Here is a 237,805-nt window from a genome sequence, read left to right as displayed (position 1 = left end):
GGGATTGGTGGTGCTGAACGCTCCGATCGCATTATGGGTACGGAGGGGACGTAAGCAAGGACTCCCTTTATGGTCTCACATAAACAGAACTAAATTGAGAGGACTCCGTCTACTAATGGTAGTCTTTGTGCACATCTCCACAGACCACAGAGGCAGAAATAATAATCAAGCTGTATGCCATCAGGTAAAAAGCATTGTCTCTGTATCCTTGTCATTATACCCTGCATAGTTTCCAAAATATATCAGAGGCTTCAGAACAAGGAGATCATCACTGTGCTTTGGATTCTGCCAACCTATGATATATATCGCACTGTAATAGTAACTAGCTCCAAGTCCCATTGACTGATCTGTGCAACTCTAGCTTTCGTCTGAATTGCAAGGGAAATTTAAATTCCTGTCCTAATGCAAAATTGCATGGCTTGAACTGCATATGAAATGAGTGAGTTGTTACCAGTTTTATATTAAATAGGAATGGAAAAATGTTTCTTTTTGTTTTGGCAAAAAAAAAAGAACCAAGTAGTGCTAGAAAATTATAAGCAATGCAAGGAAAATGCTAAAACCACAACATCTTTAAAGGGGAGGTTTAATTGGGCTACTATGAATATGTTTCCCTTAATTTGTATTATCATTTTGCTGGTGAGATTTCCTTATTTCCATCCTGAAAATAATGAAAATTTCAATGGTATCTTTAGTGACACCACATATGTAGTCATTTATACCGTAGCTTTCTGTAGGCCTCAAAATTCATTGTGGAATGATGCTTTAGAAATCTATAAAATGGGCAGATTGCAGAATTCTGTTCTTCACATCCTTAATCAGGCACTTCTGCTGACTTCAAAGTCGTTAATTTCTCCTTTTGTTCAGTGCATCTGCCTGTACTTTTCCTTCCTGAGATACTGTTTTATGCACAGTTTTTATAAATACTGCTAATCACATGCACTGACTACAGAAAAAAAAAAAAGAAAAAAAAAAACCAGGCTTGTGTGATCTTTTTTTTTTCCTACTGGAAAAATGCCACAGGGAAGATCTAACTGAAGAGGCTGCCACGATGGCTGCAGCTGGTGCCCTCTTCAGAACTGGGTTCCCCTTTTTGCTATCAGCTCACTGCTGCAAGCAGCAGGAGCCTGAGCCTGTTGAGAAGAGCACTGCTCCCAGCATCCTCAGAGCATCTCACATTGCTTTATTGAGTCACATGTTTAAAGGTACAGGGGAAAAAAAAAAAAAAAAAGATAAAACCTTGGTAATATCCTAAAAGCTTCTTGAAAACTATTAATCTCCTAATAAACCCCAAAAGGCTATCTATCAAGAAGTTAATAAAGAAGAAATGTCAGGATGCCACATGGCTGCTATGACTGCAGGCAGGAGAGGAAATGAGATCTCAAGCAAAGAAGCTCCAGCTATGTCATCTGGCACGTGATCTCTTATTAATGCATCACCGAAAGTCAGGATGCTGCCCTTTTTGTTTCTGCAGACATTTATAATAGTACTATCTCTGCTGCTGGATTGATGTTGTCAGCACTGAAGCTCACTAGAGAAGAAGGCAACAAGTACAATCTGCAGGTGTGGGATCACCACCTTGGAGCAAATGGGACACATGCATGACCCCAGAAGTTGTTCTACGTCCTCTGAGATGCACAGGTTTGGAGACAAACAGAGGTGTCCACCGAGAGGCAGGATGATCTATCAGGCAACTGCTGCTCAGCCTCCAAGTTGGATCCGTTCATTGGCTTTGCAGCCAGCTGGTATTTCATTGATACCCCATTTCCACCAAGCAGTTCTGAGCCCAGGAGCAGAATCCTGACCCTGCTCAAAGCCACTGAGCCAAGGGCAGGGGGGGGAAGGAAGGCAAAGCAATCGCCCACCCACGGAGCCTCTGTACTGCACATGCTAGAAATAGCCACAGTCTCCGCACCACACTACGTAGCAATTACAGAATATCTTTCAGTAGACCTTGAATGCCATTGTTTTGCAGTGCTTTATAAATGTATAAATGTGGCCAAATCGTGAAGTCCTTTTTATGTCTTTAGTCAGGCATCTGGCTGATCTGAAAGAAGGTCTGAGAAAAATAAGTGTCTCCACTGTGAAGAACAAAATCAGGATGTGTTTTCCTGGTTAACTGTACTCTCTGTCAAAACCGGGGCTTGGTTGGCAGCGAGCCCTGTGCTGCACAGTGGCAGTGTTCAGTGCAGCCCAGTGGGAGGAAGCAGAACAGGGCAGGCTGACCAGATCAGGAAGTGCAAAAGAAAAGCTTAATTTCATTGTTTTGAAATAGCTGAAAAATCAAACCAGAAATATCAGAGGCAGATCACAAATGGAACTTCTCATCATCTTTCTGCTTGTACAACTCCAAGCTTTATAATAATTAAAATAGAGGGTTTTATTCCAGTGACAATAATTCTCATCTCTGCTCTGTCCATTTAGTGACATACATTTTTTTCTCTTCAGCTTCTGTCTTCCTCAGATTTCTTCACCTGCCATGAAATCCTAATGTACTCACTTCATCATTGACTCAGGCACCTAATTGGCCAGGCAGCTCTCTGGTTGGGTCCCTTCTTCCCTGCTTTCCTGTCACATTATTTTTAATACTGTGGTTGCCTGGTAACCCTAACACCTGTGCTTCCTTCCCTGTAATTTTACGTTTCCCCCTGCAGGTCGCAATAAAAAACATTGTTTCTGTCCTGACTGATGTGTTGCTTCTTCACCTGTGCTTTCACACACTACCCAACACTGAAGACAGACAAGTCACTCAAATATTGATCTTAGGCTATGTTGTTGTGTTGTTTTTTTTTTAAACTTAATAGGGCTAGAGTCACTGCTACCAATCTTTTCTGTTTGGATGAACAGGTTGAGCAGTTGACTTTACTTGCTTGCATCCCCTAAGACCCACTTGGCTCCAGCTCCCTGCCATGAGATCTCCAGACCCACACAGGAAGGCATTGAGTTTGCAGTGGGGCTGGGCAGCACAACAAGCAAGGGCGTGAAGCAGGTTACATCATACATTGATTCTAAGACCTGGAGAAAACAGAAAAAAATGTTCAGCTCAGCATCTCAGCGTGGCAGGGACTGCTCTCCCTGGGCCGAGATTGAATGAGTTAATACTAGTGGCTGAGCTAATGGAAGGTGGGGAACTCATGTTTTTGCTAGGCCTGTGAAAAAAAAAAAGAATTGTATGAGCTATAATAAAGTGTTCCTTCCTCTTCTTTCACTGTACTGCACTATAGAGGATTTCTTTGCCAGGTAACTGGATTCTGCTTAGGGCAGAGCAAACTTCCAGGTCAGTATACTGGTGGCACAGCAGGGCAGGAGTTTACTGGAGAAGTCTGTTCAAATAGTTCTGGAATGCAATTTGTGGAGAAATCTCATTCTCAGGAGCATCCATCCCTTCTATTGCAGAAGTAACATACTCCCCATCATAGGCTGCATTTAAAAAAAATGGTGAATTTTCCTTTTCAAATAGATAATCTCATATTTGGCTTCAATATATCCCAAAGAGGCAAGGTCAATCTCTTTGGTATCAAAAAAATATCAAACCATCATGCTGGTGCTGCATTTTCCACCATCAGAGAATGAGATACTAGTCTTGCTGTGCCACATCGCAGAACCAGAAGGTGTGACCCTGCCCTCATAACATACAATGCTGGAGGTGCTCTTGTTTGGCAAGATGATACTCTGCACATAAGAGAAACTTTCATCTGGGGATATTCACTCAACCACATCAGCCAAGTGTGGTGTGTCAATAGGTACTTGGCATAAGACTTCAATAGGAAAGGGTAGGTTTAATTAATTAATTAAGCTCTCAGCACTTAGATTCACCATGTACTCCAAGCAAACACAAACCTTCTCTTATACCAAAGCTTAATCTGTATAACTGAAAATACCACAGCACCTCACTGATTGGCACCCTGCATTAAAATCTGTAGGGATGTGGCAGCTTAGACAATACACTGCGATAGCTGTGCATCTAGCAAAGAATTGGTCGTGTTTTTCTGTCAGTGCAATGGAAAATGGAGCAGGAACGTTTACAGCAAAAGATCTTAAGTGATCATCTCCTCTGCTCCCCTTTCTCCAGTGTTTTAAATATCTCCGTTGCTGAAGAAGAAAAAGTCAAGATGGCAGAGCAGGAAACGCACAAGTATAGCTGATCTACTGGAGTGAAGCCAAAAAAGCAAAGCTGGGCATGCGTTCCTATAGTACTTAGCACACTGGGGCTCTGCTGGGACGCTAAAGCTTTCATGCTCCAGCGATAAATAATGATAATAGGAACATCAGGAGATGAATACAGACCTGTTAAATGTCCTACAAATCTGTCCAAAATTAACATTTACCAGCAGAAATACAGCACATGACTGACCTTCATAGCTTGATTCAGTGCCATGAAGTGTAGACTGTCATCTGAAGAAACAGAAGGTAGAGCAGGGCAATGAATACCTCCATCAATAGGGCTGTCTCTCCAGGACAGCTTTCCCCGGTGCAGAACAGATTTTTAGCAATGTGTCTTGTTCACGTATCAGGCACTGCATCTAATAGCACAGTGGAGTCCATTCCTAGCATAGTCAGCCTGGGCTCTGTACTGAAAAAGGACATCATGAGCCGACCGATCTCTACTGCCTTCTTCACCCAGCCCCATAATATACTGTTAACTCTTGTCCATCTCTTTATCAAATCTCTCAATCATGACTTTTCTGTTTCCAAGTTATAACAGGATTTGGATTTAGGGGAGGTTAAGCTAAATGAGTAGCTTTCTCTTTGTATACCCTTATCAGAGCTGTGGTGAAAGAAACGTCCTTCAAACTCAAGCTCTGTGTTGGCTGGAGTATCTTTTCTTTGCATATTATCTAGCTGTACAGCTCAATATGATCATTCTTTCCTAAAAGGAAAAGAGAGAAACATTGTATAGCTTATGACTTACTAGCATTTGAGAGGAAATTTGGACTTCATTCTGGGCAGAAAAACCATTTTTTTCTTACTATATCTCAGGCAAGTATCAAGGATACAGAAGCTGTAGCCTGATTTTCTGTATTACTCGTGGGTTTCTACTTTCTCATCCACAGTGGCTTTTATGGCAGATCAAATGTCTCCTGCGTCTTTGAACATTTACAAAAGTGGACATGGAGAGCTGTAGTCATCACACATTTCTCTATCTGTATGATTCTTATTTGTTAAAATTCATATCTCTGCTTATCCTCCATAGTCATTATTTATCAAGTTTATCAGTATATTTTAAAAACTCTTTCAATCCATCTACAGAACATATTGAATGCTGTAAATTCTTGCTTTACACTCCAAAGATCTCAGGCCTCTCAAATCAGGACACACTGACTTTTGCACTTGTGAATACTATTTTTCTGAAGCCTGACTACGTTTCACCACTGATGGAGTGGAAGTGACCACAGAGGGCACTTGTTTTTCTAAATACTAACCATATCATCTCCCATACCAATTTTCAATGCTTGTCTTTTGTCTTAGCAACACGCAGAATCTAGTCCTTTCCAGGAGCTGCCTTCCTCATTTCTGTAACCCTGAGACCTCAGCTGGTTGGACAGATAAGCCTTGGATTTATTAGCCCAAGGCTACATCAGAATATCATCTCCCAAATACAATTTAAAATTCATCTGTGAAGCTACAAAGACTTTGCAGCTTATTCAGTCAGTCTACACAAGTCAACTATTTCATAAAATACTTATTGTGATATAAAAGTGACCTGCTCTCCTTCAATCTATAGAAGACTATGTCTTCTATAATGATCCCATTTGTAATGTGAGCAGAACACTAAGTGATTGTATCAATTTCTGTATCCTTAATGCAGCTCAAATATCTCATTTCAGCATCCATCATAACTTTAAAACCCTCTTAATGCATACGGTAAATAGTTAGAGGCAAGTTTGCCCGTGCCTGTCATCTCTTCATTCCCTCACTCACTAGAAAAATGTTAAAAACACATTACACATTTATAAGGTAGCTTTATACATTGGTTTTGGACCGTATTCCAAGTGTCCTGTACTGGATTCATCTGAGAATCCTCATCCCAGTAGGTGGTGCCACGGGATGTGTAAGAGGGTTTGGGTCTGTTGGGAAAACTGTGACTCAGGGGAGGGAGGTGGGGAAATTAATTTGGTTGAGATCCATAGAGGTGCTGATAAGAGTCTGGGCTTCAACCTTGTGCCTCTGTCACCTGACCTAGATTGCGTCCCCCAGTATATGTATATATACACACATATATACGAGTTATTTCAGCAACAGCACTTAAGCAGAAAGAGGAATAATCAAGAAACTAAACTAATTAAATGAGTTAGCAAGTAAACAACCAGAAGACAGTTGCGCCATATCCCATGGCTCCCAGCAGACTGGCTCAATTCCCACCAGCCCCAAAGCCTTGCAGTACAAAATGAGTGATACTGCTAATAAGGTCAAGCACAGTTTATTCTTCTAACTGCTCTACATTTTTCAGTACTGGTGTTTCTCAATTGTGATGGCAACACTTCAATAATTCTACAACTTCCAAAAGAGAGACAGCAGCCCAACAAGAGACTTTTCTTGCCTGATTCTCACATGCAAACAGTCCTTGATTGAAAACCAGTGGATTATGAATTAAATGAAATCTGCACACTGAAGTTATTACTCACACAGACCCTGCCCATCCTATGCACCTAAATAATAAATATTTCCACATATTGCAGAAACTCTCTGAAGTCACTGAAATGACTTGCCTTTTCATTTTAAAGTTTGGTACCATGTAGCTGAAACACACACAAATGGCTGGAACTGTAGAAATCAGATCATTTTAGTAGGCACCACCAGTCTGAGAATCAAAAATGAATGTAAGTTTCCAAGTCATACCTTTGATAATAGTATCTTGACTCATTGCCACAGTGCCAAGTCCTAACAAGTATTTTATGGTATAAGCCTGTGTTGCTTCCTGTCTGATTTCATTACTCTCCAAGGTATCAAAAGAGATTATTACAGGAGTTGACTTAAGAGCTACTAGGGCTTCTAGTATTGATCTTTTTTTTTCCTTTTTTTTCTGAGACCTTCTAGAATTTCCAGTGTCTGGATACTGAAAAATAGTCTTTCTTGTCTAATGTTAAAAAGGGCTGACATAAATACCAAAGTGACTCCAGACTAGTTAAATTGACCCTGATCCCAATAGAATGAGGAGTTCGTTAACAGGAGTTGGAATCAGAGAAGCAAACAGAGGCATGGTCAATACCAGGTAGCTTGGTTTGTTACAAAATAAATCTTACCAGGCAAAATTGGCTGAGAGATTGGCTGAGATCAGTCTTATTTACCACATGTATATGGCATGGCATTTGTGTTTGTCCTTTCTGAAATTCTAACTTTAAAAAATCAGAATGCAAAAATCAGCACTATCCAGGTCTGGTGAAACAAAAAAAATATTTCATTTACCAAATGCAAAAAATGACAGTAGATGACAGTGTCTTCACACAGAGGACATTCTAATATTGTTCTTCTATAATCTGTTATTTAGTCAGTGAAGCTGACCTCCACGGAAATGTGTTTCCCTGGAAAAACTCCAGATGCAATGAAAATTTTAGAAAACTTAAAAGGAAATAAATGAATGAGTCGGTTATGTTTTAAAAGGTGAGTATAATACCTGATTTTGAAGTGAGGCTTATTGGGCAGAACTGGGGAATAAAGAAATTACAGGTGACAACAGAGTTTAGTTCCAGTGTCTGCACTTTTGAGGTATTTAAGAAAGAGTTCAGAAAAGAGCCATAGAACTGATGAGTACTTTTGAAAACCTCTGTTTTCAGCAAAGGACTATTGTAACTTGGTCTATTCAGCTTCACCAAGAACAGGCCACAATAAATCGACAAATAGCTGTCAAGACAAAAGATTTTTTTTTTGTTACAGTAGCCGCCTGTGCAATCTAGCAGAAGAAAAAAATACATCAAGATCTGATGATTAGAAGCTGAAAGAAGACAGGCTTGGTAAGACAAAATAATGACGGTAATCAGCCCCTGGAATAAACCATCAAAAACCCTGGAAGATTTTAAGTCCCAATGTCTTCATAAATAAATTTCAGAGTCAAATAAAAATAAGAAACTGTAATCACAGACCACCAGTTAAGATTACATTACCTGTTTTACAGAGGAGATTAGAACAGATGACTGCAATAGCTCATTCTTGCTTTCAAAACTGTGAACATGAAATGGAGAACATTAAGCAATATTACTGCTTGCAAACAAAGTTCCAGTTGTGTGCTGAAAAATGACAAATCCAAAACACCCATTGCCTATCGTCGGCTTGTTGGGGTTTTTTGTGACGCTGTTTACCTTTTGATCTTTTGATTTGACTAGAGCGAAAACAGCCCTACCTATCTGCATTATAAATATTAAGGAGGTCGTATGAGCAATATTATAATCTTCATTAATGTAGATATTTTCATTTTGGAGGAAAAGTATTGATTTTCTCTCTGTTCAGTCAATATATATTTGGCTAATATAAGTTATGAGAATAATGAGAACAAGACAAGGTCACATTTTGATGTCAGGCCTGTTCTTGGCTTACCTTCTGGTTTCAGATGAATTCCTCATACACTGCATCTGACCTCAGCACGATGAAAACCTAGAAAGCTGCAGACTTGGCAGATTTGCTGACAAGCGCCAAGAAAATCTGTCCCATATGGCCACATACTTCACTGTTATGTGCACAGTCCTCTGAATTTATGCAAGAAGGATTTTGCAAGTCCATCTTTATGGAAGTTGTGTCTTCCTGACTTTAGCTGGAGCAGATGAAGCCACAGTAATGAACAATCAAGCTGCACACTACTCTATTCTCTGCATGGGTTCAGTACCAGATGTGGTGGAACTAAAGGACTGCTATTACTGTGCTTTTGTTATTCTGCTACTGCAGAACAAATGCAGTAGAAAAGATTAGGTATTCTGTACTTCAGCTTGCATGCATTCATGCTTTTCCAAAAAGGCAATCAAAGTTCCTTTCAGACTCTAATACTATTTGTGCCCATTTAGAAAACTGGTTTTCTCCTTAGCCACCTCTCCACTGTGCCCATCTTGGCACATTTGGCTACTCATTTGGGAATAGCACGTATCTTTTTTTTTAGTGGTGATCCGTGCCTTTGTACTCTTGACTACAATCCACCTCTGGTACAGACTGGAAAACAATCATCTCATGTAATTTCACAGATTTATCTGAAGAACACAGTGACTCAGGTCTCAGAAATCCTGCTCACTATTCCTACCAGAGGGATTACAACAAAAAAGGTTGGAACTTTTTTTTTTTTAAATTAATTAATTTAGGATTAAATTGGCATCTCCAGAGAACAGTTGTCTGGTTACCAAATGCTACCAGACAGATCAAAGGGTTTTGCACACTTTGCCTCTTTACAACTCAGCAAGGATTTTTCACTGCCACTGCCGTTCAGGTTTGCTTCCTCACAGCTGTGCTGCTGTGGCCCTGTTTTAGAAATGTTCTTCACACAGGTTCCAGCCATCAATTCAGCTTTCAAGAAGTTGCACCAGCTCCATCTTCAACCAGCCATTGCTTCCTCTCTGACATGAAAAAGCACTGTTTTTACTGTAGCATTTTCCTTTTACTTCCTCATCCAAGACACCTCTTTCCTTCATCTTTTCCTTTTTCCATACTATTTTGTTCTTTCTTATTCTCACTGCTTCTGATTTCAGAGTTCCTTCTCTGGGGCATCTGCTACTCTTGACACCACTGATTCTGTTTTCAAAATCCTTGCAGAAAATATATTTGCTCTTTTCCCTAACTAGTATTTAACTGCTGCTTGTCTTGACACCATGCAGTATTTTAAATAAGCACTGGACTGCAGAAAAAAATTACTTTCATCTTCCACTTTCAACATACATCAGGACTATATCTCTGGTTTTAGTAGGAGTCGTATATAGTAGAATTTTTACATATGACATTATGAAGGAGGAGATGTTATTGATGTATGAAGACAGGAAGCTCATAGCTGCAGTCCAAGACAAAGGAATTTCCAGCTTGAGATACTTATAGCAGAAACTTCCCACATCTCTTTGACAGCATGTGCTGTACTATGCAATGACTTTTATACTCTGATCCTCCAAGGTGAGTGTAGAGTAAGGAAAGAGGATCACAAATGTAGCTTAAAACTGTCCTCTTTTTCTTGAGAAATTTGGAACTGCTGCATTGAAACTACCTTGTTTTACCTGGCTTATTCTGACCAGTAGGCACAGGACAGGCAGGAACAAGGACAAATCTGAAAACATGAGAGAAAATTCAAAAGCCAAGAGAGCAGCCATAATCTCTTCAACAGAAAGCCGCCTTTTCCTGAGCTGCCAGGACATTGCTGCTCCAGGCTAAGACATTATAGTGACAGCTGGGCTCAGACAAGCAGGGCCATAAAGGCTGCTCTTCAGACTCTCCTTGGGGTGATACAGCTAATATCAACTGTGCTCAACAGCTTACAGGAAAATAAATACCTTTAAAATCAGTATTACAATGCAAAGCAGTGTGTTGCAGGATTCACCATATAAATGCTAAATTTCAGCAGTGAAATCCTCAGTGACCTTCGATTAAGTAGTGATAGTGCTAATCTCTACATGTCTACACTTGGGACCTCATATTTGCAGCCTCACGTGGCTCCTCTGAATGAGTCTGAAAGCTCTGCATAAACCCAAGCTCACTAGAACTTCTCTTCTCTCTGCAGGATGAATCAATGATGTTTCTTCACTTAAGGCTCATTTAAGCTACCACTGCACTGCACACAGGATTATACTGATACCACACTGTACTGGCTACCTTCCATCACTGCAGTGTCCTGGGAGATGGATCTGGCCTGAAAAGCTGCCTCGGTGGGAACAGAACCATTTTTGCAACAAAAGAACAAAGCTGAGAACCCCGCAATGTGAACTACAGGCCTAGAGTAACGCACAGATGGTAAGCCTGCAACCATGCTGTCTGGGGCTTTGCGCTCACCAGAGCTCACAAATTTATTTCTAGCAAATCTGGGATTGTGTGTCCTCAGGAAAACCCCACATGCTGCTAAAGGATGATGAATGTTGGGGATACAGCAAGAAGCATTCTTTTTTTTAGAGCCTATCTCCCTATTTCTGCTTTCTTGTGAGCAGATCAGCCATCCATGTGCAAAATGGCCAAGATCTCCAGTTTACACTGCAGCTTGCACTCAAGCATGTCTGTAGACAGAAGAATCCCTGTGCTCGGCCATGGATCTGTCTCTGGGACGAAAGGATCCATCTGCTCAGCTGTGTACTGCAGCACCCTCTGCACGTTCAGACAGAGAGAACAGCAAGCAGTCTAAGTACATCCAACTGGAAAAGTAAATGGGAATGCATTTGCACCGAAATTTGACCCAGGACCTGCAGCCGACATTCCAAACTCAGTAACAGCACAAGAGCATTAAAGGTCAGGAGAGTGAAACACCTTCATCTCACCTCTTCCAAAGATAGCACAGCTGGCTGAACGGCAGGGCCTCCCGATGCACCAGTGGAGCGGCTAAGTGCTCACTTAGCAGAGAGCAGCATTTACTGCATCGCTGACCACACACCCTGAGTCAGCCTGTGCTTCCTCGAGGCCGCCCGCCTGGTCACCACGATTTGCAGAGGCATGTGAGAATGGGCAGGAGAACCACACAGCCCTTCCTGCTGCCATCACTCCAGCCAGCTGTGCTCAGTACACTGATGTCCTGTCCAGAGAACAGCATTCTGCTCACAATCAGGCACGACAAAGTGGCCAACTACTGTACCTCCACCTTGACAGAGAACAATAAAACTAGATGCCACACTGAGACCACTCACAGAAGCCCTGGTTTTCAAAGGCTTAGCCAAACCAGAAACTTTCCAGACACCACTGCTTGTTGAGAGATCTTAACTCCTTCACATGTTGCCTGGATGGGTCTCAGAGACCCTGAGCTCTCCTCGCAGGTCTGCTTGCTCTGTGAAATGAGTGCTCACAGCTTTCCTCCTGCAGTTCAGCTGTAAGGTGAGTAAGCTGTAAGTGATTAGAAGCACAGATGTCCCCATTTGATCCCACTCTTCATTTTTAATCTCATAAACAGTGATAGGGTTGAACCATCGAGCTGAGAGGGACGTTTCTTTAAGCCTACGTGTAATTGGATGCATACTTGATCCTGACTACATGTTATTGTGGAAGAATGCAGCTGAATGAGAGTTACAGCCATACGTGCAAAGTAAGCCCAGTGGTTCTGGTGTTGGTTATGTTAGTAACTGGCGAGTTATGAAAAATGCACACTTGTCCTGGAAAGTGGTTGCAACCTCTGTCTGATCCTGCAGGTGTGAGCAGGGTGTGTGAGCAGGGTGTGTGAGCAGGGTGTGTAACCAGAGCAGCATGTCTCTTCTGAGTGCCAGCCATGTGGGATACACAGGGCATCAGTGGATTTTGGGATGCTTTTTATGTTGTTCAATAATCCAAGATCCAGTTATACTTGCACACTATTAAGCTTGACTCATACTTGGCTGACTTCCTCCTTGCTCCTGTACAGATTTGAAGGTGAGTGTCCTCCAATACACCTCCTCCAGTGCCATGATCCTCACCAGCCTGGAGCTGCCTGCCTTTCACCTGGGCAGTCCCTTATTCCCCATTAATACTGTACAATGTGCAGTGCTTCAGCAGTCTGGGAACGAGACTTCACCTTCAGGAAGGGCATGAGCAGGTGCCCTGCTAGCGACACCAGGAGGCTGATGCATGGAGACACAGTCCTTGATGCTGTGGTATAACATGGAGCAGTCCTGCATCTTCCCGGGGCAGCAACAGCTGGGCTAGCAGAGAGTGTCTGCTTCCTTCCATAGGGTCTCGGGAAACCTTTGTTCTGAGCTCAGATCTAGGTCACTGCTAATTCAAAAGCCCCTCACTGTGCTCTTTTGTGTGGTGTAGATGTACCTTTGGAACTAGGACAGTCTTGGATGCTGGTAGATAAGGTAAAGGAAAAATGAGAGGCGAAAGACACAGGCATTACTTTGTAATTCGCAGTACCTGCCTGCTAAGGAAGATGTATTTTTTTCCACGAATCTACTCTTTTTGCACACAACAGAGGAAAAACCTCACTGCCCTCCAGTTTGGTCTGAGCTCAGTGCAGGAGCTCTCCCAGAGCTCCAGGGATGGCCCAACAGACTGTGACTGCAGCCTGCAGGTGGCCTTGTCACCATAGATGCTAAGAGACTAAAAGGGTTTCTCAAATTTCATGGCAACATTCTCTTCCCTTCTGGTGCAACCGAACAGTTCTACAGATCAGAGAACTCAATTAAAATGCAAAGAAAACCACTCAGAATGATGACATGGGTTTGATCTGGCCTCCAGAGCCAAGGCTCTCAGGCAGCACCCTGCCATCATCTTTATGAAAATGAAGGAATCCAGTACATTAAAAGCAGTCTGGAACACTCATCCTCACTCTGAGCAGCTGTTCTGTTTTACCGTATACCTCTTAATGCTTTTTACTAGCAACTATTTCTGTGACAAAGACGCTGCTCATTCACATGCCTAACGAATGGCTTGTCACAAAGATGCTCTTGTTTGCTTGCAAACATCTCTGTTGACTGCTCTTCCTTGGTGCCAGGAGCCCTCTCTCCAGCAGGCAGGCAGCAGGGACTGGTGACCAGCCGCACACACGGCCCAGGCTGCAGGGAAACGTGCACGAGGGACGCGACGAGCAAAGCGCTTTGTGTCTTAGGAACACTTGTAAACAAAGGAGCTCCAGTGCTAAAAGAAATCAACTGCAACAAACAACACGGAGAGATCAAAGGAATATGCACCGAGGTGGCAACCCCTTCTTGCATATGATTTTATTTCCCTTTCCTCTATTTAGATGTAACTACATGTGACAATCTCCCAAGCAAAGAATTTCAGAGGCTTCTCTGCCTTTGTTTTCCCAGGTCTTTCAGAAGCTTCGTCTCTTCTTTTCCCCATAGGTAGACTAAAGGCTGTGGTGCAGAGCTTTACATATGATTTGGAAATAAATAATGGATGATTGACTAAGCTGGTGACAGACTTTAGCAGCAGCAGCTGTGCGTGCTGGAGGCTGAGGGCAGCCTGGGTATTCTCTTTCCAGCTGAATGGCGGCAGGCAGGAATCTCTTCTCCCATTCACAGGGACTCGGCACCATTTTCATCACAATCTGGTTTGGGTTCATCTGGGGAATTGCGAGACTTCTGGTTTGCCTCTCCAGCTGTCCATAAGGACTTGGTGGGACAACTCTCCCACCACCACCAGTCTCATCAAAGTCAGTGCACGGACAAGAAGTGTCTTGTTCATTAAAGGCTAGATGGCCTTTAAGGGCCCCTTCCAACTCAAATGATTCTATGATTCCATTCTATGATTTTGCTATTTAGATTTGAGATCTCATAGCGGCCCTAAAAGTTGTAATTGGTAAAAATCTAACCGACAACAGAAATGATACAGCAAATTCACACCCAGCTAGAACAGTGCAGCCATAAAGACAGGTGCTCTGCCTGCTTAGCTCACACTCTGTTCCTTACAGCACTGTCCAGAAATGTGAGGAATCTGCCCTATGTCTGCCTGTCAATTAATCACCACTTGGGCAGGGACAAACCACTGCAACCAGAAGGTCGGAGGATCTCATGGCTCTGTGCCCAGCATCTTTCTCCATATTTACGGTTTCACCCAGCAGCGCATCTCCCTGCTGCAAATGGGACACCACCAAGACAATTCTTTTCAGGTAGGCCATGAGCAGGAAATTATGGTTTAGTGAGTCACAGATCCTAAAATACCACTATGAGGCATGTGGCTGCTGCAGAATAATAACAATAATAAAGCATTGCAAGCGTACACATTTGGAATGCGTGAGGAAATCCTCCATGTGTGGAGGAGGAGAGACAGGCACACCCAGGCAGCTGCCAGCTCTGCTGCACCTAGGGGCAAGCAGACAGACACACAGACAGACAGTCAGCACACCCCAGCCAACACAGAAGAAGACAGATAAGTGCTGCTGCGGACAAAACCTCACCAGCAGGCACAGGAGCTGACACTGACCAACATTGTGACCTCATCCCATGGCACACAGCTGAGGGCTACAAACCAGCCTTGTTTTATTTATCTGAATGCATGCCTCACCTCTCAGCACGGTGCACCGATGTGGTACACAGACCTGCTCTTTCTGGTGCTGTCAGGTTTTCAAGCTGGGTGTCAGTACAGGTGCTGATCATCTCCAAGAGCGGCCAGTGTGGTGCCTTCTGACTGATGCTGCAATGCTTCTCAAGCATCTTAGTGCAACCAGTGCATTTTTGCTCAGCTCCTCTTCAGGAAGACAGAGCTGATGGGCTACTCTGACCTTTGCTGCCTGACCTACACAAACCTGACTGCAGCTTTACGTCATCTGCGTGGGAGATCCAGTTGGACAACAAACAGCAAACAATTGAATACTGCTACTACCACCTATTTTGGGATTTATCCACTTGTGACATCCCTCTTCACAATCACTGCAATCTGGCAGGAAGAGAGGTTGGACATTTCTGGAAAAATGACAGGATGGAAAACTCATCTGGGTACTGAAGCAGCACTCAGGACTAAGCCTCAGCACAGTACATTAGTACAGTCCACACCAAGAGGAGAACTTGCTCTTACCATTATTCTGTGACCTCTTCAATCCCCACCGGCACCCACAGTGGCAGTGAGCACTGCCAGACCTTTATGTAGGAGAAACTTCAGCTTTGCACAGCCTGCCTCAGTCACCTGCTGAAGGGCAGTTAACAAAGAAAGAAATCTCAAAGATTTCCTTAAAGACTGATGCACAAGAAGGGAGAGAAGGCAGGGTCCCCTCTGTCTCAGAGCGCCGAGACTATGCACGTTCACGGGCTCAGGCAAACCAACCCCAGGTCCCAGCCATGCTGCTGCAGCCTTCCCCACTTCTGCACCGCTTAGATCCAAGGGACAATTCCCTTTTTCCCCCTGACAGTGTCAGAGCTCCAGCACAGGTGATGCATAATGTCCTTGTGATTCTCCTGAGCAGCAGTCAATATTGGTAAGATGAAACCTCTGGAATTCTGTGAATTTATCTTGAGCAATGTGGAGAGCAGGAGGACAAAGCATTGTCCAGCAGGAACATTCCTTCCTTGATTTTTAGATCCCACACATCAATTCTATTCTGACTGTTACTGCCCTCCTTGCCTCACTGGACTTCCCAACTTCCAGACCACGCACGCTTGGAGTACAAGTGTCTCTCTTATCTTGTGCTCGGTACAGGGTACCCGAGAACACTGAACATCTGTTTTCAGGACGTGAGGCTTTATGGAGACAGGTCTGCCAGGGAACGTGGAAATCAGAGCGCATGAAATCAGCTAATCGTGTCTGAGTATCTTAGCTCTAATTTTCAAAATTATGCTTTTACCACAGCTACGTGCTACCCGCTTCTCCGTGACACTCCTCGAGATGTCTGCACTCACGGCTGAAGCCATGGCTGTGCTGAGGCCCAGAGGCCTGGCAGCTGCCCCACAGCGCCATGCCCAAAGCACTGCCTGCTGAGCAGGAGTCGTCTAGCCACCGGCTGCGCACCCGTACCCACCTCCAGCACGGACCTGTTCACCAGCGCTGTGCCACAAGGCTGCATGTATCTCACTGCAAGAATCCGGCCTCCATTTTGAAGCTACCTTGTAGTTGCAGAGCTTGAGCACACCGCCCTACACCTGCACCTCCAACATGGGAGGGTTACATGGGTGATGAAAATGCCTCTCTGTGTTTTCATCCATCTTCAGGTTTTACAGCATGAGGCGTGACCAACAAAGCACCCTGGAGCCACACTGCACCCAGAGGACATGGAGCTGCACAGCGCTCAGCCCACCTGTGCCGTATGTGCCTGGTGCTGATGGCCATGCTCTCAGTGTGTGTGTGCGGGGAGCGCTCTCACAGATCCCCCAAACTGGCCATGTCCTGCTTATCGGTGGGCATCCACCCACTTGTCAAAAAATGGGAAAACCTGATTCGGGAAAATCTAAGCCCCCCCGAGGTGCGGGGGGTGGGGGGAGAGGGGAGGCCGGGGGCTAGGAAGCCGCCTGGACAAGGCTTCGGCGCCCTCATGAAGAGACGCGGCCACCTTCTGCGCGGGGCCACACAGCAAAGTGAGGGCTCACGCCCTGAGGACGGCGGGACGGGAACGGCGAGTGCGTTGGGGATGGGGATGGGGATGAGGAGGGGACGGGAGGGCGAGGCGGCTCCTGGGCTGCAGAGGGGCGCGGAGGCGAAGGGATCCGGGGCCGTCGGGCGGCCCCACGCCGTGAGGGACTCTCCAGGGGGGGGCGGCGGCGCCCGCTGCGGGCGGCCGGAGGCGGGGGCGGGCGGGGGCGGGCGCCCCGCGGGCGCGGAGAGGAGGAGGAGGAGCGGCGGCCGCCGGAGGATGGGAGCGAGCGGCGGAGCCGGGCAGCGGCGCGGGGGCACGGGCGGCGGCGGCGGCGGCGGCGGCGCGGCGGCGGGCGCCGCGGCATCGCCCGCGTAGGGCGGCGCGGGAGGCGGCGGCGCCGCGGCCATGGAGAGGGCGAGCCCGGCGGCGGGGAAGCTGAACGCCGGCGGCCGCGGGGCGGGCGATGGGCACGGCCCCGCGGGGGGCAGCCAGCCGCGGGCGGCGGCGGCGGGCGGCGCGGAGCCGGGCGAGCTGATCGGGCGGGCGCTGGATTTCAAGAGCGAAGGGGCGCAGTGCTACAAGGACAAGAAATTCCGGGAGGCCATCGGCAAGTACCACCGCGCCCTGCTGGAGCTCAAGGCGCTGCTGCTGAGCCAGGAGCCGGGCGGGCAGCGCCCTGCCAACGCCGCCGCGGGCGGGCTGAGCGAGGAGCAGCGGCAGGCGGTGGAGGCCATCGAGATCGACTGCTACAACAGCCTGGCAGGTCAGCGGGGAGCGGGGCACCGGGACCCCCGGCCGCGCGTCCCTTCCCCCGCGTCGCGCCCCGGCCCCGCCGCGCTTTTAGCGCGAGTTCGGCACCCGGGCTCTGCTCGCGGCCCCCCCGGCCCTCCCCGGGCTGCCGCAGGCCCCGGCGCTGGGTGAGCGGCGCTCGGAGCGCGGAACCGCGGCCGCTGAGCCGAGGCGGTGCGCCGCTGCCCCGCAGCCGCGGGCGTCCTCCGGTCCGGTCCCCGCCGCAGCGCGAAGCCGGTCCTGTAAGCGGCGGCACGGCGGGGAGCCTCCCTCACCGCGACCGAGGCAAAGCAGAGGAAGGCATCGGGTGCTGCTGCAGTAGCTCCGAATAGCGCTGGGTACCAAAGGCGTTTTCTGGCCCCTTAGCTATAAAAGTTGAAGGCAAATATAGCGCTGGCTTTTCGCTAGGCGCCAGTCGCAGCTGCGGCCAGCAGACGTGGGCTCATCCCTCCCATCTGCTCGGGAGAGGTGCTGCGGGAAGATGGAGGGGAGGGCCGGGGATCGGCGCACTTTGAGGTCTGGTTCGGAAGTCCCCACTGAGGAGCTGCACCCGTTTCTGCTCCCGGGAAACACATGGATGCTTTCTTTCCAAGCCCGAAAGCATCCCTAAAACAAAAACTTGTGTCTACATACATAGAGGGTAGGGAAGGTTTGTAGCCTCAGTGAGGTGCGCAAAATGACAAAACTGATAAAGCTCTGCTGTTTTCAGAAGGATGAAGGGTCACTCACTACCCTTTATATCCTTGGGGAAAAAATGGTGAAAATCAGGACACTGGTGTGTCAGCTGTCACCGCCGCCTGGTTCCTGGCTTTCTAGACACTTGGCAAGCTTTGGTTCCTGTTGTCCAGGGCTAAAAAAAGAGGCAGAATAAAGCAAACCGGGTTTGAAGCATCAAGCCAGAGCCTTCTCCTGTCTAATCCATGCCGATCTGTTATGCTCAGTGTGCCTTTTGGGATGTAGCGGAGGGGCACAATTTAGCCCCCATTTATCACATTTCCAGATATTCCTCCTTCAAAAGCCTGTTGAAATCGCGAGGAGGGAGAGGCAGGTGAGATTCCAGAGTGATAGCATAATTGCACAGCTGTAATTTTGCCTCTCACAGAATTTCTGTTCGCCGGTTTATTAAAACCCATTGTATGTGGCAAGGCTTGTTGAGATGAGTGGAGTTAGTTATACAGAGCCCATCCTACTATGAACAATTCCGCACGGAGTGTTTGTGGGTTTGCAGATGTACTCCCAGGAACACCTCTGCCTGCTGCCGAGGCACAGCGGGGACACGGCAGAAGGGCTGGGCTTACCCCAGCGGCACTTCGCTGCACGCACAAGTTCTGCTCGCTGGAGGTTTGCACAGTGCCTGCAGGGTCCTTCTGCAGGATGGTCGTTGTCCATTTATTTGCTGTTTCTGGTTTCTGCGGGGAATTTTTTTCAATGCTGATTGTATTTGATTCTGTCAGTGGTAGCATTCTGACGTGAGAAACCTGCTCCATCTTTAGCCTAGATTTGAACAGATTTCACCTAAATTTAATTGGTGTGAACACAAGAAGAGATGACAACAGTTAACCCTAGAGATGCAGGCAGTGTTTTCCCTGGGGTAACATGGCAGCAGGTCAGGGTGCCCTTTTGCCCACAGCACTGTTTGTTTTTGGTAGATGGACAGCAGAGAGCGGAGAGCAGAGAGCGAGAATTTGTCCTGGAGACGCCGAGCAGGGTGTGCTGCGCTGCCTGAAGGAAGTGCCCCTGTTGGAGAGGGGAGCGTGCAGCTGAACAAACTGCGGTGCTGCTCCTCCCAGCACAGCCCCTGAGCTCCCGCTTAGCAGGGGGATCTGTGAATTAGCGTCTGAAGGGAAGGAGAGGGGTGGGAGGGAGCTCCTCCAGAACTGTCATAACAGTTAGTACACCTTCCTAATAGAAACCTCACGAGGTGCAGCAGTGGGGCTGTATTCTGTAAGGGAGTGGTGCAGTAGCAGCCAGCGGATCTGCTACACAGTGAGCTCCAGCACCACTGCCTGCTGTTGGAGCAGCAGTTGAGGTTATTGGATGCGGGGAAGAGAGGAGACGCAGGGCGTTCTGCTTCTGAGCACTGACTGGGTGCCTCGAGCTGTTTTTAAAATAAATAAATCTGCATTGCATAGTGCAGAGAGGATAACAGCCATACATGTTAATTCTAGAGAAGACAGTTTTTCACTTAGCTCTGATTTGTACTTGATAGCATTAGCAGCTGTCATCTGAACGTCCTTATTATCGAGTTTCTTCAGCACCTCCGCTTGCTCTCCAAGCTCAGCAGTTAGGAAGCCCACTTTGGTTTTGCACTGTTGTTTTCACGCGGCCAGCACACATTCACCTGTCAGAGATGTTTTGCATGGTAAATATAGATGTGCACACCTAATTGCTTGCTTAGAGTCATACAGAAGAGCACATTAGCCACGGTTATAATGCACTTAGCCAAGTAAGCGGGTGAGAAATACACACCCTGAGGGGATTTGGGAGAATTGGATGGGTGAAGGTTGTGCCCACAAAGAGTACAATTGGGTTGGTTTGTATTTTATGTGGGCCAACAGTGAACTGTTGTCAGTGCATTTATTGCTTTGCAGAATGTAAAGTCACAGATTCACGTAGAGCACCTTCAACAGGCAGTTCTCATACTGCAGTGCAGGGCAGCTCATTCTTGCCTTTAATCAGAGCCCCAAAATATTTGGTGTATTTTCTTAAGTTTCTGCTTGCGAAGCTATGTGTCACCCCCAAACCTAAACTGTTCAAGCCCCATCACACAGGATTCCAGAACCTTCTGGTCTGTAAATTCCTGTGATTTCTGTAAATTGCTGGCCTAAGATTTTCACTGCTGGCCATCGGTAGTACTGCTCACATTTTCTTCACAAAACTATGAGCTGGGCCACATGGCTAGCCCCAGGAGTTTCGCCTGAAAGAGACTCACCCCTCATTTGCACAACCCAGCTGAGAGCCCTTCGTTTTGCCCTATGTCCGTCTGATAAATGTTACTGGGCACAAGGGCAGCAGCGTGGTCAGGGCTCCCAGAAATCACTGCTGTAGGAAAAGAAAAATCCTACCAGCAGTGCACAGCCTCGCAGAATGAATGCAGAGCTGTGAGGCAAACAGTCATTTCTTTATGACTCACTGACGGTCTCTGACCTTGAGGAAGTCACTTGACCTCTTTTTGCTTCTCTCAGCCCATTTGAAAAATAAAGAACAGGGACCACGATCCAGTCCTGGTGGTGCATTCAACCGAGTTTTCCCAAGTCAGTGGTTTGTATTCTTTGAAAATAAAGATGAATGTAGGAACAATGCCTGCAGAAAAACAAGCTGGCCAAATACCGCTCGTGTCCCAGTCTCCTTTCCACTCATATAACATCTCGTGCGTAGTTGAAGCTAAAATGTCTTTTGAACCACAAGTAGGTAGAGAGCATCTACCTGCTACAAATGCAACCACTGTCTCCATTAAATGCAACAATAATTTATTCCAGTGTTACAGCCCGAAGGCTTCAGAAGATCTGCCCAAAAGGATCTCTGCAGAGAGGTGTAAGTCCCAGTCCTTCCAAAGCAGCAAAATGCACAAAGTAAGCATAGTTTTAAGCTTTGTCGCGAGGGAACATTGCAGTGTGATAAGCAAACCTTTGTTGGTTTTCCCAAGCATGCAGAAATACTGGAGCTAATCTTGGCAGGAAAAGCAGAATCAGAGACAGAATGAAGGACGAGGAGTGATACTGGGAGATGTGAATGTTCCATTCCGCCTCTCTGTGCTGACCAGTTGTATTAGCTTCATCAAACTTTCTTTGAACCTCAGTGTATACATCTGCATTGATGACCTCCTGGGAGTGCTGGAAGGCTTTGTTATTTACATGAATGTCAATTAAATGTAATGTGTTCATCTCCATTGAAGTACGCTTATTTTAGTACAGGAGTCCTGTCAAGAGGGCACACGTACCTGCAGAGTATTACAAAGCATAGCCATCCAGGTTGGGTCTCAGCCTGGACAGCAGGTACAGCCTTCAGAGAGTAGTCTCTGAGACAAGGGGCCTTAATCCAAGTGAAAATACAACTGTGTATGAGAAAAGATGCTAAAACTTGTCCACGCTGACCACCCACTAAGACTCCTCAAAAGGAACCTCTGCTAAAATCCCACCCCAGTATATAGCAGCTAACAAGTACAGACTCTACCAGGACACATTGCTGTGGGTTTTAAAGCAGCCTTGGATTGTTGCTGGATGTGAAGTTTTTTTACATGCTGCATCAACAAAAAACAAAACCAACACCACCAACAACAAAAAAACCCCAACCACTTGGTAAGGATGCCATGCAGTGGGAAAAAGAGAGAGCAGCAAATGTGAGCAGGATGTGGTTGCATTTTCACTGAGGTGGGAGTTTCCTGACACTTTTAGTTTAGATGCATCTGCCCAACCAGAACGATGGGAACGTCTGTTGTACAGACCCGGCACAGTCCTTGTTCCACATAAGTGCAGTCAAAACAGAAAATGAATACAAGTGACTGTGAGGCATTTTAGTGATAGGCCCAAACCCTAACATGTATTTAAATAAGCGAGATTTGAAGCCACTGCCATGAATTAGTCTGTACAAATCCTCTGTATTTACCTATTCCCTTTTATTTTGGAGAACAAAATTCTCCCTGCTCAGGGAAGAGTTTTGTATTCATTGAGAGAGTGGGATGGGAAATACTCTCAAATTTGAATATGTCTGACAGCACTTCTCTTGCTGAGGCAGGAGACGCATTTTTTTCTCTATGTCACTCTTCTTCCCAAGCCTTTTCAAAACTTGAGGCTGTGGTGGTGGCAGGTGTTTTTGCAGCCGCTTCTACCAGATGCCCAGTTGCCTTGTCCCAGCTGATCTCATCACATGATTGCTTGAAGCAAGGTGTTGTTAAAGTACAGAGCCCTATGCTAGACTGCCCTGAGGAGTTGCAGTTCTGGTGAGCTGAGGTGGGTCCAAGGCTAACTGTGGCTCACCAGAGGAAGTGAAGCAGGAGGCATCAAAGAACCACAGAGCTTTTTCGGGAACACAGAGCAGTGATTAATTTTTTTTACCTAAGGATTACAGATTGTTCTCCTCCTTGAGGTGTGTGTTGGTATGCTTTCTGTGAAGTCTGTAGTAGCACCTCCTCCCAGTTTTACTCCATCCTCTTCTGAAATGCTGTCCTGGAGTTTCCTCCTGGAAGAGTCCCACGGTGAGTTGCAGTGAGTCACAGCCTCTTCCTCCTCCCCACATTTCTATCAGTGATACTCTGGAGATGGTTCACGTGGTTCAACAAAGCCTCATGTGAAAACCAAAGCTGGTTCCCAACCTATTGCTAGATACATCCATGAGCTCCACGGTTACCTTCTTTTCTGGGAGCTGGGCCACCTTTCCATGGTTCAGCAGGTGGAGCATCCTTCTTTTTCTCCTGTTCAGTTGAGCTAAGACCCAGAAATTTCTAACCCAACTTCAGACTTGCTTCTCCAATCGTTCTTCTAGAAATGCCTATCATTTCAGCAGCACATCCCCATCAGTGTTCTGTGAGTAGAATGACTGATGCTCCAAGTATGGAGGGTCATCAGAAGATTTCATATTAGGATTTTAGGATGAGCTCTAACACCCAATAAAAGAGACTGCTTTAAGGAAAGAAATAGCAAAAGAAAAGGGTATAAATAAAATTGGAGGTCTAAGTGTTGCCAGGTCCCACTTTCTTCCTGACACTGTGCCATCGTACAGAAAATAGCATGCAAAAGAGCGTGAAACTGAGGAAACAAAATTTAAGAAAGAGGAACTACATAACAAGGTTTTGAGAAAATTTACTGGCTATTTATTTTTTTCTATGTTCTCTTACTTTGCAGGTGAGAAATTGTGATATAGAAGAAATGTATCTATATATTATAGAATATATCTGTTTATTAATCTTGATTTCAGCTTACTCCAGTAACCATACCAGTGACTGAAACTGAGGGTTAAAAATGTTTTGAAGAAGAGACAATATTAACTATCATTAATTAAGAAGTTGTTACCAACAGCTGCTCTGGAATCTGTTTCCTTTTGTTCATTTCTGCACTGCATCTTGGATGGAAAACAGTAAACATAAGACATTGATAGATGAATGCAGGTAAATCTTGTGGTGGCTTGGAGCATTTCTATTCCTTTTTTCTTTAACAAAGACAGTAGAGTCAGTGCAGTTTCTGGAAGCTTCACTGGAATTGCTGGAGGTAGCGTCAGCTGGGGCAAGCTCACATGAGGTGGGGAGGAGGGAGGAAGGCATATGGCTGGCCCTGCTCCTGTACATCCGCCCAGGCGGCTGTGCTGTGCTTGGCAGCTCTGGAAGGTGGGGTTGGAGCAGAGAGGTCCCACCTCAGCATAACCATTCTGAGATTAGGACCATGCTGGAAATAATCCTGAGACAATTCATGAAGTGAATTAGGCACAGTCACGTTTTCTCTCTACAGTAACCCATGGCAGAAGGGACAGCTGGGAGCGATGATTTTATCTGTCATAGCTTGATGTGCCAGAGCTCATCTGTTATTATCCATAGGCAACAGCTAATGTCATGATCTTTACTTCAAAATCCACTCTATTCTCCTCACTCTGAAATTCTTGACACACCATCACCCTGAGGCTTATAGACTGGATAGCACCATCTGCTTCTCCCTGGCTGTATCCCGTGTTCCCAGTTCTCCCATCATGTTTCTCAGCTCAGGAGTTGGGGCTGCTGACGCAGTCAGTGCCCTTCCCACTTGTGTCCTTCTGCTCGCCCTCCTGGTTACAACACACACTTTTTGACCCCACAGGCAAAGTTGTGTCCCTTTCCAGGCCCTGTCCCCATTTTGCCAGTGAGGCTCTCTTGTCCTTTGTGTTCACAGGCTCTGCCCCACAGCATCTTGATGCCCTTGATTCCTGAAAGCTGATTTTACCTGTGGTATATTAGTTCAGGCCAGACCTTTTCTCCTTTCCTGGTGCTCTTTAAATCCCATCTCTGCTGTGAGACCTTCTCCAGTACATCCATTTTTGACAGGTAAATGCTTAGCCTTACTAAAGCAAGTACTTTTCTCACTGCTGCTCTGCATTCTCTTTCTTACTTTCACAGGAGCACTGTCTGTTGCGTTTCCTTGCTGCCAGTCTAGGGGGCTGTCATGAAGATCGTTCTGCATCAACGGCAGCAGCACCTCCTTTCATATCGGAGTGGCAGCAGCAAAACTCTGCTAATCTAGCCGTCGATCTAGTTTCCTAGGAGCTGCTGGAAAGGAGTAGCTGGGCCAGCCAGCGAAGAGCCACCAAACTAGTTTTCATCAGATTTTGATTCTGAAGCTCCTGTAATGCCCTGATTACAACTGTCAGTCTTCATGCCCCTGGTGTTACGCTGATCTGGCCGCATCAGGGTCTAAATGGCTCATTTCCTACTTGAGGAAACTCAAGTGAGGTATCTAACTTGCCCGAAGTCATTTTGCTCTGTAAAGCAAGAGGGATGAAGGCCCACTTGGTAGAACCTTATCACACAGTGGTGGAGATTTACTACCTGCCTCATATATATCTGTAAGGCTCAGCTTGACATGCATAGACTTAGCTCAGCTCAGCTTGATACATTTATCTTAAGTCCAGCTTGAAAGACTTTGCTTTCGACTCCAGGCAGCAGAACTGTTTGCTGTTACCTGAAGCAGATGGAGAGGAGAGCAGAAAGTAAGTGGTAGTATATCCTTGTTCTGCACAGTCCCCAGTGCGGTGTGTGGGAGAAGAAATTTACTCCTGAAAGCAAATTCAAGGCAGAGGAGGTGTCTGGACTTGAAAATTTATGTTAGACCCTTAGCACTTCCTTTGCCTATTCCTGGGCTGGCGTGACTAACCAACTTCTACCTCCAGTGTGCTGTGCTATCCCTACAGTCACCATCTAAAACCCACTAATTCACCCTGACAGGAAAAGCATCTTCATGATATACAGAACAATCTTTCAGCCAACTGCAGAGAAGAAGCTGTGAAAATTAGCATTCCTCCCCCTGCTCCTGCTCCCAGAGAGGGAGTGGACAGGAAGACCTATGTTTCTTCCATTCTTTTAGGTAATAGGTGAGCTCCTTGCAAAAGCTGTAGCCTCTCCCAAACGTGAACTACTTGGGGAGGCCATCAGTTAATCTTGCAAAAGCAGAGCTGTGAGAAAAGGAGTCTGTTACTGTAGGATAATTGTCATAAGTCAGCACTAGCTATACCTATTGCTCTGCCACAGCACCTTTTTTTTTTTCTTTTTGGTCTCTTATTTCCAGATGAATAAAAGATCCTCCATCCCACGTCTCTAGCGATGATTCTTTCATCAAACAGCACGGTGCAGAGTTAAGCCTCAACTTCTTCTTCAGTCACCATATTTTTTTAATGCTAGAATAATTCAAATCCCAGATTACTGGTCTCTTAAATGATTTGCAGTGATTAATTGCTCAAGACGCAGTAGCGCATTCATGTTGCAAAGAAACCAGAGCAGCATAAGATCCTCACCTATACTGGAAGCACAAAGAAAATACACTCACTTTCCTTTATATGATCTCTGTCTATTGTGTTGGGGCTCAGACTGTGGCAGATCAGGATTTTTGCTCATGGGGTGGAGGGTAAATTAAATTAATAGATGAATACAAAATAAATTTTTAAACTCAAGGCTGATTAACTTTAAGCACGGTGCCAGAAGGTATCGTGGAGTTAAAGAACCGAATAACGTTAGAAAAGAAGGCTTAGCCACAGAACTAATCAGAACATGCGATGCTATATTAGATAGACTAAAAACTGTAAAGCAAATATTACATTTTCATGCTTGATAACCACTGCTAACTGGTTTGGATTTATGAATAAACTCCTGAGATTTTCATTTCCCTTTCTATGTCCGTGTCACATAAATGACTCAGTCATCCTGTGACCAGCGAGCATATTCACATCCTTTTCCTCTTTAGCTGTTTCTACCTCACGAGCTCACAAATTTAAGCAGAAATTCTTGCCTTAAGTCCAAAGAGCATGATTTTAAGTTTTGTATTACTGATCTCCATCCCAAATAAACTTAACATCCACCAGGTCACGTAGGTCTTTTTATATGACATCATCATCCTTTTTACAATACCTTCTGACTTCACAGTGTCAGTAGTTCTACAAAAGCACAAAGGCTCAATTATTAAATGAATTCCTGAGGCATTCCACTCACATCAACTTGGTTAGCCATCATATAGTTCTCAGTATATCCTCATATCTCCTAGCAAAATCAAAAGGGTACACAGTCAGGACAGAGAAGTGGATTACTGGCCTGGCTTAGTACAGTGATTCCTGAGTTGCTGGTGTCTGAAAACAAGCCCCTTACTTGGGGTAGAAGTTCCCCTGCATACACTGATCAGACACAGTCTACCTCATTCTTCCACTGCCAGCAGTGCACTGCTCAGACATGGATTATGAAAAGTTTGGGAACAATGTGGGATCTTTATCTGAAGCACTTTGCTACAACTTATATTAAAGAGCAGACGTTTGATTAGAACACCAGCCAGTGCTCCTGCACAATTCAAACCCTGGCTTTCTCAAGCAAATAATGCACTGAATCATCACTCTAGTTTATTCGTTTTCAGCCTGATTTCCAAAGGAAATGAGTCATAAGCAAGCATATTTGCTATGGTTGGCCTCAGTAACTTTCCAACCTGTCACCTACCTGGCTTTGATGGAGTGGCAGTTATCTCAAATGCAGTACGTTTACATACAGTATAAACAGAGGGCAAGGATGAGATGAGGACACTAGAGGCCCAACCACACAGAAAGGTGAAGCTTAACCTCAGCTTGCATTGGCAGGCAGAGTCCAGTCAGGTGGCACAGACCTGACAGAGCCAGCTGTGCTCACAAACCACTTTTCTTTGTACATTTGTTCAGTGCAATTTTAAAGTTTTCAGAGCTTTGATTTTTACCTCTCGCTCTTCACTTGGTTAGAAAACAGTTGACTTGGACATCGTCTGCCTCTGATTGTGTCTGTTCTTGTTCTCTCCATCCCTCCCACAGAGGCCATAAACACTGCTTTCTGTTTCAGAACCTCATTAAAATGCAAAGGCTTTGGGCTACACAGGTGATTGGGTTATTATTTTAATGAAGGAAATGTTCCTCCCCCTTCAATCTCTCCTTCTTGCCAGTAAGTTTTCTCAGCTAGGGAGAGCTCAGGAGGGATAAAATTAAAAATAAAAAATAAAGAATTTCAGTCTCTATTAATTGTATGAAGGCTGCTCCAAAAGTAATGCCTCCTATTTTATTATGTTGGCTTATGATGTCAGAAGTGGATGTTGGTGGTACGGTAGTAGAGGTTGAACCCTCCCTCCAGTATTCCATGACATGTTGCTGCTGTGTGGCAGATGGTTAGCAGAGGGGCAGTCTGACAACATAGCAACTGACATGGAAGTGCGGATGAAGAAAAGGTGTGTCATTGAGTTCTTCCATGTGGAAAAAATGGCACCCACTGCATTCATTGATGCGTCCTGAACTTTTATGGAGACCAAACAGTGAATGTGAGCACTGATGCATTTCAGAAGTGGCGACAGCAAAAGATAAGACACATTCCGGATGGCCATTCACAGCTGTCACACCATGAAATATAGTGTCTCAATCAGCTCATCTACATGAATTGGCAGATTATGGTTAGGGAACTGTGTACAGAGCTGAATATCTGCTTCACTGCATTGGAAATGATGCTGACAGCATTGGAATATCTCAAGGGTTGCACCAGGTGGATCCCACAAATGGGAACAGAAGCATTTTCCTAGCCATGATGCCATCATACCAGCTATAAAAGAGTGGGTCACTTCAGTGATGGAGATTTTTATGAACACAGCATGCAGGTTCTTGTCCTTCAGTGGCAAAAATTCATAGGTAACAGTAGTGACTACACTGAAAAATAGTGTTTCATAGCTAAGAATTTACTTTATCAAAAAGTGCTATTGTGCTCTCTGTATTTGTTGTAGTTTCCATGGAAATAAATAGGAGGCATTACTTCCAGAGTGGCCTGCATAAGTGGTCTGAAGACAAAAAGGTAAAGGCCTCAGACAGCCTACTTCCCACCCCTTCCTTAGCAGATTCTGCAATTGTCTGTTTCTCCATGCCCTGGGAGGTAAGGTGAGCTGTGGCTCAGCACTGCAGGTCACAGCACACAGGTGTTGTGCAACCACATCTCCCAGCCCTGCTATGGCACAAGATAGAGCATTAGTTCTCAACCCAAATTAATTGTGCCACAGTAAGCTGAGCCTGAGGCAGCTGTGGCATGTGCAATTGTCAGCAACCTCATTTGAGAGCCTTCAAGCTGCACCAGCTGCATTTCACACCCCCGCTGTCAGCTGTTTATTCAGCAAACCACACCTAGGAATGGAGGCTTTGCCCTGCAGCAGAGAAGGCATCTCAAGATCTATCAGTTCCTCCCTAGATTCTCCCTACTTAAAGAAATACCCTCCTTGCCTCAATGGGGTTGACAAAAGCTCTTTCTACTAAGTTCTTAATTTCATTACGTAGTAGTTCTTATAGTTTACTCTTTAACAGTTGTAAAACATTTGATTGCACATGTTAGAGCCGGACAGCTGTTGAACTGCAGGCACTCATCAGATGGTTGTCACTGTCTGATATTGCTGATATCTGATAAAATCACGTGTACTTTTCCCTTGTGAAAACAACCCAAGAGACCAGATTCCTTCAGTGGGTGGCCTCCAACAGAAGGCCAGAGGAGGAAAGGATATAAAGACCACACAGCAGTGAGAGAGTAAAACAATGCAAGGTGAAATACTTGGAAAAACAAACAAGGAAGGAGTGGTGAAATAAAAAGCAACTCGAACAGCAGAACAGAAGGTCAAACATATCTAAAGTCATGTTGACTGGACTAGACTGGACTAGATGAGTCCTGATTCTAAAAGATACAGACAGGTCAAGGATTACTAGATAAATATAAAGTCAGAATGAAGGGAACCTCCAGGGAATTTAGCCTGGCAGATCAACAATAACAGCCTTAGCAAAAACAAACAAGGGATTCCCATCTCTCCTCATGTGGCTGCAGGAGGAAGAAGTACTTACGGAGATTATAGAATAATGTGATCCAGGTGTTAAAAGCTGACTGAAGCTCTTGTCTAGGCATCAAAAGCTGATTGAAGTTCTTGTCCCACCAATAGCTTTCTAGAATCTTGCTCCTTCATCTCTTGGCTGGGAAAATCAAAGGCAAGGAGATTAGAAGATGCAGTATGAAGACAATCTCTGTTTTGGTTGAATAAAGATTTGCTGACTCACAACTGGGCATAGATTTTGGCTTCAGAAAATACTCCTTGTTTGCTTGACATCTAGGTTTTAACTACTACCAGGTAGGAATTCTCAGGAAATCAGTGGTGTTAATTTGAAGGACTGGTAACTACAGGAACAGGTAGGTCAAAATACTCTTTTCAAAACAGAAGCTATGAGGATCAGATGAAAAGTTGTCAGAAATTCTTTGCTTCCCAAAGGCTTGGCCCTTTGAAGGAAAACTTCTGTATTGTACCACTGAATCTGTGACAAAACAAAACAAAACAAAACAACAAAACCCAAACAAACATAAATTACCACAAATTTCAGAAGTATTTCAGAAGTAACTTAAGAATCATTTTGAAGTAATGAACACTTCTGAAGCACTCTTGAAAATTCAAAAAGTCTGAGATGTAGGAACTCTAACCCAAAACACATCAAAGACAGAAGTCATTCATGCCTGCTGTTAATAAGTGCTTATTGTATTCAGAAGTCTAGCTTGGAGGGTGTCACAGCAACCTCCTTCCATAGAACCTTCTGAATGAGTGGGCTACATGGTGGCCATTGGGAGAAGCAAGTTTGTGCTCCAAGTGTGACAGCACAATCAGTAACCAGATTGCAGAGCTGGACAGAAATCCATGCTCAAGCATGGTGTAAGGGTACAGGTAATGCATATTCCAGGTAACTTTTATACAAACTGTTCTTACACACTTCCAAAGCTAAGATCCTTCACGACTTCTCTGAGCAGTCTATTGAAGTGTTTATCTTTTCAGTATTAGGAAATTCTTCCCAGAAAGAATCTTTCCTGCTAAAATTTAAGCCCTCTTCTTACTTCATGAATACAAGAAGAACTGATTGTATTCTGGTTACAACCTGCTTCACATGACAGGGCTTTTTTCTTTTTATACATGTGAACATTGTAAGACTGCTTTCCTTCACTGTCTTCTTTATGTCTTGTACTCTGTCTCTTCTGTACCAGTTATTATTACTGGTGTTATCCTGCAGTTTATATCCACATTTTCTTGCAAGACTGTTACCCAGAATTAAACACAGTACTCATTTTTCTCGCAAACTTCTTTTTACACATGCTGGTGTGCATTTTTTTTCATTAATGGTATTGCCTTGTTGACTGATGTGATGTGGGTCACCCCCCAGATCAGTTTCTGCAGAACTGTCCTTCAGACAGTTGCTTTTCCCCATCCCAGTGTGGGGTGTTTTGTTTTCTGCCTAATTTTAGCACCTTTCACCAGCCCCTTCCAGATTGCTTCTTGTTTTTGTTCTGACACTGCTCCAGTCTGTGGGGACGCTTTGGACTTCTAGCCCTGCCTTCCAATACACTCCAGCATCTCCTCGCATCTTGGTGTTATCTGAAAATTCACAAGGCATTCTGCAGTCTGTCATTTAGATTTTTATTGAGAATACCAAATACCATGGGACCTAGGACAGATCAGTGCAGAACCCTACTAAATATTGCCTTGCTCTTCGATAACAAAGTTAAGTGTATTCATTTAGATCACTCTCCTTCACTTTGCTTAAGAAAATGTCACTAGAATTTGCCATTTGACTAGTGTAAAAGCCAAGATGTGTAACATCCACTGTTTCTCCTTTATCTTCAAGATTGATCACCCTATCACAGACTGAAATTAAACTGATTTATTCTGACAGCTCTCATTAGCTGTTACTTATCTCCTAGTTATCAGCCCTGTGCTTTCCAAGCCCCTAGAAGGGATGGCAGTAGGCGGAGTCCGAGGGTGGGCTGCTAGCCACAAAAATCCTGATGCACCAGACTTAGCAGCTCCTTTGAGAGCTGCTAGATGCCTGTTAGTGCATATGATGGTGGAAACATCAGAATTCTTCAGTCACTAAGGTCTCTATTCTGGATGTACTCCTGTACCGGTCCTTCTCCTGGAAGAGGTAGGAAGTACTCAGGAGCAGCAGAGAACTGAAGAAAACCAGGCTCTGCATTGAAAGGAAAGCATGGTCAAGAAAGCAGAAGGGGAAGGAACAATTGGCACCTGTCTATGAGTTAAGATCAGGCTAAGAAGAAGGCGGCAGCTTGGAAGAGGTGACTCTTTGGGCTCTCCAAACATTTGTCGATTATTTAGCATGAATCCCTCCCTACAGAGAGAAACACCCTGTCAAGCAGTTTGGATTTTAATTCTCCACACATTTCTCTGCAAGAAGAAACACACAGGTATATTTAGGGCTTTGTGGTACCTGGAGATGAATAAATGAGAACCATAGGCTGGAAAGTTGTACTGTCATTCTCGTGTTCCCTTCTCACCCCATGAAGGGTGTTCAGGAACTAGGAGTCAGCTGATCAGTTTATTGCCAGACATTATCAAGCTGTCTATAATTAGTTTCTTATTGGTGAGAAGCCAGAAAATCCTCTTTGTTTGCAAGCCTGGACTATAGAGAAAAGAGAAATATTTAATGGAAGAGATTGTCTGGAAAGTGTAGATTCTAATTAGTATCTCAGCCCTGTAGTGAAACTGTATGCAACATTTCTCTGAAAAAAATGCTGCTAAATATCTTCTTTGGAGGAACACTGGGTTGCATTCTTGAATGGCAAAGCTCACACGGGCTTGGTGCACATATGGATGCCTGCCAGCCTGCTCTGTTCTCTCAGCATAGGTTTCATATGTTCCTTCACATTATTCATCTTTCAGTGCCAGCCAGGATCAAAAGTTTTAACACAGATTAGATTGGGCTGTGCCATCCACGTTACTTGTGCAGCTTCACCTTCAAGATCACTTAAATTTCAGAGAAGTTTGGATCAAAATAGTCCAACAATCTAGATCAGTCAAGATCTTATTGGACTGCACTCTGAAATTACGGTAGCTTAATTCCAAGGTTACCTTCAATCTCAAATAACCCTTTACATTTAACCCTTTACAATACATCACCTTATGAAAGACACAGTACCCAATATTAGAATTTAATTATAATCTAAATTACTAACACATGGTTGAAATTTTCAGTGTCATTTAGTAACAGTATCTTCTTTAATTCCTCCGGTGGACACGATACAGCCATGTACTTCTATGAACAATGGTTACACAGACTGCCACGCACAAAGATGGATACATCCATCAGTGGCATGGTTAGAAGACTGCTGTCTGTTACAAAACATATTTGTTTCTTTTTTAAATCTGGTTTTTCTCTAGTTATATTCCAATATTTTTTCTTCTTAAACAGAAATCAAACCAAGACTTACCACTGTCATGTTTTTCTGAGGAAGAGCATCTCCATGAAAGATGCTGAGCCTTCTGAAGTAAGGGAAGTATTATGAGACTCTCATAGTCTTCCCTATTTGAGTTCTGTATGCGATAGGAAGACAAAACTGCTCAATGATACATCAAGGTCTTAATCATATGTCAGAATACAACCCTGAAGTGGTTAGATCGAAGCATCAATCGCACGTTTTCTAAAATAGAACAAGAATATGTTCCATCTCTCCGTGATTTAAACAGATTTTAAGTGAGTTGTTGGCTGCTATACTTAGGGTGAGATCATGTCAGAAAGTAAGTATTTTGCAGAGTTTAATCATGGTTATTTCTGGGAGCAACACTTCGAGTTTGTGAAATACATATTGAGTTTGTGGTGGTTGGAATACATAGCATTTGCTCAGAAGTAATAATCCACGCTTAGGCTGTTAAACTCCAGTGGTAGAATCAAGAATAAATGCAGTAAAGAAGAAATGTCCATGTCAGGCTCGAGCAGTAATGGGTTAGTTAGCTACTTCTCTCTGCTCTGCAGCCAGCCCAATTGATACTTGCTGGTTTGGTTTTTCTGTTTGTTTGTTTTCAGTGAATGTCATAGAGCAGTCGTTTGTCCTGCTTGCTTCATCGTAAACTCACCCAAGTGAATGAAATACACATTCAGTGTTGGTTTTTTTTTTGTTTGTTTTGCTCTGGGTTTTTTTTTTGTTGTTGTTTTGTTTTGTTTTGTTTTTTTCTAGAAGTCAAATCTCAGTTTCCCTAGATTTTTAGTCTAAGGAGCAGAAAACAAGTTATTTGGATTCAGACTCCACATGTGGGTGTCTGATAGTGGTTCATCCACAGGAGTGACTATTAGATCTGCCATAGGACACCTGCTCTTGTCTCCAGGGGATATTTGCAAAGGCCAGCTTTCAGGCATTGCAGAATAGTATCCCTCAGTGAGGACAGTGAACAGAAAAAGATGATTCACAGCAAGAATGCAAAGGTGGGTAACTTGTGTGCTAGAGGAGGTGCTGTCATGCAGGGAGACTAGTCACCTGTGCTTGAATTACAGCGATGTAAATGCTCCTCCTGGTACCCAGGCTAGCTTGTCCTGTGCCTTTATATCTTCAGCACTTTGTCCCAAACTTATCTCCACTTCTGCGCCCAGCCTTTGCCTCCTCAGCAGAGTTTGCTTACCCGCCCATACACCCCTTTCTTCACCCCACCCCAGCAGTTTTTCCTCCGTCCCCTCACAGCTCTCAGCCCCTGCCTCCTTGCCTCACCAGCATCAGTCTTTCTGTCTTTGTCGTAAGTAAGACAGTTTATCTCTGTTTGGTTTCCACTTTCTGCAATTCTTTCTTCTCTTATTGGCTCACTGATAATGAGATGTTTTCTGCTCTCTGTGTTGCCAAATCCCTACTTTTTCCTAGACTGGATTGTGTCCGATGTAGACAAAATATTTAAAAATTTGGGTACCAAAATCTAAGGCACTTCTGAGTACAAAAAAGCCATACTCTTTTGGTTTTATTTTCAGAAAGTTATTGGTTGGCCAGCTCCATAATACCCCAGGGATAACAGAAGGCACCTGCTTGACACAAATGATATCTGCCAGATTTCAGATTGCAAAGCCAAATGATGAGAGGACATGAGACAAATCCAAAGAGACAGTCACCAGAGACCTTTAACAAGGGAAAAATAAGATGTGTTTCCCTAATCTGCTTTTCAAAAATACCTAAACAATTTTGGCTGACATTTCCCAAAAGCAGACATTACATATGGAATATTTTAGTACAAAAACTTCCAAGACCAACAAAGTTGTAGGTGATTCTCATCTACAATGGAAGCAATCAATCTAAGGCAGTGGTACCAGCAAACTGCAGACAGGGTTGGACTTTGTGAAATATGAATTGAAAGCCGAGACATTCCTGAAGGGCCAAATCATTTTCATTCCATGGAAAAGCTGTAAATGGAATTCCTGTTTTGAGTAACACAATGCACTGAACTGAAGGAGCATGCCACAAGGTAGGGATATGCTAACACTGCACAGTAATTTGGCTTACTTTTCTGTAACATGGATAGGTCTTGAGCCTTGCCTGCAGCAGGAATTTGGCCACTGGGATAAAACTGGCTGGAGGAATGTTCTGGCATGTGGATTTATCCTTTGGCAAAACTTTCCAGGTACACAAGGCTTTTCATATTGTTGTTCAAAATCTCCATGTTAAAACCCATACATCTCACTTGCAGACTTAGTTCTTGGCTCGGCCAAAATTAGAAGACAAAAGTTTGGGTCAAACAAAGGTATTTGCATAACCTGCAGAGGTTTGCAAGTAGATGAGGTTTCTCTGATGACATGCTAATCAACAGCATTTTCAGTTGAACTTCACTTTGAAGGCTCAGAGAACAGTGATGAAAACTGAGAAAAGCTTTGTTTGGTTTTGCTTTAGTAAGCAGCTCCAGACTCTTCTTTATGCAGGCTATTAAAGAGAAGATGGAGTGAATTTATCAGTTTCAGTGTACTGACGCAAGTAGCAAACACAAGCTGTACAGGGTAGCAGACAAAGGTATAACAAAAATCGGTGGTTAGGAGTTGAAGCTAAAGAACCCCCTGCCATGGACAGGGCTGTCACCCACCAGCTCAGGCTGCCCAGGCTCCCATCCAACCTGGCCTTGAACACCTTCAGGGATGGGGCACCACAGACCACAGCTTCTCTGAGCAACCTGTTCCAGTGCCTCACCACACTGAGGAAAAAAAAATTCCTCATAATATCTCATCTAAAACTCCCTTCTTTTAGTTTAAAACAGTTTCTCCTTGTCCTGTCACTATCAGTCCATGTATAGGTCAGCCTCCCTCCCACTTATAAGCTCTCTTCTAGGATTCTATGATTTTCTTCAAGTACTGGAACATCATGATGAGGACTCTCTGCAGCCTTCTCTTCTCCAGGCTGAACAATCCCAACTGCCTCTGCCTGTCTTTTGCGTTGGGGTCCCCACACCTGGACATAGTACTCCAGCTGGGGCCTCAAAAAGGCAGAACAGAGGGGGACAACTCCCTCCCTCACCCTATGGGCAACCTTTCTTTTGATGCATCTGACAATACTGTTGGCCTTCTGGGCTGCAAGCGCATAGTGCTGGCTTGCATCAGGCTTTTCATCTATCAGAACCCCTAAGTCCTTCTCCACAGGGCTGCTCTCAGTGAGTTCTTCCAGTCTACACACACACATGGGATTGCACCAGGCCAAAGTAAAACACACTGCAACTGGTTTTATTAAATCTCCTTAGTTCACATAGTTGTAGAAATAAGGAGTTAACTGTTGATCAAGCTGACTTGATAAATCAGATACCAAATTGAGAATTATATCAAGTACGATGAACTAATCATACAGAGGGGAAGTGAAACATAATTTCTAGTAGCCTAACTTCTGAGCTGTGAGCTCAACTGATGCTGTTTTACAATGGTGAGACCCACAGAAACTGAGTGACTACAAGTGTGGGTTTGCATCTGCCCCTAAAGGGCACCTTTCTAGTTGCCAAATTGCTATCAGAGACGGTGTTGTGTGGGACCAAGCCCATTCACTTTCAAGAAAGCAGAAGGAGCCAGATAAACCTTTCTTGATGCAGTCTGTAAGTGAGCTCTGTTCCTCAGAAGGATTCACTGGGGGGCCTATTAAGAACAGAGAAGGAGAGTGAAGATGTGTTTTATGTGGTAAACAAACACTTCTAGCCAGAAATGCACGTCTGTTTAGGAAAATGACATTTTCAAAACAATTCTCCCCTGACTGAATTATGCAGGAATACAAGGGTGCCATGTGTCTTCCTTTTTTTAAAGCCAAATTACTAACAGGCTCAATATTTGCATTGAATCACAATCCATTAAGGTCATTTCAGTGCACAAGAGCTAAAAGCACGCACCTCTAAATATTTATAAGTGAGGTTCTCCCTCCAGGTTCATTTACAACAGCCACTTCCAATGTTGGTGCTCCAAATGGCCATCTCCTCCAGCATAACTGTTTCCTGCACATCCATCTGCTCATTTTGTTCCGATAAACACGCATCTCTCCTGCTAGCCATGTGGTAATGACTTTTCCCAGCCATATGCATAGTTACTAACACTGCCTTGCAGAATCTTTACTGTGAACATGAACCACAGAAAGAGCCCAGCTAGATCTCTGGAAGCACATTTCAGCTTATCAATTAGCAGGATTTGGGGTAGTTTTCTTTTAAATAATCCATGCAGCAAGTCCAGTATAGAATTACTGAATTAATATGCATTGTCCATCTGCCTGTCATCTTCAGAGTAACTTCTATGATGATAGCTGGAAATACCAAGTAGTAAACAAACAGACTGAAATCCCCCATCTAGTTGCTCTGCAAGGCAGTTTCCCAGGACGTGAGAGACTAGATCAGATTGGCAGTGTGCAGAAAGCTGTTGCCACTGCTGTACATTCTACTGGGCAGCAGACAAACAAAGCAATCCAGTTTCCAGGGCTGTGAAGCCAGCAGTAAATTTGCACTGTCTTTTTTTTTTAATAGCTTCCAAAAAAAAAAAAAAGGAAAACAAAGCACAGTCATTTCAAGCTCCATTAGAAATAGAGTGAGAAAAATCAATGTTTGACAAATAGGAAGGGACAAATTCTGGATAAGGAAATGCTACCAAGCTTTTAGAAAGGTATGTGGTGTTCTTTTTTAAACTGGCAATTGTTAGCAAGCAGTCAGATGCTTTTCTAATACCTATGCACTTCAATGTCAGAAGCTACTAAAATACATTGAAAGTCCATCACTAAAGCAAATGGGACAGAAATCTAACTAGTAAATAATGTGCCACTTGGCCAGACAGACCAGCAGTGGGGCAAGTTTAGCACTCCTTGCTCAGTGCATCTGTACCATAGATTCTCTACAGGTGAAAGGCTGTTTGTAATCATTTCCAGTTAGCTATTTAAACTTCAAATGTATACTTGGGTTAGGAGTGCATTCCATCCACATTAACTGATGATAGGCTCAGACTAATCAGGGTTTAAATGAATCTCTGGAGATCGTCTAGGCCACTATCCATGGAATATAAAGTGAGTTACAGAGAAGGTGCAGGGCTTACTTAAGAGGTGCAGCAGAAGGGAGATCTAGAACTATCATTTTTCTGATCCAGCATTGAATTATCTTGGCCACAGTTATTGTGCAAAAAATGAAGTCTGGCTGTTTGTTGGTGACATGTGAACAGTGATGACTTGGATTTCCAGGAGCAGTGAGTCTCCTTGCCAGAGAGGCACTGAGTAACACCACCTGTTAGGGGAAATTTCTCCCCATGGCCTGGCACTTGACATTGCCAGCCTCTGAACTGATCCTTGCAGCAGCATCCTGCCTTCCCTCCCCTTCTCTCCTCCACAGATTGTGTCATTCCCAAACTTGCCTCGGGTTATAGCACCAGAAGAGCTTGTGGACATAACAACTTTCTTCATTTCCTGTAGATGTGTGGCTTCAGTGTGTCCTATTCTCACTGGTGTTCCCCAAGACTGTCTTAATGCCCCGTAAGCCAAAAGAAGCTGAGCCCGGAGTGAGCACTAGAGTAAGCCCCGAGTGGCAATCAGCATGCCATCTGTAAAGCGCGTCCCCGGGATCACCCCCTAGTTGTGGGAAACTCACTGTGGGGATTTTCCTTGGCTCCTTGAGATTTCTGCAGGAATTGCCCTTCAGCACTGAGCCCTCAGCAGGCTGTTTCCCCACCATTGTTTGCCTTTCCTTTAGGAAGTCAGGAGAACTGACCTCTTGTGCTGAACCTTTGTTGCAGTACTTAGCAAAAAGCATGCAGCCTAGCACATTTTTTCCCTGCATTATAGCTCCAGGTGCCTCTGCTTTACTAACAGCACATTCCAGCAGAGCAGGTCTCCTCATTGAATCCTACAGAAAAACACTATATAAGACCTCCCGCATAAAAGACAATACATTATAAATTCAGCATCCTTGAACCACTAAGACCAATACCTAATCTAATTTAGTTCCTTTTTCTCCCTCTTGTCAGATAATTATTTTTTGACCTCCTTTTCTATACTGTTCCAAGCCCTATTCCCCAAATGAGAAATGATTCTACTCCAGGCTAAGCCAGTCACTACCACAAGATCACGTGAAGCTCTGGCTCCAGGGGGACATTTATGTTCTTGCTCTCCCCCCTGAGCCCCCAGAACAAACAATTTAATTGGTCTGAAATTGCAAAAATAGAAGCACTGGTATTTAAATGGTGAACAATTGGATTTGGCAAACAATGTGTATGACTGCACCCTTTCTGAATAATGAGTCTGAGTCACTGCCCTCACCTAGGCTACTCTTTTTGCCTGTGCAGATTGCAGGAGCAGAAATGCAGCCATAACGCTCCCTGCTCTCTCTCTCCCCCTGCCCTGCAGCCTGCCTGCTCCAGGCCGAGCTGGTGAACTATGAGCGTGTCAAGGAGTACTGCCTGAAGGTGCTGCAGAAAGAAGGTGAGAATTTCAAGGCACTCTACCGGTCGGGAGTTGCATTTTACCACCTGGGTGACTACAACAAGGCACTCTACTACTTGAAAGAGGCAAGATCCCGCCAGCCAACAGGTATGGGAAGGAGAAATGTGACTTTACATTGAGTTCCTTTGCATTTCTTTTCACAAAACTAAGTCCCTATCTGATTTTATTGATTTCCACAGGGCTGGACACAACTCACTTTATCCTTAGTCTTACTTCAAGGATTCTCCCCTTGGGCAGCAAGTTTGCAGAGTGTCAAAAGACATTAGCTGTGGCCTACTGCAGAGGCTGCAGCTCAAGCTGGAAGGTACCAGTGCTGCTGGAATGCCACCTTTGTGCAGAAGCAGGATAGGGAAGAATTCATCCCAACCAAAATATTTTATGAGTACGAGAACAAACTTTTTCATTTTAGCAAAACCAGAAGACTATTTGCAGTCCCAACAGCTATGCCTCCCAGCTCCTCTGTAGAGGAGCAGCATTTTTCTCTGCTTAGACAGACATTATCTTTAAAAGCATTCATTAGGATGCTTCAACTTGTGCTGTGAAGACAGTCTCATGTTTGTTCAAGTATCTGTCATCCACACGTCCAAAACCAAAATAATTAATTTGGAAAGCAAAGTGATTATATGCCCAAGCAGCCTAAGCTAGTCAGACCAGCCAGCTGTATGCCAACCTACCCGAAATCAGAAGGAAGCAGAGGCCCACAATGTAGAGATGGTGCTTTTCAAACCAATTTCGTGAAAAGAAATAAAATTTTGCAAGACTTGGAGGAAAATTAAAGGACCACAAGAAAGTCAAACAGAAACCATGTGCAAGGGAAACCCCAGAGAGCAGCTCCCTCCCACACCTGTGAGCACAGAGTGAAAGCTGGGTGTGGAATAGGAGTGAGTACAGTGGTGCTGGTGTGCCTTGAGCTAGAGGAGGCAACAGAGGTAGTCAGAGCTGACTGCGTGCAGTGTCCTGGTCCTGCTGGGCTCCTGCAGAGACAGTGTCCTGGAGAAGCACTGGGATTCCACTCCCCTTCCACCTCCTGTACAGGCACCCAGTCCCATCTGCCATGCTTGGCCCCAGGCTCTGGGCAGTCTGACAGCACAGCTGCGCACCCCACACTGCTGAGCAAATGTGCTTAAAAGCTCAGTTTAGCCTATTTACAGTGTACCCTTCTGCTTTCAGCCCATGCCAGAACCAGCAAATAGGGAAGCCTGTGTAAAGAAAAACAGAGGAAAATAAGTTTATCAGAACCTCAAGGTTAAGATAGGCTCAGATGTGAAAAAGCCTTTCTAGCTGAACCACTTTTTAAAATCTGTTCTGTATTGTTGTTCTTTTTTCTCCCCCCTCTCAGGAATACTATTTATTTGGTATCCCTCATTCCTTCCTGAATGAAAAACGAATGTATTCAACAGCAGCAGCTTCAAATACCACTACTTGCTGCAGAGAAATACCAGAAACTGTCCCCAAAGACCCTTAATGTATACAAAAAACAGTTCTGGCCTTCAGCATCAGACTCTTCTCTTTTACTGTCAGACTATCTGAGGCCATTGTTGCACTGTTTTATTTATGATTATTGAGAACTTGCAGGGTATTCAAGGGAAAGAACTGAATACTTCTTTAAGTAAGAAAGGATGTGTCTGTTGCAGCAGTAGGAACCGGGTGATGCTATCAAGAAATGTTATTATATGACCTGGAGTAACTCAGAGTCTCCACTTTCAGTGTCTCCATCTGCAAAATGTGATCATTTCTTTTGTCTGAGGTTTCACCAAGCTTGTGGTAAAGCACTTGGTTATCATTACAGTCATGTTCTGCCCTTTTTTTTCCCCCCCCTCTTCTCTCTTTAATAGGACTGTTTTTGGCAGAAATTACTGACAGTCTCTTCAGTGGGGGCAATTTTAAATGGCAAAGAAGAATTAGTTAGCAGATGGTTTTACAGATCTGTCAGCAGACCTTATAGCTGTTTATTGTCCACCAATAGTGAGGCCTGGGTTTGTCCTGATTTCTTATGCTATCTCCGAATAAAAAGAAAAACATACAAAAGCAGATAGAAATAGTACAAGATTACTGTATAACAATTCTGACTAAGAAACTGCTTGGAAAGATAGAAGAAAGCACTGCTAAGCTGTGCAGAGCACCCTTCCATAAACCAGTGCCCAGAAGCTGTATATCACAAAGCTGAACTTTCATGTAACAGACTTGGCATACACCTTACTTACCTTCAGCTGTGCTCAACTTCTTCCCATCCATCTGATCACACTATCAAGGTGACCACTGGCCAGAGATGCAAAGGGACCATGGGTTGGCCTGAGAACACCAGACACAGTGCTCTGGCCAGAGGGCCTATGCACCAGGCCAGCTTCCCATGCTACACAGGAGTTGGCTTTAATGCTCAGGACTCTGATCCTGGGAGCAAAGCTCTAGGCCACAGTACCTGCCCCAGAGGCACACGACCAGCCCTGAAGCTACAGGGAGAAGCAACACAGCAAAAAAGCCATAGGAACAGCCTGAGAGCCAAGAGATACATTCCTACTGCAGCATCACCATCTTTCAGCGTGGCCTGACCAGCCCCAGACTGCCCTTACCTGTTACTTACACATCAGTACTTCCTCACTGAGAAGCACAAAACCCTCCACTCATTAACTTTTAGTTTTGAAAGACTGCCTATGAAGCTAGAGTAGCACAGTATTATTTAAAGGAAAAGACAAGGCTCCATTTTTTTCCACAAGTAAAGCGCTACTCATTACTCCTCTCTAGTAAAGCAATAGCTCTCAAAGGAGAAACAAAACACGTCTCCACCTGCCAGCAGATTTTTTTTTTAGCTACCTTGCAATTAGACTTTCTCCCGCCCCCTGTCAGCGGCACCTTATTTTGCCCGTGGCTCTCTATGCCTGTTGCAATCTTCTGGGTGAATGAGGCTGTGCTGGCCTCTGACTGTGCAGCCCAACAAAGAGGATGGTTACCTTTGTGATAAGCTATCAGGTGCTAGAAGGGCAGAGCAGGTAGAGTGAAGGGAGGCCAAACACTCAGGACCACCCCCTTAACTGAACTGCTCCACTTCTGGAAGCTGTGCAACTGAAACTAATTCTGCTCTTTTTAAAAGGCTGCTTTAAAATTGGTTAGGCTGGTATGGAGTGCTGCTGCTCCTTATCTAACACAAGTGACAGCAGAACGCCTTGCTTCACTAAGGTTCCCCGAATGGGACAAGTAGCTAAATCACTGAATTCTATCCCTGAACTGACTTGGGTGATGCTGGTAAGCCTGCAGAAGGCTTAGCCCAGAGCCCCACCTCACCAGAGATGGCTTGGAAAGTCACAACAGCGTTGCTGCAATGGAGAGCTCTGTGTAAAGAGGGGCTGAACCACCTCCCATGGCCTCCACTTGAGCTGAGGGGCACAATAGAGGGGTCCACCTCTCAATTTTAAAGTAAACTTTGCACCTACAACTCCTTCGGTGGGTGCAGTACCTGCACTTGCTAGCAACTGGCACGGTACCAGTAGTGTGCTCATCTCTTTGGAAGCTCAAGCACTTCTCCTTTCCTAGCTGGTGTGGGGCATGTTGCTGTTTGGATGAGGAAGAGATGAGATCGCTCTCTCACTGTGGGCAGAGCAGATGCAGTGTGCTTCAGATTGATTTCTGAAGCTGTAATAACTTATAATGGACAAAGCTGGCCCTGGTTGGCCCTCTGAGTATAGCTGTGAGCAAAGAACCATTTTTAAATTAATACATAAGTGAAAGCAGTTATTTTTTATGCTTGCTTGCTTCTGAGAGCACACACCATTTGCTACTATGTGGATGCCAGGCTCTTGTGATAGCAGATCAATGTGATTGGAGATAGGAGTGACCTTAGCTGTAGAAGCATGAAGTCTTTCTGAAGACATGCTTGTGCAAATTAACCTGTGCCTTGAGTGAATGGCAAAACTTTGTGTGCTGTATGCACTGTGCTAGCGCAACGAAATACTGTAAGGAAAAAAATAACTTACCACTTGCACAGGGATCTCACAGCTCTCTACACAGACAAAGCAATGTTTCTATGTCTGTTTGGTTTGAGGGTTTGGTTCAGAGCCTCTTCCCACTGGAGCTGTTCCTGCAGCCCAGGAACAGGAGATGCACCACAGATGAGAGGTGTGGTGTGTCTGTCTTTCACGGGAAGTTTTAACCTCTCTACGTGTATGTGTGTGCTCTTTCCCTGCAGATACCAATGTCATACGATATATCCAGCTGACAGAGATGAAGCTCAGCAGATGTTCCCAGAGAGAGAAAGAAGCTTTGTGAAAATGAAGCCGCTTCAGCTGAAGTGCCCAAAGGGGAACATTTCCTTCCCAGAAGCCCATTTGGTGGATTTTCTTGTTTGCTCTGCCTCATCCCCATCTCCTCATCCACCCACTCTCCCTTGCTCTTCATTCAATCTTGGTTTTGAAAAAAGAGACTTAGATGCTGGGTATGGCTGCAGCAATTACCATTGCCAACCACGGTAATACCCCTTCCCCATGGCAGGAGAGCACAATGGCTACAGCCAGCCTTGTTCCAAGACAGTCTCACACACCTGGAGGAGGCATGTGAGGGGACCTCTCAGGTCCCAAGCTGACTGCTACTACCTGTAGGGAAGCAACCCCCAGACAACTCCTTCCTGACCAGACAAGCTGGAGAAAAACAGTTTCTACTCTGAGTGATCGATGGAGCTTAGAAGAGCTAAGAAACCAAGAGACCACTGGTGATTTCACAGGGGACAGCAAATGCCTTTTTACCATCAGCTCCCCCTGCCTGCTTCTCCAGTGTGTGCTATCAGTCTCCATTGAGAGCTCACGTGCTCCCAATCCAATTCCAGTGAAACTGTTTCTAAACATCCTCTTAATGAAAGCACAGAGCACCCTACAATACCCCCAAAGCTGTCCCAGTGCCAGAGGAGAAGGCTGTGGGGTACCACAGAAGGCTGGATAGACTGTCAAAATGTGGTGTACAGTATGAGGGAAAAACTGTGAAATAATTCATTAAAGGCAAATAAAAATTATTAATAGGCAACAAGTCCAGGCATTCCTTTTAGAAGGGACTTGTGGGTTTCCCGTATCCAGACAGGCAACATCATCTAATGGGGTCTGTGTAGGGTGGGGGACAGGGACATCTCCATTCATGTACCAGCTCTGCCAATGCCTTGCTGTGTGGTCTTGGGCAAGTCACTTAGCCTCTCTGTGCCTCGGTTTCCCCATCTGTACACTGGGGATAATAATACTTCCCTACCTCGCAGGGGTGTTGTGAGGATTTACTAGTTCATGTTTGTAAGTATAGTGATGTACAGTGCTAAGTATTACTAGTACATTGGATTGAGGTCTTGATTCTCCCACCTTGTGTTGGTGCTTCCTGTGTCCTCTTTTTTTCTTTTTTAGCAGAACATGGTGCCAACAAACAGGGCAGGACCAACAGCTTTGGAAGCCATTTCAGCAACCCAAAGGGTCTTTCAGACCTACTGCGGCAGTCTGATCACTTCTGTGAATTCAGGCTCCTTGGCTCAAGGGTTCTTTCCTGGAACTGCCAATAATGGGATCAGTAAGTGGCACACACACATCTCCAATGGGTCTGCCCCACCACACTGGGGCATGCGGAATCACTTCCAGCTACAGGGTGAACACGTGGTCTCATCCTGTGGTGGTCAGTGCAGTGTGTGTGCCCCAAGACAGCCGATAGCATTTAGATGAAGAGTGCAAACTGAAACATAGAAAGCAGAAACCTGAACACACCAAGTTCTGTTGAGTGCTGTGTGCTCTGGTTCCACTGGATGTGGTATTTGCAAACAGTGGGCTATATCTCACATTCCAGCAGTATCTTGCGACAGTTTTTTTCCAGCCAAAACTTGGAAGAGTTGCTAGAGAAACATCAAGGGAAAAGGCAAGTCTGTATCACTGTCTCTGAAAAAAACAAAGCTATGTTCTTTAGATCAGGGATACATCCAGCCCACACTGGGGGTGGGGAAGAGACTGTCTTAGAATGACATATAAGCCTCTGAGATAGGATGGACCTACGTCAGTTGTGTGAAACTTATTACCTAAGATGGCACCAGAAGTTCATGTTTCTCAAGTGGGTGGTGGAAAGCAGTTGCTTCCCAAAATCAGGAATGCTGTGCGCAGCAACTGTGAAGGAAAGGGCTGTGTACTTGGGACAGCATCATCACTCTCTTTAGATAGCCTACGGCTCATACATCTCTGCCAGAAATAGCAAGCGCCTCTGCCCACCATTACCCATGTCTAAGCAGCTGCTGCTAGGACAACCATGGGTTTAAAGGCAGAGGACAAATGAGAGGCATTCTGTAAATTGTTGCTAACTACAAAAAGAAGTTTAGGCAGAATTGTGCTTGGGTGCCTGTTTTACACGGTACTGTGTAAAACAGATTAAAAGATGCATGCAGTTCTCCGTATCCTGTACACATTATGGTGTACAGCAAATGAAAATAGAGGTGACTCCCCTGTACTTCATTTTGCTCTTGACAGTTCACCCCACAGCTGCATGTTGCCTTTTACTAGGATTGAAACAAGGATTCACCCTGTAGGCCATGCACAAGGAGAGGACACCACCTACATAGCCTCTGCCCCAGGAGAGTGCAGGCAAGCAGAGGCAGGCTTCTCACTCATGACCTTAATATAAAAGGAAAGCCATTTTCCACTCATTGGAGATGTAGGCCCATGGCCCTGTTACTTTGTCTAGTAATAGTTTTAGCCCTTGCAACGGCTTCCGGTAACCACATCAGTCCTGACTGTATAAAAGGAGCATAGCCCTTAGTGCTCAACATCTTTTGCTCCAGGTGCACTGTGAACTATAGGGAAAAGTGGGAAGTTTGTGAATGTGCACATGAAAAAGATCTCTAAGAGTCTCCAGACACTACATAACAAGTCACTTTCTTCAGAAAAGAGTTGTCTTTACATACCTTGGCACTCAGGGTACCTCCATCACACCAGAAGCTAAAAGAAGGAAGTCAACAGAGAGAAAAGAGAGCCAGAGACTGTTTTGCAGATAGGTAGCATCTGTGTTTCCACTGTAACACAAAGTCCGGGAGAAAGATGCACAGAAGTCCATGTGGAGGTTTTGTACACAGGAAAGAAAGAGAGCAGCAATGCCACCAAAGCCACAGAGCTCCTCCCCACAGCAGCCTGCACTGCCTTGCAATATCAAACAATCCAGTACAGTTTGCAGTCTAACTGGAAAAATGTGCAGACATATCACTACCTCTACATGTGTCTGCATGTGTCAGGGGAGTGGGAAAGAGCCTTGAAGAATTCCTAAAAGGCTCTGTTTTCTGCAGAGAGAGAAGGCATATTTGAGTTCCAGCACACTAAGGGCTTCTTCAGCTCTAGAGGAGCAAGGCCATAAAATACTAAGTTGCTTCTGGCATCTGCTGAATTTAAGAATACCCCAGGAGAAAGCTGTGGTTTTCTCCAAGAACTGTTCATCAGGAAATGGAAGAAATAAAAATTGGATGTTAAGGGGAGAAGCTACTATCAAGCCCCCAGAACAGAGGGCTCCATGTGTCCAACAAAATCTTCAGAGCCCATAGTTATTTTTTTTACAACAAGCAGTACTTACCAGCTGCTGAGGTATCTGCAGGGGCCACCAAATCCCACCCCCATTACCCACTCACTGATGTCAGCAATTGGTTACACCATGAAAAGACAATCTCTGTTGGAGCTGGTCATGTCCACTACAGGTCAGTGGTGTTTTTATATTGAGCAGTCAAACAGCAATGTGAGAATACAAATCTTGAAAGCCAAAATAAGCAAACAACGCTCAACCGGGTGGTATACAGGGGAATGAACACACGCCCATCCAAGTATCCAGCACAGTTAAAACGTCTCCAGTGTAATTGGAAGTCCATTCACCCATTACATATGAAAACAGCAGAAACAAAATGACATGGCAGATGCCTGGCAGAGCAGGAGGAAGGCTGAGAGCAAGCAAGAACTGGGGTTGAAACGAGAGAGGGCTGAGCCAACTATGAGATGCAAACTACAAGCCAAATACAGGTTCCTGGGCAAAATGAGAATTAAAGCAGGAAAAAAAATGACCAAAGTCTTAGCCATGCTATTTGCAGTTAATAACAAGACTTAGTTTTAATTGGCAAGATGCACAACAGGAAAAAGGACAGACAGATTAGAGTTGATTTTCCAGCTGGAGGGGGCAGCAAAGAGGCAGGCTTCCTTCCTCCAGCACAATCATTTATGAAAGTGTGAGGAGATGACAAATACATGCTGGCTGCAGAATTTTTCCAAATACATGTCAATCCCTGCAGCTGGAAAAAGTGGTGTGGACAGAACAAAAGTCTTTGTTTTATTTAAGAATGATTGGTTTTCAGAATTGATGGGTAGGCAAAGATCTGGCTATTCGTGCTTGCTGGAAAACTCAGGAGCCCGGAAGTTGAAGATGACATTGAGCACAAAGCAACCCCTTTAGCAGTGCATCTCCATTTCACTTTCCAAGAATTTCATCTGTGTGAATGTTTTCCCCAGAATTCAGCCCAGCAGACTAACAAGTAGCTGTGTTCTTTGTGGTGGTTCATGTGAGATCTTCAGGGGCTTGGTCTGCCTTGTTTTCTTTATCCTTCTTTTATATTCAAACCCTTGATTGTGCCCTCACCTTTTCTATTTTAGGGGAACGAGAAGGGAAGTGGAAGGGTATTTGGTGTGGCAAAGGGAAAACCACACCAAATACACACAGGACCTGTATATCCCTCTTCTCTGCTTCTTTGTCACTTTTGCTTATGCACCCTGAAGCACACTGGTGTTCCTCCTGAGCTTCATGCTCCACAAAGCAATTGAGAGGTTTGGGCAGAGGCTATTTAAATAAGGAACCACAGTGGTTTGCCACCCAGATGGGGTGCTTGGGAGGGTGCAGTTAATGAACAGGTTCCTTAATTCTATTCATGGATTTGCATAAACAATTAACAGGACTTTGTATTGCTGCAGCTGGCATGAGATTTCCAGAGGTTGTTCTGAGTAGTTCTTACAAGCTCTTCAGGTGCTAAATGCTGCAGGCTCTGCTACCACACCAGCAGCCTCCTTGCTGCTTCAGTAAAGGTGATGAAAAGACAAGACACCTTCCTCAGCTACAGCTTAGGGAACGTAAATTCATAGATACCAGATAAGAACATAAGAGGAAACCTGTGTCAACATATGACTTTGAGGCAGTTAGCAGCCTGGGAGGTGGAAAGGGGTGTAAGTGGTCTCAGGGAGGTAGGGAGAGGATAAGATTCCTTTTTGTTTCCCAGAGACACACTTTCCGTTGTCATAACAAAGGGCCAGCTCAAAATCACTCAGCCTGGAAAGCTGTGCCTACAGCAAATGTGGAGAATCAGGAAATGAATAGATTATGTACTGCCCGGGAAATTGTCTTGTTACCCCAGCTTCATGCCCACTCATTATCCTATGGAAAACATCTGTTGTGCTACAAGGACAGATAAGAGGACAAGGGGGAGGAGAGGAAATAAGGCAGGACGGAAAGAAACACAATACACCTCTCTCTCAATTTTCCTAGCAAAACTGTATAGCAGTAAATACACTGAATAGACTCCAAATCTTTTTCACTTGCTGATGCAGGAATGGGTTTAACAAGTTGACCTATTCACCAGAAAGGGGGAACAGGAGACTGCCCTTCCAAATATTCCCCTCTGCTCTGCAATGAGCAGCGTGTGCCCAGGCTGCCTCTGCCAGGCACTGCTTCTCCTACCCCATAGCCTCCTGCCTGCACCTGGCAGGAGCACCTCTGGCTTTCCCCACAACCTCTTGCCAGCCCTCTGGCCTCCACTCTTCCCTGTTCACCATAGCTACATCATAGCACAAGCCTGAGAGCAGATAGATTTTGGCAGAATGACTGGTCATGTTAGGTGGGGAAAAATGTTGTAGCTGTAGCTGCAAGGCCAATGTGCTGCACTATCCAGCTGTAGCAGGGGAGAACAAAGCTGCCTTGCCAGCCTGGCATCACAGGCCCTACCCACAGCTTTTCTCCTTCCTTCATTGCCAGCCCAGTTTTATAAATAGCTGTGGCTCCACAATAACTAACTTGTACAACTTTTTCTTCCTTCCAGAGGGCTCCCCTCTGCTCCTTTTGCCTGCTGGGACGTGTGAGTCTCTGCCAGCTGGTAGCTGCTCTGGCAACAGCCCATTGCTGGTGAGGAAATCATACACAGCAGCGCCAGCTGGAACTGGGGAGAGAATTCAGGAAGGAGAAGGTGAACTTGGCTGGGTATGTGGAGCCAATATAATCCTCATAAGAATTGTGCCACCTGATCTCCCCTGACTGCCTCTACTTAGGCTCCTGTCACGTAAGGCCCTCACAAGAGCTCCCTGTTGCCCACTGCAGCCTACAGAAGCCATGGCAGATAAGCTCAGAGGAAGTGTGGTGAATCACCACTGTGCTCTGTTACACTGTTTTCTCCTTAGAGCTGGGCTAACAGAAGCATCTGAGCATATGTTCTCTTGCCTATTGTCAGATTGACAAATCAAAACTGTGATTCATGTGAAACTGTACATTTTCTGTATTAGACTCAGCTTAGCTCAGCGCTGTAAATGCTCGGTGCTGACTGCAGTGAAATGCTGACATCCAGCATGCAAACTCTGAGCACTGAAGATGGCAGAGAAGCTTCATATAAAGATTTCTGCCAAGAAAAAAAGGTTTTTAAAGTAAAAGGAGAAGACCTGGTTGCTTGTAACTGAAGCTAGATTTAAGACGAAGTCATCTTGACCAACTGTATCTCTTCCATCATTTCTGGAGGCGTTCCCCAGTCTATTTGTGTATGAATGTGCACATGCAGAGGCACAAAGTGGCCATAGGCTGCAGTCTTGAGGGCAGATCAGCGCAGGCAGAGCTGGACCAGACCTTGCGCGGCTGTCCATCACATCCCACCATGCTTAGTGTTGGTTAGGTCTCCCCTGTCCAAGCTGAACCAGCGTGACAGCCAAAAATGTGGCTTTGCCTCTTCTGTAACTCCTAAACATCTTGTCTTACAAGCACTGAACAAACACGGGGCAGCAGAAGACATCTCTCGATGAGGGGTGGCAGCTTCACAGACCCTAAAGTCATTGAGAAGAGTCTCCCCATTTGCACCAGGGAGACTCCCACCCCATCTCAGCTCCTCTGATTCCGGGCTTTCTTGATTTCTTACTGGGGAGAATAAAATCCACACTGCAGAGAAGTCTAAGCCAAGCAGTTGCTGTAGACAGATAAGGTTACTTTTTAAAATAAAAGCAGTATTTTTCAGGTAACTGGAGAAACAGAAAAAATCTTGAGCTGAAATGCTACCATGGTAAAGTGTTGAAGAGCAGAAAGTTTGGGCTTTTGAAAGCCTTTCCTGTGGGGGGGGTCTTTGTAAGATGTTAATATCCAGACACTGACATTTCCCCACAGTAATGGAAATGCAAAGGAAAAGGAGAGCTTCTGTGAATGGGAAAAACAGGTTGAATGAAAAGTCTCACAACAAATCAGTCAAAGAAGATCCAGTTCATGGCCTGAGACCGTGCTTGGAAGCGAGAGAAGAAAGACAGAAGCAGAGAGCTGTAAAGAAATAAGGAATCTAGAAAAGAGTTTCACTGACAGCATCTATAAAGGGAGTTTGAATGGGAAAAGGAACAGAGGAGAAAGTGACACAGATACCCCTAACCTGCACATCTGAAGGAAGGAGCTGGCAGGAGCTCTGACTCCAGGGTGGAGGATGGATTTCTGGAATGGGAGACACAACAGGGAGTAAAACAGAAGTAAATGAGAAAATAGGGAAGTAGAATATGGTAGAAAAATGAAAAGATTGAGCTGGTAGCAAGACTTGCCAGCCATGGCAAGTAGGACTTGGGCATCTGCATAATGAGATCCCACCACAGCTAAAGATAGAGGGAGAAAAATGAGACAGACATCCTCCTGAAGACACATGTAGGAAACCTCAGGCAGTGGCCATCTGCCAGACCTCTAAATGCTGATCCTTTTCTTCTGCCTTTATATTGCTTTCCATACAGCAGACCAAGAGACAGACCAATTTGCCTTGCCTTAATGTTTTTTAAATTGTACTGGGGCAGGGGGACACGCATAAGGTTGTTGTTTTAAAATCTGTATTGTCTGGAGGTGGTAACCCACCTTCATTATTTGCTTTGGTAGCAGGCTTGTTTTGGGACCCGAAACAAATAGCATTTTTTAAGGCTGACACACAGGGAGTGGGACTTCCTTGATGACTTCAGATTACAATCCTTTTGCAAAACTGTCCATAAGCAGGCTGCTGTTCTAATTTGTTGGGGGAATTTTTTAGCTATCAATGCTTCTGTTTCAGCAGTGACTCAAACTCAAATGCAGTCTCCCCTTGTCCCTCTCCTGCAGCAGCATCTTCAACTCTCCTTCTAGACAGAAACTGCTGCTGTGCTTGTGATACTAAATTAAAATATATCTCATTGACCACTAGGAAAAGTACATATTCAGATTACCCAGAATGAAACAGATGGACTAAGCATTCCTTTGATTTTGCTTAGCAAAGACAGCTGGAGGATTTACAGGGGGAACACAAGGATTTTTGCTTCCTTTAAACAACAGTGGGTTGTTTGTAACCAGCCTGACTACGAGGGGTATTCTTGGTCAATGATGACAACACAGAGAAGCAGCTTAGTGCATCAAGAACAGGCTCAGGCTGAAGAGACAGTGGCAACAACTCCCTGAAAAGGGCTGACAGAGCTCTGCAGCATTCCTCCTCTTCACACCGGAGCAATGCTGGGCTACAGCAAATCTTCTGGCATCAGATAAAACCCAGCTGTCTCATATTGCCTCCTACAAACTTCTGCTTAGAAAAATGGCCACATGTAAATGGCATATTCCCTCAGTCAAAGCTGTCCTCCTGCATCTTGCTAGGACTGAATTAGATCCAACCAACAGCTTGCTGACTTCAGTAGGTTATCTCTGAAGGTTGGCTGCCTGCTGGCAAGCTCTGAGCACTGACACAGGGAGAGCTCATGAGCCCGTTTTGAAATAAGCCCTACAAGCCAAGATGCACAATCTTTCACAGGACCCTTCAAATCCCTGGTGAAATCTGGCTCCCCTGCCAGGATACTCACCAAAATGCAGGCATAGGCAGTGCCTGAATAGAACAAATGGGGTCATCCAGAGCCTGGACCCTGACACCAGCTCTGCAGGCTGGAAGAGCCAGAGTGGCCCAGACTGGCATATCCCCATTGGTGGCTCTCAGCTGCACCTCTTTCAGCCCACAGTGCCTTGATGCTGAGGCTGCACCATCATCTTGGGAGTATGCTCCTGTTTCTAGGTGCCCCTTAAAACCCAAGTAATAAGGGCTACAAGCATACCAAACAAACTGTAAAAAGCTGTGACTTGCTCTAAGCTATTGTGATTCAGAAGGACTCAATCATTTTTTAATATTTGTGTCAGGCAGTGCTGGCTGCTCGTGTGTCACACAGGCCTGGGCTTTTATATAAGTATAGAAAAACAGTTACCTTGTCAGTGACTCCCTATACTTGTCCCCAGCCCAACAAGATGGAAGGGCTGAGCAAGACAGAAACCTGCCGTGGATACAGCCAAACCAACATGTCTCAGCAGCATCCCAAACTTTCACCTCAACCTATAGAGTTTAAGATGTTCTTCAGCAAACCTGAGGCTATTGGTCTGGGAGATCAGTCTCCCAGCATCAGCTTGGCAATGTGGAGGAGCTAACAATCACTCCGTGAAGTCTATCATCATCTCAATAGGGAAAATGAGTAAGAGGTATTGCCATCATATCCATTTGCTCAAGGAATAAAAGTAACAGTTTACCTTTGTCGTCTTTGTTTGCTATGTTGGGCCACTATGGCACAGGAGTCGAGCTTCACTTCACCTTATGTGGCTTCTGGAAAATGACTGCCATATGAGAGAAGAAAAGGAAAAGCTGTATACGGTAAGAGGGTCTGGATCTGCAGATTACAGGTAACTGTGCAGCTTGACTCTAATCCTCCAATTTATAGCATACAGAGTCAGAATTCAAATCAACAGAAAAACAAGGAGCCCTACAGTGCTGTTAGCAAGGATTCTCATAAAATGAGCTAGGTTTTATTTCTTCTCAAGAAACAGATCTTCTAACACACGTGCTGTCCTTAAGAGATCTCTCTTCCTTGCAGTGGTCTGGGACAGCAGTTTTCTACACCAACTGTTATTTGTCCAGAGACTGACGTGGAGCTAGAGAGATCCTACATTTTTACATCTCCGTGATCCAACATCAGATGGAATTAGTTAACCAATAAAGGAGAGCTGTCTAATAAAAGATGGAATCTCTCCTTTCACTCATCACCAGTGTAAATACAGATTCCCTTCAGGAATGTCAGAGCTCTGTTAATGATGAGCAAGTCAAGCCATATCATCTCATACCATAAAGCTGAAGCAATACTAACTCTGAAAATAGGTCTGGAAAAGATCCTCAAGAGAGCACCTACGCCACCCCATTGCCTTAAGGCAATTAGGTCAGACTAAGTTAAACTGCTCCCAAGAGGTGTTTGTCTAACCTGTTCTTAAAGGCCTCCCTATAGCAGAATACCACAGCCTACACAGATAGAAAGGTAAGAGACTTTTTACTAAAGCTTAAACTAAGTCTCCTTTGCAGTGATTTCAACCAATCAATTTTTGTTTTAGCTACAGCAGGCTTGACAAATTTATTCTTTTTCTTTGCAGAAATCTCTGATCTTTACAAAAGCCTCTTCTCTAGAACTGATCTTTCAGCTTTTATCAACATTTCTTCAGCTGAGAGTCCTTCTCTGTTCCCCTGGCTTACCTTCGCATTACTTCCACGTGGTTTCCATCTGTATTTGAGTGCAGTGCTGGGAACAGGACAGTCCTCCAGCCTCCCAGCACAAGAGGGAGTGGAAACATTATTTCAGATGTCCTTTGTACAAAAGGCCTACTTATTGATTCTAACAAGAAGTTTTGCATTCCTTGCAGTAGCAAGAAAATTTTGACTCACATTCAAGTCTCATCCCAGACTGCTCTGCACATTCCCACTTTAATTTCACATTTAACACTCCTTACTGAGTTGCATCCTGTTTGAGAAACAATTACATTTCATGAAATGAGGAATCATGGTTCTTTATCCACACAACGAACAGATCTGCATCTCTCTGGTCTTAAAAGGACACGCATAGTCAAATTTTAAGACACAAATTACCAGCTTTGGGGCAGGGGGAAGTGTATATAAGTGTTTCATTTTTGTAGTGTTGCTAACAAGATCTTCAGGGCTTTGCAGTCCTTTACCATTTATGAAAAACACTACTTTACAGCTGAGAGTCACAGCCTGTTGGGAATATCACTCAAAAGCAACTCCTTTTGTTCTTTTAGATCACCTCACAGAGTCAAGCACATTCAGATCATCCACAGCAAGCAAGATTAATAATACCTGAGCAAGATGTGAGCATTTAAGAACAGCGGCACAAAAATTCAGACCTATCATGTTGTTTTTCATGCCATGTAAGTTCTTTTCCTAGCATCCCACAGTCAAAAGAGAGACATTTCTTTCAGAAACCTTCTAGGCAAGGATCACAGGCAGGGCAGCCCAAAGATTTCATCTAACAGCACTGAATATCTTCAGCCAATGGAAAAGCCAGCCTTGAACTGGATCTGACTGGGAGACCCATGGCAAGACCAGACTCAAATCTGTAGCCACTTGGTTACAGTGAACTATCCTGTAGAACACTCATAGAATCCCCTAATCATTGCAGGCACAATGACGGGGTTCATGTTTAAATGCATTAACTACTGAAACAAAATTACTGCTTGCAGAAGTAAATCTCTGCCTTTTCAGGGCTTTCAGGAATGCTATAAAGCCCGCAATATATTGCTGTGCAGATCGTCAAGCAAGAGTCCCTCTGAAGAGTGGGTGAAACAGCCACAAACAAGCATGTAGTATTCATCTCGTTGTAGTGTCTTGCATGTGCCCAGTGATTAAATAGTTCCAACTCACCACTCATGATGGGAGCAGTGAGCCAAAGGCATCTAAAAAAAATCAGGTATCTGTGGAAAGCCCAAGGGAATTTAGCCTGAAAATGTGGTCCAGATCCAGATAAATGTTGGTATCTCCCTATGGTGTTTAAAGAAATAATGCTGATTTAAGCAGTTCAGGATTTGGTTTGGAGCTACATTGCTGAAAAGCAGCTTAGAAGGGAAGAAATGTTGCGCAGAGTCGTACAAGCTGGATTCCTCCTAGATCTGTTCCCCGTATTACCTGGCCCAGTTACAGAGCAGAGCCGAGCCTCATTTTTCCAAGCACTGAACTAACTCCATCTCACATTGCTGGTTATGGAAGAATTTAGCAAGTAATGTTTCAAGCACGCTTCTGAATGGACTCTCTGAGCATGAAGTATTGTTGCTGCTGTTGTTAAAAACAAGAACACAATCTGCCGCTGAATAATTCATTTGATGCGAGAAAAGCCAGTGAGTTGTAGAACAAAAAGGATGTACAATGAGACATAATTGCAAAGAGCTTGTGGGGAGCGGGATGCAGCTGGAGCTCTCAGGTTGGCTGGCGGCAGCGTGCTGCAGCCAAGAATGAATACGTGCTGGGGTGCCTACCTCATGTTCAGAACTGCTGTAGCACTTTGCCTTTAGCCTCTGAGATCTCAAAGCACATAACAGACCGGTTACAAACTACAAGACTCTTGTAGGTTTCTAGTTCTGTTTTACAGATGAACGAAGTTAAGGTCCAAAACATAATGCCCACAGTGGCAGAGTGAATCACAGCATGGAGACAAAAGCTCAAGTCCAGACTCTCTGGCTTCTGCTCTAGGAACCAGAGACCTTTTGGCTCACCCTCCCTCCTCACTGCTTTCAGGACACTGTTACACACTTAGCTCCTTCACTTTTCTTCTCCATGTCTTACATCCGGAGGCTTGGAGGCACCAAGTCAGGTAAAAGAGGGGGATTCAGCATTCCCCAGCCTTCAGGGCACCTTGTAAGGTACCCAAAGTACCTTTGGCTTTTCTTGTAAGCCTCTTCTTCATCACATCACACAAAAAGTCTCCCTCTGCCCTGGCTTGGGAAGAAAACCCGTTTATGTACCTAATGCTACATACGTTCTTCATGCATCGTCAGTCACTAGCCTTGAAATGGATACAAGACCTCAAAAACTGCTGCATGACTGTGCAGTCATGTATGGATGCAGAGCTGTGGTACCCTGATTCTCTTGTGAGGATTGTGGAAATTATCAGTGTACCACCAGAAAACAGAAATCAAAACAAAAATTAAAACAAACAGAGACCCATTTTAGCTCACTAGTTACCTCAAAATACCTGGAAGACAGACTTTCCAAATATCACTAATGGATTCAAGCCTGACTGGGGGATATAAATGTAAAAGTCCTTCCTGTATCCCTATGAATTCTGGCCAAGGAGCCTGGAAGGTATGAATGGCTTGGAGCCAGAAAGAGAAAGTAGAACATGAGAAGAGGCTCCATCATGCATTTTCTCTATAATAGCCAAAATATCCTTCCGTTCTTTCTCATATATCATAGAGGAAGCGCAACTGGAGTGTGAAAAACCATTTAATGGATTTAGTAATAGTATTGATCTTCTGTCATTTAAAAAGGGACCGAGAGCTTAATCAGATCTGCAGTAGTGTCTCATTACTTACTTTGCCAAAGGAAAGGATTAGATATCATAGAAAGAAAAGGCCTTCAGCAGTCACGGTTTGCTCTGCAGGATGAAAATCCATCCATTTACTCTCACCCATATATGCCTTTAAAAGGGAAAGATTCCAAACAACTCTCCATGAGATTCTGCCTCAGCAGCAATAAACAGAGCTAGACAGCAATGCAGCAAACCTGCTCTTAGCTTTTCAGCATCCTGATTTAGCTCTGTAATCTGGTCACCTAAGCTTGAACGTTAGAAAGTTTATTGCACATTACAGTCAGAGGCTGACTGAACAAGTTTTCACCTTCTGAGTTGCCTTTCTCCTAGGAACCCAAGTGATGTGCACTTACAAGCTGAACACATCTGACTGGCAAAAAGCACTGAGAAAGAATAAACAAGGAACCCCCTGATGGCAGTTTTTCAGCCACACCTGAAACAAAAGAAAATGTGCTCATGGCCCATAGTGCCTTTTCAAGAAATGCTGAGATAATTTCATCTCCATAATTCCCTGCTCTGTCTTTGAGGAGCACACAGGAGATGGCTGGCTCTGTACCTGTGCTGTGGCACTTTCAAGGCTGTGCTGGCATAACACAGGTCTGGAGCACTGGAGAGGCAGTACAAGTTGGCTCCACCAGGAGCAAGCAAAACATTGTAGGCTGAGCACACTGACTTTATGGTGAAAATGTTTTTGTTAACATCTCAGAAATTCTGAGTATCTTCTGGGGCAGGTGTGCACATCCATAGGCTTAATAAATAACCTGTTCTGGTTTGGCTTGTGGGAGATAACTTAAACAGCTAGTCCAACCCCATGCAAACACTGAACTCTAAAAACCTCTGCACCAGTGTCTACTGCTGAATCCCAGCAACAACCAAGGCAATCCAGGAACCTTTAGATTTCCAGTTACTGGAAAGGTTTCTCATCAGTGTTCTTCTATTTACTCCTTTTTTGGAGACTTCTTACTTAAAACTGCTCACTGTTTAATGCAAGAAGCTGGCAAACAGCTTGCTGTCTTGGATTGTAATCTATCCTGATCAGCTCTGCCACTGCTCTTATCATCCTGACCTGCATTCACCTCAAGATGAGTTTGCCATTGCCCACGCAAATCTGCAGAGGTGATGAGATGGCATGTCACTTGGGCCTGGAGATTTGGGACATCCTCAATATGTGAGGAAAGGAAGACAGACAACAAGAGTGCAAACTCTCACTCCCTGTACAAGTAGTGGATTTCACCCAACTGTCAATGAAGAATGACATATTTAGCAGAAAAGAAACACTTTTTTTTTTTACTGATCCCATTAAGAAGGTAACAGCATTGGAAAGGTGCTATTTATCATTTACCTTTGCTGTAGCATGCTACATAGAATCATTTGCATTGGAAGGGACCCTTAAACGCCGCCTAGTCCAACTCCCCTGCAATGAGCAGGGTCACCCACAGCAAGTTCAGAGTACTCAGAGCCCCATCCAGCCTGACCTTGAATGTCGCCAGGGACAGGGCATCCACCTCTTCAGGCATCCTATGCCAGTGCCTCACCAGCCTTACTGTAAAAATCTTCCTTATGTCCAGTCTACTCTCCCCTTTTATTTTGAAACCATTTCCCCTTGCTCTATCACTACAGACCTTGTTAAGGAGTCTTTATTACAGCCCCCCTTTAGATACTGAAAGGCTGCTTCCAGGTCTCCCCAGGGCCTTCTCTTCTCCAGGCTGAACAGCCCCAACTCTCTCAGCCTGTCCTCACAAGAGAGGTGTTCCATCCCTTCAGATAATTTCTGTGGCCCTTCTCTGGATGTGCTCCAACAGATCCACATCTCTCCTGTACTGAGGACTCCCCATCTGGACGTAGTACTCCAGGTGAGGCCTCAACAAGCACAGAGTAGGGGTGCAAGATTATCTCCCTCTACCTGCTGGCCACACTTTTTGGATGCAGAGCAGGATACAGTTGGCCTTCTGGGCTGTGAGGGCACAATTACTGGCTCATGTCCACCTTGCCATTCACCAGTACTCCCAAGTCCTTTTCGGCAGGGCTGTGCTCTATCCTTACACTCTCCAGCTTGTACTGATTGCAGGATTGTCACGACCCAGGTGCAAGACCTTGTCCTTGGCTTTGTTCAACTTCATGAGGTTCTCCTGGGCCCACTACTCGTGCCTGTCTAGGTTTCTTTAGATGCCATCCCATCCATCAGCAGGTCAAATGCACACCACAGCTTAGTGTCATCTGCAAACATGCTGAGGATGCACTCAATCCCACTGTCAGCATCACTGATGAAGATGTTAAAGAGCATTGGTTCCAGTACAGACCCCTGAGGGACATAATTGTCACAGCTCGCCACGTTACATGACTTCAGTCTGACATTAGAGTCCAGCACCTCAGATTTTAAGAAGCCTGTACTTCTGAAAGTCTGATGTAGATTCAGAAAGCTTAAAGACAAGAGGATCCAGCTGCTGCAAATGCATTTTCTGACTGCAGAAGACCAATTTTATCTTATGCTCAGCCACCTATTTTGTCCAATAAATGAATGTCTGCTGAAAGACTGTCTTGTCTTCTGTTACAATTAAGAGAGCTTGTCCAATCATGCTGCAGCTGTGCTTGCCAAAAGCTGCAGCCCACAGCTATAAGGACACAAAGCATGGCAGCCTCCTCCTTAGAGCACCCTGCATTCACACAGAAGTGCTTTTGTCCCTCTTGCACATTTTGCCCACAGTGCCACAGCTCTTCTTAAACGCTCTGCCTGAAATTTCCTACCAGGCTTGTAACCCCCTCGCAGCTGCTACACCGCCTTATATCCACAGTCAGTTAAAATAGTAATAATAAAAAAAGGTATTTTTGGCTACCAGCATTCACTCTGAACCCTATTGACTTTGGGGTTGGAACTGAATGACCTTTGAAGTCCCTCAACCTAAGCCACTCTATGATGACTTCATAGGAGTGGGTGACTCCATCTTCGTGGGTACAGCCTTTGCACTGCACAATTGAGCTGCAGGAAGGCCAACCATTTTAGGAAAGTAAACTCTCAAAGCATGATCCAGAAAGCTGTTTAATGCTTCTTTTCTGTTGTCTTTTTTTTTTTTTCTTCCCCATTTGTCATCACACTTAATGTAAATGAAGTCTTATAGCCTGAAAACAGCCATTCCCTAGAGCTGTAGAAAAAAATCAGCAAAAGTAAACTGCCTTTTGGAATTATATAATAATAATAAGCAAGTGCTACAAAGACTGCTAATACTATTCAGAATGAGGTATTTTGTTTTGCTTTTAATTCACGATGTTTTGATGTGTGATATGAGAGGCATGTTACAGTGCCTCTAGGCTGCTGCTGTGGCATTGGCTGCACATCTCTTCTGGAAGCTGCAGCGAAGAGCGCACATCCCAGAGCACTGGCTCTCTACTCGGCCAATTCTCACGTGCTTAGACACTCCTGCTCTGCCCTCACTCTTACTCCAGGCAGTACTGCTCAAGTGCTGATCCTTGCGCGTTTTGCTGTTCTTTGCTATAAGCCTGTGGTTGTTTATTGGAGTGACGCCCAGAATATCATCTATCTCCTCAGAGAAATCTTTACTGAAGGCATATAGCGAAGAGAAAGCAAGGACAGAGGGAGAGAAGGGCATGCTGCAGAAAACAAGGGATCTCTTACTCCCTTTGCCATTCAAGATGAGTTTTTTCTCCTCTCTCTTTACTTGCCCCATGCTCTTTACTTGCCCCTCCTTTTCCCATCCACAGCTACAGCTACCAAAAAGGATGTTACCCAGCACAACAACCATCTATCTGCCTGCCAGGTGAGGTGAGAAATTATTTTACTTTCCCTGCCCTCTGCTGAAGTTAGCACAGCAAAATGCCTGAGTTTGGTAGGTTGGATAGTAGGAAAAATTTCTTCTCTGACAGAGCGGTGAAGTATTGGAACAGGCTGCTGAGGGAAGAGGCAGAGTCACCACCCCTGGAGGCATTCAAGAAGTGTGCAGGTGTGGTACTGAAGGATGTGGTTTAGTGGGCGTGGTGGTGATGGGATGATGGTTGGACTAGATGATCTCAGTGGTCTTTTCTAAAGGTAGTGATTCTAAGAGAAATATGTATTCAACCCATAATGCCCATCAGAGGGGCATCCAACAGGAGGCAAGACTTAAGAAATCAGCAAGGGTGACATTTAGGAATGTTTGGTTCTTCAAAAAGACCACCTGCAGTGTGTGCAGAAGAGCACCAAAGATCAGCTTTCCAGGCTAAGGGTAGTTCCAGGGTACTCCCTGCACAAAAACAAATCACTGTTCCCTGGACTTCTGTCCCCTTGTACATGCTCCAACAGCAGCAGACACATTAACTTACAGCTACAGCCCAAGGCTTCAGTCCTCCCTCATCATTCATCTCCTCTAGCTGCTGTGTTAGGCCTTAAAGGGTACCGAGCTATAGAGAAGAATGGGATTTTCTTCCTCAGGTGATGCTCCTTTCTCCACAAAATGGTATTTTGCTCTTTTCACTTTTGGTGTTGGTATTATTTGTTTTATTTAGGCAATTCTACTTCTAGGCTCAGGTTCTTTCCTGAGGTTCTACTTCTCAACCACTACTTCCCTGCTTCCTTTGAATCAATACAGCTTTATTTAGGACGGCATATTTCACAGAAACTGCATCTTCAAATCCCTGTGAATAACTCCAGACCATATCCTGTATCTGGGACAAACTTCTGCAAGAAATAAATATAGTACAGAGTGAAAACATTCAACCATACGGTATTTGTTTCACCAAACCTCACATTATTGATTCCTTATCTTTTCTGCAGCTCACAGGTTTCCTATCAGTATTTTTCTCACCCTCAAATGCTGGCATTACCCAGCTGTGACCTTTATGCAGCTCTGATTACAGCCACATAAAATGCTGAAGAAGGAAGATGCCTCTGCTTTATTAGCTGAAGTCCATGCAAGTCACAACAAAATGCTTGACCAAACCTCTGAGTAGAATGCAACATTTTCCTAGGAAACTATTATCAAAAAACAAAAGTAGCCTCAACTTCTGTACATTTTTCTTCTCAATGGGTCATTAAAAGGCAGATTCTTATGCTATATTACTCAGTACCTAGCTGTAGCATTCATTGCTTTCCTGCTCTTACTGGAGCATCATATGTTTCCCTATATACCTCTAGAGATACCCAGCCATTTTGTTTTAATGTTATTATCCCTTGCTAACAACTCTAATCATGGAAGAGAGCAGGCTAATGCATACCTAAAGCACTTGTTTAAGTAGTAGCTAGAGATATTTGTAACAGATATTCAAGAAAACTTTTTCAAATTATAAAGATAGTGACGTAATGATCATTTTCCCCACTGCATCTTTAAAGGAAAGGAGATCAGCACCAAGTAATGTCTGCCACACACTCATTCTGTGCAGTTGCCATGTATTTCTGATCACCTAGCACAAAGCCAGGAGGAGCTGATGGCAGCACACTCCATGTTTCCTCACCTAAACCAGTAGTATTGTTCTGCTAGTGTCTCTCCATCCTCTTGCCTGTAGCATGCTAGCTTTCACTTGTCCTTGCAAACAGCTTGGCTTTGCCTTCACCCACTTCTGTGTCCAAGGCCAGAAACAAGATGTGCTGCAAGGGCTTGCTGTTTTCAGGGCTGCCTCTGTTTAATTCTATGAGTGCAGCTCCCTTCCTCAAAGGAGCAAAACTTATTTCAATAACCTGTGCTTATCTTCCTCTCCCCTTGAATCTAGACAAAAATAGTGGCTTTGAGGTGCATTATGGCTTTAGTCATCTCAAAAATGCGCAATGGCAGCCAAAATGCAATTCATATTTCATAAAAGGAATTTAGCCAGCAAATAGCTGACAGAAATCAGAAGAGCCAGAAGAATATGGAGAGCTGAAGTGGACAATTTGCAGTGATGGGGCTTGGATCAGACAAGGTCAGTGCAGGCCTTAACCCATGCCTGGTCAGGACTGACAACAGGCTGAGCCATGACAGAGAGAAACAGGAGAAAATCAGAAAGAAAACAAAAAACATTACAGAATCAAAATCAAAACAGCTGAAAGAGTAAAGCCTAATTATCATAAGCTCGCCTGGGTTACTATTCAGTACCCAATTAACCAGACTCTGAATAGCTTCTACAAATACCAAAAGTCAGCTCTGCTGGAAACCAATGTGGGCTACACCAGTCAGCATCTCATCCACTAGAAAATAAAAGGCACTGCTATGCAAGGTGCAAAACTGAATGATAGCAAATGATATCCTGCAAATGCAAACAGGACACATGAGAACTCACTGCTCCCAGAGCTGGTGATGGGATGCAGGGCTTCATAGTGTGAAGTCACAAGGCTAGGATGGGACTGATCCCTCCTGACCCATGCATAACGCTTCTCTGGCTGCAAGAACGGGAAGAACCTAACATTCTGTGGCACTGGCAAAACTGGCAGTTTGCAGCTCTTTGCAGGCAGTAGTTGTGTGGTGGCAAGTTGCCAAATGCCTGCTGTAAAAACCCAAGTGAAATGCAATTCCTGCATAAGTTGCCAGCCTGATGATGAGAGGGAAGCAAGGGGGAACCAGAGAGAGGGACATGCTCCTTTCCTGAGCACCTGCCACAGTGACATAGGTGAGCCAATTCCTTCCGAGGATCTTTTACGACATCCACCTCTAGCATTATGCAGGCTGCAGATTCCAGATGGAAGCTGTGGTTATTTTCCTTCCATTATACAGAAGCCCTTTTATCTCTCAGCTGACAAAAGAGGCATGAGGATGATGACAGGCAAACGATCAGCAAGTCTTTACCAGTGACAGCCATCAAGACACAGCCTCACTCCTGCTTCCTGCCCTTATCTGCCTATAAGCTGCTAAGTGACCATCTAATGAGCCTGAGCGGCTCTCCTGCTGAGGAACATCTCCCTCAGTGCCACATAGCCCAGAACTGCCCAGATCTGCTGCAATCCCTGCCTGGCTCAGCACCTGGGGACAGTTCTGCCGTCCCACCAGCCATCCCCAGTGAGTGACAAGGACTGTCAGACACACCCATGGGGCCCGCGCTGCTTATCCCCTGCCAGTACCGGTCCTCCTGCTTCCTTCATGTGCACCGTGTTAACACCAAGGGAGCCACATCAGAAGCTGCTTCTTAGCATTGCTAATAATTGTGCAAGAAACTCTTAAATGAAGGCTGAGTGCTCTGAAAGATGAAGGACTAGGATGAGAATATAACAAAAAACATAACATGGGGAAAAAAAAAACAACACACATTTTCAGGGTCTTCTGAGACAAGCTCCAGGGAGGTTGTGCAACATGGTATTCACATCCACTTCCTGTGGATGTCCAGAGGTAATGCACAGCCCTGGAGATAATGTGCTGTCAGCTGTGGGATAGACGTTTTCAGTCCTGCCCAGGCGGTGTGCTCCAGGAGCAAGAATCCTACCAGAATAAAGAGCAAGCTGTGTGCTATACTTAAACTCCACCATCACACCTTCCAGTAAGGGGACATGACTGTGCATTATCCTCACGCATCTTCAGATAGGGAGCAGGAGGCTTGTGTTTTGGTTTGTGGGTCTTTTTTTGTTGTTGTTGGTGGTGTTTTTTTTTTGCTTTTTGCAAGGAGGAAAATAGATGGCCATGGGACTTACCTAGCTCAACAAGGGTAAGCAGTTGTGTAGCAGGGCTGGGAGCAGAGCTGTGCACTAAACCCTTTGTAATGCCCAGATAAGACTAACAATTTCCCTTGCATGGGGTGGCAGCTTCTGTGTGACTCGCTGGGATATGTGCTGAAACCAACTGTGTAGCACACAAACAGCCACGCAGCACTTGGTGCCTAAGCACAGTGGCTGGTTATCAGGTGGCCTGAAGCAAATTAAAGCCATGGACCTGTTTGAGCAAGGCTTCTTTTCCATGCCATCTAGTATACGTGCAATAAGATAAATGATGTGTTTATCGTCTACTTTTTGTCACTAACAGAGCATAGCACTTAAATGCTGATGTGGAAATTTTCTCCAGCAATAAAATGACAAAATGAAGCAGTCATTATAGAAAATTTTGTCCTTCAAGTTCTTAGGACACAGTCCATCGCAGCCTGAGTCACCCATCATCACCGCAGCACAATCCTGTTGTCTATACCCCAGGTTGTCTTTTTATGGAAAATCCACCTCCTTAGCAGCCTAGTGCAGCACAACGTGATCAACAATATTTCTGCACTGGTAGGAATGTTCCCGTACATTTTGAGGATGGAAACAGTTTTTTCCTGGGAATCCACTGTGCAGTTGCCAGAGGCTGCCAAGCTGAGTCTTGGTGTTATTTTAAGCCTTGTTCCCAGATGTAACAGCATTATGTTAACCAAAAGCCTTTCTTCTAGAAAGGAAGAAAACTATGCAAGCAGGATGGTGACTTTCAGAGAGAATTAGTGTCATTGGCGTGAATTAATCCAGGCTTTATCACAGCTGATGAATCCTATATACCTTGTATATTCAAATCAATGTATTTTGCCTATCCTTTTTGCTAAAAAACGATACTTAATGCACATACCTGTGACAGCAGCGTGATGCAGAGATGCAGATGAATCCCTTGTTCATTCCTTGCACAGGACAAATTAGTGGCACCATCACCAAGCTGTACTGAAAGCCAAAGGCAGGGACACACCTGAGATTGTGCACAGAGGTGATCTGTAAGGGATACCAGCTGTCAGACTGACACAGGGAGGAGACCAAGTGGAACACGTTGATTTGATTCACCTGTGGCCAGGCAGCCAGCCCTCTGCACAGACCCAAATGCCAGCCCCAGAGTTACTTCTCAGCTTACTGCCTTTCTGATGAGAACTCAGGTCTAGGCAGAGTACTCCAGCCACACAGAGGGAGCTGGGCAAAGGAAAAGCTGTTCTTACACTCCTATTGGTAAGACGCACAACACATTATTGGTGCCCAAAGGCTTTCATGGTAGCTTGTCTCACCTCCCTCTGGTCCTGAAACTCATCAACTCTTCTCGTACTGAATAGATATTACATGGCACTTGCATCTTGAAGACAGCATAGATATAAATTCAGGAAAGTTTTGCATAAGTAGCAAACTATTACACCAAATTCCTAGATTCCTAGATGCTGCTTTCAGTTTTGAGCTAGCCACTTCTTTTTATTTATTTATTTTTTTAAAGATCAATTCCATGTTTAATTTTAAAGGGAAGAATCTGTGATCAAGCAGCAGACAACAGATGTTGTGATGGCTGTTGAAAAATGCTGAAAACTAAGTTGCTCTGAGAACATTTCAGAGTTAAGAATGGACAACACTGATTTCTCATCCATGTCTCTAGACAGGAGGAGAATGATGGATATTGCCTGAAATTGCACTGTTCAAAGATACGTGCATAAATTAAGGAGAAAAGTGGCTGTCCCGTCTTGTGTGCAATTTGTGAAAGGAAAAATACTTCAGGCTGAACTAGAACAGTGGTCTGCAAGAACAATGTAGTCCTAATATCATGGCTGCATGCAGGCAAGAAATTAGTTGGCAAACATCATTATGACCAAATGCTCCAGAGAAAGCATACTGATTCACGGAAAACAAGCTTGGAACATAGAGACAGAAAACTGCATTGAAGAGAAGAAAGCCAGTCATTAATGGTTTTGGTTCTCATCTGTCTGTAGTGGAAACACTGTGTATGGAAGGTGCAGGAGTGGCTTCTTTCTCCATACACAGCAAAAGCTGAGGTTCTCAATCCCCAAGGAGCCACGAGAGCCTCCTGCTCCTCTATTTCTCCTAATACTCTTCCTTAGCTCTGGTTGCATTTTATTACAGCAATGAACTACAGAACTAGACCAACACAAACCAATTATGAGCTACAGTGAAGTAGGCTTTGCCTATATTAATAGCACAATCATAGTTCTGCTCTACTTTATGATAGAGCAATATCAGTTGATCCAAACTTTTTCCACTACACTGGGATTTGTTGTTAAATTAACAAGACCTTAACAGTAAGTCACAAGACATTTAATAAGATTTCTCATTAAGTAGTAAAGAGCCAGAAGTCCAAGCATGAGGATAAGTCTTATTAAGACAGTGATGTTTGTTACTGCCATGCTCACTCAGCATTTTTTCTAAAGCCTGAAGTCTCCTTAAGTTTGATACCAATCTACCTGCAAACTTTTCATGGTAACAATTAATTAGGTTCTTGCTAAGTCTAACTTTAGTGGGACAGCTGCTCCCCTGTGTAACAATGGCCAAGCATGTCAAAATTTAATTAAAAACATCAGAACAATGATACCTTTATATGATACGCAACTACATCACCTAGGAAAGATTAGGCTCACTCCTATTCATCTGGTTGGTCTTAGAATGCTCCTAGAAGTAGTATCAAGGTATGTGGTGAGCTCTGAAAGCACCACTTCTTTGTACTATTCCAGCACCAGTCATCAAGCATTGTAACAATGTAATATGTGATTATTTCCTCCCTTGCACATACATAACATACATATACATAAAGGCTGAAAGATTTGTTCTAGAATTTGTATTACCAACCCCTACCTACACATCAAGAAAATAAAAACTAATGTTACTCATCCCAAAACACCCACTGATGTTTATTTTGTGCCCGCACAGATCCTGGCAGCTTTTATTTAGGATTCTCTTTTTCTGACAGTAGTTAGATACCTCTGCTTAAGAAAATTCTAGGTTTACACTCTCATGCAGCGCTTTGTGTTCCTGCCATTTTCTACAGGAGCTATATTCACAAGCAGAAACTGTCTGCCATAACGCATCCAGATTTTTGTTCCTGATGAGGTCAGCCTGAACATTACGGTAACCTCATAGTTGTGACAGGAAAACACATCCAAGCTAGAACATCAGATTCTTTTAGAATAGAACCATATTATACCAAGTATTGCAGAAGGTAGAAATTGTTTTGTCCGAGGCAATCAAAATCTGGAGGGAAGATGACTAGAGAAAAGTCATTTCTCAAAGGAAATTATGAAACTTGTAGCATACAGTTATTCCTTAAAAAGATAAAATTACAAGGGCTGCTCCGAAAGTAATGCCTCCTATTGTGTTATGTTGGCCCATGATGTCAGAGGCATGGCAGGTGGTATGGCAGTAAAAGCTGAACCTTCCCATCAAGATTCCATTACATTTCGTTGCTGTGCTGGCAGCAGAGGGGCAGTCTGACAAAATGGTGTTTGACATGGAAGGGCATATGAAACAAAGGTGTGTCAATGAATTCCTCCCAGCAGAAAAAAATGCACCCACTAACACTCATTGATGTTTGCTGAATGTTTATTGAGACCAAGCAGTGGATGTGAGCACAGTAAGGTAGTGGGTGATGCATTTAAGTAGTGGTGGCAGTGGTCACGTCCAATGGTGCAGATTTTTATTTTTATGTTTTTTTTAATACAAGTGAGGCATGCAGGCTCTTGTCCACTGCTACCAAAAATACATTGCTGCTGACTATGTTGAAAAGCATTGTTCTGTAACTGAGAATTTGCTCTACCAAATAGTGTTATGCTCTTTGTATCTGTTGTAATTTCCATGGAAATAAATAGGAGGCATTACTTTCAGAGTGACCTACATAAGTAATGATGTCAGAAAACAGCAAAGTCATAAGCCAGGACTCAAACACACAGGAATCAAAACCATGTCATCTTTCAACCTGGCAGCATGTGAAAGAGTTTGAAAACTGGTTCAAGCAATAGTATCTTAATAAGGTTGCAAGGACAAAGGCATAGCAGCAGAAGTGAGTATAAACCATCTGCTAAATGTCATCATGCACAAAACATGTTACTGCATTTGCTACAGATCTAGGCATTCAGACTCATCATCTGGCTGGGATGCTAAATAAAGAGCACAAAAATCCTAAGCTAACAGAACAGAAATATTAACCTTAATAAAAGCAATTAAATACCCCGTTCAGAGCTAGATGTCAGCACAGATATTGTATGCCAAGACTGATATCAGACTGTGGATTTAGCACAGATTTCAAAACTCTAGGAAAGCCCAGGACTGGAACAGTTATCAGAACCAAGATGACTAACAAAGAAAAAAAACCTGTCATGGCACTGGGAAGAAAAGACATGCTCCTCAGAGCAAGGTAATGATACTGCTGTTCTAAATATCTGTTCAAATTATCTAAAGCACAAAACTAAGAACTCAGGACCTAAAGACAATCATTTTTATAACAGTTTTATTCAAGTCTGTGTGCTCTAGTGTTGAGACAAGGCCTAGATCAGCATTACACTGTAATACAATAATTTTAGCCATTGAACCAAGCCTGCTTGGCATCCTTGGTTTACAATTTACAGTACATCCAAAAAAAAGCAAAGAGGAAAAAAAAATCCCAAAATGCCAACAACTTTCATTAGCTCTTTGCTTTGCTTAAATATTGTTCTATAACATAAAATAATTTAATACAATAAAAAAGAACTGTAATCCAAATACACATAATACATTGACACAGAACGGAGGAAAGATACAGTAGATTATGCACAAGAGTATTCAGTTGATGTGTTACCTACAGTGAAACAAACTGGACATTAATATAATTTAACTATTTAAGCCCAAGAGGGTCAGAGGCAACAAAGCCAGGTCACAAATAAAGCTTTTTAAAAAATAATGCAATCTTATTTTCCCCTAAGCTTACTGCTGTACAGAGGTTACAGGAAGGCTCCAACAAATCACTTCATTTGACAACATTTCATCACACAAACAAGAATAACCTTGGTGGCCTCTGTTATTTTACTCAACTCTGGGGTACATTGCCATTTCCTAATGCATCTGCTTCATTGCAGGTTCTTCGGGCAAAACACACCTTGAGGTGCTACTTCCATAGTAACAGACTTTTGAACACCATTAACAGAAGACATACAGAGGTCTCCAAAAATGGACTGAAATACTTAAGTCATCAGATGAATCTCAGTCCCGCAGAGATTGGAGCTCCTTACAAAGTACCTAACACTTTCCACACAGGGATTTCAACACAAGCAGGAACTATCCCATATCTCAAAAAAATGGACATGGGCATACGATCTTACACTAGAGTCAACTACTCACCTGGTTCTTCAGATTTGACAACACTGTACCTAGGAAATTCAGGTCACTGTTTTTTGCAACTGGCTTTAAACAGAAGCAGGAACAGATCCACAATTAATAAGGCAAAAGAAAGATGTAGCTTATAAAAAGAGGGAGGAAATACATTCTCTGGCTGTGAAATTCAGACTTTCAAAGCCACAGATGAGACATTGTTAAAATCACAGGTAGTTTCCCTGATTTTTCCATCACTACCACCCCTCCCCACTCCATATAAGCCTCTCAACTAAAGTCAGGCAAAATATCTCCGGTATTCCCAGTTTGTTCTGAATTTATGACAAAGAAGTCATATATACCAGCACGAAGTGCTGGACCAACAGCTAACAAGCAAGAATCCAAGAACCCTAACAATAACAGTAGACACTGATCACTTCCAAATTTGTCAAATCTGTACACTAACCTGGAAGGATGCATTTCTGAAATGAAAAAACCTGAGAAAGTACCTCAGGTTAAATAAAAATTTGTACACACAGCCTCCACACACCATTTACTGCCCCCTCTGAAGCCAGCAGTCTGCTAGCGCAGAAGTTGTTGATCTCTCCTGTATCAGAAAATATTCTCAAAGCTTTCCCTGTTTATGGTAAGAACTAGCGATGAAATAGGATGGCAAATGCAGGCATGGAAAGGCCACACAAGTCAGAGCAAATCGAGCCTGCATTTACCCGAAGGCTTGTGAAGGAACTCCCTCTGACAAAATATGGAGACTGGTCCATCACCATTAATCTCTACAAGACAACCCCCCAGATCAGATCATAATAGCTTTGCTGACTTGAGGTTTTGTGCATTTAGCCCCACAGATACATTCCATTGATTTCGGTGATGTTTCAGTATTCTTTCTTGAATTGAGACCTCTTCCCCTCCTAGTTACGAGACAGTACCCTACATATAAACTTTTACTACTATATGTTTTTGGCTTTACATGGTTTCATATAAAAACTGCCAAATAGGGGAGGCACTGGTGCCTGTTGACATTAAGCAGATACAGGTACATTCTCCACTTGGAATTTAGCTGTCTCTCAGAGACCTACACTGCAGAAGAACGTTTTTTAGTCTCTGCAAAAACCACTGGCAAAACTCAGCTGTTTAATTGGTAAGCATTGGTATGTTTTCTTTTTTTCTGCTGCTTTATTCTTTATACAGTCTAGGATTTCTGAATATTATGGCTGCCAAGATAACCTTGAAAACAGAGCAATGGCAGAACCAATGTAATAACATCTGTTTGAGATGCAGTGTGAAAAATCAGCTCAGAGGTATTAGCTGCCCTATTCAGACACAAACGCTAACCATGATGACATTTTAAGAGCCACTCACCAAAGCAAGCAAGACAGAAATAAAAGCCTGCTGCAAATACCTGGACAATTAGTCAGGAGAGACAAATCATTTTGCAACACAAACTGGGACTAGGAGAAAACATTACCTCATTTTACCCCCAAATTAATAAAAGTAGCCACATCCACAAGCACTCAAGGAAAGAGTTCAGCTCTTCTCCAACTGTAGTTAAACTTAAGAAGGTAAGTGTGCAATTGATAATAATCAGAGGAGTCTTTCTGCTCCACTATAACCTCTGCTGCTGGGAGAGCGATAAGGAAATGCATTAGGACATGGCTATAACAATAATTCTTCTTTCTCAGACTCGCATCTCTCTCCTCCTGCTTCAAGGCAAGAAGGATAGCTTTACTCAGCATCTATTCTTGAGAAAATGCTACACTGGAACAATCAAGGTAGGACAAGGAGACAGTGTCAATCATTCCTAAATAATGCAAATACTTTATCTTGGTCTTATGCCGGGGCTTCAGTCAAAAGATTCTTTTAAAAACCATGAGTTCTCACTGCACGGACAAGATCCTAGAGAATTACTTCTGAATAGTGAAGGGACATTTTTCCCCAGCATTATTATCTTTCAGTTATCCTTCTCTAAGCAAATGCAACTTTGGCATTCCTCCTGCAGATCTGTTCTAGGTCCACACTTGCTAAATGCACATCTATCTGACCCCATCAGCTACAGACCTAACAGTAGCCCTCTTCAAGCTGAGCAGAAAAATCCACTACGTTACACAGTAAAAATGTCTCATAGTTTCTTAAAATTAGCTGTAGTTGACCATTAGCATTCAGATATAAGAACTGCATTAGAATCAGATATATTCCCCAGGCAACCTGATCTAGCTGTGGATGTCCCTGTTCACTGCAAGGGATTTGGACTAGATGGCCTTCAGAGTCCCTTCCAACTCTAAGGATTCTATGATATTAGGAAAACTACAGTAAATACAAGGGAAAAAAGATTGTATATAGGCTCACTTAAAGAGTACATGAGATTATTTAGAAAAAAATATGTTCTCAAAAAACATACTTCCACCTTTAAAAGCAGCAGTAATCAATATGAAGTAATCACTTTTTAGATTGGAAATTCAGTTCTTCCACAGGTCAAAAACCATCAGGAAATATACTTTGTGCCTTGTTATTGTTTATTTTGGAGAGTTACATAATAAAGTATAATCTTAATTTTTGGAAATGAACAGCTGGTTTTATTTTTCCGTAAGGAATTTGAATGTCAAAGAGCCAAACACAAGTGCTTTCCTTGGTGCTCTCACCATTCTAGTCTCAATTGTTATCTAGAGCAATTCTTACAACTTATCCTTTATTTCCACTCCATCCATATAAATGAGGTAGCTCGGGGTAAAAGAAAACAAATCAACCAGAAATGAAGTCACCACACAATCCTCAAATCCTTCTTTAGGACTCAATTTAACTATGATGCCAATAGGTTACCAAGCAGCTCTTGGTCAGAGTCCTCTAACCACCGTTTAGTATATTAAGATAGGAAATTTCACCCTTGCATTGGTTATTTTCTGCCAACCTCCACACTTACACTTCCCCCACTTGTGTTTTATGCTTCTACCTTGAAAATGTTTTAGGTCAAAGCACAGATAAGATAATGTTGGTTTCTGTCTTCTGTCAAAATACTATGGCAACAAGAACAAATAACTGACAAGGATGGGATAGAGACAGCCATGGAATCACGTATTTAGAATTCTAATTGAGAGATAAGGAGAGTTAGCAATAGCATACTTATTTCCACAAGGGTATACACAAGTCAGCAAATTGAAGAACATGAAATGTTTGTATGACTGGTGTTTGGCCTAATGTATGATGAAGAAAACTACAGTACTGAAAGCTACAACCAAGAGTTCCTTCCAGAAAACAACCTAAGGCCCTAGCAAAGATACACATGAAGTAGAAGGCACCTAGCAATACAAGATACATCTAAAACACACAGATGTAATTCAGAGGCTTAGAAAGACCAGCACAAGTAGCCACACTCAGTAGGTAAAATGATGCTCTTGTCATTTGGAAACAAAGAAAAAGAAGATTCTATTACTCATGTAAAGAAAGAGGTGAAACGTGGTTCTTGTACATGACATTGATCAAGTGTTTTCTACTGGGGAAAAAAAAAAAAAAAGGAGATTCTTGTTATAGAGGGACAATAAGAATTTTGGTAGATATGTGAGACCCCCGACCCAGTCACTGTGGGAAATCACCTTATAATCAAGCACATACTTCTAAGGTGGGAATGACTGTTTTTAACATATAAAAATAAAGCCGATGTAGATGATTTTAGAAGCTGTACTTGTCTCTGATCAGTGGTAATGCTGCTTAAAAAAAACTGAGTATGAGAAAAAACAAAAGCAAATGAACTTTAAAACTATAGCAGATAACATTCTACCAGTGTATTTAGTAAGATGGGAGTAGCAAAGTAAGCCATAAAGCATTTTGTACTGCTTTGTGAAACTGTGAAAGCAGAGCTGAAGAAACAAGTTCTTATTAAGACTTGTATGCTAAGCAAAACAAATAGAAAAGTCTAAACCACAGACTAGATATGGAAATAGAAAAAACAATCATTTGGTTAAAAATCCATTCTGTCCAGCCAGATGCAAGACCAGAGTCTGTGCCAAGCACCTTATTCTAACCTTACCAAAGTAAACTATAAAGAAAAACATAGGAAGGCATTCTTTCTTAAAGATACCTTAATTATATAATGAACCAAAGTGTTTATGAAGTCATAAAGTTATCCTTTGTGACAGCATGAGTATATTTCGGTTTTGTTTGTGCACATGCTGTGTTTATTGCTTGTTTGTAAATATATTTTTTTAACATAAGCCTCTCCTGTCACTGTTAGCATCCAGTTTTACCCAAATTACAACCTTAAGCAAGTTATAAATATAGAAGCAAAGGAACGCAACTATGTTGTAGTAAAAGGGATCAGAAATTTTCATTTTTAAAGGTTCCCTTGTTTCATGTTAAAAGAAGCATCTGTGCAAGATAAGCCTTCCTATTTTCCATAGAACTGATAGAATTTTTAAGAATATTTCCAAAACACACAGAAAACATTAGAAAGTAATAACCATCTTTTTCCAAGAAAAAAAATTTCAAAAAACCCAAAGAAATAAACATTAATATTAGCTTAGAGATACTTACAAAGGCAACAAGCCAACACTGAATTCTGGGATACAGTAATTAAGTTTGGTTCCACACATCTAATGGGTCTTCGGACTCCATATTCATTCCATAGAAATGAATTAAGTTCAAATAAAAGTTAAATAAAAGATAGAAAGGTGGTGGTTCAAGTTAGGAGGTTTCCTGTCATTTGCTATTTAATAAAGTACTCCAAATGGCAAAGACCTCTCTTTACTTGACCATTAATTACTGCCTCACCTTCAGCAGAATGAGAGGTATCCAGTTTCATCCAGTAACATCTCTACGCAGCATTGTCCATAAGTCTTAAGATAACAGCATGCTATGAAGAGGAGGGCAACTACTCCCATTCCTAGAGGTACAGAAAAATACATCATAAAAGCATACCAAACCCAAATAGGTCTTTCCACATCACTAATGAAAATTTTACTTTGAAAATACTCATTTTGTTAGAAAACCAATACAAAAAGAATATTTTCATTGAGGTTCCCTGCCCCGCACTGAATATGAATCTGCTGCAGCAATAATCTGAAGGAAAAAGGGTACCTATAAAAAGTTACATTTGCACCTCAAAGAAGGCTCAAAGGAGACAAGATCTACTTGATGGTGAAACAGAGCATTGTGCAGTCCATAGGAAGCAACAATATTACAAAGAATCCATAACCATCCATATTTTTTTTTGTTTTGACACAAAAGCTGTCTTCTGTCTACCTGTCCCACGTTCACTTTCTGTGAAACCAGTAGAAATTTATTTTTTAAAAGTAATTTTTTTGCACTGTCGCTAGGTCTGTGCTTTCCTCTCAATTTTACAGGAAAAACAGGCAGACTGCTAGACAGCATATTTTCAAGAGCTGGCGAACATATTCTAAATTCCTAAGTCAATTACATAAATTAGTGATATATATATATTGCCAGTCAACTATTTAAAAGAAAACATGTATTTCCAAATCTGAAAAATTTCACAGCAACGGCATTTTGTAACCGATACTAAGAGTAATGAGATTAATTCTTCTTTGTGAGCTCTATAATGACATTAATATGTTTTACTGCACTCTTTTATCATTGTTTTAGGCTGCTCAGTAAATTTGTGCTCTCGTGTTCTCTTTCTCTCAGCATAAAGTGCAACTTACTCATTTAAGGGTATTTTACTTTTGCAGCAAGATTTTCACCATTTTCCTCAAGAACTCCACTAGCAGGTGTTTCAATGTAATAATGAAATTTTTGTCCCACTGACAAATAAATGAAAGCCAGTAGACAAAAAAAAGGTATGTGAGCTTTCTGACTGGCTCAGATTTTCTTTTTCTATAGTGGACTAGAGTGAAGCTCTTTTGGGGATTTGGGGCACCTCGCTGCCTACAGCTGGGAAGAAAAAAGAAAACAAATAGAATAAGACAGGAGAGTAATCAAACCAGTACAGGATAGATGGATAAATGAAAAGGTTACAAATGAAAAGCTTTAACATTCAGATGGCCCCTGGGCCTCAAGGCACCAGTGGCAACAGCTTTTAGGATGCATACAGTAAAACACACGACTTTGCCTCGAGAGCCCTCTGCCTGTCAGAAAGTATCCCACCACTTGCTAAAGCAAACAGCTTTGTTTTACAACAGATTCCACTTGCTCAGTACCCTCAGGTAAGTCACCGGACTCCAAACTGGAAAGCTTATTTAGGGGTTGACGTCCAGAGTCTACCTTGTTTTTATCTCACATGCTAGATTCAATTAAGATAATTGCATCTAAGGAGCGTTTAGAAAACACTGTTCCTACCCTGTCTTTCTAGCAGCTTTGTAATAGAGAATATCTAAGCCGGAAACCCTGATCTGCATCCATGAATCTTTGTCACCGGTGTCACCCAGTTCCTTTGCTGTCCATTTGGTGTTAGAGAAGACGCCCTTTGGCACAAAACCCTCCTATGGTTAGCTACTCATCACCTTCACCAAGTGGTTATCTAAAAGTGAGAGAAAAGGGATTCTGACACTTCATTAACTTTCCTATGCAAAAGAGCAATTTCACATCATGTCTTTGCAGAGCAGATAACTTTTTTTTTCCATAACTTTGGAATAATGCTTTTTGCATAGAAAGAACAGCTGATCCAGTTTTGTCTCAGACTTTCAAAAAGGGTAAGGGAGACTGAAAACTAGATAGTTTTAATGCCTTGCTTTATGCTCTTCTGATACAACTTCTGATCGGGCTTCCCTTGAGGTGCTTTTTTGCTGGTGTTTGTTTGTTTTTGAAGTTCCTGGATCACACATTGAGGTTTCAGAAATGAAAAACAAAAGGATGAATGCACAAGAAATTTAAAAAAAAAAAATTCTAAAGATTTACATTTAACAAAAGTCCCAGAAACATCGAATTTTCTTTTTTAAGTTTCTTTGCGACACACCAGAGTACCTTGTCTACACAGTCAACAGTCTATCCAACATTAGCAGCTAGTGTAGCATCATTAAGGCTAGCTCTGGAGAGTTCAGTGGAGTAGGCAGCAAAAAGAAATTCAAACATTAAACAAATTTTGTGGAATGTGAGGAACAAGAAGTACATGACTTTCCTCAATGGTAACATACTGCACTTGCTTGCTAAGAAGATACACTTGATCCACAGCAACATGATGCTTTTAGCCCTCAAACTGAATTAAAATTACTAAGGAGAGTACTTCCCCACACATGCTGGTTTTTAATATTAAGGTTATAAACATCTAAACGCTCATGTTCTCTGTGCTGCTGCAAGAAAGTATTCATCCACAGTGCCTTCACAACAGGACTGGACTTCCCTGACAGGAAGACAGCATTGGCAGCACTGCCAAATCAGTTATTTGCACCCAAATGGTAAGTAGATTAGCAAAATGAGCAAAGATCTGTATAAGAAGAGTGAACAGATAAGCTGTACCCTCAATAAAGCAGACTACCCTAACACACTCATGTAAAAAGGCCACATCCCTTATTTATAATGCCAAAACTGGGAACAAATGAACCTCTCATTAAACCCAGTAACACAGACTTGCCGGGGGCACAGACACACTTGCAGCCTCTGAAGAAAACTGAGTATATGCACACATTAGTTGTGTGACTTCCTCCTTCAAGGCAGGAGGTCTTCTTACCTGGTCTTCCTTGACCATGTAAGAACTTTTATGAATTTGAACAAATGTTTTTTTTACATGCCTATACTGCCTTCCACACAAAGATCTCAAAGAACTTTGAACATACTACATAGGTCCCACCCCCCCTTGTGAGGTAGGTATTATCCCTGTTATTTACAGATGGGGAAATTCAGGCACGGAGAGGTTACATTATTTGCCCAAGGTCACACAGTGAGTCAGTGACTAAAGAAGACAGAATCCAGATGTTCTGATTCCTATTTGCACAATCGAATTACTAACAACACAAATCTCAATTTCAAAAGAGCCTTGAACAAGTAGCAGCGTGCACAGGAACCATCTCGGGTTTACAGGGCCACTCCTAAAAAGCACGAGAAACAGGAAGAAGAAAGAATGAGGGGACGTAACTTACTTCTGCAAGCCAACACGCAGCTTTAAAGAAAGAGTTCCTGTCCAATTCCCTCCCAAAGCTGAGGCAACTCAACTATGAGTCTGTGATACAGGGGGAGAAAAAAAAAAAAGAGGCTAATGGAACCACAGCTAGAAATAAAATAACAGGCTGAAGTAAGTAGTCATAACACCCCCACTCACTATTTTGAAAGCAAAGGGTCATTGAAAAATAGGGCTGAGAGGGACCTCAAAAGATCATCGAAGTCCACTCACCCTTCCTTGAAGCCAGGACCAACTACACCTATTCATTCCCAACCATCCAGTCTCTTCTCCAAAACCTCCACCAATAGAGATGCCACGGCCCTCCTCAGCAATCTGTTCCACCTTACACTAGGACACGAACAAAACAGGGCAAGCAAGTGTAAGACCGCTACTTCTGCTCCTTCAGTGGGGGAACCATGATTCCCAGGCCTATCTAATGACACATTTTAGAGAAGGTAGTCTCCAGATATTTACTTGTTTCTTTCCTGGAATTTTTGGGAAAAATAAATACTGGCATCTGCTGTATTATAGCATTTGAGTTTTGAAAATACTGATGAATACCAGGATAGATACTTACTGCAAGTGCCAAATCCTACAAGGTCAGTGACAAAGACTTTGATATGATAATTTTAGCTTACTGCAGATACAAACTGCAATAAAGTGACAGGGAAGACTACAGAAAAACCCCACAGCAAAGTCAGCAGCTCTGAGTTGCCAAATTACACCCAACCGCAGACAACAATCAGGCAGTTGAACAACACCTTCAGCAGAGGCAGCACCATACGATCTCCGTAGCATCTAACTCATCTGTCTTCAAAGTGCATTCTCAGTGCAAAAAGTAGAATTGAATTTAGAGGGGTTTACTGTCCCAAGTGAATTTCATACTAAGACCAGAATTCTTGCTTGAGTTCATATGCTGTAGCTTTTTGTGTGTTAAGTTCACTTCTGCATAGCGGAATGGTGCTGTCTTGGCTCTGTCCCTCAGCATCTATGTCCAACAGTGTCCGCTCCTCTACAGGATGACTCCCCTGGAAAGGAAGCAGTGCAGGAAGTCCAGGTCTCTCTTCTACAGTGCTGCTGCTACTAGCAAAACAAGAGTCCAGATTGCTTGGAGTGTCAGTACTTGAACTGTTGGCAGAAGATTCACCCTTGGCATTGCTGGGTGACACAAACCACCAGGGATCAAGCCGCTGCCGGCTGGCTGCGGGCCGAGGCCGAGGCAGGAACTCCAGCGTCTTGGGTCTTTCCAGCGTGGGGTCCTGCTGTGCATTCCATCGTCTCGGGGTTGGAGGAAAAACAAGGTTGGGATCTGGCAGGCGAGGGACCTCATTTGGATCTCTACTTGGACTAGGTGTTTTTAATACACCTATCCAAAACAGAGAATGTGAAAGAAGAGGGAAACATGTTAGATGTCACTTCTAAAAGGTTCCGACAAATCTTATTGTACGTACACTGCGAAAACATTTTCAAAGCAGAAAGCCTCCATTCAGAACCTACAATCTCCATATCTTCAAGACTGCAGAGAATAACTGGTTTCTTTATTTCTATATCGTTCTCAACACATTGTGAAACACCTGATTCACTTGCCTTGCATAGGCAGAGTATTTTGTTCATTCTCTGATTTGTTTTCTTCATTCTCAGACTGCACAGCATGGATTTGACCTCCTATCAGAGGTAAGAACTCTCCAAATCCTTTGGAAGGCACATTATCCATTAACAGCTTGAATGGATCGGGGAGACACTTGCACAGCAGGATGTGTGACACCTGTTTGCAGTGAGTTAGACCAACTCCCTAGAAGAGTCATTTAACAAAATCTAATGTAGACACTTTCTGTTTTTCTTGTTTGGTTGTTTTTAAAATAGAACAAAACTTTTCGTGAATGTTTTAATGAGCATTAACCCGCATCTTACTCAGACTTCCATTCAACAAACGTCACATTTCATTCAGTCTAGCTAAGTCAGATTTAATTTTCACATTCTAGTCTTTTCTTTTCTTGTGAATTACTAAGGAAAAAAAAATAGAGAAAGCATTAAGTTATCTAGTCACAGCCACTCCTAAAGACTGTAACAATGAGAACATTACCTACCCAGGAAAATCCCTCTGGCTTGTGAAGGAATAAGAGCAAGAGCAGCAGAGGCCCCACACTGCTTTAGAGATCCAGTCTTCACTGCCTTCAAGATTATAAATTTGCTTTGAAGTTGTAACAGCAATACAAACAAGTGTATAAAGGCAACAGAGATGGACTTCTGAGAAACTATTAAAAATGAACAGTATTTGTACCTTGATACAATAACATGGCCCTGCCTCATACCATGATGCAGAGAGTTCCTTGGTGTATAGGTGATGGAATAGAGACTGTTACTGTACTGTTCCAGTCATTATTTTTGTAAAGACAATATCCACGAGTCCTGCCTGTGGGCTGGCAACAGATGCTGTATATGCAATATGTTTACTCCCTAACAAGTATCTATACTGTTTGGGCCCTTCTTCTGAAGAAGAAAAGGAAGATGGCTGAAAACCTACCTGCTCCCAGTGCTCCAGTTAAACAGCTACTGGAAGGGCATCCACTGGTTGGGCACCCATTGACAACTAGTCCAGTCCCTTTGATGGCCCCATCAGAAGGTGTGCGCCTGTGCCCGCCTTGCTGGGTGTGGGAAGAGACCGTCACATGTGTGGGAGTGAGGGACTGGTTGGGGTCTTGTTTGAATCTCTCAATCTGGACATTAACTAGTGGGTTATTAATGGCTGGCAAGGGAGCCTTGACTGTCACAGGGCTGACAGGCATTTCGTATACCACAATCTCATCACTGTCTGAGCGCAGCAGGGATCGGGTGGAATTACATTCGGAAATGGAAGACAGGGAAAGAAGGGTGAGGGATGTGGATGGCTCGCCAAGCAACAACATGGGCTCATCTTTCTTGAAGATTTTTCGAGAAGGAGGGCTAGTGCTCCTGCGTGGGCGTCCAGCTCGCTGGAAAATGCTGTCACGTTTTTTCTTCTCTTCCTTGGGTGGCTCTGGATCCTCTTCAATCAGTAGCTGACACTTCCCCGCTTCTAGGAGATCAAACCCCAGGCCTGCAGCAGCCAGAACCGCTCCACAGCCAAGCAAGGCAACCTCGCACCGTTTGTGGTGGGAGCCACTACGTTTGAGGCTGTTGGTGGGTGTAAGCTGTGGAGTGCTTGTAGCAGAGTTCACAGGAGTGGATTCATCATTGGCATCACTAGAAGGCCCATCCCAGTCATCATTCTTCTGAAATGGGATGCAGAGGTATGACTGGTTGTGCCCAGGTGAAGGGTGCACTTTGCCCTCCCCATTAAGACATTCACTGTCTTCATCATCTGGAAAGCAAATGAAAAAAAGTACTTCGCATGTATGCAAGACTTTGGCTAATTTTACTGTTTTACAAATATACATGAGAATTAAGCTTCTTCTCAGAAGATGCAACCATCCTTCTCATTACAAGCACTGTTTACCAACTGCCAAATGCTCACAAGCTACTGACCCCAAAACAGACTGGTTGAGACAAGTACCTGAAAACACCACCAAAGAAGTTACTGACATGTTGGTTTTTTCATGAGCCATTTAGGAAACAGCATACCAGAAGTGATATATGCTCCAGTTACCTCCAAAGTTTGCACGTATGGGAGTGATGAGTAAAAAGGCAGGAAAATGATAAGAATCTCTCCCTGGCAAGTAATGATGTAACCATACTGCTCATCTAAATATTAACAGGAAAGGAGTTGAAAGGAGTGGAAAGCATGGAAAGAAGAGGGGAATTAGGAGAAGCTTGCTAGCTTACAAGAATAAACAAAAAAATAAAATCCAAAATGTGAAGGTACTTATTTCACTAAGAATAAAGTAAAAGCAGACACCATCAAAATGAAAACATTGCTGTAAGGTGAAGACAAGGAAAAGTTCATTCAAACATGAATGGAAGCAGAATATCAAAGCAGAATACCAAGCAAGAGAATATCAAGTCCAGGTAAATCCTTTACCCATCTCTGCTAAGCTGGTGAATCCTGGAAAAGCAGGCGCAGTTCTCTGAATCTTCCCTAAGTTTGGTGCACTGGATGACCACTGTTTGTATCCTTCTACCAGAGCTTTCAGACTGAAATAATAGAAAGAATAAGATGTAGAGTGCTAACAAGAAACTAATTCCTCCCTTCTATATTCTCTATTGCTCTATTTAGGGTATGCATTAATCCATCTTAATTACATAGATTTACAATCCTGTGTTAGCAAGATATTTTACAACACTTCCCTCATTTGTAACAATGTAACAGTCAAAAGATCTGATGATAAACAATAGCTATGAATGTATGGTAATACAAAGTACTATGACAGAAATTAGATGAGACAGTTTCTTCCAAGGCAAACATGCCATGGCAAGTACAAAATAAAGTGCTCAGTAGGAGAAGGGGAAAAAACAGCTCTAACAACATTTCCATGTGAAATACAAGTGAAAAGTGAAAATCAAAAATCACTCAATGGGAATACAGTATGTTGAAGTTATAACAACAGAGTCATGCTTCTATATTATGAGGATATATTACATTCCTCTAGAGAAAATATTGTTTTGAAGTACAAAAAGTTAAAAGCATAAGCTACAGACTATGGAAAAATGGGTAACTACACACCATAGTTCATGTTATTCTTTTAGTTACAGACCAAAAAAATAAAAAAAAAAAACAAAGTAAATCCCTACATTGAAGTCATCTGAGTTTAAAGGCATCTTGCTTTGCACCTAAGCTTATTAGTAGTCCCTGTTAATAGATATTCACCGTCATCATCCTATATGTATTCTGCACCACTTTCACAATATCAGAAACAACAACAGTAAGCTGCACAATTTTGATACTTCAACAAGCCAACTAGATTTATTTTTCAGTCAACAGTAGTCTCCAAACTGATGGTTTTGTGGTGTCCTTCTACGAACTCCAACATTAAACCCATCAATGCTGGTAAAAAGCTTAAAAGCACTTACTCAGAAAATTGAATGAAAGGAGACAACATCTACGGACAGTCTGAATGATCAATATACAATAGCATCTATCTGTTACTAGAAGAATTGAAGAGACGAGACCTCATCTAGCAACATGACCAACTTGTGCTGTTCTTTGAGAAGACAGCTTACACATGCTCATATTCTCCCTTCTTTCCAAGGAAAGGATTGCGATCAAGTCCCTCTCATTATTCTCATTTTTCACTAGAATCACTCTGCATTTGTAAGATTACTTCCATGGCAGGATTTCAAGGTTGTATTATATCAAGGTGGTAAGGATTTTTTTTCTTTTTCTTTTTTTTTTTTCTTTTTTGTCTTGGTATATATTTTTTCTCTATTCTCAACCTAACTGGTATGCCCTGCTTGTTACCAGACTAGCTATATCTTTATGGCAAAGTCACAAGGTCTTAGCTTGATTTAGTACTTGTTCAGTTGGTTGAAGATCAACCTATAGACATGACTTTTCAAATGTTCTTTCTATTCTCAACATTCAGGAATAGTTTTAGTTTACACTAAGAGCATCTCATACAGCTCCCATCTATCTTCAGAGTTCATCATTTTCCCATTCTTAATCATTCTGGCTGAATCCTATTTCTCAGGAAAGACAACCACATGATTTTACAACATAAGCCCAATTTATTCCCTCCACACTACACTCAGCTATGAAATGAAATGCAGCAGAGAATGCATATTGTATCTATATTACCTATCTGTACAACATATACAGTTAGGATAAACATCGTAAAGCAGAAAAGCAGACTCACATTAAGAGAAAGGTGGTGAGTGAGAATAAATGATATTAGCAGAGCGACCATGTCTAAGAGTGTGTCAACACATAACACAGGCAGACAACTTCTGAGGAAGTCTTCAGTGGGGCAGTGAAAACACTAGCCTCTCTGTGCAAAGAGAGCAATGACTACAGTCATATGTAACAGGCAGCAGTCATCTTCAGTTTAGCCTTTACTTCACAGTCAAGTACACACAGCCTTGGAAAGTGCCTTTTATTATTCAGAAAGGCACATAAACTTCTTGACTTCCCAGAAAAATCTTTCCTTGTCAAAACCAGACAGATTTGCTTCTACTTACATAGCATAGTTTAATCTGAACAGAAATACAAATTGCTACCAGAATAATTTTGTGACTCGCTAGATTTCTTTTTCAGTTACAAAGTCCATATTTTTGCTCCACCTCTTCCCGAAATTATAAGGAACACTACAAAGAGACTCTGAAGATCTGTGCAGAGGATATTCCTGAGAATACACTGTAAGATCACAACTGAATTTTCACAATGCTATTCCAGCATAAAGCTTTATCCAGTCCTAGTAATTCAGCCTAGCAACCTTATGCTGCTATATGTATTTCTTAGGCTCAAACATAAATGCAGAAGAGTGAATAACAAGTCATCTCCTCAGGATTAACTTAAAGTTAATTACAGGTAGGTTTACTCACATTAGAGATTTTCATAGCAATTCCTATAATGCAATTCTTGCATAAAAATCTGATAATGTCCTATGGAAAAATACATGGAAAGTGATGAAAAGATGAATATTCATGTTGGCTTGGCCAAAGAGCTATATAAGCATGTGGAATAGTAGCACTGCTGCTACCCAAATGGTGTCATGAGGAAAGCTTAAACTGGACTTTTCTGTGCTAAGTCCAGCTCTTCACTTAAATCTAATATTTTATCCCCTATCCTCCCAAATTAGAATTGGATTTAAAAAAAAAAAAGAACTAAAAAGAGCAAGTACTCTATCATCTGAAGCACTAATTTTTACTGCAGTTCTATTCTATTTAAATAATCTGCAGTCTGACATGATCTTTTTTGGTATCTAACAGGCCGTAAGAAAGAACGCAACAAACTATTTAGCAGGGTCTGTTGGGATAAGACAAGGGAAAATAGTTTCAAACTAAAAGAGGAAAAATTTAGATTAGATATAAGGAAGAAGTTCTTTAAAATCAGAGAGGTGATGGATGCCCCATCCTTGGAGACACTCAAGGTCAGGCTCGACAGAGCTCTGAGTATCCTGATCTCACTGTAGGTATTCATGTTCATTGAAGGGGAGTTGGGCTAGATGGCCTCTAAGGATCCCTTCCAACTCAAGTGATTCTGTGACTCTATGATCTCAGTGAGAAACAGTTCATTAACGTTAACCACACTGCCCTCTCAGCAACACTATCACATTTCAAGTACTCTGCAAAATGCTGTCATCTTACTAGGAGCAATCAGAGTTAGCAAGTAACTCTTTTTCAGGAGTCCATGCTCAAAAGCAACTCAGTTCTTCAGACCATACAAAAAGGAACAGGGGAAAAAAAAAAAAAACACCACCAGAAAAAGAGGCTTATTTCCAAAATTCTAAGCATTATTTGAAGGCAGAAGTGTTGTTCTACCAGCTTCAGTCATCTCCTTTTCTTAAAAAAATTAATCAATGACTGTAAAATAGGACATCACTTTTAATTCTGAAAAATGCAATACTCCATCTATAGAACAGCAAGCTGAAGTAGCTTACCCCATATCGCCCTGTTAAAACATGCGCTAAGAGTACCTTGGATGGAGAATGCAGCTTAGTGCCACTGAATACTCCAATCTAGGCTTCCTGCACAGTGTTGTTGTGGTGACACAGTACATAAACAGCTAATTGCCAAAAGTTCCATGCTCAAACACTTAATATTAAATTATAATCATTGACCTTGTTTTCCCTGCTAAAAAAAAAAACTGAAGTCAAACTATCAATTTAGCAGTGGAAGTAGTTTCAGATTCCACTAAAAGACAACAGATATTCAAACCTCTCAGAGTCTTAGACTGTTAAAATATTCCTGTACTTTAAGTGAAAGTAAAAAAAACAAAGTTACAAAACAAGAATCTATAGAAAAGGGCCAGGTACAACTTGCACCAGTGTTAAAAAATCATTCAAAATCTGCTAAAATTCACTCAAGGTATATGTGTACTTTTCAAAAGCTGGAAGAGAAGATATTTGCCTGGTTCTGTCAGACGCTTTTTAAACAATAGCATGTAAAAGACTGAGAGAACATAGTTGAGAATTATAAAATAATTATTTTCAGGTGTAATATGAAACAACAAAGTTAAGCCTGAAAAAAAAAAAAGCTACAGAGAAAAGAATAGCTACAGAGAAACAGCTAAGGAGAAATTCTGCTCAAAATAAAAGTAAGGTAATAGCAGACAGGAAAAGCATCAGGTCAGGGTTGGACCTCTAGCAAGGAAATGAACACAACAGTTCTCTAATCTGTTTACAATTTCTAAAGCCTTTGGCACAGCAAATATGTAAGCAGAAAAGTGCTTGCAAGAGGACAGGCAAATCTCCTGGGAAACTGCTCATAACCAGTTTCAGAACATGGACATCAATTTAATTCCCTCCTCTTACCTGTCCTCTCCTGCACCTAGCTCCTTGTGACAAAGTGAGCTTGGTCCCCAGGTGCGTCCTTTTTTCTTCTGGCCTCTCTTCTCTTCTTCCTCTCCTTCCTCCTTTGGAAGGACTGAGTTTCGTCCCCATGTTTTACTACTTTCAGCAGGAGTCACTTCACAAGTAGGAAAAAGAATGGAAAATGGGAAAAAAGCCAATCAGGTACACACATGGGTCCCAATGCAATGTAAAGAACACAAGCCAGAAGAATGAAAATGTTCATTCAGAGTTATTTCCCAAAATTCTCATCATACATCTAACACATAGATCTCTTCAAAATGACTACAGATAGACTTTAGTTTAGTACTGTTTTCTCCTTCAGAAGAATTGGTTTGATATCAGAAACACAAGAATTGTGACATCCAATACAAACGCTATACATTAACATTCCTTTCACACTTCTAATACACACTTATCTCCCTAATTCTGGGTTATTAGGTGAACACCATTTGAATGATAAGCACCCTTGGTTCTCTTTCTCCCCATCAGTAACTTAATCTACTTCAGTAACGTTTCACAAATCTATTCTGCAGACTAAGATTCTAAACATTAGCCTACAGACCCAAAGAATATGTTCCCTGTAAAATCAAGTAGCAATCTTTCAAGAGTATAGGTAAGGCTCAGACTCCAAATACTACCAAACTCACCACCCTCCCAGCCAGTTGTCAAAACACCATTTTTCTCTCTCTCAACTCATACATGCAAGGGCACAAAGCCAACATTTTAGGAACATTTCTTTTCACAGTCCTGTCCTAGATATGGAATCTTGGCATCTTACCACGCTGACAGACTGCACATTTCCCAAATTCAATACTACATTGAGCTCCTTACACTGTATGGCCCTGAGTCTGGGAATAATGGTGGGACTTGCAGGAGGGCTGGAGCAGCTACTGATCAAGCTCTTCCTTTTATCCATTGTTGGAGAAGCCTGCACAGTGAATTTATGTTGGAAATCTGTTACCAAAAGAAAATCAACACAAAAGCAGAAAAACAGTTTAAATCCTTTTTTAATACAAGAAAAAATAAGAAATATCTGTTGATGGTAACTTGTAATACGTGAAATTTTCAGGGTCTGTATAGAAAATGTTTTACAGCTAATTGCTATGGTTACTTCAGGACAAAGACATGCTAACAAAGGAAAACACTAAGTGACTTCTCAGACAGACTGCCAGTATTTAAGGTTTATTCAGGGTTACATTAGAAGTCACTTGTGTGTTGAATTAACGCACAAAGTTGTGTAGTGCTACAGTATCAAAGCTTTTGACATTTCTGATATTTTTTTTTTATTTTGGCCTCAAGAAATCTGATAGCTTATGGATTCAGCTGCAGTATTACATAAAATATTCCCAGAGCAGGAACATTTCCTTAAAACAAGCAAACAAAACAATATCCTTTATTAAAATGATCATTTTGAGCACTAACATATTAAATTGCAACATTTTTACTATCAGTCGTACACACTAACAAACGTGTAACATCACAATCCCACTTCCAAACACGTAACATCACAATCCCACTTCTTGTCTTTATAATTTGACCTGTTCCCTTTGAGGAATGCTAGCCACAGAAACATCAAGTTTAGTTCCTAGATGCCAAAGGTATGTTTTTTATAATTTAAAATGCACAAGTATGAGCACAGAGAAGACACCAAAGCTACAGGTTTTCACCCACTCCTCCCATCTTTCCTGACACTGTTCGTCTCACCAACCTGAAGGCAGGCTGATATTATTGCCATCTTTTAACTTGAGCCGACTCTTCTTGAACTTCCCCATACGTTTCTTCACACGAGGCTTCTCCTGACACAGCTGGTGGATGATGATGTTGAGCTCCCTTTCCAGGATGTCAATCTCACGTTCTGCCAGCTCCTGTTCCCGCCTTCGGAGCAACTCCTCGTGGTTCTTCTGTTCAACAGCAGCACGAGTCAGCTCTTCTTCCCACGTGCGAAGCTCCTGTAGGGGGATCAGAAAGGAGAAAGAAGAACAGCTATCTCGTGACCTGTGGGCTAAGGCTAACAACACCTATTCTGAAGGTACAGCAGCACTCACTTTTGTTCACAGCACAGCTAAAGCCACTGTTCAAAGACTCAGCTGAACATCAATAAACCAAAAACAATGTTTAAGAAATTCTGTGATTGCCATCCAAGGCTCTTCCAAACAGCGTTAACATAGGGACATTAAAAAAAAGTAAAGAAAAATTTTCTAATCAGCACTCATAAGACCACATCTGGAGTACTTTCTGTTTCCTTAATAAAAGAGAGACATAGACATATTGGAGAAAGGCCAGTGAAGGGCTACTGAGATGGTGAAAGAACTGAAGCATCTCTCCTATGAGGAAAGGCTGGGAGAGCTGGGACTGCTCAGCCCAGAGAAGAGAAGGCTCAGGTGTTTCTTATCAATACGTACAAATATTCAAGGGGAGGATGCAAAGATGACAGTACCAGACTGTTCTCAGTGGTTTTCAGAGATAACACAAGCAGCAGTGGGCACAAACACAGAAGACTGTCTGAATATTAGGAAGCTTTTTCATACTGTGTGAGTGATGGAACACTGGCACAGGCTGCCCAGAGAAGCTGTAGAATCTTCTTTCTTGGAGATCTTAAAAGCCACATGGACATGGGCCTGGGCAACCTGCTCTGGGTGGCCCTGGTCAAGCAGGGGTTGGAGTAAATGACTCCTGAAAACCCTGCCAACTTCAACCACTCTGTGATTCTGTGAAAAGACACTGAATCCTACAGTGTCATGAGAAAAAAATGCTGACATGCACATCTTCAAGAGCCACTGGAGATACCACATACATGGGAACTCATTTTGCAAGATTTATCATCCATACTGAAAAAAATTAATCCTGTCTTCCCATTCAGTAAAAGCATTTATTAACTTCAGAATTGATTGTTTAAAAATAATCGTGCCAACTCATGCATCAAAAATAGCACAAAACTCAATTCTAACATAAAAATCAATTTCAAAAATATCACAAAGAGGTCATTCCTGTCAGTTTTCACCAAATGTGGTTGCTTCTCAGGCATAAAAAAAAAAGGAGCATAATTTAAAGTCTTCTACAATTCATTTTGTCAACAAAAAAATGAAATTGTCTGTGAGATCTCAAAATCTTCTGTTCTCACTTCTCTCCCCTCGCCAAAAGGACAAAAGAACTCAGCACTCACAGTAACTATCTCCAACTGGCTGATTCCACCACAGAAGGTAAAAATTGAAGAGTTCAAATTGAACTTCATCTGATCAAATTCATTTTTATTATTTTTATTTTTAATAATGTCATTGTTATCTGTGCCATTACCACAGAGGTTTGGTTAATTATACTCATGAGATGAATAGGGTATCAAACTTTCTTTCCTCGTTGCTATGGAGGAACACAGTGCTCAAAACATGACAGCAGTCTAGTAACTACTGTTCTCTGATGAAGTTTCTGGTTTTCAAGAGCTGTTCCAACAAACTTATGCCAACACACCACACAGTGCAGCAGGGTAATGCCTATCAGCTTTTCCTTTTTTCCTCCAAAAGCTGCTATAGTACATGCACAGAAAATGTTTTATGAACCATCGTAGGACTTATTCCTGTGCACAAGATATCCTCTCTTTTTCTCTGTCTTCTAAACCCAACTTCTGAGCCAAAATCAAGTTGGCTATTTATTATGAATTTACTTCTGTGTGAGAGGCAGTCAACAAAAAACTACTACTTCAGTGAATAACTGCAGTACTTCATACCAACATCTGTAATGTCTGTAAGGACCTTATAAAGATGTAGCAAACTGCTTTCTTTCTGGCTGTATGCTTGAAGAATAAGTCTCCAATTCTTTTCACTTAACTGATGGCCACAGTTCCTCTTATTCCTGTTAGGGTCTTCATTCCCTGCTGTTTACCAGGCAAATTTTAATTAAACAGTTGTTGGATTATTCCCTTGGTAGTACTCATGTTTATTATGTTTTATCCCCTTTGACTGCACCCACAGCCTTGAAGACACAAACCTGACAGAAATAAAGAAGAGATGTTTGCTGAAGTGTATAGTCTGAAGCTTTCTCTCTTATTTTTAATGTTAACAATTATTGCTGGGCTTCTCAGTTACGACGATGGCAGTGAAATAGTTACCAGATGTATTAAACAAAGATAATTCAGTATAGGAATTTGCATAGTGTATAACGGACACTATGCTCACTACAATATTAGAGCAGCAGATAAAGATGCAGATATTTTACTTATGAATCTACCCCAGCACACATCATAACTCTCATCTACTCAGGGACTTACTAAAAGCTGAAGTCGAGCACGTGCAAAATTAATTCTGAGATGCCCTAAATGATGATCCCTGAATAGGAAGTATTCTATCAAACAGAAGAACACAAGGAAGGACTGTTTTTTTCTACTTACCTTTTCTTTGGCTCTGAGCTGATCAAACATCTCTTGGATCTCTTGTTTCCAGTCTTCCTGAAGGGAATGGAAGGAATCTTTGGGCATTTCAAAGAAACCAGACTCTTCTATAGCGGTGAGATGGCCTAGGATACTGGCAAAGGAAGGTCGTGAGTGTGGGTCAGGGTTCCAACAATCTAGAATAGGACAAAGACAAGCAACTATTAAGCATCTCTTAGTAAGAAAGCTTGAGATGATGAGTGGTACTTCACTGATCCCCAGTGGCTGAGAATGGCACGTACACTGTGTTACTCTGTCTCCCATTTCTCTCTTTCATTGACTACTGTGTGATCATAAATCAAGTGGGGAATTTTTAAACTATCATCTGTACTTTGTGAGCACATACAAGTAAGATGCATACACACAATTCTTCTACCACTTTTACATTGCAGAGCTACCAGCCACACTGTAAAAGGGTATCTATCAGAGCCCCTTCTAAAGCTAAGCTGAGTCATTATGAATCTCTTCCACAGAACAGAAAAACTCTCCTGCAATGCAGCCTGGGCATACTTGGGTAAAACACTGGGTACTTTGAGTGAAAAAACAACATTCAAGTAGATTATGAAAACAGACAGTACATTCAGAGTTTTCTTAAGGGTTTTTTTTTTGTTTCTTACCGTGAGAAATTTGTTTAATAAGGCTTTTTTTTTTTTCCCCAATTGCTTTTATGAGAAACCACAGATAAGATTTTTCATTAAACAATCTAATGCATTGACTTAACAAATCACAGAGCTATACAGAATTTTAGGTAGCCTTATTACCACAAAGGGCAATTCAACTCGTGATGGTATGAAAAGGTTCTTCCTCTTACAGCGAGGGAAGCTGAACACTGCAAACAAATGGAAAAAGAAAACACTACAGAGTAACATCACAATCTGTGAAATCAAGATCATGTTTTTAAAAGTTACTAAATGAAAGAATTTGACTTAGCAGTGCTTCTGAGTGTGAAACTATTACTCATTCGATCCTCTCTGACCTCACCATTATTTTAATCCTGCAGAAAACATCTTTTGCTCATTCCATATTTTCCAATACTAGCACTTACACAGCTTATTCTTCAACATGTATCCTTACTCTTTTTAGTACTGCAAGATTCCTGCACGTCAAACTTTGACAAGGACCAAACAGGAAATTTAACATTCTAACATTTCTCAAAGCTATGGACAACAGTTTTTGTGTACAAGTGGAGGACACTAATATGTGGGTATCTCTCAATACACTCATACTACCATTGCTCAGAATGGTCACGAAGTTTGAGACATAAATTGCCACATTAAGAAGCAAGAATAATATAAATGTTCAAAAGTTTCTAGACTTTACTGTTGGGGAAAAAGAGCGGTACTGTTCTTAAAAATTTCTAGTGATGTCCTAAAAAGCATTCAGTTAATCTGTTCTATGGATTGAGATACATCAAGGAGCATATGTGATTAAAAAATAAATAAATAAAATTTCACAAAATCTGTGCAACTGCTGAGGCTTCTTTCTGCAGATCTTTTCTCTGCTTTGATTTTACTGTTACTGACATTTGGCATTTGGGAGCTTTGTTTTTGAGACTGCTGATACCAAGATGGTATTTAAGCATCTGATCAAGTTCCGGGAGGCATAAGCTGGAACACATTTGTCTTTGTGGATTTCAAATTGTTTCTCTTACCAAAACAGAGAATTAAGGATGTTAAAAGTGCTCTGAAGGTCCCCCGCTGCTGCTGACCAATTAGCAGCAATGGGTGATACAGCTGGACTGACAGTGGCATAATCTCTGCCCCCCTAGCACAGGTTTTAAGCATGGCAAAGCAAACATGACCCAAAGTAAAACAAAATGCTGTGGCCAGCCAAATGCATGAATGAGTGAGCAGGATAACTATGCAGGTGGCCCCTGGCTTTTTTTTTTTTTCTTCCCCCCAGGCCTAGATCTGCCATTATTTGCACTAATGAGGACAGTTGAAACATACAAATCTTTCCTGTGAAAAGGTAAAGTTCAGCTTTGTTTTCTCACTGACGACCACCAGAGGAGTAATTCAAAAGCAAAAGCAGCATTAGGGAAACAAGAGCTCACAGAGATGGGAAACAGCCTGAAAAACAGTTCTAGTGAAGGGGCAGAAAGTAGCTGTTCCTTTGTTCTCTTCTTCTCCCTGCACATGGAGAAGCCTAGCATTTCAGAGCCAAGAGTCCTTACCCCTGTGCTCCCGGGTTCAAGCACAGGCCATGTGCCTCTATCCAACTTTCCCAAGAGAAGGCATTATTTTCAATACTATCAGCAGATACACCACTTACATTTAAGAACTTCAGGACCCCTTGTTTTAGGGAGCCACGCCAAAATAAACCACGATGGCAAAACACTGTGCTCTAAGTTTCATAAGTTGGTTTCAGCTGCAGTTTCCTGTTTAATGTTTCTTCCAATTTAATACATCTGCAACTCTGTCGCTGTTTACAGTCCAGCATACCACCTCCTTTTTTTTTTTTTTTTAGCAAAGCAATACGTGAGATTTTCTACTTTAATTTAACTGAAGCCTGTCACCTATAGAAAAAATAACTGAAAAACTATTCCAAGAGCAGAAAAATCCACCAGAAACATTTTCTTGCATAAAAATTCCTTTTTGGGGGCTAAAAAACACCTTTGAAGGCCACAAAACCTAAGTTCAGCATTCGATGCCTGTGACTCTGCGATTCCAAATCAACCTGACAGTGGCCAGCAAGGTGTTCAAGCTATGACCTCCAAAGCAAGTTGAAGGTTTTAAACTATATCAATATATATCAAATTTCTAGTCAGTGCACTTTTGCTACAAGAAAACAAGCTAGATGATGACAACAATAGCCCACATAGTAAAAAATGGATGGGAATTTCAAATATTACTGTTGTAACAGAAACTGTTACAGCACATAAACAGCTATATTGAAGCCCCATAATAACTTGCAGCATCAAAAAATCCATCTGAGTAATCTATGCTCTTAGGCATCAAAACCAACACCAGGAGGCAATGCTAAACAGCACTCTAAGAACAGCACAAAATGTTCTAACCATACTCACACTAGACCTGGCTTACCTTCCATTAGTTTGGCAAAAGGCTCTGGACACGTGGAAGGGATTGGAAGAGCAAGTTTATTCATGGCAACACCGTAGGCTACTGCAAGACCATCAATTCCTCGGAATGGCACTTCCCCTGTTAGCAGCTCCCAAAGCAGCACGCCATAACTAACAGGAAAGGAAAGAGAAAAGAATGTAAATGCTTGATTTTAATGCATCCTTGGTTAAGCAAGATGACAGCATATGAGCTATCAGGGTGCCTCTGGTACACTGAAGAATTTACATCTTTTCTGGATAAGTTAATTGTGGCTGTCAAACTGGCTAAGTTCTTTATTTTACCTCTTTTTTTTTTTTTTTTAATATAATGAAAACAAAGTAACTCCAGTGTGTAGATTAAAATATTTTTGGAAGTGTGCTAACATCTACGTTGACATTCAAAAATGCAAAACATCTTTGTTGATAAGTTTGGGAAATCTTTAAGGATATTGAACAAGTTCACTTGTAAAATCATTTTTTGTTCTTTTTATCATCATATATGTTACACATGAACTAGACAGATAACCTGTGGGAACTTTAAAATTAATATTTGACTACACTGCAATAGAGGAATGTAAAGAAAAAGCTTCTTATCAGAGTAAGAATGAGAACTGAAATGTGAGGGGCAACTTCAGGTCATTACAAGGGTATTTATTTGATAAAGGCTGTGCACCAGCCTCCCTTTTCTCAACTGCTAACATTTAATCAAAAACTCCAGTGAAATTGTCACATAGTAATCCAACAATCCTAACTTCTACATTTCTAATTCTGGATTTATGATAAGAATATCACGAAATAAGTTAAAGAATAAGTTAAAGAATATCAAGAAATAAGATTTAAGTAATATCAAGCAATAAAACCAGGAATTTTTCTTATTTGATAGTGATAGCAATTTTAAGAGGACAGAGGTTGTTAAGTAACGTAACACAGCAGATTCTTCCTCTTGAATCCTGTGGTCAAAAAGGAAAAATCCATTACTAACATACTGATCCCCTCATCAGTCAGTTTTAAACCTAACAGCAGCACAGAAAATCTTCATACTTTTACAATTTCTAACTTTGCTTCGGTTTAAAAACAAAGTAAAAGAGATTTCTGTAAAAACCAGTTGTCCCAAAAAAAGCAATTCCATTATCTGAACATCTTCATTTGTTTACAACATCTGATCAAATTAAGGACTAACCATGAATTGTAATCATCTCTCTGACTTGTTCAAAACTGCACCTGAAGCAGTCAGGAGCCCTGCCTTACATCTTTAAGTAACCTTTGCACAATGGCAAAATTCTTTTTCGTATAACATGGTAACTTCATTTTCTTGAGTTCAGAAGATGATACAGTAAACCAGCCAAGTGAAACTGGACACTGTCAGTCAACAGCAATACATTAATTTTAAAAAGTAAAGCTAACTCAGGATATTTTATTTTATGTAGGTCACTCTTGAATTTAATGCCTCCTATTTATATCCACAGAGACTACTATAGATAGAAAGAACATAATCATATATTCTGTTTGAGTAAATTTTCAGCTATAAAACACTATTTTTCAACATAGCCATCACTACTAACTATGCATTCTTGCCAGCAATGGACATTGCCTGCATGCTGTGCTTATAAAAATCTGCACCACTGAAGATGACCCATCGTTTCACAGCTGCTTTCATGGTGTCATTTCCTATCCATTTGCTCTGCATTCCCACGTAGCTCCACCTTGATCGTCATGAAGTTGTTTTTAAAAAGAATTTCTCAATACTGTTACTATTCTCCTTCAGATTAAAGCACTACTCTACCAGATTTTGTTACTGCTCTTGCAAAGACATTAAGCCAAAGCATGTATTTTTTAACTGGCACATTGCACTATCTTGAAGGCCTCCTAAGTACACCTGAAGATCAAATAAGTTTTTCCTCCTAAAAGCTCCCTGAATAGCTGTCCCATGAAACAGTAACCTTGATAGCTAACATACGCATCTATTCTTCATGGCTCATGTCATTTGCTCTACCCATTTCGAAGTAATCATTTTTCATCACCACAATCTATTTTTGCCATCCCACCCCTACCAAGTTTTTTTCCTTGTAACTGCAGTCACCCAAGTTGGAAACTCTTACTGATAACTTTTCCTATTTAAACATGAGATTTCAGTTGCTAAAGATTCCATCTTTACTGCTAATATAGCCTACTTTTTAAAAACAAAAGACCATTTTTCCATTTATGCAACCTTTTGAATTTTTTTCCTACATAATTCACACTTTTCATATTATAATGTACCATCAACTATTTCTTTCCATCATAGTTTCTTTATTTCTTAGTACAATAATAGTTTCACTTGAAAAACAGAAACAGGAGTTTAAAGACTTCAGATGTTCTTTTTGACCTCCAAGGATGCATAGAAGGCACACTGAAAGAAAATGAATACTGGACTGAATGAATACAGGACCTGTCCTGTTTAACCCTGGTTGTTCACAATACTCTTCAGATTTGAGAGCCTTGAGAGTTTTGATATCAAAAGTCAACCCTTCGGTAGTCTGTCCTATTACTTTACCACTTGTTCTGAATAAAGCAGGAATTAGATACTTCCCCTCATGGAATTGTTAGGAAAATGCTATTGATACGCTCAAAACATTTCTTATGCAGAGTATATATATACATATATTTAAGATTAAATATAGATCCATCCATTTATTTTTTTAATATGACACAAGACAGACATATTGCAGGAAAGCACAGTTTGTTTCTTGGAGAAACTAATGGCATCCCTTGTGACTAGAAGCGGACTTCTAGTCAGTGAGCTAACTAGCTAGTCTAATCTACCTAACTAGGCTAAGAATACTGCTTTCACATAACTAGTGTCATTTTAACTGAAATCATCCCAAGTGACTAAGTAACAAGAGAGGGGCTGCTGAGAAGAGTGTTCTCTATTCATTTTCTTGCAAAGGACTGTAATGAATTATAAAGCAAAAGAACAGCGATTTTCATGAAAAGGGCCTGGGAAGAAAGAATCAATGAGTTGCACTTATTCTCAACTGGGAGGAAAGCTCATTTATTTTTCCAGCATCCACTAGTAATTTTTGGACTTTAATTACAAAATGAACCATGTGATACACACCATGTGTTCAAGTCAACTGACACTTGTATGAATAATTAACCATTTCCCAGTGATCCAGTAATCCCTTAAGCCATTTAACATCAGGTTCAATCTTACACGTTGGATTCTGTGGAAGGAGGAGGCCGGAGGTCTGCAGGATTTCAGATGTGATTTTGCCACCTCCCTCGCCAATCTGTGAACTTTAAAAAAAAAAAAAAAAAACCACTAAATTCCTCTCACTGTTATTGTTCAGTGGTTTTTCCACTGTAGTTCCTATTCTGCACTGTCCTTGGTGCAGCACCTTCTATAAAAAAGCAATTATCAACACACCAAGGAGACGCCAGCAGCATCAGAAACTAGAATATTACTCTTGCTAGGACAAAAAAAATATTGAACTCCTTTAAATTTTTAATAGTAATTAGCAGTACTTCTGCATATTATTCAACCGGTAGTTCCAGAGATTACACGTAGTTATTTCACAACTGTCAGTTATGTATGATTTTCTCACATGAATTTCTAAGAGTATTGTTAGTCAACCATTATCTGCCAGGAATTGGCATCTTGCCAGTGCTTCATTCCACACAGAAGTCTACAGAAGCCTGCAAGCAGTCAGGTGAGGATGAAAGTGCTTGCCAGAAATCAATTCAAATGAAGTATCCTAGTGACCAAAGTATCCACATCACTCAATGCATGAAATAACTTCATCTGATAATCAGGTCTTTTTAGGTAGCTTTGGTATTCCATTCCCAAATAGAGATTCAATTCCTAATTATTTAACTGGTCTCAGAGTAGATAATTCTAAGATGAAGCTGAATTGAGGAACCTTAGGAACTCAGATGAAGGCTGTAAAGTTGTGCCTTATCTTCTCCATATGACACTGATAACACTACTTTCTTTTAAGCTGCACAGGTCAAACATGAAGTTGGTAGTAAACAAAAAATTTAAATGGCATGGAAATTTAAATTTGATTCCTACAAACACCAGCTTGCTGTGCAATATTGGATAAACTGTCATATCTGTGCTTCATTTTCATCCCCGAGAATCCAAAATGAATTCCTAACTCTCCTCTCAAACACATCACTAGACTTACAGGTACTATCTGACACTTAAACAAAATGGTAGCTTTTGTCTTCTGCACAACATGAGCACAAAGTTTCTGTTATACACCTAAAATTTATGGGTGCAGCACAACAACCTTCATAGCAAGATAGACTATAACTAGCAAAGTATATTCTCAAAGTGCCATTATCATCAACAAGCTTTACAGTAGCCAAGACCATGGTGATAGTGGTGGTAGACATCAACACATGGGAGCATTCCTCTGCCTTCTCATGTTCTTTGCTAGCACTCCTGTAGAGTGGGGATTTTTTCCGTTGTGTTTTTTCTTTGTTTTGTTTTTCTTTTTTTTAAAGAGTTTGATACATTATTGAAAGGAATTGTACAAATACATTATTTATGATGGAATAAAAGACTGACTCAGGAAATTTCAGTGTTGGCAAGCACCTTCTTCAGCAGCTACCTGCATTTGTGCAGAGGGAACAGATACACAACAAGATTCTTGTTGAAAAGCTGGGCAACAGTTCAGCCATTTATTATTCTCACAAGCTTTTCAACAGAAGTGTTGAAATAAAAGGTTCTGTGATTGTTAGGGACAGAAATATTCCAGTTTTGTTGATGGTACACAGACTAACTAGAAGGTCTTTTATCAATCAGAAAGCACCCTCAACACCAGTGATTAACCAAGAGGTGGAAGTGGACTAGAAGAGCAGCAAATCTAACAGGATTTAAAGATTTCATTCTGTTTACAATTTCAAGTTGTGTCCATTGGTGGGGAAAGGATTTATAATATACGTGCACTGCTGCTTTCATAAAAATCGAGTGCTTAGTCATTGACACAGTAGTAGTGACTATGCTGGCAAGCATCTACATAGATGCTGCAAACACCATGTTTCTTTCAGCTTATTTCAGTATGATTTGAGGTTTTAGCCATCTCAGAAGAGGGCTTACCCAGAGACAATATATCACAGCACTTTCAGTGACGATGACTCTGCTTAAGGAAAAGAATTGAGAGGAATTCAACCTGTTTTCAAGGAAAGACTGCTAACTATAAAGAAATCACTATAAGGTGATGAAAATTTTAGAAATTTACTTCTGAGAAGCTGAGAAATATTTATACATGATTCACAGTCTAAGTCAGTCAATACCAGACTGATATTTTTGTACAGATATAGAGGCTCTTAAATTACCCTCACAAAAAGACTAAACTGACCCTTAATTTTTTTTATTTTTTTATTTTTTTTAAATGAGGCCATATTGGAGCAGAACATCTTGTGATCTGTTCAGTACGCACAGACTAGTAAAGTTACGGTCACAGAGGAATTGTTTCCAGCTTTCCTTCTTCCTTCCTCCCTCCTGCCCTCAAAGGCAATTCCTGGCACTGTTTCAGAGGAGAAAATTACAAACCAGTACTGTCAGGTTTTCATTTCTGCCAGAATTGACTCAGAGTAAAAGCCTGGTTATTTCACAGTTCCTCCCAGATTACTAAAAGGGGTTTGCACATTTAATGATATTGGCATGGATTGACTTAAGACTATGTGCAGAACAAGCTCACATTTATGCATAAAAAGCAATACATTATCTATCTATTCTGAGTAACTAGATAAGGAAAATTAGAACTCCACACCAAATATCTTCTGTAACAGCCACATAATTCTTCCAGCTGGAATATTTCTTCATCCTGGCAGATTTCACAGCACACACGTACTTTGTGGGAGCACTGATAATTAATGAGAGATTTTTATGGCTCTAAAGACCTGGTCAATTCAACATTTCAATACCTCCACCCCACACAGGAAAACAAACTTCTACCTACTTTGTTTCAGATTAGTTAGTTCAGATAATTAGTACTAATTATGTGTCTCATAGTATCCAGAGAAGTCATTATCCTAGGACAACAATGAGCTATTTACTGAATTCTGGATTTAATTCACTTAACAGACACAATCAAACTCTACTTTTTTCTATGGGCCAATCCTTATCAAAGTAGCTCCTATCCACCAAAGCAGTTCCTATTCTCAAAAATCACAGTTCCTAAATGGAAAAGACAATGCACACAAATTACTACTTATTGATCACATACTCAGACTGATCTGCAGAAGAGTGTTGTTTTATGCAGAAAGAGTAGGAAGTTATAAATAATTCATAAACTCATTATGAACGTGAAAAAACATTGCACTCAAGCTGAAACTGCAGGGAGAACTTAGTGAAGTACTACGTTATTGTGTACATATGTATTGTGACAAATTACAATCAAAACTAAGTAATCTCAATCTTGGTAAATCTTTAAAATAAAAAAAATCAGCAACTTTAAGTACTTCACAGCTCAGTTTTATGTCTTTATGACAGCCAATAGTTAAATGGAGGCTATGAATCCTAGGATGATCTGAAGGTAAATGCAAGGAACAACAAAAATTTGGAAGCACACAGGAGGTGATCCATAAATTTCTACAGGGAAAAAGCATTTACAATTAATACCAAAGTAGTCTCAAAGTCAGGTTACTGGAAAGCCAGTGGACAGTTTTCTTAACCCCGGAATTTTAATATTTGCTTCATCACTCATTCTCAAACAAAATACATTTCCTAGCAGGTCTTCAGTATCCAATCACTCAGTGCCAACTCAATACCTCCACACATCGCTGCCTTTGGAGAACATGGAGGAGCGGATGACCTCAGGAGCCATCCAGGCATATGTCCCAGCTGCACTCATTTTGGTAGTTTTATGCCATTCCCTGGCCAAGCCGAAATCCGTGATCTTCAGTATCTTGTTGCTCAGATCTCCATTTTCCACCTTTTCGAGTATCAGTACTGGAGAAAAGGGAAGGGAGGGGAATAAAAGGTATGCAAAGTAAGACTAGTATTTATGTAAAAAGGTCTTCCTGGAGATCTCCCAAAATACAAGATTCTTCCTAACTTTTAGTTATTCAAATAACTCATCTTGTTACATGTTATTTCAAGCTAATCTTGTTATGTGATAAGTGAAAAATTGTCTAGCAAATAACTTCAAATCTAAATGGAATACCAAACCTCAAAGAACAAAAAGAAAACTATTTAGTAACTAGTGTTATTCTGCATATTTCTCTACTAAGAGGAAGTGAACCACTGTAACATCTAGAAATCCAGATAAGGGAAGACATTTCCTAATTAATCCTCTCTCAACAAGCCAGTAATAGAATAGTTTTCTTGAACTGCTTAGAGGACTTTTTTTTAATCCAGATACACAGATAGGCTGGATATACCCCTTGAGTAAATACATTAAGAGCACAAGCTCTACATACGCTTTTCTTCCATTCCTAACTAAAATAAAAGATCAGTGAACAGTGATAACACGCCCAGACCAAAACTTCATTAACTCTCCCCCCTCCAACTTCAGTGAAGAACAAAAGAACCACCACATACAGAGGAACAGAAGTAAGCTTCGTTCAGCCCTCATTTCGCAGCTTACTTTTTCTATTATTATTTCTAGCAGAAATTCTCAGCAAGTCTCTTGATTGCAAGAGTGAACAGCTTTCCTAAGTCTCACGCTCTCACTTTTTCTTCTAGCATGTACTGAATGCACTTAAATAACTGGCAGAATAATATAAATGAATTTTAAATTTAAAAGCAACAATAGAGATACGGTGACGTTATAAAGAAAAACTCTGAAGCAAACAAAGAAAACCATGGGCATAGGGCATGTTTTCACTTCCATCCAGAAGCACAAGCAACAAGTGAGTATGCACTCCACAAGGCAGATCATTCGGCGAGTCAGCTCAATAGCAGGACAAGGGGCCAAATATCACAGTTTGCTATACATACCTTCTTCGAAAGGGATAATCTAAATCTAATTACCTTTCTCTGTCGTGGATCTAAGAAAACAGTTAGTACTTACGCAGACCTTTTGTATCCATAAATCGGTTCTTTTGTCAGATATAGGCTGTAAGATAAATTAACATAACAAAAGGCCACAGAAAAGGACAATAAAAGAGCTGCATTTATTTCAAGTCCTCAATTCCTTAGTTACATCCTTGGTTCCCCTCTTATTTCCCCATAGTAATGAACTCTGCAACCTAAAATTGCATAAGTTAATTTTAAGAACCATAGCTCACTCTAGCATCTGAAACAGTTCTCCTCACCCCAGTCAGTACCAACAGGCTCACTTCTGACTGTCAGGAATCTCCCTAGCCTATCTGTCAGATTTTCAAGCCCGAAGCCTCAACTCTCCCTCCTGTACTCATTCAGTTTTCAATGAATTATCTTGTAAATAGGTGAAATATCAATTCCTTTCAGTTTCCCCCTTAATCTCCTTTGTAGTGAAACACAAGCCAGGTTGCTAGGACAGCACACACGTCATATGGATCTGCAAGAGTGAAATGCCTCCTTCTTGTGAGCTTGATACATAACCAGTTACTTCTTCCCATTTAAAACTTTTAATGCAAGTCCTCTTCTGCAAGTACCATATCCTCTGCACTTACTAGAATCTAGCACAGACTGCAACACAGGTAAGATACTCCCAACACTTGCAGCAGTTGCAGAGTTAACTTACCTACCTTGCCATCATCTGCAAATAGATGTGACCACTCGGAGCAGAACTGTTGCCAGATAAACTTATTTTTCAGAAGCCAACAGAAACATCCAGAGAGAGCATCTATACAAAAACCCAGCTAACCTACCTGGTGATTAGCAGCAAATCACCAACACCATGCTTGTTGCCTAAAGCGTAGCAAAGCAAAGCATGAAGGTTTAAACCAAGTTGTAGCAACTTCAGGTGAGGGATATCTCATGGAGCATCTATTGATAAGAACAATAACCCAGAAGCACTACATAAATTTGCATACATTCCTGAAATATTCCTTTGAACTTGTCCTTCAGAAAATAAGTCCTTGTCAGGGAGAAATTCATTATAGCTTAGATGAATCCTGCTCAGCAAGCCAGCCCTTCTATATCACAAGGTGTCCCAGTTGAGAGAACAAGAAAAGAATGGATCCGAATAGGCCCTGCTAGCTCCTAGCAACATCTGCCCTTGATGAGGCAGTCATGAAGACAAATGCACATCATTTAGATATGTCATTTGCACTACCAGGATTTTAGTAATAACTTCATTACAAGGACTGAAGAATCATTACTGCTCATGATTCAGTCCCGCTGTTTAACTTCTTAAGAGTCAGCAAAATGCCAGTCCTGAAAGACAACAGGCAACCACGACACTTTACAGCTGAGCTTAGACAGATGCAAAAGTACAAATTAAATGCTGGGCCTCCTCTTATGTAGGTAATGAAGACCAGACTTCTTTCTCAGAAATGAAAATTTCTGTTGAGATTCTCACATGCTCTTTAAGAATACCTTTCGTCCCTTACAAGAAACACCAAGGATACCTTGACATCAGCCTCTCATGAGAAAGTTGCCTGGCTTACAGGGAAAAGTATGCATCACACAGAGGTGAGTTAGGTAACGAGTTAACATTTATTGATTTGACAATAGACTAACAGGAAGAAAACTATAAAGTAGAATAAATACAAAGACCACTTGACAGGACTCTGGTGCAGTGTCTAGTCATTCTGCCTGACATGACAGCAAGTCAATGAACTATGTCTTGCTAGAGCTAAGAAAACCTGTCTTTTACCATTTTCAGTACTTTTCAGCACGCTTGCTCCACGGAGCACTAGATAGTGCAGGATTAACAGCTAAAAGGACAGAGTTAAGACTGCTATTGGTCTAATGAGACATTTAAGAGCAGTTCTAAATGTGGAGTTTCACGTTAGAATATTAAAGTTTTCCTAGCAACTCATGAATTTTCACTACCATGCTTAATATGGATACTATACATATCTAGGACTATTTTGTGTTCATACATAAGTCACTGCACAAAAGATATCAAAACTTAAAGCTGCAAGTTTTCTTACTGAACACTGCACTAGTTCAACACAGCAGTGGTTGGTTCTGACTAGACACAACAGAAGTGTAAGTGGATTCTGAAGATACACAAATTAAAAACATACCAATTAAATGCTAGTCAGGTTTCAACTCTGCCATGAACTGTAAAACCAGCGAAAGGCGGAAGGCAAATGATGAACATTTTTGTAGAGACGAAGTTCTGTCTTGCAAACATGAAAGAGATGCACACCTCCCATAGCTTCACACATTCAAAAGAGGGATTTTGTCACCTTCATACTCCACCCCTTCTCTATCCCCACAGAAGATAACAGTAAGAGTTGGCTTGGATGAAACAAACTCGCATCATCCCAGACAGCAGTCTTCCCAGGCTCCCACTGTTACCTAAAGTGACAAAGTCTCTCCAAAAAGGGATTTGAAGCCTAAATCTAATATATATACCCAAATTACTCTCTAAAGAGACCTCTTATGACCAGAGGCACATCTGTGTCAAGTTTCACACTCAAACCATGTGAATCTCTCCTCAATGGCTGCTGGAACATCAGAGAGCCATCTGGTGAAAGTCAATGTACTCATAGCTGCAAAATTTTGTCAGTGCTCTGAAATTCTTTTAATTAAAGTTTCCAGAAATATATTGTTCTATTAGAAGGACAGCAAATCTAGATCAGAATGGTACTGTTGTTAAATTAGTCTTAAATAGAACTGTCCTATGTACCACATAGAACAAAATAAATATTTTAACCTATACCTATAACATCAAAGAACTGGTAGGAAGTGGCTCTTCACTGTCACCTAATTGTGACCATAAGACGAAATATAGTAAAATATGGTTATGTCATCTCTTCTTCTGATTTTTGGAAGCGCTGAACAGAAATCACCTTCAATTATGCTAACGTTCATTATTGCTTCAAAAGAAAAGTGCTCCAGGAGATCTATTATAGAGTGATCACTCATAGTAAAAAATATCACATTTTTAGAAATGAAGGTAGAAAATTAACGGTCTCCTGCACATTAAGAAAACAGAAAAATCCTGACTTGAGAGAAAATTCATTAAGACTGAACAAGGAAAGTAACATTCCCCCGTGTTGCCACAATAGTTAACCAAAGTCACCGCCACTCAAACATTTCATGACACAGCTCGATCAACAACTTCCTTCTCCTCTCCCCAGTGCATATTATTAAGAAACAGGAGAGAAATCAACAAATAGTTTCTTTCGTGGTCCAGTTTACAGTTGACTCCAAATTATTTGCCTCTTCATGATGCTACTCAGCCGGGCACACGAGAATAAAAATCTACTAGCTAATTGTATGGGAACTGCTGAATCACGGCCTGAACCTCTGATTGACCACCTGAGGCGAGCAATGAGTCAGCCCTGGGAGCAGAGGTGAAGGCAATTCACCTGTGCTGCCGGAAGGGGTGGAGCCTGGCTCCACCTCTCCTAGACCCATTTAAGAGCTGACTGCCAGTGGGGAAGGATCTCTTTTGGAGATGGCTCCTCTTGGAGTCTTCTCAGCGAGCCCAGAACAAGGGTAAGCTTTCCATCCATTTCTTTAGGATGGTAAGCTGTTTATCCTAATTTTCTTGTATATTTCTTAATTATAACATCCATATATTCATTGATTATACACTAATGAACATCAAGTCTGATGGGAATGGCTGACAATCATTACATGAGGGGAAAGTTAAAAAAGAAATGAGGACTTGAGTATACAATGAGAATTAAAAACATACAGGAAGAAATAAGGAAGGAGGCTAGAAAGTCAGGATCTCTACTCTGAGGGTGGAGAGGAAAGCTGGGTTTGTTGTCTATGATACACTGGGATCATCATTGATTAAAAGGATGACTGATGGCCTCACATTTACACTTCCATATAACTTTGTCCAATTAACACAACACAAAATTTTAGTGACAGCATACTTGCCACTCTTAAATTCTACAGCTCAGGCAGATCATGAAACAACAGAACTATTAACTTAACAATACTAAGCTGTGTGACCCACTGTTATATTTTGAAGTTATCTCTGTTAAGTCTTCGTAGCTGTTGAAGAGATGCCTGCTGACAGGTTTGAATTCTGTGCTGTACTGTCCTCTTTCGAGGCACAATCATCCGGTTACACAGTCTAAGATCAAGATGGCAGCAGTAATGGTGAGTAATGGTGAGTGGATGACACTAGCAAGGAAAGGTTATAAATAAGATCAGGATGCAATCTGTTATTTTACTTGACACAGAACTATTTAACTATAATAGTTAAATTGTTAATTAGCCATCTAACTTCTTGCAAAGACTATATTAAATTTATTTCCTAGTTTCCCACATCCATCTGGGCTCATGCTAGATTTTCTCTTTATTCTCACAGCTTCACTATATCTATTCCTATTTTGTTATGTTGTAAATTGAGAAGATCATTGCTTAAGAACTCCAAGGTTGAAGGAAAAAAAAAGCAGATGAATTTAAATCCAGATAGAAAAAATTAGAGCTATTTACACAGAGTAGACACATTCTCAAAATAGTCACCATTTTTTTCTGCAGTTAGATGTTCCCATCACTTCAGAGAAACTCAACCACCTATACAACTGCCTAGTAACAGAATTTTCCCCCTCCCCCCACAGGCCTTCACTCATCTATGCATATCTGACTCACTGTTACTCTCTGATCACTGTTTTTGACAGCAGTAAAGGTCAGCAAGCAGCTACAAACGGGAACTAATGCTTATCCTGTAATAGCTGGAACATAAGACTTCTGCTGCAGTTGAGCACTCATTGTGAGTGGGGATATTGGACACACTTTATTTCTTGCTCTATCATGCAAACAGAACAGATCTCTATGGCTTCACCTACCAAAATGCAAAAAAAAAAAAAAAAAAAATTTTATCAGATAACAGATAAGCCTCAAACCATTCACTTCCTCTATTAAGATAACTCATGAGCTACAAGAAATATCAGATGTTGAGTCCATCAAACGCCAGATAAGAGTTTTTCAGAAAGAAATGAACAGAGTAAAGTCTTTAAGGAAAACAATGCTGTTTCATTCCGAGATCTTTTAATGCGTGAAACTTGACCAAAGTTTTAGTTTGAAAGCTGCAAGACTTTTCCACTGAAGGATTTAAGGGCAATCCACATCCCTATAAGGAAGCTCTGCCATAAAACTTCTCCCTGACAGGGAGAAGTGTCCTCAAGTGCAAGAATTGAAGGAAACAGGATATTCTGACCTCTTTTCCAATGGAAATTCCAAATTTACACCCCCTGCACCCCCCAAAAAATCTTACACAAGTAAGAGAAGTCAATTAAAGGCTACGTGAAGCTGAAAGTATACCAGAGCGGGAGACGTCTGATCAACGTTATAGGATCCAATCCAGACTCTCACCTAGCCCACAGCAGAACATGCCAATCCATTACATGAAACCTTGTCTTGAAAAAAAGCTCTTCACTCAACCTTGTGTGTTTTCAAATAACTTGTTTTTCAGAATACAGTTTCCAAGCTAGATCAGCTCAGAAGGCACTTTCTGAAGAACTTCTTTCTGAGCAGAGGATCCATGAACAGAAAAGTTAAATACTACTCTTAGATTTCATTTTCCTCCCCTGGTACACACACATTGGAATTTCAGAGTTAGAGCAGCCCACTTCAGTTTAAAATATTTTTGTACTCTTTTCCTTACAATCTAGGTAGAATCTTCACTTTGTCCAAGTCCACTTAACTGTCCTACAGATCTATTTTGAGTCCAAACATTTTCAGCTACTGGAAGGCTTTAATGTTCATTTCAATGTAGTTTTATTTTTATTCTGGAGACCAACTGAGGAAAAAAAATGACAAGTATTTTTCATGCCTTGCATGGTCCAAATACAACTTTTTATCTTTATTTGTATCTGAAAAAAAAAGTTAGAAAACTCCACTGTACTCTAAAGAAATACAAGTCATTCTGTCAAATCTTCAAGTCTCTTATTTAGAAAGTACTACAGTAATTGCAAGCATTCAGTATAGCACCACGGCTCTTGAACAATCCTTATTTGAACAAGAAAAGTACATACAGATGAAATGAAAATGCTTTTGCACAGAAGAGGATGGCTTTGCTGAACTTCCTATGATTGTTCCAGTCCCACTCTCCCCTCCCATGAATAAGCAAAACTTCCCAAGATAAATTTCAGCTTGGATGGCATGGGGGAAGGGAAGCGCATGTCAGACAACTAGAGAAAAGGACAGCCTCAGTATATTTCTTCACATTGCTGCATGGTCTCAAAAGTCAAGAGATAGCTAACAAGTCTGTAGTTTGACTGACAAAAAAGCAGTGTCATTGAAAGAGGGACAAAGAACTAAGATTGCTGGGTATTTATTTTGTTTAATTATTAAATCCTATTGGCAGTACAAAGGCATCCTGTCTTGAGCAGAGAACTGAGCTTTTGGGAAAGGATTTCAAACACTCGCTCCAAAATCTTGTACTCCAGTGCCTTGCCAAAATTTAAATTGTAATTTTAGCTGTACCTTCCGTAGTCAGCCTGCACAGCTTTGCTTCCCAAGTACCCAGATAATGAGCAATCTGCTCCTGATCCCACATTCAAAGTACTTAAAGTGATTAACAGATCCGCACGTGGACTGAGTCCGGGCTTTCCACATGCAGCCCTCACCCAACCTCCTGTTGGGTATCCCTGTTGTATTGTTTCTTTCAGAAGAAGTGCATCTTTATTCTAATGACTGTTCACAGTGTAGAAGGTTACACATTGCTGCATAAGACCCTGTACGTCACAGAATTCAAGTCCTGCTCAAAATTCTACATCTTAGAAGGAAAACCAAAGAACATAAATGCTGCCTTTAAGTAATCAGCAAATATTTTCTATTGTTAACCATTCTGTAACATCACATTAAAATATGTACGTACACACTTTGAAAGGAAAAAGCATTTTAATTATTGGCTACGTGAGGGTTCAGTAAAGCCATAAAGCTGGCCAACTGTCTTCTTCTATCAACCTAGAAGAGGTGATGGATGTGACAGCACAGCAGTTCTGATTTTAAGCCGTGCAGTATAGTAACTGTAAAAAGCTAATGCATAAGGGGGAGGGGATAGGAAAGGCCTCCAGAGCCATAGTATATTTAGAATCCAGCCTTTCTCCTAGCCAAGCTGAAAGTCTTATTGCTTAGTGATCTGGTACTAAGCACTTTGAATGCTCCTGGAGAACACTCAGGTGACTTCACTGGAAAACTGGTGCTGTTTGACTCTGTATTCAGATTAAATCCTACCATACTGTTTACACTGGAACAGCCTTCATGCTCAGGCTTGGATTGTTTTATTCTTCATTATCAGTTAAACACTCCAAGGAAAAATATCACCACCTCTGTACCCAATACAGTACTTTGCCAAATTGTATCAGTTTAAAAGCTTGCAACAAATCAAGTATAAGAACAGTATCAGGCAACAGTAAAAACAGACAGGTAAAAGGGAACAAGGAAAGCAGAATCACATGAATAACATTCACATACATTGTCACTCAGGAGACCTTCCAAAAAGTTTAATAATAATGCTGGTTCAGAGGGAGCCTTTTCCAGACAAACAGAAACCTGAAACTAATGATGGGAAAGGAACACAGAACTGTTTTGCTTTGGCTTCAATTAAGGCATCTCAATGAAGCAACCAATAAATGCCAAATATCCTTCATTCCTGGAACAGATAGACACACCACAATCTATAAGATAAAGGAGCCTTAAAAACTCCATAGGCAGCAGCAAAAAAAAAAAAAAAAAAAAAAAAAAAAAAACTTCTAAAGTTTTTGCTTTTGTTTTATTTTTAAATCAGACTTTAGTACAAGCATTAAGAAAACAGAAGTAATTTCCACTAATCCCAACAAATGTAAACGGGTTCAGAGATGTCCAATCAACACAGAACTAGAACTGACTAAAGTAAAATCCAGGCTTCCTTAAATACTGCAGCTTTACATTAAGCTGAGTAAAAGAAATTGCCAGCTGCTGAGAAAGAGGGCAGTCCTGCACCACTGCACAAGTCCACGTAAGAAAACAGCTCATACCATCAGAAATGCTCATCAAAACCATCAGAAAGCTGTCCGCTTTTTTAAGTGTTACATTGCTTTTAGTTCTGACTTATGATCCTTAATCACAGTGAGCTACAAAGCAACGTGATGAAACATTAGGCATGTCCTTTAGTTGCCAGAAGACCATAATCATAAAGTCACACTATGTGAATGATTACAAACAACAACAACAACAAAAAAATCAATCTAGCAAAGGCAAGATTGATAACACTTCAGTAAGTAGAATTAGACAATTTTCTGTTGATAACTAAAGTTACAGAATTTTTCTTTCCAGGATCATTTCACAACGTAAAATATATCTATGGCTCTATGGCTCTATATCAAGGGCAATGGAAGGCTATTTTCTCTAATATCTTTTCCTAGACATATACCCAAATCAGGAAAGCCTAACATCTCATCCCTGGAAACGTTCAAAGCCAGTTGGATAGGGCTTTGCGCAACCTGGTCTAGTAGGAGGCAATCCTGTTTGTAGAAGGGTTGGAACTAGATCAACTTTAAGGTCCCTTTCAACATTTTGTGATTCTACGGCTGCTGAGGCCATGATTCACATGCATCCCACTGCCCCCCCCCGCACTGCACATCACCTTTGCAGCAATTATTTAGAATAGTTCAGTTGGAAGGGACCTTCATTGCCTCCAGCCATTTGACCACCTAAGTGCTAACCAAAGGTTAAAAACTGATACCCAGGGCATTATCCAGTGCCTTCTGGACACTGATAGGTGTGGGACATCAACCATCTCTCTCAAAAGCCTGTTCCAGTATCTGACAGTCCACACAGTAAATAAGTAGTTCCTACTGTCCAGTCTGAACCTCTCCTAGCAGTTTTGTGCCATTCCTGCACATCCCATCAGTGGTGACCAGACAGAAAAAACTAGCACCTCTTTCTCCGCTCTCCATCCTCAGGAAGTTGCAGAGAGCAATGAGTTCGCCCCTCAGTCTCACTTTCCCCACACTGCACAACCCAAGTGACATCAGCCTTACCTCATAAGATATGCCCTACCAGCCCTTTCACTGTTCTCCATACCAGCAATTCCTTACAGTGCCCCTGAAATGCTCCAGGAATCCCCAGTTTAAGCACAGTAAGTGTTTCAATGAGTAAAAACTTAATGTAATGGCAGAAATATTTCCCTCAGTTACTAGTAAATAAAGCTACACTACCATTTGCCACACATAAGCAAGTCCGTAAATCAATAAGGTTGAAGTCACTCATGATTTAACTAAAGGTTTGCAGCCACAACACAAGCAGCTAATCCATTAACATTTTTAACAGCCAAAGCAAATTCCAGAAGTATGTTTGAGGAAGTAGAGGAAGATGTGGCACAACTGGGATCCTACCCTGTAGCTCAAAATCGCCTAGAACTTTAGTACAGTGTTCAAAGCAGATATGGGATTTCAGAAAAACTTTCAGATCTATATTCACAGAAGCTGCACCATGCTACCATCAACATCACAGTGACTATTCCACAGGCTGGGATCCAAAGATGTACTATTATCCAAGTAAGCATTCTTCTCCCTTATATAACAAACACTAATGAACTCTAATGATGTAATTTTAAATCATCATATGTTGTGATAGTTATAGTTTCTCTTCTTAGTGCATGTTTTTGTTACTACTTTTCCATATCTGGAAAACCTTCTGGTCTGACAGAGGCGACGTGTAGCTTGCCATCAGCAGTCTGACCATCAATAAGCAATTGTGAGATATCCAAGACAATTCTGGCAACCATGTGGAATACAAAGTCACACCAATCTAACTGAAACTACCCTGGAATCACAAACACGGACCAAGAAGCAGTTACCTAAATCAAATGCTACATCTTGCGATCTCCCCAGTAACTTAAAGCTTTTAACGTCACAAAGGAACGTGCACCAACTTCAAAATAGATTATTACCAAAACTAAGGAAATCATCCTCAGTGACGATTCATCATTTCAAACAGCAAAAAATCACACTTAACTTCTGATGCTTCAAGAGTAAGTTCGTCTACACTGGATACGTTGAAATTATTAAAAGAACTGTTTGATGAGAAAAGCAAAAATTAAGCTGCTGAGAGAAGTCTCTCAAAATACAAATCAAGTTGATTGATATAGGAACAACAACAAAAAAAGCAGCTGAAAGTCATCCTAGCTTCCCAGAAAGACCACAAAGCTGTTCTCATTCTCAACTTATTGCTTTAAAAGAAATTTCAGACAAGCAGATTTATCACAGCTCTGGCACAGATGGCAGCTACTGAAGCCATGGGATCAGCACACAGATGCCGAGGTACACCTCCTGCATGATGGGAGTTGAGCCTGCTCCTCTCTCTTCTACGGTTCCACACACGCAATTGAGAGGAATTGTTTAGACTCGCAACACTTGGTTAATTTTTTTCTTAGGACAAATAACCGTGTATAAAACTATACACAGCAGCAGAGAGAAATGGAAAGGATATTAGGTAGGTTTTAAAAAGTTTAAAACAGTTTCACTTCTAAAAATGAGATCAACTCTTTCCATTCTTGTCTATAAAAACCACAGAATCCCATTTGTAAAATTGTATTTTTGCTGCTTAGCGGGGGCAGAAGTATCTCAAAGTATTCTTCTGCATATCAGAATTATTTCACATTCTTTCCTTTTTTGAGCCGTAATTCACATTGAAGATAGCAATTAATATTCAACTTAAACAAAACATCTCCAAAACGAGAACATCCCCTCAGAAACCTACTACCGCATACTGAATATAGTAAGACTGCAGCATGAAAGCACTTGTTACACCTCTCAGAAAAGTAATTGCACTTATTCAGGCAGGCTAAAATAAATAAAACTTTAAAAAACATGAAGTAAACCGCCTCCCTTCTTATTTGAATTTCCACTGTCTCAATTGCATCAATTAGAATTGCCTTCAGGTGTATATATCTTATATCTTCTGAAATGATAAAAAATGAAATTAATGTACTGCATTCTATTCAACACAAGTTGTAAGATTACTGCCGTGAATTTCATCACCATATTACTGCATTGAGAAAAGTATACAGTTCTCTGGAATTTGTTAACCACAGTACAAGTGATGAGAACATCAGCACAAAGACTGATGCTCTGGGGAGGTGCAAAAAAGAACAGAGAAACCAGAACTGCAAATTAAGCATCATCAGCAATACCATGTAGCACATCCACAACATCTGGTAATTGCTGAAGCGTAGAACCTCATAACACAAGGGAAAGTGCAGCAATGACAGCAGAGCAGCAAGGTGCTAGGCTGCAAGTGAGGGTTTGCTCAAGTACGACAGCCATAGGCACAGAAATAAAGGAAAGAAGCTGCTTACCTCCAGAAGGCCTCAGGTATGCAGAGATCTCCAGCAAGATACCCTCACCTCCACTGCCTGCACTTAAATGAGGAATGGGAAGATCCTGGCTCCACCCCTTCTGGTCATTCGGCTGCACTGCATGCACCTGAGCTCCCAAGGTTGTCCCTGCCTTCCTACCAGGTGCTCAATCACTGATTCAAGCCATGACTTAGCATTTCCACTACAAACCTAAAAAGCCATCTTTAATCACCTCCAAGAATGTACTCAGGCAGTATAAAAGACTTGATTTTACTATATGGACTATTTTAATCTAAATTAATCACACAGCTTTTGTCGAAAAAAAAAATTACTTTTATCTCACTTTCCTCTCACAGGAGAAAGACCAACTAACTGAGGCCAAATCAATAATCCACCCAGCATAAAATACTCCGATGTCCTTAAAATAGTTTCTCTATGCTTTATACGAAGCATTACTCACATTCATTTCATAGCACTGACAAAAGAAATCCATTTGGGTAGAAAGTACAACACTGGAGAATTACTCAGCAAATTACAATGAAGTGCAAGAAGCAGTAATAGCAGTGCAGACTTGCAAACCGCTCTGCCAATGTACATTAACCAGACCCTGAGAAAACTTTCCTCTGTGATGCCATCAGATAGAGCAAGAGGTTTACATTAAGCATTTTTCCTTCTCAGAATGGACCAACAGGAAGAATGTCATTTACAAATGGATTGGGATCCCAATACTGCAACAAGAAATGAGATAACTAATCACGTGTTAGCAGCACTGCTATGTAATATTCAAGTCATGCCGTCCTGAGATTGGACTCGAACTAGTTGCAAACCATCCTTGCTTCTGACAATAGTTTAAAAAAAAATAAAGAACAAAGAACATTTTAATTCCTAGGAACAACTGTTTATAGACCATAACTCAGCTCTACTAGCATTTTTATGAACTGAAAAAGGCTTAAATGTATAAAACTAATAATCAAAACTGTAGCAGACTCAGGAGATTTTCAGAAAGCTAGTGTTTTAATTCTCAAGACACCACAGACTTACCTTGGTCCTCTTAGTAGGTGGTGAGGTGAACACTTCCAAGGAACAAGAAGGAAAGAACTACCAACTTGAATGAATCAGAACTGCTGGGCTTTATTTTGAGCTCTGTCCTTACCTCTTTCTTTGACCTTGGACATGTCACTTCCTTGCTAATCTGTACCACTCTGTGGAATGCAAATAGCAGCTTTTATAAAGCATTTTGCTAAGTAGCATGAATACCCTCAGCAAAATCTTAGTGCTGTGCAAAGAACAACCACATTTTGCTGAAACAGCTAAAAAAAGGAGTAAATATGCTTTTGCTAGTTCTCTGCAGCATTAGTTAATGGGCATTATTCCTCTAACAATGCTGCCATATCTAGTGCTGGCAGACAAATCGAAACAGCTTGATTATTTACAGTACCTCACTGAAACCAGCAGGACTGCCCTTTTTGATCTTCAGCATTACTGACCGAACACCTTCCCATGGCCAGAAACAAGACTCCAATCAGATGAGAAAGATGTGAAAGGGAAATGCCAAAAGCTGTTCTAAACACAAAGATGTTTCCTTCAGTGGGCATTCCCTACTGCTGTTTTTTTCTTTCCTCCTGTAGCTCCATATTTCCATGATTTAGAAGTCTCCACACAGGGAGAGGCCTACTAACAATTCTGTAGCAGATGCTCAGTTGACCACTGACATGCAGGAGAAGAGGCAAAGGTTAACAATATCACCAGATGAAAAGAAGAAAGAATCAGATGATTCTGCCAACAGATTAAAAAAAAAGATTAATTTCTTATATAAAAAGAACTGAGTCTCTTGAACCAAATGCAAGAGGAAAAAAAAAAAAAAGATTCATCCCCTCACAACAGAACTGAACAGTTTTCCTGGGTTATCCTCTTTCCATTCTGCAGTTAGACAGCTAACACGTGATATGGTAATTCCAGTGGAACACTCACCTCCCAGACTCGCTGCAAACTGACATTCAGCAAAAGAATTTCAGATCTCTAAAAATAAGTCACAGGTGTGCAATCTGTTCTGTAAAGATGTTTATACGCTCATTTCCTGATAACATCCAGCAATGAGAACAGACAGCTCAGAACCTCATCTCCAAAGATTAAAATTCTAACTGAAATGAACGCTGCTTCTAAAATTTACAGGATGCTTTCTACACTGTAAATGCATTAGGATTAATTTTAAAAAAGTAAGATAACAAAAATGTCAAATAAATTAAGAAAAATGGTGGAACAAAAATAAGATGTTTAAGTTTTTGATTAAAAGGAAAACAAAATTGCGACACAGTTTTTTTGACTGAGAAAATCTCAAGGAATCCAGAATCTCCAAATAATCTCACAAGGTTCAGTCTCCATACAAAATGGAGTTACCTCCTACAGCAATGAAAACCTATTCTTTACTATGCCATCCAAAACGTTGAAAAGAAAATTGAGATTTTTGGGGGTATCTACTAGTTGATTACACAGATAAAACTGCAATACTTCAGATTAAAAAGGATATTTTCAAATCCTTATATATAATTAGGTAACTTCTCAGACTTGCATTACGGTGTTCACTTGACTCATTTCGTAGTTTCAAATGTAATACGACTATTTTTAGAAGATTCAGCATGAAGTATTGTCCTTATGCAATCTGTATCTGCCTGAACATAGGCAGGCATCTGAAAGCAAAGCACTATCTGATCTTCTACTACTCCAGCAGGAAATTTGACTTTAAATAAGCCAACTTTTCCTTCTCACTCCCCCATCTAAATCCCTAGCTCTCATACTGATGACTCCTGCAGCTTCAGACAGTCAGTATAAGTCCAAGGTAGCAGGTGGTTCTTGAAGACAAGATGTAGAAGAATTGTACAAGTACGTATTACTAAATCTAGGCAGTACAAATCAGTAGACCAATACAGCTGATGCTCTCATGGCAGTTCTGGAGTAGTGGTAGATGCTCAGTACATAGCAGAAGTTGCCTGCAAGAATCTTTTTCAAGATCTGGCGAGCAGAAGCTGTTCCTTCTGCAGAGATGCATTAGTGTCTATCCAGTTGGTTGGTGAAAACTTGTACCAAAAAAAAAAAAAAAAAAGTGACAAGCTTGTAATTCTTCAGCCATAAAGCCAATAACTTAATTCATTCTCAACTATCCACAGCAATAGAAAAGTACATCAGAAAACCACACAAAACACAAACAACGTATACATGGTGATGCAATAATAATTAGAAATTCTCTCCCCCTCTGCTCCAAACACAGAACATCCTGGAATTATTCAAAAGGCATTCTCATTGATTATTCCCTTCCAATTGTTTCTTCCCAAATGAGGAAAATTCTAGCAATTTATTTAGCAGAACCTTTCACTTCTCACTGAAGATTTACAGTGCAGCACAAATTATGTACTGCTGAATCACTGTGACAAAAGACTTTTTTTTCTTTGCTGCCAGAACAGATGCTTTCTAACACCCATATCTGAGTTTCATTGGCAATCCTGTGTGCCCGTGTCCCTCTCATTTCACTGGTACTCTGTCTGGTACATTTTCCTTTCACAACTAGTAGTCTCTCGTCTGAACAAAACAGTGAAAAGCCAGGACATAACAACAGTTTATTTTAGAATTAGCTTTCCTTCTAAGCCTCAAAAATGTTCAGACATTAAGCAATCAAGTCTTAACAGCCTGCTAATGAAATAAGATAGCATTTGCTTAGGTAAGCAACTCTTAACTTAATTATTTCTTTTTCACAGATGAAGCCAGCCTTTCCTTAATTAACACTACCACTCAATCTTCCTTCTCACTTTGTTAATATGGCCATACGTATTGCCACTTGAAAGGGAAGAAGTTTAGATGTTAAGGTTGCCTTGATTTTTCAAGAAAAAAGGGAAACTTTAGTAGCATAAGAATAATATAGAAATAAATTTGAAAATTCATAGTTTCTATTTTCAAACTCACCAATAAAAGTTAATACTTGTGGCAGTGAACATACCTAGTTAGTTCTAACGGAAAAAAAAAAAAAAAAAAAAAGATTAAAGGCCAAAAAAGCATAGGGAGATTCTGCAGACTTGAAATTTATAGCATCGTAATGGTTAATACCAGCTCTAACAAATCTATTTAAGATATTAAAATTCCCATCTGTCAGACCTCTCTGCTAGATGTTACTCTCCTCAAAGCAAAGGAGGGCATGTGCCTGCATCTCAGCCACCCATTTCATAGCACTTATTAATTCAAGTCATAAATAAAAATGGATTCATACTAACACATCTAACTAAATCACTGCAGTTAACATGCAGATAGTTGATTTCTTTTGTCATCTAGACAAGAAATAAGCACAGAGAGAGGCCAAAGCTAAACAGTTGCAAACTGACATCAGGATGGAGATGATCATTAAGTCACTGCAGCAGTTTGCTCTAACATTCATAAATAATGGTTCCATGTGTGCATTTGACTTCAAGGTAAAGTTTGGAGAAAAAAATAGATATACTACCAAAAAAAAACCCACTCCTCAGTTTGTGGACAGAGGAGTCCTCAGACTGAGGACAACAATGCAATTGCTTTCATGAAATAGAATCCAGAATCGTAATTACTGATGCTCTAGTCCAGGTAATTTAATGGGTCAGCTGCATCCCATGTAACACCACAAACATCAGCTCTAGACTGTGGTGTACTGGTTCATTTCATTTACCTGAATTAACGCTTCTGTCAACACTAGCTCTGTGAGGGACTGGGAGAAGTTCCCACTTGGTAGAAATTATCTCCTGTAAGGAAATTAGGTTTATATCTCATATATGCAACAAAATATAGCAAGGAAAATAAAAGCTTTAGGGCATTAATCTTTCCAGAAGACATTTTTATCCCTCAAAGAAGTAGAAAGAAGGTGCATAGTTTAAGCTCAAAAGCACTTCCCAACACACCGGAATCCAGTTAAGTGCCAGAAGAACTAAGACATTGTACATATGAGAACTGCTACAGAAGAATTCTCCAATTACAGTTTTTCAGTCACTTAAGTCACTTCTATAAAGTAACAGAATTCACATGTTTTTCTGTGGTCTGTAGCACCATACTGTAGACAACTAAACCCCTCTGGGATTAAATTAGAGGATACAGTGGTTCACAAGAAAGGATTCCTGATTGAGAGTTATTCCCCTCTCTTCTATATACTATTTCTTTCTGAAAATTGATCCCAGCTCCCTTACTGTTCATTGTAAAGCACTTACTGTTGCTGGACTTCAGGTCACGGTGAATTATAGGAACAATTGCTTCCTCGTGCAAGTAGTTCATTCCCTTTGCAATCTGTACTGCCCAGTTCACTAAAATGTCAGGAGGTATCCTTTTACCAGACAACACTCTATTTAATGATCCTCCACGGGCAAACTCCATGATCAAGCAAAGATTAGGTTCCTTCAAACATACGCCCCTGAGGGCAATGATGTTGGGATGCTTTAACATCGCAAAAAGCTTGGCTTCTTGGCGGACATTCTCAATGGTCTGGCTGATGTCCTCATCAGGGTCATAGCGAGCTGCCTTGACAGCAACCTCATCTCCTATCCACACAGCTCGATATACTTTTCCGAAGCCCCCTATGCCAATGATTTCCTCCAGAACAAGTTCTGAGAAGTCGATCTCCAAGACTAGGAAAAAAAAAAAAAAAACGAGATGTAAATGTTTAGCAACTATGCAGCCCGTATATTAACTCAAGGTCCATGTTGCCCAACCTCACCCTTAGCCTTATAAGATGGGCCAATTTTCTACCCAAAATTACACAAATGGAAGCAGTAGTCCCTTCTGATAATATTTCTTTAAGAACTAATACAATAAAAAAGAATTTGTAGTATTATAAAAACTTCCATAAAGTAGTCACTCAATGGTGATGATTTCAACATCACAGCTGTGTATGATACACTTAAAGATATCATCATCTTAACATGCTGAAACACCATTAAAGATAAATCCTAATTTCTTGCCCTCATTGATGGTGCAATATTTTGAAAACTAAAACCAGAGATAGCCACATGCTAATCTCCACTGATGTGACTACAGTGCTCACTGTTACAGAGTTAAAAGTTAACATCAAACATCTTCTCTTGAATTCATCCATATTTGAAAGTTTTTATTCAAATGCCACTAACAATATTTTAGTCCTTCCAAAATCAAGCTTATTTCTCCACACTTCAAAAGCTTTGCAGACTTGTTCCCCATGAAATCTCTCTGCCAATTCTGGCAGTACTGACGATTGTGTGACAAACAGATGGATCAGACTGCATACTGAGCATGCACGGCCAGCAATAAGGAAAACAATTTTTTACTACTGCATATAGCGCATAATAAGAATGCCTGTTTTCTTTTCCCTATTGTTCCACGAACAATGGAGTCAATGATAAGCCCGAGAAGAACCAAACACGTAAGCCCGCAGCAGGACTCGCGGGCAGCGAGCGCAGCGCGGCCAGCCCGCGGCAGGACAGCGGCGGTGCTGAAGGGACAGCTCCCCCCGGGGCCGCGCCGGGAGGAAAAGGCCACGCACGGAAGCCGAACGGCGCGGGTGCCGTCAGCTGCACCCCTTCACAAACAGCAACGCCCTGCTGGGTGCACAGCTGAAGCAGTCTGGGGCACACGAGCGAGATTTACGCTTCCAGGTGAAATTTAAGACACGACACTGCACGGAATTTTGAAATGAGTTCTTTTATTTGCAGGAACAATCTTAGCTTTGCCTTGAATGTGTGTACGTTTCTTTAATGTAGACTGGCCTTCTCATCCTCAAAAGTAGTTTAATCAGGAAAAAGCTCACTTTTAGACAAGCTTTTTAATTAAAGAAGTATTTTGTGTTGATTTAGTTTAACTTCACAGACTCGTTTGTACTGCTACAGTAGCATATAAAAGACTCATTTCCCCTTATCTTTCTGAACACACTAACTCCTTCTCTAAGCTCAAGTTAATTTATCAGACATGCTATAATAAACTGTAAAGACAATGGGAACATACAGGGTGCAGATTGTATTGCTGGAGAACTTAAGAAGTGCTATATCATTGGTCCTGGACTGAAAAGAAATTACAGAGCCGGTACGCCATTTACCGGTGGTGAAGTTGACAATTGCAAAGTAATCGTTGTTTAATCAGTATTCATTACACCATATGATTAAGCCACTTAGCTGAGTCTGTCATGCATAAGAGCCCATAGTGTAAATGAGGGTCCTTCAAATAGACCCCTTGCTGACAGCCTCAATAGGGATGCAGGGAGAGCATTCTTCGTAGTTGTCTTTAGGGTATCGAGGCAAGGCTCGGCTGAGCGCTATCAGAATGGCTGACAGCGTGCAGCCACTCGCTACCACAACTATCAGTGGAAGCAATGTCTCAAGCCCTTGCACTCCAACACCTTCATGATACATGAAGATAAACTTCAGGAAGCAACTAAAAATAGCTTCTGCACTGAGGTGCTACAAATTACTACTTTGTATTACTCCATTAAGCAAGTTAACAGTGGATCGGTACTCGAAATAGCCCTCGAGTTAGCAGTGCCACCTCTACAAGGGAGCATCACTCCTTCTGAAGGGCAGATCTGTAATGTCAAGTTTCAAAACCCAGTTTAACAGCAACCAACCTTTCTACCTGTCCAAATCTTACTGTTTCCTAAAAACAAAAACAAACACCACCCCACCACCAGAATGCACGTTAAAAACTTACTGCAGGGGAATAAATTCTATTCCATCATGAACATATGGTTGCTTACTTGAGAAAAGAGGCAGTACTGTCCTGTTAGGGCAACAGAAGGGTAAGATAACAAGGATAAAGGGAGATGGTGCATCCCCACAACTGATCCTGAACTACCTTGCCACAGAAAGTGTAATAGGACAGGAGAATAAATAGTTACAAAGACTGTACTTAAACAGCCCAAAGCATGAGAGGAGCTGAGGTTTCAAGAATCTCTGTAGAAATGGTTCTTCCCAGTTATCAAGAGGCAAACCTACTGAGCATTTGCAGCATTTTCTGCATGTGGGAAAAAATACCCTACACTTTTCCAGCATGAAAGCGAGCCCCACCACTGCCCAGCAGTCTTTTCATATTTCCAAGGGTAATTCTACAAATTACTGAACTCTCCACTTAAATGCTTTCAAGCAGATGTGGAATAAAGAAAAAAAAGAAGCTATTAGTTGTATTCCTTGGAGATACGTCCCAGATAGGACGAAGTATCTTTATCCCTTTTACTTTCTTGAAAAGACTACTCATCTGAAGATTCACCTCTGCCCCCACAAAAAGAAAAAAAAAACAACCCACAACTTTATTCTTGCCTGAATTGTCAATATTGATAGAGACAAGATCTAATAACAACCATTCCATCTTGTCTCACTTTCCACAATTGTACGTGGCAGCAAAAATAAGCAAAAATGAAATGGCTCAAAGGCTTCAAAACTGCTCTGAAATTAGGTACAAACCAACCCCTCCATACTTTCAGCATCACATCTTAATCACCCAACTCTCAGGTAGGCCCAAATATCCAAACTCTGATAAAACTCATTCAGAGATGTTATTGAGCAGCGTTTATAAGTAGGGAAATGGCAAACGGGAACCTGCTAACACAAATGAACATAGGAGTAAAACATAATAGACTTCTGGTTGGGAGCAAGGAAAATAATGAACGAGTAACAAACGACCACTGCAGAAAGCAACCGCTTCCCACGCAGCAACGTCTCTCTCCTTAAGGACATTCTTAAAGGGGAGCCACCGGAGGCTGCACCGCCACCCAGCCACGAAGCTTCAGCCGTTTGAAGGTTTACAGCCCACAGAAGGACGGTAGGGAAGCACAAAGGGAAACGGCGATAACCGCGAACACGGCGCCCGCGCTACCGAACACGGAGACAGAAGATCGCCGGGCTCCCGACAGGAAAGGCCCCCGGGCAGCCCCGCGCGGCGCAGTACCGAGCCGCCTCGCGCTCCGCTCTCGGGGCCGCCCCACAGGGCCGTTCGTGCCGAGGGCCGGGCCTCGCCTCGCCTCGCCTCGCAGCTCCCCACAGCCGCGGCCCCGGTCCCCCCGGCACCCGTCCCCGCGGCCCCCCCCCCACCGCGCTCCTTACGCTGTATGGCGGGGGGCGGCGGGTAGCGGGCGCGCAGCTCCGGGCCGCCCCCCTGCACGCCGCTGCTCACGTAGTTGCTGGGGAAGATGCCGACGCGCTGGTCGATCTGCCCCGTCCACCAGCCCTCGTCGCCGGACACCTGCGAGTCCCGGGACAGCACCTGCACCACGTCTCCCGGCCGCAGGCTCAGCTCGTCCTCGCCGCACGCCTCGTACTCGAAGACGGCCGTCCAGAGCGGCCCGCCGCCCGGCGGCTCCCCGCCGCCCGCGCCCTCCTGGCTGAGCGCTGTGAGGGGCTCCATGGCGAGGCTGCTCCATAGGGGGAGGCGCCCGCGGCAGCCGAGCGCTGCGGAGGGCGGCGGGGCCGGTACCGCCGCCTATTGTTCATGCGGCCCCGCGCGGCCCGGCAGCGGGTGCCGCCGCCGCGGCCCGGCCCGGAGCCGCCTCAGCCCAGCGCGGGAAGGGGTGAGGGCGGGCGGCGCGTGCCGCCGGGCCGCCGCCGCCACATCCCTCTCCTCCCCACCCGCCTCCGCCTGCCGCCGCGGCCGCGCATCCCGGAGCCACCTGACTCTCTGGCAGCTTCGGCGGCGGGAGGGAGGGGCGGCCCGGCTCCTCGCCGCGATTGGCCGCCGCTCACGCCCGTCAACGCCTCCCTCTCACCTGATTGAGGGCTCTAGCCCTCTCGGCCACGCCCACCCCCCCCTCGCGCCGGAGCCTCGCGCTCACCGGCGTCCCCCCCGATTGGCCCCCGCCCCGTCGGCCGCCGCTTCCCATTGGCCTCGCCGCAATTGTCAGTTAAGGACCCCGAGCCCCGCCCGCCCCGCCGCATCTCGTTGGCTAGGGAAAGCGGCGCGACGCGGGGAGGGCCGAAAGAGGGCGGACGTGAGTGGACGGGGCCACGCTCACCCGCCGCCAGCTGGAGGGCGGGGCCGGCCGCAGCGCCGCTGGCCAATGGCAGCGCGGGCCCTCCGCGCGGCACTGAGGCAGCGGTTTTGGGCGGGGTTGCGCCTGCGCTCGGTACGAGGCCGCGGGAGCGCGCTGCCGGCGGGGTGCCGCCATGTCGTGCTGTGAGGAGCGGCGAGGGCTGCCGTGCGGTCAGCTGTAGCGGGCGCAGTGTGGAAGCGCAGACGCGGGCCAGGAGGGACTGCGGTTTCGTTTATCCCACGTGGTCAGGCTGTGCGCCAGCGCAGGCGTTATCTGGGCTAACTGCAAGGTTAATACGGATGGCTCACCAAGTGAAAAATGAGTAAAAGTGTAACAGTGACAAAAAAGGGCGGCTTTCTTCATGTGTCACGGCAGGCGTCGCTGATAAACTGCAGGTGAAAAGTCTCATCGTGCAACACCTCCTGACTAGAAATGCTTGCTTTTCCAACTGCATGTAATCTGTTCCCATGTGAAGTCTTGGGCTTAGTGTCTGTGCAGAGTTTTGCAAAGGGAATTACACAATTCTTATCTGCTAAATGATATATATTTTTAATTCTGCACTTCAAGTGAAGCATGTGATGTTGTTTTAGGTGACAGCCAGTACTTCCTCTGTGTTCTACACGGGACTTTCGTATTTCCCTCTTGCCAGTGGGGCCGGGTCTCGGTGCACTCTCTCCACCGTTCGTTTGTTACTAAACAGTGTTTTCACCATTAATCTGAGCTTATCCAACGTTACTGTTGCTGAAAGGGACTTCCCTGCGCTGTGTCACATGCCTGACCTGCTTTCCTGATTCCAGCAGCAGCGACTGCGTGGCTCTAGAGTCATTTCAGCTCATTCAGCCAGCTGAAAGCTAAGCCACCCTGTAAAGGCAGGGAGATTTCAGTCAGCTTTTCAGGTTGGTCTGACTCGTGTTATGGCTGTGCACGAGCACAGTCATTAAAGCCGGCACGATGTAAGGGCGCAGGATGGGATGGAGGACAGCAGACCTCTCCTGTTCAACCCACAGTCAGTTTACTTGCCCCCATCGTGATGCTGAGGGGTTAACAAATAGCTGTATCTGCAATTTTTGGAGTTCAAATAATAGATGATTGAGAAGAAATCTGAAGGAGTGGTGTTAATGTCCTTTAAAACATTCTCAGCTGCATCCAGTACCTTTCTGTCCAGTTTTATTAACGGAAATGGCTTCTTTAAACCACACAATGGGTAAATACAATCCAAAGTGAATATTCTTTAAAAATTGTCCTATGAAAAATGTAATGAGACAACAAAATAAAGGCCTCCTGTCTTTTAGCTGATTGAAGTATTGCTACTGTAGAACACCAAAGCCTTTAAAGCAGAGTTACATTGCTGATGGTGAAAACTCTAAGTAAATCGACTTTATACATGCTCAGATTGACTACTGCAGCAACCTAACGAGACAGAGCCCTGCCCTCGTGTGGAGTGCCTCGGTACTGTGGTACGCAGCCAATTTAACTTGTAAAATAGATCTCGATTTTTTCTTTTTTCTCCTAGGTGCTTTTTCTTCTTCTGTGATATATTTCTACAGAAATAGTCTCACTTGTAGAGGAAACCCAGAGCAACAAGTACCTGGAGCTGGAAGAGTGACTAGGGAAATACTCCCCAGGAGCCCTCATGGGCTTCTACCATTCTCAGAGATTTCTCTTTGCCTCATTCACCAGTCATCTCAGAAAGCAGTTTCTGCTTGTAAAGATTTGGACAGACTGGAAAAGCAGTTCATCTATTTATTGTGATCACAAAAGTCAGTTAATGTTAAATTAATGTCAGTAACTGGCAAAAGTCAGAAGAAGGTAACATTAAATAGCGTAAGCAGTCTGTGAATGATATTTTAGCTCTTGTGAGATACAGAAAGCTTTGGAATAGTGTACGATTGTCTGATGAACAGCATACATGCTACAGTGGAGGATTTTGTTGTTTGTTTGTTTTTTTCTTATGTGTTTTCTAAGATTCTATATATTCCCATTATTATTCAAGCAAATCTGAACAATGAGAATTAGACTGTAGATTCAAATCTCAAAGTCTGTATCTGAATCCCCATTCAGTGATTCTGAATGTGTGGCAACAGAATTCATCACAATGTGTTTAAAAAGGAGACTAATCTGTAAAACACAAGTGATAATCTGAATGTAGTTTAGAATGCCTTCATAATGGAAATTTAGGACCAAGGGTTTTAATGCAGGCTTAGTTTTACTTTTGTGTTAGAAAACAAAAATTATTAGAGGAGAAAAGAGAGGCCCATCTATCCTTGCTTCAAAAACTCTGTGCCCTGCTGATTGCATTTCATTATTCATATACATTTAGAGCAACCATCTCAGCTTTTGCCCTATCTTCTGAGGATTATTAGTGTACACTATTAAACTAGTGCTTTCTCTTTCCACTGACACCTTTCCCTCTCTTAACTGGACCTAGCTGTTCTATAACATCATCTTTCTAATGTGCCAGTCCATAGTTAAAAAAATATACTGGTTATCTAAATCTTGGCATTCCAGACTCTGTCTGTGTGCTCTGTATATGCAAAAAAATAAGTAAATCAAAATACTATAGAAGAAAAAACAAAGAGTCCAGAAGGAAGAAATAGTACCAGTACCTACAACATAGTACTAGAATGTCCTTACTGTTGTTCCAACAATAGCTTTGATGAAAACACATTTCTGCTAAGGACACTTAGAAGGTATAAAAGATTAAGGAGAGTCTCCTTGGTGTGTCTCCTTAGCGTAGCTCACTCCTTATGCATTCCATGGCAATTTATATTGCATCTTAAGTTACCCTGACACTAATGCTCTCATTTGGCTTTTATACATTTCCTAGGATGTACGTCAACTGTGTTCCATGGTTATAGCCACAGATAGAGCCATATAAAGCAATCTGGAGATGTGTCTAATGCCACTAGACAGTTATTTGATCAGTGACTGATAATGTCTCCTCAAATAACGTCAGCTTCACTGACGAATTGATTCTTCTATCATTATAAATGGCCTCACTGCATGGCTGTAAAACTGGATCGTGCTTTTTCCTCACTTTAGAAAAGTACAGCTTTACCAGCATCACTTTAATGTAGATTTGCTCTACATTTGCTAGGGGAGAGGTAAGCTACTAGCAACAGAAGCTGTACAGGCTGTGCTGTGCTGACTAGGAAGGAGGCTGTGAATCTGGGACTTCAGCATCTGAGTCAGTACAAGAGGGAGCTCTGCTCCGCTTCATAAAATATATATGCTAATCTCCCAGATGGCTATATCTTCATGGAACAGATGACCTGGAAAATAAAACAAGACTGAAAACACTGGTTAGTGGAAATTCTGGGATAAAATGTGAGTTTCTTAAAGATTCATCTTTTGAACTCACAGGTCGCAGTATGATTTCACACGTGCCACATGGCACTGATGCATTTATCAATATTCATATAAGAAAAACAGATTAGAGAAAGCGTTTCAAATGAGCTTTCTAATTGCACTGGAAGATACACAGCTAAGAGAAATTATGGTTTAGTGATGGTTTAGAAACTTTGGTTTAGTGATGACTTCAATTTACATGCTATATATTTTATTGCATTCCAAGCTGCTTGTATAGCCTCTATATCATTTGACATTGGTGTGTTGGCAGTCCTGCAGAGGAACACCAGCACTGCTCTGCAGATAACATTGTGCCACATTTTTGAAAATTTGTGAAACAGTAATATAAGCAATTTGAATAGAGGATCTGAGTTATTGCAAAGCAAATACTCCCATTACTGCTCAGCAAAGACATTAGGACAAACCTTTCATGAAAGAGCACTGAAATATTTACAACCACTGGTGGCTTCAATCTTCCTTTTTATGCTGCGTGTGAAAAATGAAACAGCACAGCACACTTCAGTGGCACTGCCAGTGTATGGTTCAGCACTCCCTCAGAGAGTTCAGCTTCCTGCCGTGTTGCCAGCACTGCCTGTGGCACCATGGCTTCCCCTAGAGGCCTCTTGCCCAAGGAATGACCAAGTATTTCTTTGTGAGGACAGTGAGTTTTTGTTTAAAAAAAAACAAACTCAAAACCAAGAGAAGAGCTAGTTCCCGGCTTTGTTTAGGTTTTGAGTTTGTCAAACACTTTGAGTCAGTTTTCAGGTTACTCAAGGCACCCTTGAATAACTTCAGAAACACAACACAAAAATGAAGAATCCTGCATATGAACTCAAACACCAGGAGCAGATAGAAACCTTATTCCTAATTCTAATGGTGCATTAGAAATATGACATACAAAGACATAACATCCATTACTGATGCCAGCATTCATATCCGATTTGTAACTTTATACCCAAACCATAACTGTGCTAAATCTATCATTACAAAGTTGTCAAATTAGATGGCTTTTCATTTGAAGTAAAATAATCCTTCTCCTTATTGAGGCTAATGTATTTTCTCTAATATGTATTCAGTAAGTTCACTTGCTACTCAGAATAATAAACCTCAGTCTAAAATAAGACCAAATAGGTCAGGGCTGTAGTAATTATTTTTATTCAGGTTGTCTCGAGGGAATAGGCAACATTTGCCTGCTGCCTCCTTTTATTCACAATCACAGTTTAAATTCTTAACAGAATTAGTTAGAGCAGCCTCTTGAAAAAAGAAAGTATCAGTTTTTACTAGAAAGTTTTCTTTCTACATTTTTCTACAGTGTATCTACCATAATGACTAAACTCAAATGCTATTCTGAATGCATTTAATACTTCATAAGGCAACTGGAAGGGGATTTCCTTGTACTTACGTGGAAATGGACCTAATTCTGTTTTCATCTTTCAGCAAGTATGGGCAGAAAGACACACAGATTACACTTTTATTCTAACACTATCTCTGGCAGCACCAAATCCATGGAGAGACAGAGACACTGAAGATAATTTCATATTATGCTGCTGCAACTATCTCAACAAATGTGCCTTTTCATTCCAGAATTAACTTTATTTACTTTTTTTTCTTTCACTAATTGATGAACTCTGGTGCTCCCCACTGCAAAGGAACTGTGCAACTCTATACAGGTTGAAGCTTTCATGGAACATGGGAGAAGTATGATCCTCAGAGTTCTCCTACACAGACTACTGAATGCCATTGACTCCAGTTGTTACCTAAGTAGTTTTCAAAATATAATATTAAACAAAATTAACTCTTGAGAGATACATGCCTCCTTCTTTCTCACAGTGTGATATTTTCTCTCTGAATTAAAGGATCTGTAAGAGTAAGGTTCATTGATGTTTGAATGACAGGTTTTCTGCACATGAATATTCCTCAAACACATTCTCCTCCTTCACTACATCTGGAATTTTGTGTCACTAGGAAACTTCAATGCTCATTAAGTACTGTAGCAATTAGACAGACCAATAAACTAGGAAAGGTGTTACAACAGAGGTGTGATGACAGGAGAATCAGCACAATAGAAAGGGACCATAAAGAAAGGTAAGAAGATTGCTCATCCACATCAGAGTTGAAGTTCACAGAAGAAAGCTTCACTAAGGAGGGATCTCCAGAAAGAGATCCACCCCCAGTGGCAGTCAGCCCTTAAATGAAGTCTAAGGGAGGTGCAGCCAGGCCCCACCCCTTCCGGTCTCACACTTGAATTGCCTTCACCTGTGCTCCCAGGGCTGACTGGATCCTTTCCCCAGGTGCTCAATCAGTGGTTCAGGCCATGACTCAACAGTTACTATACAAGTATTCACATCAAATTCAGACTAGTAAAGATTCTATTCCACAGCAGCATCTACTCTTGTTAGACTGAAGTTTCTAACTCAGGCAGGTGCCTACCTGGATTGTGGACAAGTACCTAATGGGATTAAAACTCTGAACTGAAACCACCCTTTTCTAATAAGCTTTAGGAAAACTTAGTATGCTCTTAATTCTTAATATTTTCATAGAATCATAGAACGGCTTGGGTTGGAAGGGATCTCAAGGATTATCAAGTTCCAACCCACCTGCAACAGGCAGGGTTGCCAGCTGCTAGGTTAGGTACTAGATCAGATTGCCCGGGGCCCCATCCATCCTGGCTTTAAACACTTCCAGGAACACAGTACCCACAGCCCCTGCACAACCTGTTCCAGCACTTCATCACTCTCTCAGTAAAAAACTTCTTCCTGGCATCTAATCTAAATCTCCCCTCCTTTAGTTTAAAAGCATTTCCCCTTGCCCTATCACTATCTACCCTTTGTAAAAAGTTGGTTTCCCTCGTGTTTACTGCATATGTAAACCTACAGACCATTTTGATAGCTACAAAAAATTCAATTTCCTATTTTCAGATGGTTACCCTTTCTATTACAGGGTAGCTTCTTCATGACCAGCAAAGAACTGGGAGTAAAAGCAGCAAGGAAGATGATTCCCTTCTATTGAATTTTAGTGTATGAATTGTTTTGTCTAGTTATTCTTAGCAGAAGACGTCCATCCTTGAACTGCTGATAGTGTGCCAAAATTTCTTTACGATGATAACGAAAGGAAAGGTTTAGAAGTTCGGCAGCTGAAGGGGAGGAGGATGTGCGAGGCGGCAGCTCTCGCTGGGACGTGCCACGGGAAGGCCGCCCTCGCCTGGGCCCGGGCGGCAGCCGGAGCCGCGCAGTGCCGCCGGGGGGCGCTGCAGTGCCGCGGTGGCGCTGGTGCGGCCCCGCCGGCGGCTGCGTCCTTTCGTCCCGACCAGCTCTCGCGGGCTGCGCGCTGGCATAGCAAGCGCTCGTCCCCTGCCTCCATTGCCGCCTGATAAACGGGGTTTATTTTTCTGTTCCGCGGTAACAATGAAGAAATTCTCTCCCGAGCTATTTTTGATCCTGCTGGAGCCACACGCTGCTTCCTCAGGGCTCAAAGCTCATTGTTTTCACTCGCTCGCATGGAACAATTGCAGGCTACTTAGGACCTATTTGTTTTCCAGTGCCTCAAACCATTATCACCTTTTCCTGTTCCCCTTGAGAAAATGGGTCCTTGATACTCGGCCAGGTTGCATTATTTAATTTCCTGCATGCTTGGGGTGAAATCGTCACAAAGGCGGGCACTTTTACTGAAGGGAAACAATCTCAGAAAGAATGTGGAAGAAAACCTTACTCTGGAAAAAATAAGCAACTTGCGCAACCCTGGAGGAATGAGGCAGCGTGAGTCACAGCAGGCAGAGCTCGCCCAGCCCAAATCATTGAAGAGAGGTTGCTGGGCCCTGCATGCGTCCAGCAATGGTGGGACGCACTGGGGCACAGCACAGCATATAGAAGGATATCTGTGAGATATGAAGTGTATGGGAGCTGCTAAGTCACAGCCTGAACCGCTGATTGAGCAGCTGGGGAAAGGACCCGGTCAGCCCTGGGAGCACAGGTGAAGGCAATTCAGCTGTGTGACCGGAAGGGGTGAAGCCTGGCTGCACCTCTCTTAGTCCCCATTTAAGGGCTGACTGCCATTAGAGAAGGTTTTCTTTGTGGAGCTTCCGCTTTAGGGGATCTTTCCCCTGTGAACCTCCAATCCCTGCTGTCTTTTAACATGGGTGAGCGATCTTCTTCCCTTCCTTTGCAGCCCCTTTCTTTTGTGCTGGTCCTGTCATCACACCTCTATTGTAATGCTTTTCCAGTTGTATTGTTCTTTTTAAGTGCTATATGTGGTTATGAGTGTCTACAGCGGCATAAAAAAATCTTCACCTGCTTTGTATTACTAACAATGTAATTGACCCCAGCCTTATCGAGGACCACAGGAGGCTTGGAAGAACTGGGCTTACCTTAGCACGCAGTTCCTCCTCAGGGGATTGTAAAACTGTTTGTGTTGGAAGGGACCAGTAGAGGCCATCTAGCCTAACTCCCCTGCAGTGAACAGGGATACCCACAGCTAGATCAGGTGCTCAGAGTCCCTCCAGCCTGACCTTGAGTGTCTCCAGGGATGTGGCATCCTCTGCCTCTCTGGATAGTGGCCTCACCACCTTTATTGTAGTAAAGCTTCTTTCTTATATCTAATCTAAACCTCTTTTGTTTAGTTTTAGTTTGTAACCACTTCCTCTTGTCTTATCACAACAGATCTCACTAAAGAGTCTCTTTCTTATAGCCTCCCATTAGATACTGAAAGGCTTCTGTGCAACTTTTCTGCTTCTTGTGCTCCATGCTTCTTACTTCCTTCACCATACTTTCTTCACTTTCATTACAGATTTGAATTAATTTTAATTCAGATGTTACTACATATGCATCTACGACCCTGGCTTCTTCCTATGCTCTGCTGCCAGTTGATTCAAAGGACATGATGGCAACCAGATTTATATCCATAGAAGCTGAATGACTTTCAGCACACTTTTATCCTTATTTTGGATAGAGTGTTAGAAAGAATGATCACAACAAGAATGTCAGTGTCTAATCAGTGGGAAGGAGAAGAGAGGCTTTATTACAAAGGATAAGCTCTTGGTAATGCAGTCTCTTTTTCCTGTAGACTACACAAAGCCACATATGCTGCCTATGAAGCCACCTCCTACATAATTTCCTTGAGAGTCAATCTAGCTAACCAAATTTGATAAATATTCCAGAGATATCAGTCCTCTCCTACTAAACATTTCTTGCCTGAAGCTGATGTTCTTCCATCACTCCGTTAAGCTCAGTCCCTTGCAATCTAACTGTTGTGCTTATGAGCAGATCTGACAACATTAAGCACTTGTCTTCAACCTTATGAGATGATGGGTTTCACAGAAACAAGAGATGCAATTAACTATTGGGCACAGCATCTGACAGAAGCTCCTAGCACGCCTGCCAGTTGCACAGAAGTTTGTTTGAGAAAGTATGTGTTGTTTAGATCTGTTGTCAGGTGCGAGACAGAAGGGAGGCCAGTGAAAAGCTGGATGATTATGAACTCTGAACTTTTTTCTTGTAAGACCCATATCCAATAGAACTTCCCCCAGATCTAACTCGTTTCTGATGTCAGTAGAAATAATAGTTCATGAGTAAAGATGCTTTTCAATTCATAGCTTGCAAAATTATGCCTGGATCTTTGAATTAAATTATTATTTTTTATAAGTTTGGAACATTTTGCTTCTTTTCCATTATATGTCATTTAAAGATTTACAAGCAAGAATGTAGTTGCATTGATACTAACAAAACTGTGAAGAAGAAGTGTATACCAGAAATTCAAAATTCAGTCCAAGAGACAATATTTTAGCCACCTGTGTTTAATTGTACTGTTACCACAGCAAGACTGTTTTTCATATGATTTGTGTAACACTCAGTATTGAATTAAATCTTGGAAGTACATTTTCTACAGCAAAATAGCTTTTTTTGATTCAAGTATTGTTTGCAACAAAGCCTCTTTTCATGTCATGTCGCATGCTGAAACAGTGGTGAAAAGATAAATCACTCAATCTAATTTTAACTGCTTCAAAATTTTGTGATAGGTTCACTAATTTCTGTGAAGTTCAGGACATTTTTTTTTAACAGATGTGGGCCTACAGCTTACAGATTTCTGATGCAACCTTACTTGGCATCCATGGGCTCTAGAAGCAGAATGAACAGAGTACGAATCTCTCCACAGAAGAGTTGCCTACTCCACCCTTCCTTTGTTTCAAAGTCGTTTCTGATTTTTTGACTTTGGGATTATTTTTAATGTTAGATCATTTCCATTGTTTATCTCCAGAAAAGTGTTTCCAGGCCATTTTGCAGTCATCACTATTCTAGGAAGGCCTATTAGCAGAAAAAGGTTATTTGTTTCCCAGGCAGATGTGGTCAGAAGTATAAAAGTAACTGCATCAGCATCACATACCTCGAATTTCTTTGTTCTTTAACTGTTTTCTCCCTATTCATTTTCACTGCTAAACCCATCAAAGATTTCCCTAGGGGCTGAACATCTCTTTCCATGCCAAGGGCTGATAAAGAATGCACCAGGGAAATAAATATACCAATGCTTCTAATGTGGACAATGCTCTGGAGCTAAACCTGGAGCCAAGAGCCTAGCAGCTGGAGTCTGTGCAAGTGGCATTGGGAAACACAGCACCCTCTGGGTGCCTGACAATCCCCATGAATCTGCCATGAGGGCTTTACAAGCTGGTCCATGATGGGCATCCCTCATTCCTGTGCAAGTGAAGTCAGGAAGAAACTCTGCTAAGTGTTGTTCCATCTTAGGTTCACTCTCAGTGTCTCTTGTGAGTTTTTCCACAGAAGGGTTGTACTAAGAAGCAGTGTTTGTAGGAAAACCTGTTGGCTGTCTGAGACTTGGAATAAACCTGCATTTCTCTGATCTGTAAATTCTACTGCTACTGCTCTATTTAGTCTCTGCTCTTGATACAAAGCTGGGAACAATCTCGTATGACAAACAAGTGCAGTGGAGGAAGGAATAGCCTGTTTTATCCCACTGGGTTGTCTGTGAAGGAAAAAAAACTCACTTGTGTAGTACTGACTCTACAGAAGTGTGGTTTGTACAAATACTCATTCTGTTTAGTGGATCAGGACCGGTAGATTTTGGTGCTATTTTTGTCAGTGATTTACTTTGTGAACCTGAGTAAATCAGTCTACTGATTTCCAATAGTATTAACATCTGTGTAAGGGAACTAAGGAGAGCAGCTTTTCAAGTTGCTTTTATTCACCGATGAAAAGGCTATAACCAAAAAATACAGCAGTATCAGTATGTCTTAACAGATAACACTGAGTTGAATCATTCAAATCTATTTTTAACTCCCCTTTTCTTGGCTATGTATAGTTCTCTGCTTGCTATGGTGCTGCTGTGCCACTACTGTTGATAATGATCATCAAGCCTTACCTGTATGAATGAGTGCAAAGGATGCCAATGGCAACCTCAAGGACAAAGGGGTAAACGTAAAAAGTGAAACACAGCTTGATTTAGAAACAGGCTGAAGATTATCAGCTAATGCAGTTGAAAAAATATTTGCATGAAAAATGGTGCTGTTTCAGAACCTGGAGTGTCTGTATATGTGTGTGAGCATGCAGGTCTGTATACATGCATGAGTGTGCTCCATTTACAAGGTCTATCCTACTGTGTTGTAGCCAAGAGCTAGCTGGAAGTAGGGAGTGTGGGGAGAAGTCAGGTAGTGTGTATGTTTCTGTGTAGTGTGGTTTTCTTTGACGGTAAGAGCTTCCTTCTACATCAGTTTACTATGAAAAGTTGTTTACAAAGGGTAGGTGAAAACTAGCTGTCCACTGAATGACTGCAAGGAATCCATTAGGCCAGCAGTTTAAGGAGAAGATCTTTGTAGTTGCTGTTGTTTTCCTGATGAATAATTATGCCACCTCCAGCTGGCTGCTGAAGACCTTTTCTTTAAAAACCATATGCCTTCTTTAATAAAGCTCTGATCACACCTCCTTCAGGCTTGCCTCACTGTGGTGTATGTATGCCTGGTTTCATTTGGTTTGTGCAGTGGTGTGGCTGTAGGATGATAGCTTCCCTAAACTAATGCTTCGTAAAATTGTGGCCTAGAGAGAAAGGAATGAAAATCAGGGACAGCCTGGGTCTGTGCTTCAGTGATTCATGGAATGTTACTCACGGGGTAGTTCACGTGGGTTTTCTTTTCAAAATGTTCTTTAAGGAGTTGCTGGAATCAAGGTTAGTTGGATCTGCCATTAAGTGGTGGTGTTTCAGGGCACTTCCCCTGGATTAATCATTTTCACATTCTGAAATTTGTCAACTGTACCTTCAGGCATTGCCAATTCAAGCAAATGCAAAAATATTCACAACACCTCGGTATGATTTCATCAGATCTACAGTAAGCAGGTCAGACTTGCTCAATACTTATCTGGGAGACCTCCAGAGAACAAAAAGAATACGGGAAGGAGCCAATCTTGTGATGCAGCTGAGGCTTCTTGCCAGTATAAATCATAAGACATATCTTTAAACTTTGCTTTTTAACTGGTTGTTAAAAATATGGCACCTTTTCTTCTGAGGCCGACCTACACTGGAGCTGAAGCAGTATGTGACCAGCAACACTACCTTCCAAAAGGGATTTAAGACTGAAATTCTGTAGTTCTTTTCTCAGATTTAAGTTGTTAACTATGGCTACATTCCACCTCGAGGCAATGAATTACATACTGTTTCCAATAGTCTTGAATGTCAAAATTATTCTTCACACCTCCTACTAAAGCACACAGTCACTGCCATATTCCACTTCAGACAAGGCTGTATTCACTGAGGAGTCTTACATACAGAGCTAGGAAAGGCGTTGAAATCAGACAGAAATGTGAAGTTAGTGTTTTGTTTATTCAGAACGAAGATGAAATCCAAGGGAGATTTAGGGAAACTGATGAGGCTTCAGGGCCTCTGAACTAATCTGCCTCAGCAGGCCCTGGTACGTATGTGAAATCCAGTCAAGTGAAATTGTGGCTAATGTCCCCATACAACATTTTCACTTTGCAGTGCATTAGTTATTCTCCAGATTTCCTCAGTTTCTGCAAGTTAATGTACTCTCACCTTCTCCACAGGCCTTACCACACTGACACTGCCATGGCTCACTGCTATAATCTCCCTACCCCATGTTCTGTGCCTACATGTTGTTGGCTTGTTTAGCTGTGCAGACATAATCTATCTTGTGGATAATACAAAGTTACATGCCTGCTGATAAAACAGCCAGTTCATGGCTCTTCTCCAAACTTTGCCCACATTGCCTCTTTGGGAGTCCTAATTTTGGCTTCATTTCGTTACCCTGAAATCAGTATGCATTTAATATTTAAGCTTTTCCTTTCTGATAATGTAGTTGAAAGTGAAACTCTCTCCTAGGCTCACGAGTTCTAAAAGCTTAACTCACCAATTCTAAAGCTAAATCCAGCTGTGAGAGAGAGGAAACCCTTTAACCGTAGAAGATGGTCATGGACGGACTAGTCCTCATGTTATTGGAGTTTTATACTTCAGACAGAGAGTTTTAACTGTGAACAAAGATCTTAATTAGGATTTTATCCCAGTGGCATCGTGAATCATTGTTTGGTAGAAATTTCTTACAGTGAGGCACCACTGTGCTGTACTTTAAAGAATGTGGTGTAAATGCTGCTCAAATACTGTCAGCTCAGTGTTTGGATATTCTAATTTTAGCGTTGTTTATTATGTTTCATCTCCATGGTGGTTTTAGGCAATTCTTGTACCATTAATGCTAGCAAATGTCTCTTTGTTCACAGAGACCTTGTGGTCACTGGTACACTGATGATGCTCCTCTGTGTGATTTCTGCATGGATGTGTTCACAGAATTAAGCCCAATGAAGGTGGACGCTGCTACAATTTTCTTTCAACAAACACTACCAGAATAATCCTTAGGATGAAATTGCATTTTAAAACTGCATTCTTTCTCTAGCAGTGGGAGCATTAAGCCATTCCAATTGATTTTTCAGCCATGCTGAAGCAGCTGGAAGAGGTTAGAATAGTGAAACTAGAGCCCACCTACCTGCTGGAAACATACAGCTGAAAGTGGAAATCTCTAGAAAACTGTGAATAAAGAGGCAAGGTGAAGATACTGTTGTTCTAGTGGCCATAAGGGTGCAATCATCAAGTTAGTAAGAATAATGTTTTCCCTAGCTCTCATGGGACTTCTTTGTCCATGTGGGTCCATTTCAAACATTTTTTCATCTTTAAGCGCTCCCTGATAATAAAAAAAAAATGATATAAGTGTTCTTCTATGGGAAGAATCTCACTTTGGTCTGTGTATTTTGTCTTGAGAAAACCACAGGCTCAGAGAGGGTACAAGAAGAGCTTACTACTCAAAAAATGCAGCCCACAGCTGAGAGAAACTGCAAGAGCAGGGGTTAATGGCACTGAGAGCTTCATGGTTCAGCTGTTTGCAGATCAGTAATTAGAATCCTCTGCTTACTGCATTGATCTCTCCCTGAGCAGCACTGTGAAATACTACAGAGAGATCTATTAGTCAGAGATATTTGGGTGGGGGAAGGAAATGAAACATTCCCCCCCACTTCTAGGTATTTGAGGGCAAGAAGAGTGTTCTTCCACCTTAAGGGAGAAACCCTAGTCTGTCTCCAGGGCTGCTGGGGCAGGCTGTCTCCATGAGGGGCAGCTGGAGCTGGGAGAGCACAAAGTGCTATGGTTGTGATAAAGGTGGTTGCAGGCTGTATCCCGGTGCACACTTGGGGCTGCACTGTGTGGTGTGAGTAATAACGTACCAGCACAGCAGGGGGAGGAGGTCTCCTGGCATGTAACCTTTCTGCTGTTAAATCTCTGCCTGATCTGTGCAGAAATGCTAGAGAATGTGTGCGCTTTCCCTGCTGTCCCTAAAGGGGCTGTATTCCAGGTGGGAGCAGGGGTAATGTACAGGGCCGAATATCAGTGTGATCCTCTTATGAATAAGACTGTATCTGGTGTGACTTCTCATGCAGAGTTTTGGAGAACCAGGGAACAGAGCTGCTGAGAAGGGAGTAGAGTCGGTGAGAGGATCTGACTCTCGTTAGATGTTTGCTTAAAAGCTGTGAGAAGAGCAGATAAGCTGCAATCAGATGCTAAGGTGATGGCAACACATTCAGGGGTGTCTTGTATTGTTGAAAACCATTCTACTACAATTAAAAGCAAGTCTAGAAAAGCCTCCTGACTTTTTTTTTTTAGATACAATCTATCTCACAATGAAACTAGGCTAACAAACAGTATTATAAATTAACTTCTGCTTGCTATCACCCTTGTAAATAAGCCTATTTTTTAATTCTCATATGAGATAATGAGAGATTAAACACATTTATCATTACTTATGCTAATTGTAATTGATTTCTGTCTTTTAAAAAATATATCTATATTGTCAGAGTTGTAGCTTTGGACACTGTGTCCAAATCATACTAAGAAATGTGTGTCAACAGGATCCAAGTTAGGGTTGTAATGCTGCTGTCTAGTTATAGATCTTGAGACAAGGAATCAATAGGAACAAGTAAATAAAAGTTGGAAATGAGCCACAAAGGCCTAGTTTGTCAATCTTCAAAAACAACACTATCCAGCATGGAGATTAGAAGTACTACTCTCCTAATTGTAAAGTAGTAAATTAGTCTTTTACTTATTTTCTGCTGATTGTTTTATGAGCTACTTACAGCTTGGTATCAAACTGTGATGATTACTGCAATGAAAATAACAAGGAAATGCCAATCACGTGCTTGTTTACAGACAATGAATTCCACACAATTTAGGTAAAATATTCGTTTTAACCTTTTGTTTGACCTCTTGTCCTAATTAGCTACTCAGTATTGTCATAAAGCTTAGGAGTTTTCTTTAACTAATTTTAAAATGACAATTTTGGGTATTCCACAAAAGGTGGAGGAAATACTGGAGGAAGAAGTGTAAAGCTTAAGTTCCTCAAATGCAAAGACGACAGACACTAATGCTCAGGTAAAAACAGTAGTCCAAAGCATGCTGCACTATTGCTTTTTTAGCAGTGCCAGCATGTAGAAGCAGTTCTGTGACAGATTTCAGTGTTTTGTTTGTTAGTTATGATTATCTTCTTATTCTTGTATTTAGGGGAGAAAAAAAAAAAAAAGTGTGCTTATAAGGTCAGTCAAGAAATTGTGATAATCTCATCTGAGTATTTTATATAGCCTACATTTTTATTGTGCACCACATATAGCACTGTCCTAATTTTGCAAATGGCTTTTCAACCCACTGGAGTGTGGCATGAAGTAAAGAAGAATGTTTCTGATTATGATTAAAAGATAGTTCTTGGCCAAGTAAAAACTAACAGCCATATCTGTAGTAGATGGGATATGCAAAGAGAACTGGTAATGCTGATATGCTACAGAAATCTTCACAGTAGCCTGCAGTTGTAAAGATGCTTGACGGTGTACTGAGAATGTGAGGAAATTAAAAATATTGTCTGTCCAAAATAATAATTGCAGTTTTGAGTTGGTCCGTTCCTGCATAGTGCTGGCTTATGCAGCAAAATGACTCCTTTGCCTCAGTCTTGGCATAATAATTTATAAGAGAAATGCTGGAGAAAAATAGGTTGCACTCAAATCATCTGACTTAGTGTCTCCACTTAAATATTTCATCTAAAAATGGTTCACTCTTCACCAATTTCAAGCTCTAATTTTCCTAGAGTACGTTCTTTTGCCTGAGCGGGGAATAACATTCATCCTAAAGAAGTACTGTAAGGCTAAAGCAGAGCACAGAAGATAAGCCAGTTATTTGTTGGATTGCAGAGGCTCAATACATAGTCTGAGAGCACTCTTGCTGCTTTCTATTCAGATGCACTATTTCTCTGCACTTTTCCTACACTGTTTTTGATGGGCTTTGTTTGTTTCCTTGAAAAGCTAATCATGATTTTTTCCTTACTTTATTAATGATGCCTACAACTAAGTTCATTATCAGTTTTATCTTCAAGCATGGTTGGATTCCAATAATATTATTTCCCATCTTGTGTCCTAATGTTTTCAGCCTGCGTGCATTTAAGTAGCTGAACAATGGGATTTAATTGTCCTCTCACGCACATCAGATTCTATTGCTTATTTTACTTGACTCGGTCTAAATACTCCCAGGATTCAGTTCTCTTGAGCAGGGCTATCTGTGCTGAACTAGGTTATGCTGCTGTGCATCACGGTTGAGCCAGTAATATTGCAGGAGCAGGGCTAGGGAATTCCAGCCTGTCACACAGGGATTCTGTTTAACATGAATCATTACTGTAAGGCTGAGGCTAATCTCTCCAGATTCAATCAATGGCCCTTAAACAGAAGCATAAATGTTTTTACTGTGTTTAGCAGCCCTCAGACACATTATTAATGAATGCTATCCTTCTTTCCTCTTTTTGTGGAGAAGGTGAACAGCTTTTATGTAACATTAATGAAACAGCTGCTGGAAGAACTAACGCTTCATAATCCTGATGGTTACATTATCGCAGTATATTTATGGATAACACATCCTAAGAACTTCATCTCTTAACAGCTGTGTTTGTAATTCTAAAAGGTGTTTTGGCAAATGATGGAGTGAAGCATAGGCTTCATAGTTTGTGAGGTTATTTTTGTTTGCTTGATTTTCTTTTTTTTCTTCTGAGCCTACAATAAGTGGTGATGCTTGTCATGCTTGGCTTTATCCCAACAGAAGGAATACTCCCTCCTCACCCATGAAAAATATCCATTAAGCTTTTGTGTTCCTTGGGTTTGTTTTTGTTGGTTTTTTCCCCTCCCCTTATACATCCTTCTTTCTGCTTCTACTTCAACAATGTTTGACATAATTTTTAAAAAGTTCCTTTTCAATATGAGCAGCCACACATTCAAAAATGCACTCCTTGAAACAATAAAGTTAAAAAACTTGATTGTTTATACTGGGAAGAGAGCTATCGTGGTTGGGGTTTTGCATCCATTCCTTCTCCTTACTTTCCTGCTGGGGAAACAAACAAAAAAAATAGATCATCTACATCTGTTTTGAGTCAGTCTCTTCTGTCTTCTGGTTTTCCAAGAATAACCAGATGCTGCTATTGGCTACCTAACTGCTGGGAGGAAAACAGTGGGGAAACTGCGCCAGTAGCACAGTCTTGAAAACACAGGCCCAAATTCATGCTCATCATGAGTCATGACTGGTTGTTTGGGTGTTGTGCACTGCAGTTTCTCCTCAGCAGAGGCCTAGAAGGTTGTGAGCTCTCGCTCTGGAACTGGTTGAGTGGGAGAGGAAATGAGGTTCAGGATGGAACCTGATGGGATTCTTCTGCTGTAGCAGAGACAGTACCTTAGCATGCCTTCAAAGCTACTTTTCACCCAAATTCCTGGAGTTAGGAAATTTAATGAAGGATCTTCAGCATTGTGTCTTCAGCCCCTATGGATGAGTTGACATCCCCCCTTCCTTGCTTGGCATTGCTCTCAAAAGTCTTTCCCTCATCTGTTTCTTTCTACCTGGTGCATGGCTTTGGGGACACACTTAAAAGAAAAGCTTCAAAACCCAGGACATGATGGTCACCAGCAGCCTACCATAAAAAGATTCATCTAGAAGCTGAGTTGCCATTTTACTTGGCAAAAGCTGGAGAGAAATCCAACAACTGTGTTTTCTTTAAATGCTTTGGGAACAGAATGGTGACAGGCGCGCTGGGGGTGTTTGGTGAAACCTGGTCTTGACAGCAAATGGCGGGACTTCAAGCATGGTGTCCTTCAACTTTAGACAACTCAAGTGTTCAACATGGGGCGCGGTGATCCCGAAGGGCTTTTCTAATCATTCCATGGTATCAGCGTGCCTTGGTGCCGCTGGCTGAGGGGAAGAAAAGCCCTGAGTGGCTTTAGCTCTAGAAAATGGAGGGAGTCCTAAGCTGACAACGCAGAAGCCTCGTGAGCCGCCCTTGGGCCGAGCCAGAGAGGAATCCCGGCTTCTGTCACGTCCGGAGAGCCCAGGGAAGTCGCCGCCAGCAGCGGGGCCCTGCAGTTGGGGTTCGGGCCCCGAAGAAGCGCTGTGGTAACGGCCGCAGCGTCGCCCTCCTCCACGCCGCCAGGAGGCGCTGCGGCCACCCCGGGGGCGATGAAGGCGGCGGGCCGGCCGCGCGCAGGCGCAGTATTGCTTGCCCCCGCCCCCGCAGCGTTGTCCCTCCCCGGCGACAGAGAGCGGGGTAGGCGTCCCCTGCCGCAAGGGCTGCCGGTCTATCGGCGGCGCGGGGGCGGGCGGCCGGCCCGGGGCCCGGACATAAGATGGCGGCGGCGTTGCTGGGGAGGCGGCGGCGGCGACGGTTGCGGTTGCGGCCGTGCGGGCTGTCGCGGAGCGCGGGCGGTGCGCGGCTCTGCCCGGGCTCCCAGGGTGGATAGAGCGGGGCCGGCTCGGCGGAGCGGGGCCGCCATGGGCTCCCAGGTGCTGCAGATCCTGCGCCAGGGCGTGTGGGCGGCGCTGAGCGGCGGCTGGTACCAGGACCCGCACCAGGGCGCCGGGGTCAACGCGCTACACCTCTACCTGTGGCTCTTCCTGCTCGGCTTCCCCTTCACCCTCTACATGGTGAGCGCGGGCCGCCGCGGGAGCGGGGCCCCCTGGGCCTCGGGGCGGGCGGGCCCGGCGGGGGGCGGGCGCTGAGCGCGGCAGGGGGGGGATCCGGGGGGCGGGAAGGCCCGCGGGGCCGCCGCACGCGCGCCCCCTGCCCGCCGTGCCGCCCGCCCCGCAGCCGCGGCGTGCCCCCACCGGGCGGCCCCGGTGCGCCTGGGCTCGAGGGTGGCGGCGGGAGGGGGTGCGGGGAGTGCTGGCTGCGGCCCGCGGGGCAGCCGCGCTTCCGTCTCCGCCGCTGCTCCGTCGGCTTCGGCTTCCTCATCTCTAAAGTGGGCATGGCTCCGCTGGCCTCCTGGAAGCGCCGGAAAACGCCCGATTACAGTGAAAGCTCTCGGATAGAACCCGTATTTCTGGCTGGCGGTTCTACCGCTTTCTCTCATCGCTTTCGATAGCGGGAAGGGATGGCCTTCAGGATCATTACGTAAAAGTTCATCGAGCCGCAGCACGGTGTGCTGGCTGGCACTAACTCTGGACCGTGGTGAAAAGTTCCTTTGGCATTTCACTTGTACCCAAACTTTAGAAAGCCAGTTTTGAAGAATCCTTGTTGAACGTTCCTGATGCTTTGATCAAGGCTGTTTAAAAAAAAATATATATAATAATAATGCTGACCTTTAAACCTACGTGTTCCCTTGACATTTGGACTTGGAACAGATGCAGCAAAGGTACGATCAGTTGTGAGAGAAGGAGGCAGTTTCCTGTTGGCCAGTGCTTGTCTTTCCATTTAAGTTGTATGCAGCTTATGGAGTATAAATATTTTGCTTCAGATTTCTCAGAGAAACAGTATGATCATTCAAAGTGTTGTGTGACCAGTCTTGTAGCTTGTGAGTCTGCCTGGTCTGAATGCTCTTGACAACCGAAGAGCTTGTGGAAAAATTGGGAATTAGTGAATGAAACTTTGGAGAAACTCAGCGTGAATGCAGTCGTAGAAATGTAGAGCTCCCAGGTGAGGCATTTATTTGGTTAAAAAGCAGTTTGTAAAATGGCAATGTGAGATGCTTCATACTAAGAAATGGTTGCTGTAGAAGAGGAGATTCACAGTCCTGTATGCTTCGCTCTTAATTCATGTTTCTGTGTTGGAAACAGTAACTACAAGGCTTTTTGTTTGAAAACATTATACTGCTGGTAAGGAAACTGCAGGCTGAGGAGAACTGCTTCTAAAACTAACGTGGCAACAGCTAGATGAAACTTCCGATTAAGCTGATCCCCTCTCAAAAAAACCTGGGAACTTCAGGTGGGAATAAGAGAGCCCTTTTGGTCCCAAATCCAGCTCTTTTTCAGAAATAATGCTCTTCTATTTTGGCAGAATAGCTGATTTGATTAGCAGTCTCTTTCTGAAAGTGTGCACGTAAAAGTGAGCTATGTGCTGCACGCACAGAGGCACTGGAGGAGGTGTATGGTTTTTATTGTATGTAGGTCTGCTGGCTGATCGATATGAACTTACATTGAATCTCCTGCTGATCTTAAAGCAGCAGTTAATCTTCACTTGCCTGTGCTATAGAGTAAACTTCAGTGTTGCTCAAATGTGTTTCTTGTGTAAAGGGAAAAGATGGGCAAAAGCAAGCTGCATCAGGTTTTGTTGAGGTCAGAGAAGTTCTCTTGCTTCATAGCTCAGGACAAGTTGAAGATGCAGTAAGTGCCAACTTCCCTGAGAATAAGTAGAGAGATTAGTCACAAGTTGAAGCAGATTGAATCATATTTGGCTGTTTTCCCTTTTTCCACCCTGTGCAGTTTAAGTGTTGTCTAGACATAAACTAAACAGGCAGAACTGTGATGGTCATCTTAGTTCTTTAGCATCTCTCAAGCTCTTTTCAGAAGAAAAAGGTGTAAATGTTGAGGGGCTGTAGGACATAGATAAATAAGCAGAACTCACTAAGAAGTCTTAGGTAACTGCAATCTGAATTCTGAGTGTGACTTACTGGTTTGTAGGAGGGAGTTTCTAAGCTAGTTTCAAATGACTTGTTGCTGGCAGGCATCCATTAGTGTTTTAAATATATATAAAGGGTTAAAATGCTGATTGGTTTTACATTACGTATGAAGCTTTCTGATGTAAGAAATTCCAAGTTCACATTCTTGATTTGATGCATTAAGGTAGCAATAAGTGTTGGTGTTCATTAGTCATTTTGAAGTAACAAAGACAGTGGGATCCCTTATAAACTTTGCCTGTAGCTGATTCTCAAGACTAAATAAATCTTATGATAAGCTGATCGCTTTTTTTCCCAAGTATTTAACTTCAAACAAAAATGGGAAGCTGTCTCTTTAGGGTATGGTAATTCACGTGCACTTATTGCTTAAAGACTTGATTTACTGCACCAAGCATTGCTAGTCTTTTTTTCCTGTGTATCCTGTATCTTCAGTATGGAATCTGGTAGTGGTCTTTGTGAGGAAGCTGTATCATGTATCTGTGTTTCTTGGCATATGTATGCCACTGCTTATGGGGTTGATGTGTGTAGTGTACGATGCAAACCAGTTGAAGGAATTAGCAGTCAAGTTCAGCTTGCCTTTCTTCCTTACTCCCTGATCTGTCTACCTTCTGAGAATGGGCACGTGAAAGCGTGGGCTCTGCATCACTGGTGGAGGACACAGATATATGCATGTAGGTATCTATATTGCAGATCAGGATACTTCTGTTTCTCATATGTATCTGTACACTTGGCCTGTTTGGGGAGAAACTGTAGATAATCAAGGCGAAACGTACGCCTAAGTGAAGCTGTGTAGATGTGTGCTCTTGGATCTGTGGCTTGGCAGCATACAAGCAAAAATACTGTTTTCTAGACTAGTTGAATCTATCCTGTTTTGATAGTTGTATTCAGTAACAGGCTCAACTGTGCTTATTCTGCATATCTGTCATAAGAGCCAATACTTTTTTTTTTTTTTGTAGTCTAATTCAAAACTCAAGCTAGGAAAAGCAAATATGGTACAACGTGAGGAAATCGTACAACCGGATTGCAAAATATAGTGGTCGAGTTGGAACAAAGATACCCTAAATTGAGAGGCCAGTATTGTGCATCACTGTTGCAAGGAGGAGGGGAAGAGAGGAGGCTGCCAAGGCGCTTCCCCCGGTTGGAATGCTGCTTCAGCCCCACCACATGCGCAGAAGGGAATGAAGTCTTGGCTCTGGCAGCTGGGGAACTTTGCCAGTGAGTTAAGAAGAGCCAAGACTGTACCTTGCTTGGGTGATGGGCTCATACCTACAGAGCTTGTCTGTCAAAGTCAAGCTAATTTACACAACAGTTCACTTAATAGGTATTCGATTTCCTGCTTTGTGTACATAGTTACAGAAGTAGGTCATAAATACATAGCTCCGTGTAAGTCTGCTTGGGAGAAATTTCTGAGATGGATACTGTTTCCTAAACAGAATTTAAGTACTAAAATACATGTTGAGAATCCACTTTTCTCATGTTGCTCTAAGTTACACTTAGTTTCTTGGCTACCAGAAGCTTCATTCATACACTTGAGGTTTTTGTCAAAATACTGTGTGACTTGTAACTGAACGTGCTTCAGATATCAGCAGTTCTTAGGGAACCTGGCTGTTAATAACAGGCAACGGTGACAGAACTAGACCTGCTGTTCCTGGTAGTCTTTTCTTCTCCTCTGATACGCTACTGTAAAATACTGAGTTCAGTATGCTTGGTCTTTAGAGTGTCTTACAAGGTAACTGTTACTGTTGAATGAAAGCTTAATTGATGTCACTTTTATGCAAGGACATGATATCTGATTTGGATTGAACGACTTTGGTATGAATGTTCTTAACAGCTAACACCTACACCTCTCTTTTGAAAATAATTGGGAAGCTTCATCATATTTGTAATAATGTCTAGCTAAAACTCTAGAGCTTTGCACAGATCCATGAAAGTGTCTTTAATTCTTCATAAGCGTGCAGTACAACCTATGGTGACATGAAATTTTCTCTGGTTCCTCATGCTTTTGTATTTGAAATGCTGACTCAAGATACAGACATCTTTGCAGTTTAAGTGGGAATATTTTAAAGTCCCATAGTTAATGGTCTGATGTTTCTTAGGCTACTAGATTGTTCAGTCTGGAAAAGAGGAGACTTGAGATGACCTTATTGCTCTCTACAGCTACCCTTCAGGGAGGTTGTGGTGGAGTGGCAGTCGACCTCTACTCCCATGTAACTAGCGTTAGGACCTGAGGGAATGGCCTCAAGTTGCACCAGGGAGATTGAAGTTGGATGTTAGGAAATGCTTCTCTGGAAGAGTGGTTAGGCATTGGAATGGGCTGCCCAGGGAGGTGGTGGAGTCACCAACCCAGGAGGCTTTGTTGTACTGAGGGACGTGGTTTAGTGGGAAATATTGGCGATAGGTGGATGGTTGGACTGCATGATCTTAGAAGTATTTTCTAAGCTTGGTGATTCTATGATTTTTTTTTTTTCTGTTCTAGGTTGATGACTGGAGTCTAGGAGTGCTTAAATGTTTTTTACCCTGATACAGCTGAGATGGCCCTACAGTCAGTAGTTAGCAGAAACAGTGTAACTGCATTCCTGTATCTTACTTTGTTCACCACTTGTTTATTCTTACTTCTTTTATAACTCTTATAACCCCCTTTGCAGTATACCCTAGTGATTTGGAAAACTATGCTGATAGACCACCGGTTGCCAGTTAAAGATAGCTTTCTACTGGTCCAGCTGGTTATAGGAGCTCACAGTCTGTTGCAGAGGGCAGAACCGTGCTTTTCACCGATAACGAGGCGATAGTGCAGCAGACTTGTGATTTGAATTCAAAAACACACCCAAATAATGTCTAGAATAAGTGTTCTTCAGGTTAAGATCTGAGTCTGTTCTTTACTTTCTGTAAATAATTTTTATTATGTAGGAGAAAATTGAGGAAGAGATAGCCAGGGTTGAGAAGTTGATTATTTTGAGATCAGTTCATGTAGATAGTATGGATATCATGTTGTCTTGAAAGGTATATATTTTTGAAAGTAACTTCAAAGGAAAAGGTGGTAGAAAGTTTGTATCTTCTCCATTCCTCTCCTCCTTGAGTTTTTGATAATACTACATGACTTCCCTTTAAGGTACAGGGAAATACTTCTAGCTTGAAGTTTGTCTAATTATTTATTTGACTTGTTCAAACATTGGGTGACTGTTGTTTTCAACAGAATGTAATTAAAGCAGGCAGATTCTGCATGGTCATGTCTAGCTCTTTCTTCTCTCCTACGAGAGCTTCAATTGTGACTAGTGCTGTTCAGTTGTGCTCTTCCTTTTGGTGCTAGTGGAAGTGACCGTAGGGATGTGCAGTAAAATGAGAAATTCTCTGGAATGCTGTTGCAGCTACAGCTATGTAACTGGTTTGAAAACAAGCTCTAACAAGGTTTTTGTCTGGCCTTATTAAAAATGGTGCTTGCTTACTTGTGAGAACAACTGAAATGAGACTTAGCTGTGCATTTATAGGACTTGAGCATTCCTATTACAATCTTGAAGATGATATTGTGTGGGATACTCAGTTACTCAGGTCTCCTCAAATGTGGTAAAATGTCAAGAGCAACTCAAAATAGAATCATAGCATAATTTAAGTTAGAAAAGACCTTTAATATCAAGTCAGCTGTCAGCCTGACTTACTGAGGGCCATTACTAACCCTTGTCCCTTAGTGCCGCATCCAGGCATCTTTTAAATACCTCCAGGGATGGAGACTCCTACTTCCCTCGGCAGCCTGTACCAGTGTTTGACCACCCTGTCCATGAAGAAATTTGTTCCTGATGTCCAGTCTAAAATTTCCCTGGTGCAATCAGTAATGTTACTTTAACTTGTTCAGACTCATGGAGAAAAGACTCTGCATAGAAGTTGAATGTTTCCAAGTTTTCGCAAAGTAGAACGGAGAAGGTACCAGTGGTTTAGGTTGGCTTGAATTCACTATATTTCTTGAGGCTGGAATGTAGATGAATTGCTGGCACCGTGGGTAGTACTGCTGTACCACAGCATAAGACCTTAATGTAAAGTATGATCATACAGTAGAGTGTGCTGGACGTGCTCAAATTTATTCACAAAATATACATCCTATCCAGAGAGGAGCAAGACTGAATAAACACAAGGAATGAAAAATATGAATTCATTGCATGAATCCTAGCTCTTTGCAATCCTGTAGAAAGGCGACGCAAGGCGGGATAAAATGTACCGTTGAATTCTTTGTTGGGTTTAATTCGAGCTACATTCATTTTCTATGTTTTTTTCTAACTTATTCTCAGAGCTTCCCTTTGCACAACAGAACGTGTAGATTTTGCATTCCACAGGATGAACTGGATGCAGTGTGTGACTTAATTGCTGATGGATGGAGGGGAGAAACTGAAGAGCTCTCCAAATAGAGTTAGCCCGTAAAAGACATGTCTGTACTTCTGTCATTTAGTGTTAAGCTGATTGCAGTAATGGCTTCAGAACACTGGTGCTTGTAAAGGAGAGGCCAATTGAACTCATGTTTGTGATTTGGTAGCAGACTGCTTAGCATGTACAGGAAGCTTGAACATTTTGCCAGAGCTTAGGTGCTTGCCTGTGCCTGCATGAAACTTGCTGCCTCTCAAGTTCTCAGAAGCATTGCATTTTTTTTTGAGGAAACCTTTGTGTTGCTCCAGGGTTTATGGATGTCACTATCATCGTGGCTCCTGGCTGCTTGTTGATGCTGTATTTAAAACTGTTTCCTCTTTCTTCTCCTGAGGTGGTGCTTGTTAAGTGAGCTTTCCCCTATCCATTAGTCTTGTCCAGCTGATCATGAAAGATAGTTAACATACCCCAACTTTGTTTGCCTGTCCTACTTCAAGCGGTATGTTAGATTCACACTTGTTTTTGAGGGTGTAACGTAGGTTAAACTTGAGCTCTTAAAGAGATCAGAAGAAGTAACCTCTCTGCTAATTGGTTCTAGACTCATTCATATATTTGGCTTAAGAAATGTTGTATTGATTGATTGTTTTTGCTTCCTGCCAGAATGTGAACAGTCAGGTTAGGGATGGGTTTTCCACTGAAGATCACAATTGATACAACATTATTGTTTTATTCGCCTTTATTAGTATAGTATTTTGTATTCAGAGATCTAGTCAAACAGTGTTTTTGCTTCAGTCACAGCTCAAATTAGTCATGGTTCTTTCAGGACAAATATTCTCTTAAATACATAGGAATTTTAATGTTTTAATCAGATCTCTTTAAAATGACTAAAAGTAGCTCTATATAAATATAGGAGACTTTCTGCCCTATTCTCTGCTTGTGTTTCCCTGTTTCTGCAAGAGATGCATGGAACTTTGATCACTGTGAAGATGCCTCTGTTGCTAATGTTTATAAAGCGTGAGTGACTAGGTGTATGAAGCAAGCTGGAATTAGCCTCACAATAGGAAACCTAATAAGGCAGTTAATCTTCTCATCTATTGAGTTAACGTTTGTGCTGGATATCAAATGCTATTTAATTCTGACTGTCACGCATCTGTATATATACTTCTGAATATTTAGAATTTCGTATCAAACTGTGCCATCAGCTGGGTAAAAGGGCAATGATGTAACAGTATTTGAGTGTGCAGCTTCTTGTTTTGGTGATGGAATTGATGTGGATGAACACTCTGCATTAATATCTCATTTTGTTTAGTGACTGGACAAAAGTATTAGTACAACTAAAAGGTATCTTAGAAGGGATAAAGCCTTGAAGTGGAAGTTTGACTAGTATGCCATACACTTGTCTTCAGCAGCGGTTAGACTTCACTTAATACCTGTTGCTGAGATGGCTGGTCTGTAAAAGCCTCGTGGGTCTTGGCAAAAGCTGGATGTGAGGTCTTAGTTTAGAGGAGTTTCAGAAGTTGAATTTAGAACTGAAGCTTTTTATTTGGCTTTTGTCCACCTCTGTCACAACTGAAAAATTCTCATCAAAACATCTGCGTTGGCTCTCTCCATGGGCATGTAACTGTCTAGCATAAATAACCCTTATAGGATGTGATATTGTGGGTTAGTGTGGACTGCTGCATAATAGTGTGAGCCACAAATGTGAATTGACCTTTTTTGTGTGTGAGTGAGGAAAAGTTAGGCTTTCATGACTGATAGGTATCTTGTCATGTAAGAGTAGCTGTTGGAAACTGACAAAGCTAAATCAAAACATTTAGTTTAAGTAGTTTTCTCTCCTCTACAATGCTGTCAAACTGACTTTCTTTTCTTTTTTAAAAAAAAAAAAAAAAAACAACTGGAATTGGTTTGGTGTACTAATCTTAAAACAGGGTCTAACTCGTGTTTGGTTTAGTCTTCAAGTGTGAATGAAATGTAATTGGAAATATCTTGATATAATAGTCATGCTAGCTGTAAGCCTCCTCGTCTAAGTATTATATTCCAAAAACCTGGAGGGAAAAAAAAAAAAGAGGAAGTTAAATTTGCTTTTCAAACTCAAATCATAGGTTTACTTAGCATGCTGCTGTGGTGCTTTGGTATTTTGTAGTCAAACTTTTTTTTATCTTGCTGGACTGCTAATAGTCTCCATGCAAGGTTTAGACTGTATAATGTGCATGGCTTCTCAGATTTTGCTGAAAGCAAAGGTTAATATCTTCAGGATGAAGGAAATCGTTAAACTGTGGGTAGCTGGTAAGTATGCTTCTTAGGAATATTTGACCTTATGTTCACTAACACTTCTTCTGCTCTTCTTTTGAAAGGCCCTTCCTTCTTCCATGATGATAGTAGCTGTGTACTGCCCAGTAATAGCAGCGCTCTTTATCGTTTTGAAGATGGTGAACTACCGTTTGCACAGGGCACTGGATGAGGGAGAAATTGTGGAGAGGAATGCCAATGAGCGTATGGACAGGGGTGCAAAAACAGAACAAAGCAGTGTTTCAGCCAAGAGGAAAGACAGCAATGGACCCAGGTAAGGTTTCTGTCGATGTTTGTGTACTGCTTGAAATGTTGAAGAGTTATGTCTTTATCAGATGTGGAATGGTGGATGAAATAAACGCTTAAGAGTATGGATGCTGACTTCTGTGATTTTTTTGAAAGACTGATTAAGTCTAGTTTAAAAAAAAAAAAAAGCCCTTTTTACATTTTAATTTTGAAATGATGATTTTATGTCAACTTTCTTATTCCTTTTTTTCAAAGGACCTGGAAGATGTTGGAAGCACTGAGACAACAATGTGGAAAATGTGTGCTCTTTAGGTTGCTAAATATGTGGTGAACACAACCAGGACTAGTAATATTATTTCAGCAGTAGGTGTGGTTTTAAAAATCTAGCTGTCAAATACTTACTGAGTTTTTAGTGATAAAAGAAGTGTCTAATCTGAATTTAGTTTGCTTAGTTTTACAAAGCTGGTCACATATAATACTTCACTCTAGTTGTAGGCTTGATTCAGGAGAACACTGTCCTGTGAACCTGGAATTCTGAAATTGTTCGGCTCAGTAGTGAAGATGATGATTCTGAAGTATTGTCAATAGGAAATTATTATTTCCTACAGATCTTCGCTTTTGCCATCATCAAAAGAGATTTCCCTTCTCTGACCAGGCTATGCAGAGGAAAAAAGAGCAAAAGATTACTCATCAGCGAGGCTGTTTGAACTCAGTATGTGTTATGAGCTCTATTATCAAAGCCTCTGCCAAACTCCACGTAACTGAGGACCTCTTAAGTGTTAGACTACATGAAATAAATGAGTCTTGAATTATTAGCTTTTTAAAGACCTTTCTCTTTCCTTTGTGTTTCTGGCTATTATTCATGAATTGTTTTCAGAGTGAGGGAATTGGTATACTGTCCTACTGTGTTTCTTTAGTTTTTAAAAGGAAACAAAAAAAGATCGACCCAACACGAAAGCCTGAAACTTTTAAATGGAGGCGCATAAATGGAGGCTATAAGGAGCTGTAATCAAAAGAAGCTTCTTACTCTGTGTATGGGGATATTTAAAGGTTAATGTGGTGGTGTTTAAAATGTTTGGGATAGAAGTGAAAGGACTTCCTTGTGCATGTGGAGTAGCTTCCACAGAGTGAGTCTTATGTTCTTCTGTATCTGTGCTCAGCTTAGTATTATTAGCAAAATCTGTCTTCATTTCCTTTAAAGCTGGTATACAGTAACTTCTTGTATCAATCTTTTATAACCTGACCATCTTTCCATTCAGCATTTGGTAACTGAACCTGCTGATTTTAATTGTAACTCCATTTAGATCACCATACTTCCTACTAAAAATGTATTGTTCTGTTTTGGTGCAGTGCTACCCTAAATGTATACTAATGCTTTTTCTGCTTAACAAAATTCATGAAAGTAAACTAGTGGTCTTTTCTGTTTAAATGCAGCCTTGCTAATGCGTGTGTTAGATGTGATCTGTAGACTTTTTTCTTCGTTTTGTTTCTAAGCTGTGTAGGTTTTGCATTTACAAGGGCTGCCAGGGCTTGGCAAGAACTTCTTTGTACAGATATTGTACAATTATTTATGGATGTTTTGGAAGTTCTGTTTTTTCTGAGGATCAGTTGATGTGGGCCAATTTACTACATTATAAGTATTTGTGAGCTCAGATGTTGAGCTTAGTTTGGCGTGTGTCCTGCTTGCTGACTGAAGTTTCATTTACTTTCATATGATCCTTGTTCCCACTCTCAGGTCTCTTAACTGGAACTGGGAACAAGGTCAATGTGAAAATTACAAAGTTACTTTTTGGTCAGCGGGATGTGCAGTATATTCTAATCTTTACCTGGAAGCTCACGAGAACTTTGGGGTAATGTTCAAACCAGTAGAGGAGATACAGGGCAAGGTTTTAGTGTACTAAGTCAAATCAGAAGAGTAATAGAAAATCTTTTGTGATGAGTGTGTTTATGTGGGGTTTTGTTTAGTTGTTAATCCTGCTCTTGTAGCATGGATTGGGCATAAGGGGTTTTTACCACATGCAGATCCACCCACTTCTCGTGCAGTTGCTAACTTCATACTTTTATGGCAAGGTGGTGTTAGTTATGCTTTACCTCTTGTGAGATTTCATTAAAACAAATAAATAATGGGAATACGAACTCCTAATCCTGCACTGAAGGAATTGTGCTGGAGTCTGTTAGGTATCAGTGGATCCACGTACATATCTTTAACCATTTAACTTGCAGTCTTGCTTTTGGGAATATGAATGCCTTCCTTATTGTGTCAGTGCCAGTAAAGTGAGGAGGTTAATGGTGACGGTTTTTAACCCGTTTCCCAGCTTACCAGAAGATGTTGTCTTCCTAAAGGATGTTCTTACTATATTTCTAAATCATATGTACTTCAAGAACAATTTAGTGGCTCTGAAGGATAGAAGGAAGCAAAAATATAGTCTATTGACAAAGGAAGGTTTTCAAGATGAAGAATGAAACCCTTCCTCTGCTTTGTCCTGATGTCACAACTGTTCTAAATTCTCTCTGTCATTGTCTGAACATCGGACCTCTTTAGCTAATCAGCCTAAGCCAGTTACTAAACTTCTGAATTCCTGTAGGCTAGCAGTCTCTTTAGACTTTCAGCTGGACTCTGACATGCTCACAGTTGCATATAGTGAATGTGCAGGTTATGGATGCCTCGTCTATTGCAATTTTGGTTGCACGTAGCTGGACATAGTTCACTCAATCTTCTCAATTTGTCTGGTTACTTCTGTTTCTTTGGTTACTTGCAATCTGATAAGTGTAGCACTTGCTCTGGGGTATGAAGTCATCAACCTGTTAGAAACTGGTTGTAGGACTTAATAGCAGGAACAAATGACTACTATACTATACTATAATGGCAGCAAACAACTGCTGGGGCTCTGGGCTACAAGAGCATTTGGAATCTTCTATGCAGTGGTTAAGCCTGAAAGTCTGTACTTCCTGCTTGTTCCTGCAGACACTTCTATTGTTGTTTTGTTAGTAGCTTTTGTTATTTTGTTTGAGTGCTGCCTCAGAACACAGCAGCCCTATGTAGACTGTCGTTGAATCGTATTGTTGCTTGTGCTGATATCTGCTGGTTCATTTTATAACAGAGCTGCTTCCTTCCCCCACCCTGGCCCTCCTCCCCAGATCTATGCATGAAAGCTAATTCCTGTTGACTTATTCTTCCTATTTTACAGAACGTACTTGAATCATTTGCAATGTTTCTGAATAAATTATTTAAACAAGAACAGAACTTTATCTTTTTGTGAAAGGCATTATTTGTTATTTCTCTAGTTGTCATCATAATGTATGCTGAACTTAAATATTGAGTAGATTTTTAGTTTAGTCTTAACTTTATATTATGTCCTTAAGTGTTCTAAAAATGTTTACGTAGGGAATACTATGTTTGGCTAAAGCTGATGGAAACTAAAGAAGCTGAATTCTGCATTTTTTTTTTTTCTCCCACTGATTCATCCTTAGCATTATTGATAAGATTAGGTCAGAGAGAGCTTTGTAAACAACAAGCAATTACAACATGTTTATGTCACCTGAGCTATATCAAAATGGTGGCACACCTCAGTTTGCTGAAATTGGACCATACTGTTCTGCTGACTAACGTCTGATTGACTCATAAGCTGACTATTTTTTACTTAAGAAGTATATTCCTTACTTCAGACATTTTGTTTTGTTATCCCTTTGATGAGGGAATGTTCAGTCTGTAGAGATATGTGATTAGGGGACTCATGTATAATTTGGAATGGTTCCTGAGGCCGAACTCCAGCGTGATTTATCTCTCTGTGAGATTACAACAGGAAACATCATACCACAGTATAAAGGCTATTTCAGGTGTGTTAGCCTATTGAGAGATTCTTTATAATATCCTACTTCAATATTCTTGTCTTTTTTAAAAAAAGTTTTTGTTGGTCTGACTATATGGGACTAGATGCATATAAAGACAGACCTGCTGTATTTCTGCCCATTTCTGTCCTGTTCTCCACAGGTAACAGAATTGTATCTTTACTTTCATTCCAAATGGAGCAGGAGGTGTCATTTCTCCATCAAAATACTGGAGTGGCCTTGTCGCAAGACCAGCCTACTTCTGTTTTGTAAATGTCTGCCTTTAATAAGCTGAACTATGGTGAATTATGATTTGATGGTGTTGACCTAGAACATACTTTCAAAGTAATATTTATTAATCTTGATTAAATCATTAGGACATTATAATATGTGTGTTATAATATATGTATTGCATCTTAAAATACATCTTAGTAGGACATCTTAGTTTCTGATAGAAAGTTCTTCTGTGGCAGGAGTGCTGCTCCAAAAGTAATGCCTCCTATTTTGTTATGTTGGCCCACAACATCAGAGATATGGCTGTTGGTGATACGACTGAAGAGGTTAAACTTTCCTACCAATATTCCGTTAGGTTTTGTTGCCGTGTGACAGATGGCAGCATAGAGGCAGTCTGGTAGAACAGTGTCTGACACGAAAGTGTGTCTGAAGCAAAGGTGTGGCATTGAATTCCTCCCTGTGGAAAAATGGTGCCCATCGACATTAATCAACTCTTGCTGGATTTTTGTGGAGACCAAACAGTGGGTGTGAACACAATGAGGCAGTGGGTGGTGTTTTTCAGCACGAGTGATGGTGGGTCACCTCTGCTGATGCAGATGTTTGAGTCTGGCATGTACGCTCTTGTTTGTTGCAGGTGAGAAGGCATAGCTCATGGTGGAGGCAACAGTGAAAAAGATTGTTTTGTAGCTGTGAAATTTCAGTGCCAAATAGCATTGTTGTAGTTTCCATGGAAATTAATAGGAGGCATTAATTTTAGAATGACCTACAAAAGTAATGATTTGGTGTCTGATGATGGCTAAGTCCCTCAGGACCTCTATCTTCATGCCTTTCCAGTAGCTTTTAGTGATGATGTGTGGCTACTTGTTTAACCCATGCTTAATTTTGCTCCTAGGTACAACTTAAGGAGAACTTTTTGATCTGTGTAGCAGCAAATTACTTCAAATTGAATTCTTCCCGTGCTTTTAGAAGGACTGTTATTGACTGCTTTTTCTGTTGATTGATTTCTGTATGTTCCAGCTGACAGATATTCCAAAAGTTACACAACTGTGTTCACTTGCAGGGAAAGTTTCATATGCCAGCATTTCAGAATCCCTTAAGGTTCCTAATTCTTCATACTTTCATACTGTGCTTTCCAGTGACAGTGAAGTTGCAAGGCAAGCAGCTTCTGTACTAGTGTATAGGGGACTCCATTTACACCTCAGTTTTCTGCATCACATGAGCAGTTTTTGTCTGAGGTACTGGGATATGCTTGAGCTTATGAATTTTGAAAAGCAAGATGTTTTAAATCTGGACTCAGCGTAGTCAGACATTTTATGTGTTTAACTGGTAGGTTAATTATTTTTAATCTTTCTCTTAGTGACCCTGGTGGAGGAATTGAGATGTCAGAGTTCATTCGAGAAGCCACTCCTCCTGTTGGCTGTAGTTCACGCAATTCTTATGCTGGAATAGATCCAAACAACCAGGTGAGAATTAAAGCATTAAAGTAGTTACTGCTACTGGCTTTGTGACCACTACTCATTGCTGATTTTTATTTGTTTTTAGTATAGTTTTTCGGATTGATCAGCAACTTATCTGCCTGTTGTATTTAATTGCTTTGTTTGGGATGGTGTTGCATGAGCTGTTCGGTTCCTTATCCAGTCTTGTGTTCTAAGAACAACTGGCTTTTACGAGGCAAACTACAGTCCCAGCAGGAAGTATTCAATTTTTGCTCAGCCTGCTTTCTTCTGATATAGAAAGATGGCTCACAACATGGTCAGGTAAATATTAAGACCTGCTGTCATAGGCTTTTGTCTTCTCTTTTGTACTAGTGAGCCATTAGATAGAACACAGCTACGAAGTCATGGCACAAACGAACTGTTTGATATGTGTCATTTAGACACTTGATTGGTAAACTTCAGTTGTATTAATTTTGAGGAGGCTTCTGTTAACTCTTCTTAGGATGTATCCACCACTATCTCTTGCTGTGCTAAATGGCTTTTTGAATGTCATTATTTCTGATGATTCAGACTCTGCATTTAAAAAAAAAAAAAGTTAATTTGCTAGAGTACAAAGATGGTTGAAATAGAAATAATGGAACTGTTAATCTTTAGATTACCTCTGCAAAATCTTCCCAATTTTGATGCCTCAGCAGGAGCAGGAAGAAGGCACTAAATACGGGCTGCTGTATTCCAGATGGAAGGGCTGAAGAACTTGCCGTTCTTGGATTGTAATACAGCTTCATTATACTCTGTTCATTTTGTAGTTTCACTGGGAAGTTGTTCTGTTCCTTTATTATGTCTACTGCAGTTGACTTTTACAGTGCTGTATGTGCTGTTCCTTTCATTTAGCTTCTGATGGCTAGCCAGTCATGGAATCCTTCTTTTACCAACTTATCAGAGGATGAATAGATCTGACTGTCCTGACTGTAAGGTTATGTTGCCAGAGAGCACTGCAGCATTCTGTTAAGATTACAGAAGCTATTTTTGGATAGAGGGGAAATCCTTGTCTTGGTATTATAACAAGTCCATCCGATTAGCTCTGTTGGCTAGCAGTGTATAATGTAGTGCAATATTATGTTGGTGTTTTTGCTGTATAATGTTTTGTTATGCAGCTTAGATAGGGTTTGTAGTGTTAAAGGAATAGGAAGTGATGGTCCATGTAGGAGTAGGTTAGTAGACCAGGGCTCTTGTTTCTTTGAGAGCCCTTTTTTTGAAGAGCATTTTCCACACTGAACTGTTGTAATGTTAAAGCATGTGAAGGAGCTCCATACTCTTTGCTGCACGCTTTAATGCTGATACCATAATGCAGTTGAAGCTACTGATAAAAATTAGTGCTTGCTAGTTGCCTGTGATTGAATTTGGAGCATCAGCAGGGTAAGAGTACAGTAAGCAACTGAGTTCTTTTCAATTTTCCCGTGCTGATACATTTGCATTCAGCTACAACATCTGGAGACAGAGTGTATTACTGAAGGTAAAAAAAAAAAAAAAAAAAACCCACACAACTTGAAAAATTGCAAGATGACTGACAAAAGTGTGCTTCGCAGTGCAGTGAAGAAAATGAATTAAACAAGCTTTTTTTGTAGCAAAGCAGTTATGCTGTAGTCTGGCTGGATAAAATCTGCATGTGCGTTCAGAGAACGTTAGATTTGCTATATTTACAGAGGAGAAGTAGTAGAATTATGCTTTTTTTTTTTTAAGTCATTTAAATTATACAGTAAAGCATGGTTGCCGTCCTTTCTTTTTTTAAATCTCTCAAGTTCATATTTTGCCTTTGAATGCCCTTTGCTTATCCTGTTTCTGAGAGATTTAATTATCTGTCAGTCATGCTGTTTTTTGTGAGTTTTTTGAGGGAGGTGATAGTGGAAATATTACTAAAGGAAAGCCTGAATTCTCTGCAACATCTCATCAAAACATTTGCTAGAGGTTACAGAATGTACATAAAAAGGCAGACTAATCCTAAATGGCTGTCAAGCTCTTAAATGAGGAGGGACGTCTATTGTTAGTTGGCCATTGAACATGACTGAAAATAGATATTAAATAAAACTTGGAATATGATTGTAGCTAGTGTCTAAAAAATAGCTCAAGAGATGAGATACTGCAATTTACTTGCTTTGAGATGATTGTAGTCTATGTAATCAAACTGCTATTAAAAGAAAAATTGCACTAGCAGGAACAAGAGGGAAGAATAAGATAAAGGAAAATCACAGAGTCATAGAGTAGCTAGGGTTGGAAGGGACCTTAAAGATCATCTACTTCCAAACCCCTGTTGTGGGCAGGGTTGCCACCCACTAGATCAGGCTGCTTAGGGCTCCACCAATCTGTCCTTGAATGTCGCTAGGGATGGGGCGCACACAGCTTCTAGGGCAGCCTGTGCCAGTGCCTCACTGCCATCCAAGTAAAGAATTTTCTCCTGACGTCTAACCTAATCTCTCCTCTCTTAGTTTAAAATCATTTCTCCTTGTCCCATTCACTATCAGACCATGTAAAAGGTCAGTCTTCATCTTGTTTATAAGTTCACTTTAAGTACTGGAAGGCTGGACTGAGATTTCCCCAGAGCTTTCTCTGTGATGAAAAGCCCAATTCCCTCAGCCTTTCTTTGTAGGAGTGATACCACAATGCTCTGAGCATCTTTGTGGTCTCCTCTGGACCTGCTTCCACAGCTCCACGTCAGTGATTAGGTTAAATTGATCTAAGCTTATTCAGCACATCACCCAAGGGGAAGTGTGCTACTGCCACTTCCACTGTACTAACACGTAATGTCCTTGTGGTTTTCTAATCATTGAATCAACTCTCTGATAGACCTCAAATCTAACCCTGCTGAAAGTGCGTATCTCTTCCAAAGCAAACAACTTCTGGATTTAGCTTGGTATTTACTAAGTTGACAGAATTTTTATATTAACGTGGTGTTTCCCTTAAACATTTTAGGGATCTATTGGTACTGCATTGAACATACAGCTTTATGGTAGCAGTTATTAGTAGATCACCACAGTAGTAATTCATTTTCCCCATGAAGTATTTTCAAGGAAAATGTCCAGATTAGAAGCAATGGTTTTTAAAATCAATGGTATGAAATGCCTAAGTGTGTTGGCCATAAAACAAAGAAATAGCAGTGTAGTTGGATGCATAATTAGGTGCTTTGTCATCTGTTGGCAGAAATATTTTGAGGTAGAAATGACTTTGCAGTGCTGTGGTATTGTTGGAAGCTTTTGTGTCTTTAAAAATATCCCTTAGATGTATAGGCAAATGCATGCTTTGCAGTAACAAAAAATACAGTTGGCTAATTCCTGTAATCCTACAGCTTTTTACAAAATTCCCTGTTTCTAGGTTGGATCTGGATTATCTCGATTGGGAACAGCAGCAACAATCAAAGGTGAGATTTTCAGATGCTTCCACAATGTAATTTTTAGAAGCAGCAGTTTAATAATATTGCTTACTATGCTGTTTCCAAATAGTTCATCTTAAAAATGTTTTGGTGACATAATTTACTTGTGGGAAGAAATCCACCTGACAGCTGGAAATGATGTCTCTAAAACATTCAGAGAGTGCATCTTGGAGCACGTGCTATGTTTTCTATATAGCATCTATTATTTTTTTAATTGCTGAGCTGAGGGTCTGGTTTGAGTGGGCTTTCACCTATAATTTTAAGTTCTGTTTTAACCAGGGACTCCTCTGGTACTGAGTTTCAGTGACTTGAGTATTTATGGTTACTTAGCATCAAGCAAAAGTATTGTCTAGGACAGCCATAGTAAACTCCGCAGGCAGGATATGGATATGGAAAGTTGCTATTTTGTATACTCATTAAACTGATAATAAGAAAACTGATTTTTTTTTTTCTACCTTCTTCACTTTTTTTTGTCCATTTTTAATATTTACAAATATTTCATTACAATCTACCCATCATTTTTATTGGCAACCATTGCAAGAAGTAACACTCAAGTGCATATATCTCTGATTTTTTTTTAAAAAATATAATTAATTTCATTGGGTTTTAAGATACTTTTGCAGGTCTTCCGTGGGAGATCTGTGTAGTTGAATGAAAACATTCTTATGTACACAATAGGTATGTAGGCAATATATACCTCAAAAAGAAAAGATTAAATCTTGTGTAACTTACAACTAGCATTGTCTGCCTTTGCGCGAGGAAATAAGGGTAACAAGCTCTGTGACAGATGAGGAATCTTCCATGCATGTGGGTGTGTGTGTTTAATATTTTCAGCACTAGTACTGTTCTTTCTTAACATTTACAGGAGATACTGACACTGCCAAGACCTCTGATGATATCAGTTTAAGTCTTGGACAGAGTTCTAGCCTATGTAAAGAAGGGAGTGAAGAACAAGGTAAAATTTCTTTTTCCTGCATATTAAACATGGTGTTTTGTTACAGTGACCCTTTGCTAAATGGGCTAAATACATTCATGCAGTTTCTTGATAGAATCTAAAAAACTTATCTTGAAGCTCTCTTTCTTTTCTTAATTACTTTACGTTCCTGGGATACATAGCTTGAATCCTTCTATCTTTATTCTTGGGTTGCGTGTTTCCTGTTCTTGCATTTTCCAGCAGGTGATAAATATTTACTGTTTTGTCTCCTTGCTGTGGAAGGATAGCTAGCTTGTGTGTCTGTTAAGTAGTTCGTTATACTGAAAATGACATGGAATTCAGGGACTTCATCGTTGACTAGTTTGCTCTGCTTCCCATTACAGCCAAATGATGTTTCCTAAATAGGTGTGCTATTCTGTAAACAGGCCTGCACAGAATGGTTTTTCTGTGCTAAGGACAGCTTCCAGTACTTGAGCTAACACAGTTCCTGTAATTGCTTTTTCCTAATCTGTAAGGAAAATGCTAGCTTGCATTCTTCATTCTTCCAGTTTTGTTTGAGACTTCATTTTTCATTTAGCTTTGTTGGCAGGAAAAAAAAATCTTCTCAAACTAAAATAAAACAGAGCGTAGCACCATAGGGAAATCTTTTGTTTCCTGATTTTTTTTTTTTTAAAGTATCTGATGATTAACAGGAAGTTAACTCCAAAAAGTAGCATAGTTCAATTTGACAGGTCTGATTTTTCTGTTAGATTCCTTAAATGTATTCAGTGATGACTGCAATTCAGTGCAGAAAGTATATCTAAGATGTTGCATCACAGGCAACAGTGCTGTTGTAATAGGCAGCTTCCTTCCACTTCATAATGGAACTGTCTGCTAAATCTTCTAAGTTACATGCGGTTATAAATCTTACCAAAAATGAACAATTGTAGTAATTTAACTTGATCTCTGGATTATTTTATTTTTTTTTTTTTGACAAAATGTAAAGGAAAATAGCCTGACTCTCAACGTTACTTCCAGGTGGACCCTTGTACAAGAGAAAGCTTGTGATGTGTAATGGAAACAGTGATCCTGAACAAGCGCTAATAGCAGATCCTTGAGACTTGCTTTCACAGAGCCAGTGTTAGAAGTAGGGTAACAGTTTTGAAAGAGCAGGCAATACTTGTTCTCTTTATAAAACCGTAATTCAGCACTGTCTGAATTAATCTCAGTAACTTCCTAAAGAGTTCTGTTATGATTTTGATAAAACTCACGAGTTTACGAGGTATGTGTTAGGTGTGGTATGTGTTTTTGTTGCCTTCAGAGTTGAGGGGAGTTATTTTCTTTAATCAGCAAAGATTTTTGTGAATCAGTTTACTGCCTGCAGGAGGTGGGACAGAAAGCAGAGTGAGGGGAATATGTATAAACCTGGAGACACATACAGCAAGAAAAGAGGTTGTGGGCTAGTTGGAATTCCTCTTTCTTTTATTACCTACTAAGATTTAGCTGCTGTTTACAATTTTTTAAAAACATAATGGCTGTCAGACTTGTCTCGACATTAAGAAGTTTTTTTTAATTGTGATATAAAGCATTGTCCTTGCAAATTCATTTGTTGATTTATTTTATTTGTTTTTAAAAAGCATTTGAGAAACAAACTATGAATTGTGAATATTGTTGTAAAATATTCATATAAATATGTACTTCAACAGATTTGGCAACTGATCGGAAGCTTTTTCGTCTGGTGTCGAATGACTCGTTTGTCTCCATCCAGCCTTCACTATCCTCTGCACAAGATTTGCCACGAGACAACAGTGATAAATTGTGCCTCTCGAACAATCAGCTTGTGGACCAGTCTAAAGCTAGTGCGTGTGACTCAGAAGTAGCTTCGCTTATAACTCTGCATTCTCACTCCTATAGAAAGGATCACAGACCACGAGGTGTACCAAGGACTTCTAGCTCTGCTGTTGCTTTTCCAGATGCTTCACTGAATGACTTCCCTCTTTATCAACAAAGACGAGGACTAGATACTGTCAGTGAGTTAGAAGCTTCTAAGCCCCCTTCCGGATCCAGAGAGTCCTTGGCTGAGAACTCTTGCATTTCGGGAGTTTTTCAGTTGGATGACATTCTGAAAAGTAGCAGCCCTCAACCACTGGCTAAGAGTGGGAAGAGCAAATCCTTGAAAGCAGACAAAAGTGTGGACAGTCTGAGAAGCCTGAGTACTAGAAGCAGTGGTTCAACAGAAAGCTACTGCAGTGGGACTGATCGTGACACTAACAGTACCATCAGTAGCTATAAAAGTGAACATACTAGCTCTACGCATATAGAAAGTGTGCTGTCAGAGCACGAGGAGGAGTCTCCTAGAGAAGAGAAAAAGGATGGTAAGAAAAAAGACTGTGGTGTTGACTCAGAGGATGACAGTAGTTCTACTACTGACAAAAGGACTAGTAGTGAAAGGACTGCTGTGGAAGTGAGCTCTATTAGTGGTATTCAAGAGGTAAAGGGTTCTAATGCATCCAGTGAGATGCACAGTCAGAAGGGTCTTAGTGCCTCTGCTTCGGAAGAGGCCAATAAGAACCCCCATGCCAATGAACTGACTACGCAAGCTGACAGGCCGCCTGGGAAGGCTGCTGAACAAAGAGATGAGCAGAGTGAGAAACTAGTTCTGTTATTAGATTCAAGAGCTTCTAAAGAAACTAGTGGAAAACAAAAAGAAGGAGATGTTCGACCCAAATCTTCTAGCTTAATACATCGAACAGCCTCTACCCACAAGTCCAGCCGAAGACGGACAGGAAAAAAGCGGGCTAGTAGTTTTGATTCAAGTCGGCACAGGGAATATGTTTCCTTCCGAGGTGTATCTGGTACTAAACCCCACAGTGCCGTGTTTTGTCATGATGAGGACTCCAGTGATCAAAGTGACTTAAGCAGGACGTCAAGTATGCAGTCAGCTCATCAGTTCAGCAGTGATAGCTCTTCCAGCACCACATCCCATTCATGCCAGTCTCCTGAGGGAAAGTACAGTGCTCTAAAGACCAAATATGTTTCTAAAGAACGTGGGGGTGCAGACTCTGAAAATATTCATAAAACCCACGTGAGCTCTGAAGGAATTAGCAAAAAACGATCTACACGTCGGACTTCTAGCACAAACAGTGCCAAGAATCGTGCCAGAGTACTAAGCCTGGACAGTGGTACTGTAGCTTGCTTAAATGATCCAAATAGTTTAATGACACCAGGTAACATAAAACAATTAACCACTTCAAAATCTGATTTGGAAGCCAAAGAGGGAGAGGTGCTTGATGAGCTATCTCTGCTGGGAAGGGCTTCACATTTAGAGTCAGTCACTCGTTCTAGGAATAGCTTACCAAGCCAGGCTACGTTTCCTGAAGGGGAAGAGCAAGAATCAGCAAGTGGAGGTAAGTAAATGACCTGCCAGAAGTAACCTTGCCACGCTTTGTTAATGAATTGAGGTATGCTGAAGTGTCTTCCTGTATCTGTTCTTGCCAGTAAAACACTTCCAAAGCATTTCAATCATCTCTCGTGGAAGATCTGCAGAAATGAGAGAAGAATTCATACAGGTGTTATGAAGTACATGGGTAGACGTATCTGCTGATTTGTTACTGGCAGTCTCTGTTAAATTTGGGCTGTATCTTACAGTTAATATTTGTGATCACATCAGACCTACTATTGTCAAAATTTTCAATTTGCGTACTATTTAAAAAGTTAACAGCAGAATTGGGACTGTTCATGGTAAAAGATTGTGCAGGTAAAAAACATAAGATGGGACTGATTGAAGTGACTATTGCCTCTTAAATGAACTCTATCAGGTGAATGAACTCAATAAGTGTGATATAAAAAAAAATCCTTGCAATACTATCTTCGATTGTGCTTTCTCATGATAATCTAACTGCTAAACTGAGTTCTTCTAGGGATTTTTTTTCGCTTAGCTTTGCCATTGTTCAAGTTGGCTGTGCAGTGTTGTTTACTTACAGATTCTTTGTTTCGTCCTCATTGTGAGAACATGCTTATCTTCCTGTGCTAGAGAGAGGAGTGTAGTTTCCTCTTTCTGTAACTATTGCTTTGTTTGGTGTAATGTAAGTCTGAGGTTACTCGCATAGCTAGTATTAGTATAGATGAATGAGGGCATTTTTTCATTTTCTGCAACTCTTGATAGTTTTTGTTTATCACTTGTAATGTTTCAGTCTCCTTTTTTGTTTAGCCAGATTGACTGCCTTAACTGGAGGGCTCAGAAGATAAGTGGGTTTAAACTATTTTTGCAAGGTGTTACTTGAAACACTCATTCTCTGACATTTGTTTGTTGAAGGAAATACCTATCAAAATGCCTGGATCTTGTTAACTAAGGACTCAAATGTTTCATAAATTGTCTTTACATAAAGGCAGCAATATTTGTAAGAAATTATAGCAAACTTAATCTGAATAGTAAGGACAGTAAAAGCATAGTGTCTCTTGCATTTTAAGAGGCACTAATCAAGTCACTAGGAGCTGAAACATGACCAATGAATGGTTCTTCTCTTACAATGGCTTAAGAGCAAACTCTACTCAATAGAATTACTTTATGGAAAACCACATTTGTGACTACTGCTCAAATTTGACTGGTTTACAGTAAGCTCACAGATATTTAGATGCTTTCATTAAAAAAATAAAAAATAAAAGGGATAGTGGAAACTTAATGACACTTAATGTGTGAGTTACTTTGTTATTCCTAGTCAGAGAGCTTTGCAGTGTTATTTAGTGAAAAGTTCCATTTACTAGCTCAGTGCTTACTCAGGGTTAAACACTTAATGCATTTTCATATTACACCTCGTTAAAATGATAGCACTTAGTTATTTGACTAATAAAAGGTCTGCTTTATGTATTTATGGTCTTGAATGTATGCTCTCATCAGCACACAATTTCACTTCGATTTATTACATCTTAAAACTGTTCAGGTTCTTTACAGACGTGCAAGGGATTTATGTACCTTATTTTATAGAATGTAGTAAACTTCGTTCAGTCATCAGTAAAAGATGAAAGAATCAGCACAGCGTTGATTGGCATATATTGCTAAATATTTTGATCGGTCTTTTAATGAGTGAAATAGCAGGGAAGAGCAAACTGAACATGTCTAACTTCAATCTTAGAGATACAAAATGTATAGAGCAGCCTAAGCAGGGGAGTCTTGATGGTATTTGCATCAATGTATTCAGATTCCTCATTGAACTTTGGTTAAAGAATGGTCATTCTGAAGTTGCTGGTATTTTTAGTAAATGGAGAACACCCAGCTATTACTTACCTGTGAACTTACGGGCTGCTTTTGAGAAATGATGTGGGTACAGGGGTCTCCAGACCTGATAATGACATCAAATTCTCAGTAACACTTATCCTATCCTCTCTATCCCAGCAAACATTTCCTTTATAAGAAATGAATGTGATTGTTTGTTTATTTTTGGAGGGGGCAGGGTTTTGTATGTGTTCTTTTCTGAACGCAGAACAAAAACATTTACTTTTGTTTTGCATTACTTAATATTTATGCGGTCACGTCCACCATCAAGACAGTAGTTTAAATTTATTTGTTCCTGGGCTATCTGAATAATTCCTTCGTATTGTGCTTTGTTTCTGTGGGTTTGTCTTGGAGCTATGTTTTTGTTTGTTTTTTTGTTTTTTTTTTTCCTCCATATAGAGAACTTTGGAGTTCTGTGATGGCTGTATCTTAAGATCAAAGAAGAACACAAGGCTTAACTATGATTACTATTTATCAGAAAATGTTGCAAATTTTTAGAACCAAAGTTACTTTGTAATCAGTATTTCCCACTGTTGAGTTGACTCAATAGTGACTCTCAATTTGGGAGTGCTTTTAAAAACATGTAATGTAAATAAGCATTGTGTATGTGTATACATAGAAGCTATCTGAGAAAACTAAGATGTTATGTTATTTACATGAATTGTGGAATAAGCCTGGTTCAGATTTTCCTTAGATCACAGGATTTTGATTGGATCTGACTTACAAGCTCTCTCGTGTCATTTCCTGCTGAAAGTGTTACTTAATTTTATGTAGATATTTTTGAATTTTTATGGATTGCTTCTGATAGTTTTCTGAAAATCAGTTGGTTCTCCAGTGTGCATCTGTAACAAAAAATTTATACCCTTCTCCAGTTAACAGCTTTAAGTTCCTCATTTTTAGGTAGGGTGTAGGTGAAATGATGATTAGTGACTCTATATCCAAGTCTCCAGGGAAGTAACTGCGAAGTACATTCTTGCTTATATAAACTGCAAAAATGTGTATTACTTAGTATTCTCTTACTAAGCAGGATGCTTTACGAACTTTTACTTGTGTTTCTTCGACAGATAGAACTTAGTTTGATTTTAATCTTATTATGCCAGGAAGTGGTGAGTGACTCATTTCTTATGAGATGATTACTTGTGCATTTGAGTAAAAATTGCAGTTAATCAAAATGCAGACAAACAGCATTTGGAAATTCTGTACTTAATTAAATATTTTCGGTGTGATGCACGTATAACAAAAATTAAATGGAAGATGTCATACTACCATCACTTTCTTTGTTTAGCTACTCTTGCTATTTAGTGATTGCTGGCTTATGGGTTAGATGAAGATGTGGAGTTGTCTAAATGTGTCTGGTGATATTTTTTGAAAATATCACCTTGATGCTCTGGTGTGCTTGGCTTCTCTCAAATATGTTCTACTTCAGGATTGCTGTTTGTCAAGGTTTGGAGAACCAACTTAATTCTGTACGTGGCACAGTGATGTTTTGTAAAACTTGAGCTGACCTGTAAAGTTATGTGCTCTCTTCCAGTCTTTAGTAACTGTAAAAGACTCACCCTTTAAGATGCTGCTCTTTTACAGCTTGCTATGATTTAACAAACTTATTTATTTAATTATTTTAAGTAGTTAAGGCATTTATAAATAAAATTGTGTGTAACACTTTGCCTTCTGTATGTTATGCATATTGTTATGAAGTAACAGCTCATCCTGTTGTTTTCTGGCCTATAACACATCACTATAAACAGGCAAAATAGGTTTTTGTGAGCTTGGATTAGAGTCTTACATTTCATGTAGCATATGGGAAACCTGTTCAGCTTCTCAAGTCTGCATGTGTTTGTACATAGATGCTTCGTGTATCTGCATCTGTCATTGGACAGAATCTGAAGCTAAAAACAGAATTTGAGATTGGTGCTTTGTGGCAAATGGTCATGTTTGCTGTTACCAAAATACCACTTTTTTTACCTACTATGTTTATTTCGTGTAAGGTTCCAGTGATCTGAAGTCATTACTATTCCTTATGTGACAGAGCTGTTCCGTGCTTCTGTTGGGTTGCGTCAATGTAGAGTTAAGGCAATTAAAGCTGGTTCTGTTTTCTGAAAATGAATCCATGCTCCAAATGTTCAGCCAAACAGTTTTGCGTGGGGAAAAGAAATCAAACTCTGATAAGTTTAGAAATGATAGACTGCAAAATGTGCACTGTTAATGCAATCTAGTTGTGTGTGTATGCATGCACACAAGCTATCTTATTCCTGCGTTCTGCAGGATCCTTCTACAACTGGATCAAAATAAGCAGGTTAGCCAATTGAAAGGGCTCTTCTGCAGATAAGGTTCATTGTTTAAAAAAAGCAAGAAACTCTTCTCTTTCTTGATTTTTATTTATTTTTAATGTCAATTAGCATCATGCTATGGTGCACACAGCATTTGGATCAAGAATGAAATAGAAGTTTTAATGTTAGCCCTTATCAATATTTGATTCTGAAAGTGTAGTTTTCTACTATTGTAGATTCAGCATGCAAGAAAGTAAAGACTAAGTTTTACAGGGGTACCTCCGAGTTTTGGATCCTGTGTCATCTGAGTCGGGCTGAGATATAATATTCAGCACTTAAAGATGAGAACAGCATGGGGAGCGATGCACATGGCTGGAATGCAGCTCTGCAGTCTGTATTTCTGGAACTTGCCACTGTAGTGGCACGTAGAATAAATCTTGCATTTACAAAATAACTCATCAATAACTACTACAGCAAAAAGCTATTTTTGTATATCTTGCGTGGAACTTTGTCCTACTTGTTTTGCCCCCTCTTTGGTATTTATGGATAACACAAGGACTTTCGTTAGAAGGCTTATGACCACAATAACAGTGAGCTTTCCTGAATTTCATTGTTGCAGAGGGATGAGAGCAAGAACAACAAGAAAAAAACCACAAGTTTTGTCTGACTCCTAGCAGTGGCTGCTGAGACCTAGGGATGTGTATAGTTGCCAAAAGCCCTTAGTACTGTTAGTAAAGGTCTTCCTGCTAATCTGATGGAAACATACTCCCTTAGTGCTTTATGCCCAGAATATTAAGTATTTCTCATAAAGTTATGTGGGGATGCATGAGTGAAATCCAGGATACTTGTTGGAAAAATACATTCTGCAGCACTACTGTGTATACTAAAAGTTTAAAAAAAAAAAAGGTTTTTTTGTTTGTTTTCCCTTAGTAGCAGCACTCAGAAAATGACTCTAGTTAAATTCTTTCTAGCCTTCCAAACAAACTAGAAGTAGTGGTTCCTCCAAAATGCTTTGCATTGCTGTGGGACTGAGGTTTTTTGAATGTCAGAGGTTGGTGGTGTTTGTGCAACTACTTCTCACAATAATATTTTTTTACTTGATTTGGAAAGAATAGCTGGATTTTGTTGACAAATGGTGTATGTTGATGGATTTCCTGACTATTCATTACCAACAGAAATCGCACGGGAACTTCTGGTACTTGGTGTAAATCAAACTCTGGCTACAGTTGAGTTAGTAGGCCACTTTTTTATGGATATATCTGAATTTATTGTTACACAGACAGCCAAAAACAGTTCTGAGAGCTCTCTGTACTGTAATGGAAGTGCTACGTGCTTCTGCCAAATGTAGCTATACAATGTAACTCGATCTTACAGTTAATAATAGCCCATTCAGAGCAAGCTTGATTTTCTTTAACTGATGTACTAACAAATACCACTTACACTGAAGAGGCTATGTCTTCTAAAGACTTAAAGTATCTATTCCTAAAGATGTATGAATTCAAATACAAATAAAAGCCTTCGTGAAGAGTAATGTAGGATATGAACACTGTCTACTATGTGAACATACTACTACTTATTAACAATACCCAGTTTCCTAAATTATAGCAATATATCCCCCTATTCTGTATCGGGGCAGAGAATCAGATTAGTAGACTTGCTTTAGGTCTTCTGTCTCTAGTCTGTCAACACCACAGTCAAGAAGGTTGTATAATGTCTACAGTTTTTAATAGTGGAATAATACAAGTGAGAAGAACAGTGAAGTAAATGAACTGAGACTCTGAATTCTATCTTCAGTATTACTATGGAAATTAGTCTATCTGATTGGTTTAAAAAGAATATTTGGTTCAGAATTCAAAACTTCATTGTCATAGTTGTTCCCTGCTTGACAGGGTTTGCCTTTCCAGATTGTTTGACGTAACTTATATTGTTCTCATTTCTTTTCTTCTCATCTTTTCGTACATTTAAATCACAACACTGAAGCCTTGGGCTTTTCTTCTGAATTTTCTTTTTTGGTTTGGTTTTCTTTCTTTTTTTTTTTGGGGGGGGGGGGGGAGGGAGAGGGGGAACTACCTTTGCTTTCCAAAAAGTATGGGTTTTTTTTTCCTCTGTCCTGTTTTTCAGCAAAACTTGATATGAGGTATTCCTCTGCTTTATAAAGTTCCTCCTTTGCTGCCCACGTATCCACTTATAGCTTCCCTCAGAAATTGGCATTAGGTGTGTCTTGTAATTTTCCACTGTTGTTTATAATACTAGAAGCTATTACTTTGGTTTTTCAACAGAGAGATTGAAGAAATGCTTTCCGTATCTAAAGGGGGCTATAAAAAGGAAAGGGTCAGAGTCTTTAGCAGGGTCTGTTGTGATAGGACAAGAAGAAATGTTTTCAAACTGTAAGAGATTTAGGTTGGATATACAGAAGAAGTTTTTTATGAGAAAGGTAGTGAAGTACTGCCCTGTCCATGGAGAGAAGGTCAGGCTGGAGAGGCTCTGAGCACCCTAATCTTGCTGTAGGTGTCCTTGTTCATTGCAGGGGAGTTGGGCTAGATGGCCTTTAAAGGGTCCCTTCCATCTCAAGTAATTCTCAAATTCTTGCAGTTTTTAGTCTAATTATAGTGTGTAATCCACAGTGACTAATAACTCTGTGTTGGAGGTATCTTCTTCTTAGATTTCTAAAATAGTGTTAAGGTACATGAGAATAGACTTTATGGAAGCCACAACTGTGGGAAAAACATAAACTAATGAATGCTTGTGTGGGAAACCAAGCTGTTATTGCCGCTGTCACAGACTGCTTTATTCTCTCTCAACTTTCTTTATATCTTCTGAAGAGAAGTATGGCTTTTCTCACATTCCCAACACAAATGAGATGCTAGATGCAGGACAACACTTCAGCTATTTACTTTAGCAAAATTTGTTCAAGGTTAGAAGACAGATTTCATTGACAGTGTGAATGTGTGAGTTCTAAACTACTGGTGTCAGCATTGACTGAGTGTTTGTGAGGTCGATCATTACCAGTGGTTGGAAAAAAAAAAAAAAAGACACAGCTGCCAGTTTGACAGTGAGAAACAGAGTGTCCAAGTATTACTTGTGTTTTGTACACAAGTCTAACTATGCTTCATGGATTAATTTTCAAAACAGTTTAGACTTCATGACCTATTTTCTTCTTTTGAGAAAAGTGAGGGATATTATTTCTATTTTGTGGTTGATTGGTTTTGTTGTTGCTTTTTTTTTTTTTTTTTGGGCTTTGTTTTCTAATCAGACAATTTTGCACTTTTTATCTATTGAATTCTATGGTTTTCCATATCGGTACCTCTGACTCACCTCTGTGTCATGTCTTTCCAGGAATCTTCTTACATTCGTCTGTATGTCAGAATTCATCCAATGCTAGGTTTAGCATTCTAGCTTAGCCAAAATGAAGTAAACCTTGTTGATGTAGTAAAGCTTGGAAATTCTGGTTTATTTTTCTTCTTTCCAATCTCGAGCTTCATGATTTTCAATCTTAAAGCTTTGATCAGAAGTAGTGATAGATAAACACAGGATGACATAAATGTCTTTTTTGGTTTGTATGCATAAATGTTTTTCTGTAAAAGACAACATTAATCTTTTTGTTAAAGCTAATTGTATTGTAGTTGAAGTGTAAAGGCAAGTCCTTATGTCTGTTTTTCTTTTTCAAACTGAGGAATTAGAAATTTACATGCAAATTGTTTTATGTACTGTAAAAAGAGAAATTCTAGGAAGTCATAGCCCACAAAGAGGATCGTTCAGGCTATGTTCTGGTGTTCCAAGAGTGATGCCATTGTAAGCTGTCATTCTGGAGTTTTCTCTAAGAATACATTTGAGATTTTTATTGGGAAGGTGTCATTCCAAAAGCATAATCATGAAGTGATGTCCTTAAAATAAATTATGGTTTGGCTCTCTTCCAATCAGAATGGAAATGAAAGAATGAAAAGAAGGGAAAACATTAATTATAACGAATGTGTGTGCAGATACACAGTTGTTAACAACACAACTCAAAACATTTTTTTTCTCTTCGAAATTAGAGAGATTTTATTTGGGAGTAAGCTTAGAAGGGTTTAATTTGTTATGAAGTTGTCCGTAGACTTTCACTTCTTATTTTGTGCATCTCTGGGAAGTAGGTTTGCATTTCTCATGTGCACTTTACGCTTCAAATCTGGTCTGTTTGTTTTTTTTCCTGATCTTGAGAATGGTTAGTGTTTGAGGCTCAAATGCACGTGGTGTCATGCAGAAGAAATTTAAGTGTAAATTTCTTGACGTTAGTGAAGTGTGGCGTTCCAACACAAAAGATTAGAAAAAGCAGAAAAATAAAAGCTTCAGAAACAAACATTCTATAAACTGGAAGGCTTGTCATAACTGATTTAAAAAAAAAACAAAACCAAAAAACAAACAACCACACACAAAACTGAAGACACACGGTCTGTGTTATCTCTCTCTGTTGGATCTGAATTTTCTACATCTGTGTATATGTTGGATCTCATTTTCTTGGAATCTGGAGTAAGTGACTGTAAGTCACAGCATTGAAGTGTGAGTTGTAGACTAGGGATGTGTTTAGAAAAGCTACTGTCCTACTGAGATTTTCTTTATTTTTTTTTTATAAACGTCAAAACGTATTACTTTGTAAATATTATAGGAAGCTTGCTTATATTAAAACAAAGCTTATTTCCCCCTGCTTAAACAGATCTTACAGCATGATAGTAGCTATTGGGGGAGATTCATCCTGCTACTTGCAAAATCAGAAGTAGCTGTACTGCTTCTCTTCCTTAAAGACAAGTAGAAATACAAATAATGCATATTAACGTAGTTTCCATACCTGTTTTTTAGATCCTGTATTGCTTTGTAGAGTGTGTTTTTTGTGGTGGTGGTGGTGAGTTTTTTGTGTTTTTTTTTTTTTTTTTTTAACCCCCAAAGCTCTGTTTGGTTAATTCAGTGGTTCTCTATACTTCAAACAAATGATAATCCTTTCTGCACAACTGGCTTTTTTCAATTGTTAAGTCATGGTTTCAGCTTGTAGCTTGAGGTGTTGTGTAATGTTAGGAGACTCACGGCTCCTTGGCTGAAAAGCTCTGCTGCCTTTTCAAAGCAGTGAATAGACTTGCTTAGTGATCTGGAATGGCACAAGCTGCATTCAGGAGAAGCGTATGTATACTGACAGAACTTTTAAGATAAATCCAAAATCCCTTGGCAGATTATGTAGAAAGCTACACCAAAACCTACTTATCTTAAAGCTTAATGAAATGATAGAAAAGCTAGTGAATTGCAGAGTTATTTGCCTGTGCATGTTTAAATTTCGTCTGAAAGTAGATAGGAATTTAGATTGTGGATGTTTTTTAGTTTTTTTTGCAGGGCTGTGTTTGTTTTTAAATCTTTCATTTATATTTAATTATTTCTTTTTTTCCTCGTTTCTCCCTACCCCCAAGAGATTGCCTCTGTTCAGGAAGTAAACTTGCTTCACTGGTAGATCAGAGCTGTGTAGGAAGGACCTCTAGTGTTTCTATAAGCTAGGTTCGAATTGCTGCAGAAGGTGATGTGTTCACTGAGGAAGGGATATCAGAATAAAAGCAGATGTGCTAAGTATGCTGCCTTGAAGAATTGCAGTTGAGTGCTTTTGCCAAATAACCGCGAGTGATAATTAAAATGTAAATAGAGGCCATCACTATCTTAATGGTAGCTAAGGTGTTTACACATCAGTTAAGATCAGTTGCTGTTCTTTCATTCTGTGTTGCTTAACTGTGGCCTGATTTGTAGAAATGCATGGTGTTGCTTTTGCATCTGAAGTCGGTAGAAACTGTATTTTGGGTGCACGTGTGAGTTGTGTATGCTGGTGTATGCACTGGAAAAGCTGAGATGTACACATTGTCATCTGAAATCAGTGCCTGATTTTTGATCTCTTGTGCTTTAACTGAGTCCATCAGAAAGGTCACAATTCCTGCTGTCTTGTCTGGTGTTTCACTTGTCCAGTACTTAAATGTAAAAGCCAGAAAGAAATTGAAGAAATTAGACTGTGTATTAAAATGAAGCATAAGGGTTAATGATTTATGCTTTGACTGAATCCTTGCTGAAATATGCTTAAAGGCGGTTATCACCTATTCATGCTTACAATGAAAGACTGATTGTGGAGATGTGAGGTTGCTCACTTTCACCTCATGGTTTTCTTGAATATGTTGGAAACAATTGAATTAAGGGCTTTCTAAATATTTTGGCAATGAAATGCTTGTAACTTTAAGATTGGTCTTAAAATAATTTCTTTATGTAGCTTCTTAGCTGTTAGAGCAAATTATAGGTTGAAGTTTCATGTACAATATCCACTTAACCTATGGTTTGTGAGTGGGCTCTTTTTTCGTGCCTCCTGTATTGTCGGAGCGGTAGCAGTATAGCACACAAGCAGCAGTAGGCTGCTTCTCTGTAGACCGGTGCTACATTCTTTCCTAGTATCTTTGCAAAAGTTAATGACAGGGATGTTTTAACTTGGAGGGCTTAAGAGAACCAGGACTGCTCTGCCTGCAGTCTTTCTGCCACATCTCCATAACAAATCTTGTTGCAGCAGTGTTTTCCTTTGTTTTTGCTTGACATAATCCTTGATTTTTCTCAGTCCTGTAACAGGCTTCTTGTCTACCAAGCTGTAATATATGTATAATGTAATAATGTAAATTTTATATTTATAAAACATATATATATATATATATTTTCCCCTTCAAGATTTTAATTTTCCCTTTGCATTGATTTTTGTAGGAAGTCTTTTTTTTTTTTCTTCCACTTGCCTGCCTAAGCCAGTTTTCTTTGTGACCTGTCAGAGCTCTCTAGTGCTCCTCTTTCTAATTGGTTAGGCTAAGGGTCATTTTTGGCTCTGGAGAGAGAGATACTAAGTTTGTAGGCATGCTGTGAAGTCCGAAATTGCGAAGATGATCCTCTTTAGACTGAAACTTAAGGAGTATAAGTGGGTTTAGGGGAGGGAGAATTTGCAAAAGCCAAAACCAAAGGAGTAATCGCCTGACCATCTTGCATACCTCTGAACTTTTGTTTTCACAGTGCTGCTTTGTAGGTGGACCAGACTCTTGGAAGGGAAGTGGAGGTGGAGGGAGAAGTTGAAAAAGCAAAACCTTATTTTTATGTGCCTGCTTTTCCAAGTCGTAGGATAACTACTGTAAAGAGGCAGCATGCATTTATTCATGCTTATGAGGAAAAAAGGAATAAAAACAACACTGTATTGTGAAAGTGTCCCCTGAAGGGATGTGATAAAGTAAAACGCAGCTCTGCTTGTTTGGCAGAAGTGATAGAATTAAGAAGAGAATTTTGTAGTGAGGAGTGAGAGAATTACTAGGCTGTCCTTGGGGGTTCACTTATTGTTATCTATTAAATGAGGGAAACTGAGAATAGGCTTTCTTCCACCCTGTGTAAACGTAAGAGATGGAATATCTGATACTTTTGAAACTTGGTTGTTTCAATTTGGGGAAAAAATGGAGCTAGCTGTACTGAAAAGAACCTCGCACAAACATGCAGCCTTTCCCTGACCTCCCCTCGCTCCCTTCTGCTTTCCCTCCCTGGATCTTTACTAATAGTTGTTCGGTGCTCCTGTCTTGCAGCAGTTTATTTGAACAGTCAGCGCATGAGCCACTTTTCTTGTTGCAAGTGGAATTCTTTGATTTGGGGAGGGTCAGGGGGAAGAAAGGAGTCTTAAGTTACTTTGTACATAAATAGGATGGGTTCTTCTTTGACCTAAAGTCTGTCTTGATGCAGCAGCACAAGCCAGCGAGGAGACTGTCACATTTCGACGTGAACGCAGCACATTTAGGCGTCAGGCAGTACGACGCCGGCACAATGCAGGGAGTAACCCTACCCCTCCTACATTGCTCATCGGATCACCCCTCAGGTAGGGTATCTAAATGTTCCACCATATTTAGCATGCATGCAGCAGACCACTTCTCCTCACACCCACCAGTGTTGCCAGAAAGGCATTTTTTACTTCCTTCCCCGCCATAACCTCCTCAAGCTGTCACTGCATGTCACTGTGGGCTTGTTGAATTGTGCATGTATATGTGGCACTATTTTCAAAATTATCAGGGTAGCCAGTTTCTAACATGTTACAGTTAATTTTAGATAAATAATTAAGTGAACTAATGCTAACAGACTCCATGTTTTTTGTGTCAAAAACTTCAGAAACTTTAAAGCAAGAAAGGACCCAAGAAAATATTATTTACCTGACTCAATTTTGCTTTTCTCTTTCCTTTAAGAGAGTAAGCGTTAGGGTCTAGTATCTTTGTAATCACTTTTCATGTATGTAGATAATGAGAGAGAAGCACTTAAACAGTAACAAAAAAATAAATGATGCAGGACATTTTGAAAAATTAAATCATGCAAAGGATCCAAATCTAAAATAAAGGTAAACCATAGTGTGAACGTCCGGTAACTTTTTTCAGGAAAAGAGTAACAATAAAGTAATAACAGTGCCTTTGTTACCGAACACACAGTGTTGCTCTGTATGAAATTTAACTGTGTGGCACTGCATGCCTCAGCAATACAGCTTACAGAGTACATATATGTGCATCTTGGGAATCTGTCACTAGCCCATTTAATCACAGTGCTGAACTCAGTGGTGTGTTACATACAGCAACTCCTTGCTCAGCCAGTGACCTCAAACAGTGAAAATGGCGATCTCAGGATGATTTTAAATCTTCTGCTTTTTAAATTTTTTGGTTCTGTGATTGCTTGAAGTGTTGGAGAATCTGGCAAGAATAACACTGCCTATAGCATAAGGAGCATTTACTCGTAAAAATAATTCTTCCCGTTAACATAAATATACAGCATATACAGTCATTATTCCTTCACATTCTTAATAATACTACTACATATCCTATACTATATATACTATATATAATACTACTATATATCGTAAACTAATGTGTAGCATTAGGAACAGTCTATTTTTATGTTCTAGGAATATTTGTGTGGATTTTTTTAGCTGTAAAATACTGTAGAAAGTGAGCAGATAAAAAGAAAATAGATGGAAGATGGGTTGGGGAGAAATCCTGGTGTCTTTTATAGTGCAACTGAAATAGCCAGAGGCTGAATTTACTGAATTTTTAGGTTTTCCTTGTGAAAGAGAATGGCTAGAACAGTGCCTAAAAACTAACAAATGAAGGCTTGACTACTTCTGCATTGCAAATTGAATTGGATAGTGCAGTATATGGCAGAAGTTCATCATATGATTTCAGATAAATTTGTTACATTTCTAGTCTTGCTAAACAAAATGTAGTGCATTACTTTCTTAGTGAGGGATATTTAAACTTGCTGTTAGGTCACTGCTGTTCTACTCTTATGTTCCATTTCTCCTGTTGTTTTTTTGTGGGTGGTGCAGTTTTATCTATTGGTTAGTGAAAAGCTGTGTGGAGTAATTAGAGCTCCTTACCTGAGAGAGATTACTTTGTGCAGTGATGTTTGTGCAGCTGAATGACTTTGGTTTGGAGCTAAATTGTTTTAGGCCAACTAGACAGCCAAGTGCTTACTTATCTGTTTGACATAAATTCCATTTGAACTGCAAACTGTGGAGTGTATCTGAAAATTTGTGCTAATTACTGTTACAGATTATTTCTACTTTCTAGATTAGTAGTCTGATTTTCTTTTATATGGATAACTTCATTCTTGTGTGATTTTTATTTCTTTCAGTAACACAACAAGGACACACATTTTTGGCTGGTTACCACCAAAATTCTTTTCTTACCACAGCAACTATACATATTCCCATATGTGCTTGTGGTGAACTGCTTCTGTCTAGTTCCTAGTATTGCTAATCAGTGTGACTTTCTACATTAACTTATAACAACATTAGATTTACTCATTTTTAGTGGCCCTGATGTTACTTTTCTCCATTCTTAACAGGAAAAAATTTAATCACCTGATCTCCTAACTATGATGTCAAATCAGATGTCATGGAGACGGCTCCACAGAGTCTGAGTTTCACCTATTTGTTCCTTTTGGGGAATGTCAAGTAGAAGATAGGTCTATAATGCCATCACGATTGGCAGCAGTAGACAAATAAAACCTGGTCTAGTAAATTTTGCAGCTTTTAAGCTGAATTAGATGCAAGTGTACTTTATTTTTGTTTACTTAAGTAACCGGGAAATAACAACAAAAAGGAAGCAGGAAAGAAACAAAAAAACAAGACAGCTTACTCTCCTTTTATCCTGCCTAAGTATTGACAGTGTTTTGACTGCTTCAAACGTGTATGGATTTGCATCCTATGTAGCTACTGGTGTATGCATGTGCATCTGATAAGTGAATATAAGTGACTGTCTCAAGCAAAATTTTAAGAATAGTTTTATTTAATAGAGAATAACAGTTTCTTGAATATTTATGCAATCTGTTATTACCAATATTTTGCTTTGTTTTTACTCTGACAGATGTGGATAACCTCTGAAAGGACAGTCTCTGTATACCTTTTGATACTTAACTACTATTAAGTGGAAAGACAGCATTGTTTCGGTGTTGCTGATAATATTTAAGTGAGACAGTGACAGCTGGCAAGTTTGTGAGCTTCTTTAGGGCTTCTTTTGCCATATAGCCTTGTCTAAAACAGTAAAGCACTGAATAAAGCTTCGGATTCTGATATGTTAGAGTATGGGTTGCAATTTTTAACCTCGTCAACTGCGTGCATGTCTGTTGTATTTTGCATGAACTGTTCTTAACACCTGGTTTTATAGTTATTTTCATATTTTGCAGTGATGTTCTAAGGAAAAGTGAAATCAGTTGTTCTAGAAAATAGTTACACGCAACTGCATCAGACAGACACCCTCAATTCTTAGTAAGGTCTTACAGTTGTCTCACTTGCCAACTGTAGCATCACACTATATGCAGTAAAATGTTAAAAGCAATAGGTGGTTAAGACTCTATTTCAAAAGAGAATGCTCTAAGACAGAAGATAAAGAATTTGTGTTTTAACAAACTTTTTATATAATTTTATATTTTATCTTGATAAAAAGATGATTTCTTAATCTGAAGAAGTGTCCTCCAGCTAATGACTGACATAACTTCTCTAAATGTATAAAATAAGGATATAAAACTACCGATTTTGCAACATAGCTCTGATGCACGTGACACTTGTATTTGGAGACATTGCCACATTTAATGTTAAACTGCTTTAAAAATATTGTTAGTATTTGTTAAACAGCTTCTTAAAATAGTTCTGCATTGAGAAGGTTATGAAGGAGACTGACATTTTCAGATGTTGTCTGCTAATAGCTTTAAACTTGCACACTTCTCTGAAGAATGAATTTCTATCTTTGGGTTTAGAAGACTTTTGTTGTGGTAAGGAGTACTAAGCAACAAAATCATTGTCAGGGCCGTGCTATCAACTTTAAAATAGTCCTAAAACTTTTGCCAATTAATAGGTTGTTAGAGGTACTCCCCCCAAAAATTCCAGTTCTACTGTTTCAAATGTGGTTATCCACAAGGTATGTTGCCAATGTCTGGTTTGTAATTAATCTTAAAGACATTTTGTAGGAAGACTGCAGAGTAATAGCAAGGAAGATGGTGATGTTTTGAGAACAAAAGCAAAACAATTCAAGTCATATATCCACGAGCAACCTAACTATTGAAAGAAGAGTATAATAGCCTCTATTGTACAGGAGAGAGGTCACAAGATACAGTTAGACTAACCACATAGCTTACTTTTGCACCACAAATTAAAACTAGTAAGAATAGCATTTCCCCAGCTCACCATCAGGCCAGAAGAACTGCGCTTCCAAAAGGTTGAGTGGGAACTTTTGTCTTTGTATCTTCTATTGTAACATCAGTGTCCAAGCAAGTAGTACAGAACTCGTGGGTTGCCTTAACCCTAACAAATGGCTTCTGAATGCTGTATTTTAACTTTTCCTTTTTTTTTTTTTAAAAAAAAAAAAAAAAAAAAGCTTCTTGTTTTGCTTCACTTTAGCTATTTCCTTTCCGTCCCGGTAATGTCTCCCCCATCCGTGTTTTCTCGTAGCCTTCAAGATGGTCAGCAAGGCCAGCAGTCCTCCTCCCAGGCCAAAGTGCAGTCCCGCTCCCCCTCCCAGGCAGCTGTGCTCAGCGCTAGCACCTCCTTGCTGGTGAGAAATGGGAGTGTCCACTTAGAAGCATCACATGCCACTGCATCTGCTGTAGGCGGTAGCAGTTTGCACGATGGACTTGGTATGCAGGCCTTATGTAACCTTGGTGACATGGAAGTTTTAATACGGCAGCTATATTGGTAATAATGCAGTGAAAAACAGTTAACTTTAACTTTGTTTCTGGATCCTGTAGGTGCATTTCTTAGATGGGAATATTGCTGATAAATGCCCAGCCTTTCATCGTCACGTTTCCAGACACTTTGTCTAACAAATTTGCAGTGGGAAACATTCTAAGGATGCATAAGTAGCAGTGATCTGAGATCTCTGTATTTGAACTACATAACACATGTAACATGAGTATCCTTGCATTGTCAAAGAGAATCAGGGTGAGATTGTTAGTAAATTTGGGGGACTTCTGATTCCTGAAAAGATACCTACTGTGATCACTAGGAACACTTGATCTTTCAGAAGAGCCTTGCATAGTTGTTCTTTGAAAAGAAATCCTCACGTCAAGGAGGGTAGTTTTAATTTATGCTTAAAAGTAGGAGATTGAGACATGAAGAAAATACGGATCTTCTTGTTTCAGTTGCCATCATTTTTGAAGTTTTATGGTGCTCCTTAGTTCTGTTTAATGTTTCTAACTGCTTTATTAGCTTCTCTGAAGTTAATAAAATTGCTAAGGAGAAGGAAGTTCAGATGGTTATAGTAAGTGACTGATCTCCTATGACACAGCAATGTGAAGGAAGGTTGGGAAAAATTCTTGGCCTGGATCTTTGCAGTTAACTGTTCATGGCCTGAACTGGTGATGACTTCATTGTTAACATGGAATTCCTGCTTGGATTGCTACGATATCCATGTTTAGAGCTGCTGATTGTTAGTGATGGTATTTTAAATAACTACCAGCTGTGATACCACAGAAGTGAAGGTTGGATTAGAACACTGCTTAAAAACACTTGTTACAAATGTTACAAATCTTACTGTAACCTTGCTCTAAAAGATAATTGATTTGTCATCTTGCTGCATTAATGGGGAAGATTTCAAGCATTGCTGGGCTGTGGTTCTCCCCTTTAAATAAGAGTTCAGTTAGAAGTAGCTATTCTTCTCTACCTACTGGCAACAATATAAGAAAAAATAACTATAAGCAAAAAAGAAAACAATTCTGATATTCTCTGAAATGTGTTTATAGAATTGTACTATAGATATGTTAAATTATACAGCCTTCTTATGTGATACTTATGTTCTTGTTTTAGATTCTGTGGCTCTGGTAGTTTCTAGATAGAAAAATCAATGCTTAAGAGTATGAATCTCTAAACTGTGAAAGCTAATCACATAAAGCTACAAGTTCTTTTAGCTACTTAATTTGGAGACTTTTTTGTTTGAAATGGTCATTGAGGTGTAACTGAAATTCAGGGATTACTGTGGTCATATCTGTTCAAAGTTAGTGTTAAGACTTGTTCTTAAAGCTACCAGTGTTGTATTTGATAGATATGGCTCATATTGCCCCCACTTTGATCAAGTTTTATAGAATTCAGAGTTTTATGTACAGTTCTTCAATTTGAATTATTTAAGAGCTTATGTTTACTGTGATTTAGTGAAAATTGAAGTGGGTTCAGCATTGCATTTAGGCTCTCTTAGCAGTCACTTTTGCTGCACTTGGAATGGAATACATTTGCAGTCTTCAGATTAGTTTAGCTGTACAGATTTCTAAAGTTCTGTGTGTACAATATTATGGAGCAAGACATTGCCATTCTGAGGCAGAAAGCTGTTAGGATCTGCTCAGTTGAATAAATCCTTATTACATCTCATATTTGCTTGGAGCTTCAAGCTTCTGTTTAGAAACTTCTTTGTGAAGCTATTACAGCAGAAATCTGTTTTTATTCTTACAAATCAAATTCTTTCGTTTCTACAGCAGGCTTTAAAAAAAATCCGCATTATGAACTAAAGCTTGTTCTCAGAGCGTTTTGTATGATGGGTATTCTTTTATTAGAGCAGAATAGCTGATAAAATGGAGCAGGCTTTCACATTTGCAGTTTGTTCATCAGGCTTGACAAGAAGAGAGATGATCCTGTTGTGTTATTTCAGAGAGAGTATGCTGGAGGGAGAAGGGAGGTAGTAGCTTGTTCCAACCAGTGGTTGGTTGGTTTGTTTTTTTTTTTCTTTTTTGGTGATATTAATCACCATTAAAGATAATAAAATGCCAAATGGAGCAAATAAGGAGATGTACAGTGCACATACGTCAATAGTGTGCGCAATAATTTCTTACTGAAATTGTTAGCGTTTTTCAGCTCATCTGGAAGACAATCAATCAGGTTGTTTGCATTTTAAAAACTTTTTTTTGTGCACAAATGCAATATGCGCTTCTGCATTTTTTTTTCTGTATGTGTGCTGATATGAAGCTTTAGCTCTCAAAATATCACAGTTTTTTTTTCTTCCGTTTGTTTCAAAGATTAATTAATTTGATTTTGGTGATATATTCTGTGAAGGATGGATCTTAGTGGGTTATAAGTAGTCTACATCCAGTCTCGTAATGATTATACATTCTTAATTGCTGAGCATTGTGCTCAATAAGGCAAGGGACGCTTTGAAGCATTATTTGTAGTCTTCCAGATTCCAAGTAGAAAGACTTCTACACATTATGTTGTTACTTCCTGAATGCTGAGGGGAAAGGAATTTGAAAGGGTGGAGAAGGAAACTTATCATGGAGCAGTGAATAAGAAATAAATCATGAGGAATGAAGGACAAAAAAAACTTTTGGAATGATTGCAGGGATGATTAACATAATATGAATACAACAGGCTGCAAAGTGGACACCATGACTGAAATGAATGATCATCTTCAGAGCGTAGTATGGCAATACTAATGCCTTCTACTCTCATAAATATTCTTCAGTGTGTAGGTGATGGGTGTTATTTTTGAGTTCTTGCTTTGGAGGCTATTAGAATTTGTGAAGTAGTTCAGGCTCCAATTACTAAGCTACTAGAACAGATATCTGGTGTCTGAAAGTAGGGTGAAATAACAGCCTATTGTTCTCACATAGGTGGTCGAGTTATTTTCTTAAGAAGTAATCACCTGGAGCTTTACGATGCAGCTGTACTGCAACATTTGGCTCTTCTAGTTGTTATCGCTTGTGTGAGCGACAATAACTCAGATTTATTGAAATATTTTGGTTTTTAAAGGCCACATGGTGGTGTTAAAGACTGAAACTTCCCATACTGCCTTTAAAGGTAGATATCTGTGCTGATCAGTCAGTTTCTCAGTGCTTTTTATATAAATAAGTAAACTTTAATTTAGTGGATGGTGTTTTCAAAAGTATGAGTAGAAGATAAACTCATTTCCCTCTGTTCCTGTAGAAAATGTCCCTCTTGCAGCTGTGGAATTGTGCATATAATGGATAAGTTATGCTTTTGATAAATGTCATATAAATTAAAAATTGAACACCTTTGAAGTGTCCAAACTGAAAACTTTTAAGTTTTAATACTGCTGCTGAAGGTAATTTCTGATGTTGGTAAATAATAGTTCCTTGCTATAGAATAATCAAATTTTGATAGGTTTGTTTGTTGTCCTGAATAGGATGTAAAGAAATATACTTACCTGCTACTTACGACAGTACTGTAATGATTCTAATAATGATGTAGACTTTGGCACATGCAAAAGCTGTTAGCATCTTTCAGAACTAGTGTGGAAGGCTTGAAGCAGAAATATTTATCAGATGGAAAATTAAGAAATAATACTGAAAATAATATGACTGAAGAAAAACATCAGTCTACCACTTTAGGCAGACGCTCAGCCACTTGCCTTCCACGTTCAATCTATGTAAGCTCATCGTTCTGTTGCTTTCATTGATTCCCTTATCTGTGGGAACATCAGTCTGTGCAATGTGTGAACCTTTATGTGGCTGTCTTCGGACTCAGTGATGAGATACTTTTGTGCTCTGAAACAGTTTGTTTCAAAGGAAGCATGTCCACCTTTTCTTTCCTTCATGCCATAACGCTGACGTATTTTGGAGTTGTGTCTGAGTATCAGTAACTTCGGTTTATTATTTTCATGATGTGCTCCACATAGAGTACAGTGAAGAATCTGAAGCCCTCTTTTGAGATGGAGTTAGGTGAAAAGTTACAAGCATTTCTATTTAGTGTACAAATGTTGGCTGAATTTCTGTACTTTTAAAATAAGGCTTTGTCTGGCTTGTTCACAACTTGATAATACTACAATCCTTAGAAGAGGAAACATTAAGCTGCTTCGTTGTGATGCTATCAAAAATATTTGAGACAGCTGTAAGAGAGCTAGGAGTAGGAGGGAAAGAAAATCACTCGGGTGACTCCCAGAAGCTGGGTGTATCCATGTGTGCTGGGCGTTCTGAGCATTGGGATCCCTCTCGAGAGTGCTGTGAGGAGGCTGCTGTGTCTCACACAGCTGCTGGGACTTGGAGCTCCTGGGATCTGCAGCTAGGTCTTATGGTTTGCTTCCTCAGCAGTACTGAACAGATCTGTAATCTGTTTTTGCTTTTAGTGAATTCATTCCTTTTTTTCTGGAGGATCTTTGTTGGTTTGTATGTGTTTAACTTTAAAGAGCATGAAACAAAGAACTTTGTTTCATTGAGAAGCCACACTTTTCTTGACATTCATTAGGAAATCTACTTCAGTAGAGGGATGAATTGCAGGTGTAGAAAAACCTGACACTGTTTTGCAGTTTATGTGCAAATAATTGGAATTAAGCTTTTCGTTTGTCCGTTGAAATCATCTGCTACATCTCTACTTACCAGGTTTGTTTTATGCTCCCGCAGCCATGCCCTGCTTATATCAGCAATACAAAAGCAGTAAACGTTGATAATCTCAGATGAATTGGGTGTGAGGGAACAGTAGATGCTTCATTATGTGAAGGTTTTTATGCTAAATTTTCTCAAGTTTTGAAGTCCTTTGCATTTGATATGTATAACACAGTACAGGAAACGTCTTTCAAACAAATTTATCTGATGTAATATCTCAGCCTAAAGGAATGGGAAGCTGTATCTTGTAATATATTCTTGTTTCTCTGATCTAGCATCACATTACTGTAGTTAATAAATTTACTGCCTCTCAGATCAGTAGCTTGTGCAAAAACATGAAGAATGTAAGGTAACCCAGACATCATTGTTTCTTTTAAGGACTGGTTGGTTGAAATACTTTTTCTCTAACGTGGTTTATGCACGATTTTGTCCTGAGAGCAATCTGTAGTGTTTTATCTGTTATCTTCATGTTTCCTGTTGAAATTTTTTTTACTGTTGCAATTCAGAAAACCCCTTTGTAACTGCAGCTACTGGTTGTGGGGAAGGAGGTTCCTAATGCCTCCTACCAGCTTGAATTTAAAACTTCATCAATAAACATTCACTACATCAAGCATTAAAAACAAGGAGATACTTAACTAAATCACTTCATTAAGATCTTAACTAATTAAGGAAGTCACTTGAACAAAAACAATAACAAAAAAAAATTCAAAGAAGCCCACAACCAAAATTACTTTAAGAAGTGAATCTTTTGCTCATGTTTCTTTACAGATATCTGTAGCAGATGTAATTAAATATTGAGGGAGAGCTGTTGTACTACTGTGTTCTGATGCATTCTGTACACAACTATTGAACCATGTAGCTGCTGTGTCAGAATGGAATCTTCTTTCTCAGCATGTCTGCCTTAGGTGTCTGGGGGTGCCCCTCTGCTGAGGAGAGAGAGCCTTGTGAAGGTATTGAAAGCTCTTAGCTTGTTAGGTGTTTCTCCTGGGGCTGCTTGCTTTCCTGTATCATCAGGAGATAGGACTTCAGGATGTACAGCTGAGAGGTTTACACAGACTTCTGCTTCAAATGTGCCATAGCAGCTTGTTTTTTTTTCTTTTAACTGATTAAAATACGTTCTTAAAATATTGCATGCTCTTGCATCATGAGTTGAGTAAAAGACTGAACTAGGAGAAATGGAGAAGTTGGCAGGGCTGTATGAGATGATTACAACTTCAGAATCAGCTTCCTGCATTCTGAGCAGAAATATATTAAACTGACCTTCTGGGGAAATTACAGTCCTTATCTCTCTGATCAAATTGTTGTGGAGAGAAGGGCGCTGTAAAAATGTCATTGTGAGCAAGGTAACTTACTATCTGAATTGGAATCTCAGTCTGCTTCTTTGTTAATTGTACATTTAGAAATAGAGTTGGTATTGAAACTTTTTGAATGAACAATATCTTGAGGTAACTTGGAGTTGCTGGAACTCCTTTAACAATAATGGTTTATCTCAGAAGGTAGGTTGTGGTCTTTGATCTTACACTGAAGTGTTCACTTCTGTTTTGTAGAAAAGATCTCTGCCTCCCATTTCTTTTTTACTTCTTTTAGAGATCTAACTAATGAAGCATCTCTGGTCACTTTATTCACCCTTTGTGTTTCTTTCCAAGTAGTAGACAGGCCTCTCAAAAGAATTTTAATTTGGACACTTGAGGAATCTTTGCCATAGCATGATTCCTCTATGTTGATGAATGATTTACTGATCATTCTCCTGAGGTTGGGAGGAAAGAATTGAAGAAGTTTGTCGTTGCGAGATGTTTGCCTGGTTATTCTCTAAGGGTGGGGGTTGAAAGAAGCTCACGCCGTGCTTTTGTTGTGTAAATGGTGACATCTTGTAAATATTAACTCTTAATTTAGTTCTTTATTGCTGTTTACTGTATATATGTTGTATGAAAGAAGACTAAATAACTAGTATCTTGTCTGTGCTGGTGACACGTTACACATCTTATATTCTGACACTGATTAAAAAAAATTAAATATCTAAGTTGATGTTAATAGCTGATATATAGAAATGTAGTGACAGTAGGATGAAATGTCAAGAAATCTTGACCTCTTCTTAACTTTTTTTTATAGGTAAGTTCAGTTCTACGCTCTACGAGACAGGGGGCTGCGACATGTCACTTGTGAACTTTGAGCCAGCTGCAAGAAGAGCATCTAACATCTGGTGTGTGTGAAGGCCAGTCAAGAGTGGTGATTCTTGTCTTACTGCAACAAAATCTATTAGTTTAATTTTAAAAGGTTATTTATTATGAACTACAAAAATCTATGTAAAATATTCTCTGTACATTTTTACTTTTGAAACTTCAGTGATTTTTAAGAGATGACAGTAATTGTGTGTATAATCTTACCCATTTTAGCAAATTTTGAAAAACGAAGATTAATATTGGTTTAAATGTCCAAACTGAGAACTTGACAAATGCTTTTTTGATTGGCTTAACTGGGAGTCTTCCTTTATAGAATTTAACTCACGTTTGGGGGAAGTAGGAAGCTATTAATTATTATAGCTATTAACTTATTTAAAAATGAACTTCCAATTGTGAAGCAAACGTAAACTGATAAGTTTGTTCTCAAGTTCATAGATGGCATGAAACAATACAGGAAAGTATTAACGTGCCTACAGTTTAAAAAAAAAAAATAAAATTATTTACACTGGAAATAAGCAGCTACATACTGGAAAGTTCATTTGCTGTTGGAGAGATACGCTTCCTTTCTCTGAATAGACAGGAGGCAGAAGAAAGGAAAAACAAACCAAAACCTTGGCCTTAAAATCCACTTCACTACGCGGAACTGCTCTAAACCTGTTACATCATGCTGAATGTTTAAAAACCTACCACGTGTAGGTGGAATAGCTTTTGGATTTATGGAGTAATGGATTTCAAAGCTTCCATCTTCAAATCTTTCTCATGAAAGCGTGCAAGTGCTTCTTGTAGGGTTGAACTTTGAAGAAAAAGTTCTGTGTTCCTTGCACAAAGCTATCAATGCCTGTCTATATTGCTTGCATGTTCCAGATGCAATGGCTTTGCTGGTGGCTGCTGTTGTGAAGCTGTACATGCTAATGAAAGTTACAAACTGGTCAAATCGAAATAATTGAGTATTAGGATGATAGTTTGGTTTCAGTGAAATAAAATGTTAAGAAATGTTTACTTTTATGTTAAGGCAAGGAACTGAAGGGAATTTCTGTGAGTTTGATATTAGTCTTACTGCTGTGGAATTTATATGGAAAACATACAGCCAAATGCTATACAAAATTGTGGCGGGGAAAGCAGTGGTTGGATATGGACTCTTTTACAGCAAGAAGTTTCTCCTCACTAACAAATGGAAATTGTGAAATAATTTTGCTCTTTATGACAGAGGTTTAAGCTTTGCTTAAAGTTTGCATTTTTTCTGAAACAACTTAAGTATATTTGAATGTGTACTACTTTTGTCAGTTTTGGGACTTGGTAAAAACAGTGTACAGTTAAACTGTAAACACCCAGGACACACCTCAGTGTCTTAGAGTTGTGTGTTTACACATCAGTAGCTAACAGATTATAAAGTATCTTTGTGGGTTTTTGTTTTGTTTTGTTTTTTGTTTTTGTTTTTTTTAAGAGAAGTAATTTTCATCATGGTAATCTGTAGAAAACTAATGGACTGCCTGGTCAAATCATGTGTTGAAAGTTAAACCAAGTGTAAGGGTGAAGAGTGATCCTGATGTACTACGGATATGTAGCGCAGTATGCAAGGCCCTTGTCAAGGTTTATTTTCTTTCCTGATTATTCACTAGGCCTTTGTGAAGTGGATTCATGTATTTTAAATATGTGATCAAAAGAAAAGGACGACATTTAGCTAAAGTTTGCAAGTGGTCAGAATTAATTTAGGACAGTAGTAAATTAGTGGCCTTTTGGAATCAAATGTAGTTTTATAATATGAAGTCTTTCCCCCTGTTCTTATAGTGACACGGACTCTCACGTATCGAGTTCTACCTCAGTTCACTTTTACCCACATGATCTAGTAAGTTTTTCTTATTTATTTTTAAAGCATGCAAAAAATCAGAAGACAGTTCTATTTATCTGATTAATCATCGTACGCAGTGGTTGTTTGTTTTAAGAAGGTTTTTTACTAGAGTTTCAGTGAAGATAAACTGGTACTATTCAGCTATCATTGTATATACGTACAAATTCATCTTTTTGGGTAGCAGTTTAAAATGTAAACATAAATTTTTTCACTGATCTAAAGCATGGTAACTTGAATCTAAATCTCTGTCCTTGTTTGGGATATTATGAGATACTTTGTCCAGAGATTACTGGATGATGTGAACAAAGCTGCACTTCTTTCCACTGTGAAAGTACATTGTGGCAGAAAGAAGAAATCTTGTTTGTGTTCTGAACAAAGGCAACGTTAGCAGTTTCCCTGAATGGAGTTTAGACATTTTTCATTGGAATCTGCTATATGAAGTTTAATTCGAGTGGAAAGAGTGAATGGAAAAAGGTAGAAGCTTTTTCATACTGCAAGTGGCTTTGGAATTACGTAGTTTTCTGACCTCAACCTTTTATGTTATTGTCAAGTCCACATGTATCTGTGCTTATCGTTCTGAACTCTACTGCTTCAGTTTCTATACAAAAACCCTGCAGATGGTTAAAATCCCTAAGATTACAATTCTTAAGCTAGGAAGATAAGGTGAAATATATTGAAGTATCTGATAACCTAATCAAGGGGGAAGAATAAATTTTGTTGAGAAAAGAATGAGAAACCTCAATTTACCCGACCATGCTTTTGATCAAGAATGTGATCTTCACATAGTGCCTACTAGAACTTTGTTTAATTTCCAGCCCCTGACGTGTAACTGCCAATGTGGTTCCACTGAGGATATATGTGGAGGTGCTTTTGTATAAGGCAAATTAACTATATATATAAAAGCTGAGCCCACATATCCAAAGGGGAACGTCGACTGATTACTAATGTGAGAAATGATACATTAAATTGATTCTACCTTTTAACAGATCAGAATCTTAAAAAAAACTGCAAAAGAAGCACCTGCTTTCTAACACAGCTCATCTAAAATGAGCTTTTAAATTCCTTTAGAAAGTGGATGTTCCTCCTTTGTTAGTTCTTTTTAGTATCTTTCTAGGAAGGAAAGCTGGTTGAGGATAGTTACGGTATACTGATACTGTAAGGAATTAAGAAAAAGCTACAAAAATGAGTTTTTAATTGTAATATATAACTGTATAATGTCAGCACTTTAAGTATGACTTGAGTATTTTACATTTTGCCTTAACAATCATTAACTTATTCATTAAGTGATATTTTTATTGTAGTATTCTTAAATGTCAGTGCGTTAAGGAGTTTCTTGGCCTGCTAATGTAAAAACTGAGTTAAATAGTATGTAAGTGCATAATATATATATATTTTTTTAGCTTTGAGTATTCTCCTTAGATGTTAGTACTACTGTGAATTCAAGAGAATTCTGAAGTGACAGAATACTGAGAAACTAGAGTCAATTATAAGCAGTACTGGACAGGTTAGGGTTGAGCTTTTTTTGTGTATCTCTCAGTATATTCTGAGTGCAATGAGTTTGACCACTGATGGCTGTACGTGTGGCTTTGTCATGCAAAACCAACCATTCAGCATGGATGTGCATGCAGATTAGTTGACTATAAGAAATGGGCTATAATTTGTTTTAACTCAGAACTTTGTATTGTTCTTATATGAATTATCACTGCTCATGTATCAGTTTACTAGTCTTCAAATTCGAAGTTTTCAGAGTAAGTGGGATAATGTGCCTAGTACATATGTACTTTGAAATAAGGCATTTGCTAAAATGCCACAGTTGTGTTGAATGGGAACTATTATTGCTGCTAGTGCTCTTCATTTACCATAGTAAGGACAGAAAAAGTAAGTAAAAGTCACAGGTCTGTTTAAATCTAATTTCTTAAAACTGAAACTAAATAATTGTAGCACTTTTTTTTTTTTTTGAAGGCAGCATTCAATAGAATGCAGTGATACGTAAGAAGGAACTTCTGTTAATACTGACTTTCTTTTAGCTTTCTCTTCCCCAGATCAGGTTGAACAGGCTGCTAACCATAGATACAGATCTACTGGAGCAGCAAGATATTGACCTGAGCCCTGACCTTCAGGACCACTTGCAACCTCAAGAGGAAGCAGCTCAAAAAGTCAAGCAGTACTATCGTTTTTGGATACTGCCTAAGCTTTGGATTAGCATAAATTTTGATAGATTAACTCTTCTGGCTTTATTTGATAGGTGAGGTCCTCTATATTACTAGACTTCAGAAATTAAGGATTAAAAAATGGAAATGAGCTGTGAGCATTCCTTTTGGGAATGCTTTTACTATAGTGTGAAAGATGAAATAATAATACCAAAATAATTTGTTTCTAAAACAGCAAAAGCTACTTTTTATTTCTTCAGGAATGCTAGAAAAAGCCCTCTCACTTTGTGTGAGTGTGAGAATGATATCTTAAGCAACAAAACTCTCATTGTTTGATCTATTTTTAATGCTAGAAAGTAAGTTTCTCAATAAACGAATTGACGGGTACTAGAACCTGTGTATATGTGTAATTATTTCAGCAAGTATTTATTATTCATCATTATTCAGCAATGTACATGATGTCCCAAAGCATTTTTCCGAAGAGTCATGTAATACTGCAACCTGTTGTCCATGCTCCATTTACTTACTGGAACAAAATAAACATCAACCTCTAGTTACCAGCTTTGGGAATGTAAGAAGTATTCACACTTTGGTAATGACCTTTCTTGAAGTATTCAGTACAGTAGTATGGATTTGTGGAGGTTGATTTCATAAGAAACTGATTGCTATGGCCGGTTATTCTGGCAGCTCTTATCTTTGCTAAGAGTACAAAAATAATTTACACAAGTTCGAATCTATTCTTAACTATTTTGCTACCAACAGCATATCTGTTGTTAACTTCTGATCTTTGCTGTTCTCTTCCAACTTTTTCTAAACATAATTAGCTTTTAATACTTTTTTTTTTTTTTTTTCCCTCTCATACAGGAATCGTGAGATCCTTGAAAACGTGTTAGCTGTCATCCTAGCAATTCTAGTTGCATTTCTGGGCTCTGTACTTCTTATTGAGGGCTTTTTCAAGGATATCTGGGTCTTCCAGTTCTGCCTGGTTATAGCCAGTTGTCAGTACTCACTGTTGAAGGTATTTCGATTTCTATCTTCATTTTGTGTAAACAATAGAAATAATTTAGGTTGGATGTTGAAGGCTATTTGGAGCTAAGGAAAAACTACGTGTTTATTGTTTTTAAAAAGAAATTAGCAAAATTCACCTTAGTAGAAACTCTGATAGATGATTATGGAAGATCACTTCACTGGAATAGTTCTGTGTTTCTTAAACAGTCCTTTATTTGTTGTACTCTCACTTTTTGTTTTCCAAAAGAGAAATAAAATCATATTGCTTAAAAAAAAAAAAACCCCACAAACTAAACGTGATAGTTTTGTGTGTTTCTTCTTTTTAAACTGATGTACCTCAATGTTTTCATATAATGCAATTGCTTCTAAGCACGTTTTTAATCAGTTGAATTAGTTTTTATTAGACATTTTTATCAGACAAGTGTTAATGATACGTAAGGAATATTGAAATTAAGAAAGATTCTTTCTTTATGATAGAACTATTAAGGTGGAAAAGAGAGATGGGAAGAGAGAAGTAAAATGTACTTACTGTAGAGTGGATAACTTCCCTCTTTTTGGTTTCAGAGCGTTCAACCAGATTCTTCTTCCCCTCGACATGTAAGTCATAGGCATATACCTCTATTAACCCTGCAGATGTAAAATTTCCACAAAGAATTGATCTTCTTGATGTTATGTCATTTCTCTTATATGACTTCTCATAAGGTACAAGAGGCTTATATTCTCTTAGTATGTAATAAGGGAATTTATGCTACATTTTTTTTTTTTTTTTTTCCCCTTTATGCTTTTTGTTTGTTTTTAGCAAATCCTATCCTCTCTGTTTTATCACAGAATCATGGAATGGTTTGGGGTGGAAGGGACTTCAAGGGTCATAAAATCATACAATGGCTTAGGTTGGAGGAGACCTTAGAGATCATCTAGTTATAATCCCCCTGTCATGGGCAAGATTGCCAACCACCATATCAGGCTAAGATCACCAGGATCCCATCCAACCTGGCCTTGAATGCTTCCAGGAATAAGGCTTCCACAGGTTTTCTGGGCAGCCTGTTCGAGTATCTCACCACCCTCTGAGGGAAAAATTTCTTAAAAGTATCTAACCTAAATCTCCCCTAAGTTTAAAGCCACTCCGTTCTGTCCTGTCAGACAGTGTTAAAAGCTAGTTCCCCTCTTGGTTGTAATCTCCTCTTAAGTACTATAAGGCTGCATTGAGGTTTCGCAAGGGTCTTCTCCAAACCAAACAATCCCAGCTCCCTCAGCCTTTCTTGATGGGGTGCTCCAACCCTTTGTTCATCTTTGTAGCCCTCCCCAAGACCCTCTCCAATGGTTTTGCATCCTTCCTGTACTGGAGGCCCCAGATGGGGCCTTACAAGGGCAGAGTACAGGAGGATCATCACCTCCCTCTCCCTGCTTGCCTCTCCTCTTCTGATGCAGCCCAGGATACTGCTGGCCTTCCAGGCTGCAAGAGCACACTGCTGGTTGTTAATCTGTTGGGATGTCTAATTCCAATTCGCTGACACAGGCAGGAGTACCTTCCACTTCTACGTCAGGTTGCCTAGAGTCCCATCCAACCTGACTCTGGATACCTTCGGGGATGGGGCATTCATAATTTCTCTGGGCAGCCATTGCCAGTGTTTCACCACTTTGATTAAAGAATTTCTTCCCAACGTCTAACCTAAATCTCCTTTGTTTAAGTTTAAACCATTCCCTTTTGTCCTATCACTACAATCTCTTTTTATAAAGAGTTCCTCTACAGTTTCAAGGCAACTTGTGCTGTAGAACAGTATAAGGATAAGTTGTTGGATGAATCTTTAGCATTCCAGCAGTAACAGAGAAAAAAATTTTTAGCATTTTAATTTGTTGTATAATGAGGTAGCAAAGCTTTGCAGATGTGCTGTTCTAGCCTTGTAGATCGTTCAGTTGTATTAGTGTGCTCACAGACTATTTGCTAACTCTCTTAGGCTGAGTATGCAGCACTCTAGTGAGTTTTAATTTGAGCATGGAAGTGTTAATGTGGTAATGCTGAACAATGTTTATATTTTATTGAGCATCTTTTAGCTTGCCAGGACAAAATACTTTTGTAACACCTAAACAAGATACTGTAAAGCTCTATTCCTCTGAAGCACATCATTCATGTTATTTTAGGCAGTAAGTTGTGTATTTTAATGGATACAGAAATGGTTTCATTTTCAGTAGGAGCAGTATCTAAGTAATAAACATCAATTTTTAGTCAAAATATTGTTCTCTTGCTTATGAAGCTTCAGCAGAGTTTTTCTGACATTTAGTGTTGTGAGAAACATGCTTGGAAATTCAGGTGAGAATAAGTGTAAAAATAACTGAGTCTAAGTATTTGTATACTCATTATATAGATCAAAGCCACAAAAAACATCTGTTTTTATCCCTGCGAGGCAATATTTTAAGAATTTTATGGAAAATTTTGAGGTGATAACACATCATAGGAGTAGTTGATGAGCAAAAAATAATTTTGATTCTGAAACTATAACATGCTGAAAGCAAAATAGATTTTCTTCTAATCATTAAATATTTTTTATGTTTTTAAACAGGGTCATAATCGTATCATAGCCTATAGTAGGCCTGTATATTTCTGTTTATGTTGTGGTCTTATTTGGCTGTTGGATTATGGCAGCAGAAACATATCTACAACGAGATTCAGGTTGTATGGAATGGCTTTCACCAACCCATTGCTCCTGCTGTCAGCCAGGGACTTAGTTATAGGTGAGTGGGTTTTCCTTTGATTTGAATTTTTTACTTCACCATAGTAGAGCTACTTTATTCTTTACACATTGAACCTTGTTGTGATGCTGTTGCACTGTCACCTAACTGCCGCTCATTTAGTTTTCTTTGGAAAGAGGAACTTCAGCTTACTGATGTTTATAGGAAAATTGTTCCTTTCTATAGCTTTGCAGTCACAAACTGAAGAGCTGTCAGGTAAAATGGTGTCGTAATTAAAAAGCTATACAAATCTTTCTTATCTGGTTTTTCCATTGTTGGCCCTGAACATGACCTTCTTTGCTCTTGAATGTTGTTATGCTACCCTGTGCTAGGACATACCTGCTTGGTAATGATATCATAGAATTTTAGAGTGGCTTGGGTGGAAAGGGACCTTAAAAATTATCAATTCCCAACTCCTCTGCCGTGGGCAGGGTTGCCACCCACTAGATCAGCCTGCCCAAGGCCCCATCCAGCCTGGCTTTGGATGCCTTCAGGGAATGGGGCACATGTTATGATTTGGATTTGTATAGCCCATTCTCTTGCAGAGGACCTTGTCACAAATGAACTGGGGCTCTCTTAAAGCAGGTTATTTTTATTTAGCAGTTGAGTAGGACAGTATGGACACAATTATTAAATGCATTATAAGCAGATTAAATCTTTCTTAATGTTTAATTTTGAACACACCTGGTTTTTCATTGCAACCCTTCAATTACATCAAAACATCTGTGTGTGAAGCAATACAATAATTAAATGTTATGACTGCTTGCTTTTGCTTTAGGACAATCTTTTTTTCCAAGAAAAATAAAATATTGGTCTTGGTTTTGAATTATTTTTTTGACTTTCCATTGATTTATTAATCAGTGATTAAAGAGTTACTGACTTGGGCGCTCTGAGAATTATTATTTATTACTTGATTATTTTTTTTTTAAGAACATTCTGATTTTTATGCCTCATGCAGTTTTACTTTATGCTAGTAAAACTATATTTAAGTGCCCAGAGGGAGAAGATCTGAGCCTCTTACTTATGAGCAGTGTTGTCCACACCATTTCAAAGCTGCTTTTCTATATCTTTTGTGGAGTTAATAATGTACTGGTACTCTTTGTTTTGTATTTGCTGTGGTAAAAGAAGTTAATCCAGCAGACTGTTCTCTTGTTTTGTTTCCATACAACTGGCCTCATTTTCCCTTTGTTTATTCTCTGTTGACCTCAGAAATCTTTTCTCATCACTTTGAGTCATTTTCATAATGTATATCCATATCCCCATACCTAAATAGAAAACCTTATATATGGATGGTGTGGGCATTCTGAAGAAAGACCAATTTTTTAAAAGTGCTTAGTCTTTTTCAGTTTTAGGAAGATGTACTGGGATCTTTGCCTTCCAGGCGTTTTGAAGTGTTCTGAATGCAGCTTTTTTTTTTTTTTTTTTTTTTTTTTCCAATTTACATATAAAACTTGCATAATCCCAAGCCCTCCCTAAAACCCCTTCCTGCTCTGCCTTTGGGCATTGTGTTGTTGCTGAAATGCTGTTTCAGAAATCTTTGTTTTACAGAGAAGGCTGGCTAGTAGCAAATACTTTGTTAGCACAGAGGAAAATACTCAGCTGCTTTTTTCCCATTCTCAGGAACAGCAGTTAGAACAGGACAGGTGCAAGGCAGACTTTGTGTTTATGTAATGCCATTGGTGTGTTTTTATCAGCAGACAGGTGAGGTCTGGTAGAAATTTTCACCTATTCCACAAATCAAACTTTATCAATTAGTCTAAATCTGCTCCAACAGCAGGTGATTTCTGTTCTCCTAAATGGTGCCCATGAGAGAATAGTTCTGTTGAGGACTTCAAAAGCCATCAGAAATGTTGAGTTTTTGCTAGACTGCTCTTTATAGATTGTATTTATGCACATTTGTTTTCTAATTTTGTTCACAACTGATGTAAGATAGTTAATCGTTCAGACCTTGATGAAGACACATTTTTAACCACTTAGTCTGATAACACTATGTTGTTTGCCTGCTGTATAGACTTGAGAATTCTGAAATATTTTCTTCAGGTCCTGAGTAGCTGGTCCTTAGGCATGTATTTCCTAACTTGTATCAGTAAAAAAGAGCAGAATTTCTTTTTTCCAAGTCTTGAACCTAAATGTTTTAAAACAGTTCTAGTTATTTAACTTCATCAAGTAGGAGTGATGGCCTTTACTATACAACCATTCAATGGATATAACACTAGAAACTTAAAATTGAGACTTGTGATTCTGAGCAAGATATCTCCAAGTCTGTGGTCACTGAAGCTACAAGTCTCTAAGATTGTAGAAAGTCCTGTCAGATTTTGTCTGCTAAGATGATTTTCATGGCTTGATATTTCAGAACTGAAAGCTTATCACATGAGAAGCAGATTTAAACATAACAGTTGTGGGGAATCACAGAATGGCCAGGGTTGGAAGGGACCTCAAGAATCATGAATCTCCAACCCCCTGCCACATGCAGGGCCACCAGCCTCCACATTTAATGCTAGACCAGGCTGCCCAGGGCCCCATTCAACCTGGCCTTGAACACCTCCAGGGACGGGGCATCCACAACCTCTCTGGGCAGCCTTTTCCAACACCTCACCACTCCCTCTGTAAAGAACTTCCCCCTGACATCCAACCTAAATCTCCCCTCCCTCAACTTAAAACCATTTCCCCTTGTCCTGCTGTTATCTACCCTTTCAAAGGGTTCCCCTTCTGTTTGTAGGGAGGATGATAGTTTCTGCATGTTTTTTTCATTAAGGTAGAAACTAAGTGATTTGCCCAGGATGGGACTCTGACCATTCTATGTACTGAAATTGTATCATTTATTTATCTTTATTTTATTAATCCTGTAATTTGCAGAGATTTTAATGGTTCGTGTCAAGTTGTCTATTTTCACTTTAAAATATGTAATTTAGCATCAAGATATATATATTTTTTTTACTTATTTCTAAGAAATGGAATGGGTGAATGAGTAGAATTGTCAGGCATTATTAGTAACAGGCAACCTAGAGATGAAATGATTGGCATCTCTTAAATTGGTGTGGCTGTTGTTAACTTACTCATGTAATTAAAAATAGGCAGCTAGGCTTATAGAAGCTTTTTGTACAATAAATAAAAATGTACAAATCTCCAAAATCTGTTCAAAACATCAGCCAGTTTTTTTTAACTTAGTCTGAATTGGCCTGTGTGAGTTTCTATAGTGATTAGAACTGAAGTAAAAAAACAAAACAAAACTTCTGAGTATTGGTCAGTGTAACCTCTATATTCAGTCGCTTCTATGAGAAATGTAGCATGTAGTCCCCTAGAGCTTAAACTGAAGAGTAGGTTAACATGCAGTATTTTTTATATATTCATCACTTTTTCAACTCATTTTTTTCTTTCCCCCCTGTAGTGTTTACACTATGCTTCCCCATAGTATTCTTCATTGGTCTCCTGCCTCAGGTGAATACATTTGTGATGTATCTCTGTGAACAGCTGGATATTCATGTCTTTGGTGGCAATGGTGAGTGTGCTTGTCCACAGCAGTGACAAAAGCATTAGATTGGGCTAGTTAAAGAATTTAATGATTACACTGTCTATATTCATGACCTATACATATGGAATACTAACTGCATTTTAAAAAGGTTATAGTTCTGATCAATTACTGAGAAATAGAATTACCAGCCTACTTAGTCTGTTGAAAACCATACTACTTCTACTTGTTTCCATTGCAGTGTTAGTCATTCACACAGTAACACTGTTGAAATAATGAAGATGTAAATGAAGCCATAAAAATAATCTTTATTTTTTCCTAAGGGAAAATGGATATGTTTTTGTGGGTTGGGTTTTTAATATTGGGGGGGAGCTGAACTGACTTCTTTAAACAACTTGAAATTTTTCATATTCTAACCTAATTACCTAATATCTTTTCTTCCACTATGATATTCAGCTACCACAAGCCTGCTTGCAGCACTTTACAGTTTCATCTGTAGTATTGTGGCAGTAGCGTTGTTGTATGGACTGTGCTATGGTGCCCTGAAGGTAAGCAAAATTGCACACACAGCATGCATTCATGTTTTGAATTCTGTTCTTTTTCCTTCAATCTCAAACATGCAGAAAATGAATTAGAAATACTAGTCTGATTTGGTAGGGTTTTATATTTGCCTAGTTTTTGTATCAGTGAAACAGATGGAAAGTTAGGAACAAAGCAGACTTTGGCTTTTGAAAGGTGGTTTGTTTATGTGCTACCAGGCTATTATTTGCCTAAAACATGACACTTACTTTCAGTTCTGTTCTGTGTTAATTCTTGTAACAATTATGGAACTGTCTTATTTCGTACAGAGTTGTTAAGTATTGATGTGTTAATGTCTAAAAAAGGGTTGTTCTTAAGTATTTTTTTTCTGGTGATGTAAACCAGAAACAGTGTTTTCAGATCTCTGTTTGTTTGAAAAGAGAGATAGGAAAGAGTTTCCAGTGTCAAAGTGGTGATGCTTGCCTACACGGACAAGCAGCCTTTCCTAAAAATGCCTTTGTGTTTGAAAGTATGATATTGGTTCTGTTTATTAGTTTCAGGTGTGTAAATGATTCAAATTCTTTCAGTTTACAACTGATTGTAGAATGTGTTCCTTCAAATTCAGCATTACCTGGTTCTTTTTCATTCTGAAGGTAGCAAAAAGCTGTTAGAGAAAATATTTCCATCACCCACAGAACATGATTAGCTTTCTGCAGATATGTCCTGTTTGTCTCATTAGCTTTTGTATACTTTTCTGTTCAAGTTAAACAGGCTCTAGGGAAGGATCACTGTCTTTTTTTTTTTTTTTTTCAGATCCAATACAGATTATGAAAATAAAAACATACATAAACACTGCTTTCATCTTAAGTCAGACTCTTATTTGAAAAAAATTTGAGAATTAACATGGGGAGCTTTCAGAATAAGTGACTAAAAATGCAATTCTAAGGATGTGCTCCCGGGGAATGTATGAGATTCTTGAGTGTTATGAAAACTCATGACTACTAAATGATTAAGATAGTATAGACCTAAGGAGTGTAGACTATTAGAACTTCTCACCTATAGTTAAATATTGAACAGTGTTTTTCTACTGGAATTCCAGTTTATTTGTGGAATTGTAGAGTGATTATTTATGTATTTCTATTTTTGTATTATGAAACACGGAGTTCTTATGTGGTAGATAAGTGTTAAATACTTTACTTCCTCCTTATTTACATTTCTTTTTTTCTCCAGGATTCTTGGGATGGGCAGCATATTCCAGTTCTCTTCTCCATATTTTGTGGTTTGTTAGTGGCAATGTCATATCATCTCAGCAGACAAAGTAGTGACCCTTCTGTGCTTTTGTAAGTGACTCTTTTTGAATCATTTTTCAAGGAAGAAGCAAGTCTCAAAGGGATTTTAGATACAAAATATTAAACTGACGTTGGAATTGTCAAAAATAGCATGATATTGGTTCAGTACTTGAAATTTTCATATTTTGCACCTGCCTTCTCCTTTGAAGGGCAACCTTTCTTTACAACTGAGGTCTGATTCAGATGCTTTCTGATTACCAGTCATGTTCCAGCCTCCTGCTGGTGCATTTGTGTATCAATGATTTGTAATGATTAAAGAGGTGCAGAAAGTACTAGTTTAAGCTAAAGCCCACTTGTGGATTTTTCTTAGACTATACTTTTCTCACTTAATTTGATACTGCATTTTTTCTTTGAATGTATGGTCAAAGAACAGATTAAAATTCGATCTTGGATACAAACCAGTGATAGTCTGCTTGTGCACCCATCCAAGATGGGGAAACAGTCTTGTTCATCTGAGTCAGAGTGTATTGATTTGATGATGAGAGCACTTACCAGTTAGTAGTTATGTATGTAAAACAAAATACTTCCAGTAGGAGAAATGTGGCTTCCACAGAATAGCCAGTAGAGGCTCATTTGGCACATATGTGGTTAGGCAGAGCTTGAACTTGGATTTAAATGTAGCTATAATGCTGGATGAATTTGAGCAGTAGTCTGAGTCTTGTAATCAGAGCCTTTTCTGTAGATGGAGAGATCAGAGATTTGTACCTGAGTGTTCATGCAGGGTCTTCTGAAAATTTATCAGTTGGATTTAAATCAGGGAATTCTTTGTTCTCTAACTGATGTTTTCAGGCTGTGTCTGAACTTTGGAGCACGTAGAGCTTTTGTTTTGTTACTTACATGCTAAAGTTTAGTTTCATGAGTAGTTTGATCGCAGTTTAGAAATTCAGCATTTGTCCAATTTTTTGTTACCCAGTCCCTAGAAAAATAAGCAGCTAGATTTATTCATACAGCAGTTCAAGTTCTCTCTTTAGCAGTGATCACTGTGTGTAGCTGGAGAACTGGTGCTATTCTAAAATTGAGATCTTGCTATAAATAAACTTTTCCATGTGGAAGCACTAATATACTAGGATTGCTTTTTTTGTAATAAACTTCAGTAAATAAATCTTCTGATTTTTGTTACTTTCCTAAAAGCAGAGTAGTGCATGCTTTTCAATAGGTTCTTTTTGTCTTTCTTCAAGCTCTTTAGTGCAATCAAAATTTTTTCCTAATTCTGAAGACAAAAACCCTGAGGATCCTCTGTCTGAAGTGAAAGATCCTCTACCTGAAAAGCTTAGAAATTCTGTGGTAAGTATGCATTTTTAATCACTTTTTTTTAATTCAGTCTAAACACTTCGTGTTGCTATCTTACGATGATCAGTATTGCATACTGCATCTGGAGCAGTGGATAAAAGACTTAGCAAATTTAACTTCTATGAAAGACGATCTCCTTGAGTAGGTCTTGGCTCTACAGGATTAACAGTATCAACAGATTTCTCCTAGTACAGCAAATGTACTAGCATGATGTGATTCAAATGTGTGGAAACTACAAACAGAGCCGAGAAATCACAGTCATAACAGTAGTAGGACAGAAAGACTGTATGGGAGCTCTAACTCTTTAGTTGCCGGGAGAGTGAGGGAGCTGAGGATGACTTTCAGTGTTTTTAAAAAGTAGAATTTTTTGTATTGCAGGAAAAAAAAAAAACAAAACTGCATCCCAAAAAGTTAAGACGTTGAAGCAATAATTGCTCTACAAAAGTATTTTTCTGGTTTTAGAGTAGTTTATTCTGTAATTCTGTGTTTACAGTGGGAGCAAGTCTAAACTTGGAATACTATGACTTCTAATGACCCTGAGCCTATATCGCCCTCTTGTGACTAGCTTGATGCTAATCATTTTGTTGGTTTTTTTAATCCTTTCCCAAAGTGTAGCTTCTGTTGCATTTTTTTTGAGATAACAGAAAATTCAGGTTCATTGATAAGGGACTTTGCAAAGCCATTCTTTGTTCTTCTGTAGAGGAGGAGAAAAGAGAGAGACTTCTGCCAGGTAGTCTAGGTAGCTGTCTTGAGAGCTCTTAATTGCTCTATTCACAGATCATAGCAATTCACAGGTCACATATGGAAAATTTGGTTAGCACTGTCAGCTTTTTTCACTGCTATACAGAGGATCCTTATAACCCTTAATGGTCCTGAATGAGAGTGTATTGAGTATATTAATTTGTCCTGTCACACTTTGAGTAGATATCTTTCCAGTTAACTTGTTTGAACCATTGCTCTTGTGACATTTCTTCACTGGAAGCTGTTAACACTGGCATCATTGGAGATTCTTTTAATCAGTTTCACTTTTACTGCTGATGCACATTAAGATTCTGAAGAGGACAACCAAACTGATGCTTACTAAAATCATTTTGTTTTGACTTCCCAGAGTGAACGATTGCAGTCTGACCTGATTGTGTGTATAGTCATTGGTGTACTCTATTTTGCAATTCACGTCAGTACAGTATTTACAGTTTTACAGGTAAGGTGTTCCATCAAGTGTTCCACTTGTTTTCTGTATACAAATATTCTAATGATACGTAACGCTTAGCAGGACCATGGCATTACCAGAATGAGTAGGTTTAGATTATCCTTAAATTTATAGTGTGACAAGGGCATGACTGAACATTTTCACATTTCAGCTTTTTGTGTCAAATTCTTTTTCTTAAATGGTTAGGTTTGTTGGCTTTTGTTTGTTGCGTTTCTTGTTTGTTTGCATTAGCCCGACATAAACTACCTCTCTTAATCTGTCTCTGTTAAGTTAGTGTAAAGAAAAATATAAAAGGTTTGATTATTAAAGTTTGAGAGGGTGAACATTGACTCAGAAACTGCATCCCTGCTAATGTAGCAATAGACTTCAGGGCAAGGGAGTAGCCCTTTCCAGAAATGCTTGTTTTCAGGACTTCAGAAAACCTCTGAGTTTTAAGGTGCTTTTTGACTTGTCACTCTAGGTAATACTTCTGCTTTGGGTATCTTTAAAGTGTATATATGCATCCTACTTGATGATACACAGCACAATATCCTGTACTTGAATTCATTTAAGTAAAGGCATTTGTCTAAAGAGCTGTAGTTACTGACTTATTTTAATATTCCTCAAATGAGTATGTCAGTTAGCTTATAAACAGCCTTATTTCAGACAAGTGAAAGTTTCTCGTACATATTTTAAAAGCATTTCACACTCCAACTGCTGCCCACAGATAGAAACTAATTTTAAATAGCATATGTATATATGTAGCTTCAGATTTTCAGATGTTTTATTTTCAGTGTTCTATTTGGGAAGGTGTGCAAGGTTTTTCTCTTCTATTGTATGTTTGGACATCAGTACTCCTCCTGAATTTTACGTTCTTCCACATTTGAGAAACTTGGTTTTATAGTCTTTACCTTTGTGTAGTGCAATAGAATTAGGCTTTGAGAGGTGATGTTTCTTGAGTGTCATAAAGGAGTTTGGTCTTAATTGAAGGTTTCTTATTCACTTTCTCCTTGAGAATATAAGAATGATGATTTATTTTTTCCTATGCTTATACCTCTTTTATCCAACAGATGAAAACGTAAAGTGGATTTGGTCTTTAGGGGATAGTAGCTTTATTATTTATCTAATGAAATGCAGATGGGTAAGAAGTAATAGACTGTGAAGGAAGATTGTTGTAAGCATTTTACTTTAAAATTCTTCTAAACTTAGTAGAAAATTCTTAGAAATAAAGTTTTTGTTCTTGGGCATTTCCTGTTTGATCTTTAAGTTGGCAGTACAGTTACTTACAAAGTATATGTCCAGATTACCATTATGTGAGCAACTGCCTAGGTGTTGGAGAAAGTGTTCTGTTATAGTGTATGATTTTTTAATTTCTTCTATTTTTTTTAAATTATAAAACATAAATCTTAATTTATTCAATTCTTCTCTTCTTTAGCCTATTTTAAGTTATGTTCTCTATGCATTGGTGGGTACGGTAGGCTTTGTGACCCATTACGTTCTGCCTCAACTCCGAAAGCAACTTCCTTGGCATTGCTTTTCTCACCCACTGCTGAAAACCAAGGAATACTATCAGTTTGAAGTCCGAAGTAAGTATCGCTAGTGATACTTTTTGAATTTGCAGTAGTTGCTAACCAACTTGTGTTAATGATTGACACGCTTCAACTTCTTGCTTTATTATTGTCACCAGCGGAATATTTCTTGACACCTGATTTAGTTCTAGTTGCTCACTTCCTCATACTTCGATTCTGTGGCACTTTGAAGTGATTATGGTACTATGTTATATGTGCTATGTTATCATATATTTCAGAGCAGTCCCACCAAGATTTTGAGGACTGTGCTTTAAGTTTCGAGCTTTGTGCTAATGATGAAAACATTCAGTTTTTTCTAAAAATGATTTAGGTAGATGTTTCTTCAAGATACTAGTTTTCAAGTGCTTCAGAGAAGTACTTTCCTAAGATTTCATCTTAGGATAAATTTGATTCTTATTGGTGTTATTCACACATTTAACAACAAAGTAGTTTTCTATTAATATCTAACTGGATACTTTTGTTCTTTGTTTAATCATAAAATGACTTGAATCAAGAATCCAGATTCTGTTACCTGAATTTGATTTATCAGTGCCATCTTATCTTTTTAATATCTCCTGATAGATGCTGCGCATGTTATGTGGTTTGAGAAGCTTCACATTTGGCTCCTTTTTATAGAGAAGAATATTATCTATCCATTGATAGTCCTCAATGAGCTTAGTAGCAGTGCTAAGAGTATTGCTAGTCCAAAGAAACTGGATACTGAGTAAGTAGAAAAGGCTATCGAGTAATCTGAATATGTCTATTCCGGTGGGAATTGAAATAGTTGTGGAATCAATGGGAAGACAGCTAATGCTATTGCCTGAACACTAAGGCAAGGAATAAATACAATTTTTCTTCATTTGAAAGCTTGTGTAGAAATGAATCACTTTGTTGGCTTTAAACGAAATGGAATATTGCAGTTTTAAAATAGGAACCTACACAAAGAAAAATCATTCAAATCATAGTATATACTATAAGGATTGGAAATCAAAGAATTACCTAGCAGTGTGACAGCAGAATTTCCTTGTTGATATGCAGTCTGTAATATGATTATCCAGACTGCAAATTCAAAATACTTAACGTTATTTTTATAACCTTCTGATCCATCAGTTACTATGTCTGAGGGAAAAATAATAATAATAATAATAAAAAAATATATTACTTAGCAAGACTGTTTTACAAATACTGTTAATCCTTTAGTTAGTAACCTCTAAGGAAAAAGTGAAGATGTCTTTTAAAACAAGTAAATGCTCACATACTACCACCATACAAGGCAAATGAACAAAATCCAAATATAAACCCTGAGTTTGATGGAGATTAACATTGTGTGGGAACAGCAATTTAGGTGGTTTATAAACATAGCCTTTCAGGCAGCAAATAAGTAACTGTTTTCTGTGAATTTCTATACAGGTTGGGTGCTTTAATGATCACAATAGCTGGCTTGAAGTTACTGCGTTCATCATTCAGTAGCCCAACGTGCCAGTACGTCACTGTTATTTTCACAGTGCTCTTCTTTACTTTTGATTACAAAAGTTTTACTGAGACCATGCTGCTAGATCTCTTCTTCATGTCCATACTCTTCAGCAAGGTAACTTTTAACTCTCCATGTGTTTCAGGTCATTCAAAAGGGAAAACTGGCCATACCCATAACTGATACCGGATCTTCAGATCATTAGTCCTATTGTCATTTTTACAGTTCTTACAGCATACTGATTAGACTTCTACTTCTTGAAGCACTTATGTTTGCTTGAGACAGCATTCGAGTCTTTCTAAAAATCTCATGAGTTTCTGTTAGTAGAACAGTGCAGTGTGTATTAATGTGACTCACTTCATAATTGCATCCTTATTGTAAGTCCAAAGGCTTCTTGTACACCAGCAAGAATTCTAGGACCGGTAAACTCCTCAGGATATTTACTGTACTCCAAAGTATGTTGATTTTCAGCAAAAAATGCTTACTTTTTTCTTCTTTCCTACAGCTTTGGGAACTCTTTTATAAGTTGAGATTTGTATATACCTACATCGCTCCCTGGCAGATAACATGGGGATCTGCCTTCCATGCTTTTGCCCAGCCTTTTGCTGTGCCACGTATCCTTTGCGATTGCTGAATTTTTTGGGGGGGAGGTATTTATACATTCTGAATGTTATAATCATTATGTATTACGGGATACATCTCACGAATGAGCAGGTTAGTCCAATGAACATTTATGAAAAACAGCATGCTTTCTACCTTGCTACAATATTATAAGCTGAACAGCAGCAGATAAAGTAGAAACAGAATTCTAACATAAAAAGCATAGGAATTAAACAACTGGGAAAATAACATAAGTTTTCCTTTGACGTTCCATTCCTTTTTTCAAGAGTCATTAACCATGTGATTTCAGATTTTGAGTATTGTTTGTGTAGGCTGGATTGAATAGAGTATTGATTTAGTGTCATGTTAGATTTGGTGGTAATTATCTGAAAGTTCTACAACAAATACCGTTAATTATTTCTGCTTTCAGAAGCAAAAATAATCCTTTTGACAACTGGAGAAACTGTAAAGATTCTTCGCTGCACAATATCTCTTGGAAATTGTTTTCTTTTTTCTTACTTGGTGCTGCTGTATACTTCATATATTGTTACAGAAGCTTGAAGAAAGTTTTTGTTGCTTTGTTTTCCTTAATCTTGTTATCCTACAGATTCTGCAATGTTATTTGTCCAAGCAGCTGTGTCAGCATTCTTCTCTACTCCACTGAATCCTTTCCTGGGAAGTGCAATATTTATCACTTCTTATGCCAGACCTGTCAAATTCTGGGAAAGAGACTACAAGTAGGTGAAATAAGACCTTTAAAGACTGTGTCCTTTGTTTTACTTAAACGTGGAACTAAGGCTAAATAAGTGTTCACCTTGAAGTGCTGCCGTCTTATTTTTCCTGAAGAAAATTAGAGCACTGATCTTCTTTCTGAAATGGCATAGCAATTGTTTTTATTCTAGCAGCATTTTTTACATTGGCTTCTTAGGTAATAGCTACCTAAGAGAGAGGTATGCAATTTTGGTAGTGTTTTTTAAGCATCAAAATTATAGCTTTATAAAGATGCTTTGAATACAGTTGCAGAGTTTATTTTAAAATGAGTGTTGGGAGAGTAAATTAACTGTATTTGACTTCTCTTCATTATCGTACATTTCACAGCTAAGACTGGTCAACCTCAATATAAAATCTTAAAATCCTTGCATGATCAAGGTGCCATTAGAGGATTATTCATGTCAGATTACCTCTTTGTGTTGTATTTCTTCAAAGTCCCCCATTTTTGACAGAATGTTAGCTATGCTGGGAAATTGTTTAAGTGTAGTTGTCACATCTAAAGCTTTGTGATATCTGGCTAAGAAAACAGTTACACTTGCATCTAAGGCTAAAGATATATTGTGACTGTACAGGCTTCATTAATTACAGAGTCATAATGCTATATAGGCAGAAAATAGAATCGTAGAATCACCAACGTTGGAAAAGACTTCTAAGATCGTCCAGTCAAACTGTCCACCTATCACCAATGTTTCCCAATAAGTTATGTCCCTCAGTGCAACATGTAAATATTTCTTCAAAGCTTCCATGGATGGTGACTCCGCCACTTCCATGGGCAGCCCATTCTATCTCCTAACCACTCTTTCAGAAAAAATGTTTTTCCTAACGTCCAACCTGAAGTTCCCCTGGTGCAACTTGAGGCCATTCCTCTAGTCCTATTGCTGGTTACATGGGGAAAAAGCTGACCCCCCCACCTCAACACAGCCTCCTTTCAAGTAGTCATAGAGAGCTATAAGGTCTCCTCCGAGTCTCCTCTTTTCCGGTCTGAACAATTCCAGTTCCCTCAGCCACTCCTCATAAGACTTGTGCTCAAGACCCCTCAGCAGCTTCATTGCCATCCTCTGAACAAGGTCTGGGGCCTCAGTGTCTTTCTCGAAGTGAGGGACCCAAAGCTGAGCACAGTACTCAAGGTGTGACCTAATCAGGCCCCAAGTACAGAGGGATGCAAAATACTTAAAGAAGAAAAAAGAAAAATTTTTAGAAATATTTCACTGGGAATACTTTTGTCAATTTATGTTAGTGGTAGTTTCTTCCCTTAGATTTTCTTACAGTAATAAATTTCATTAAGAACACTTCATTTTAATTTCAGCACAAAGCGTGTGGATCATTCAAATACAAGATTGGCTTCGCAGCTTGATCGAAATCCAGGTAGCTTTCCTAGTCTGACTTGGTTTTATGTGTTTTTACTAACACACTCACAAGGAACAAAGATACCAGTGTTTGTGTTTTATGGGATTTGTGATCAGTTTGTCCTATTAGTTTTTTATTTTTCCAAACCCACTGGAACTTTGTCATCTGTTATTTTTTCCTTCATTATCTCTCTCCTTACTTCACTGTTTACTTTTCTATGCACTTTTTTTGTTTCTCTTTTACCTTTGTGTATCTCTGCCTTACTTTTTCTTCATCTATAATCGCAGTATTAAGTTGTTTTGCTTCTTTATTCTTAAGCAACCAAAAAGGTAAATATTATTTGAGGATGTCTCAATGTTATGATGATGAGACCTACACAACAGCTGTTGTTGAGATACTTTTGTGCATATTTGCTTTTGCACATTATTATATGGAGTAGATTGATGAGAGATGCATGAGTTAAACTGAAAGAATAATTTGGAAAATGGAGGAGTAAGAGGGAAGAATTTTGGTCAAAAGTATTGAACTTCACTTAGCAGTTATTCGGAGTAGTTGTCTCAAGAGCTGGGGTAGGAGCGGAGGGCACAAGGTTGAGAGCCTTGAAACAACGCTATTAAGAAAAATGTAAGACTCAGTGTGGATTGATAATTGACGCTCCAGCTTGAGTTTTTCTGCAGATGTAGATGATAACCAAAATTCAATCTTCCTGCAGGTTCGGATGATAACAATCTGAATTCAATCTTCTATGAACATTTAACCCGTTCCCTTCAGCACAGCCTATGTGGAGATTTGTTGTTGGGTCGATGGGGAAACTACAGTACTGGGGACTGCTTCATTCTTGCCTCTGACTACCTCAATGCACTAGTACACCTTATAGAGATAGGAAATGGCTTGGTCACCTTCCAGCTGAGAGGGCTTGAATTCAGAGGTGAGTGTGTTGCCCTTTTTTAACTGTCTATACCACAAACAGGTCTTTTGGTCTGAAAACTTCAGTTATTTTCTGTTCCAGCTTATAAATTATTTGCTTTGAAAATTGAGCTTCAGGGCCACTTTATGCCATGTGACCCCTGAGGAAAAATAACCTCTAACTGGATCTGATGCTAAGCCTCTCTTCACTTTTAATGTAATGTGGCTATGATAACTAATTCATACCGCTACCTAATTAGAATGTGTGTGATCCTACACTGATAAATTAAACTATCCAAATCTCTTGTTCACTGTCAAGTAGTTAACTTGGTGTTACAGAAACATAATTGGACTCTAATATGATTTGCAAACACTTGTAAATGCAAGTCAACATTAAAACAATTGTATGAAGCATTTAACTTTTTTTATTATTATTTCTCTTTCCTAAGGAACGTATTGTCAGCAAAGAGAAGTAGAGGCCATCACAGAAGGCGTAGAGGAAGATGAAGGTTTCTGTTGCTGTGAACCTGGTCACCTTCCTCACATGCTTTCCTTTAATGCTGCATTTGGGCAGCGTTGGCTGGCTTGGGAAGTGCTTGTGACAAAGTATGTTCTGGAGGGTTATAGTATCACAGACAACAGTGCAGCATCCATGCTGCAAGTCTTTGATCTCCGGAAAATTCTCACCACTTACTACGTGAAGGTATGAGTCAGATAACTATAAACTCTGGGGGAGCTAGGCTGGATTATAACTGGGACTGGTTTAGTGCCTTGAACTTCTAATAGTTTTCATGGGTGTGATATGAATTTTAGCTTTATGAACAGCTTCATCAAAAGAGGCCAGAGTTTGCTGTACTGACAATTATAATTGATATTTGGTTTTAAGAGCAGAAAAATGACCAAGAGAGAGGATGTTCTTTCTTGCGGAAACTGGACTAGAAACTGAAAGACTATTACCAAAATGCTTAGCCATTGTAAATGAAATGGTAACTGGTATGAGTCTCTTGAAAAGAGCCAAAGCCATCTCTTTCTTTTATTTTTGTTTTATTCAAAAAAGGATCCTGTTAAATCTGCAAGTTTTCTATGTAGACCTTTGGTCCCTTATATGATCTATTTCCCTATTTGTGATCTGTCATGAAAAATTTAAGTTTAAATTTTTCTGAGATATATTCACACAAAGTTTTTCCCCAAATATGACTGTATTAAACTGCCTCATCTTCAAATTTAATATTTTAATTATTTAGAAATATACTATCCCTGTTCACTCAATTAAGAATTCTCATTTATGTGTTTTTCTGCAGTTAGCCTGCTCCATCCATTTTTCTTTCCCTTACTCCTTAAATGTATGCTTTAAAAACTCTTGGGAGTCATTGAAAATATTAACATACACAGATCTGTATTGCTGTTGAATTTATTGCGTCTGGGAGCTAAGTAAGCCCTACTGTGTATTATTTTTGTTCATTATCAAGAAAATCTGTGAATGAGTTGAAAAATCTTAGATTAATATTTTTTTATTGTAATACTGACTCATGGATTTTTAACTATCATTTCAGGGAATCATCTATTATGTCACAACTTCCCCCAAGTTAGAGGAGTGGTTAGCTAATGAGACAATGCAGGAAGGACTGCGGTTGTGCACAGACCGCAATTATGTTGATGTAGACCCAACATTTAACCCCAATATTGATGAAGATTATGACCACCGTCTAGCAGGAATCTCAAGAGAGAGTTTCTGTATGATTTATTTGAACTGGATAGAATACTGCTGCTCTCGAAGAGAAAAGGTAGGTATGAATACATGAGGATAGGTATTCATTATTCAAGAGTTGTCTCATTTCTTCCTTGTTGCCTCAGATTAGTGTTTTAATACTGATCTTCTAGAAAATAAAAAAATTGAAATGTTATTTTGTTTTGATGTTCTACTCTAGATACATGAATTTAAATAATTTCTGTAAGTAAGGAAGTGTACGGTGTGACCTGTCTGCTAATGCCTTTTCAATTACCAGCTTAAAAGAATCAGTTGGAATTTAGTCAACCATTTATCTACGTAGATGATTCTATAATGTTGCATATTTAGATGTCAGTGTTTACAAATCAACCCTAATATAATCTTGTGACAGGTTTTTATAAAATTGCCAACTTTTTATTAGTGATTATTACTATAACTTTGCTTTGGACAACTGGAACTGTTGGCTTGTGAAAGCGATCATCCCGTATCTAACTCTTTTACCCACCAAAGCCTCCCACCTTTTAAATAGGAACACCAATGTGTTTACAGGAGAATGCTTTTACTGTTCACAAAAAGTTGTATGTACTCTAGTCAAGTAGTGTTTGAAAATGAGCAAGAATTGATTGACAATAAAGGATGGGAATATAATTTGATTTCACTTTCTGCATGAACTGGTGGAGGCTTCAGAATTTTTTACTTTTGGAGCTAAAAGATTAGGTAGCAGCCCATCTTAAAGAAATTAAGAATTAAAGGGTTTTTTAGTCAGATGACAAATAGCACCCAAAGAAAATCATTTCCTGTTAAGTGACTATTTGTGAAACGTATTGTGGACGTGTTGAAAATCCCTTAAATGCTGCTACTATCATGTGGATCATCATGTGTCCTCTGCAGCTCCAAATGACTTTGAACTGAGGGTGAATTCCCCTGAATAAGCTGTAGTCTGGGCAAGTTTTCAATTGACTCAGGATCACATACTCCTAACCACTAAGCAAGATCCAGCTCATTCACTAAGAATATTTTTGTTGTAATGTCATAACCTGGCTAAACAACAGTTTGCATACAGAGTGCACCATACCAATGAGGAAAGTGCATATATCCCTTCAATTTAAAATTCATCTTATTTAAAATATAATGTGTACATGTCTATCTTTACAAATATGTAGAATACTTGTAATTTTTTTTTAATTCATAGTGAAAGTCTGAATAGAGTAACTGATGAGGTAGGTACATGCACAAGGCTTGTGTACCTTTGTATGCATTTGAGTGTTTTATTTCTTAGAGCAGTTTTTTAATGTCAAATCTTTAACTTTTTTTTTTTCTTATTGCAAGCCACTGGATTCGAGTAGAGACTCACCCCTGGTTACACTGTGTTATGGGCTTTGTGTTCTGGGGCGGAGAGCATTGGGAACAGCTTCACATCATATGTCTAGGTAATAAAATCTTGTTGTAAGCTCTGCTTTCTCAAATTCCCTCTGAGATTCTAAATTCCATGTTGGATGAGTACCTCTTCAGAAAAGATGATAATAGTTAATTTCATCCTTCCTTAAACCGGGCAGATAGGCTGTGTGACCTGTCTTCATATTATAACAGCCAGTGAAACATAACCAAAGAACAGCACATGAGAGAGAACTGGAATTTGAGCATTTTGTTTTATAGAACAACTGAAAGGCGAGCATTCTGATGTGGCTAAGCTCCAGCGATAACCTACAGAAAAAACTCAAAGCTGATTGAGTTCTGAAAGTAAAACTGTTCTACTTCAGTTTGATGGAAATGTTCTTCTGAGTATCAGTGAGCTTCCCCAAGAAGATCTTAGAGATATGCAGTCACAAGAGTGATGAGAGCGTTTGATTTTTCACTAGACTCCCATTAGCTTAGTAAAAGTAAATGATGCTACTAAAAATGAGCTATCTATCAAGACTTGATTTATTGCTAAAGCATTCACAACTGAGGCTACATATTATTCTTGATTGGTCCACTGAGGTGTTGTACTTCCCCAAAAGCCTTTTCTTTTAATAATCTTCAGAATAAAATCAGATGTTCTGTAGAGTTCCTGTTTACTTGAGTCCATGTAAATACAATCTCTTGCCTATATAGTTTATTCATCTTCACTTTAGTGCACGTAGACACCTTGTGTCAAGATTTTACTTACACAAATGCTCACTTGTATTTCCCCTCCATCTTTTCTCTTATTTATAGAGAAGAGTGGTGTGCCTTTATGTACAGCTTAGTATCTTCTTACCTTATTAATTATATGGACAAACTTTTTTTTTTTCTCAACAGTAATCTGGAATCCTTCTTGTATGGCTTGCATGCCCTTTTTAAGGGCGACTTCCGTATCTCTTCAATTAGGGATGAATGGATCTTTGCTGACATGGAATTGCTGAGGAAAGTAGTGGTTCCTGGAATACGAATGTCACTTAAACTACATCAGGTGAGGAATTTGATGGAAAGCTGACTCCAGTTCTTTTTATTTCTGCATGTTTTTTCTCTTAAATGTAAAGTGCTGGGAGAGAGACACTCAGCTTTTATTGTTTGCTTTGGAGGACTATTATTTTTCTTCCCTTAATGAGATAGGTAATGAGTGTATGTAAGGACAGCCAGTGTCATTGTCAAACCTGAGGTCCGAGTTTCCAGGAAAGTTAGGGAGATCAAAATTAGAATACATAGCTTCAGAAAGAGAGGAGAAAAAAAAAGGGAAGGGGACGTGTGACAGAGGCAGACAACTGAAAATGAGTGAATATCGTGTCATGTCTTTTCATCCTTAGATGTTCAAGGCCAGGCCAGATGAGACTTTGAGCTACCTGGTCTGGTGGAATGTGTCCTTGCCTCTGACAGGAGGATTGAAACTGGGTGGTCTTAAAGGTCCCTTCCAAGCCAAACTATTCTGTGATTCTACAAGTCTAGTGTAAAATTCAACTAAATAAATAATAGGCTGGTCCTTTGAATGATTTCTTTTTAGGTTAAAGGGAGCAAACCTTCCCTGAGGTGCAAGGTGCTTGCTCTTTATCCATAGTTACATCTGAAATATCAGTCATAATTTACCAATTGTTCTTGGAAACAGGATCACTTCACTTCTCCAGATGAATACGATGATCCTTCTGTTCTCTATGAAGCCATAACAACCCATGAAGAAAATCTAGTTATAGCACATGAAGGGGACCCTGCCTGGCGGAGTGCTGTTCTTTCCAATTCTCCCTCCCTCCTTGCTCTGCGTCACGTGATGGATGATGGTACCAACGAATACAAAATTATTATGCTGAATAAGCGCTATCTCAGTTTCAGGGTCATTAAGGTACGTTTTGTATATATTCCACAACAGTATAATTAAGATATACCACTACATACTCTTAAATCATTACTTTGGTGTTACTGGCCTGTCACTGCTGGGGCAGCTCTTCTGTAGTTGAAGCGTTTCATCAGGAAATCAGTTCCTGACTTCAAATGTTTTATTTCTCATTCAGTTCTTACACTCTCTTTATTCTTACTGTTGCAGACTGTGTCCATCAGGTCAGCCCTTTCATGAATATGAGTGGTTGTGGTTCTGTAGCACAATTACACATATGCGTGTAAAAGTCTACATATGGAAAGCAGTTTAGTCATGGTCCACTTGCTGACACAGCTTTTTTACTTGGCTTCTGTCATTTATCTTGTGCAGGTGAATAAGGAGTGTGTGCGTGGCCTGTGGGCAGGACAACAACAGGAACTCGTCTTCCTGCGTAATCGCAATCCAGAAAGAGGAAGTATCCAAAATGCAAAGCAAGCTCTGAGGAACATGATCAACTCTTCCTGTGACCAGCCAATTGGTTACCCAATCTATGTCTCGCCTTTGACTACATCCTATTCAGATAGTCACGAACAGCTTAAGGAGATTCTTGGAGGAGCTATCAGTTTAGGAAATATCAGAAACTTCATAGTGTCTACATGGCACAGGTGAGCTGAGAAAATGAGTTCTCACAAGTATATGTTTGTGCTCTCATATGTCATTAGCTAGTCTCATACATGCTAACCAGGACATAATTTTCTAGCATTCAGTTACATGCAAATAAATAAGTTAACTTTTATTTCAAGCGCAACTTAGAATATGGCAAGTGCCCTGGCACAGAGTTAGCCTTGATGGCTTGTAAACATTAAAGCACAAACCGAGTCACAGCTTAGAAAAAATTTAGAGGATAAAGTTTGTGTGCAAGAATTACAATTACAGTTCTTATTTCAGGTCTGATAACAAAAGACAGTGCAACTTCTGCGTTACTTTTTTGTTATCATTACTTTTGCTGTCTTCACTAGGATAAACGTGCAGCGTGCAGGTGTAAATATTAATGTTGGTGTGCTCGTGCACAGCAACTCAAACTTATTGTTCAAAGCTATAATGTATAATATATATATGTTCATCATGTATGTTAGAGCTAGAATGTGCAACTAGTGATGTTAGTGTAATCCACTCTGCATATAACCTTCAAGTAACCTAGTACAAAGTATTGCTGTGCTGTACTTTGTAGACCATGAGAACTTTTACTTTGCTTCTGGCTCCTTATGACTGTGGCTATAAAAGCAACCATGACAACTTTGCATGGCATTCAGAAACATGTTCTTACCAGTTTCAGGAGCTGGTCCCATAGTTGGAACTGTCCTCTTGCTTTTCTATGGTCATGTGTACAAATAGACATCTACAGCACATCTGAACAGAACATATTCCACATGTGCTGCATTTACTGTAGTCTGTGGCATATGTCTTCTGTCACCATGTGCTTGTCTGACATGTGGGTAGAGCAACAAGTGAAAATATAACACAAGACTGTATTTGGATCCAAGCTGTTCTGGATCCCAGGGGGCAAAGGAAAAAAAAAAAAAGATTTCTTGGTGTATTTTCAGTGGGACCAAAAGAAAAAAAAAAAAAAAAAAAAAAAAAGTAGGAATTGAAAGGAAGAAGGAACATGCTGTGTTACGTGTCTGTCTGAGGTTTACCAGTGCAAACGATATGGTGAAAATCTTGTATGATTATATATGCTGGAAAATGTCAATTGCCATCTGAATGTTCAAAATTTGCAGAAGTATTTATGATTCAAATAATTGCATCACATACTTGAAAATTATAATTATGTTACTTGAAAGTAATAAGAAACCAAATTAAAAAAAAAACTACTGCTCATCTAAATAAGTTTGCTGTATGAGACTGCGTACGACTAGTATATTAAGGAGCATAAATTTACTAAACTGTCGCAAAATAACAAGATATTCTTCTAGCATTTCGTATTTAGAACTATTGATTCAGAGGTTACTTTTTTCCTTCTCCCTTCCAAGGGCTTTTTTATCTCAGCTCTTGTTTTATCATAGCTGTTATTTGAGTGGCTCTCCTGAAGAAAATTACAATCTCCTAGAAAGCGACATTCATACTTGCAAAGCCTGTTCTGAGAAAATAGCATTGTCTAAAAAAATCTGATTTAAAAAACCCACAAAACTGATTTTACAGACTGTGCTGTGTGTGGTGTTTCTGAGATTCCTTACGTTCAGATGATGTGACTTAATGTTAATTGCATTGTGTTTTCAGACTAAGGAAAGGTTGTGGAGCTGGCTGTAACAGTGGTGGAAATATTGAAGATTCTGATGCTGGAGGTGGGGCTTCTTGCACAAGTAACAATGCCACTATCAATGAATCGCAGAGCAGTGTGTCGCAAGGAGGAGTCAATGCACCTACAGGGCAGGGACCTGGAGCAGTACAGCACCCTCCTGTGGCACCTCATCCCGGGGCTCATCCCACTGCTCTTCCTGCAGCTCATCCACCAACTCATCCATCCACTCTGGGTAATGTTAATATACAGTTATAACAATTTTTCACAAGTACAATCCTGTAGCCAGAACTGATCTCTCCGCTCTTTGGATCTGGCCTATGCTAACAGGAAAGACAAAACAGACAGATGTACAAACCTTGACTGTCTTATTGACACCTGCTTGGGTTCCTCTCACACCACAGTGCTGTTTTGTCCAATGGAAAGTTTCCAAACAGATACTTATCCTGTTGAAGTTTAGTTATTTTTGCAAAACGGGCTACGTGACTTTGCAGCAAAATCTCTACAGATTGATTCATCTTATGTCTTCTGTCTTACTGACTGTTAACGTTAAGCTTGCTGGTTTTTAATGTATTTGCATTTTTCTTATTTATATACTGGAGTGGATCATCTAGCTCAATTGTATTTTAGCTAAATCCTAACAGAATCTGTGCTGATCTGAATCTAGTGAGGCAATAGGCAGTAAAACAAACAAAAAAGCTTTGTAAATACTTCCTTTGCTCAAAGAATATAAATGTGCACATAGCTGTACACATTGGGTTTTTTCTTTACATAGCATGAGTACCTCTGCAGCTCTGAAGAGGTTTATACAAGTTCTTCATTTAGGAACGACACTAAATAATATTCATAAACTGGTATTTTTTTTTACATTAAAATTTTCTTAATGCTTAAAAAATATGCTCTAACGTTTTCTGATCCAGTCTGAGTCTTTGAGCATCCATTGAAGCATATTAAGAAAGAATATTTGCATTTTTGAAACACTGACATCTCTATCTCCTGTACTGTCTTTATTAATATTAAGAAGCAAACTGTTAACGTGGTGAGAGCAGGGCTGAAGCATTTTTCAAGTGATTTATCTCACAGGGATTGGGAATAGAACAGAAAATGAGGTTCCGTGATAAAATGAGTGAAATGCACTCGCATGCTCTGCAACGTTAAGTGCAAGATACCTAATCCTACAGTTCCATTGATTTAAATGCTGTTGATTAGACCCATTAATGTTGTATTTAATTGCTAAAATGGTTGTATGTCATAAATCTAACGTGTATGGGAGGCTTTATCAAACTCTTCTGATTCTGTATCTTTTATTTTTAGGCACCAGTCACAGCTCTCACTCTGTGCAGTCGAGCCTTGTCAGACATTCCCCTGCCCGTGCCTCAGTAGCTAGCCATTCATCTTATTGCTACGGCAGTCGTCATTCATCTCTTCGCACATCCACAACGGGCTTTGTGCCTTGTCGGCGCTCTTCCACCAGTCAGATATCCCTTCGTAACCTCCCGTCCTCCATCCAGTCCCGCCTATCTATGGTGAACCAAATGGAACCTACTGGCCAGTCTGGAGTCAGCATGCAGCATGGTCTGCCCTCTTCCAGCAGCTCCAGCCAAAGCATCCCAGCCTGTAAACAGCATGCCTTTGTGGGCTTTCTAGGGACAGAAGGAGGGAGTAATGCAGCTGAAACTCAGTCAGCTGGTAATGCAAGCCCTGCAAATCAAATGCAAGCCAAAAAGGATGACGTTATTTACAGAATCCAGGTGAATAGTCCAGAAGAAAAAGTTAACTTAAACTTCCTTAGTCATGTGCTGTTGTTAGAGTTATTTTGTGTGTTGCTGAAATCATGACTTTTAAGTACATGCACAGTCTGATATGCCTCTGTATGCAATAGTTGTGCAGTTACAAGTGGAGAACTAATGTAAGGAAATGTTTTTCTGGACAAGCACTCTTGCTGTATGTTTAGACGTCTCTGTTTATATTACTTACTTTATTTTCCTGTAGTACAGGCTTGAGAATGTCAGCTGAACTCAGTTTTTCTCCATGCTTAGTCTGGTTTTATTCATGATGATGCATAAAGCTAAAGAGCTTCACCTGCAGGACTGAAAGCAACTAATGTTCTTCTTTTCTCCCAAGTAGATTGTCCTCTAAAATAGATGTTAAAAATGCTGTTGCTTTCATTTTACATGTGTATGTGTTCTTTGGTTATTGCTGTAAGGCTGGCTTACTGAACAGCAAACAGTATTCTGTTAAGTAAGTTAATTATTGGCAGCCTTGGGAGTTTTGTGAAAAATCCAGAAATATTCTTGCTTTTGTAGCTTTCAGTAGCTGCACATACATGTTCTTGGCGGTGTTTTACTGGGAAAGACCAAAAGTATTTAATAGGTCAGATCATAACAAACTTGACTTCATTGCTGACATCACCTCTTTTCATTCTAAAATGAATAAATTGCATCTTTAATAATAGTTAACTAAGTTACTTAATGTAGACAAAGTTAACTAATTTTGCAGTTTTCTGCTTAGTAGCTTTTGTTTACAGACAAGGGAACTCCTATGAAACTGTTTCCTTCCTTTATGTGAAGAAGGCACAGACAAGGTTGCTGTATGCCATGGGATATTGAATGTTATGCAGTTCTCTCTATCCTTAAATTGGAAGAAGTTTTCAGGAGTTTTCTCCTGCTGCTCCTATAGAAAGGCCAGTTAACTTCAAAACACTGGGTGGGTCTCAACAAACCATGCTAGTAGGAAAATAGCTTTTTAACCTACTAGTGAATTCTCTAAGCCCATGTTTCTTAAGGCTTAATTTTCTAGAAGTGATGAGCTAGTCCTAAAAGTTTGTTGTCGCTAAACTCTTCCCTGCTGCTGGACCATGTGCTGCTATTTTGTGTATTTTGAGCTGGCTCAGACTCTTCTGTGGACCAGCGTAACTGAAGGAAGTGCTGGGGAAGGGAGGCAGGCAGCAGTGAACCAGTAGATTGTCAGCTGTGTCTGAAACTACAGCCCAATTTCCATTATTTCTGCTGCTCAAGTATTTTTGGAGCTTGAGCTTGCAGCACTGAAATCAGATATCGATTTCTGTGTGGTCAAGTCAATTCTGTGGAAGTATGCAAAAGGTTACATTTAATCCCTGTCTTTTAAATTTTGGCTGAACTAACAGTCAAAACTCAATTCCTACTTATAGTTAATGGATCCCAGTCAAGTACTGGAAGGGATCAACGTGTCAAAAAGGAAAGAGCTGCAGTGGCCAGATGAGGTGATACGGCTAAAAGCTGGAAGAAACAGCTGGAAAGACTGGAGTCCTCAGGAAGGCATGGAAGGCCATGTAAGTTTTTTTTGTTTAGAAGTTGACAAGCTAATTAATTTAAAAGAAAAAAAGTGTCTTGACGAGGCAGCCTGTCTGGGTGTCAAGGCTAATGATATGCTAGTACTAAGTCGGATCAGCAGCTGTCTTCTAAGTCAGTGTTGCTGGAAGAGCAGTTCTAGAATCCTAATTTGAAGCAGAAGTATATTTCTGCAACTGTATTGAAAAGATACAAGATAATTCAAATGTTGTCAGCCACTTCTCCTTCCTTGCCTTCTTCCAGCTCTTGTCATGAACTGTTACCTCAGGCATTCTGCTTACTCATCCAGCCTTCATTTTCCTTTCCTTAAACTGTCAGTCCCTTAGAAAATACTGAAGGTCAGTTTGCCAACCAGTCTTTAATTGAATGGTTAAGAGTATTTGGTTTTTAAATTACTCTGAAACTTGAGCCAAATTATTTTTGTCTTTGTTTTGTAATAAGTACTTAATTGATGTTTCCTTTATGAAGGAAATACGCTATAACTAAAACTTGCAAAAGCATATGACTTGAAACTCAGTCTCACTTTTCCCTAGGGATGTTATATCTGCATATGAAAATAAAAATACACTGATTAGTTGGAAAACATTTCCCATTGTAAATTCTTCTAGTTTTTTACCCAAGCCATACTGTTTATAGATCTTCTTGTCTAAAAATTATGCAGTGAGTATTCTTCCAGTGGTAAATAGTACAAGGTAAGAACTGCTGACTTTGTACCTGCATTGGTTTACTGATGCCACTGTATTTTCACTTTGAATGTGTCTGTTTTGACACTTAATATGAATCATCTTTTGATAGTCTGCTTATTTCAGCTGGGGATGTCATTCAAATAGTGGGTACAGGGCCGTTACATTAACTGTAATTAAGGTAGACTTGGAGTATATTGTTATGTGTATGTGAAGGAAGGGCCCTGAAAACAAGTTCCTTTCACAAATAACACTATCACAGTTGACCACCCTAAGGGCTAACTTGTAGAACTAATTTGTATGTAACCTGTAGGAGAATGCTGTTGTAAATATTCATAATTAAGCTGGGATTAGGCAGTATGTTTTTTGGGATTTCCTTATGAGCTATTGCAGATAAATAATGTCATAAAGATGATGAATGTAAAAGGACAAACTGAAATGTATTCTGGAATCGTGAATCCTTTTGTTCAATACGGGACAGTTTTTTACTTCTGTGGTTCTGCAGTTTGTCTTGCAAGTTGCAGCATGCTGATGTACAGTGGCTGTTAACAGAAAGATTGAGAGTGAGTGAATGTTTCTTGTCTATTACTGGTGCAGTATACTGGCAGGGTTTTAGAACATCTTTTAACCTTGGACGATCTGGTGCTTTCTCCCTTTCTTCTTGTGTCTGATTGTGAGGAATGGATTTAACTTGAATGACATAGTTTCTGCTGCTTGTTATAAGCATACATCATCAGTAAATCCATTACTTCTTAGGACAGTCTTCCCTCTTTAATCCTGCACCTTCTGCAGACACACAGAACTGATTCTTACCTACTGGGGTGCTGCTCATCAAGCAGTCTACCTGCCAAAGCATTGTTCTATCAGCATCCCTGTATGAAATTCAGCATCAGAAAAACATGTACTCTGGTACCTACGTAACAATTATGGCCGTATTATGAGTGGCATATAGACTTCACTACTGCATTAAAAAGGGAAAAGAAGCAATAATCAAAAGCAGAAGAAAGCAAAAGAGGAAGCGGGACAGAATGGTTTAAGACAAGAACGAAGAGAAAATGGATAAGAAGCACATTGTTCCTCGTGTTTTTGTTATGGGGTTTTTTGGTTTTGTTTGGTTTTGTTTGTTTTGTTTTGCATAGGGATATGGGATTCGGGAATTTAATTATGACAGGTTTTGAGTCATCATAATAAAAATAGGTATTTTGTATCTGGTTTCTTAAACTGTAAAAGTATCTAAATGTGTTGTGAGGAGTAGGGTAGGTTGTGTTGATCCTCACAGCTCTAAGACCCTTAGTTAATACTCATCTGAGGGTGACTGTAAAGGAGAAGCATCTAGTTTGTGAGTACTGTTTTAATAACTGATTCTCAGTTATTAAAAATTTCTCTGTTAAGTTGAAAAAGCACTTTTCCAAACTTTGCTTTTTATTTTGCTAAGCTTTGCTAGTATATTCACTACACAAAAACATTCTAGGGGTTCTTCAGGGAAATGAAATTTAGCCATCTTCTTTAGATTGGAGCTCTTTTTTTTTTTTTTGCCAGGAGTTTAAGGTTAAGGTGTATTCTGAATTATGTTTGTATGTGCTAGAGAGCTTTTGATTTTGTTTTTTTTCCCCAACACTGACATGCACAAGACAACCCAAAGGATTGATATTCAGGCCTTTGGAGTAACAGGCCGCCTTTGACTATATCAAAGGCACTAGTTTCATATTGGACAGCAAGGTTGTAGTATTTGGACTTGACTGAGAAATGCTTTGTGTCTAAGGGTGGTATATTCCTACTCTCGCTCAGCACAAAAGCATTTCTCTTTGTAACAAAAATTATTTTATGTCATCTCTAAGATATTTTTACAAGTTTTATGCCTAGCTCCCGATAAACTTTATTCTGTGCTGTTGTGTGCTGCAAATGATGGGATACTTTAAGAATATTTTGAAATAATAATTTTGAAGCCACAATACTTCTAATCTGCATGTGTACGATTTTTTCCAATTGTTATTTACTTTGCATGGTCTATTCAGCTCTGATTTGGCTCAAGTTGTGTTAAAATCCAAATCCAGTGCTGAGTGCCCTCTGGTAAGCTGCAGATCTCCAGCAAGACTGAGACAAATAGCTAATCAGAGGGCATGTGAACATTGGAAAATGAGCAGCTGAGTCAGTGTAACCCTTGTGTTATTACTCCCTTTGCCTTGCAAGGGCCCTGAATAATCAGCTACAACTTTGAAATGACAGGTGTTTCTATGAAACTCATGTTTTCTTGATTTTTATTTTTATTTTTCCCAGGTGATTCACCGCTGGGTGCCTTGCAGCAGAGATCCAAGTAGTCGGTCCCACATAGATAAGACCATCCTGCTGGTTCAAATTGAAGATAAATATGTTGCTGTTGTTGAAACTGGAGTCCTTGAACTCGGGGCTGAAGTGTAAATCTCTGAGACTTAAACTTCCCCTTCTCAACGATTCAGAAAAGAGAAGGGTCCAGAAGCAGCAGCTCCAGGACATAAAACTTTGGTCCAGTTGTAGGAGAGGACTTGAAACACAGCTTTGTCTAAGTCCTTTTCCCCAAATAAACAAATGTAAGAAATTTTTAAGTTGTTAGCTGCTGAAGAAACATTTGCATGAAGGATAGATTTGTTGAGACATATCTTTTTGTTTATAAATTTTGTTTATGCATTGTGTAATGCTTTAAATCAACAAACGTTTCAGTTCTAAGATCAGAGCACCTCATATTTTTCTAATTGTTTTTGCCAAAAATTGCCATGTCTTGTCACCGAGTGTGTGGAATTCATCCACCTTATTTTAAAGAAATTGACTACAAACATTCAGTTTGGTGAAACAGTGTGAAGGTTTCAGGAGTGGCAAGAAGAGACTGAACAGATGTATAGATTCTTATTCCTTATGAGCTAAAACATTAATGAGAACTGCACTAATTTTTTACAGCAATGCACTAAAAACAACCCTGAGATTGCTGAGAACATTTATTTATATATATAAATATAAGTATATAAAATACCATTATTTAAATTGCCTTTGGGATTAATCCCCTCCCTCTCCATATACATGTTGATGGTAAGGGCTGTGCCATGGGTTTGGTTCTATGTTCTGTATTTCGTACAAGTGCATTTGCTGCATCCTCTTCACAATAAATGGTAAAAATAAGAAATACCTAGACATGTACCTGAGTATCCCTGTACTACATCAGAGTCTATTGTGGCAGTGGTACCTCAAATCTATACAACACACCCAGCTTTAAAAGTGGACCCGAGTACACTATCTTTCAGCTGTCTTCCCTTAGCTAGCTTAAGCTACCTTGCTTCTTTTGCCCAGAACTGACTATGTTGTTTCATTGGCTCTTCTCTGGCAGATAGTTGAGTTCTGTAGGGGAGATACTTGAAGGTTTTTTTTTATTCTATCCAATTAAAGAAATAATAAAAAATAAATTAAAAAAAAAAACAAAAAACTTTTAAAAGGCTTTTATAGAAGGCACAGCCCTAAACTTGTATCACTTCTTCTGCCACCTTGCCTTTTCTTTCCCTTTAGTCTTCATTCTTTTCTATGACTTGAATTTTATTTTCTGTGATTATACATTCTATGTAAGTGTAATTTGAGTATTTATAACTGTGAAGTTGAATTATTCATGTGTTACATATCCTAGGTTTTATTGTATTTTTTTAAATGTGTGTATTCAGGGAAACAAGTAACTCAGAACTATCGTGGGAGTGTGAGAGGGAAACTGGTTTGCTTTTGACTTGCAGTTCCTATGACTCCTCTTAATCCATAAGAAAAAAAAAAAGTACCTATTGCGATTGTTTCCTGTTTCTGATCTGTAATTATGTAGGATTCTGTGCAGCATCTGCACACAGTCCTAGCTTTTGGGAGCAGCCATCTTCTTCCCAGTCACCTCCGCTTCTTTCTAGATAATGTAGTCGGAAGACTTCCGATGTACCACAGAGGTGGTTGCAGTTATTTCTCAGAGAAACCCTGTGCATTATGTACCTAGTGTAAGAGTGAAGAGATGGGATGAGGGAGGTAAAAAAAAAAAAAAAAAAAAAAAAAAAAAAAAAAAAGGCAAGAAATGTCTACTTAAAAATTCTTGGTGTTCTGATTCAAGTCACTGTATGCTTGCTAGCTACAAAAGGGCAATTCTGTGCCTGGTAGCTAGGTAATTGTTAAAATTCCCCAGTGAATTACACTGGGGCCTTGCTTACATCATACACTATGCAAATTGTGCTCCAAGTACTGTGCATTCTACAGATGCATATTACTAGTGGCTGTATGCACGTGCAGTTGATCTTGGTAGAAATGCACAGTTCTGGATCTGCCACCGTTGACACAGTCTTGCTGTTCCACGTAGCTCATCATATGTGCACACTGTAGTATAGTTAAATTCATCTGCTGTGTATCAGGAGGTGTAGTGCAGCACACGAACCTTGGTCAGTAGTCTGGTAATTTTGCTGTCAGGAATGAAGAAATTTGTATATTTTAGATTGAAGATGTTTTGGTTAGGGTTTTATTCTGTCTTTCCCCATAGGTGGATTACAGGGTTTCCTGTATGACTAAGAATATTGCTTCATCAAGATTCTTTAGGAAGAAATAGGCCCAAATTGGATCTTTGTTCTAGAAAGTTGTTTGGTGTTTTTTTCCCTATACTAGAGCCTTAAGGTAAACAAATGACTGAAAAGAGAAATATACCCGGGTTTTTTTTTGTTGTTGTTGTGGTGTTTTTGCTTTTAAATCAATTGAGGCAACTTTCAGGAAGTTAACCTTGACTCTGAACAATCTATACCGTTGTCTTCAATGCAAGATAACAGCAGCATCCACTGCTGCTGATAAATGTGAAAGGAATTAATGACTTGTTAACATAAAAATTCTAGTGACTATGTTACTGGAGTTAAATTAGCAAACAGCAGATGGGGGAAAAAGAAAGGCTTTTTCCTAAGGGATAAAGAGAGTTGATGGATTTCTTTTTTTTTTTTAATCTTGAGACTTTCAGTGTCTTGCCTGCAGGAGATGGATCTTAATGTGGCTGGATTGCAGGTTGATAGCTTCTTTAGAGATACTCAGCAAATGCCTGCTGTGCAACCATTGACAGAGCACTCCCATACGGTTGAGGTCTGCTCAACAGAAGTCACCTTCTTGTGATTTTATTCTTCCATAAGGCTTTGGAAAATTAGTATCTTTTCCTTCAGTTTTCCTGCATTCCAACTGCTAAAGGTTGATACGTGACTGTATCTTGGTTCCGCTGTGAGTGCGACAAAACATTTGTTCTAACTCCCCACAGGATACATCTGTCCACGGGATGGAAACTTTTTGTTCTTGTTGTTCTACTCTCTGTGATTTCCATCTTGATGTAGTATTTTTCCCCTCTTACAGGTGTAAAAAGGGTGATGACTTTCCAGGTTGTCCAGCATTTCCTGTCAGTCCAGATTGAGTTCAGCATAGAACAGGATTGTTTCTTCAAAGCTGTCATGAGAACCTATAGATGAGTGCATGAACTCTGGCCACTTTTCATTGTGTGATGTTCTGTTGCCATAAGAAGACTCCAGTTAAGTCCTGTTTCTAGATGTGCATTTATCCAAAAGCTATTTTTTGTTTCTCTTTTCTTTGAAGGTGGTATCTATGTATACATACATACATAAATACATACATATTTATTGCTTCCCATGACAAATATTTAATGTCTGAGAAGTGCTTAAAACCTCCCCCGATTGGATTGTGTCCATCAGTGAACAGGCTGATGTTTAATTTTAAGTCTTTATGCATTTTTTCCAGCCTGTGAAGTCTTTTGAAAATGGTCTGAATTAAAAAGAAACAAAAAAGGTACGTGACACCAATGATATCTGTAATTGTGCCACTTACTCTGTACAATAATTGTGATGAATTCTCAGGGGCTCTCTCTTGTGATACTGCATTTCTGAAATTGTTTCAGAGTTGGCAGGAGAACAAGGGCCAAGATTTGGTTTTTGTTTTAGGTTCCATCGAGGTTGGTTCCTGGAGCCAATTTGCTGGAACGCATGACGTGTTCCTGAGTGTTGACCTCAGTTTTCCCACCTGCTATGTAGTTCATCCTCCCCCCCTTCCTTCCCATCACCCTCATAACCCTGACAGGAGTAGAACAGCTTTTCTGATCGGCCTAGGTGACTGGTGAGCAACGAGATGGAAACTCACGGCACAGCTCTGTGCCTTTGGCTGTCTGACAAGTGGCCATAGAGCTTTGTTTAGCACAGGGTGAGGGGGAGAAGGGGACATCCTATAATCAGATCCAACTTCAGAGTTCTTCTCTGATGATACAAATAGCACCACTCAACCTAGGAGTGTAGATAGAAGAACACTGCTTGGACGATCTTTCTCAGTTACAGGACTCTCCATTCACAAAATGGAGCAGGATAGATTGCGTTTCTTACAATTAATATTATTCAGATATTATTCTACCTATATTGGATTTGGGGTTATACCACCACAGGTTTTATGCACTTATTTTTATTAAGGAATTTTATACCTATTATATAGGCATCTATCTTTTGTTGTCTGGCTTAGTCTTTGATAACCTAAAGCAGTACATTTACTGAGGCTGGACGCTTTCAGAAACTAAACTGGTCATTACTGGTGCCTTAGTAAAAATGTGGGTCCATAACACCTTGGTGGAAAGTGAAGCATGTGGCTTGTTCACCCCAGCATGATATACCTATTTCCCAGAAGGTGATTAAGATGGCTGCTCCAAAAGAGTTCAGGAGTGCACGTACATCACTCACAGTTCACAAGCACCCGAATAGGAGCAGTTTTTGACTTCTGCTGTGTACAGTTTGAATAGAGAACCCCAGCCCACGACCCTGGACAATGGCAATGAGTAGCTGGGAATCTTCATGTAAGAAGTACCCCCTGAAAAAGCTTGGCCTCGAGCTGCTGAATGGAGAGAGAGAAGAGGTGCATGGGAGGAGGAGGGCGTGTAATGGACAATGACAATATATATTGCCTCTACCAGCAACCAGCTACCTTGCCAGGCATAGGGATATACGTACCTGCGTGTCTGTGAGTGTGTATGTGTCTGCGTGTGTTACTGGAAACGGCCTGTAAATATTGTAGCTGTTGAAAATGGAAAAGGCAGAGAGTTTTTTTGCAACCTGGTGCAGCAAAAGGACAGTATTGACAGTGGAGAAACACTGAGAAATAAAAAACTTTTTTCACGTGTTGTCATTTATTGCACTGTTACGGTCGCCCCAGGTGTGACTCGCAGGTTCCTTGGGGGCCCCCTGTGCTGCGGGCGTCTCTTCCACCGTGCTCTTATGGCGCTGTAGGCGTTGTGAGGAGAATCGTTTTCGGGTATTCCTTTTCTGCGGCACCACTCCCGTTTTTACGCCTTCTTAGGTACGGCTTCTGCGTTCCCTATGCTTTCCCGTCTCTTTTTTCATATCCTGCCACGCTGTTATCCCCGTCCTTACGCTCGGCGCTTTTCTATTCGTGCTTCCCCGGAACCTCTTAAGCCCGGTGTGCTTTAGCGGCGCTTCCCCACGTCCTCCACCAGCGGGCGGAGCGCCGTGCGGCAGAGCAGCCGCCAGAGGGCGGCCTCGTCCCGCCGGGGCCGTGCGGGCGCTGCCTCGGGCCGCGCCGCCGTCCCGTTCCTCAGCCGTTCCGCGGGGCCGCTCGGCGACCGCCGCCTTTGTCCAGGGGTGCCGCTTCGGTGTTCGTGCCGTCGCGCACGGGTGCTCTTCGCCCGCCCTCGCCGGGGCTGTAGCAGCGCTCCGTGCCACGCCACGTGTGCAAAGTGCCGGGGCCGCCTCCGGAGGGGGAGCGGCTCCGTGACGGGCGGCGATCCCGTGGGCTGGGGAGGGACGCGTGGAGATGAACGCAGTGGGGAAACGTCGCGTCCGTCTTCAGGCAGCAGCGAGGGGAGCGGTAACGGAGCGCTCCGCTGTCGCAGCTCGGCCCCTTTCCAGCAACGGCCCTGAGCTTAAGAGCCAGACGTGCGTTCCTCAGATGCGCTCGTCCTGGAAACTAAGAACAAAGTTCCGATATCCCGCTTTATCTTACCTGCCCGCTGCAAGCTGGGCTGTGCTCTGAGCTCGGGCCTCGCTTTCCCCTGTTTCAGTAAGCGCGGTGCTGGAGCGACGGGGTGCGCAGCTGACATCCCTCAGAGCTCTGCTGGGCCTGGCCGCCGCCGTTCTGCAGCTCAAGGGCAGCCTGCCTGAGCTCCTCGCTGCCCTCAGTGCAGCTGTGCCAGCGGGCAGCAGGAGGGACCGTACAGCTGCCTCTCACAGCCCGGCACGCTGCACCGGCTCTCACGCCAAAGTTTCTTCCCAATGGGAGCCAAAGTGCGTGGCTTTATGTAAGCAGATAAACAAAGCCAGGCTGCCTGCCCTGCGTGGCTCTCAGCCCCTCACGTGGGAGCCCCCATGGCTCAGCTTCATGTCCTATATCCTTCTTCCATGTCCCCATCACCATGTCTCACTTCCACATCCTGTGCCCAGTCCCACATCTCATGTCCTACCCGTGTCCCGTCTCCATGTCCTATATCTCAATCCTTTGTCCTTCTCCATATGCTACATCTCAGTGCCACGTCCCGCTCCCACCTCCACGGCCTAGTGAGAAATGCCTCTGAAAAATACTTTTATGAGAAATTTGTAAAAGTCTGGAGGGGCTGAAATTCTGTTCCAGGTGCAATGATTATGCCCCATGACTATAGCTGTATAGCCTGTATGGACTATACCAAACATGCAGCCACAGAACAAACCATGCTTCACTATCAGTTCTCATATATGATGCCTGGTTGTTGGTGCCCATGTTCTCACTCAGGGCCTTGGCTGTTCCCCTCCAGGCAGGAAGGGGAATGGTGACACAGAGCAATCTGCTGGCTCCTCCTGCTCCCGAGGCTCCGTGCCCATTGTGGAAAGGTCCCTGTCCCTAGGGGACGTGGGGCACTTGGTGTGGATAGAGCCTATGCACTGCTAGCACAGCCTGTACAGTGAGCAGAGCCGCCAAAGCCTTTCTGGGCCTGCAGGAAGCCTCTGGTTATTACAGGAGAGTCTGAATGTAAAGGTGAAACTCAAAGGGCCATGAAGATAGATAGCAGCTGGGCTGAATTCCTTTCCAGCCTCATGTGGCAGGTGCTCTAGCTTAAAATCACCTTTCCTGAGAAAAGGAAAGAAAGGCTGGCACATGTGACTCGAGATGAACAGCTTACTCCTTAATGAGGTGCAGGCAGCTGCTTAAGGAAGCAGGAGCTTTGCTGGGAGAAGTAATGAGATTAATGAGAAGTCAGAAGAACACCAATAAATGTGACAAACATATTTCTCCTCCTTCAGCCCTGAAAGCCCAGCAGAGAGCACAGCAACAGCCCTTGGCTTGTGGTTCCTCAGGACAGCAGTACAGGTATGCTATAGAGCCTACCCCGAGGCTCAGCAGTTGTCCTTCCTTGGTCATGTTGAAGTCAATGAGTGTTTCTGCTTTGTCCCACTTTTTTTTTTTTTTTTTTTTTTTTTTTTTTTTTTTTCTGTTGTAACCTTGTGACTTTTCCCCGAAGCATACATAGATGTGTGTGTGTGGCTGGCTCCTCACTGAGCTTACAGTTGAGATGCAGCCTTCGCTCTGGTGGCTCTTTGTACTCTTCCTAAGATCTGTATGGAAAAACATTTTGGAATTGCCAGAGACAGCAGTAGGACTGGCAAAACTCTGTTACCTACTTATAGGCAAACACTTGGCACTTCCTGCTTATAGCCAGCTGCAAGGACTGAAGATGAAAGTAACCCAAGCTCTCTTCCTCCTGAAGTAGAGCTCCTGTGTTCATTTCTCTGTGTCCAACTTAATTTTAAATAGACCAAGTAGTGGAGCTTCTGCCACTTCACTCTGGAGAGATAATTTCACATAATTTCTCTTCCTGATACTTCACGTTTTCCTTTTCTGCCTTTATCCTTGAATGCTAATTCCAGCCTGGTCTGTTCTGCTAATTGGATCCTTGCTCTTCATACCATTTAAATCCTCTTTGGTCTTCCGAGTCATCAGTTTGTGATGAGTGAATGACTAGGGAGCTGGATGCGCACTGACCCCTTCTGGATCCAGGGCTTTCAGATTCCAGCAGGGAATAACAAGGGATAGCAAATAGCAGGTAGAGAGAGTGGGCATTGCCCGTCCAGCAACATCCCTGTATGAGAGCCCAGTGAGGGATTGCTGTGATCTGGCTGCGGTCCCTGGAGCACAGGGCAGGGAGCAATGGGCGCCCATGAGCCCAGAGAAGGGAAATGGGGCTGGAAGCATTCTGGTGAAATCTGTGCAAAATGCAGCGTGATGCTGAAGCGTGGCAGCTCGTGGGCAGCCCCGGGGGCAGGAGCACCAGTGGGTGCTCAGTTTTAGCAGCAGTAGCAACTGCTGCTCGAATCTGCAGTGCCACAGACTCCCCCAACATATTATTCTTTACTTATTTCCATGGTATCTGAGCGCCGCAGTGATTATATAAATAGACACTTTCTGGAGAAACTCTCCTCTCTGCTAGGCTTTCTGAATTGTAGTCACAAGCCTTCTTGTTTTGCAGCAGAATGGTGGGCTAATTGAGATGACCAGGGCTTGTAGTTGGGTTTGGTAATGCTGATCAGCCCATTCCTGATGAAAAACGAAGGCCGTATTGATTGCATCACCTCTGCCCTGGTGCAGAGAACAGCTGACGGGAGATGCATGGGGTCAGGCTTAGCTCCCACCCGCAGGAGCAGCCCTCACAGCCCCCAGACCCTTTGTGGCAATGCACGTGTGTGAGCGCTGGACGCTCAGTGCTCGGGTGGGCAGCAGGGTGCAGTGCCCCTTTCTCTTTCTGGGAACCACAGCCTTTGTTCTGGGATGGCATGTGGTGTGCTCGCAATGGCAAGAGATGGTGAGCACGTGGCAGGGAGCTGCCAGCGCTCTGCCCTTTGGCACCGGTGTGCACTGCCACCTCCCCAATGGAGAGAGGGAAAAATTGGCTGAATGGGTTGCAACCACACCAACCTGTAGATCATAGATAGTGAGAGACATCAGGGTCCTCCTCTCCATCTACACCCACTGCTAACTGTTCCTATGAGCGTACGCAAGGGGAAAAAGCCACTCTGCTGCCCTGGGACGTTCTGTCTGTACTGGGTGAACACTGAGATGCGTCTGACTGCCAAGGGATGCTTAGAGCTTGGGAGTCGCTGTTTGTACACAGACTTCACCCTTGGTTTTGTTCCAGTGCTTATGTGAAAAGGCACTTGTCAAAATTGCCCAGGAAATTGAAATCACAGGAAATTCGTACTGCAGATGTAGCATTATTTTTGTTTTCCCCTTGGTGAAATGCACTTTACAGCCCTCGGGTAGTGCTGTGGATGATGGGCTCTCAGCTATTAGCAGCGAGGTTTCCCCACAGGTGTAGAGCTGAAGGGAGTTGTGGAGGTGAGACCACCATGGTGCCAGTGTGTGCCTGGGGTGTGCAGAGCCCGGCGCTCCCTGCTGATCTCTTGTGGTTCAGCCGCGGAGGGATGGATGGCAAGGCTGTGCCTTCCCAAGGAGCAAGCAGGCTTGCAGGAAATTCCATGCAGGGTACTGCTGCAGTGTTGCCTGCCAAGAAACTTTGGAATCCTTCCTTCGTGTTGTTTGAAAATTCACAGAGAATAAATTGCTTCTGGGATATATTAGTAACTTGGTATTTTCCTCACTAGAGAATACTTTCTTGCAAAATGTTCTGCTGTTTCTCCTCGTGCCGGGTGGGTTTTTATTTGGTTCTGATAGGAGAAAGGCAAGTGGAAAACCAGAGCTTTGCCAGTGTTACTTCCAAGTGGAACCAAATTAAGCTCTCAGGACCTATCTTTGCATGGGCTGAGGCTGAAGCTGTGCCGGTGGCTGCAGGTGTGCAGAGCTCCTGCCTAGGCCAGGCCCTTGCAGATGCCGGCTTCGAGGCTGGATGTGGGAGAGGAGGTAAGAGCTGCCCTTCTGCTTTGCTGCCTGACTGGCTGCCTAGCAGAAAAGCCTACCCGTGGCTCTGATGCCCAGACTTCTAACAAACTCACATCTCCACCAGTGTGCTCCAGATGGATTGATATGACATCACCACTGAGTAAATAGAAACCACTATTGAGTGGGTTTGCCAGAGTTGTTATAACCTCAGCTCTAACGCCAATGTTCTGAGTCAACTGAAATACCATAGGTCTTCCGTGATTAATGACTGTCGGGACTTACTTGGGGCTTTAAAGCAGTGATGGTCAGGCAGGGAAAGTGAGGGTTATCCTCCACAAGCAGTACATTCTGAGAGAAAAGAAAGAGAACAAGATGAGACAGTGCACAAGCGAGGGGCAGTGCGCAGCCTTGCTGGGTTTGTGATACCTCTCTAAGAATTGGAGTGGGGGTGCTTCTGTCTGCTTGACTTTGCCCAGTGCATAGGAACTGAGCTGGGGTGTGCTGTGCAACCAGCGGCGAGCAGACCTGAGGAGCCACACCAGCACCATAGCTGTAATTATGTGAGCAGATGCAGCCGGTCATTGTTGTAGTGCTTCTGGGCTTTCCTTAGGCACGGGGAAAAGTGAATTGTCATCTGAAAGGAGAAGCTGCGCTTTGTGGTTGGAGCAGTGTTTCACAGCCCTGTGGCTAGCAGAGTAGCGCTCCCCAGGGGGCCACGCAAACCAGAGGAAAACTGCACGGCAAGTGCAGAAGGACAGGAGAAGCTCTCTGGTGAAAGGCATGCATCGGCCACTTGGGTAACAAAAGGTTTTCTTCCCCTGCTCTGTGACTGTCTCTAGTGGACGTGGTACGAGTTTATCAGGTGGGTGTGGGTTTATCAGAGCAGGCAGCTCCAGGCACCTCCGTGGTACTGTAGTTGGCTGCCAGGCATGCCCTTCATAGGTGTCTTCAGAAAGGTAGAAGGTGGCCCTGGAGGAAATGGTGAGGTTGCTGCAGGCACCCTGCTGGCATTGCCTCTGCTGGCACCTGCAGCTCGCTCAGCCCAGCAGCACTTGAGCACCGTGAGGCTTTGTACTCCGGCAGAGCAGAAAAGAGTTAACTCCCCCTCAGCTCTCCTCTAGAAGAGAGAAGATGGAAATGTTTCATACTGTGCTATTTTTAAATCCTTCAAGAAATGCATTGCTAAGAGGAGAACGGCATAACTGACGTTTCCCAGAATCAGCTGATGAAAGTGCACAACACAGCTCCTCATGGGCAGTCCAGGAAAGGTAGAACACTCAAAATAGATTGCAAATAGAAAGAAAAAGCAGGAAACCATTACAGATCTCTGTAGGCAACACCCCAAAGTCCATTTTAACTGTTAGCCTTTGTACTTAAGGCAATAGAGAGCAATTAGGCAAGGAGATAACTGGAAGGTTTGTTTCCCCATTGTATCCCAGAAGTGGCTCGGGCCCATTGCCAGTGAAAGGTGCCACCCTGATGTGGCACAGACCTCTGTAACGAGGATCCTTGTCAATGTGAGAGGATCCCCAGACGCTCCTGTGGGGCACACACTTGGGTGATGCTGGTCTCTCCACCAGCTTGCTTCATAGGGTCCAGTCCTGACTCACGTGTCTTCCTATGGAAGCAGCATGTGGCATAAATGAATGCATGTAAATCACACTTAGAAGCAGGCACAGGTACAAAAGCTCCTAATGGCTGCTCAGGAAGGGCTCTGATATGTTATGTGTAACAAAATAGTTGCTGCTGTCCTTAGGTAGCAGACTTAGAGCATCTTATTTCTGAGGGCTTATTATTTCTGAAGGCCGTTAAATATAAGTTTTGCAGTAGTTATTCCTATTAAGTTTCATGTAGAATGAATTCAGACATGAATGAATCTGAGCTGCTGAGTGGCCCGTGTTAGCCAGGTGGTGGAGCAGGGGCTGCAGGAAGGGGCTCCCAGCCTTCCGTGAGATCAGAGAGGAGCGAGCTCACAAGTGCATGAGCAATGCAAGCACACTGAAGATATGACTTGAGGTGCCTTCCTCGCTTACAAACTGCCATGTGTAAATATTTGTGGTGAGAGCTGGCAGGGGACGGGTGAAATGCATGGAGAGGGGGAAATGTTTCAGTCACCGGTAGTAGCACAGATGTGCCCTTGGCACAGTGCAGCTGTTAGGAACTGCCTGAGGACTTGGTGCAGGTTATGCAGCAAGCAGCTGCTATGCACAAAGCAGCAGGTATGTTTTGATTCCTCCCTTCCCTGCAGGGTAGCCATTAGATATAAGGAGTGTATCTACTGCAGGGCAAGTACCACAGATTAGTTAGGGATGGCAGTTGGGAGATCACTAACGTGCTTTGTTCTATATATAAAGATGGTGTTCATCCCATGAAAGGGATCCAGAAGAGTAGTGATAAGTTCAGCCTAACGGTGATATTACTGTGTTTGAGAAGGTACTGCCAGAGAGTGCGAGACTCAGTGCTCCTCTTTCAGGAGGCTCATCTGTGCAAAACTGAAGTTTTCTTGTACAGTGTCTTTCTCTAGAGCATCAGGCAGGTTTGTGCAGGATGACTGGGCCTATTGCCCTGTGGGTGGCAGAGCCAGGAGCTTCCAGGTCCAGCTCTGAACTCACTGCTGAGGTGATCTCCCATCCTAGGGAAGGAGCAGCGGGGACAGCTGAGAAGGAACAGGTTTGGGGAACTCTGTATGTAGGAAAAGAGTGAGTATATCCAACTTTATTCTACAGTTTGTGTGTGCAGAAGTGCAAGAAGTGGTGCAATTTACCTAGAGGGAGGTTTCCACAACTGGAAATATTTAATTAAGTGAGTTATTTTTCTAGTAGTGCTTTAGAAGGTTATATACCCAATTAACTGTGCATTAGACCTAGCCTGAGCCCCATTTTGATATGCTCAGTGGACTGTGAAGAATTTACTGTCAGCTTAAGAGAGACAAAAAAAAAAAGGTAGAAGTCAAATTGGTGGCAAAAGGAGATTCTGGCTCCTTGTCAAAGTGCCCACATGCTTCATTACCTTGGTTTAAAGCCAACAGACCAGCTTAGCAGGGCCGTTTATTGCTCCCTCCCATTCCACCTATGCTGAAAAGGAAGTCCTAGCCACAAATCCCTACTTTGCTAAGCCATACTTTTGTTGTCATGGACACATTGTGTCATTAAGTTTTGAAAAGAACTCTGAGATCATCCACTCCAACCATCCACCTATCGCCACTATCACCCACTAAACCATATGTCTAAGTACTACATCCACATGATTCTTGAACACCTCCAGGGACATTGACTCCACCAACTCCCTGGGCAGCCCATTCCAACACCTCACCGCTCTTTTGGAGAAGTTTTTCCTAATATCTAACCTGAACCTTCCCTGGCACAACTTGAGGCCATGCCCTCCTTCAGACTGCAGTGCCCAAGTGCAGCATTTGCTCCCAGCTGGTGAGGGACTGCCTGGGGCCTGAGCCTTGTAGCCACCCCACATAGCACTTGTTTCTACACCAGCTGCTGCTGCTGGGAACAGCTATGAGAAGAACTTTGCTTCAGGAAGGGAATTACCTGTGACATGACGTAAAATTCAGGTTGGATATTAGGAAAAATTTCTTTTCAGAATGAGTGGTCACACTCTGGCACAAGCTGCCCGGGGAGGTGGTGGAGTCATCGTCCCTAGGGGTGTTCATGAAATGTTTAGATGTGGCATTGAGGGATGTGGTCAGTGGGCATGGTGGGGGTGGGTTGCAGATTGGACTAGATGATCATAGAGGTCTTTTCCAACCTTAATGATTCTGTGGAACTGTCTGCCTGTGTTATGTACAGCAAGTTTTCAGTGGTGAGGACAAAGGCATTCTGCAGTCTCCTGTGCAGATAGATATAGCCTCAGCATCTCATTGTGGTCTCTTGCTTATCTTCTCTTATTTCTTATCTTGTCCTTGGTGTTGCTTTTTACGTGCCAGCCACAGTGGATCCCAAACCACAATGTGCGAAGAGTTACAATAAGGGCAATGGTTGCCCTAGAGCAGCACTGTTTACAAAATCCAGAACTGGGGGTGAATACACAGATGATTTTCTATTTGGGAAAGGAAGGCCTGAAGAACAGGTGGCTGTTCAGATCTCTGCAGTGGGGGCAGGTGGAGCAGGGCGCAGAGGTGACTGTGCTCTCCTCACCTATTTCCCTTCAGTTTCAGCAGGGACTCCTGGCAGCTGCAAGCAACTGCTTCGGATTTTCCAAAGCATTGTGAAAGAATGTGATGATGTAGCTTTATTATTTTTAGCCTGTTTTGCTGAGCGAGTTGTGCTTACACAACTACGTCTCTGCAGCCCTCCCTGCCCCACACACACATGCACACATGGTAGCCTCTACATCTACAAGCCAATCTGAAACAAATTTGGCAGGGAGCACAGGACTTCGTGTGGATTCAGACATGTGAGTAGACCAGAGACACGCTGGTGAAATTTCAGCAGCAGCTCAGCTCCAGCTGCTTCAGGAGGTGGCCCCGCGCTGCCCTTGCAGACACGAAGGCAGAAGGGTGTGTAAGGATCAGGGATGGGACACTGAGGAAGGCTGCAGTGTGTAGGAAGCAAATCTGTGTTGGACTGGGCTCCAGCAGTGCTGGCACAGAGGGAGCTTCCTGATTTGTCTGAAGGCAACTGAAGCCCTTACTACAGGTCTATAGAGGTTTGGCTGGAGCTGCTCTCAGTGGGAATCGATTCTGCTTGACTGAATTAAGGAAA

The 237,805-nt window shown here is 40.9% G+C and overlaps 3 protein-coding genes and 1 long non-coding RNA gene across 31 annotated transcripts; 2 read left to right on the top strand and 2 right to left on the bottom strand.

The window, feature by feature from the left end:
- Positions 1–17,476: 17,476 nt before the first annotated feature.
- TTC9 (tetratricopeptide repeat domain 9) lies at positions 17,477–45,108 on the top strand. Of its 2 annotated transcripts, none has more exons than XM_085224927.1 (3): positions 17,477–17,834; positions 39,687–39,761; positions 43,963–45,108. In XM_085224927.1, the coding sequence occupies exons 1-3, from the start codon at positions 17,477–17,479 to the stop codon at positions 44,040–44,042; spliced, it is 513 nt and encodes a 170-aa protein (XP_085081053.1). In that variant the 3' UTR covers positions 44,043–45,108. The 2 variants fall into 2 exon arrangements, with proteins under 2 accessions (XP_085081053.1, XP_085081052.1); XM_085224926.1 differs by having other exon boundaries at positions 39,687–39,869.
- MAP3K9 (mitogen-activated protein kinase kinase kinase 9) lies at positions 17,829–123,309 on the bottom strand. 17 transcript variants are annotated; one of them, XR_014883535.1, is made up of 15 exons: positions 122,676–123,309; positions 118,827–119,240; positions 101,030–101,210; positions 94,254–94,402; positions 91,174–91,349; positions 88,501–88,741; positions 87,624–87,746; positions 86,754–86,907; positions 82,367–82,479; positions 80,894–81,709; positions 75,090–79,735; positions 65,845–65,981; positions 53,541–53,624; positions 29,897–30,022; positions 17,829–20,201 (listed from the first exon to the last, which is right to left on the bottom strand). XR_014883535.1 is itself a non-coding variant. In XM_085224925.1 (11 exons), the coding sequence occupies exons 1-11, from the start codon at positions 122,974–122,976 to the stop codon at positions 79,254–79,256; spliced, it is 3,150 nt and encodes a 1,049-aa protein (XP_085081051.1). In that variant the 5' UTR covers positions 122,977–123,309; the 3' UTR covers positions 69,461–79,253. The 17 variants fall into 17 exon arrangements, 1 of the variants encoding a protein (XP_085081051.1); XR_014883541.1 differs by lacking the exon at positions 17,829–20,201 and having other exon boundaries at positions 21,305–30,022; positions 75,090–75,201; positions 78,350–79,735; XR_014883546.1 differs by lacking the exon at positions 17,829–20,201 and having other exon boundaries at positions 21,305–30,022; positions 75,090–75,201; positions 78,947–79,735.
- An 18,739-nt stretch (positions 123,310–142,048) lies between these two features.
- PCNX1 (pecanex 1) lies at positions 142,049–224,366 on the top strand. 11 transcript variants are annotated; one of them, XM_085224914.1, is made up of 36 exons: positions 142,049–142,435; positions 151,104–151,312; positions 156,704–156,809; positions 160,149–160,194; positions 161,072–161,161; positions 162,826–164,526; positions 176,408–176,537; positions 180,645–180,829; positions 187,622–187,712; positions 189,481–189,538; positions 191,569–191,786; positions 192,556–192,709; positions 193,264–193,296; positions 195,258–195,429; positions 198,815–198,925; positions 199,352–199,443; positions 200,645–200,754; positions 201,942–202,047; positions 203,162–203,254; positions 204,678–204,828; positions 205,393–205,534; positions 206,221–206,398; positions 206,787–206,895; positions 207,489–207,618; positions 208,959–209,017; positions 209,712–209,927; positions 210,355–210,608; positions 211,459–211,689; positions 212,964–213,064; positions 213,915–214,065; positions 214,696–214,926; positions 215,290–215,564; positions 217,180–217,433; positions 218,513–218,949; positions 220,368–220,508; positions 223,488–224,366. In XM_085224914.1, exons 1-36 carry the CDS (start codon positions 142,283–142,285, stop codon positions 223,626–223,628), a joined length of 7,059 nt encoding a protein of 2,352 aa, XP_085081040.1. In that variant the 5' UTR covers positions 142,049–142,282; the 3' UTR covers positions 223,629–224,366. The 11 variants fall into 11 exon arrangements, with proteins under 11 accessions (XP_085081040.1, XP_085081041.1, XP_085081039.1 ...); XM_085224915.1 differs by having other exon boundaries at positions 176,405–176,537; positions 191,584–191,786; XM_085224913.1 differs by having other exon boundaries at positions 176,405–176,537.
- Positions 224,367–225,231: 865 nt separating this feature from the next.
- Positions 225,232–234,431, bottom strand: LOC146544295 (uncharacterized). The gene is made up of 2 exons (XR_014883532.1): positions 229,230–234,431; positions 225,232–229,148 (listed from the first exon to the last, which is right to left on the bottom strand). It is a non-coding gene; the product is annotated as an uncharacterized LOC146544295 (long non-coding RNA).
- Between the last annotated feature and the right edge of the window lie 3,374 nt (positions 234,432–237,805).

Source organism: Meleagris gallopavo, chromosome 5, assembly GCF_905368555.1.
Source record: "Meleagris gallopavo chromosome 5, MGAL_WU_HG_1.1, whole genome shotgun sequence".
Classification (NCBI taxonomy): domain Eukaryota; kingdom Metazoa; phylum Chordata; class Aves; order Galliformes; family Phasianidae; genus Meleagris; species Meleagris gallopavo.
The sequence above is the reverse complement of the archived record's forward strand: the minus strand, read 5'-3'. Positions and strand labels throughout refer to the sequence as shown.

Excerpts from the sequence above, each read along its gene's own strand:
- TTC9 (XM_085224926.1), top strand. The coding sequence starts at position 17,477 with ATGGAGAGGGCGAGCCCGGCGGCGGGGAAGCTGAACGCCGGCGGCCGC. Across the intron at positions 17,835-39,686 it reads CTGCTACAACAGCCTGGCAG|CCTGCCTGCTCCAGGCCGAG; the intron begins GTCAGCGGGGAG and ends CCTGCCCTGCAG. Across the intron at positions 39,870-43,962 it reads AAGATCCCGCCAGCCAACAG|ATACCAATGTCATACGATAT; the intron begins GTATGGGAAGGA and ends CTTTCCCTGCAG.
- MAP3K9 (XM_085224925.1), bottom strand. The coding sequence starts at position 122,976 with ATGGAGCCCCTCACAGCGCTCAGCCAGGAGGGCGCGGGCGGCGGGGAG. Across the intron at positions 94,403-101,029 it reads AAAGGCAGCGATGTGTGGAG|TTATGGCGTGCTGCTTTGGG; the intron begins GTATTGAGTTGG and ends CTTTCCTGTTAG. Across the intron at positions 81,710-82,366 it reads CACCAGCTTAGCAGAGATGG|ATGATGAAGACAGTGAATGT; the intron begins GTAAAGGATTTA and ends TTTGCTTTCCAG.
- PCNX1 (XM_085224913.1), top strand. The coding sequence starts at position 142,283 with ATGGGCTCCCAGGTGCTGCAGATCCTGCGCCAGGGCGTGTGGGCGGCG. Across the intron at positions 199,444-200,644 it reads TGTGCTATGGTGCCCTGAAG|GATTCTTGGGATGGGCAGCA; the intron begins GTAAGCAAAATT and ends TTTTTTCTCCAG. Across the intron at positions 209,928-210,354 it reads GAGAGGGCTTGAATTCAGAG|GAACGTATTGTCAGCAAAGA; the intron begins GTGAGTGTGTTG and ends CTCTTTCCTAAG.